At 35.1% G+C, this 288358-nt stretch overlaps 3 protein-coding genes across 7 annotated transcripts in view; 1 reads left to right on the forward strand and 2 right to left on the reverse strand.

The window, feature by feature from the left end:
• The first annotated feature begins 1406 nt into the window (after positions 1–1406).
• LOC150092986 (uncharacterized) lies at positions 1407–29781 on the forward strand. Of its 2 annotated transcripts, none has more exons than XM_090413814.1 (5): positions 1407–1646; positions 7769–7885; positions 14899–15176; positions 23079–23142; positions 29304–29781. In XM_090413814.1, exons 1-5 carry the CDS (start codon positions 1589–1591, stop codon positions 29525–29527), a joined length of 741 nt encoding a protein of 246 aa, XP_090269940.1. In that variant the 5' UTR covers positions 1407–1588; the 3' UTR covers positions 29528–29781. The 2 variants fall into 2 exon arrangements, with proteins under 2 accessions (XP_090269940.1, XP_090269941.1); XM_090413815.1 differs by lacking the exon at positions 29304–29781 and adding an exon at positions 26439–26973.
• A 6117-nt stretch (positions 29782–35898) lies between these two features.
• LOC150092987 (uncharacterized) lies at positions 35899–126387 on the reverse strand. The gene is made up of 4 exons (XM_090413406.1): positions 126238–126387; positions 68648–70018; positions 43021–43106; positions 35899–38948 (listed from the first exon to the last, which is right to left on the reverse strand). Exons 2-4 carry the CDS (start codon positions 69253–69255, stop codon positions 38710–38712), a joined length of 933 nt encoding a protein of 310 aa, XP_090269532.1. The 5' UTR covers positions 69256–70018; positions 126238–126387; the 3' UTR covers positions 35899–38709.
• Positions 126388–176965: 50578 nt separating this feature from the next.
• Positions 176966–288358, reverse strand: part of LOC150092988 (nuclear receptor 2C2-associated protein) — a 142911-nt gene continuing 31518 nt past the window's right edge. For 2 of the 4 annotated variants that reach the window (XM_090414120.1, XM_090414121.1), the window contains exons 2-5: positions 281577–281743; positions 226839–226929; positions 208564–208740; positions 176966–177094 (exon numbers count right to left, since the gene is read on the reverse strand). In XM_090414120.1, coding sequence (XP_090270246.1) covers positions 176981–177094; positions 208564–208740; positions 226839–226880 — 333 coding nt within the window. In that variant the 5' untranslated portion in view covers positions 226881–226929; positions 281577–281743 and the 3' untranslated portion in view covers positions 176966–176980. Of the gene's footprint in view, positions 177095–208563; positions 208741–226838; positions 226930–231071; positions 231093–231937; positions 232039–281576; positions 281744–288358 lie in introns of those variants that run through there. The other 2 variants (XM_090414118.1, XM_090414119.1) reach the window with 2 other exon arrangements.

The raw sequence follows: 288358 nt of genomic DNA on the forward strand, positions 1-288358 counted from the left end.
TATTTGCCATGTTGGCATATTGCAGAGTTTTCCTAAGGAAATTTTGGATCGCTTTCTGCAAAGTGTTTATTTTACTATTTCCACCTCTACTTAGAGCGGCAATAGTTTCACTCTAAATAACATTACTGATTCACATTTACAAGAAATAAATTTCGGGACTCCAGAATATCGAAAAAAGAATCAGAGATTTCTACGAAATAATAATAACAATCCAGTCCGTATTAATTTTGTTATTAATACAGTGAAAATATAATTATAGCAAAAGTATAATCACATAATCATTTTATATCTGGATTTTGTTGAAACCCTCGATATGTTTATATTCAATATCACGTGTGTAAAACCTGGTCATTTTAATGCTTGTCCTGGATTCTTTCTAACATTTCCCTTGAGATATTTTCCACAGCAGCAAGTAAGAGCTTGAATGACAAGGTGATAAAAATATAATGCGGAGACTAGGAAAGTCAGCAGACTAAACCTTCTCTTTCATTCCAAAACTTGCATTCACCTGAAAGAAAACTGAACTCTCACAGAATTATTATTATTATTATTATTATTATTATTATTGTTGTTGTTGTTGTTGTTGTTGTTGTTATACGGACATCTCCATAGAGTCCGGAGACTCATCTTGGGAGACCCAAACGATGTACACATTATATATCATACTTGAACTCATTGACAAACGAAGCACTCACAACTGACTCTGGAAATGCATTTCGCTTGTTCACCAATCTCCAATCAAAAATGTCTCCACCCCTTGTTAACTACATTCTTATTCAATTTTCAGGGATGACTTCTTGTTCTTTTGCCTCTAGCCAACTTCTGAAGTATTTTCCTTGCATTAATCCTACAAAACTATTTTAGTAACTTAATGGTTTCTATTTTTCCGCCTCTTTTCAGCCTATCAACCAACCTGCAACCCACAAGCTCTCAGTATATATACAGTATATATATATATATATATATATATATATATAAAAGAATGTAATGATCATGATTTCCGTTATCATGTGGAAATTAATTTCAGCAACAAATGGTTATGATTTTCTTTCTTTCTTTCTTTCTTTTTAACTCCCTGTTTTTAAAAACTCTTACTAAAATGTAATTGTCCAAGCATGTAAACGGCGTTAAAACTGTTTGTTTAATGCTTTGTCGAAAATGTATCATAAATGACCATTTGATTGATTAAATAATCATCGAATTCTTGATAAAGATAAGTATATTATCTTTATAAAGAAACAGTTACAAAAATTCAGTTTGGATGAAATGTGTTTAAATAAAGTGATTTGGGTAAAACATTTGATAAAATCAATAACAAATTGTCCACACCTACTCCAAGTTATAACTGTGATTCGTCGAGACAGTTTGGAGATAAGTATGTTTACATGATCAAGCAGTAAGCGACATTAACGAACCAGAACAAAGTTCGCAATCGTATGTACCTCTATCTTTTTTGATGGCATAATAATGCACCGTATAGTTCTTTACTTAAAATGACACGAACATAAAACTGGGCTGTTTAAAAACTCTTCTAAATAGCATAAATGTAAACTAGGTGCTATTTTGTTATAAAAACAAACTTTACAAGATGTCGCTTTCCGTGATAGTAATGGCGCTAGGCTTCGCATCTTTATTCCATGTTAGAGGTGAGTGCTCGAGATAAGAAAAGTCGCATAAATATAAAACTGACATAATATTCTTGTGAAACGGTCTGTGTAAATAGCTGTAGAGATATTCGCCATCTCTGAAACAGTCAGAATGGCATAATTTTCAATTAAATAGCGTTTCGCTTGTGGTATTTATAGCCAACATACTTATAAATGTAAAACAATTTTAGACATGCGCAATTAATTTTAAGTTGCAAGCGTTTTACTAACTGTACTTCGTAAACATGAGATTTGCAGCCATTGTCCGTATGACAATATCTTCTTTGCGAGTGTGTTTGTTATGCGATTCTGATTTATGTTTTAATGCTGCAGGATAATAATAAAATAAATGTCTTTCATGATTTATTTCAGATTATATGCTGTTTTTCTTATTTCAGAAGAATGTATTTTACTTTATTTTTAATACCGCTTTATCTCGGTCTACCATGTTCGACGTCTTCTCTCTCTTTATATATATATATATATATATATATATATATATATATATATATATATATTTTTTTTTTTTTTTTTTGAAGCGAATTTAAAATTAGAAGAAATAAATAACAATGGAAAACTTACAATAATTTCGTATAAATAACTGCACATAAGGTTTTTGTTGTTATTTATTCATTCTGATTATTAATCTAGTTAATACTTTTAATTATTAAAAGGGTTTTATAGGATACACAGAAGACTTTTTTCAATACATGGCAAGAAGGGGGAGAACAAGGGATCACTAGTAGAAGTTGTGTAAGGGTGTGATTAGCATGGGTGTTAGGACTAGTTTTTGCTTTGAGGGCAGTGAGTGGGGAATGGGCTACTAGAGGTGGTTGTGTGAGTGTTTGATCAGTGAATGGGTTTAAGGAATGGTATGATAGATAGTGTGTGAATGATTGCTAGTGTGTGAACAATGGATCTCCCAAGATAAATCTTCTGACTCCATGGAGATACCTGTATTATAATAATAATAATAATAATAATAATAATAATAATAAAGGGACTTTAAATATGCTGTTAGTTATTCACAGAATCATCTGCCGGTGTGTGCATGTGTGTGTGTGTGTGTCTTAGACGCGTCAGCCATATTTTAAAACACACACACACACGAGACCGGTTTACTATGCCTGTTAGCTGTGTGTTCTTGTAAGAGCAGTTTTGCTTGTTTGGGCGAAGTGAAAAAAAAAATTACAGGAGGAAAAATAACCTTGCCAACTCCTTATGAGATCGGCCTGAATAGCTCACCTACGATTGAAAGTCTTTATAAAAGTTCTTCGCATCCTAGACAAGATTCGAAAACTCCCCTTTTTCAACTAAATGGAGTCGTCGGTTCGCTAGCGCACGTGTGTGTATCATTATAAATATATTAGAAAGGGCAAGATTAAGACAAGGCTGTGATTTGTAGAAAAAGTTTGAAAACACTTGCATTTCATTCAACCTTTTGTAGCCGAGACTGCAGATAATTATTTTAAATTATATATAAAGCATAATCGAAATTATTTAAACTATTTTCTAAATCTAAATTATTTTCTCTAATCGGTGCTGGTCTAAGAGTACCATTCCTGAAATACTAAATTATATAATGTTATTTCTATTTAAATCCTTAAAAACTACCGAAGAATTTGTGTTGAAAATGAAAGAATTCGTTTCACTCTCCTACACTTTTAAAACCTTTTTTTTTCCAAGGAGCATTTCCCAAGGATTTCCTCAATCTATAAACATCTCCATGAGAAGCGAATTTTACTTCCTTCCCACTCTCCCAAATAAGCCTATGTGTGACCACATCAAAAGTTAGTCTTCTAAATCTCGCAATCTGAAGTTGTATTTTTTAGATTACACAAGTGTGTGACATAATTTACGGATGCCTGTAATTGTAATGGCCATTTTCTCTTTGTTTGCTTTGAAAAATCATCTCAGTTTCCAACGAAGTTGTTTTCAAAAACTGTGTAAGATCCAAACCCTTCCAATTGTGTCCCGGAAGTAATTCAGCAACCAAAAGAGGCCCCGACGGATACTGCATTCCACATGATTCCACACATGTTCAGTGGTATTCGAATCAGGAGAATTAAGCGGCAAATGGAGCACGGAATCCTTGAATATGCTCTTCGAACCATGCTTGCATAGTTCGAGCCTAGTGACATGGCGCGTTGTCTTGCTGGATGAGTCCAGATCCATGCTGTCACCATGTAATGAATACCTACTCCGAAACAATCTCAGGTAAGAATTAGCATCAAAGTGTGTTTGGGGGGGGGGGGGGTAGGAGATCCCACTCACGTTCATGGAAACAATCCTCATACCAAGACACCTAAGAAAACGCCTTGGTTCAAATCCCATTTAGGAAGTGACAAACTTTTATAAGAGCTTTTCAAGTAAGGCGAGTTACTGATACAGAGAATAGGACTATTTTCCAGAAAAGTGGGATTTTTCATCCTTCAAAACAGGTGCACCACCCAGAAGTGCACTGGCAAAAACAGACATAATTCGCTGTCCTCAAGCCTTAGTCATTCAATGAATGCAAAAGTAACTTCTCAGTAATATGACAGTAATGCATGCAATTTCCACTCCCTATTTATGGATTGAATTGTAAAAAAAAAAAAAATCAGCTAACGCCTATTTGGTCCCGTATAGGGAGTAGGCGAGGCCGTTTACCCTATCTAACGTTAGGAGACTGAGTGGGCAGTTCAATCTCCACTGGTAGCCAATCAGAGAGATAGCTGGCCCAAGGCTATCACTGATTCATCGGTACGCAGTGACAAAGGCGGCAAGCTAGTGTCGCCATTTCGTGGTCCCTAACACAATATTTTTTTTAATGTCTGAAAATAGTGTGGGTTCGACGGTCGATTTTCTTGAGTTTACGGGACGAAAAACCCGAGTTTCCGGGAAAAAAAACCCGCTAGCCCGTGCCAGAGATCGACTAACTCGGGAACCGGTCGAAAAAAGGCTTAGAAAAATTTCCTCTAGTCGGTGACTAGATTTGAACCACCAAATCCTTTCTTCGTACAGTTAAGCGCCGTAGAGTGCAAACACCACTTCTACTGAGCTACACAGGCGCTTGGATTGAATTGTATGACTCCTTAATTTCGGTTCCCAGATTTTCTCCTCGTAGATCAGGTTTCCAATATTTTAATCCTTATCCAGATTCTAGCCAGGAAACACTAACATATATTTAGATCCACCTTATTTTTATACCAGGATTCGATTCTGTATTCAGGTCACCCGCAGCGAGCCCATTATACGTTCTGGTGTTCTTGTCTGCGTTTTTTCACACTGACTTGTGTTTTTGGGGACGAAAAACCTGAGTTATCCCGGCATTTTATTGGGAATAAAAGTGTAGAATAAAAAGCCCTTTTAATTCTGAAAAAATGTTCTTCATGTCAGTGACTAGAATCGATTTTCAGCATCTGTATATTTTGTTCATGTTGAGTCTGTAGTCTTAACGATCTGCAATTTATTGATAATACTATATTATTCTTAGAAAAGGAATTCGAAGAATTTTAAGCATGAGTAATTGTACAGATTACTTCCTGCTTCTCTAAGCCACGTTAATAGTTACATTTGAAGGCATAGTTCTTATCTGTGGATATCCAAATATTTCCCAATAAAATCATGCAATGACAGAACAAAGTTCGCAACAGTAGATACCTGTCTGCTCAATTGCAACATAATGAAACATGAAAGGAAAAAAAATCGCTCGCAATGATATATTATAAATTTGCGATATGTTTTGAGATATTCTCAATACTATTAAAATTAATGAACTGTTATGCAAACCAAGCAAAAATCGTTCTGATAGATTCAAATGTCATTAAATAAATTACTGTCCTCCATCAAAGGGTATGCACAAAATCAGTGCTTTTAGAATATATTTATTTTTCATTCAAAAATAATAAAATGGCTTTGTAGCTTTCTTCTATTTCATCTTATTTTATATTATGTTCAAAGATAAACTTAAAAGTTGTTTACAAAAGTTGCACTGCTGAACTTTTAACCTATTAATATTAATACGTACTCACTGACTGAAATTCAGCCTCTGTAGCTCAGTCGGTTTCGATTTAGCTCTTTGGTTGGAAAGACCCATTGGAATCACACCGACGAGACGAAGAACTTTTATCAGGACTTCCAATTGAGGACTTTTCAATAGCTGATCTCATACGGATGTTTAACGGTTTTTCCTCCTACGAACTCGCGTTTTCATCTCAGGAAGAGCCTGGAGAACACGCAATTTATACACAGAAATACATATTTGGTATAAGACTTGCCACCTAATCCTAAAATCATGATTACGAATTCAATCTGAGATCGTCGGCCTTAGGAGCCTAAAGTACTACGGACTACTGTTATTACTCATTAAAATTGGACCGCCTGTATAGCTTAGTGGAAGTGACGTGTCACATCCAGGGTGCTAGACTGTGGAGGAAGAGTGTCATAAGTTTAATTCTAGTCGCCGATTATAGGAACTTGTACTAAGCCTTTTTTTCAACCGGTTCCCGAGTTAGTCGATCTCTGCCAAGTGGGTTTTTTCTCCCTGAAGCTCGGGTTTTTCGTTGCGTAACGAGATGGCTACTTTTCAGCCACCTAGTGGCTGACAAGTAGCCATCTCATGCCACCATAGTGGCTGGCTGGTGGAGATTGGAGATTGAGCTTCCCCCTCAGTCTCCGAAAGTTAGATAGGGCTAAAACAGCCTTGCCTACCCCCTATAGGGGAACGAAAGGAGTTACCTGATTTTATTTTATTATTATTTTTTTTAATTATTTGTTTTATTTTATTTATTCGTTATTTTTTTTTTAAATTCAGCAGCATTCTTTTTAGACATAACTGTCATATAAACTAATCTCCTGTAACATATTTAATAAAAATTCATCAAATAAGGCCAAATATTACGTCACGGACAAACATTTGATCTGAATATAAAATGCAAACCAATAAATGATCTATAGGTTGGAAGGGGAAAAACAAGAGTAAAAATATTTGTGGTGGCAAAATAGACCTGCAGAGTCCATTATACTATGCAAAGTTCCTTACGATATAAAAAGCAGGGGATCTAAAATCCGAAAAATAAAATGAATGAATAATCAATAAAAAAATGGCATTTTGCTGTGCTGAGCTCAGTAAAAATTGTCATGATAATTTATGAAATACGTTGATAGGATAATACAAAAAGTGTAAATCGCCAACACAAAAGTCACATTTAGTATTTAGCTGAAGAAATCAAAAGACTGATTTATTTCTATAAAAATATCTATTTTATCCAGGCTGCAGTTACCTCCAATGCTGAGTGGGCGAGCATATTTGTCTTTGTTAGTTTTTGTGTATTGTGGATGTATGTGGTAGTTCCTGTATAACCCTGTGATTCCAGCAATGGTTAGTCGATTGGTAGAGCCTCTGCTACTAATGGCTCTCAAAAAGTTAAGCAAGTTTGAGCGTGGTTAGTAGTTGGAAGGAAATTCGTTCGCTGCTATTGTCACACTCTCCCTTGATGAGTCTTTTGGACTCCCTGGAGGTGTCAAATAATAATAATAACAAATACGTCTGCTTCCCTCTGCTAAGCCATCAGAAGAAAGAACAACCAAGTAAAATTCCTGCCCCCGGTAAACTCCAGTTTTAACCCCACAACTCAAAACAATCAACCTTCGAAATCACTATTTCACTAATATACAGTTTAGAGACCACGAGATGGCAGCAATTTCATGCCGCAATCTCCTACCTGGACGATATGAAGATCATCTGATAGTCTTGAACCAGCTGTTCAAAACATTGGGCAATGATTGGCCAAGGGTGGAGTGGGCTGCCCAGCCAATCAGTCATAAAAAAATTCTTTTGGTTAAATGGCCTCGTCTACACCCTCTGCAAAATAAAAGGAATTAGCTGATTTTTTTTCAAACATTTTTGAGATAGGTAAGCGAAAAATAAATTAATAAATAAATCCGATAAACAGTGGAATTAGCACGCTTCTTAAGAACATTTAGAAGAATATCCCTGTGTAGCATTAGTAGTAAAAGTTGCAGTAATAAACCTAATTCTCTTAAAAACAAGATCATAAGATATTTTTTAATTTTCATGTCTATACATTAGTGTGTGATTGTTGATACAGTTACTCACTCTAGCATTTTGCAATATATAGGTGAAGATATATCATTGCTGTCATGTGACTTCCGTAATGATTTTTGCGGATGGGCTTCTGAATTAAGCAACAGCAAGTGGCAACTACATAAGAGACCAGTACATTTACAAACCTCAGGTCAGTACTTTTTTTTCTCACTTCAATTATTCATAAGTATATATTTTTTCAATGGTAATTTAGAGAAGAAGAAATGAAATTTATGAGCAGAACAACATAGTGTGCAGTCTAGAAATATACATATATATATATATATGTATATATAACACGAAATGTGGGTGATGGATGAGTCAGCCGTTGTTCAGCATTGTCAAAGTCTAACGTATGAAACTGATAATCATTTAAAATTTAGAAAGAAAATCATTTAAATCTGAAGTACTCTATCAGCCAGATGATGAAAATGTCATCAATGTATCTCCACAGATTCATCCCTTGATTCCTATTAAGCGTGCCGTGTGAAAATAAAAGATGATCGCAGTATTATGTTGAGAGCGATGCAGTTTTCTTGTATGCAAGCATACAAGATCGTGGTGTGTTATGGTAAAAATATAAACTAAGCCCAGTTGTCTTCCCTGTCGTTGTTAACGTCTCAGGTATATTCTTTCCATCTTATTTCAAAACTTCCCGAAGTCTGGCCAATGTATGAAAGGCCACAAGAGCATGGAATTATGTATATTCCAGGATGTTTGTAAAAGGGGTTGTTATCTTTAGGAGATCATAGTAACTTTCCTATAAGCCATCCTAATGTCATGAGCTTAGAAGAAACGTGCGATCTTCAGAGAAAGTCTACCAATGTAAAAAATGGAAACTGAATTCCTGTATGAATATCAGGATTTTGCTGTGTAAACGGATTAAAGAATAGTAGTTACTGTATGAGTTTTTTTAAAAAATAATTTGTAGTTCTTCATTAAGTTTCCCCTCGTCATGCGCTCAGAAAAAGGTTTATGAATGATTCGAAATTTTTTGTGGAACAGAGCATAGAAGTTGAATGGAGATAATGACCGATGTTTAAATGAATCTAGAAAGGGTAGTCTTCCTTTGTTTTATAATTCCAAAGTAAATTTAATTTTATAGCGAAATGAGTTGATAGAGGAAAGATAAATCATTTAAATCTGAAGTACTCTATTCCCAGATAATGAAAATGTCGTCAATGTATCTCCACCAGCCTGACAGCTTGAGGTTTGTGGGCATAACATTTTTCAAAACTTTCAATAAATGAATCAATATATTGAAAATTTGTCCATTTCATTTGAAATAATTAGAGTAAAGACAATGATGTTCGAATAGCTGAGAGATATCAGAAATAAACAGATCATCAATAAGCTCTGGCACTTCAGAGACATTGGTGAACAAGGAAACGATATCTAAACTAGCTAGGACGTCCGATGCATGATGTCCAAAAATTTCAGATAGTTTCTGTACAAAGTGTACAGAGGTCTTAATAAAAGAGTCCGTGTGTCGGGTGTGGTTATTTATTAATTTTAAAGGCGCTTGGATGAAAGGCATGTAGATGAGCTAATTCATTCCACTATCGGTCGAAGAGGAATACCGGCCTTGTGAATTTTAGTGCACAGTAAAGTTGAAGGTTAAAAAATACACTAATTTCAACTTTTTTTATCTATAGGCCATAATGAGTACGTTGTGTTGAGTAAACGATCATTGGTCTCTTTATGATTAATCGAAGTAGAGTCGTGATCTAGTGAAGCGTAAGTGGACGAGTCCGAAAGCAATAGCGAAATCTTTGACATGTAGTCAACTGTTTCCACGATAACCGTTATGTTGTCTTTGTCTGCTTTGATGACAATGATTTTCTTTTTCTTGTTCTTCCTTACATTAAATAGAGCTCTTTTTTCTAGATTAGTGATGTTGCTTTTTTTAAGGGTGAGATGAAGAGAGAAGGGCCGCAGTCTTCAGTCTGATATCGTTAACAAAGATTATGGTAGAGAGTTAAAGGATCTTTTCTACGTTGTAAATAAAATCTACCTTAAGAATGTATTTGGGCGTGATTTCAGAGTTAAAACCTTTTTTCAATACAGTAGTTTCAGTGTTTGTTAAGCTGTACTTTGAAATGTTGATTAAAAATTTATCAGCACGCAAGAAGACTGTCGAAGCAAGCGTTTTCTTGTACAGAGCGTTGAACTTTCTGATTTCTCAATTTTTGCAGGATAAAAAAAGTTTTGTTATTAGAAGAGTTGATCGTAAAGCTATCAGCAGAAGCTACTTCACTAGTTGCAATCTGTTATATTTTAAAAGCAATTAGCAATTGCAGTTTACTAATTTTTTACTTGAATTGTGCAGTTCTAATCATTTCTCTGAATCACCCTCAGAAAAATTAGACGGTTCTTTTGACTGTTATTTTATTTGGTAAAAACAACACGCATTAGAACAAAAATAGATATAGTAAGGTCGATCACATGACAGTTAATGCGATTTTGACACGATACACACGAAGAAAATTCACTATAAACTTGGGAGTGCAACAAACCTGCGTTGGATCCCGAAATACGTTTTTGAACGAGATCCCCTCCACCTCTTTCCTAATTACGGAATATTATCTTAACGACAACTTGCCTTCTTACCTTCTCTTGTCCCATTCTCTCTCCTTATATCACTCACTTCCAAACTTAATGAACTTAGACATTGTACCAAGTTATCTTAGTGATTACTCTGACAAAATGTTTTCGTCCACTCATGAGGCAATGACAAGATCGTTAGGAATCAGCAGACAACGCAGTCAGGTTAATTGAGGAAATATTTTCTTCTCTGTTCACCGTTCATTTTTAGAATTACATTTTCGAACGTTGGGTTGTATCTGATTATTTGCAATTTCCATTGCACGAAACAAGCATTGAAAACGGAAAATATTAATCTCCATACGCTAATAGCAGAGGTTATTATTATTATCATGACATTAAAAAGGATCTATTAAGATAATGAATGAATCAGAAATATTTTATAGTGACAAATGAAAAGGATTTCAGTAATATTTATAATAATAAAAATTAAAATGGCTAAAGAAGAACAAAGAAGGCCAGGTGTCGCTACTGTCACTGGCAGTACATAGCTTTGAGATTTGCGACTGGGGAGAAAGAAGTTAATAATAATAATAACAATAATAGGTCTGTCGTTACTATATCGACTGGTGATAGTATCGACTCCTACTATATTTCAACTATATGAAACTACGAGAACAGATCGTATAATATAAATGTAGTGTAGAAATAAGGATATAAAAATAAGAAAAAAAAATTATCATTGAATATGTAAGCCATTGATAGCGTACACACTGTTCCTGGTCGGTTTAAGTATACAAAATAAATGAACGAAGTTTCTCCATCTAACCACATTGTTATCCGTTATTTTGATGTAATTTCAGGTCTTGTCGCATCTGCTATTTCTTCTATATTGTTCTTAATTTCTTTTCTTTTTTTTCTTTTTTATTCTTTCTTTTTCTTTTCCTCTTGTTTCATACCAATTTCGAGCGTTCTCTCGTTCTGGTTTCTTGTAATGCCGATCTTTTTATTATTATTATTTATTTTCTCGCTTGATTTTCTTAGCATATGTCCAAATATCTTTGTCCAATTCTTTCGTGTAAATTTTTTCGTGAAAGTTTTGTACTTGATATTTACTATGGTTTTTCATTTTTCCTTTCATACATACATACATACATACATACAACAACAAAAGGCTTTTAACATTTCTGAAAGAAATGTTCTTCTATTTTTATTTTTCATTTTTTCTTTCTAGAATTACCTCGAGTAAATACCATAAAACAATTTGTGAAATTAGTTCTCCTGTCTTGACTAAATTAGTACGTCTCGCACTTTATTGACAATTTTCTTGAATTCTCTCGTTCGAAGTTACAAAGCTTATCTCGGGAGGGTAAGCTCTGTAACTTCTTAAGGAGATTAATAGAGTCTTCTGGCCGTTTTGCCTGCTTTGTAGAATGAAACATCGGATATTAAGAGACAAATATCCTCTGCCACCCTATGAGACCGACTCAACGTTATCAACTGAGCTACGGGGACCAAAATTAAGTACTAAGTAGGTAACTACAAATATCCCAGAGAATTAAAACTTTCTAAGACAACAACAATGAATGTTGAAAGGGATTTGAAGAAATGATGTTCAGTCGGTATTGTACCCTTTGTTTGGAAAGATCTAGGTTCGAATCCTGTTTACGGACTCGAACCTGGATCTTTCCAACCGAAAGGTACTTCTCAATTAGGAATTAGAACCCAGTTCTTTTCATGTAATTTAGTTAACTCAGATGAAGGCGAAATAGCTGGTCTCATAAGAGACTAAGAAACGTATCCCAGAACACACATTAAGAGGCACGTTACACTCACCTCAGAGCTTTAGTAGCTTTAGTGAAATCATAAGTATCTTCGAGTTGTATGATTTCCATCTTCATCAGATGTTGAACTGTCTCAAGTAAATGTTCAGTTTCCAGCCTTTCGTGAGGGGATTCACAAAAAATATATCCTGAAGGGAATATATCAAGTTCTAATACACTAGGTGTTAACTGCGTATATTCTCTGGCCTGTTTGTTTCGCGGGAGTTGAAATCCTTGGTTTCCAAGCGAATTTTATTCAGGAAAATACGAAAACCGCGAGAAGAAACACATTCATTAACAGATTAGTATTATTATATTCAATTAACAGCGTTCACAATCATAGAATAACAAGAAACATGAAATAGAATAATTAAATCTTTGAATGGCAAATGAGTCCAATTGGAGCCCTTATCCATTCGACTAGATATCGTCGTAAAATGTGAGATGTCCCTAAAAAGTGCATTTTTCTGGAGTTGAGATAGTGTTATATCTGGGAGGCTCAACTTTTCGAGATGTGACTATACTTTTTTTTTAAACACGTTTAAACATTTTATTATGTCTCAGATAAATTACATAGATACAGTAATAATTATAATACATTACAATTGTGAATAACAGATACTTGCAAATTAATATTTTTAAATAATAATTTTTTTTTTTTTTCTGTATAATGTATTATATTTTTTCATTTGGGAGGCATTTCTGATTTCTTCCTCGAAGCTTAGCAGAGCTTATCCGAGGAAGATAATAGATTTTAGATAGCGGTAGTGTCATGGTTATGTTTCTATACTGGTCACAAGCCAGGTATTGATTGTTGGTACATGCTTGGAAGACTTCAACTGCTATTACAGTTTAACTTCTTTTTTTTTTTTTTTTTTGCAAGTAGGGCTGGATTTAGACATGGTGTGTTTGTTTGTGTTCTTGTTGTGATAGTTTTTGAGAGGGGGGGGGGGTTGCCATAGGTTGTGTGTGTGTGCATGCGTGCGTGGGGGAGAGAGAGAGAGAGAGAAACAGGAATTGCTCTAATTTTCATTCTCGCTATGATATTTATATAGCGCCTGTTTCAGCTCTCTGTATGTTCCTAGGTTTCTGTTGTCGAACGGCAGTTTGTTTATCGTGTCAGGTACGTAGTAGTTTCGGGTGGCTTTGCCGTAGTGATTGTTGTACTTATATGTTATGTAGTTTGTTGATTGTGGTCTTGTTATTTGATATGTTGTTCTGGTTAGTCTATAGGTTGGGCTGTAGTAATGCTTTAACGTGACTGTGTAGTGGCATAAGTGTTTCACCTTAAATATTTTGCGTTTTGTCCATGTTTCCTGCATAAGTGTGGGTTGTTCCCAGAATATCAGTTTTACCATTTTATCTTGCAACCATTGTAACCTGTTAAGTGTGTAGTCTGTGCAGAATGCGTATGATGTGATTGCATATCTTAAAATGTTTTCACATAATGCTTTATAGATTAGTATTTTTATGTGGGTTGAGGCAATGTCTTTTAATCTGTTTACTTGCTGTTATCCTAAGCTTGGTATGTAGGTAGTTTGTATGGCTATTCCAACTTTGATCAGCATCGAAGTGAAGTTCGAGATAGCGTGTTGTTTTCACCTGTGTGATGGTTGTGGTTTTAGGTTCTGCGTTTTGTGTATAGGAGGTTGAATGACGGATAGTGAGATATTTAATTTCTATGGGCAAGCTTTGGGGGTTTTTGAATATTATTAGCTTTGTTTTTTCCAGGGTTTATATATATATATGCCGTTTTCAGTTAACTAGTTAGTGATTTGATTGATGTCGTGTTGCATATTTGTGTAAGCGATATTTGCGTTGTTGTGAATGGATACTATGGCCGTGTCGTCTGCATACTGGAAGATTTTACTTTTTAGGAGAAGGCGGCTTATGTCGTGTGTGTATATGTTAAATAGAATGGGAGATAGGATAGCTCCTTGCGGTACTCCACAGGTTACATGTACCTCTTTGCTGTACGCTGATCCTATACGTGTGGTGTGCTTTCTGTTTTTCGTGTATGTATGCTTTAAACCACTGGAGTAGACGACCTCCAATTCCGATATGCGTTAGTTTCGTTAACAAGGTTTTGTGTGTTAGTGTGTCAAATTCTTTTGTTAGGTCAATGAATACCACTAATGTTATTCTATTTTTATCCAATGCAGCGTTTATTAGGTCTGTGAAATCTTCCAGGAGTGTTGCTGTTCGTTTATTTTTTTGAAAGCCATATTGTGTTTTGGGTATGATTTGAAATTTTTCAACGTATGTGGAGAGTTTGTGATGCACGATGCGCTCCATGATTTGGTTGATTACAGAACAACGTGACGATGGGTCTGTAATTACTTATAATGTTTCTTTTTCCATGTTTGTGTATGGGTGTGATTAAGAGGAAATAATACGCTTCTTTCATAGCCTTGGTTGCTTCGACCGTAATTTAAAATTTGATCGGTCCTTTCGCCGTATCCAAGTTTCTTACAAAGTTCCATGTAGTCTATATGTCAGCTTCTTGGAACTCCCTTTCGACTTATCATTTAGCGTTCTCAAGCTCAAGAATGGCCCTTCAAAAAGTGATATCTTTCCGAGATCACTTTTATATTGGCCATTTGAAATGTTTAAGGTTTAATCGGTTTTACTTTTCATTGGCTTCAATGAAAAGGCTTTTAATTGAGCCAATGAAAGTTAGCTTTTGTTTCGTATGCAATATACAATTATCTAAAAACAACAAACGATTAAAATACTGATAATTAAGTGTTTTTAATGCCAATTTAATTTTACTGTTATGTTTCTTCTTCTTCTTCAGAACCTCACGTGTCCATTGCGGCATTCTCACCTACGGTCTCCTTCCTTACAAGCAAGCAGTATTCCGGCTCGCCACTTCTGAACATTACGTTCCTTTATCGCACTACCAGGAACTCTGTTCTCTCACTATCAGTGAACCTGACCACAAGCAACACACTTCTTTGGTCATCGGATTATGACAAGGTGGTCCGAAAGATAAGCATATTCGGTGAGCGGGAGTGGACCACTGTGAGTGTACTAGATCTGTGCAACGCAGTCAATACATCTGAGAAATTCAGTGTGAGTATAGTTTCGAATCCTATGCAACATTTGAATTATTGCATACAGTCCAATAAAAAGTACATCGACTGATGAATTACGTATTTCAAAATGTAACTGCTTTTAATGCGTTTATTGTTTAGATTTTACAGCAGTAGTAACTAAGGCTATGAGGCCAGTATATTCTGTTCGTTAATTGCGTGTGTTCTTCTGGCTGGTTTTGTCGGATGAATAACCGTTCTACCTGTGAATGAAATCGACTAACTCACCTTCAGTTGAAAATCCCCGATAATGATTCGCTTCGCGGATTCCAACCCAGACCTTTCCAACAAAAGGGGCTTCGCCGATACCGACCGAGCTAGGATGGCTCTTGATAAATGCATGAAATATACACTGAGTTAGCTTTACAATAGGAACCCACACCTAATAACTCATTGGTCCACCCTTGTGCAAACACAGCTTACAGACACCTAGGGAACAGATTCCACAAGGTGTCGAACATCCTCCATTCGTTATGTTTTATAACTCAACCCATGTCCGCTGCAGCAACTCCATCAGTTCACGCTCATTCCATGGAGAAGGATCTGCAATTCTCAGACCTAGTTCTAGCCTATCCGGCACATGTTCGGTGGGGTTACAGTCAGGAGAGTTTGGAGGCCAAGGCAATCTGGCGAATTTGTTGTCGTGTTCCTCCAACCACTCAGTAGTTGTACGAGCTCAATGACAAGATCCGTTGTTTTGTTAACTTGGTAACTTTGTGGAAAGAACACTTGCCTGCAAAGTTACCAAGAGTCGGATACAAGTGAAAGGTTAAATCATCCAGGCAAAATATGGATGGGAACAAGAATACAATTTCTTATCAAAAAGGCTGTTCTCATCTCATTTTCTACCTTGCGGTGTCGAGGGTTTATTAAACATCGGACCTCAAACCGTTCACAGGATAAGGTGGTCAGCCATACGCCCCGGTGTATCCCATGTCTGTAGTGCTGAGTTCTCGAGGCTGGTTTGCTTGCTTTTCCGGATGAAAAACCCCAGGATAAACTGGGGGAAAAAAAACCCTACTGTCTATACCTAAGACTGGCTAACTTGGCTATGACTGAGGAAGATCCTTCAGCTCCTTACGTCACCGACTGGAGTCGAACCTAGGACACTCCTTCCCCAGGCATATAATTGCGAAGGGCACAGCCACTAGGCTAACCGCACAAACCAAAAAAGGTTGTTTGAAGAATAAATTCATGTTAAATTATTTATTGTTAAACACGGTTCATTTTATGTTAAATACTTTATCGTGTGTGCAAGAAAATTAAAATTATATTAAAAAAAAAATAAAGTCGTTCTGTGAAGAAAATATGCTTCACTAGTTGAGTTAATAAACATGTGAGAATCCTTACAATGCTGAACATGTAAACTTACACTGGGTGAAAAAGAAATAGACGGATGAAATCACCCGCGATCAGTTTAATGCAGCCGGGTGACATTAATTTACATATGGAAAATTTTAATTCGATTTCATTATTATATAACTTCAGCTATATTAAATAAGAACAAAAAATTCTAATCAAAATTCTTATTGTTTTTTATTTGATTTAAGTAATTAATTTATGTTTTGTAAGCTGACGAATCAGATCTATGGCTGGGACGTACGTTTTCATGGTAATCCATGTGTGTACACTGGTTTGCCTTTTCTGAGGGACGAAAAACCCGAGTTTCCGGGTTAAAAAAACCCTCTATCTCCGTATGAGACCTGCTAACTCACCTATAGTCGAAAGAGACCAGATTTTGTAAAAATATTTTGAGTTAAAATTTGAATAAAACAAATGTATTGCTTATATTATCCTGAAAGTTATTGTTTTTATTGTGCCTAGGGTTTCTATTCCGGGAATTCTTGAGAAATTTTAGACTCTTCCTCGATTAGTCTCGAGTCCCTGGAAGAAGAGTTCGAGACTCGAGATCATAAATATTAATTTATAAATCTGAAACAGAAAAGTGTCACATTTATTATCGTTATTGTCATGTTTAAGTTTAGTAAAATGAGTATTGTATCATATAGATAACAGACGATGATTAAACTTTATTAAGAAACTATTTAACGATAAAATTATTTAAGTAATGAAACTGTTCACCAACTGCAATAAATATAATATTATTCATTCTTTTATGCTTCGATTTGCGTTTCTTTTAAATATAATACAATAATATTACTATGTGAATAATATGCCTAGAAATCAAATACAATGAAACAATCACACATAAAGACATTTTTATTACACTTATCGGCTCCGAGGCGCAGAATTGCCCCTCTTATTAGGTGGCTCGGTAGCTAAACCAAAACCAAAGATCGCGAAGCTTTTATTATTATTTTTTTGTTAAATGTGGATTGCATTTGATAACTTGTTGGTAAGATAAAAATTATTGTTTTGTAATTTTAATATTTTCACTTTAACAAATTAAAAGTAAATCAATCTCCGAAATATGGAAATGTAAGAATCAGTAGAAAGTTCAGTGGAATTATTGTCCGGAGCAGACTTCATGTAAGAGATCGAGCACTAGTGGAATGATGAGTCATTAAGGATGTATACATATGTATGGATCACATTTTAAAAGAAAAGCCTAGGAAATTATAAAACCTTCATTATCAGCAAGAATAAGACTGACCAGTCCATTTTAAACTTTGTAAAACAAGAAATTAAGTGAGATTATATCTATATTGGAGCCTCCATATAAATATTAAATATATTTATATGAGCCTCCCTAGCTCAGTCGATATAGACGAAGCCCTTTAGTCGGAAAGATCTGGGTTCGATTCCAGTCCGTGATGTGAGAAACCATTATTTGCTCTTTTTCGACTAAAGGTCAGTTAGCCCGTCTCATACGGAGGTAGAGTTTTTTTTCACGTGGACACTTGGGTTTTTCGTCCCCTAGAACAGGCAAACCGGTCCCTTAAACATACACATCTATGGACATAGGACACACCGGGAGGCATAGCCTTATCCTCGAAGATAAGGCTAACCACCTTATCCTCGAAGTGACTCGCGGTTTCGAATTGTAATAGGCCATGCCCAATACTAGAGTAACAGATCACTAGGCCTAATATAAATATAAGGAGAAAGGATATCTATATTGCCCACAGAAGACTAAATCTCAATTCGAACAATTAACAATAGTTCTTTAATATGCAAACAAATTCAAAACGAAATTATGTATTACCAAAGAACCAGTCAGATATTAAAAAAAGTCAGCTAACGCCTTTTAATCCTCTATAGGGAGTAGGCCTCGCCTACCCCCTATAGGGGAATAGCCCTATCTAACTTTTGAAGACTAAGGGGAAAGTTCAATCTCCTCTGGTAACAAATCAGATTATACCTCACCCAATATTATCACTAATTATACATGACATCCGGTGAAGAAACGTGGCTGACAAGTGCCGCCATCTTGCGCTCCTTAATCATAACATTCTACACTGCTTGGAAGGAAATCAACAGACACCATAGCATGAGGAACAAACAGCCATGGCGCCCACCTTAATAAGATGTAAGACTGCCTCCTTTCACTGCAATGACTGCAGATAGCAAGCAATGGGAATTTTAGACCATTCTTCCTGTAGGCATGTGATGAGGTCCTGGACCGTTGTGAGGTAGACGTCCCTTGATCTCACTCGACGATTCCAGTTCATCATATGTTCATCATATGTTCAATAGGATTGAGATCGGGGCTCTGTGGAGGTAAATCAAGTGTGGTGACGTTCATGTCCACAAACCACGCAGTTACAGCAGTAGTCTTATAACACAGTTCAGTCTTGCTGAAAGACACAATGGTCAGTTCGTAAAAATACCACGAAGTGGGAAGCATTACATTGTCTAGAATGTTCAGATACGTCTCAAAGTTCGGAGTTCGTGGAACCACAAACAGAGACCCTAGGCCAAACCAGGGAAAACGGACCATACCATCACACCCACTTCCGAATTTCATAGATGGAGTTATGCACTCTAGTAAAAGACGTTCACCGAGCTTCATCACAACCACACTCGTCCATCTGCAAGTTTGAGGATGTAAAGTGATTCTTTGTTCCATAACACAGCTTTCCAAGCTTCCACTGTACACGCTCTTTGCACCACTGAAGACGACGCTTCACGTTGCTTCGGGTAATGTGGGGCTTGCATATTGCGGTCCTACCATGGAAACCTATGTTGTGAGTCTCGGTTCTGAATGTTTTTGTGCAGATCCATAAACGGGACCATACATCTAGTCGATGTCCGGAACTCCGCATTCAATTTCGGCCGACAAATGGCAGTGTTTATATGTTATCCTTCGTAACACCCTATAGTCATGTTCAGTGAGAGTGGTGAGTCACCCACTGTAGGTAGCACTTGTAGTAGACTTCCTGTACTTCCATCTCAGTATGGTTATCACTAATTGTTGACCTAGAATGGCCCAATTTGTCAATAATTTTCCGAACGCATAGATCTGCACTGACTTGAGAGCATCCCATTCTTCCAATTTATACCGGCTACAAACACGTGGTTCGCTACATGGCACGGTGCACCTTGCCTAAGCGGATGTCTGTTGACTTCTTTCTAAGCAGAATATGTTTATTGTCTGAAAATAGTGGGGATTCTACTATCGATTTTCTTTAGTTTAGGCGAAAAACCGGCTTTCCCGTGCCAGAGATCGACTACTCTTGAACCGGTCGAAAAAAGGCAAAGTTTTTAATTTAGGATTAATCAATATATCCGTAAAATATTCATCAGTTGATATTTAGAATATTATGTACTTACCAACGGAAGAATTTGAAATAATTTTGAAAAAAAAAAAAAAAAAACATATTGTGACTATAACGACAAATGGAGCGAGGATAATCTCGAAATCCTGTACTGGTACACAAACGAAATTGTCCAGAATGTCAATCAGTATAACGTTCTATGTTCGATTTTCTTGAATCTACGATAATGGATGGATATCTTATTCCAAACAAGGAAAAAAAACCTCTTCGCAATTAACGTGCCACTGCTGCATAGCTTGCATACAGCAGCCCTTTTGTGAAACTAGCAGCGTGGAGTTGTTCTGCTAAAAACCTCTATAGCGATGGGTAGCCTGAAGTTCTGAGTAAGAGAATCTTTAATGAACGATGGTAGAAACGCACAAATTCATTAATGTTGTGTTTATCCGTTTGTATATGTGGACTGGAGCCGCCATAGCTCAGTCAGAATAGACGAAGCCCTTTCATCGAAAAAAGAAAGACCTGGGTTCGATTCCCGTCAATAACGTGAAGAACCTTTATCTGTCTCTTTCTACTAAAGGTGAGTTAGCCGCTCTCATACGGAGGTAGGGAGTTTTTTCACTCGGAAACTCGGGTTTTTCGTCCCCATGAACACACATGAATTATAGTTACGAATACGTCCCAGCCATATGCCGGTCCCGAGCCCAGATAAAAGTGGAGGGTTGGGGAAAGCGATGATGAACTACCCTGTAAAAGTCTCACCAGGAATGCTTTGTGGACAATGTCTACAAGGTCACCTACGAGCGGAAAGGATTGAAAGGGAAAATCAGAATCAGAATCTGATATGTGGACTGCCTCACAGTTTCTTGGTAAGTTTTCTTCAGTTGTGTTTCGATCTTTTAATAACGTCAGCACCAGTTGATCTTCTGCGTGATTGATTGTGCTGTACTTAGGGAATTAGTTAATCCCAATGAAATCTCGAAGTGACACAAAGAAGAAATATCAACAAAACTTCAATATAGCACCTATTAATTTGTTTGAAAGTGTGTCGAACTGATTATCGCATTCTTCGTGTTGCAAACAATTTACGAGGGTGGTCTGAAAAGTTCTCGGCCTAACATTGAAAAAACAAATTTATAACTTCCAAGTAATTTTTATCTTTCAACATAATCTCCCTCAAGACTAATACATTTATTCCAGCGATGCTCCAGTGCCATTACCCCATGCTTGTAGTAGTTCTCAGTAAGATCTGTAAAATACTCCTCTACAGCTGCAATCACCTCTTGATTCAAAGAAAAACACTGACCAGCGAGGAAGAGTTTTAATTTTGGGAGGAGAGAGAAGTCAGAAGGAGCCAAATCTGGGGAATAGGGTGGATGTTCCAACAGTTCCTAGCGTAGATACCTTAATTTCCCATTGCCGAAACACCTTTGTAGGCAGGCACATTGCTCTGATGAAAGATGATTTTTTTTTCTTCTGCAAACCGGGTCTTTTCTCACGAATTTCTTCGTCTAGTCTGGTTAAAAGATCAGAATAATCTTCCCCGGTTATTGTTTTATCCTTTTCAAGATAATTAATAAACAATTAATATAGATAATAAAGATAATTAATAAATGCCTTTAGAATCTCAAAACACCGATGCCATGACCTTTTCCGCTGATGGAACCGACTTTGTCTTCTTTGGCGCTGAACAACCGGCTTCAATCCACTGTTGTGACTGCTGTTTGGATTCTGGTGTGTAATAGTGAATCCAAGTCTCATCCATAGTAATAAATCGACGCCCAAAATCAGTTTTATTTTTGTTAAAACGTTCCAAGCACTGTTCAGAGATTTTCATGCGAGTGTTTTTTTTTGATCTGCTGTGAGCAAGCGCGGCATATGCAATTCTTCATGCAAAATATATCCTACACGTTCTTTTGAAATGCCTATAGTCTCAGCAATTTTACGCACTTTGACTCTCCGGTCATCCAATACTATGTCGTGCACTTGATCAATGATTTCTGGTGTTGTTACACTTTTTGGATGTCCTTCACGTGGATCATCTTCAAGGCTGGTACGGTCACATTTAAACTCGGCAACCCATTTCTTAATTGTCGAAAACGAAGGAGAAGAGTGCCCGTAAACTTTTATGAACTTCGAATGAATTTCTTTTACAAAAAATTTTATAACCGCACGATACTCTTTATCCATTTCCAGGGATAGAGACAACACTTTTGCTTCAGACAGCTGTATAAAACAAACTACTTGACAGAATGATTTGCAATTTCATTGTGACATGGATGCTTGTGACAGATGTTCCAGCTTAGAAAAAAGAATCTTGCTGATAGTGTTGCCATCTGTGGTTGAGGCCGAGAACTTTTCAGACCATCCTCATATTTTTAAACACATACCCATTCACACTACCTTAAATTCCATGGTGAGAACTAGTTGAGTTGTTTAGAATTAGTTTTAAATAATTTAAGCCATAAGACATTTTTAGGTAGTTCAATTTGTAAGGGTCACAACGTTTCCAAACACTCAGAATTAGAGAGTAATGTATTTCTACGCATACTGGCCACTGAATTAAAAACCTTGGGCAGGTGTACGTAAACGTCACTTACACAGTGTATATGCAAAATACTTGGTTGTCACGTGCGTCACCACGCGTTTCAGGCAACTATTTAAGAATGTTGCTGGGCAGTAATCGTCAATAGTGTTGATCACAATGGGAAAAACAAAAGATCTTTCAGAGTTTAATACACGGCTTATTGACGGTGCCCATCTGGCTGGAGCCACGATTTTGAAAACAGGAAAGTTGACTGGTTTCTCCAAAAATGAAATATCCCAGATGTTTAATCAGTGGAAAAATAACCTATATTGATTCTCTAAGAGGCATAACTGCAGTTCTGAGAGAGAGTCCGTCAGCAACGAAATCACCATCCTCTGAGAAGGCTTGTATGGACAAACAGAACTTCTTGTTTTTTGATTGAATTGACCGAAGCATTTAACGAAGGCTGTTCCCGATCCATATCTCACTGAACTATGCGCAGGGAATCGAAGAGAGTCAATATTGGCAGTCGCATGCCTACGGAAACCATTGATTTCTGCGAAGTTTCTAATTCATGGTCGGTATGTGTACATGTTGTGTATCAATGGAGGATAGAAAGAGAGAGAGAGATAGAGAGAGAGAGAATTATATTCATGCTTACTGTTTTATTTCTTCACAGCTCACTTTTACAGCCAACATATCTAGTTTGGGATCTGTGGACATAGGACCTATTCAAGTTGCAGGTAAGGTAAAATTTTACAAGTATTATCCACTTAGATAGTTGGTCTCAAAGTGATAATCTTTAAAAGTATCAAGCGTCAGTAAATTAAGAATTCCTTCTCTACGTAAAAAAAAGGGGGGGGGGAAGAAAAAATAATCAGAACTACTTAATGTAATAATGATTTATTAAAATACAAATTTGGTTTCTTTTGTTCTATTATTACGAAAAAAATGTATTTGATAGCATTTCAGTTTAAAGCTAGTATACCTTTCATAATCTTTTGATACATTTTGATATGCATATATTACATATCTTTGTTATACTTAATATACTTAACATACTTAACTAAGGATGTTGGTAGTGCATGGGATATAGTTAAGGGTCATCTAGAGGAAGCAGTATTAAATTGTATACCTAAGGTAAGGAGGGTTAAACAAGTAGGAGTTAGATGCATGAGTGATATCGTTAAGCACGAGCTACAGAAAAAGAAAATGCTGTGGAGGGTATATAAGGAAAAAGATGACCAGCAAACTAGTGAGCAGTATAAGGAGGTAAAGAATGCAACATCAGATTACGAGAAGAAACTAGCTGAGCAGGCCAAAGGAAATTCCAAAGAGTTCTTTTGCTATGTAGCAAATAAGAGGAAGGGTATCTATGGGAGAATAACCTTAATGAGTGCTGATGGTGATGAGGCGAGAGAAGCAGATAAAATAGTTGAATTACTGAGTGACCACTTTGCAAGGGTATGTAATACAGGCGAGGTTAATGCTGTGACATGTGACAGACTTTTATGGGAACAGAGGTGGATGAATTCAAGGTTCTTAGGATATCGCAGAATCTCAATGTAAATACAGCTGTGAGATTAGATGGGATATCAACTCAGGTATTGCGAGAATATGCAAGGGAATTGGTGATGCCTCTGGCTAGGCTCTTTAATTTAAGTCTCAGCTCTGGTAGAGTTGGAGTGGAAAGAGGGCAAAATAATTCTCTTGCATAAGAGAAGTTCTAAGACTGCAGTAGCAAATCATAGAGCAACCAATATTGCAGTGGTGGTGGTAAAAGTACTGAAAAATATGGTCAGAAAGAGAATTCAAAAATGGTTGGATAAGAATATGATACTCTATGTGGTGCAACGTGGCTTTGTGAAGGGTCGGTCATGCTTTAGTAATTTACTAACTTTTTATAATAGAGTGAGAGCTGAGTTTGATAAAGGAAATGGCTACACGATGATTCTGAGGGATTTTGCAAAGGCATTGACAGAATACCACATGGAACTGTGTTACGCAAATTAGAAAAACAATGTGGATGGATATGACTGTGGTTAAGTGGATAAGAGAATGGCTGCTGGACATTCTCGTATATCAAAAAGTGGTATATGGAGGAGCAGAATGGAGGCGAAATCAACTTCAGTGCTGGGACTACTGCTGTTTAATTTGTACATGAATGATATAAGAAATAACCTGAAAGGAAATATTCAGTTGTTCGCTGATGATGCGAAATTATGTAGAGTAATAATTAATCAAGGCGATGTGGAGAGCTTTCAGTTCGATTTAAATAGGCTGTCAGTATGGGCAAAATATAATGGGTATCAGTTTAATGTGGAGAAATGTAAAGTTATGCATTTTGGGATAAAACAGATTACAAGTTGTGTATCACATTGATGACACTGTACCTCCAGGAAATAGATGAAGCTAAATAGATATTTAGGAGTGGTGGTAGACAGACAGTTAAAATTTAGAGTATGTATTGCTAATGTCGCTAAGGTAGACCATAAGTTTACTTGGCTATTGAAGAAAACATTAACAAGTAGCGATGAGGAAGTTTCTATTCCTCTTAATAACGCCTTGATACCTTCACATCTGGATTACTGTGCTCAAGTCTGGTCTCCTGGGTTTCTTGGGGATGAGGAAGCGGTGGAAGATTCAGAGGCAAGTGACCAAGATGGTGAATGGTCTGTGCAATGTTCCGTATGAGGACATATTGAGGGTGTGTGGATTGTAGAAGTTGGTTGATAGGAGAAAAAGAGGGGATATGATAGAAACATTTAAGTTGCTTAAAGAGTTTTATATGATTGATGCAAGGGAAATGTTTCGCTACTTGACTGGAGGACCAGAACAAAGGGGGTCATCGCTGGAAGTTGAATAAAGGTGTGAGGGCTAGATTTTTTGCTTGGAGAGTGGTGAATGAATCAAATCGATTATCAGAATCAGTTGTGAGTGCTTTGTCTGTTAATGGGTTCAAGGAGAGGTATGGTAGATTGTGTGGATAGTTTGGGTCTCGCGATGAGTCTTCGGCACTCCATGGAGGCGCCTATACAATAATAATAATGATAACTTATCGCTCAAAGAGAAAACATGTTCATCCCACACATAGTGCAAATATCGTTTGGTTTTTCAGCAAAGAATGAAACGCCGTCTCACACAAATAACTGAAAATAATAAACATTCAGTAAAAGCCAAATTGTGATTGAATTTAAGTAATTCTCATACTGCATTTATAGAAGTAAATCCTCAAGCAGAAATAGTCAATGCAAACTATCATAACTTGTATTCTTATATTACAGCCACTGACGTTTTAGGTTATCCCTCCTGTTCGCAAATGGACTAGATTTAATATCTTTCAAATCGATTCTTGCAATTTTCTTTTCTTTTTATTTATTTATTTATTTCGCTGTTATACAATGAATTTTAAACTGATATATCATGCGATAAACTAAAATGGATTCAAAGTAATTAGCGAATTATAACGTTATTAAAAATTATATTTTGCATGTGTTTTGATTACGTGCACGATTTTTACTGCTAGAAAGTTTTCAAAGCTGAAAATGCACGTGAATTGGCTTCTCATTAATAGAAATTAAAATCCATGTTGTACCCTAATTTAATTTGCTACCCTTCCATAAACTATAGTTAACGAACATGAATAAACAATGTTTATAAGTTTCAAATTTATATTTTAAAAATCTAACTATAGCTACTAAAGAATCCCTGTTTCTTAAATGAAACATAATTTTCGAATTTTAAAGTCCATTTAAAGGATTCCTAGTTCAAAATCGATATTTCTTTTAATCTTCTAATTTACTACTGTCAAACGTAAATTTTTACAGTAGTAGATTAGTGCACATTAAACATATCTTGACTACGCATTTTACAGTTATTCATGATTTTACAAGAAAATGGTTATAAAAGCACTGAAAATCATCGCAACAGTCCAGTTCAAAGATTTCGTAAATTTTCTTCATAAGGCTAATTCTAGCGAATCAGATGTCGTATACTGCGAGTAAGTGTTTCTTTAACTTTTGCCCTGATCTTTTTTCAGGATTAGAGGTGTGTCATACAGCCAAGAACAAAGACAGAAGCCTGTGGAACTCTGTTGTGTTGGTTATCTGTCTTGCATCATTTTTTGCATTGATGTTCGTTGGGGCTGGATGTTCTGTGTCACGCAGATATAAACAAATGTATGGACAGGACACCAGACGATTTTACAAATATAGAAGGCTGTCTGGCACCGCTACCCAACAAACAGAACAAAGGTGAAAAATCATCTTGTGTTGGCCTGATGGCAAACTGTGAGATTTCATAGAGGCTGCATTTATTAACGACTCAAAAAAAGCTCTCTAGAAACTTTGAGAAATATAAACAGCTAATTTTGCAAGATTTTTTTATAATTCATTATTTGTTATATGCAAAAGTTCAAAAATTTAATGAGATTTTATAGTTAGTGCTTAAAGAAGATAACTGTATTCAGTTTCTCGATGTACAGATCAGTGTTATTCTTCATAAAAATAAAAGATTTTTTTTTAAATAAAGGAAAATTTTGAAAAAAAAAACATTATTACTGTTGAAAGTTGTAATTAACGTTCTTGTGATTCATTGTCTGTAAGTCGTGGGCATGTTGAAAAACAATACCTGCTTTCTTTCTTTATTTTTATTTTTATTTTTTAAAAAAATAGCAAATCTGTGTGGTGGTGTGATCTGAACTGCACTTATTAATTAGATTTACTTTTATATTTTGGTAAAACTTACGCAGTTTTATCACTCTGGATCATTGAATTATAGCATCGACAATAACACTGAGTGAGGAGACAATAGCAGTGCTGACGAAAGAGCGTACAGTGATTGCATTTCACTGCACACGTGAAGACGTGCCATCTTTTCCTAATCCGCGGATAGTGAAAGTTTATGGGAACGAGTGTCTTTATCATGCATATCTTGGGAGTGGATGGATTGATGCCATTTGTTTTAATTTCTCACAATTTCTTAGTCAATTAAGTTTCCATTTACTGCTTCTGTGAGAAATAGTTGAAACTTGTAACAAAATATTAAAGAGAATCCTCTCCTCCCTCTTCCCCACAATTAGAACAATTGGAAAAAGTAATAGCATCCTCACAAAATTTTAAAACGATGAATCATTTCAATAACAATAACAAAAAGATGACAAGCACAAGTTTAGTTGCATTTTAAAAAGAAGAAAAGGCTGTATATGTGTATGTTCCATAAACAGAACAAGCATCTTTCAAAAGTGTTCTAGAAAAGACGTATTCTAGCTTAAGAAATTGAATGAGGATTTACTTAGCTTGGTTGGCGGTTGAAACTTGGCAGTTTTGTTAGTATTTCATTACTTCATTAAATTTCAAGGTCAGTATTGGACCTTGAGAATTAATAAATTACTCTCTTTAAAATTCGCTCACACTATTTTAAATAAAAACTTACTTAATGTTCATAAGATCTAGCACAAAGCAATCTTCGCTCGCATAATTTACATATCAATGGTTAATTCCCCCTTAAAAAAGTTGAATTTGATGAATAAATTTCTGTAAACATCCCAGTACCCAATTTCAATGTATAACAAATGTGTTTAATTTAAATATATATATATATATATATATATATATATCATCTTTCTTTTCTGATGCTCTTTACAGTGAAACGATAACAAACAGAACATAAAAATCCGAAAAACAAAATTCCCTAATGCCTTTGGTGAGACCGTTTAGACTAGTGAAAGGTTATCCTTAGTCTTCGCAAATAGCCGGTCCAATGATATCATTGGCTTTCATATGCATCTGGAAAGGAGAATACTGGCAGACAACTATTGCCATCTTGCGGCACCTAACAGTGTATATTATGAGTTTTATAGGAGGTTTTCTGAAAAAAACCGGTGTCAACTTTCTTATTCGCTTGTCGAGCCTTGTTTCCATTCGACTCCAATAATTTTCTAATTCTATCCCTAACCACAAGTTTAGGGATTTTCACTTTGGAATGCGAAGCTGAGGGACTGCAAACCCCAAAATTATCAAATTATTAAGCGAACGTGATAGATAAAATTAACACTCATCAGAGCAAATAATAATGTTTATCAAGAAAACCGATCTCACTCATAGAACTCACACTGTTTCAGACAATGTATGTTAGGGACCACGAGATGGCGCAGTGGAAGAGAGTATGGATCGTCTGCCGTACTCTCTTCCAATGTTAATCAAAATCATTGAGGTCGGTTATCTGTGATTGACTAAGGATGAAAATTTGCACCCCTTCCCAGTTTCCAAAAGTTAGTCAGGGGTAAATGCCTTTGACTCCTCCCCCTAGAGAATATAAGGACTTAGCGGATTTGTTGTTTTCTTTTATTTATATTTTTTATTAGGTTTATAAGTTTTTGTTCAGCCTTTTTTGTTCAACATTTTTTTTCTTTCTTGATGAAATAAAATCGGAAAAATTGAGCAATTGTGCTTACAGCTATTCTTAAACGTGTTCTTTAATATTAAGGTCTTGGGTACGTGTACCGGTACTATTTAGCTCATAAGGTGAATGTAATGATTTCAAATTTTTGTTCGTGAACAAAACAGAACAACAACAACAGAAAAAATCCTTGGTAACCACTGTTATATCATAAAGCAACACAATCAGTCCTAAAGAGCAACTTAAAACATGACTGCTTAGCAGTTCAAGTTCGTCTTTTCTTCTTTTGAACAAACAAATTCTCGCTCCTTTAAATCTAATTACTTTGACGTGTTTATTATGTCATTTTGACTGCATATGCTTCAAAGTAGATTTTTTGCTGTTTCTACTTTGAAGTAAAGATCTCAGAATATAGCAGAAAATGTTTCTTAATCTATGTATAAAACATATTTTCTACGTAATTTGCTAATTACTGTATCTACAGATGTATTTATGTTATTTCCAGTTTCTCGCATGCCATCAAAATCATGTCGTTCGACTGTATTTGACCTTCCTTTAAAGACTAAGGATGACCATATCCACTGGAAGATTGTCATCATGTTCTTGTTGTTCGCCTTCTTTGGGTCCATATTCTTGACAATGGTGATAATGGGAACACGTTGCCACAGGAGATTGGTCTCAAACGAACAACATGGATTCACTTACGTCAAGTTAAGAAGTGCTGTGTAAGTTAATGTGGAATTATGTGTTAGAAAAGAATAATCTCCTAATTGTGGATATAAAAGAAACTATGATAATAATGTGGACTAAAATGGTTCTGAATCGAACTGAAATGCAAGAACCTATTTATCGTATACACCAATCATTGATAAAAAATACTCACTGAAATGACGTCAAATGACGTCATCGTCTAATATATGTAAGCTAAAAATTTATATTTTCCAGCCATCAGATCTATATACCAATATCATTTTTTACACTTTCGTTACTTATTTTGTTGAGTTTAAAATCATATTACAATTCAAGATTTCTTATTGCATAATTTTAATTGGGTTTGAAGAAGCTTCATAAGTTTTTTTGTTGTGAAACTTCTTGACCTCTATTATTATTATGTAAACATTTCTGTAAATACAAAAAAAAAAAAAAAAAAAAATAGAATTCATAACATAAATTCTGCAGCACTATTGAAGTATTTAATCACAAGAGTCATGAACATGCAACACAAACTGATGTATCTGCCTCATGTCTAAGTGATCCTTTATTTACTTGCTCCATATAATTTGAATAACAGAGGCTCAATCCAAGTGTTGCCTCTGAATATAATCAAATGGAAAGTGACTATATATGAGATGCGATTTAATAACAGAAATTCTAGACTGGAATTTAATGGAAGAAAAATGTTAACTTTATCTTGCACGTTGGAATATTCTAAGGAATAATCTTCTTCTCGTGGAATATGCATACGATCCTTCTACCATCTCTGGAAGCATATTACATCGTTTTGTACTGACTTTCAGCTGCCACAGTATTTTGTCAATAATTGTGTGCAATCCCTTGTGAAAATGTCTTTTTCGACATATTTGTTCTATCAACAGATAGAATATTGTTCAAAAGAACAGTTCAATAACTCCTTTAATTGATTCATACGTCAAATTTCGTCGAAAAAATCATTTTCACAATTTACGATTATATTTAATACTAAGGTGGTTATAAAATTTCCCTCTAATACTTTCCAATTTCTAATTAACTGTTATATTTATAATAATATTTATTATCATTCCTAAAAGTTTTGTCGTTCCAATTGTTCACAACATCATCCTGCAATTTTCTGTTCAAGTTTGGTCTTATTCATTAGATGCTCTGAAAGAATATCTAACTAAAGAAAGCAGAATGATTTATTTTGAGTTGACAAAAAAACTTCAAGATGAAAAAAAATTAGTCGAATCCCTTTGTTTTGGTTATACATACCTTTCTTTTTCTTTAGAAGAGTCTTTGGCTGAGTGATAGTGGATTGCATATAACATAAGCATGTTTACAGTCAGAGCTATCGGGCTAAGGATAAACTGTGCCTGAACAGAAAAGAGAGGGGGGGAGGGACTAATGACTGCTTTGAATAGTCAGTATGTGTATATTTTACTTAATGACGAATGAATATTTAATACACGTAAATTTAATAAGCGCATATGCATTTTACACTGCAAAATAGCACACATGGATTTTTATCCGGTACAGCTTTCAGTTCGATAATGGCAGGGTAGTCAGCTTATCCGCTCTCCAGCCACAAGGCGGCGGGTTCGAATCCGCCCGTGTGGATGTTTGTGATCATCTGTGAAAATACTAGGGGTGGGCGGTAGATGGCATTGGTGTAGATGGCGGTAGTAGCGGTTCATTGTAGTTGGCGGATTGAGTGGTGGAGACAGAGTTGTAGAGTAGGTGGTCTCCCTCGATGAGTCTTTGGACTCCTTCCCTGGAGGTGTATAATATTAATAATGCTAGTTTATTTTCTTCCCTTTTCAAAAGGTTTTTCTGTGGATTCCCCCTGCGTAGATGAATAACCTAGTTCACTTCCCAATCGTTTAATAAAAAGTTTTGAGCCATGTTCATCACAAAATCTACTTTAGGGACCTAATTTTTTTTTATTTTATTTTTTATTTTTTTTGTAAGTTTTTGAGAAAATGACGAAACAGGAAGTACTTTCAACTGTTGAAAAATTCAATTGTTAAGTTTTGGATTTTAAAAATAAACATTTTTAAAATCTAAAATCAGTCTTCTAATACTTGACTATGTGGATGATAAAAATACCTTTAAAATAAACTGAGGTTGTAAATCCCCCAAATTGTTCAGAATGAAAAAAAAAAAAAAAAAGAATAATTTAAAGACTTAATCATAAGAAATAAAACTTGCATATTGAACTTCGATACGCTGCTACTATTGTAATTTTAGGCTTTTGTATTTTGTCTCTGGAACATCCTTTACCAATTACTGCAGTCAGTCATCATGCTTGGGCTCCTCTTACTTTTCTCTCTTGAATATTTCTGGGTCCAAGCATTGTTCGTGCTTAACACTAACGGTGCTCAAGTTAGTGATGGAAAAAGATTTAGAACTTTCTGAATTTAAAAACTGATCAGTAATATTTTTATGTCTTGGAATTACTGTAGAGGTAGTCATTGTTTCTTGGAGTTGAACACTAGGCACCTCTTCTTATTTATTTTCTTTTGGATTATGTCGTTAACCAACGGCTTAAAATAAAAATATTGCATTACCATACACTGAATGAAAAAAGAGTAAGTCATCGGCAAAACGAGGGATAAGATTAGAAGCTAGTGTGAGAATGCTTTTTGTTATAAAGATGAAAGATAAAGTTTTCTGTCATTCGTTTTCATTGGTAACTCATTTACAAAGAGTCGAGGAATCATAAAATGATTTCATAAGTAGGCCTAAAGTCTTGTAAATTGTCAAGAACAACTATATTAGTTTCCAGAATTTTTTATAGCGCTCATCTGGATGGGACAGTATACAACGAAATCCTTAGTGATTGAGGTACATAATCCGTACTAGTGACATTAATTAAAGGAGTTGATTTTCTTGAACTGAAGCACAAAATTAGTTGAACGAAAGTTGTTGTCAAACTTTCATCTTTCTTTTTTAAAGATAAGTAAGATATTTTCGGCGGAAATAGCAAAAGAGAATTAGAGTGTGCACAATATGGATGTTAATTCAGAGCATTACTTAACATTAAAAACTGTACAAAAATTCGTCCATTAGTATCACTTTGCGGAAGATTTGGAGCTAGGCTGGTTGACATTCTTCTGATGTCTTTCTGACGAAAGTTCAATAGGGAACATGCAATGGATATGCTGCTTTGGAATGTCAGAAGTTTCATTTGTGGACATGTTATCAATACAGGAGTTGGATTAGAAGATTGATATGAGAAGCCTGTTTTGTCTATACGTGATGCTATCTATGGTGATGACATCATTTGAGTGTGAAGCTAAATCGGCAAAAGTTGCGACCTAGAAAGCCGGTTCCGTTTGTACAGGAGGGGAGATTTTTGAATCACATTTGGATTTGTTAATAGTTTTTTTTTTCTTCTTTTTTTTTTGGCAGCTGAGAATTTTCATTGTAATTCATTTCATTTTCATTCTAACAAGATTTATTTAGCTCGATTAGAGCACATGTTTGTATCAGAAAAATGTAAACAGCCATCTGATGTTGAAGAGAAAAGATAAGTAAAAATTACGGGCACAATCCCACTTGATATTATTGCCGTGTCAAAGGGCATCAAGGCATGAAGCTGTCAGAAGGGTGTTTAATAGGTGGTCTGAGAGATGACTTTTGCATTATACTCGAAAAAAAAAAAGTGTTTAATAACAGATAAAGAATATTGGAAGAGTTATTACCATTATATGGTATTCTTAAGGATAAATGGATTATTTGTATTGAATTTGAGATGCTGAAGTTTCTGCATATTGATAATACTTCAGCATCTGCTCGAGCTTTGGTCTGTAAAATTGAGAAATGAAAGGTTTGAAGTTAGGTTGGGTATTGTTGATCGACATTACTGCTAAAGTAGGCCAGTATATTACAACCAACAAATAAAGTTTGTACTCGTTTTGAAAAGAAAAGTAAAATTTTGGCCTTGATATTTTAAAAAGCTACAAAAAACACAGAGAAATTCTGGGATAAGAAACGGTATTCATGAAGTTACACAAAACAGCTGAAACATCGACAAGTTACTAGCAATAAAGAGTAACGACAAAGAGAATACACGATTTGAAATCACTGAGAGAAATCAGTAGAGTACCTGACATAAAACTTCACATGTAAAAAAGGTGTAAAACTGATTGTGGATATGGACTTATCCAGACTATGAGCGTGGAAGTGTGACATGGTGAACCTTCCAGAACTTAAGTAGAACAGATACAAACAAGAAACCTCTTCGTCTTCCGATAAGCCAGCGATCAGGCAAAAATATTTACGTTTTCTGAAATCTAAATTCGTGTGGCACTCAAAAAAGCTTTTATTTTCGTAATCCGAGTTAAAAAATGCATAGTCACTTAATGTCTGTGTGACAAACATTGTTGAATAATATTATTCGTTATGCGAGGGTATTTTAAAAATAAGATAACAAGCAATTCATATGTAAAGAACTTCATTCTGACGCACAGTAGATATATGTATGTTCTGACACAAATGTATCTGTCACAGGTACATTCTGACAACGATACACGTAGTCGACTTTTTATAGGAATTACTCTTTCATACAGCGTCAATTTATCATGAACGGACTAAAAATAGCACTAAATGACAGCATAGAAGAAATCAATGTCGTCGTTCCCCGGCAAACAATAGCGTGCTGAACATCAGTTACCAATCCACTGCCAGCTAGGTAACTCCCTCTATGGTCTCAAGAGATGGAAATCCGGTACAAGAATAACACCGTACAGCATGTGGTCCAGAACTTCTCATTTCACAGAATCCTCTGTACAGTCCTTTGTAATGTCTGTAATGCTTATATGTAGTGCAAGCATTACGCTAAATCGAAATCTAATCTAAAGTTGTTTACATAATACGACGTTTAGCTTCGTACCTTATTCTACCAACTGAACAATGAATTTGAGATACTCTGCCGATGCAGGTATCTCGAACATGTAGAAATTGGATCGTGTTGGCATCTTTAAGTTATTCGCAATATTTCCAGTAGTCCTGCGACCTTGCAGATGATAGTGAGGCCGCGTGATGCCTCGCTATCACGTGTAAGGTCCGCGTGATCGCATCAGCAAATAGATGATGCAAACGTATTTTCGCCCGGCGAAGAGGCGTTTCACGCAATGTAGGCACGCAGCCTTTTACTGAACACATAGTGACTGTATCGATCTTTTAGTATGCGGCTGTGGAAAGCAACACTTTCATACACAAAAACAAGTTGTGTTGCCAGCCATTTTAATAACATGCTTCGGAAGACATTGGAACAAGCGAATTTGTTGTTCTAGAACGTAGTATTAAAAATAAAATTAAAAAAAAAAAAATCGTCTGATATTGAATTTTAACCTCTTTAAAATGTTCACCGCTAAATCATTTCCTTTTCAAATAACCGTTCCTTAAACTTAAAATAAAACTACTTAATATTTGAACTTATGAATTTGATGAAAGAATTTAATTTATTTTATTTAATCCAGGTTAGTTAGATTTGATTTTTTTTTTTAAAACAAAAATAGAAACGCATGTAAAATTCTCTTAGAAATTCTGGTTTTTATTTTGAGTTTTTACGCCTTTAAACTAGCTGGAGAGCACAATTTGCAGACTATACAGATAGAATTTACTGTCGAATCGTAGTAAAATTAATTTCGAAAAGCAATTTGGCGGTAACAGGCTAACTGTTCTAATCCTTGAATTGAACTTGGCATGAAATCATGGATTGACCAATAGAAAAAAAAAAAAAAAGAAGTTTTTAATATACGTAAGTAGCGGTTAGAGCCACCACCTAACCATCTATCTTATTTAACTTTATGATCCTTTAACACGAAATCTACATTTATTAATATTATTAAGTGACACCTCCAAGGACTCATCGAGGGAGAGCACTCTACTCTCCATCTAACGTCATCTACTGCCCACCACTACCATCGACACTAGTATTTTTTGTTTGTAAATTATTATTATTATTACGTGCATGTGTTTTTCAATCTCAAAAACTTAATCTTAATTTCAATCTTAAAGGACAAAACAATACCACAAAAGCACGTCTGAAACAAACAAATAAAGAACATCGAATAAAAAATTGCTTAGAAATCAGATGGTAAACAAAAATAAAGATGGCGTGTTTGTTGCTGCTGAATTTGTCAGTAGTCCAGAAATGAAAACATAATGCAATTTTATAGAAGAGAAATATTTTATTTATTAACAATTTATTTGTGCTACTCGTTGTAAATGGCACATATTTAATACTTCAATACATATTTCTACTTGTACAGTAGAACAGCGGTGATACTATATGTGTTAAATACAGTACCGTACGTGTAAGGATTAATTAACAAAAATAAAGAGGGCGTGTTTGTTGCTGCCTGATTTGTTTAGCAGGAGATAAAAACATAATGCAATTTCTAGATGAGAAATATTTTATTTATTAACGAATTTATTTGCGCAACTCGTTGTAAATGGCATACATTTAATGCTGCAAAACATATTTCTAATTGTACAGCAGAACAGCGATAATACTATATGTGTCAAATACGTGTAAATGTTAAACAAAAATAAAGAGGACGTGTTTGTTGCTGCTAGATTTGTCAATAGTCAGGAAATAAAAACATAATACAATTTTATAGAAGAGAAATATTTTATTTATTAACGATTTATTTGTGCAACTCGTTGTAAATGGCACACATTTAATGCTGCAATACATATTTCTAATTGTACAGCAGCGATGATACTATACGTGATGATGAATATATACGTCATTATAATTTTAACTAGATTCCCCGCATCTTGATTTACACACAAAACTCGGGGACTTGATGTCACTCAAAAATAAAATAAAATAAAATGACCAGATATCAGTGAAACATGACTATGAAATTGTCTGAACACGTAGAAAGGGATCGGGGCCGCTGTCCCTGAGCAACCCGAGTGAAGAGGAAGTGTAATAATATACAGGCTAAAACAAAACATGTACAACACCAAATGTTCGTCATATTCTTTAGGGCAAGTGCTTCTGGATGCAGAATTAATCTCTTGTTTATAGCGACAGAGTCAACAATAATGGCAGTGTTACTAGATATGTCGGAGTAACAAAATTTGCCTTTTGAAAATAATTAATAATGGGTACCACAAATATGAGGTCACATACATTAAAAATATAAATTACATATTGCAGATATTGTAAGCTTGAATATGCATATTTCACCAGAAGACTACTTATACATAAGGATATTAGGCTTAAGAACCAGGACATGTTTGATTATTCATTATTGCAATTATAGTTGATGACTGCGACTATCTATTTAAATACACACTTGTCTCCCGCATACACGTTGCATAATTTCTCAATATTTAAAGACCATCATGTTCTTTTTTGCACAATAATTTCTACATAGCGATCCAAAAAGATAACCGTCTAGAAGATAGTTACCTCTTCATATCTATATAATCGCTTTCAGAAATAATGGGCCATCTAATGTTACTCAGTCCTCTACAATATCTCCCCACCCCCAATAACTTTCTTAAACTGGGCATTGTAACTTTTATTATTTTTATTGTAAATCATCAAATGAACTGCATGGCCTTGCCTTTAAAACGTTTATTTTGCAATTAAACCCTTATTTTGAACAGCAAGCAATTAAAAATAAGGATTGAATTGCTTGCTGTTCTTAATATCTTAGAATACTGAACTAGCAAAATATGAATTATTCGATTCGTACTATTCTGGATTAAAGAAAAACTTACAAATTAATTGCAGCAGAGAAAAATTAATTATAACTATATATATATCAGAGTTATTATATGCGAAACCATACGAAAATATTAGTTAAAATATGCTGACTAAAGCAATAATGCATATTGAATTAGAATAAGATATACAATATTCTTAAGATACTAACGTACATTAAAAGTTTGAGTTGGATATAATTTACATTTCACGTAAGTTAGCTTCCATAATGATAGGAATAGTGGATAGTGCACTTGCCCTTGGGTGGAACGTCTGGGTTCAGGACACAAAGAACTTGTAGTACATATAAGTACATATAGATGTGTATGAGTTACCTGTTCTCATACAGAGATAGAGAGAGATTTCCATCCATAAACTGAGACAATGCACTTGACAGAGTACACATGCCAAACATATACATTGACATTTTCTATTATATGAATCAAGGATGTTGTCCTCACAAAGGAGTACCTTGGTATTGCAAATTTCCCAAGTGACGAAAGAAAAAATAAATAAAACTCTTTTTGATTTGATTTTAATTTTGATTTTTTTATTGCTTACGTGAAACATAAATTTCAAATAAGGCAAAAGAGTTTTTGCGTCACCAACAACGAATAAAAAATTATAAACAAATAAATAATTTCGGACTATTAAATTCTCGTAATAATATTCTAAGGGTTAGAATTAATGTTTGATAACAAGAGGATTAGTTTATTAACTAGCTTTGTGTGTGTTTTTTGATTTCAGCAAAAAATCGTGAAAACCATATCTATTTACTACAATATAGAACACTCCTGAAATTTATTCCAACCTTTTTAAAAATGTATAGAAATATTTAATAGATTTTCTTTGTTTTTCGAACCATTATAAAATTTATATGTACACTTTTAACATGTTCAGTACTTGAAACTCATTCTTAAAGGAGTTATGGTATCATACTATCATACCCTACGTTGTAGACTAACTCTGGCATGTTTGAATAGAAATAGCGTAGTTTAAATGCCATAATGTTACAAATCATTTGACTGACTGTCAGTCTTTCTAGAACATTCATCCAATTGGGCATGCTCCAGTTTAACTATCGCAGATTAGTTATATAATATAAATCCATCAAAATATTTGCGTTAATAAATAAAAACTATCGATTATTTTTAAATGTATTTTTGTACTTCATACACAGCAATGCTTTAACTATTCATTCTTCATCGCAGATAGTCGAGGTTTTTTTACTTACAAGGTTTTCTCTGTATAAGTAGTCTTCCAACAGCATGTAATAGACATCAGCATTGAGCCATATAATCAAATAAACAATCATCTAACTTTGTACTGAAGGTCTGCACTAATCTGCTTTCTTTTTCTAAATTGAAGAAAATTTCTCTCGTTACATTATTATTAACGAGAGAAATAGCCCTAATACAGTAGTTCATTTGATTATCACGAATATATCGATGTTTCATGCCTGCCTAGTTTATGGGGGGGGAGGGGGTCACACAAGCGTTGAAAGTTCCATGGTTTGTCCCGTTAAGTCAGGTGTCATGGTGGTCTCCTGAAGTTGACTTATTCTACTTTCTGCCAAGTCCCTACTGACGCGAGTTTTCTCCCATTGCCAGAGATAAACATTTTGGACGGAGGCTACCCCACAAAACACAATTCCCAGTCCTATAACAACACTGGTTGCAATGGCTGGGACCTCGTGGAAATGGATGAAGGTGAACAAAATGACTCCTGAAATGGGGAGAAAGCATTAAATATATAAATACTTTTAAAATGGCAATTGCAATATATGAAAAAATAAAATGCTTACTTTATATATATAAGAATATAAATCAGCATATTCTGGATAGCGTCGTTTGTGAACATCCAACCAGAGTTGTCAGTGTAATACTAACACCACCTACTTGGCGCCTACAATTACACGATATTTAATCTGTGTTTAACCTACTGCTCGATATTTCTCTCATAGCATTTTATACGCTGTCATATCCAAGTAGAAGTGTAGTATCACAGAGTCGTTATAACAACATCCTGTTCCTAATAAAGCAACGGCTGATTGTTGTTCAGGTGAAGAGATTATGTTTCCACCTCTCTAATATTTGAATGTAATCTTACCAAATTGTTAATAAGAACTAGGCAAAATTTAATAGCAAATTTGTTATAAATAAACATAAAATGAAAACTAAAGGTTTCAACTTAATAAAATACAACATCACTCTGAGCATAAAATCAACAATTCAAAGGTCACAGCCAATATATCGTGAAGAGCATGAATGAAACAAAGGATATTCGTTTCTACGCCCTCTGTCCAAAAAGAAACAGAACTTTTCGAAAATAGAGGAAACTAGTGGCGCCACCTGTTATATCTTTTTGTTGTCGAAAGTGGCAACCTTCATTAGTGTTGTGTCAACTGTTTATGATATTTGTTTCATTAGAAGCCGAGTTATAGTGCCAAGAGTGACAGTGTGTTTTGACGAACAGTCGAAAAATGAGTTTCAAACAGAGAGCTGCGATTGGCTTTTGTGTTAAACTTGGTTAAAGTTTTACTGAAACGCATCAAATGCTTCAAAAAGAATACGTGATGAATGCTTATCCTAGTCAAGTTTACGAGTGGTTTAAGCGATTTCAAAGTGGTCGTGAGACGCTTGAAGACGACGAAAAGCCGGGCCATCCAAAAACTGGACTGAGCGAAGTTAACATCCAAAAAGTGCGTGATTTCATCAAAGAAAACCCGAAATCGACCGTGAGATTGATTGAAGATGAATTAAGGATTCCAAAATCAACTGTGCACAACATTTTGACCGAGAATTTGGGCCTTCGTATATTGAATTCGCAATTGAACACTGCAAGGACCTCATTAAAACCGCTTGTAAGGATATCCAAACTTCCTTGCGATCGTTAGTGGTGACGAAACGTGGTGTTTTGAGTATGAGCCCGAAACAAAGCCCCAGAGTGCTGAGTGGAGACCACCAGAAGAGGAACATCCGAAAAACAAGTCGCTTGGAGAAGTCAAAAGTAAAGACAATGCTGATTTGTTTCTACGATTCCAAGGATCACTCGCCGTATTCATCTGATTGCACCTGGTGACTTCTTTCTCTTCCCCCGACTTCATTTGCCGATGAAAGGAAAGCGATACAACACCATTGAAAACGTTCAAGCGGCAGTAACCACGACAGTCAACAGTATCCCAAAAACCGATATAAAAAACTCATTTAACGAATTAGTTGACCGTGCCAAACACTGTATCGAAGCTAATGGAGAGTATATTGATTGAAATAAATGATTTGAATAATTATAATTTGTCTGTGTTTTATTTTCTATCAAAAGTTGGATTTCTTTTTGGAAAGAGGGTGTAAAAGCAACAATAAGAACAACAAGTGCTGATAGAACTTGGAAATTGTCTCTTTCTTCACTAATGCCTAAGATATTTTTTAGATAATCATATTAACTAATTCATTATGAATGATTGTAGCTGAAAGACAAGAATGAATAACCCATAGAAATTTCGAAATGTATATTTTTAACGAAAACATTGTGCGCATTAATATATTGTATCTCGCTTTATTTATAATAATTATTCGTGATGTTGCATCTACATCAATAACAAAAAAGCTAAATTTCATTTCTGAGTGGCATGTCTGAAGATGTACTCAGAGAGAGAGAAAGCAACTAATTAATAATAATTCCTAACGAAACCTACTAATTATTTTTATTTAACACCTCTAGAGAGTCAAAGGACTCATCGAGGGAGGGCACACTACTCTACAGTTCTGTCTCCACTACTCAATCCACCAACTGACCGCAACTACACCAACACCATCTACCGATCACCACCACTAGTATTTCCACAGACACTCACAAACATCCATGTCCACAGCGGGATTCGAACCCGCAGCCTTTTGGTTGAAGAGTAGATACGCTAACCACTCGGCCAGCCAGGCCGGCTAATACTGGTAAATTTTGTATCAGACAAATTAGCATACCTTTATATTATTCTTTCCTTTATTAATTCACCTTTCCAAAAATATTTATCTAAACTTTCCTTGAATTTATCAACACACTTCATATTAATCACTTCATTAGTTAATTTACTCCATCATATTCATAACCATCTATCTTTCCCTAACCATGTTTTCTTAATCCATTCCTTGTTCTGTTGCTATTTTAAAAGCAAAGTTCTGTTGCAAAATTTTAAAAGTAGGGCTTGTTGTGCTCTTCCTCCACTTGTATAAAATCTAGCTTAAACTTACTATCGTTCATTTAAACATAAATTTGTATATAGTTGTTTTATATCTGCATAAAATGTCTAGTTTCCAATAGCTAATCTTTAATCCATCATATTCCATGGCTTTCTGTTCTAATCTGTGTTTTTTATTTCTCCTTTACATCCATTTGAGAAAAATACCTCCGTACTTGTGCAATGTTTCAAATGCACTCACACTAAAGCTTTATGCAATAAAACTATTAACTCTTTCTATCAAAGCGGAGACAATTTTGTAATAACAAAAGTACCTACAGCAACTTTATTCTAAAAATGAAATAAAATATTTATTTATTTAAATATTTATTTATTTATTCGGTTTTTGTTTCTAAGCTGTCTGAGATATGTTAGAACTTTCAGGACTTAATATGATTTTACTCCTCTAACTCTACGCACGTGTGAATAAATATTATAATGACAACAGATAGAATGCTGAAGAGAATTCTTTAACAACTGGGGACACTACCCGTTTCAATAATTTTGTTCCTTGATGGACTAAATTACAATATGACAGACCAAATTAACCACTCACAAAACAGGCCAAAATTCCTTTAGGGTCATTCTGAATTCTCACATCCAATTTTCTATTCAGTCGTAAATACAGCACATGAATTATTAACAATCACCATTAAGAATGGCCTGATTCTTTCAGGGGTCGTCAGTCTTACAGATAATACCTACCACAGAATTACTAAACAAAATAGCAACTAGAGTTTTCTATTATGAAGTGGTCCAATATCAGAGAAACATAGTGTCTAAAAAAAAAACAAATAAAATGGAAGATAAATTCAACTACTAAGCTGCAAGCTGTCACAATAAAAGCATCACGGTTCACTGAGAAAGTTAATTGGCCACACACTTATTAAAGAAACAGACGTTAAGAATTAACGAAGCAGTAAACAGACTGTAGAGCAGACAAAAAATCTTTTCAGTCCATTGTAATGATGACAATACTCTGTCAGTCGAATAGACACCATACGAAATAAGTTTTATTTTTCATTCAATGAAAAGCCAAATAAAAGAAATTTAAATATAAAGCAGATTGCTGAGTCCAGGAATCTCTTTGTGTAATGTGTGATCGGTCAAGTTCTTTGCAGAACTTAACCGATCACCTGCTTAATATCAAAAAGAAAAGAAGTATGCGAGACTCAAGCATAGCATTGTAGAAACGATATCTCCTCCTCCATCCTAGGTTGGAACCGTCGAAAATTTTCTCAGAGAAAAATGACACTTTATTTGTTTATTTATTTAGATTTCACAAACTTAATGCAAAATCTGACATGCTCTCTCAAACGCTTGAGACATAACAAAACATCGTATGCAGAAAGCTGTAATAAAAACTAAAAATGGCACCTGGATAACGTTATTTGTTCTTCAGTGTCGCCATATAAATTCAGCTGAAACACAAGTTATTAGTATGACATTTATTACAATTAAAAAATGCAAACTTTTTTTATTAGGCGTCTTATATATTATTTTAAAAAAATACTCTCTGAGTTGCTTGCTAATTAAAATGAAGTACTGAATTAGAAAGTAGCTTACCTGTAAAAAATATGGGGATGGAGAGAAAGAAGCCTCCTATTGCAATGATACGTGTATGAGAACTCCTCTTTAGGAATTTGTGGGTCCTGTAAAATAGGAGGATTGAAATAAGAATGAAATATGAAACCAACACAGATGAAGTAAAATTAATAAATGAAAAGCATATTATTATTATTATTATTATTATTATTATTATTATTATTATTTTATTATACGAGCATCTCCAGAGATCAGAGGGCATCGTGAGAGACCCACACTAACCATTATTCATACAATAACTATCATACCTCTCCTTAAAATCGTTCACTATCCGAGCATTCACAACTGTCTCTAACAATCCATTCCAGCCAGTCATTCACCACTCTCCAAGCAAAAAAGTAGTCCTCCTACCCTTACTACCAAATTCTTACACAACTTCCAAGGATAATCCTTAGTTCTCTTTTGCTGTACTCGTCATGCATTGAAAAAATATCTTCGGTGTCACTCTTATAGAATCCCTTTAGTAACTTATGTTTCTATCATGTCCCCCCCTTCCCTCTTTTTTCGCCTGCCAATTAGATGCAACGCGTACACCTTCGATCCATCCTTACAGGAACCATTCCACAGACCTGTCCCTAGCTTGGTCACTCGTCTTTGGATCCTCTCCACTACCTACTCCTCCCAAAGAAACCCAGATGATCAAATCTGTGCACACTAGTCAAGATTTGGTCGTATCGTAACCTTATAAAGAGGAACAATAGCCTCACTATATGTACTTGTTCCAGGAGAAATAATCTACTACCTACACAAAAAATTGACTACCTGTTTGACTCATATAAAAGTTATCCGATCTTTGGTGCTAGTAAAATCACAAATGTTTGTTGTAAAGAAGCGGTTTTGTTTATAAAAATAAAAAATAAAATAAAATAATAATAATTATTATAAGCTAACTCCTTTTATTCCCTTATAGGGAAGAGACGAGGCCTTTTAACCGTACCTAGCTTTTGGAGACTGAGTGGACAGTTCAGTCTCCACCAGTAGTCAATCAGAGATAGCTGGCCAATGTCTCTCACTAATTATAAGCAGTCCCCGATGAAGAGACTGGCAATCAAGTGCTGCCATCTCTTAGTACCTAACCCTAACAGGATATGTTACTGTCTGAAATAATGTTGGTTCTACGATCGATTTTCTTGAGTTTAGGGGATGAAAAACCCGACTTTCCGGGAGAAAAAAAATTTGCTTGCAGTGCAAGAGATCGACTAACTCGGGAACCGGTCGAAGAGAGGCTTAGAAAAAGTTCCTCCAGTTGGCAACCAGACTCGAACTATAAGTCTATCTTCATGCGGCTTAGCGCAGAGGATGCAGCGCCACTTCCACTGAGCTACACAGGCCTGTTTATAAAACAAAAATCTGTAAAGCATAATCAAAGATATGTCGAGCAGGTGAGGAGAAGAGTCATTTTTACAGTTTACAGATACAGATCTATTAGGTTTCTTTTTTACATTTTTACAGTTTACAGATACAGATCTATTAGGTTTCTTTCTAAACATTATTTTAAAAATGCTTAAAATGATAAGTTTTGTCATTTTTAAATTCCAATATTGTTGAATTGGTTCTCCATGTCCCTGCGATAAACTATTAACTTACAGTAACTGCTCTTTTTCTTCTTCTTCTCATCAAGGATTATGCGTTTGCTTCCGACTTCACTGGTCTTTCCATCTTGTAGTTAGTCTTCCTCTTTCTCTGTTTTTCTTTGTGCTATATTTATCCACTTTATTCCTGATGCTCTAGTTTGGGAATTCTGCGTAAGGCTGGTTACCTTACCTTACCAAGTAAAAATCTCTATAACTGAGACATTTCAATTGGAAAATTCATCGGACAGTAACTGTTCAAACACTCAAAACATGCAGCACCCATTAGTGCCTTTCTAAAATATTAAAATTATAATCACTATATGACATTTACATGCACTCATCGTGGGAGGCCACTTTAAGCCGTACACTATAGAACCTACCATCTACTACTAACTGCATAGCATTCTTATCCATTAATTTTTTTAATGTTGCTCCCATCCACGAAAAGTTATTTGCAAACTTACAGTACACTTAGTGCTGTGGATAACAAAGGATTTTTTTTATGTTTCAACAGTTTTACACACACACACACACACACACACACACACACACACACACACACACACACACACACACACACACACACACACACACACACACACACACACACACACACACACACACACACACACACACACACACACACACACTGTATATTGTATTTTTAATTTATTCTTTGCCTAGTCCAGAAACCTTGCTCTAGAGACCGAACATTAAACTTTTTGAAGTCCCTACAGACCTTCAATAAGCGGGAAGGTGGTTTCACACCGGCGATGAAATTCATCGACACACCATCTATCTCATTGACGGTTTACCCCTTCCTCTTTTTCCAAGAACTTTACCTTCTATTACTGTTTTGAGAAGTCCTCCTTACACCTTTTCTATGTGTCCAAAGTATTTCAACTTTCTTCTGTCAGTATCCTTAAGGAGCCTTAAAGTTCTACTAATCCTTTCTAGAATCCATCCATTTATCCACCTTTCAATATATATGATGTCCTCAACAGTCTTCTGTAACACTACATCTCAAAGGGTTATCCTTTTCCTATCAGACTTCTTTAGGTTCCAAGTCTCACATCCATAAGTCCTGTTGAAAAAAACAGCTGCATCCAAAATCCTCAACTTTATTCCTGTAGAGACAGATCCATCCTTCCAGATTTTAGACAAGTCTCTCACTGTTGTTTTAGCCATTCCTATTCTTCTTCTGACGTCTTCTGAACAGCAAGTCTTCACATTAATAATGGATCTCAGGTACTCAAACTTACTGATTTTCTCAATTCTTTCTCCATTAAGGTACAGTGGTTGCTCAGGAGCTTCTCTGTCTGTATTTCCTTTGAGAACCATAATCTTTGTCTAGGATTGAGCCAAAGTAATCAGTTCTTACTGATCACGTTAACTTTCTCAAGAATTATTTAGTACTGAACTTGATAATGGTATCGAAAATAGTATGAGATTGTAAATAATGCTGAAAGTGAAAAAGGAATAAATGTACATATTAATATCAAGTAGTGAAAATTTGTTATGAGTAAGTTTCACCTTTTATAATCTGATGACGAATTTACCGAACCTAGTCGAAAAAACCTACGACAAAATTATTTTATTTAGACTAACAAAAAGTACTAAATAAATAAAATAAAATAAAATATAAATAAAAGTTTGCGAACCACTTATTGTAAATGATTAAATCCAAATGAATGATTCTCCATTCCCGAGTTTGTAGAGGGAAGGATAAAAAGTTGTAAGATAAAGAATCGTTAAGCCTAGGTTGGAAGGAGTAAATTGCCATATTTTCTGCTATACATTTCTGGTTGTAATTTAAAACGGGTAACGTATCATTAATAGGTATTGTATGTTCTCATTTCTTGCCTATTATGAATACGAGAGCAGTGACACACACGCTGCTTAATTATATTTCTTTTCGTAATCTATAGACTTTTCAGCCTATTCATGCTAGCAGTAACTGAACATATGCTTATCAGATACTTCCGCTCATTTATTATTATTATTATTATTATTATTATTATTATTATTATTATTATTATTATTATTATTATTTCGGGCGACTCCATGAGTCCTTAGACTCATCGAGGGAGGCTGGTTACCTTACCTTACCAAGTAAAAATCTCTATAACTGAGACATTTCAATTGGAAAATTCATCGGACAGTAACTGTTCAAACATTTAAAATGACATATTCAGAATTTATGTTAAGAGCGATCGTTAATAATAATAATTTATTAATTTTCGTTAAAGTAAAGTTCTTTTCAATTATATCCTAATTTTGAATGTTTATAGTAACTGTAATATCAAGCGTAAGACGATAGACTCGCAAACACGTTAATTAGTGGTAGGAAAGAACTGACATTAAAGTCATTTTAATTGAGGGGTCGCTTTGTGTTACTGAAAGAGCGCTTTCAAAAGTAGTGTGAATAGCTTGAAATAAAAAAAAAAATGCATTTGAAATCTATAACATTTAATTGCAGTCTACTGTTCTTGTAACAACGCTTAAACTTCCAGAAAAATGTTTTAAAAAATAGTGTTACAAAGACGCACAGGGATATAAAATAACTATTTTATTATTTTATTTTAATTCGTTGCAAACATGATGTCAAGAGTATAGCTTCCATAATATCTTTGTTCGTCTGCTAAATTGTTCTTTGTGTTAACCGTAGCCTACGTGAGTTGTTATGTGTTTGTGTGAAAAATAATAACAGTGAAAGAAATATCTAACATTTTAATCACAAAAAATAAGTTATTTACTAACAGTTATGATTTTATAAAAGATAGATGTGACATGAATCAAACTGCCGAAAGGGCCGTGCATTAAAATGTAAGTTATAATCCAATTTAATTGTTTCTTTTATGATTGCTAATCATAAAAAAAGTCGAAGTTGATTAGAACCAGAGTCAAAGATATCGTAACTGATAATGATAACATTCGCTATAAGTTGCCATTATGCCTGTTCGATTATATATTTTAAATATATATTTATTTTTATTTACATTAAATTTTTATTATATAATATTATTATTTATATTATTTTATTGTTTTTATTTATATTAAATATAAGTTATTTTAACATGAAGTTACATTTTCTAATAATTATGTAAATATCGTGAAAATAATGGCGTATTTTAGAATATGAAGTTAACTTTTTTCTCTAAAAAGAATTTAAATTATTTGAACAAAACTTTATCACATTCTATGGCCATAAACATCTTTGAGAAACAAGAAATATTTAGTACATCGAAAATTTGAGTGCTCGTTACCAAATGAAATGTCGAAATGTATAACTCATAGAATAAAAGTTGCAGTTGATTGATTTTTTTTTAACCCACGAAAGGTTATTTGCAAGCCTATGGTACATTTTGTACCGTGGTGGGTTAGGAATTTTTTTCCACAATTTTAATCAAAGTGTATACATTTTTTTGTATATTCATTTTTTAAATAGTCCCAAAACCCTGTTCTAGAGACCAAAGATGGAACGTTTTCAAGCCACTTCAGACCAATAAGCGGAGCGGTAGTCTAATGCCCACGACAAGATTCGAACCCGCAGCCTTTCGTTGGAGAGCGAGTACACTAAAATTAAAAATCAAAAAATTAAAAAGTAGCTAGAGACATGCATGGTATCAGAGGCAATCTTATGAATAGGGAAATCGAGAGGCAACTCAGATCCCAAAACAAATGTTTTCGGAAGCCCAATCAGTAGCTAGTTGCAGTTGATTGATTTTTTATGTAATGTTATGTAACACGAGGGTGATCTGAAAAGTTTTCGGCCTCGACCATAGATGACATCATTATCGGCACGATTTTTTTATTTTTATTTTTTCTAAGTTGGTACATCTGTCATAAGCATCCATGTGAAATTGCAAGTCATTCTATCAAGTAGTTTGTTTTATACAGCTGTCTAAAGCAAACGTGTTTCTGTATCCCTTGAAATGGATAAAATGGAGTATCGTGCGGTTATAAAATTCTTTGAAAAAGAAGGTTTAACGCCAAACAAAACTTGGTCGAAGTTCATAAAAGTTTATGGGCACCCTTCTCCTTCGTTTTCGACAATTAAGAAATGGGCTGCCGAGTTTAAACGTCGCCGTACCAGCCTTGAAGATGATCCAATTGAAGGACGTCCAAAAAGTGTTACAACACCAGAAATCATTGATCAAGTGCACTATATGGTATTGGGTAACCGGCAAGTCAAAGTGCGTGAAATTGCTGAGACTATAGGCATTTCAAAAGAACGTGCAGGATATTTTTTGCATGAAGAATTGCAAATGATAAAACCTTGCTCACAGGAGATGAAAAACGCACTCGCATGAAAATCTCTGAACAGTGCTTGAAGCATTTTAACAAGAATAAAACTGATTTTGTGCATCGATTTATTACTATGAATGAGACTAGGATTCACCATTACACTCCAGAATCCAAACAGCAGTCAAAACAGTGGACAGAAGCCGGTTATTCAGCGAGCGCCAAAGAAGACAAAGTCGGTTCCATCAGCAGGAAAGGTCATGGCATCGGTAGTTTGGGATGCTAAAAGCATTTTGTTTATTAATTATCTTGAAAAGGATAAAACAATAATCGGGAAATATTATTCCTATCTTTTAACCAAACTAGACGAAGAAATTCGTGAGAAAAAACCCGGTTTGCAGAAGGAAAAAATCATCTTTCATCAGAACAATGCACCTGCCTACAAAGGTGTTTTGGCAATAGGAAAATTAAGGGATCTGCACTATGAATTGTTGGAACATCCACCCTATTTCCCCAGATTTAGCTCCCTCTGGCTTCTATCTCTTCCCAAAACTAAAACTCTTTCTCACTGTCAGCGTTTTTCTTTGAATGAAAAGGTGATTGCAGCTGTAGAGGGGCATTTTGCAGATCTTACTGAGAACCACTATACGGACGGGATAATGGCGCTGGAACATCACTGGAATAAATATATTAGTCTTAAGGGAGATTATGTTGAAAAATAAAAATAATTTTGAAATTATAAATTCGTTTTTCAATTGTTAGGCCCAGAACTGTTCAGACCATCCCTCAATTGAACACCTTCGTATTGAAGTAGAATATAGGGCAGATGAGTATGAGATGATTTATACAGCTCAGATTTCTTCCTCTGCAAACAGTGAGAAGACTAACCATGTGGTGGTTCTCCTGTACAGTAAGTGATCCTAATTGATCACATGTGGACTAGTGTGCGCATATCCGGTCACCTGGCTTTCACGGGGATGCAAAAACTTTGGAGCAAGTAAAAAGTAGATAACAAAGATAGCATCGTGATTTTGACATTGGTTATGAGGATAGATTTGAAGCGTGTAGGTACAAGGTTTGGTTTGGTTTATATGCTAATATATTTAGCAGTTTCACAATGGTCTTTATCCTCCTCAATAAATGAGGAGAATAAAGACATAAGACAGTATAATCTTACTAACTTCGAAACTAGAATAAGCTTTTAAAATATGAAGACAGCGAAATAAGCACAGCCTGTCTGTGTGAGTGCTTTTATCTGATATAATATTGGTGTTGACCTTATTTGTTGTAGTTTCGATATTATGGTTGATGTGCTCCGCTTATGCTGTTACACACCGCATTGGTACAACTTTCGAAGTTCGTATTTGAATGTCCTTTTAGATATTTCAGACTGGTAGCAGGCTGTTGAGCAGTGTGGATATAAATTTCCACTCTCACAGCCGCAGCGTATAAAATAGCTGTCAGGTCAGTGAAACCTAAAAGCACGAATAAAAAGTGAATATACGGACTCCTGCGCAGAGCTAGTGTTTTCTAGGTAGTGCAAAGCAACTCCGATGCCGAGGAGTATATTCTCATAAACTCTCTGGTCTATTTTAGAAACGTCCTAAGTTTCTATAATACATTTAGCTATGAAATAAGGACTGATTTATAATATCCTCTATTTCTATTAATTTATCTATTAATCGTCCAAATGAATCCTTTAGGCTCTTCTTCAATAATTAGGTTTATTTGACTTTGTGTGGTAGGGGTGTAAATGTCGCTTGTCTGCATGTTGAAAAGAGGGTGTCTTCAGTGACTCCATATTATATAAAGACCACATATAATTTGTGCCTGTTTGGTAGATGGGCTTTGTCTGACATAATTCCTAACCCAGGTTTTAATGAAATTTGGTCGTTACTAAAGTTTATCAGAAGCTTTCCACTTTTGATTTAAATTACACAATGTAAACCACAGTATGCCACCGCATATTATTATGACTGTATCGATAATAAGAGCATTGTGTTATTATTCCTTATGGCTGCGTCATTATTATCAATCATTTCACGACTGATCGAGTTAAGAATTTAGGCACTGTCTAGTTTTAGAAATAATGGTGGAGAAACGTAAAGAAATTAAAGCCTCTTCTAAAAGTTCCGCTCAGAGATCCTGTTCATAGCCAAAGACTAGAATAATTTATATTCATCTTTTTTCGATAAAATTTTATATTTAATTTCTTATTAGTACGTTAATATGTGCAGGATAAAGCAATCATTATGGCTTGTTTGTATATATATATATATATATATATATATATATATATATATCTGAAAATCCTATTAACGGTATTTACGCAAATTCTGCGAATCTTCACTAGAACCATTCTCTAGAAACCTTATGTGTGTGTGACTTCCACCTACGAAATATTGTAAACCTGTAGTACGCTAATACCTTGGGCGAGAAATTGATTTTTTAACATTGTTTTTTAACATTTTTTGTATTTTTTTTTACATAATCCACAAGCACTGCTCTAGAAATGTCTTGGCCTTCAATAAACGGGGGGGGGGGGTCTCGCACAGGGTAATGAAGTTCATCACGCACCTAAATAATCACAAACATCCATGTCCGCGGCGAGATTCGAACTCGTAGGCCTATTCCTGCAAAGTGGGTATGTTAACTACTCTGCTAACCTGGCCGGTCGATAAACATAGCTTTTACTGTATACTACACTTTGACACTCCGTTATCCTTTTGTTTATATTATCTGTTATAAGAGTAAAGTGAGCTATAGTAAACGTTGTTGTCTAGCAGAAATAAGCGGAAGATGAACATAACACTTGTAAGCATCATAGAAGTTGTCTTATAGATTAGAATGTAATGTAAGATAAAGAAAGAGAGATATTTATGAGTGATGTAAAAGAGAGAAAGTAATGTAAAAAAATCAAGTCCAATATATGAAAATGACAGAAATAGAAAATACGTGTATGCAGTCAACAAACCGACGGTTTTATCATATGGAGCGAAATAAAATGCACTAAAGTTTCAGAAATAGGCTACTCATATATTACCTTATTTTATTTGAACTGCATTGTGTATTATTATATATTTAGGCTTTACAATACATGTATATGTATATGAAAAATAAAGAAACTTTTTTAAATTATTTACTAATGATAAAAGGAAAAATCTAGGCTCTTCATTAATATGCGAATAAACATCTTAGATTTGTGTCGTATTTTTGGCTATTTGTTTATTTTGGTTATTTGAGTCTATTAGAGTCTATGAGAACCTTTTACTGCTTTATGGTGGAAACAATTCTGATAAACATGGATTTGGAATATGTTTAGGGAAAAAATAATGTCATCACTGATCGAATTTGAAGCTTTTAATGAAAAAATAAGCAAGCTAAGAGTACAAGCAAAATGGTTCACGATAACCTTTATTAATGCCTACAGAAGCTGCGGAAGAGTTCATAAAAGATAAATTCTATGAAATTTGGAATTAATCCTAGAAAAAATTCCCCGGTAGGATATAATCATTTTATTAGACGATTTCAGTGCAAAAATTGGAAAAGAAGAAATATATAAAAAATTATTGGAAACCAAAGCCTTCATGAAGAGACAAATATTAATTTGTTAATTAATTTGGCCGCATTCAGAAATTTAATAATAAGCGTCACTATGTTTATGAGGAATAATATACACAAACAAACATGGAAATCTCCTGATGGTCATACATCCAATCAAATAGACCATATCATAATCAGTAAAAGACATAGGAATTGCATTCAGAATATCCGGAGCTTCAGAAGAGCAGAGTGTGATAGTGAACATTTTCTAATTGGTGCCATTCTTAAGGTTAAAATAAACAGTAAATATTTTGCGACACATGCAAATAAATTGAGAAAATATATTAACAAACTAGATATAACAGAAGAGAGAAGAAAATATGCGTGTGAATTAAAACAGAAATTGAAAAAATATTCAACCGTAAGAGAATGAAAATATTGAAAATATCTGGAATCATATTAAGGATAGCATAAAAGTAGCAGCAGAAAACTCAATTGGAATTCGAAGTAAAATACAGCTTTCAATGAAGAATGTCAATTGTCAATAAAGAAAAAAGAAAAAAAGATTGTGATATTCATGCCGTTCTGAGATACAAAGAGAGCAGCAAGGAAGCTGATAAAATAATAAGACAATGGAAAAGAAATTTTTTTTCCATGAAACTAAACAATTTCATACTTGTCACTTATCATACTTGTCACCCAGAAATAATTAAACCTTCACTAGCTAAAGTACAGGAAAGTATAAATAAGTTCAAAGACAACAAAGGCAGCAGGTACTGATGGAATAGTAACCGAATTCATTAAATATGAAGGTAGTGAATTAACCACTCACCTGGATGAATCTTTGGACTCCATGGAGGTGTCACGTAATAATAATATACATAAGCTGATAACTTTAATATGGGAAAAAGAAGAGATACCCACAGAATGGAAAGAATCGCTTATCATTCCAGTATATAAAAAAGGAAACAAAAGTGAATCTGAAAGTTACAGTGGAATATAGCTACTGTTAGCAGGCTATAAAATTTTATCTAATATTATACTAAAAATGTTATACTACATATTACCTTATGCTGAAAAAAAATATTGGTGAATATTAAGCAGCATTCCGAAGAATTAGATCAACAGTTGACCAAATATTTACACTAGAAAAAATTTATACTAGAAAAAAGGGAATACAACCTGCAGGTCCATATTTTATTTGTAGACTTTAGAAAAGCATATGATAGCATTCGTAGAGAAGGCCTTTGGGGAATATTAGATGAACTAGGAATACCTCATAAGATAATACGTTTAATCAAAATTTGCACCACAATCGCCGAAGCATGGTGAATTATCATACTTGTCACCCAGAAATAATTAAACCTTAACTAGCTGAAGTACAGGAAAGTATAAAGCTGTTGGAATTAGATCTAAACCTTTTGATATTAAGACAGGATTGAAACAAGAAGATGCCCATCCTTTTTAATTTAGCATTAGAAAAATACAGCGCGAAATTGTAAAAGATAACATAAACAGTGATATTAGGATATGCAGATGAATATGCCTTACTGGGGAAAAAATAGTAAAGACATTAGAACAACATTTAGAAAACTCAAAACTGTTGCTGAAAAACTATGATTACAAATCAACTATGATAAAAATTAATATTATAATATTCAATTTTCTGCAGAAATCACAATCAATGGGAAAATGACCATTTTACCATTGATAACCTAAAATTTAAAAATGCCACCTCCTTCAAATATCTTGGAACATTGATTACTCGAGATAATAAAATTGGTACAGAAATAAAATACATAAGCTCTTAGATCTTATCATTCACTGAATCATTTATTATCTTCCAAAATTATATCAAGCAAAGTTAAAACAGAAATATACAAGACAATCATGCTATGGATTATAACTTGGTTTTTATGCTCCAGAAACCTGGAATATAATAAACCAAGATGCGAAAAGCGTTGCAGATCTTTGAAAATAAAATCCTCAGAAAAGTCTATGGACCTGTAAGAGATAATATAACAGGTGAATGGAGAAGAAGCCATAACCAAAAACTATATGAACTCTATAGATCCCCACTGATGAGATTCGAGCAAGCGGATTGAGATGACTTGAACATGTGCAAAGAATGGGTGAGGAGAAAATGGCTAAACAAGCATTCAAGATGAAGCTTGATGGAAAGCGACACTGAGGTAGACCGTGAATGCGTTAGGAGAATAATATCCAAAAAAGACAGCTGCGATGGGAATCCAGAACTGGAATGAAAGAGCTCAAGACAGAAAGGAATGGAAGAAGTTGATGCGTGTATGTTTCTGTTTCTATACTGAAAGCATAAAGTTTCACTACTATTTTTCTTTAAACATTGATATCACACATTAAGCATAATAATGATAACAATAATGCTGTTGTTCTTGTTGCTGTTATTATGTCCCCATAGTGGAGAAGAATGAGTGCTTCTGTTATTAACTGGGAGTGCCGCCTGTTAACATGTCCGACTTCCATCCCCACTAGAATACGTTCGCTGTAGATTGCTTGTTCGCAGGCTGATTTGCATGTTCTACGGAATGAAAAAACTTTGCAATCTCATCCCGTATGACACTGACTTATAACTTCTGTCGAAAATTTCCATAAAGTTTTTTCATCGTGGAGGGAATCGAACCCAGAACTTTCCAACCGAAGGACAAACGCCGCAACGTTCTTCTACTGAGGTTAAAATAATAATACTGTTACTTGAAATGAAATACATCAAGTTTTTGAGCTCCATAAGTAATTTTTGGGCACTCCGATTATTTATTGTTATATTTGTTATCTAACTCTGAATTAACTGAATTATAAAATAACTCAGTTGAGTTGATACATATATCCCCATTCTATTAATGGATTATCCAAGATACACAAAACAAAACAAAATATGCCATTTAGAACACATAGTACTGATTTCCCAGATATAAAATGGCCGAATATTCAATTAAATGCTTTCTCTTATTACTGACCTTATCGTCTCTCATATTAAAAATTACACGCACCAAATGTCAAATCTTGCTCTCAGACACCGTCAAAGATACGGACATTATAGTCAGTTTTGATACACCTAACCTCTCCTCACTAATGTCTCCCAAAATAAAAATAATAATAACAAAAAACCTCAGGATTAATTCAGGTTCTGTTTTCCTTTGACAAAACCCTACGAAAAGATTGCGGATATTGATTGGGGCTCTCCCTTCTTCAATCTATTCATAGAATAATTGAAAATAAAGTATTTTAGACATTACTGTCCTTATAAATCTTCATTTCACCACATGGCATGGTTATATTAGAAATGTTTTAATACATTTGAACAGCCAATATCCTAGGATCCATTTTACCATAGAAAAATAAAACTAAAAATAATTATCTACCCTTCTGTGACACGTTAGGATCCTTTGGTTGAAATTCGTTTAGCATCTGATCCTTATCCTCTTCTCTCTACAGGAAAATTTACCTACATCAACTTCCCGACAATATGGTGTTATTAAAATATTAGCTAAAAATAGTTAGAAACCTTTATTCAGACTATGCAAGCTACACCAATGAACTTAACTACATTCGTGACGCTTTCTTCCCCAATGGCTTCCTCCTCAATTAGAATTAATAAACTCTATACTCTTTCCTCCCCTCCCACAAAAATCCATCGTTATCCTTACATCCAAAGCATTTTGAAATAAAAAAAAGCACATGTTCTTAAGGCTGCCAAACTTTTGGTAGCCTTATTCGTTTACCAAAAGACTCTCTACATCATGTTGGCTCATCCTCATCCTGTGTCTCTACAGGATACACGGCAGAATGCAGGATTCTGCTCCTGCAAGCTGTCACTTTTTTGCCGTGCTGAAAGAACTGTCACTATCAGCTTGGATGCGGTTGCATCCAGGACCTACACCATATACCATACCACTGATTTCGATAATTTATTCGAGATTAAAAAAAAAACCTTTACTATACAAAAGCAGAACAAATCTGAAAGACTTTTTTTTTTTTGAAATCTTCCATATCCCCACAACATTCCCCAGCTGCATTACATCGGACTGCCTCACACTACCAAAATTCTGCGAAACATTATTATTATGACACTGTCAGCTCAAGAGGGCTGCAATTAGAAGTGTCGAGTTATGCCATTAAGTACTCAGTCTAACATTTGCCTATTCTTAACTATTCTTGTCTATATGCCTGTAAAGATGCCTTGCTGACTAAGCATATGACCATAGATTACTTAATTATTATCCCTAAACGCTTGTTTATTTTATTATGCAACGACACGAAATATCGTCAGTATCCCACAAAGGGATACTGACGTATTGTATTGTGACATTTTGTATTGTAATTACTATTTGTATATCATATATTTAAAGAGGAAAAACCAAACAAAACAAAACATATGCAATCTCTTCAGTATAAGAGAACAGATGGAAGTTTTTAAGAGTTAGCTGTGGTCATCCGAAACATGTCCGTCACTGGTATATTTTTTATATTTATGTCTGTAAATTTTGTGTTCCCAATTTGATTTTCCACTTTTGCGGAAACAAAAATGCCAGACTGTTTTGAAGATCGACTAGTTAACCCCATCTAAAAAGACCCATATCAGATCATCTCCATCGCAAATGAGATTTAAACCTGTCTCTTTTCCGAGAAAGTAGCATTATGAAAAACTCGACCGTAATATCACATAGATATCATCATCATCATCATCATCATCATGCTTTCAAGGATTTAGGCCTTCTAAGGCCTTTTTTGGCCTTAGAAGGCCATTGAATCTCTTTAGAGGACGTTAAGGCTTGTTTCAGTAATCTTTTTTTTTTCAATCTTTCAACGCTTTCCATTCATTTATGTTTATATTTTTATAATTTTTTTTCTATTACTGTTCCTGGTTTAATTCTTTCATAATTTCTTCATTTCTTTTGTAATCGAACAGAGTATATTTTTCAGTTTTTCTCATAAACTTCATTTCAGCTGTTATTAATCTTCGTTTGTCTTTTTGTTTTATTGTCCAGATTTTATTATTTTTTTCTCCAGAAACTGGAGTTTTTCGTCTCTCAGAACAGGCAAAACGTCCCGGTGAAAAATACATACTTAGAAGTCCCTCACTGGAGGGCACAACCTCAACCGGTCCTAAGGGATGGATGAGGAAAATTGGGGGGAACCCTACACGACAATGACAACAACAACAACAACATTTCGCTTTCATACAATAGGACTGGCAGGACTAATGTATTGTATCCTTTTAGTCTAATTTGTTTTTGCACTAGGTTAGGTTTAAATATAAAGTTAATTACATCTGTTATTTATAAATATTTCGCAATTTTTAGGTTTATATCTTTTTCTTTTTTATATGTAATCATACACCGTAGGTAATTAAATGAATTCACCTGTTCTAAAATCTTGTTATCTATTACTATTTTAGTTCTTACTGGATCTTGTCCTTTAAAGGCCATCGTTTTTTTATTTTTCTGTTGATATTATCATTCCATAATCACTGGTAATTTCATTTAAATTTAAAATACCTTTCTGTAAGTTATAATGAGAATTTGTAATTACTATTTGGTCATCAGCAAAAAGGAGAGTGTTTAAGCAGTAGGAGAAAGTTTAATACCTTGATGGAATTTTTTCCCATCATATAATTATTATTTCATTTAGATAAATATTAAGAAGTTTTGCTGAAAGGGAACATTCCTGTTGGACTCTGTGGTTTATCTTTCTCGTACATGATAGTTCATAATTTAATCTTATTTGTATTTGATTATTTTCATATATGCTTATGATAGCTTTTATAATATTATTTCCTATTTGTCTTTCTTTTAATATGTTAAATAAAATACTTCTTTTAACTTTATCAAATGCTTTTTTCAAAGTCAATAAATGTAATATGCTTTTCTAAATTGTATTCTCTTATTTTCACTATTATTAATTTTAGACAAAAGGACGGATCTATACATGATCATCCTTTTATAAATCCATTTTGTACTTCTAACATTAAGAATGTTTTATTAGTTTGTTATTTAAAATTCTGCTATATATATTTTGTAAAAGGAATTTAGAATATTATTATGATCTTTTTCTTGACAACTAGTATTAATAAATTAAAGACTTAATTCTGTATATTAGTCAAGTAAATAATAGTTTAATATCCGACTTTTCACTGACTAATATCTGTCAGCATTTTCAAAGGATACACTGGTAAGCAATAGAAAGTAACAAAAACTAGGAAACTAACCGACAATTCTAAAAATTATATAAAGTTATCACTGTGCGTGATACAATACGCGTGTCGCAAGTACAGCGTTTTATTTGTTGAGATATTTATTGTAATTTTCATGAAAAGACTTACAAGAAGAATTAATGAAAATATCCAGAGATCTATCCCTAAATGGCTACCCTACAAGAATCATCAACAAGATTCTCTTTAATGACATACCGCAAAGACAACGAGATGAATCCTAATACATCAGCTCTATAACAATTCCATTTGTTAGTACCATATCCAAAAAATTAGCTCTTCTTCTAAAACCATATAATATCAGAGTAACCTTCAAATCTATTGAGACCATTCAAAAGTTTATAAGATCACCGAAAGATAGCCATCCTTTCTACAAATACTCTGGAGTTTATAGCATACCCTGTTCATGCGGTATCAATTACATCGGACAGACATCTAGAAGTTTTGAAATAAGAAAGAAAGAACACATAGGCTATGTAAGGAATAACAGACAAGATATATCAGGCCTTTCTTCCCACTTTGCCTCTACCAACCATAATATTGAATGGGATATGAATCATATGCCCTACATAGAAGAGAACTACCATTCCAGAACAGTCAAAGAAGCTGCTACAGTCGTCTGTTCAACAGGTAACTTAAATAAGAATCAAGGCCTAATCCTACCATGTCAAGGCCTAATCCTACCATTTAACCAAAAAGAAATGAACTTTCATGAAAATTACAATAAATATCTCAACAAATAAAACGTTGTACTTGCGACACGCGTATTGTATCACGTGTCGTATTGTTATCACGCACAGTGATAACTTTGTATAATTTTTAGAATTGTCGGTTAGTTTCCTAGTTTTTGTTGCTTTCTACTGCTTACCAGTGTATCCTTTGAAAATGCTGACAGATATTAGTCAGTGAAACGTCGGATATTAAACTATTATTTACTTGACTAACATACAGAATTAAGGAATTTAGAATACTTATACCTCTAGAATTTTTAGGGTCATCTCTATTACCTTTTTTAAAGATAGGGATCACAATTGCTTTTTTCATTCTATTGGTGGGTTACTTGTTGAATAGATTTTATTTAAAAATAATAGGCGTCTTTCTTTGAACCTTACTCCTGCATATTTATATAATTTTGAACCTAAATTATCTTCTCCAGGTGATTTTCCATTTCTTTTTTCTTTCAGGCTGATTTCTAATTCTTCTTTAGTTATTTCCTTTTCATTTTCATTAAATGTTTGCCAATTATCTTTTTTAAAATATTTATCTGTCCACAATTTTGTATAGAAATTCTTCTAATTTCAATTCGGTGTTTAATTTTGTGGTTTCTTTAGTATATATACTTAAATGTTTCAAAATTTATATACATTAGGTCTTATTTTATATAAATCATGCTCTAAATTAAAAACAAATTTGTTCCATGATTCTCTATGTCTTTTTCTGACTTTTCTTTTAGTTATGGCTCTTATTATTTTATATTTTATTCATCTTTTAATATTTTACTGCTTAACCATTTATGATATGTTTTTTTTTTCATTTTGATTATTTCTTTGATTGTATTGTCTCATATCTTCAGTTTTTTTTCTTTTTATTGATTTTTTTTCTTTCCTAAGCTTTCATTTGCTGCTGTATGTAGTATCGTTTTTATATTAAGTCATTCTATTGCTATTTCTTCATTTCGTTTTATCTAAATATTAGTTAATGCTTTGTTCATACAGCCGTTGTATATTTGTGTAATTTAATAATGTAGCTTTATAAACAAATGTTTTAACTTTTCTTTCTGTTCTTGTTATTTTTAGCTTTATGTGGTAATCTTAATTTTATTTTAATGAGGAAGTGGTCCCTACTTATTTCATATCCTCTGTGAACTCTAATATCTAAAGAGAACTTTGATGTCTTTTCATTTAAGATAAAGTAATCAAATATTGATTTCCATTCTCTTGCTGCCTAAGTTTATTTATGTATGTCTTTATGTTTATAGAGAGAATTAATTATTTTAAGGTTATTATAAACTACAAAGTCGATTAATTTTTGCCATTCCTGTTTGGAGATATTCTCTATATATTCTATATTATTATTAATTTTCGTGTTTCTAATTCTTGCATTTAAGTCTCCTGCTAATATTATATAATCATTTTTATTTATTTTATTATTAATATATATGTTTTGTAACTGATTATAAAATTCAATATTATCCTGTTCTCTTCATTCTTCTGGGCATATAAACCAATTATTGTTAAATAACCTCTATCTATTTTTATTCAAGCTTTTATTATTCGTTCATTCCATAGTTTATAATATTTTAACTATTTTGAAAGGGAATTATGAATCCAAATCATGACACCTGCTTGTGCTCTTTGGTGTCTGTCAACTCCACTATGTATTAAATTTTCAGTTCTCACGGTTCCTTTAATTTAATTTTCTGTTTGTTTGTTTCAGTGAAAAGATAAATATTATCATGACCAGTAAAAACTATGGGCAAGACATATAGCATCATGCCTGACATATAGCACCGTGCGTAACATATTGCATCGTAAAACATCTGAAGAGACAACCTACAATAGCGAACCAGAAATCAATTTCTCACTGTTAAACCGTAGATAACTGACGGACTACCTAGTGGAAACATAGTGATTTTTTCCCCTAGCAAACCGTTGTTAATCCTGTTATGAATCATGGTGATGTTGTCCGGGCTTACATGACAGCCCCCCCCCCTTCCCTAAGGAAGTGACATTATATTGGTGTTTCAATTTTTTTATCCATACCGATAGGTGCGGATAGAAATAAAGTTATTTTCAAAATCTTTAGGGACACCTGAGAAAATTTTCATAATTGCCAACATATTGACATATATTGGACGCTCCAATCAGCATTTTTCATTTATACATTATTAAGGAATTATTGCGGAGTATATTTTGCTAATATACTCCGCAACATTAAAAAAAAAAACTGTGGGAAGAAACAAAATGTGCAGTAATAGAATAAGCAAAGAAAACTCAAAGTAAAGCAAAAGAAAGATTGCAAATAGCTGTCAGAAGAAGCTATTCAAATAGCAGAAGAAAGAAGAAAAATGAAACTTCAGAGAAACAAAGAAAGGGTTACACAACTGAATGCAGATTTCCAGAGACAGGTTAGAAAAGATAAGGAAGCAGAACAAGAGATCTGTTTAGAAAGATAAATGAAGTTACAGGGAAGTTTATCCCTAGATAAGGAGTTGTAAAGAGTAATTCAGGAAAATGCTTGATGGAAGAAACAGTGAAAAAGAAAGAGATGCAAAGTGTATGTAGAGAATTTGTATAAGAAATATATCAATATTCAAGGAGAATTTGAAGGGAGAGAATTTGTTGAGGAACCCATGAAAAGTGAAGTGAGATCAGCAATGGAACAGCTGCCAAAAGTAAAAGTCTTGGAGCTGATGGAGTGATAGTGGAATTATTGAGAGCAGCTAGGGAAGAAAAAATAGCGAATATATTAACTGAAACTTGTCAATAGGTTTGGAAGAAAATGTACTGGCCTAGAAATTGGAAAACTTCAATATTCACCCAATTCCAAAAATATCGAATCCAATAGATTGTGAGAATTATAGAACCATCACTTTAACTTCAAATACAAGTAAAGTTACGCTGAAAGTGATCTAACAAAGAGAAATGCCACAAAACAGGCAGGCTTTAAGAGAGGTAGAGGAATTAACAACCAGGCAGCAACCATGAGATGGATTGTGGAAAGAATAAGAGACTTTCAGAAGGAGGTATTCATCTGATTTATTGATTATAAGAAAGCTTTTCATTGCGTGGATCACAGCAGGCTGTGGATTGTAATGAGATCAATGGGAATAAATGAGCATCTAATTCTCTTGATAATAACAACCAAGAATCTACATTAAAACAGTCTTTGGAGAAACAGACAGTATTCGAATGGATAAAGGGTACGCCGGATTGTGTACTATCGCCCTATCTTTTTAATATTTATAGTGAATATATTATGAGAATGGCTAACTTAGACAAAGATCCAGCTGAAATTAAGATCGGTGGCAGAAAAATAAATACTTTGAGGTATACAGATGATACAACCCTCATAGCAGAAACTAAAAGGAAGATCATGAGCTGCTGATTCTATTAGTTAAGAGGGAAAGCAACAAAGCCGGGCTTAATTTAAACATCATCAAAACAAAGGTGATGGCTTCTGGCAATTTAGTTGAATTTATAATAGAGGGAGATAAAATAGAGATCGTTGAAAGTTATGATTTACTGTAGTCCAGAATAAGAAATTATGATAAATGTAAAGATAAAATGAAAAGAAGGATAGTAATGTGAAAAAAGCTATGTTAAATCTGACAAAAATTATTAAAGATAGAGGTGTGAGTAAGGCCACGAAAGTTAGAATTGTCAAAGCAATGGTATTTCCAGTAGTGATGATGGATGTGAAAGCTGGATTATCAAGAAGAAAGACAGAAAATGAATTCATCGTTTGAATTATGGGCATGGAGGGAGGCTATTAAGAATCTCATGGACTGCAAGAATGGCTAATAATAAAGAGAGTAAATAATAATAAGTAAAAAAATAAATAATAAGAAGAAATTACGCAAGGAGATGAATCATTGGAAAAGGGCAGTTATGTTGGGGAAAACTGAGAGCATGAGAAGGAGAGGAAGACCACAAAAAAGTTGGATGGACAACATTAAGCAACTTACCCACTTGAATTTGATGAAATAAAGGGCAAAAGGCCTAGTGGGATGGAGAACCTTTGTTCACAAGATCAGCAGGAGTCGAAAACGACTGGATGGCACATAACTACATACGTATTTTTCAATATTTGTTTTCATGATATATGCACATAATTAAAAAAATGCTTTTCCTTTGAAAATATGGAATACACTTACAACAGTAAACATGCAGCCTTTCACTAAAATTCATTCAACTAAGCAAGTGTTATTATTGATCGTAAACCTGTTTTGTTTTTAAATAAATTATTTTATGTACTTGTAACCATTATTTTAAGGACGGGAACATCCCTTAAATTAATTATCGTTTCTCAACGGTTTAGCAACCTAAAGGTGCCGTTTGTGATATCAAATTTTCATACATCCACATTTTGATTCATAATTTTTCGTGGACCACGATAAGCCTCTTATTTTAATGCATATTTTAGAAGGGAAAAAATGGAGTTCTTAAAAAGGTTTATTAGTGTTGTCCTCTATAATACTAGGATGGTTGTAATTACTAACAAACAAGGCTAAAAATGGATGCCTGTAGCCCTTTAGGAATGGCTTTTATTTCCATAACGCTAGACTGCCAGAAAAAAGACTATTAGCAATTCAATTAGTCGCCAACTAGACTAGAGGAACTTTTCTAGGTATTTTTTTCAGCCGGTTCTCGAGTTAGTCGATCCCGGCACAGGTAAGTTGTGGGATTAAAACCAGAGTCCGAAAAATCGAATTTTAATCCCACTGTCAGCGATGGATGAGGATGGAGCTGGCTACCCACTAGTCTTCAAAACGTTAAGGCTAAACGAGGTCGTTTAGCCTTAACTTTTTTAGGTTAAAGGTGGTGTTTTCATAGCAAAGTATACTCCCTTTGGGAAATTAAAAGGGTTAGATGAATTTCAAGATTGCTACCAAGACTGCAAGGCCAATATATTACGTCTGTCGATCGCGTGTCTTTTCTGACCAGTGTGCCTACTGACTAGTGCGAGTGGAGATGAGAACACTGTTTTTTTTTGTGTGTGTGTGTGTGTGTGTGGAAAACCTTGCTACAAGTATATAAGATCGACTAACTTTCAGTTGAAAACTCTTATGAAATTCCATGTGTTCTAGAAGAATTTGGATTTAGGTCTTTCTCATGAAGGAAAAAGATTGTGATGTCCTCGCGACTGCACTCTTATAATACAAAAACCAAATAAGTAGCAGGAGGAAAACGATCCCATGATTTTTCATATATTAACCTCACACAGCACAGGAAAATTAATAGCAATGCTATTGATTTTCCAGTGCCTGTTGTATGAGAGGGGAAGAATCCTCAATTAATCGGATTGCTCTAGAAATTTTAGGAACGTTTTCGTACACAATTCGAAATGCGGAAACAGTATTCTAAGGTTCGAATTTGGGATTCGTATAATGTTAGCAACCGTACAGGTGAGAAGTAGTGTTTTCAGCGGAAAAGAAATCAACCATTTTGGAGGTTAAAGAGCATAAATGTGATAATTTTTGTGACAGGAAGGACTGGATATGTTGACCACAAGCCTGAGAAAAGACATCTGCGATCCTGTCTGAAGATATGAGTATTATCAAAGATAAAGGAAGGCGAAGTGATATCTCATATTTTCCAAGAAAGTACATATAGCTTTATTTTGGTAGTTTCAAAGTTGACGAAGGAATTAGCGCTTAAAACATTAATGACTGTGTAAGGTCCTGAATCTTTGTGTGTTTGAGCATTACGAGGTCTCTCGGATGTATAAGAAAGATGGAGCGTATTACCATTAGTAGACCATGGATAGGATTTGAGGTCAGTGAGAGTATTTATGTATAAGAAGATCGCAGAAGAAAGTAAGATTCCCTGGAAAAGATGGAAGGCAGACTGCAATAATGCAGTTTGCTAAGCAAGCCTTTATTCCATATCCAATCGAATTCTCAACAGCCACATGAGTTTGATTATCCAAACCATTCCGTGTCTTGTGTCTAAAGTAAGTAAGTAATGCTGGCTAGCAGATCTGCTGTGGAGAAGATTGGCGGAATGGATACTACTAGTTACTGATTGTAATGTGTGTGTGTTTTTTTAAGTTTATGCCAGTACCCCCATCCCACGAAAGGGCGGTGACCAAAGCACATTTAGTACCTTAGGCCTGCTAAAAAACCTGGAAACTTCTTTAGGAGACCAAATGTAGAACTCTCAAACCATTCCAGGACAAAGATAAGTGAGGTGATGCTTTTCATACCGGCCAACGAAAATCATATGGCTTGCGGAACACAGATTAAGAATTACTGATTAAGCTATGTAAGTCGCTCATTATGTTTAAGATTTCTTTTTCGTATTGTCAGTGTGTGTTTCCCCATGACAATAACCTCTCACATTACTAGCATGGATAAATAAATATCGAGCAACAGGTTGGAGATTACACAACCTCTTTTCTAGTTGTGAAACGACAACTTTACTTATTGGAGGCCTGAAATGGCTTGAATAAGTTTGATCTGCCTCTAGACAGGGAAACTGGATTGACTGATACGTAGCCTAGTACACCAACGGTACTCTTATGTTAACTGGTGTATGCAACTTAGTAAGTAGGACTGACATAAAAAAAAAGTCAGGAGAATACGGAGAATTTTTCAGACTTCATTTTGGCGCTTTTTATAAATATAATAATAGAATTTATCGAAGTTTTAATGTGAACACAGTTTATCGCAGTTCGGATTTTTTTTTTTTATTTCCAAAATTGTATTTGGGTTCAGATATTTTAACACTCGATTCTAGTCGAAATTTATAGTCCGCGCACACCTAATTATCAGTTATCGATTGTTCTATCAGTAGATATTACCGAGGAAAAAAGTGATAGAAATCAGATTGTTAGGATGATAATGATGGATATATAAATAACGATAATTGAAGAACTGCTTCCTCAAAAAAGAAAAAAAAAAAAAAGCTCTGTCGTTTATTTACTTAACAAGCTTATATTGGCAGTTCTAAAGTATATCACATAGGATGAGTTGGCTAATAGCCAATTTTACACCCACGATGGAAAGTTACTTTGTGGGAATTTCGCCAATCATGGTGAATTCCTCCCGCAGTGTGACCTTTTCCATCGATGACTATAGATCCTCGATGACAGAGAGCAAAGCATTCTTCAGGAAATGACAAGTTTTATGACCTTCCGTGATCAAACACGAAACAATAAATCTGGTAACTCTAAAGTCTGCTTTGAGACTTATTACAGTGTAATCACAGCCTAACCACTTCCGCTGTATTATCGACAAGCCTCTTCTTCTGGATCCCTTGTACACTACAAAATAACTTCCCCGATCAACGCGACAACAAAACTACCAGAAGCCCAAAACCATTTGGAGAATACTGAATAGCGCGCTTTAATAGCGCCGTGGTTAAAGAGGCGAAGGCCGCATGATCAATTATAACGAATAGTTCTGTCAGTGAAACAAGCGCACTTCCCAAGTCTTGACATGTGACGGGCAACAAAAGGAACAAACATAAAGAGAAAAAAAATCATTAAGCAAACTCCCAGAACAAAGCATGCAGAGAATGGCGACATATAGTGGGAGAACAAAGTATCATATTATTGCCGAGGTCAATGGCAGAGGTAAAAACAAAACTGAGAGGTCAATTGTTTTCTGACCATTATACTATTTAAACACTAAGCTCTTCTGAAAGGATTACACCGAATGAGTTGCACCGTTTCGGATTATCGAGGTATGTGCAATGCATTAGAATAACGACAGGAAGTTTTCTAGACTTCATACATGACTCTAAATTAGTCCTACAGCGAATTCAGTTTATGATCGCCAATATCAAAAGTTAGAGCACATGTTTCTAAAATGCGTCATAAAGGGGGTTGAAATATATGTTATCCGCATAGCGTCTCATGCAGTTTTAACTTTAGCCTTGAACAGGCATAATTTGCCATTTAGGTATGGGCAACCAACTATGCAAATATAAGTAGGCGATGAGTTCAAAATTCGGAATTGAACACAGAGCAGAAGAGCTGGTCATAGTCATACCATGTTGTATTAAGAATTAGTTTTGTTATTTTTTAATGTTATTAATTCAAGCTACCATACATAAACTTCTTTAGTAGCTTGTTTTGCTGTTTTTATAATCCGTAAAGTATGAATTGTAATTTAACCGTTTTCCGAGAATTTGTGAATTCTAAGCCTGTTACAAGTGCTGACTTGAAGTAATATGTTAAAAAGCTAGCTGATGAAAGTTGGTGAATACTGTACGTCCGATGAATGGAGTAATTCTCGAGCATTATTTTCACCAGAGTGCTTATTTCACTGTTTGGCGCCTTCAGTTTATTTACAGTTTCAATCTCTTCACTTGCGAGATCAGACTGTAAGCCTTTGATACCCTCCTATCCTCTCCCATAGTCCTTAATGGACCGTTGGGTCACTCATGGCTGAGCCATGAATGTCTACTGGGCGATGAATTAAGACATGTGGCGCCCATCTCCTCTTCTGTCTTCGTCTATATATCCTATGGCTGTATCCTGTATGTTCACGGGTCCGGTTTGCAGGATGAAAATCCCCAGGATAAACTGGAGGAAAAAACCCTGCTATCGACGCCCAAGACCGGCTATCTTGGCTATGGCTGAGGAAGTACCTCACATCTCCGACGGGAGAGCCTAGGACACTCCTTCCCCAGGCATATGGTTGCGAAGCGCACAGCCACTAGGCTAACGGCGCGGACTTTGATACTATATTATCCAGAATTCATCTTCTTATTCGAATTCCTATTCATCTTCTTATTCGAATTCCTATTCATCTTCTTATTCGAATTCCTATTCATCTTCTTATTCGAATTCCTATTCATCTTCTTATTCGAATTCCTATTCATCTTCTTATTCGAATTCCTATTCATCTTCTCGCATTGTAAAATCTACATCGAATGGAAAGCGTCCTATATTACAGTTTACTACTTAGTTGTCAGAATGCGGTTACTATGTTATGAGGCATACTTTCCGATGTTATACTTTTTCTGTAATTTTAAGAGTACATCTTTGCCTTGGCTTTGTTTATGATAATTTACCAGTCATTTGTATTAACGTTCAGTTACCCGACTGGATATTATGATATGTAGAGCGTTTAGTTAGTTTCATAAAACGTGAAACTAACTCAATGAAGACATAAAGACGGCGGATTGATGATGAAGTAACTTTATCTTAGCAAGCATATTTGCTTTAAAAAAAAAAAATAGTGTATTGCATTTATTTACACTTTCTGAAAATAGCTACCTAAATTAATTTTCGTAATCAAATGACTTACCTTTCATCTCCCTGAGGTGTTTTTAGAAGTTTGATGGCGAACAGAAACTGAATACAGCAGACAAAGAGACAACACAAGTCCAGTGAGATGGTGAGGGTACTAAGAGCTATAGACACTTGATACACAGTCACATGTTCATCAGAACCCACTATAATCTTTTTGGGTCCATTTTTCTTTTCTGCATCCGGAGAAAAGGTAAGTGGTCCTAACTTTTGAAGAAAGAACAAAGCCAAGAAAGACATTAACAACGAAAGAAGGCACAGGAGAGCCAAGGATGCCAACATTTGATAAATTCCATGTTCGTCCTGATCCTGAGAGAGACTCACCCGAGATGTGTGCAACGTTCTCCGTGAGGCATTGAGACTCGGGTGGATACTGGTCCGAGAGATATCCAGAAGCGGTTTAGTTACACTACTGGTTAACGTTACATTAGCCATCCCCGCTCCGCCACCAACCCCACCTGCACTAAGAGGAGTGTTTCCTAGACTGTGTTTGGACGCACTAAGAGAGCTGATGTTTAAGTTGTGTCTCTGATTGAGGCCTCCATTCATCTTATGGCTCGGTGGTGTGGGGGATGTAGAAGCTTCGAGACTCACAGAACTCGACATTGCAGCATCCTAGTGTTCCTTGCACACTATCAGATAAATTGCACGCGTAAGAATAACACCACTTTTTTTCTTTTGCGAAGTGTAAATTTACAAGGCTTCGTTACCTTAACTACGACAAAGAAAAATAAGGCTTCCTGTTGGCGCCGCCATTGCTGCGCAGTAGCTAGTAACTCTGGAGACATTAACTAATTAACCTTTGCCTTAACGACTTGCTCCGTCGAAATTCTTTCACCATTTTCCTATTCACGAATAAGTAGATATCGGTTGTAGCAGTCCTGTATAACCAGCTATACATTACCGAGCATTATATTTGCAGTCGAACCGGGAATCAATCTGTCATGTGACAGCGGAACTTGAACATTGCACCAAGTAAAATTTAAGCTTTTATTGTTCACTGCTATATTTGCAGCACACATTTCATAATTCACTGGATTTCGACATTTTTTGTAGCCTAGAGTTTGTCAAATGTCGCTTAAGACATGTGATTATGACAGAGGCCAGATTAGCCCGCATTATTCTTAAATAACCGTGCTGGTATTCTAGTGAATTTTCTACCGCATTATCTTGTAAAACAGCAAACTTTCGGGACACATCATCTTTTTCACTCTCTCTTTTGAATGGCAAATAGCTTTATAAGCAATCAGGTTCCATGTGAATTTTGGAAGAACAACAGGATGGAAACAAGAAGCATGCGAAACAGCTGCCAAAACATTTCTTTATAGGAGTTTTATCCACGTTTCTTATTATCCATACAATCGATGACCTGTAAAAGAAGGGATGCATGTATATAAAGCTGTCATAAAGAAACAAAAAATATCTTAACTGTATCATTAAAGTGTCTCAACTGTACTACTAAAATATCTTAATTGAACCACAGCTCAAAATGCAAATTCCTCGTACATCGGTTTAGATAACAAAGTATACTTTCCTGACAGTTTCACCATTAAAGAATAAATTTCACCCATAATAATTAATAGTTTCCATATTATGTAAAAAATAAGGAAAAAATACAAAAACATATACTATAGGTTTACAACCTTTCGAGGCGGAGTTACATAAAAAAATGCTTTAAACATCAATTCCCTTTCGTGTTTTGCTTATGATAGAGCAGTTAATCCTACACGCATTGTCTGCTGTCTGTAAATTGATTGTGTTCTTCTGACCTTTGCCTGTTTGTACGATGAAAAATCCTGCTACAGCCGCATGAGACCTGCTTACTCGTCTTCACTTGAAAGTACTGTACTTATACAGGTTCGCGTTCTAGAAGGGATTCGAAACCAGGTCTTTCCAACCACTGTCCAGCTGCAGAGGCTCTCTTATGCTGCGAAAATTGCCATTTTATAACTGCATTGTGTAAACTTCTTTGCACTATCAATCAACAAAAATTTGACTTCCAAAATTGTTCCTTAGTCTAGTTTTCATTACAAATTCAATTTTTCAGTATCTTCTTTGACTAATATTCGGCATGCCTGAATGTTTTTGGTGATCTCAGAAATGAAAATGACCGATCGAATTCATACTGTGGAACTCAAAGAAATCGAAAATCTTGTTTCTGTTGCCTGATTTACATCACAAACAATTTCATATTTTAGAAGGCATTAGTACAGCATTCAGTGTACATATACAGAATAACATTAAGTAGTAAATATCAATATGATGCGGTTTCTTTGAGAATTACTCGTAAATTCTTCCTTTACACATTAATTATTTCATACGCATACTATTATCGCGAATAGGTTAAATATTTTTAATTATTTTAATGAGCTTTACATCATTTTGATATCTCGAAGAATGCATTATCGGATTAAAATTCTTTTGTAAAATTCTTCCATTTGGTTTTGGTGTCTCTTCCACTACTGTTATTTTTTTTTCTAATGAAAGAGAATGGAAGAGTATAAAAAGCTAAAAAGATCGCATTGTAGCCCGCCCTCTTGCTGCGGACTATGGTGACATTTTTTTGTATTTTAATATCCATCCCATGCTCCCCCCCTCCCATTCTGACACAAATTACTATGTAAAGCATTTGGTGTTAGAATAGAAGGGATGGAATGAATATTACAAATGCAAAAACAGTTACATAGTTTTTAAAGGAATCATTCAGAGCACACCCGGCCACCAAAAATGTTATATCGCTAATCTTTAATTTCTATCAGGTTGAGTTTTTTTCTAGGGTATTAAACAACTCGGCGAAGAAATCCTGCTATTGTAGTTTCAGTAACTATTGTATTCGTGCTTGGTTTCGAATTGTAACTTAACTTTCATAATTATATTTCTATGATTGTGGAATATCCCTTTTTCCTCAATGAATCATATTTATTAATCTTATTTTTTCAGTTCACTCAATTATTAAATTTTAATTTGGAAAGTGGTCGCCTCTCTAATTCTGTTCCATTCCGGCACAGTGCACTTACAGCACTTCGTTAAATAAATAGCTCTGTCCAACACATCCTATTATGCGCACATATATTCAGTGATAAACATTGGACAATATCGACATTTTAAGAGTTAAAATAGGAATACGGCGTTATCATGAGGTATATCTTATTTTACGATGGAGGTTTTAGGAATGTTAAGAAGAAGAAAAAGAAGGGGGGGGGGGAAGAGAAAAAAATGCACTACAAATCTAATTATTTTAATCAGGTGAAGCTTTTGGATAATGTTAAACTATCTGTTGGGGTGTGTTACTTTTTTTGACCACTAGATGGCAATACCATCTGCCCACTAAATTTGATCATAATTTATACGATTAGAAATTGCTTCATATGAAACTGTCTATTCGCCTATGTGATGTTTTGATTGCTTTAATTCCTTCAAAAATACAGCTTAAAATTGTTATAAGCATTCATCCGTAAGGAATGATTACCAAAGTTAAATTAAAAACATCGTTCGTAATTCGTTTCCTAGGACTCCTCAGTTGATAGCGGTATCACGTGATTCAGCATCATGTAACAAACCAAACGGCCAGTGAACTGATTTTTTTATCCTCAGTGGAAAATATGACAAGAGAGAGAGAGAGAGAAACCACGTGATTACTTTTAAGGGATGTTGCTAACAAATGATAGAAGAATACCTGCTTTATTGAATGATATTCTATGCAAATATAAATGCAACAGTTCAAAAGAATATAAAAAACAAAAAATTTTGTTTTTCTTGCTGACTTTCGTTATTATAGCTTGTTGGAAGGAAACTTAACTTGGTCCTACTGCTAGTGAAAACCAATACTAAGAATGGAGAAGAAAGGTCTTCGACCTTATATGTGAAATATACGATGTCAAGCGGTAATTTAACTGCTGTGGATTACTCTTCAAGGCTGACTATGCACGAAATATGAGAAGTCGAAATTCTACAGCCTAAAATCATATCTCATTTCTGACCTGTTTTTCTACTTGGGATGCAACTTATACTCTCATGGCAGATAAGTGTAAATAACATTCTTAAGTCACTTGCATGACACTCTCGTGGGTTACTGCTTATAAATACTAGCAAGCCATATGCAGATCAACAAAAGAACAATATAAAACATGCCAGAAAATTTAATATTCCATTTACTGGTTGAAACAGGAAGTGCGACTGCGTTGTCATTAACATTCAGAAAAAATAATTGTATCATATTGTTATAATCGTGCCTCCAACAAATCAGAGGGAATGTTTGATTTTATTTAGCAAAAAGACTACAATGTGTATGATTTTTCAATGCAAATATATGATAGACTTTTGATAGAAATATTTGATGTGGTTTCATCACACGTCACTATGGGAAAGATGCTTCACATTTTTCCGTGATCAGGCTTTTGTTTTAAGGCAGGGTTAACACAGACATTATTAGACACGAGGAAGATTTTCTCATTGTAACTCAGGATTTATTTCACAAAATAGGGAAACTAGCCGGTGAACACATGCATGTCAACAAACTTTATCATAGGCATTTCAAGAGGAGGCATGTTGTGAGACCGCCAAGTTATTCCGCTAAGATGAGATCACATAAATTTCTCAAACCTGGCAAGTATTTCGATGATCAGTACTAAGAAAAAGAAGAAGAAGAAGGAGACACGTTTTTATCTCACTCTTGAAATGTTATTAAAGCTCAACAAAGTCTGAAAGGCCAAAACAGATAAGCTTTTGAATGAGACATATACTAATAATTCTTTCTTCGTTGGCTTATCTCGGGGTTAAGTGTCCTGAACAGAGTGAAAAAAACATTTTTAGGCGAATTAATTATCCCATATACGTGGTGTTCATGTAATATAATACTTTTAAAAGCGCTTGATTGAAAGGGTGTCTCGTCAATAAAGGCCTGAAGTAGCTTATGAAAGATGGAATTATTAGAAGGTAAATTATAGTATTGTTTCTTACTCTTTCAGGAATGTTCAAAAACGTTTTAATTTAAAGTAATTTGTTATTCAAATATCAGTCTGGTTGGCCAAGTAACATGAAGTGTGCGTGAGGATGTGAGTTCGAATGGCACTATAGCATAAATATTCTTGAAAGTTTTCAAGTGGCAGGTTATTTGCCTTTCCTGGTGGTCTCACCTTGTTTATTGGAGGCCTAAAGTAGACTGTCATAAAAAAAATCAGTCTCGATATAATGGTTTTAAACCAAGGGAATTTGAACAAAATATAGTATGATATGGCTGAATAAAGAAGCAGTTTTGGAAGCATAAAAACAAATGGTGCGATTTAATTTTGCAACTGTAGATATAATCTGCTTGAGTCAGTCTTATTTAAACTTTTAGTACGTACCTATGTAGATGAGTATCACGTAGATGTCTTATACTCTTCAGATGTCCCTTATCCATGTGAGTAGTCCAGGACTATACTTTAGTCCAATTTCTTCTTCTATACATTAATCTCACACTGACTACAAATGCTATCCATAGTTTTGCTGTGAGAGAATACACTCCATTTCCCTCTTCTTCATTTGACATGACACACAATGTAGTGCTCAAATTGATATAAGTTTCAAGATTTTTCATAATCAGTGTCTTAATAATAACAATATCCTTGACACCCTTCAGGGGATAAGAGAAACCTAGGGAACTTGCTAAATACAGTCCAATCCTATTTCTAATAAGAAACATCTCACTTTACTATATCCTTACTTTTGATAATCAGATCTCCTGTTCAATATCATAGTTCTCTTCTTGGACTGACTTACATTTATAGCCTTTTCTGACAAAATACCCATCGCATCCATAACCTCCACTACTTCCAAAAAACTTGGTGTCCTCTTCCATTAAAGACATTACTTCTTGCTTGTACAACTTCGATCACTATGAACATCTCAATCTAACCAACCGTAAAATATTGTTATGGCATTTAGGGAAATCAGCCTAACAGATGACCCTTCTCATAGATTCTCTTCAGTCACTTTCTCATAGATGCCGCTCTTTTTCTGCATTATACCATTTTTGATAGATATTTTCAGGCATGCTGTTCCACCGAAATGGCCACTACTCATTCCTTCACTTTCCTCAAAGCATGTAAAAATACGAATAGCTGTTGGTCAGCATCTATAGATAGTTCAGCTTCCAACTTACGAAACCAACTTCTTAGACTTCTCTTTCATTCTGACTGTCTGTATTTCGAATGCCTTCCTCATACTGTTTTTTTCCCAAGGACTACATCCTCTAGCTAGTCACAAAACATATTAACAGGTTTCTTCTTTCTCCCACTGTCTCACCAAGGCACTCTTGTACAAGTTTTACAGTGCAACTTTTCGTGTGTGAGTTTGATATTAAAGGGCTGCGTGCGTACATGTGTGTGTGTGTGTGTAACACGAGAATGCATACTAGAAAGGGCAAGAGAAAAAGAACACTAACATAAAGAAATACGTTTTCAAGTCCTATGGCCGGCGAAACCATGTAAGCGCTTTACGTATAGCCTAACAATCTTTGACACTGCTCTTCGTTTCGAGCAGAATTGTGAATTTTCTCGTTTCATTACGATCAATAATTCAGTACCCACAAACAGAAGCGATAAGAATTTTTTCACCTAGATTTTTCTCCAAAATTTGTAGGACCCCATCCGGTGAATATCCACAGTTGACAGACACACTATAGTTACTTCGTATTCTTAGCTGTACCCCCCCCCCGCACGCACACACCTTAATTCTAAATAAACTTAACACAAACATCAGTAGATTAACTGAATTGTTTTTATCTCTGTATCAAGACTCTACTGAAAACTGAAGTTCTCGAAGGCTTAAAAGCTCAGTTCATTGTCCCACTTCTGTCCAGTACATCATTTTCTAGAAAAGTGAGTATTATAGCATGAATATCACAATTATGATACAATAATAGTAGTAAAAGTATTATAGTTTTGCCTCCTCGAATAACTTTTAATCTACTAGCAAAGTATCCATATGATGATCTTCGAAATTCCAATTGCCTTTGGACGATGGTTACTAGTTTGTCAGGCCATGATGTTTTCCCAAACTTGATTATATACCCACATCCGTGCAGGGAAGAACTGCAGCGCATGGGCACTATCAGAGCCTAACGATTGTTAGGCTGCAGCGCATGAGCAGTATCAAAGATTGTTAGGATAAGAAATAGTACTTGAGATTCGGATTATGTACTATAACAGAACTCTATAACCTTTTTTAAAACATTTAGCATCGACTTTAGCAAACTTGTCCAATGCACCATGCCACTACTGCCTACTGTACCGCAGCTTCATCCTTTATGAATATTGTTGCAAGGACCAAAGGATAGAAATAAAATGTCCTACTTCTCCATCCTAGCATCTCTGATTTTGAGTATAGAGTATATTAATAATATTCGATGCCTATTTATGTGATAAGCGGACTCTGGTCGATTTATCACTGTGAAAATATCTTACTCGTCTGCACATTTAAAATACAATACAAGTCGAGGAGGGTTCTGCGGCAGATTTCATTGCCGTGGCTGTTTTGAGGGAAGGGGAAATACAATGAAAATCATCAGCTAATATGAGAAGCAGTACTTTAAGAGGATATATAGATAATAAACATAATAAGGTAAGGTTCATGTTATTTTGCTCTACACTTTTTAAAAACAGTTCCAACAAAATACAATGTAGGATTTATATCCTCAATTAGGACATTAAGTGAAATTTGAAATTAAAGCAGGATAGCTGAAACGTTTATGTTTATCATATTTCGAAAAATAAACTACAATAAGATTCGATATCATATTTCCTACTTCCATATTACTTAGGTCTTCCAAAAAAAGAAATATAATACACACACTTTCCTCTCTGACGTTTCATTATCTCATGATTATTAAAACCACAACTTTAACATATTTTCAGTTGGTATGATTATAGGTACGACAAGTCAGGTTTCCGTATTAAACATATAGGTGACTTGGTGCTGGATGTTCGTGAACAGTGATAAAGATTTTATTAAAAATATGTAGCAACAAAACGACCTGACAGCGAAACGCATGCGACGAGAAAACAGTTAAAATCCATGGCTAAGGGAAGGTGAAAAAAAAAATTATACTTCCGAACGTTTATGCCACATTAAACTAAATAACGGTTTAGAACATCTATCAGAGTCTCTTCTAAACTTTTACTTGATAAACGCTCTCCTATTCATTTTAGTAGAAAACGGTCCTTACATTTAGCCAAGAAACAAGAAAACAAGTAGCTTAAAAGCTGTGAGGGGATCGCCTTGCATAATAAAAATAAACGTAGATAACATGTTGATCGAAGGACTAAGAAATTTATAAAACGATACGAATATATAGCGTGTCATTCTGTAATATCGACTGCAATCCCGCAGAATTAGTGTAATAGTGTGGGGATATATTTTCCTGGAACGCAATTGATTCCTAAATAAAAGTAGACCAATGCATCATACATAAATATTATTGCAGAACTTTTTTCCATGCTCTTTACTCAATGTATGATGCTAATTCCAGCAAGAATGTACCATGCTGTAATACTCATAATGTGCAGCAGTAGTTCCAGGTACATGCGAGCGTACTTCTCTCTGCCTTTGGCCTACTTAATCACTTGATAGAAACCTCGATGAATATTGATAGAATGATGTAGAGAGCAGTCATATATATTGATTAAACGCTTTCATCCTTCAGTTGAGAAATATTGTCTTCATGGGCGAGTATTCCTGCAGCACTTCTCTCGTGTTGAGAAATACGAGATTTACATCCATTGCAAACAACGACTGTAAAGAAAAAAAAATGCGTTTACGATAGTTTCCTATTGTGTGACTTTCACCCACGGAAGGCTTTTTTTTTTTTATAAATCTATAATAGATTTATACCGGTGGACTAAGAAAGGAGTTTATATAGGTGGACGGTGGACTAAGAATTTTTCCCTATTTTTATTAATATATATATATATATATATATATTTGTATTTTTATTTATTTATCTTTTACCTCGTCCGAAAACCATGTTCTGGAGACCAAACATGTAACTTTTTCATACCATTTCAGGCATGTAATTAGAATTAATTCTGATTCAGAATTCAAATTCGGAATTCAAAAATCAAAAACATTCGCCTAGTTAGGCGAATGTTTCTGATAAAGGGACCACTAAGCATATAGTAAGAAAAGAGCATAAAAGAGTCTGTTTTAGTCTCTTTGCACTTATCAACTAGGCAGTGAATTTTACTGAAAGGAGAATAATAAATATCCCATATATTTTTATACTAAGTCATATTTCGTATTCATTTCAATTTTACAAAGTATGAATTATCGAATTCATACCTTTCCGTTATTATCAATAAGATTCTTTCTGACCTTGCCTAGAACCGGTCTTTGTTTCTGTGTAAGAGTATACTGCACAAAAATTGGACTTTGGTTCCAACACAGATTAAATTCTTTTAATACTGTTATGGTAGACTTTTGGACTATTATATGGTTTACGGGGTTAATGAGGCAGCTCAATAAAGCTCAACATCATCCTGCTTACTGCGATGTTGTAAATAAATACAAATAATGTCTTTGCTTCTGTATGAAATGCTTTGTTGTCATCCATTTACTGGATGCACACTCCTGGTGTTATACAAGGGGAAAGAGATTTCAGTGTAAAAGTCGATGAAGAGAGAGAACAAGAAAAGAAAAGAAAAGCTGTCATTTCGGTTTATCCAAAGATCACAAATGCTATACTTGCATGAGAAATTATTTCAAAGTAGTAAACGGCAGATTTAAAAATAAATAAATAAACAATCCCACGCAATTAAAAGATGAGGTTTGGAGGACGATGGTTTATAAATCTGTAGAAAATCGAGCAGGAAAGGAACAAACAAAACTAAAATGCGAAAGTAAACTGAGTTGCGAAGGAATTTGAATCAAATACTAGAGGTGGAATTTCCGAAATCGACTAAACCTATGTATAGTTGAAAGTCCGTATTGCTGTTCTTCGCTAGACGGGATTTTCAGGGTCTTTTCAGATCAAAAGGATATCATCGTTACGATTGAGTTAGCCGAAATTTCAGTAATGTGTAATATTATAATTTTATGATATAAGTATACAATAGATAACAATTGCATAATAATAAAGTCTTTCGGGAGGAATTTCATGAATGGAGGGATTAAAAATTAGTTCGAATTTTGCTGCTGAGTAAATTATGCAGTCAACATTGCAAGTTCAGAAAAGGATCATTTATAGTTTTCTTGAATTGGAAAGAGGTCTTCAACATTGCAGTGAATGGAACTCAGAACAATGGCTTTAACAAATAAGCTTGGATTGGGGGGATGGAAATAGGAAGAAAAAACATAATTAGCATTATACGTGCAAAATTTTAAAATAATGTGTGAAATTCTGAAATTTTACATTTTCACATTGCTTTTAAATTTTCACGTAAAATGATTTTAAGATTCTGGTTGATCGGTTCGTTTTGATCGCTTAAGATTACACTTAAGCAACTAAGTCTATGAAACAAGTGTGCTATGAACTAGTTCTCCTGCAGGTTTGAAAAATCTTTTCACAATGAAATATCTGTAATTCGGAGTAGGAAAAATCCTCTGCACATTCGTATGATGAGGTGGAAGGGTTTTTTCACCTCCCCAGATTTAGTTGAAAAACCGTTATAAAGTTTTCTCTCATGTTGCATAAGGGATGAAATACCGAATTCGATCCCCTACATAGTACGATAGGGAATTTCATAAGGGCTTTTCAACAAAATGGTGAAATGCACTGAAATTCGCGATGGCGCACACTCAGTAATGCATAACAATTGCCAGGAAGAGAGTATCTCTCGAAAAACAACAACAAACTATTAATGACAACAAAAAGCGTGTGAATTAACAAGAAGTGAAAATGAAGAAATGTGATTTACGCAGTTGTAAATTATTATAACTGAAGCTTATTTGAAGTATCTTTAACTAAAAGTTTATAAAATATATAATAATATACAACACTACACTGAAATTTCCTGGATCCTATTCATGGTAATATACTTCATCCAGCTTAGAAGTTTCAAGGTGAGGGATATCGTTTTTAATACTTAAGATAACGAGTTGTATCAGCCGTAGTGTGAGCTTGCCAAAAATTACAGTCAGCTTTAGCAAAATTTTCAAAACGACTTCACTGTGATTGAAGTCGTTTTGAAAACACATCGCTCGAGTTTGGTGAGACTGTAAACTGTAGAAATCGAATCTAGAATTGTACCAGTAGCTTTCAGCAGACAAATATTTCTCCTGGATTAATGTCTTATGTAATTGCATGTCTTTCCCACCATTAGCGACATCTTCTCACTGCATGTAGTAACTTTTTATAACTTGTTAAGAGTTTTAAACTTTGTAATTGTGGATGTTTTATACAAAGAACTGTATAAATTTAAAATTTCGACTAAATAGTTGATCTGTGATCTGTGTTATTTCTTTGTTGTTTCCGTATATAAATAACATTCTTTGAATGTCATTTATATATATGGAATTAAGCTCTTATTTTAAAAGAGCTTAATTCCATTATTTCTTTTGCATGAGCACACGTTTCTAAGTCAAGAGAAAAAGCGAAACGACACATTTCGGTGATGCGTTTAAAATCAAAAATTTGAAAAAAAGCTTACAGATTCTGTTTTGCCTGCATAAACACAATGGGGAAGAAAAAAAGATGCAAAAAAGATGCATATTTGAGAACTTATACAGTTAACTTTTACAAATTTAATTTTATAAGTTTCAAACCGCCGCCATCCACCATGACATTCATTCTACAACATGAAAGAAGCAGTCTGCATGAAGATCATCTATAGCATACAAAGTAACATCTCAGTTATGAGGCAATGGAAGAGGATGGATCGGTCCAACTGCTCATTTTGTCATCATATAAATGTTCAGTAGCGTTAAGACACTGAGCAGTTCCATTAAGCTGAGAGAAATCATGGTTCCAGGTCATGATTTCATGACCCGGAACCACTCCTTCACAGTGGCCTTGTGTCACAAGGAATTTCAACATTAAGTCAACGTAAGTCGATAATATCCTATTCGGGGGGAGGGGGGGATGTTCCTAATAAAGTCGCCACTATTCGAATGCATACTTTATTATAAAAATATTAAGTATAGTTAGTGCAGACAATTTAATGACAAAGCGAAGCAAAACGCGGATTTTCATTACATTTCACTTAATATGTCGTAATATTCACAATGCCAGAAGTCATTTTCGTGAGTCTGTAAATTTGAAATTTACAGTAACCTAATAAAACATTTCCATATGATTTCTAACGTCTTTCTTCAGTGATTTGAGTATTAATTGCATGCTAAAATAATTATAATCAGCCAACAAGACGAAAAGGTCAAAACTTCTGACACTGTTATTCCCGCCAGCTTGTTTCTTCTCTACATCTTCTCCCGCCCTGCGCATGTGAGCAAGCACGCACGCACATACACACCTGGTGATGTTACGTTATAATTGTCCCTGGTGTACCATATTTATCTGAATATCTATCCAAAATATCAATCGCTACTATCCATTCGCTTACAGTCATCACAATGCTTAAAGAAAAATATTATCAAAAAAGTGAAAATTGTTAGCTTCATCAGTTCTTGAAAATAAATCTGGTTCAGCAGCACTACTAGTTCTGTCTCCTATGCTATTTTCGTCATCTCCTAAGTATGCCTCTGTGTGTTACACAACCAAATGATACGTGTAGTCTTGTGAATAATAAAAAAGTTGATTCCCTCTTCTTAAGCAAGGAAAGGGGGGCGATAAAATTCCAGTCAGAAGGGAGTCTTTTGGCTATCGACCCATCCTGTCATTTAAGTGCCACCGAAAGATCATTACGGTGGACGAAATATAGCCTTAAAATACGTCCAGCTTAGTGCTAATTGGCTTTATAAGCAGCTAATTCGTATGCTGACAGTGAACATTAAATTGCCGTATGACCGGTCTACAGCATAACAAAAAGATCAAAGATATTAGCAAGTATAGACTTTCACATTTTACGGATAAACCAGAACACTGGTTCTGAAACTCAAACTGGTTTCAAAAATATTCATCACATAAACAAGCTATATATATATTAGTAGGATTGTTTTAGTCGATTTCAACAACAAATTGAGAACTGTCCATTGAATTTGAGATAATAATCTGTCATTTTTGATTAAAGTATATTCATTCGAACAAGCAGTCATTAGCTATTTAAGTAATGCAGTGAAAAGCATAAGAATAATATATTAATTCTAAGTTCAAGAGACTGATGGATTTTTTTTTGTAATTTGCATATGATCTTTCTGAGTCTGTGAAGACCACTAATTTTGCTCATAGGGTATAAATGATAGAAAGAATTGAATAAAAATGACAGAAAGCTACATGGCCTTATACTTTCTATTTGAGCAGCAGTGGCAGACTGAAAACAATGCAGAATTACTGTTGTTTCTATTTACCTGCAGAAAATAAGGAAAGGAGAATGTTAATTATTTTCGCCTAACTAACAGCGACATCCTTTAATTGGAAATACCTAAGTATGAATCCAGTTTAGGACACAAGGAACTTTATATGGGCTTGCCAACGGGTGGCAGAGTTTCTATCCAGAAAACTCGAGTTTTTCATCTCCTTATACAAATCTCTGCTTCATAGCTCTTGTACTTTTATATATAAAGAGCTATAAAACTCTATCCTGCTTTATAGCTCTCTCTCTCTCTCTCTCTCTCTCTCTCTCATTTTTGTTGTAATTATCGCCACATTACAGAGGGATTAGACAAGATAAATTAATATAATGTATCAAAACTTTTTTCTGTTCTCTCTTTGTGTTCTATACCATCATAATCGTCATCATCAGTATCTATAAAAAGCATATACTTTACATGATTTCATTTACTGTAATTCTCCAAACGCATTACGTCTGTAGTAATTTTTTCCTTGCATGAGCGAACCTAAATCTTCACAGTTTATCTCACATCAATATACCTTTTTATTATTATTATATTAAAAAAAAATTTAATGAAAACAAAAGTAATTGAACTATTTTTTTTTCAATTACTAATTGAACAATTAGTAATTGAACCCCAAAGGCCACATTAAACCAATATAGCTTTGGAAATTGGGGGGAAAATTCTTTTTAATATATTTAAAAAATAAAATAAAATAAAACAAAGATTCTCTGAAGGTAAACTGTTCACATTATTTTACATGAAGGATCTACACTTTTAATGGTCGTGTCCTAAGCATTGAAGAATTCCGGTAAACAACTCCATCAAGGTTATTTGAAGCATTCGTTACTTGATATTGACAGGAAAGGCAAATGTCTCAAATGCGTGTTCGACCTTGGCTGTATGTGTATAATGTCCGTTACTACAATTAAGCCTACTTATTATTGCACACGTGAAATCAGATGAAAGTATAAATCGATCATTTTCTTATAGAAAAACTACCAGCAGTAAATATTATTACGTGACATGAACTATTAGTAGCACTAAAACCAATGAAATCGTTTATATACTTTCGTAGAGCTAATATGAATTGATAATTTGTAGAAATGTAAAGTTATATCCTAAAATGCATTTAATAACCCGTTAATATGCATTCTGCGGAGCTAAGTACTTTTATCAGGTGTACGTGTTGGACACCTAATGGAAAGAAAAACAAACGGAAATGGAGCTTATCAAACAGCGAAATGAGGAAACAGCTAAGGCAGCAAGGAGTTAGATGTAGATATCTGCAAGTATGAACACAAATAATTCATGGCGTCATGCTGAAGAATACATCTAGTGGACGGATCACCTATATACGTTTTACCAACAGCCCTAGTGCTCTTCTGCTGTTTCTATTCCCACAGACGCCTCCGGGGAGACATACTTTAATCCGACAACCTGCGGTCGTTGGCATCAGAAGAATGCGACTGTAGTTCATGATACGGTGTGCTTGCCGTCCATGCGTACAGATGTTTGCTGCTGCCAGTGTTATCTGCAAGAAAACTGATCGATTATACTTTCACCTAATGTTGCCAACGTAACGAACTAATGCCGTCTAGTGTCTACTTCAATAAGTGCATGAACAGTTTCCTTCGATTTCTGTAATCTTGTATCCATCCCATTTCAGACTGTTGCTCAAATTAAGGAAAATAGAATATGGGTGGTTTATTTCACACAAATCATAAATTTTAATAGTATGTTTTCTGTAATATTTACACAATATGTGACCATAGAATATGTCAGCACAATCTTCATTAAATGCATTATTAACCCCACTAAATTCCTCACAAGTAAAAGAGTCGGATATTTTTAGAAGAAAAACTCAAAGAAAAGATCTAAAATCGTTACTGAATAATGAATCTGTACGAAAATTAGAGAACGTGAAAATAATAAAACAAACTGTCATATTTTTGCTAATGACATCCAACTCTTGCTACTGGCGTTTTCAACATTTTTAGAACGGCGTTTTACTTGCAATTAATAAATATCCATAAATTGTTACAATGATTTGTTATAAATATCCCCTATAGTGAAAGACTCATCCACGGAGGCAATTAAGAGAAGGACATAACAGGTACAATATCCAATACAATATCTTAACGTGTTTTAAATTGATCCACCGTCTGGAAACTCATCACTTCCGATTCATCCACACACCCACCACTTTCCATCCACAAAATCTACCACATTTTCTTACTCACCATACCATTATACAATTTCTAGGAAAAGCATCTCGCTATTGTCTTCTCTTCCTCCTCCACCCTCCTTCAGTCAAATTGTATTACTTAGGTTATTGGTACTTGCTTCTAAATCCTTTTCGAGGCTTTCTCATCTCAAATAGAGGCTACTACTACTATATCTGGGCACAATAGTCCAGATTGATCTTTTCAGTGGCTTAACTAATGGAACAACTACTTCCTTAGTTCTACGTTTCTTGCTCTTCTTGCCAATAGTGAGGGAAAGATTTTTATGTACAAAAATCTTGTCCTCACTATTACAGCATTAAGATAGTTTCACTTTTGTTCCTTGAACAAAAGTACAACCAACTTCTTATCTAAACCCTTTAACTCTCTATCCACCACTACTCCAAGTTCTCCTGCCTCCTCACCTCCTGGAGTACAGCAGCGTGAATATGCTATTATTTCTGAGTTCACAAGTGCAACACCTTACATTTATCAACACTGAACTATAAATCCCACTCTTCAGCCCTCCGTGCAACAGATAACGTCGCCGATGACGTGCATCGGCAACGTCATTCTTAATAGTTTTTCCTCAAGCTTGTATCATCTGCAAACCATGTGCCATATCATTAACAGAGAAGGTTTACGTATCTTCCCTCGCCTATCCACAAACCTTATAAAATGTAGGTAGATTAGCGAAACAAAACCGCTCCTTAATCATATTGCCGCTCTATATAACATCCTTTCCTCAGCTATCAATTCTCCTATTCTTTCCACTCAATCAGGAGTTCGAGATACTTCAGACACAAGACTATCATTTACCACTAAGTAAAGAATATTGACAATTCCTTAGTACATTCTCTCATAACACACCATCCTGTTTAGTTCGACTGCTTTATTCACATCGAGATTGTTGTATATCCTTAACACCTCTAGTTCGTTTACCTCCAATTCCTCAACTTTCTGCTTCCGGGGGGGGGGTGAGATTTTTTAATCGACTTGAAAAAATCTTAGCAAAATAATCATTAAATAGTTCCAGTGTATCTTCTACCTTCATCATCATCATTCCATCACCAATTCCATCCAGCAAATTCTCCCACAGTCATCATTTCTACTCCTAACTACAAATCGAGAAAAATTCTCTAGGATTTTTGTCTTAGCTTGCCGTATTACTGTTCCCTTTATACCCCAACTTCTTCTTCCTTACTATACTTGTTATTTTTCTGATTTGCTTTTCACATAAATCTTCCCTATTTCCATCTTTTTACTTTTCGTTTAAGCTCCTCTTTACCAAAAATCCTGCTTAATTTCTCGATTCATATGTTTAACTATTTATTGAAGTTATCTTTCTCGAGTAAAGATACGATCTTGCGTTGCCATAATCAAATAAGGTTTAACTGACTCCTAAGCCGTAATGATCTCATCCTTCTAAGTTTCTCTTTCCATAGTACTCCTTCAAGCTGCCTTCTTAGTGTTTCGTGACTTCTTTCTTATAGTTCCATCTTTCTCCCGATATTTCCCGAATATTACTTGCCCACCGTTCATTTCGAAACCACTATCTTTCATTAACAAACAAAACTGCATTTTGTCCTCAATCATTAATATTAATTTCTATACTTATGATATGAATTTTCAGAGTTTCTTGAATTCATTGCACCCGGCTGAGAAATTGTGGGAATTATTTATCAGTATTTAAAATTATATTCGGGTTTCCATTAATTACAATTTAGGATGACTAACTGTATTATAACATTAGCTCGATAATGACGCTTAGTCATTTATTAAAATTCTATAGAGTAGCTAATAAACTTTCTTTAGTCTAGTGCACGCTTCTTGTTTCTGGACCTTGCAGCATTGAATCTAGATATGGCGCTGTGAATATTCAAAGAAGGATTGGAGTGTTGTTTTAAATTGCAAACGAAGTAATTAAAGCTATATTGTCGGGGTATTATGTGTGTTCTTCTAGCTGCTTTGCCTGTTTTTGTGGGACGAAAAACCTAAATTTCCAGGAAGAAACCTTGCCCTTCTGTATATGAACTCAAACAAAATCCTCATGAAGTAAATATTTTTCTTCAGGAATGATTAATGCATTTTTATACAAAATATTTATATCAAAAGAAAATTTTTTTTTTTCATTTATGAATAAGAGCTTCACTTTTTAAAATTATCTGTTTTAAATATAAATTCACACAGCTTCGACTAAGGTAATAGGGCCAATGTGTTCTATCTATTAACAGTGTGTACAGTATATTCTCCACACGGTCTGCCTATTTTATGGGATGAAAAACCCGAATTTCCCCCAATTCTTCATCCAGTAAAGATGCGTTAGACGAGATTCGAACAACCAGGTTCAACTACAGAGGCTTCTGGTTAAGTATAATAGAGTAGTCTAATTTAGCCAAAAACTGATGAGAGTGTTCATTTGCTGGTGGGAATTACTCGAGGAAACTAAGGACATGAACCCCGTATATCCCATCTCTTTAATGCGTGTGCTCAAATGCCGATTTGTCTGTTTTGCTGAAGTAAAAACCCTAGTTTCCTGGATAGAGAAACAGCTAACGTGCCTTCATTTGGTAAGGCGCCTTAGAAAGATTCCTAGAAACTTCTCAACCGGCTTTCGGAGGATGCCTCGGCTCCGTGTCTGCATTATGAAGTTATCTCTCGTTCGCTAGTGTCCTGTTTTCTAATTTGTCTTCGACAAAATAACTAAGTTTAAGTTAATGAATGCTAACTTAGATTAGTTTTCTTCCATAAATAAATAAGTTAGCATTCATTAACATAATAAATAAATCCTGCAACATAAACTTATTTAGATTCTTTTTATCAATAATTCAGTGTAACGAGTGCGAAAAAATAAGTATATCGTCATATTTCTCAAATTTGTTAAAATTTTCAAACAGTCATCAACAGTGATAACTAACTTGAAATATTTTTTTGCCCAGTGGACAGCGACTAACTTGAGAATAGCGTCCAACTAATGTTAACACATGACATTTAACCATTGATAACGGAATCTAATTTTCATACAGCAACAGAATAATCTTATTCAGAACATCGTACTATTGCTGATGCAAAAAACTGGGTCAATGGTGATAATAGAATAAGTTTTCTTCTTCCTTGTACAAGAGTCATTCAGGGTCATCTTCCCTCTTAATTTCAACCTCTTGCATTTAGACAACCGGTACACAGTAAAACAAATCTGGTTTTACTCTCTACTCAAGGCTTTAACCTTTACTGAACCTCGTTTTTTTTTTTCTTCCACGAATGTTCAAGATAACCAGGCAGCAATAATGAAAATTCGATTATGATTAATAAATAAATAAATAAATAACATTCTGCTGTTCTATATTTTAAAAAGATAGTTACTACAAATTAATCAATCATGAGATATATGCAAGTAGCAAGCGTTTTTCACTGCGTTAAATATATAAATATACATGTAATTTATCTAAAAGAGTTCCTTTGGTTTAAAAGACGTGGATTCTAATCCCGTCTAAAACGCGAAGAATTTTTATATAAGTTTTTCATCTGAATGTGATTTAACCGGTTTCATGAGATGGTGGCAAGGTTTCTGTTCTGGAAACTCGCTTTTTTCATCCGGCAAAATACGCATATCGGCCAGAAGAAAGAACGAACGAACGAACACACACGCACGCACGCACGCACACACACGCACACACAGACTCGCGCGCGGCAAATAACATGTATGGCGCACTGGCCTCATAGCTTCATTTGCTTCGATCGTAATTCTAAATAATAAAACAACACTAAAAGAGTAAATTGTTTTAATGAATAAAATCCTTCATTTAGCGCGAATATCTTTTTTTTTTTTTTTTTTTTCAGAATTGGCATGTAATAAAGTATTCTCTAACTCTTTTGCTATCCAAAACTTACCGGGACGATAAGATGCACCCCAAATTTATGAGACAATTTTTAGAAAAAAAAAATTATTATATAAAAATATTCACAAACCTTAAATTTCATTTATTGTTACCATAACTTGTACCAGCAGCAGCAGCATTCAGTTTGTCTTCACTTGTCTCGTTACTGTCACTTTTCGTATTATTGTGTGAACTATTGTTATCACTCTCTTCAAAAACTAAGTCATCTTCAGCACCATCCATTGCATTACTTATGCCTCATTTTTTAAAAGACTTAATAATCGTCTCGTCCGTTCAAAACCGCATACGCTCGCCCACTAACTATTACTGAGGCTGGTAAAGTGTTCGTATGTAAATCATGAATTCCCACATATGCAGCGAGACAGGTGTTTGGCTCGCATCGAAAACGTGCGAATCCAAGACTTACCCAGTATCACCTACCTTCAGACCATAAGACGCACCCAATTCTAAGTCGATTTCTGTACGTAAAAAGGTGCATCTTATGGTCCGATTGCTACCTATTCGCATATAACAAGCAATAAACAGATACTGTTTTCTGCATCTCTCATCCTTTCCCGAATAATTCTCAAGATAATGCACAAACTAAATCGGAACTTGAATTTGGTCTTCAATAGAGGTTGAAACGGTGGCGGAGGATATCGCTTTCCTTCTCTTTTTTGAAATCCTAAGCGGTAATTTGTGCTGTTAACAAATGATGCTCTAGAATTGTAAACCGAAAATGCAGATAGTTACTTACAAACCGAGAGTAACTTTAAAGTTACTCTCGGTTTATAAGTATCTCTCTGAAAACAGCCGACCTGGAGGATGAGTGAATATCATCTTCATTTTCCAACCAACAAACTGTGGATTCTAATCTCACTATGGCTTGACTCTTTGGTGAATGATTTTAGGTGAGAGTTGAATTTCATCGTCCCATGTGAGACCACCACCCTGCTAATTGGAAGACTGAAGCAGCTGGAATTTGTTCCATGTTAGTCTGTACAGCAGGGCTTTTAGAATTAAGTAACTCTTGACCTACTCACGGCATTAATATATTCTAGGATTAGTGGGACGCACATAAAAATATATACTGTACTTACTTATCCTCTTTGTGCCTCATGGCACATAAGTCCAAGATCCATTTCTTCCGGATAACTCTGTCCTGAGTCAGTTCGGCTTCCCTCCAGCTCTTCCAGCAGGCCAGTTTTCTTTCATTTTCTGTCATTATCTGCCAAATCCATTTCCATATGCGTTTTTTTTTTTTTTTTTTGGTTTTGTTTTGATTTCATCGGTGATGCATTTTTTCTCAGTCAGCTTGTAGTATAAGCCAGCATTTGTGATACGTTGGGTCCAAAATAGTTTTAATATTTTACGGAGATATGTTGTTTGAAAACTATTTAATTTAGCTCCCTGTTTTTTTTTTTTTTTTTTGTCGGCTTCCATGTCTCCGATCCATATTATAATACAGCCGTATTACTGTTGGAGATCTTTATTTTGGTTTTATTATGATTTCCACATATTATGTAATTTTCTACAAGCAGTATTGGCTTCCGTCAGTCTTTGCATTATATCTCTCTTAGTTTCACCTTCAGTATCTACATTTGCTCGCAAGTGTGTAAAATTCTTAACTTCTTCTACAGCATGCTGTTGGGTTTTGATCTCTTTGTGACATTTGCTGGTTAGTACTTTTGTACTAACCAGCAAATGTCAGAAAGACCAACCATTTCAGCTGTTCTATACAAGTCTTCCGATTTTGTGTGTGTATATCACTGTATTTTGATGATATCAAAACTATGTCATCAGCATAATCTAAATCCTCCAGCTGTGATATACGATTCCATTTAATTCCTCTTCTTGCATCTGCAACTTTTCTCATACTCCAATCAATTATACTTACTATTAAACAACAGCCCAGATATTACACAATCCTGCCTTACACTAAATCGTATCTCAAACCATTAGGATGTTGTTTGCCGATGTAAAATAACACAACTTTTACTTCCCTTATACATTATTTGATTATTCTCACATATTTGTAGGGAATTCAATAACTTTTAATAATTAACTATAATATTTCCCTGTCAATAGTGTCAAATGCTTTAGCAAAATGTATAAAATTTAGGTATAATGGTCTTCTAAATTCTATGTTCCTTAAAGCAAAAATGTGATGCTCAGCAGTCCCACCGGTTCTAAAACCTGCTTGTTCATCTCTTAATATCTTTTCTACTTCATTTTTAATCCTATTTATTAATATTTTACAGAAAACATTTGTTGTTACTGACAGTAGACTAATTATTCCCCTCCAGTTCGCACATCTAGTGACATCTTCTTTCTGATTATAATTATTATTGCTTCTTTCCACTGTTTAGGTATCTTTTCAGTCGCTAGCTCATTATTAAAAATTAGTTGCAGCAGTTTCTTTAGTTGTCTTAAGAATTTCTGTTGCTATATTATCATTGCACGAAGCCTTTCCACTTTTCATTTTCTCTATTAGATTCGTTATTTCATTTTTAAATATAGGTTCAGATGTTATATTTAAATTTATGTTTACAGGAGGTTCTTGGATTATTGAACTTCTAATCACGTCAGTTATGTTGTCCATATTTAGAATTTCATAAAAGTGTTCTTTCCATCTTCTAACAATCTTATCCTCTTCAGTTAGCAGCAAACAATTTTTATCTCTTATATCATTTACTTGCTTCTTTTCTTCAGAGCATATTTTCCTTGTTATCTCATGCATTATGTGCCTTAATGTTGCAGCCTTTTGTGCTTTTTCCCAAATTGTCGACATAATTACTTTTATCCTCCCTTGTCTAGCAGATCTTTTAAACAACTTCTCTTTCTCTATATTATTTGCTAAAATGAATTTCTTTAGCTCTCTGGAATTTAGCACTTTCAAACATCATTTTAACTTTGTGCCTTTCTACTATGAGTCTCCAGGTCTTGTCTGATAACCAACTTGTCTGCCGTTCTTTTTCCCTTATTAGTGCCCAAACAGTCTCTTGCAACCTCATTATAAACTATTTAAATTTTTTCCATTGCATTTCAATCATGTTTTCAGGGCTGTCTACTTTTTTTACTTTCTAGCTTCTCATTTTCCAAAATAAAAATATAAAAATATTAATGTTTAATGTTAATTAATTATTAATTATTAATATTAGTGGCAATAAGTGAGTCGAAATGTACTAATACAGAAAGCATGTTCGAAAATGTCAAGCACAAGGAAACCACGACCAGAAACAAAGACGCTTTACAAAAAGTATAACAATATGCAGCCAGCTAATCAGACTAGGCTCTCTTTCACCATCTCATTCAGGTACATTATGGCTAGCACAAAACAAGAGCGAAAGCAGTCAATCTTGAAGCAGTGGTTAAATACAGTGATGTAATGAGTCGGTCTACACAGCACAGCACGCACGCACTCTCTCTCTCTCTCTCTCTCTCTCTCACACACACACACAATGAAATAAATAAATAAATGTAACTAAATAATTATTATTAACATTAAAATTAAAATATCCCTGTTTAAAGCCTTGTGGATCGTCATCCAGTGATCCAAATGCTGCGATTTCAGGAGTACATTGTGCATCATGCTGCTTTTGTAACACCCCTCCAGGGACGTTGCAAACAAAATGCAAGGAATTTGTATATCACGCAACTCGGCAGATACCAGGAGGGTTTAAAAAGATGGACACGGGATTTTTCCCTTCATGCTGGTTGTTAATACTGTCTACAGTGATGGCACTAACCTTGTCCCAACGTGCTTTGCTCGTGAAGCTATACTACCTAAACAATCGCAATGCTGTTACTGCGAATAGCCACAATTGTCGGGTATGGACTACGCGTATAATCCAACAAATTCCTTTGTTGGATTCACCCAAAGTTACTGTCTGGTGCAGGTATACAGCTTCGTTTATCATTGGACCATTCTGCTTCGAGAACATTCGCCAGTCGGTTCCTGTGACCAGCTCATTTACTGCCGAGGGGTATCGCGATATGATAAACAATTTTGTTGTGCGACAGCTACAGTAGTGCCTGCGCATGAATTCTGTCATTTTCATGCAGGATGAGGCTTTCCACACATCAGTCGATCCGTACAAGTGGTTCCTCAATAACATTTCCGGGAAGCCAGAGTAATTATCAGTGCATTTCCCATTGCATGTCCACCTTGTTCACCTGATCAGGGTTCCATGAAAATTCATCGAAAAGGCAATTCATCGAATGACAATTTGTCGAAAATGCAATTCATTGCAAAAAACAATTCACCGAAAATTTTAACTAAAATTTCATTAAATTGATCCAGCCAAAGAGGAATTGCTAATATCATTTCGAAACTTTTTTTCAAAAATGTTATGATAAAAATTATCCATTGAGAACAAAAACTGAACCGTGTAGACAGTTTCTTGTACCGACGACTTCTATTAATTCCGTCAAGTCAGAGAGTTACTGTAATTACTTTGGACACGTGATTTCTTTGTTGCCCCGAATATAGATGAACTGAAAACTGAACGGTTCGACATTTTTCAATAGCGAATCTGAATCAGATTCGCTATTTGAAACTTTTAAAACCCATGATAATTGTTGTATTGAAGAAGTTGCATATTACTACTATTATTATTATTACTACTATATGGAGTTACGAATAATGGAGCTTGCGTAGACTGAGCTTTTCCTCCCGGAAACAGGCAAATCAGTCCCATGAACAGACATGAAACAGTTAGCGGACAATAAGAAAGACAATAAGAAACCGTATTGTTCTACAATTATTCCCTATTAAAGTAGCATTGCTATCTCACTCTACACGGTTCAGTTTTTGTTCTAAATGGATCACTTTTATCAGAACATTTTCGAAAAGTTAAAATTTTCGGCGAATTGGTTTTTCTATGAATTGCATTTTCGACGAATTGTTCATTCGATTAATTGCCTTTTCGATGAACTCTCCGGATACCCCTGATTAGTCCCCCTGTGACGTCTGGCTCTGGAGATTTCTCAAATACAGGGTTTATCAGGATCATCCTGATAACTTGCCAGCGTTAAAAGACAGCATAACGCACATATGCACAACATCAGTCCCGACCAGCTGCATTGAACATACCGTTGAACACACTGTGCAAAGGATGCACTTTGTGGCATACCAGGAAGGGCAGCACATTGAACAGGACAGCCCGTGAATGCACAATGGAAGTGAATAAAAACATGTTATCGCTTTCCTCCTTACACACACACAGAAAATTACTATAATCTACAGCGGATACATCGAACATCGCCCCTGGTGATGAATTTTGCAACTAATTTTTTGTCTCAGATATCGCTTCCGCATGACGAACGATGTATTCCTGCGAAGTTTCACACCATTTGGATCGCTGGGTGGCGCTCAACAAGTCCTAAAACAGGAATAATTTTCATTAATTTTGATCACCTGTATATCTGAATATAAATCCAACCTTAAGAACCTAAAACGAATAACTTCTAGAAGTAATCCATAAAAATAAAAAAACACTATTCTTTATTCCTCGTAGTATCTCTATGTGCAAGAAAAAAAAAAACATGAATCTAATCTACGCATTTGTGACATGTAAAACAATGTTGGATTTTCTAAGAATGTTTGATTTATTAGACTTAAATATCTGCAGCATTCATTTGCTAATTTTAACCACTAAAAATTTCACTAAATATTAATGATATCACTAGATAAGATATAGAAGTACATTCACCTGGCTGACTTCAAAAACTGAAATTTATAGTTCATTTCTTTGAAGCCAAAGGTTGTCAGCTTATTATAGTATTGATCATATTTCAACAAGGTGATATATGACACAGCTGATGTTCAAATCTCAATAATGAATTGGGAAATTCATGAAGGAAAGGATACTCAATAATGAATATTTGGAGTGGATTCTGAAATACGCCTCATATTTGCATCTTTGTTACTAATTCAACATCATAATTTGTTGTGGTTCATCACTGTGCATTAATCTCATTACCTGCATTAGCATTAATGAATGACATTTCATGATGTCTCCAGAATATTGAATATTCCCAACAGTTTGGATCCTTAATAAATAAAATAAAAGTTAGAAGTTCTAGCACGATGTGTTAGTTTGCTTTGTTAAATGCAGCGTGCTTCAATGTGTCCAAAATGTCGTGTTCGAACACCTATACACGACACAATTCGCTGTTGTTATCAGATGTCAGAGGTCACGAAGGCTACACGAAGCCGTAGTTGACAGCAAACGCTTCACTGACAAGCACTGCTGATACGTTTGGCAATCTTGTTAAGGCAAGCAGCACTTTCCTGACACATTCAACTTCTCGTTTCAGATTGATGGGCTTAAAAAGAGAGTAAACGCACGCATCTATTTCGTAGGTCCATATATTCACATTGGACGTGCTGTTTATCCTTTTCTTCACTGCATGTGCGATGGTCATAAAATAAAGGAATATTTTTTTCTTAAATTTAAAATTTAAAACAAACTGTATCTGGCTGATCACTCAAATAACTACCTGGCGAAATAGATACAAGAGCAAATTGCTTGTATAAAAATAACCGTTAAAAGGCCGAAAATGGAAATTATTTCCTAATATTTTCGGACACCTTTTACAATATATCACAAGAACTGAAAGAGAATGCTATTCCGTTAACGCCCAGCTAAAACTTTGCTAATGACTAGCAGGTCTATAATTTCAAAATTAAAGCATATTAAATTCTAAAAATATTACAAATCAATAATGTTGAGGCGGGCGTGCCCAATAAACTTTCCTAAAAAGGCGTATTATCTTTTCGCTGACTTATTGCAAAGGCAACGTCACAGTCTATTATGTCTATTGATACCTTGATTTCGCCCTCCACGTTTCTTTTACGTATACGATCTAATCTTTAATAACTCGTGGTAACTAGTCAACCAGCCACCAATGCACGTTCTCACTGATAAAATCTTAATAGTTCGCACACACCTCAAGGGTGATATATAATTAAATAAAAACAAAACATAGCCAAAGGACACATGTACAGGAAAACTCAATTAACACATCTCACTATACTGAAACGGTACATTTATATATCAAAAAAGAGTGAATTCTGCCAGTGGCAAATCTATTATGTCAAATAATATCACATACAACCGATTCGCATCTTGAAAAAATAAAATTTACAAGGTTATATTTTTGGCGATGGTTTTAAATGTTTAGAATTAATCCAAACAGTTGAAAAGGCTATCTTTCTAATTTATCATGTATTTAGCAAGTACTAAATACGTTAAGTGCTTTTCGCTTTAATCTGAGTTTAATCGTAAAGATCCGAAGTCAATTTTCATAAAATGTGGCCAATCAGTGTCTAAATATATGCATTACAACAATGGCGTGCGTAAAATTTTTCAAAGGACGGGGTAGGGATTCCGATTTGTAAAGAATTTATCCTTTTGTGATGCGTTCATTAACAGAGTTGTATTGAATGCAACATTTTACATTCGTTTAGTAACATTTTATTACTTCTGATATATTTGATTGATATACGCTCGTATGACCAGTAACAGACTCGTATATTAACTAGTACAGCGTATTACAGATATTATTCACGGTACATTATATCAAATCGCTCGTGTTTGTTGATTTATTTTCAAATCAACAAATATGAGCAGAAAGCACCTCAGAATCCATTAAGGCGTATTTTTGTGCTATCAACTTCAAATTCAATGCAGAATTTGCCAAAATGACGTTGAAATATCGTTGGAATAATCTGCAGAGAGCCCAGATACTATGTATTTCCTCCCTGCACCACTAACCGAGGGTACAGATAGGGTGAACGTGATGAACGCAATAGTTTAAATATATGCATTCTTCTCGAAGTTTTTAACCCTGATTACCTCATTAATATTTTAATTAACGAGGTAATTTAAAAATAAAAATAAAGTACCTCACTATTTTTTAACCCTGGAAAAGGTGCCTTGGGATGTTTCGCACTTTCTGGGATATATACTTAAATACACACTGAAATAATCACTGTTAACTTTCCAAGGTACACAAAGTAAACAATGAGCTAGTGGCAGTTAAACGGTGATTTTTCGTTTTAACATTGCATCATTTTTAATGATGTTCCTAGAATATTAATATTCAGGAAATCAATTGAAGGTTGATTTTTCAAATATGTGGAATTTTAAAATACTGTAACTATGGTACATATTCACTAGATTTCATCTGGTATACAAACGAAAGAACTTGTTCGGAAATGTCCACATACTTTTTTTTTTTCCGTTAAAAGAAACGCATGGAGAATTTCTCTTGACAACGTGACTAATTTGAAACAAACAGTATCTGTGAAGTAACAGGGTTAAGTCAAGACTTCAGTGAGTAAAGTGTGTGAGAATTTTTGAAGTCCATATTAAATTTAAAATTCACCTGCTGCTACGTCATTAGTCCAGAGTGGGGCACGTCAGCACTCGTCGTACGGAACGCCGGTAGCAGACAAGTTTTGTAACACGGACACATATGACCTTCTCGGTCACGTGTGTGGTTCATTCACATGAGTGAAATACCACGTGCACGCTAAACTTGCGCTATATGAGTCTTGTTAAGGTGTGCCTGGCTGTTCCGCTGATAACCTTCCCATCACAGAGCTCGAAAAGCAACTTCAACAATTAGCTTCTGGTGTCAATGACTTCTGTTCATTGAATGTGTGCTAGTTGCTGGCTTATTTCCGAAGAAAATAATGTAAGTTCAGCTGAGTAATTCGAATTGAAACTAAAAGCACAGGGTGTGGAGTTTACTAATCTTCCGGGCGGTGTAGCCATCGTTGTCTTTAATCTCCTGTAAGTAGCGACCGGTTGTTTATACGACATGTTGACTGCTGTTTACCAGGTGTGTGGATAATTCTTTCGAAGACAAACTGAAATCATTGTGACATTGTAATCCCTGCAAGATATATTAGAAGAGTCCAGGAAGAAATATTTAATTTGTTTAGAAGGGTGACAGCTAAACAATAGCGATTTTTATCGGAAACTACAATGGTCAGATGGGTTAACAAGAATACTCTAGGTCCGGTTGCTCAGTGGCTGTTTCCCATTGAAGTATAGAAAGGAGATGAATATACCGATTGTTTTAGTTGCTATATTACAAACAATGTATAATCATATTCTACAGCGTAATCATGCACTTGATTGCACTATAGAATATCACATTAAGTTTGGCATTTTTCTTTTAGTGACAACATTCTATTGTGATGATATCATAGTAAGAGAATCACTGCTTTTAGGGTCACTGTACATGTCTGTGAACGTGTGTGATTTGATATTTAACTAACATAAGTCAAGTTTCCAACTATTTCTGAAACGAGTCTTCATTTTACTGCCACTTTATAATGAGGCCAATTACTCTTCTCTGTAAGAGGAGACGAAACAGATAATAAGAAAAACATAACCACATACAGTGCAGAGAACTTGAGAACTTATGTTCATAGTTCACTGGCGAAGAAAGGAGCATAACCATGTATGCTTCTGGTTAAGATTGCAAAACGAACCATGCGATGTTTTATTTTCTTTCATACACTGGGAACATTATACGGATTGTTGATGCAAATGACATCGAAAAAGTACACAGACTTCAGCACAGCTTATTTCAAGGAATACTTTTGCCCTTTTTTTCCTCGTTTTGTTTCCTTATTGTGCATATTTCATTTTACTTAAACAACAATTGAAAGTTTAACAAATAAATACTGCTATAAAACGCAGAAAACATGTATATCAAAAGTTCTTTAATGAGCATGTGAATATAGCTAATGCTAAAACATCAAGGACCGCAAATGTCATATTGCCATTACCAAGATTATTGCTGTACACTAGGTAATTACCAAGATTATAACTGTACATTCAGGATAACTTCACTAATAATCTATGCGTTTTCAAAACTACTATCGCATGCTCGATGCCAATGTTTTGAGAAAACAATACGACACATCATTCTAATTACAGCATACTGAAATGCAGCAAAATCTCTTGATAATATTTTTCAGAGGACTAAAACGTCAGCTGATGTTCAACAAAATGAAAAATAATCCTCGATTATTTATTTTATAAGAATGCGCGCTGCATCACTCATACCATGTTTGTTTTTTTTTTTGTTGTTGTTGTTGTTTTGTTTTGTTTTTATCTCGCGAAACCGACAAATCGGCGGGTACACACAGAGTTCACACAATTAAAATACATTAATACACTGGCCTCACAGCAACGATAACAGTAACGACGCACATCCTCTTGAATAGGTTACTGCATTATTAATACATGTAACATTAATATTAAATATATTTATAGGAGCCTCCCTAGCTCAGTCGGTATAGATGAAGCCCTTTGGTCGGAAAGATCTGGGCTCGATTCCCGTCAGTGACGTGAGGAACCTTTATCTGGTATCTTTCGACTAAAGGTGAGTTAACCTCTCATACGGAGGTAGAGGGTTTTTTCACCAGGAAACTCGGGTTTTTCGTCCCTCAGAAGAGGCAAACCGTCCCCGTGAACACACACACACACTTCTACAGACATAAGACACTCCTGGAATAAGGAGTAACCAACTTATTCCGTAAGGATTTCGGTTTCGAATGCCTACACGGTAAAGTGTGAGTCTACGGGAGAGCGTAAATCAGGACAATATTTATATGCCAAATTGTTTGTGAAAGAACCTGCCTGATTTCCGTTATACGTTCAACGTGCGTTTCCTTTAGCCGTGCAAAGCTTTCACAGTTTCTTATTACCAGTAATAGTTTTATTCTTGGTCAAATGAGCAGAAGTGATTGTTCTTTAGATTTAATATTTTTCCGCATTTATTCGGATGACTGGGCTTCATTTCCATGTGTGAAATCCGGTTCTCTTTGGACAATTTTCTGTTGTCTGAGCGACGATAAGCGATGAAGAAAATCTTGTCTGTCTCGTCAAATAAATTTCGGCGTGTGTGTGTGTGTGTGTGTGTGTGTGTGTGTGTGTGTGTGTGTGTGTGTGTGTGTGTGTGTGTGTGTGTGTGTGTGTGTGTGTGTGTGTGTGTGTGTGTGTGTGTGTGTGTGTGTGTGTGTGTGTGTGTGTGTGTGTGTGTGTGTGTGAGAGAGAGAGAGAGAGAGAGAGAGAGAGATTACTCTCTCCCATTTATAAGGCTGCAAAGAATACAATAACCTTACTAAAAGAAGTTTAAGGTAGAAACGTTATCCAAGAAGAGTTTAAGGGTGAACCGTGAATGTGAAGGGCATTTCAATAGATTGAGAGCAAAAAGGTCATTAATTAATCTAATGGCTCTTCTGAACAGAATAAAGAATTTTAACGAGATATAAGTATAATGCTTCAAATGTGGAAATTATATATATTCCAAGAAAAGAGGAGGGAGGGAGATAGAGAATATCAAATAGATAAAAAAATTGCTGAGAGATATATCGTTAGAAAATGGTATAGAAGTCAACATCGTTTATCAGGAAATACTTTACGAGTTTTTATGGTGCAGTGAAGGATGATCTGAGAAGGCGGAATGTAACATGCTTTCAACAATAATATAATATGAATTGGTATAAGAAAGAAGCTGGCGAGAGAATACGTCTTAAGGACAGTACTTTCCAGTAATCAGGAAGTTTAATATGACGAGCCGCCAGTCATGCATTGAGAGTGGTCAATAAGGAAAATAGCACTCTATTGCAAAAGGTCAGAGAAAGTCAAAAGATGGGAGCTTATGTAAACAATAAATAAATAAATAAAAATAATAATAATAAGTTTTCATGCAGGTGATCAGATTTATGTAATAGTTAATGACTGTTGTAACCACGGCTTCAGAAAAAGATTCTAACATGATTTTACGTGGCATAAGTTATGTTTAGTCTCTAAGCAGAATTCTCAGCTTAGCTAACTTTGGAACTCACTTGTGGCTATGAATTCAAAACCGACTTTAAACGACGTTAAAAACGACCCGAATCCTTCGATACACGTACAAAATTATAACTGGAAAACCTTTAAGCGGAAGACTGTTTTCACCACTTGTGTAAAGTCATCACCCTGGTTATTGGAGGCCTGGAGCTTGGAAAAGTGCCATGTTTATGTTGTAGAGCAAGGTTACCGAATTATTTAATCTTTATTCGACCCACGATACTAACATGCTATATGTTGACGACCTTGTGTAAATATGACTATCGTTTCAAACTTTATTACTATGTAAAATATCTTATTCAAGCCATCCTTGAGCAAATCAGAAAATTTATCCTAATAAAATGAAAATATGGATTCCTTTGATTTTTGAATTCTGCTAATGAATCACCAGTAAAGAAAAAGGATTTTGTTTGACTTGAAAATCACGTATATATATGAAAAAAAAATTTTTGAAAATCCTTCCTTTCTCTTCATTATCGCTTGAAATATTGAAACACTTATGATAAACGCTCAGCTTTGGCATGTAAACAAACTTGACTAATGTTACTTGCTAAGAAGGATTTTCTAGACGTTGTTAGTATGCTGATTAATGTGATCCACACAATTATAATTATATCTATGAGCCTTTTTAAAAATCTTTTGATCACTGATATATGAATACATTAAGTTTCCCATAAAGCCTCACATATGTTTTAACATAGGAGTTAAAAAATTCAATCATTCAGTTTATGGCTTGAGTCCGACAACAAAGCTAACATGAACTTTTTAAAACAATTATTATGATTGAACAGAAACAATCTCACATTACAATTTACTTACTCAACTCAATCAGCCGGTTGACTGAGTTGTCTTTTTTTTTTGTCTGCATCTTTTGATGTCTAAATAGAGATTCTGAACTTCATATTCATCATTCATACATCCTGTGAAATCAGAATTTTTTTGTTTAATCGGGCTACTTATCACGTTAGTTGATAGTAATATTTTGTTCTTCACGGTAGGTTATATGCCAGCTTATGTATTTTTGCATCTCTCTCTTTCTTCATTACTCCAAGCAATTTTCTTCAGATGTATCAAAGACAACAACAGCAAAAAATAAACTTTCTGCTTCTACATTTTTTCGGTCTGGCTAATCGTTCATACATCGAAAGCATGTCAGAGGGATGGATTGGACAATTGAAAAGTATACAATTTTCAATTTTTCATCCATATTAATTTAAAACTGCGTTCCTATTTAAAATAGATTTCATTTCGGTTTATTTTTTATAATCATATTACACTGTAGATATTTCCTAAATTGATCTATTATTCTAGATCGATTTGTTATATTTTCCAGAATTTCTGATAAAAAAGTGTCTTTTTTTTTTCTTTTTAGCTCTTTTTTCCAGCATTACAATCTAAGCACATGGCGCATGACTCAGTGATACAGCTGTTTAAAGATAGCCGTAGTTTGGCATTCAAAACATCCCTGAATAAACAGCTTCTTATCGACTTACCGTTGCTCAGTGCTTCCCAGCTAGACATGACATTTAGGTTTCGCTCAATTACATGAGTAAAATATAGGCACTGGGCAGCTGTTCTATCACACACGCTTGCCTGTGCGTGCGCGTAAACACGTCACATGCATCAGGAGGTGGGTTGAAAGTGCCTGTATGTATATTCCTTACATAAGCAGTTGCAAAAAATAATAAATGATAATAATAATAACAAAAAAAATTAGTGCAGAAGCAAGAGATCTGCAGTATTTTAGTGGATACGATACATAAAAAGTAAAGACGACATAATCCACATTATCTGAAACTACTGTGACCTATAGGAAATATTCACAGAAAAAATTGCAACCACTTCTCTATAGTGTTCCAGCTTTCTTCGCCAAGTACACTAAAACACGGTGTGAGTTGGTCACTGATGGCTACACATAAAACTGGTTAACTTACACAGATGACCACTTCCACTAGTTTTCTATTAATTTGTAACTAATTATTTTATTTGACATTTTAATTATCTTAAAACGGCTTGTTTAGGTTTTTTCCCTAATAATTGAAACAACAAATATACTTCAATCTGGTTTAGTATTATATTCACAATAAAATTATTTGCAGTGCAACTCTCCGATTGGGTACTTTACTGGGCATTATTTCTACATAAATTTCCTCATTTTTGTGTTCTTCAAAGCGATTGATAGAAATCAGTGCGTAGAAGGAAAAAAAGTCAACAGTAATTTATATTGATATGATCTTCACGGCACAGACTTACAATCAAGCACTCTTACAGATTTAGCAAATTGTGCTGCGGTTTGCAGTCTTAAGCTTTTGTTACGAGACGCTGAAACATCCTGTGGTAGCGAGCGTTATCAGTACTTATGATATCAGTCTTTAATCTAGTTGTTGAACTTTTGAGGTCAAACTCTCGGGAAGAGCTGCACGACTATGGGTTCATCATTTTTTACACGTTAGTAACTAATAGTGTAATTTACTAGAAGCAGAATCTTCTAGTCTTCTCTCTTTATCTTCTGATTCATAGTCTAAATTCGTTCTGCAGAGAAATTATACTGCCATACGTTTTATTATTTTTACGGCTATTTCGCCCGCTTTCGTTTAGGAGTGCCCCCCCTTTTTTTTTGTATCATTAGCTTTCTACTCAAAAATTCTTAGTGCATTACTGATGTATTATACGTTTTTATTTGAAAACCATCATATGATAGCAGATGTAGTACTGTTGCATACCACGCATTGTTGCTCCAATATTCAAGAGCCTAATTTTTTTTTTCACCATATCAACAGCTAAACCTTTTTTTCACCATACCCTTCAATGCACACATATCCTTTGTTTTGCAAGTTTTCTTTATGCGATTCTCTGTCTCTCCCTCTTCTAAAAATTTTTATTTCCAAATTCGAAACTGCAGAATGTATCGAAGAATGTCCTCCTTGCTGTCTAGCTTTAAAGGACTACACCCTTGGAGTATTCAGAGCAAAGCCTTTTAAATTTCTCTTAACTTTAGCAGTACTTGGTTCGATTACGTGTACATTTACCAAAAATAAAATAAATTACATTTCAGAACCAGGATATTCAATGACTCTTTTCTCGCTTCTGTAACTTATATTATTGCTGTCTTTCCATGCCTTAGAACCGAGTTCTTATGCTTTTTAATGTTGCTAATTACTGACTTTGCCGCTCCAAACATTTCGTTTAGATTGTGCTGGATCACGGCTTTATAAATGCAATAAAAATTCCTTTTATTAATACTACACTAAATTCATCTAACGCCAAGCGTTTCACATTTATCACGAAATTTTCTTTCAAAACATAGATGCAATTTTTTAACGCTTCTCGTCACCGGGCTAGAAAGCAACTCTGTGATACAGTAACAGCATAATGAAGGTAGTACGAGGTTTGCTCTATGCATTGTGAAATGTGAAATGTGAATAGTTCCAGGTTTCTTTTAATCTTTCATTAGTAAAGTCGAGAACATAGTGAAGGTAAGCTACAATAACTTCAATAAAAGAAATAACTTCCTTTCAGATTATAACTCTTATGTAGTAGGGCCTGTAGGGGAAAAAAAAAACTATTCTCTCTGAAGAAAGTTTTTGGAAAGAAAAATTTGAAATGTAACGAAACTCCAGAAACTCTGAGTTTAAATTAAGTGACCAGGATTCTCCCTATCTTCGTTTTCGTGTTAGGCTCAATGACCTGTCACGATCAAGTAACTTGACATCTTAGAAACCTGCTTATGATAGGGCGGTTAATGCTATCTGCATTGTCTACTATGGTTGTAAATTGCGCTTGTTCTTCTAGCCGGTTTGCCTGTTTTGTGGGATAAAAAAAAACACGAATTTCCTGCAGGGAAACCCTTCCACCCTGTATGAGACCAGCTGAGTCACCTTCAGTTGAAAAGCCGGGATTCAACCCCCGGCCTTTCCAACTGAAGGGCATCGTATATACACTGAACTATAGAGGCTCTAGCCAAGAATCGAGTTTGGCAAAAGTTATAGAAAGTTTTATATTATAAAGCTTTAGCGAAGTTATAGAAAGTTGATTCCGTACAAATTACTGGAATTTCAGCATGTCAACAAAAATGCATCAACTTATTGAGCTCATTGATTTAACAGAAATAAGTGAAGGACAAGCAACTTCACTGGTGAGGTTCCGCTTTATAACTCGACTTTTGTGTTGGCAGATATTGCTCAAAATAATATGGAGTTTCCACTAAAATAGTACGATATATTAAGAAAAAAAAATGGGCAGTGTTTTTGAAGTTTATTGTAATAGTTATGTTAATTTACTACTACTACTGTAAAAGGAACAGCATTGTGAATTAAATTCATATTACTCAAAAAAAACTTTATATCACCAAACGAAATCATTATTCCAATAGCTATCACATTAACCTTTATTTTCTCAGAGAATACCACAGACACACTTTGTGAATAATACAAAATTGGGATATCACCACTTGTTTCATCAGTAGCTGTCTTAAGTTAAGTTTTCCTATTATACTCGGTTTAATTGCTTTAAGAGAGAAATAATCTAATGAACAATAAAATACGTGATAAACTGCCCTCCCTCCCTCTTCAAACAACTAACACCGGTTTGTTTCTGAAACAGGATTTCCTGGTCCACATGGATTGTTTTACACATACTGATATTACATTGTATTCGCGAACTGACTAGGTTATTTTTAAACTAGGTCTAAATTAAGTACTCTAGCATTTTCAAGATTGTGTACCACTATTCTATATTGCCATAGAATTGTTTTTAGATGTTTATTGTTATTTATTTTGGTATTTATCTGCAACATTAGGATGATCATATGATCGTCAACTATCTGCAGTCTACAACATCACTTCTATAACGAGTTTCAGTATGCGTTTGTGTCCAAAAGCTAAGTAAAAATGTACCGAATTACATTTTTACCTGTATATGAAAAATTTTTCATGACGCTAGCCAAATGTGGACAAATTTATTGCTGGCATACTAATAAATTATATTACACAAAAGATGTGTTATAAATTTCATACAAATTAAATTGCAATACGTTTTTGACAAGAGTTACAAATTTTCTAAGGACAGAGTTAAGGAATTAATGTACAGTGCTTACAGAAAACTATGCGGAAAGATATTTCAGTATGCAATATGTCCATCTCAAACTGCGATGCAGTTCTCACAACGTCGTAGCATGCTTAGCACCAAGCGATTTACAAGTTCTTGAGGCAAACTAGCCCACTTCTCCTTCAGAGCAAGGATAAGACCTTGTTGGTTTTCTGGAGCGGAATTTCGAACAGCGATGCATTCTCCCTAACTATGGTTCTATTGGAGAGCATGCTGGCTACTCGATTCGATTAATATCTTCGGTCTCCAGAAGTATCTCCATTACTCGTGTGCGATGTGGTGTGGTATTGTCATCTATAAAAATGAATATTATTATTCTTCGCCTACAACACCACGGAACAATCAAACATAACGTTGAAGAAAGTGTCGCAATATCGTTCACCAGTCATAATCCCTTTTTCCAGCACTTGTAGCTCCGTGCGTCCATTAAGCATAATGCCTCCCCACACCATGACCCCGGCCGCCGTATCTATCCATTTCAAGAATATTCTCGCGATGGTAAGCAGTACCACTTTCAAGCCAAATCAAGTGTCGTCTAGAATCGGAGGAAAGACTTAAACGACTCTCATATCTAAAAAGTACATTAGCCCATTGATGTCTTGTCCAATTTTTATGGATACGACATCACTGAAAACATGCTCTACGATGAGCTATGGATAAAGGGACGCAGACTACAGCCCTTCGGGTGTATAGGCCTACTTGTCGCAGACGTTTTGCTACAATTTGTCGAGATATTCGTGTGCCTGTGCTTGAATGGAGCCGACCTATAAGCTGATCTGCCGTGGTGCGTCGATTACGTTTTGGTGTTATAACCAAAAAGCTGTCTTCGTGCTCCGTGATGGAGCGAGGACGACCTCTTAGAAAACGTTTGGAACAAATTTCATTGGTTTGAAACTCTGCACAGAGCCTGGATATAACGCTATGTAAGATTCCAAACTCTCTGATAATATCAGTAATTCTGCAGCCTTCTTCAAGCTTTCCAGTAATTCCTCCGGAATTAGAAAAAAAGAGCTTCCTTCAAACACATTTCATTTAACGTACCCTTTTGCCTGCTATTCTGTTGAGTATTGCACACAATTCGAAAATATGAATGTCTACACCCCCCCCTTTCTACTCGAAATCGTCAGTTATAGAAATTGCCACAAGCTGATTCGCCTGAATTTGCGGTTTCAATCTTCAGAAATTGTGTTGGTTCTTAGGTTTTGGACACTAATGTGGAACAAACAATATGGATATAAGTATAATTACGATCACAGATACCAAAACAGCAGCGCTAAAAATAAGATTCAAATATCTCAACAAGAATAATTTAATTAATTCTGTAATGTAGGAGAGCACTACAGAATTGTTTATCCCTATGTTGTGACATCGCAGATGCCATTTTAGCCATGAGCACTCGAATACTGCTTCCCATCAGTATACTGATTACACTACTTAGAATGAATCAGTGTTAAACTCTTTCAGTTGGTTTCAAAAGAACAATAATCAGCCAGATGTGATTGTTTCTCAGATTTAAGTAAATTTGCTGCTCATCAGCACTATCACACCTGTCTCTTTAGTTTTTTTTAAGTAATTTCTTTTAATTAAATATTTAGTGATAAATGCACTAATAAACACAATAGAGTACTCACTAAGATAGTTGTGAAGTCAATTTATGATTAGTAAAACCATAAGGTCTCTATGCCGTAAAAAGTGATTTCACTTCCCGCAGGTGTTGATAGAAATTGTGAAATAATTAGCCTTGTGCTAGCATAAAATACTCCTCCCATCTTTCTCTCTCTTTTTTCGCGCACCAAGCATCATGAATGGGCAAAGCTTTGAAAGGAAAAGAATGCCATGATTTTAAAAGGAATACATTGACCCCTGGTTTAGCTATAAGCATCTTTTTTTCCCTGCTGCTATCGTGCGCTTCCTGTTTGAAGAACGCATGTTGTCAGCCAAGATATCCAGTCTCTTATTGACGCCCTCGTGTCTCGCGCGTGCCCCGATGCAACTCTCCTGCATTGTTATTGTCCATATGCACATCTGATGCGTTTTGGAAGAACTCGGTGCAATACAGAATAGTTTTTTGGCTTCAGACAAATAGCTCAACTGTTAACAGAATAACACAGAACATATAAAACGACATGTTTAGTGATTGATGGTTCATGATCATATCCTTACAGTTTAGTGTCCTAAATAACCAACATAAATTACAAGTAATCATAACAGTTTGCCAAGTATTTATAGCCAGTACTATGTATATTAAAATAACACTACCTATTATATAAAGGATGTTAATATCTACTGGAGGGGGGGGGGATGCTTAATCTACTTTATCAATTGAGAAACTATGCTCAGCTTATTTAAGAATGTTCAAAGCTAGCTGATTACTTCACGTCCATTTTGCGTGACCATGTGGAGCCCTTTATCTCACATTTTGCTTCTGTTTTTTTTTTTTTTTTAGTTTATAAAGTGTTAACTTTATATAAAAAGGGCACCTATAGAGTAGCGATGGCAGCCCTTTTTTTATTATTTTCAATTTTAATTTCTAAGGAGATCGCTTGTAGAGCCTCCGTAGCTCAGTCGGTATACAGGAAGTCCTTTGGTCGGAAAGACCTACGTTCGATTCTCGTGAGGAACCTTTATCTGGTCTCTTTCGAGGTGAGTTAAAGGTGAGTTAGCCGGTCTCATACGGGGGTAGAGGGGAGTTTTTTCACGCGGAAACCCGGATTTTTCGTCCCTCAGAACAGGCAACCGTGCCCGTAAACACACACGGATTTACAGCCATGAATACTTTTGACAATATGTGGAAGAGATTCCTGGGTCCTCACCACATGTCGTTACGCCCATAGTTAACCATGAGTCACATCATGGTAGTCAGCCTCCTGGATAGGAGATGGCACATGAATGAGATGAGAAAGAGATCGCGCATTCTACTTGCAAAATTTTATGCTACATTAATTTGGAAAATAGTATATAAACAATGAAAAGTAGGGTTTAAATTGTTGAAGGAGAATAAAGACGAAGTAGAACATTGGAACATGTAATTCAATAAGTCTTTACAATTTAATGAATTGTGAAATGTAATATTTTGCAACAAAATGAAATATTAACAAGATAGTTTTGTAACAGTACTAATACAATTCACAATATGAATTTGCATATTTGAGTAAACAGTGAATCTCGCATATAGATTAAGTATCACATGGCACTAGTAATTAAAATAAAGAGGGCTTGAATTCATGACATCATGATAAAGAATAATCACTATAACCAGAGGCAGTACTTTTTGAGAGGGATGGTGTACATTAAACGAACAATATATCTCGGAATTTCTAGATTGGCAATATTGAAATTTTGTCACTTGAATTTTCTGGATATGAAAATAATAAAAATAATGCAAATTTAAATTTTTTTTTTCCAGTATTTAGGGATTGCATTCTAAAAAAAAAGTCTTCGTCTGGTTATACTCCCTATATAAAACAATTCAAAATATAGACTGTGAACCAGGGAAAAAAAAAAAAATGCCCGGATATTTTCTCGGGGAGTATCTTCTGCTGGCTGGTGATGTTTTACGACGAAAATAAATGACTACTTATGTATTCTAAGATTGAATGTATTTAAAAATTATATGAATACTATCTCCTATTTATGCATATTCTAAAATATATCCTGCAAAAAAAAAGAATCCCATGTAATTCAAAAAAAAAAAAGACTAATCCAAAAATCAACTAATTTCAATGTGCTTTCAAAAAACCTTCGCATGTCAATGAAGTCGATCCGTCGGACTTCACTACATGCAGCCTTATTCCGAAGATCTTCAGGTTATTGTTGTTTTGAATTTTCGGCCAAAGCAACTCAGGCTATGAGGCTAATGAATTATGTCTCTTAATTGCGTGTATTCTTATGGCCGATTTGTCTGTTTTGCGGGATGAAAAACCTTAGTTTCCACGACGTGGGGGAAACTCTTCCGCTTCTGCATGAGAACGATTTAACTCACCTTCAGTTAAAAATTCCTTATAAAGATTCTCGTCCTAGACAAGATTCGAACCTAAATCTTTTCAACCAAAGCGCATACTGGAAACTCAGCTCTTCAGGAGAAAGAGTTGATTTTAATGTATTATCATTAAACATAAGTGGAAACAGCCAAAAGTATCTGGTGCTCAAGCAGTAATCACCCATGATAAATTTGAGTTATTTCTCACTTTACTGTTTATAAATATTATTTTCTTTATTTTTATTATTTTGATGTATCGTTATTAAGTTATTTTGCTCTCACTAAAACGATAAACCTCGAGATGGAACGATCTGTCATGTTACTTAGCAGTAGGTCAACACTTATGGGCGAAGAGAGGTAAATTGTTTTCAGTAATAACGGTTTTTCGACAAATGCTTCACCAATTTCGTTATGCAGTAATAACTTATTGCCAACTTCTCAAAAAATTACGTAAAGCATTCGTGTCTGTTGAAACTTGAGACCAAAATTAAATATTAGCATTCACAGAAAATAAATTTAACAAAATTTTTATTCTGACACGCTCAGAGATAAGGAAGACGTATCTACTGCTGTCATAAAAATAAGAAAAAAAAAACAAAAAAACGGGGGGGGGGGTCGCTCTGTTTTATTCGTTCTGACAGAAGTGCACGCAGCCTGTGTTTCTGGGAGGAGCGGAACCTGCATATTGCTCTTAAAATCATAACTTAGTGGATATTTCATCAGTTGCTTTCAGATGTTTAGATTTTCACAGTGCTCTCTCTCTCTCAGGCCAAATCAAAATTTCATTAAAGTGGCAGGAGGAAAAATAGTGATAGCACTCGCCACGGATTACCGATTAAATATAATAATAATAATATATGTATATAAACACCTGCCATAATATATGACTCCATTATCTTTCTTGTTAATTTTCAGTTTTTTTGGATTTCATTTCAAAAGTCAATATTAAAAATCGATTCAATCATCAATTTTCTGTTTTAAATATGAATATGATTTATACAGAATTAATTGTAAGATTCCTTATAAAAGACAATGTTTTGGATGTTCAGAGGTGGTAGAACATTAAAAAGAGTTCATAGGTGAATAGCTATGATGATTTAGGGATTCTGAAGTGTTATACGACATATCTTAATCTGTCCTCGTGACATTGTACAGTCCCAAATAAGGGACTCTAGATTACAGTGTTTGTCAGAGTGAATGAAAGGGGAGAGGATGTGATACATGCGAGTATATACATGTTCGTGGGAGTGGGGGGGGGGGGGAGATGCAGGGAAGATTCTTCAATCTAAGATAAAAAGAAAAAGAATCACGCGTCATTTATGGAAATTTTTCCTGTGACCGGGTTAGGCGAGGTTGTTTTTGGATTACGGCCGAAGCAACTGTGACTATAAGGCCAGTATAACATGTCTATTAATTGCATGTGTTCTTCCAGCCTATTTCTTATTTTTTGGAATGAAAAACCTGAGTTTCCGCCATGGAAAATACTTCCACCTCCATATGAGACAGGCTAACTCACCTTCAGTTGAAAGTCCTTAGAAAGGTTCTTCGCGTCCTGGACGGAATCCGAACCCAGGTCTTTCCAACCAAAGGGCATTATCGTTACCGACTGAACTACGTTTCTCATGGCAAATGAGTGGAATATGTTGCCAACGGGAGTGTGTGTGTATACAGTATCAGTGAATGCAATGGGTGAAGAGAAATCATCTCTGAATGTTACTACTGTTATTTGAGGTTGCTAAGTATTAAGTGTAAATAATTAATTATGATATAAATAAATTATAATATAAATAAGTTGATGTTTTATTTAGAGTAAAAGATTCCAATAAAATAATAATAATAATAAATTATATTCATGTTTTAAAGCTCAAAATCTTTAATGTTATAAATCAGTTGCAGTATTGATTTATAAAACTGTATTTAAAATCAAAACCAAAGAAAATCGAAAATTAACAAGAAAAGATAAGGATTCTATTCCATGGTTTTTAGTTTTCATTTTATAAATCTTTGCTAATTCCCAGCAGAAATGATTCTGCTTCTAGTTAGTAAATTGATGACGTGCTCAAACAACATAAGCTTGGCCGTTAATTCATTCCTAAAGAAAAATTGAGCAACACGTATTAAAATCACTGTTAACAGAATTTGTTTTTGTTTTTTTAATATATTATAGAATCTCCATAGCTCAATCAGTAGGGGCGATGCCGTTTGACTGGAAAGCCAAAGGGCATTCGCTCCTTTGAAAAAAAAAAAAAAACGTGGTTTTGAATTTCGTCTAGGTTTCAAGAGGGGAAAACCTTTATAAGGACTTTTCACCTCAGGATGAGTTAACCGGTCACATACAAATGTGACAGGGTGTGGGCGGGGAACTCGAGGATTTCATCTCGAAAAAACAAACTGGCCAGAGAATATACGCAGTTGATAGATATATATATCAAGATACATAGATAGAATTAAGCAGCCTATCATTGCATTAGTTTGGTTAATGTAAAGCTAACTTTCTTCACTTGATATATTTTGTTCGTAGCGCTCACTTAAAGTTGGGTATTCGATTTAAAAATAAAAATAAATGCATATTATTTAATCAGAACGCTTAAAAATGCAAAAAAAAAAAATGATATGGGACAGCGAGACGGAAATGATTACATATTCATTGCAACTATTTTATTCTTCAAATTAGGATAACGAATTCAGTTTCAAGTTTGAATCAAAATATTTCCTCTCTCTCTCTCTCTCTCTCTCTCTCTCACTTGCTCTCTGTGGCTTCATATACGTTTGAATTTATTTATTGGTATGGGTTCCCCTCTCTTTCTGCCCCGTCCTTTTTTTTTTTTTTTTTTTTTTTTTTGGAGGGGCGGATTGAACTCTCCTAATGAGAGATTTAGTATATATCCTATGACTAAATCCGTGTATTTTCACGGGGACGGTTTGCTTGTTCTGAGGGACGAAAACCCCGAGTTTCAGGGCGGAAAAGCTGTCTATCTCCGTATGAGATCGGCTAACTCACCTTTAGTCGAAAGAGACCAGATTTCCCTTACGTCATGGATGGGAATCGAACCCAGATCTTTCCGATCAAAGAATATGGGAGGCTCTATAGTATAGAGCCTCCCATATTCTTTGGTCGGATAGAATACGTGATCGGTCGGATGCACAAATGTGAATATACAAATATATATTCACATTTGTGTATTGTATTTCGATAAATTCAATTATAATCAGAGCGTCAGATCATCTGCTTGAACAAGATATATAGTCATGGCAAAGCTCCAAACACCTTAGCTATATTTTCACTGCTTCAAACAGTTTTTTGGTCAAAAGTTAGTAATTTTTGTATATTTTTTTTTATTTTTAACCTGTGGTTTAATGTAGTTATTTGTTAAAAATTAAAATGCTTTCAACTTTTTTTTTGTCACAACGTCCCCTGAGATAAAATGCAAGAATAGAGGATCAGTAAGTACAAACTTTAAACATTCCCTCTTCTGATAATCAGAGGCAATGTCAACTGATCAGTTATTTCATTCCGAGCAGTATTTGTAAACATGGGTGGTTAGTGTTCCACAAACAATATACGAATATTCCATTCACTGTTGCTGAAATCCATTATGATATACTCCTTAGTTAAGAAATGCGACATTAATTATAGCAAACCAATTAATTAAAGCTTCAGCAAGATACGGATTTTCGGTAATTATGAAAATATTTTAAAAAATGGAATTGAAATTTTTCTTCGTTCCTCCAACATCCGATTGAGGAACATACTCTACCCACTGCAAAAGATAAGCAAATTAGCATACTTTGTAGTTCACTGAAAAATGGAAACGGGTATATTAACGACGCAGCTGGCTTTATCTTTACAAATAATCACAGAACAAGCAATAAAGCAAATTCTGCGGTAAGACAACAGACAAGCTAATTCACCTCACAACCAAAGCATGCATTTAAAATTAATCGCGATTTATATTTCACGAAATGTAGTTGTTGTGACTTCATATTGTGGAAGGAACTATAAAAGCTAGAACTACATCAGTCTTATACGTTTAATACTGGAAAGAATATTAATGCCAACAGCAACACTAAGGATGAAGCATGAGTTTTCAGTTCAGAATAGTATTGCTTCTTGTCGAGATGCTGCGGTAATAGCAGCAGTCTCTTCAAGGATGGATTTTGCTTGGAAACTTAAAACTTTAATAAAACGTTGCATATAACATTTCGAAGAAGTCGTCAATATTTTCTTGATCATTTTCCCGGAACTAGATAGTAACCATCTAGAACTGCTTCTGAAACTGATTCATTTTAAAAGTATTCAGTTTTGAAGAAATCAAATGATCATTACAAGAGGATAACAACAGGAAATATCGACATTTTGAGGATAAGACACACATGTTATTGATTTGTGACATATACAGTAATGTATAAGAATATGAAACTGAATATTCTGTAATATTTAATTTTCTATTAAATGATCAATATCCATATAGTATTCGCTTTCCACTTACATGCAGTTTCCATCTCAAAAATCATATTGGAAACCAGAATAAGAAACGCGAACTTGAACTAGAATCGATATTAAGAATTATACAGACCTCAGTAACGTATGACTAAAAATTACCTGAAAATACGAAAAAAAAAAAAAAAAAACTAGTTCAGAACTTTTTTTGCCACAGTATGCATCACGAGACCCCCTCGGAATTTTTATTATTAAAATAGACGATTATGTGTTGACTCGATGAATTATCATCTATATTATGTAAAAATAATTCATGAACTATTGAGAAAATTCGCATTTCGATAAATTCGAAAAATTTATCATTCGAAAAAGTGTTTCATATCCAGTTTATTCTCAGTAGTCATATTTGTAAAATTGGCAAAGTCTCGCTCCGACAAGGAACTGCAATTGTATATGCTAATCTGTTTGTTAAGACAAGTGGGCGTGTTATTAATTTTATCCCACTTCAGAGATAAAAATAGTCATTGGCCAGTCCAATACATAGTAATCTCATAAAGGATGGAGGGGGGGGGGGTCAAAACGGCTATTTGACACTGACTATTTTTAATTTCAGTGGTAATATTGTTGCTGCTGTTGGTATTGCTCGAATTTCAGATAGGAATTTACATTTTCAACAGTAAAAACTATAATGACAAAATGCTTCGAAATTGCAACTAATGCTTTAGCAACTACTTAATTTCTCCGTTGGCTCATTACTTTTTTTTTTAATTGCCTATGTCAAAACAGTTGAAAATAATGGATCGAAACCAGCTGAACTCTGCAACCTGTAGCAGTATCTGCGATATTTTACTTTCTTCCCATTTGTTTGTAATTTTTTTTTATTGTGTGGAAATAATGAACAGGCCTGAACAACGTAAGAAGCTATATTCCAAATATGGTTGAAAATGAGCCAACAATGTGACCTGCAAAGACAGAGGTCTGCGGAAGATGCAAAGTCAGTCATTACCTCACCTGCTCCCTTCGATTTAGTCTGAATGTGCCGAATTTCCCATATGATCATAAGTAACACAAGAAACAACTATATTCCAAGTTTGGTTGAAATCGGAAGATGGTGCGACTTGTGTCCTTGAACAATCGAAGCTACCTTGCTCTTCCCCCCCCCCACCTTCATTTTAGTAATTACTATTAGGCTGGATTTCTCAATGGAATCGAAATCCATTCAATGACAACCTCTAACTGCCTGAGGAGAAGAAATTTTGACTATTTTCAAAGCGCGCATGTTTTTTTTTTTCTTTTCATTTCATTAATGAGATTTAACACTTCAAATTTGGTAGGCTGTATCCTGGTAAATATCTTTGTCGAATAAAAGTAGCAGATATCATATTCTGTTTAAAAACTGAAGATTGAATTTTGGCCCTGATCCTGTGAGAACTCTTGTTAGTCACTGATTATACTTATTGGAGTAGTTAATGACTCACTAACAGCACTAGACTTAAGAGACACCGCTGTGACTTTTATAGCTGAAGTCTCAAGATGGATTTCGGTAATGCCAGTGTAACTTGAAACAGAAAAACCTGACAACACGAAATAACACGAGAAAAGCTACATAATCGTAATGAAATTTAATGTATCGTTTTTTCCTCGTTCTTTGTCACATACTTAAGGCTCGTTGTGATAGTCTTTGACAGTTTACTTTCATTTGGCATTTACTGAAAAAGTTAATCATTAGCCTTGAATCATTATTTATGCATTACAAGTTCACTAAGAATAACTCGGTGAAAGATTTCTCTTTCCTAATCTTAGAGGCACCATGCTTCTTCTCACCGGTACTTATATTCATTTTTTTTTTTCAAAATATGACAGAATTTAATCGAATCGGGATAAAATACGGATCATAAATCCATAGCCTAGATCCATTTAGCGGTGAAGGTTTCGTGCTTACTTTCTTTGTAGCTGTTCCTGTGCAGTCAGCTGACGTAGAGCAGTAATATCTAATTGTCCAGAAGCTATTCATTATTTCTTTTAAATTTTATGAAATGTCCATGATGTTGTAGACACTTGTACTCATACTAGGAAAAAATTGCTCTTTCTTATTTGTCATACCTGATTAATATAAATCGTGATATTTGCTTACTCCTAAGTTATCTAAAGATAAAAATTTTTGCTTGAGGAAGATAAAATCAGTACGCAAAATAATGCCAATCACTCTTTCTCTCATTTTTAATTTACTTTTCTCCGATACTAAAAAAAAATTACAGTTGCCAAAACATATGGCATTGCTCTGTTAGAACTGAGACACTGATTATTTCACAGATTAATGAATGCTATCTATAAAAAATAGACATGCCAAGAAACTACAATATAAAAATCCGCGATGTTGTGGATTTTGACATTACAATGTCAGTATACAGCGAAAAACAAGTTCTTATATGAAAAACAGTCCGTTTTCGATTTCCTTCTTTATACAATTAACATGACAAGCAAGTGGTTCACTTCCACTAAATCATATTCTATATTCTTAGATATCGCTGCTTCTACTGACACAATATAATTAGAGTAATTGATCCCTCAATGAAATAGATTTCATATTTTCGTCTTTTATTTTTAAAAGATAAATCATAATTTTTATTTTTGTGGCAAATACATGCATCGTATTATTATCTGAAGCATAGAAATATCCATTGGCTGACGTATTAGGATTTTCATGGTAATAATAATAACAGGAGCTGGCACTCAGATATCTCCAAAAGTCGAAACCGTCTTCATCATATACGAATCCATTCGTTTGTTTTCATACAGTGTTTACTGTATGTTTTTTACATAAAGCTTGTCATTTTTATTTATTGAATTCTTATTTAATTTATTATTCTTGTTCTTGATTGTTCTTTATTATGCATACATCAATATATATGCTTTTCATTTTTTTTTAAATTCTGATCGCACATTCATTTTGCCAAGGATCCCTCAAACTGCTTTGTCACCAGTCAAGTATTCGTATTACCGGTCCAACAATACGAAGGATGTTACTGCTAGAATCAAAAAGTCATTTATCAAGTGTAACGTGATGTAGGAAGGATTACACAGCTGAGTAAACCTACAGGAAATAGAGAGCGATGTATATACAATACGATAGTCGAAAATGGGTCACGGCTGCGGGTCATGTAAACACAACTCAAAGAGCATTATCTCATTCTCTTACTCAGCACTAATTATAAATTAATGTAGAAAAAGGAGAGAAAAAAAAGATAGGACACGACCGGATGAAAATTAAAATCAATGGAGATTGACCCGGTGCATATAATTATGGTAACAGAAGCAAGCGAACAGTTCGCAAAGTCAACAAGGACACTCATTAAAAAATAAGAAGGGAGAGAGAAAGAGAGAGAGAGAAGAAGAATGTGTTGTTGTGGCATCATCTCTGATTTTAATAAATCTTTTCTCCCCCTTGCACATACATTCCATTTATATGTGTTAATGTTAACCAATAAAAAGGGAGAGACCGCACAAGCCGTGACCCAGAGATCCTCAGAATTTGGAAAGGTGAAACAAACAAAAACTCAAAATTCTTTAACGTTAGTAAACATGAACTAGTTTGACTTTCATCTGAAGGGTTTTACTATGATGAAAGCAAGGGAAAAAAAAAACAACTTTTGATGGATTGCCACTACTCTGCAAAAGATTTTGCTATTCTGATTTAGATAATTGCTTCTAGAATTATTCCTGTCATTAATTTTTAAACTGCTTATTTTTCTAAATGTTTTTAGAAAATATTTAAAAAAGCAAGCAGTTCGTAACCTGTTTGGTGTCGTACACTGAATACTATATAAAGATATGCTATAAAATCTTGAGTTTACATTATTATTTTATTTATTTAATATTTTAATTATTCTGGTGTTTCTTTATGCCACCCTGCACTCTTCGTGATAATAATAGTAATGTTATGTATTGTGACTCTCCAAGAGATTAGTAACAATTGTAACATTTTACAATCAATGCAAAAAATTTAACAAACTATAAACGGAAATAATTGCCTTACCAGCCCTAATGAAGTTAGCCTTTCAGTTTACTAATATGGTGACCGGCTACATTCTAATATTCTGACGTCGTTTACCTAAATTATATGAATGCTTATTACTTAGAGTAATATGAATTCGTGTCATTTAGCTGTCGCAGTAGTTATGTATGTCACTTATATAGATACATGGATAGATATGGATATAGATATAACACATTAGTATCATAAGGAAGCTCAGTATTTGTTAATTCAAACTCCCTGTTACAGAAACCAAACCAAAAATAGAACGATTTTTAAACCACTTCGGGCCTTCAATTATCTGTGTAGTAATTTCACACTAGCCGAAGAAAATCATCTGCTGTCCAAATGTCACTCACAAATGGCTCTGCTACAGTCGGATTCGGATCTACCTTCTGTAGGTTAAACAGCGAAGATGCTATCCACTCGGCCAACCAAACCAGCATATAATTTTATCTTTTTTTTTCATATGTTATCTATTTTTATGAAAAATATAGATACCATATGAAAAGGATAAAATTAAATATATTGTCTTCGAATTTCATTTAATTTGCCTTGACAGCATCAAATCTATGGTCATTCAAAACTTTTATGAGAAGCGAGAGAGGAAAAACAATTAAAAAAAAGATTAATTGGTTCACCAGTAGATTAATGGCACATAAAAAACATCAGCGATTTCTTGCTTAAAAAACCAATACAGACATGCTGCACTGTTATAATAACAGGTACGCGGTTCACAACGAAATATACATCCATTTCGAACTTTAACTTGACTACCTTGTTTACATTAACGACACACATATATAATTCAAGTAAATTGCTTTCAAATGCTTTCTTTTCTAAACATGCAATTTCACTTAAAACAGTAACATTCTCTCCCTGCTATTACTTTCAAGTACACCTTATCGCAAAAATTAATCTGATATTCCCATTTTTTTTTTTCCAAATACATACCAGTGGCATAGCAAATGCATACGAAATGAGGACCGTTTATAGTTTTAGAAGTAGGCGAAGATTATATTATTATTGTTGTTATTTTAACGACTGACCTGATTTGCGGCTTGGTTGGTTGAGTGGTTAGCGTACCCGCTCTTCCAACCAGCAGGCTTCAAGTTCGAATACCGCTTTGTATGTGGATGATGTGATGTGGTGAGAGTTGAATTTCATCGCCCGGTGTGAGACCATTGGTGGTATGAAGTGGCTTTCTTTTAAGTTCCATGTTTGGTTTCTAGAACAGAGTTTGCGGACTATGAAAATATACAAAAAATAATTAAATTAATAAGAATGGAATTAAATCCTTAGACCACCCACGGTATGAATGTACTATAGATTTATATAAAACTTTCGTGAGCAGGATAATAAAATAATAAATAAAATAAAAACGGGCATCTCTATGTAGCTCAGTGCAGGAAGCTCACGATAACTATTCGCTGACAAAGCACTTATAACCGCTTCTAGTAATTCATGCCATTCGTTCTACATCCTGAAAGCGAAAAATCTAGTACTAACAATTGGATTTAACTAATCTAAGTTAATTAATTGAAAGTTTACTTTTACTTCACTTCCAATGGTTACCCTTGTTCTTTATCCTCCTGTCATGTAATTTCACCTACATCAATTTTATAGAATCCCTTTTGCAATTTATACGTTTTTATCATGTCCACGCTTTGGTTGATAGACCAAAAATTGGTCTATCAACCAATTTTTGTACTTAACAAACCTCAATATATTCTCATACAGAACATTCCACAGGCTTGACGCTATCATATCTTGATCACTTACCTCTGAATCTTTTCCACCGTTTCTCATCCCCAAGAAATTCAGGCGACTAAATTTGAACACAGTAGTCTAGATATGGGAGTATCGAAGTCTTATAAAGAAAGATAATAACTTCTTTGTCGCTACTTGTTGATGTGTTTTCTAGCATCCCAAATGATAAGCTGTGCTATTTTGCAATACGAGTATGTCCTCTTAACTTCATTCCCTACCCATTATCGCATATTGATGGCAATGCCAATTTTTAGCGGTATGACCCAGCAGTACAATACGTAACTTGCAACCTTTTCAGTCCAATATTAATGAAGAATTTACTGCTAATCTGCTACATTAAACTGGCAGCCACTATCCTTAAACCGCAGTGCAGTTTATTCAAATCATTCTGAATATCTCTACATAACTTTATTTACTTTTGCTCTCTCTAACTCAGCATATTAACAGACTTCTAACTCGATCTTCTTACCAGATGCGTAAAGAATGGGTTTGCAAATTAGCAGCAATATTCTTCACTAATAATTAAGAAAGAATCAGGTTACTTTCAGAGTGAAACTCCCATATTCGTTGAAAGACCAGTTTCAGTTATTTTTAATATCAACCCCTCGCATGAGAAATACATCGAATCTTACCTCTGCATAAGCGTAGCTCTCGCCCATGATGCTGAGCCAGTTTCTTCTATTTTTAACATTTAGACTAAACAAAGCCATCGTCTTCAGGTTCAAAGGATCTTGACCTCGTCCTTGATCGTTCTTGTCCGCATGAACAAGAACGATCCATTGTATGCTATTTATTAATGTTACAATTGCAACAACTTTACAACTTTAGCAATTTTAGTACTATCGGCATTAAAACGTCGTTAAGTTTATTACAGTTGTTCACCTCACCATGAGTTTCATGTAAACACTAACTGAAGACATAAGATTACAAAAAGAACTAACCATTACGGTCTCTCTCTCTCTCTCTCTCTCTCCATCCATTTCTGTATGGTATTTAATCAGCATGAGTTGGAAATTACATTCAGCATTTATAATATGTGCATCACAGTCTCAAGTTATGGGAAATATATTATTCTCTCATAGCTTCTGTATTTCTGAAACATAAGAAAATAAAAAGACACACCCTAAAATCTAAACGACTTCCTCTTATTTGACTGTTGGGATCGGCGTTTTTAGTTCTTCCATTATAGGGGAAGTGAATTATTTTTCCACATCATATTTCCATATCGCTTACGGCGCACCCTTCGGTAGCCTTCTCTCAGATGAACAAGATATACACCTCATTCTTTACAATGTATCTCTATCGCTGTTCACTAAAAAAAAACTATACGCTCAGCACTTATATAAATGTGCACTTATCATAAACACCGATAATGTCAATCAGGGTGATTTCCATTCACCAAACTGAGTTTCCCACAGTGATTTCGGCTCAATCAGTGCAGGACGTGAGTCGAGTTTCCAAAACACAAGTGGTAGCTTATGTGGCGAATGCGTTGTGCTTAGACTTCCGTTGATGGCCGGCCGGATAACCCTCATTGTACTGTAGAATGGTTGATTATATGCTGCCTCCTGGCATGTCACTGACTTCTAACGCCAGTAATTGCTACTTCTGTCTCTTCCGTATCGACAATTTCATTTTCCGTTTGCGTAGTGTCATTTGTCATCTCTGTACATCCTATATATAGAGTTCGTTTTTGTTATTTTTATTTTTGCTGTAATACAAAACTTTTCGTCCGTCCAAAAACTATATATATATATATATATATATATAATTTATGTTTTATTTATTTTTTATTTATTTATTTTTATTTATTTATTATTATTATTTTTTTTTTTTTTTTTTGCGTTCTCTTACAAATCACGGTACTCGAAAAAAGTAAAATCATTGCGAAAAAAAGCAGAAATAATCCGATTATTACATTTATAAAATACAGAAATAACTTTGAAAATAAACGGACAATGTAAAGTTAAATGATTGCATTGTTTGGAGCAACAGAGGCAGTATGGCGTAGTTTCGGTTGAAACAGGAAGTCTGGGGCAGCTGGTTGTGGACCGTGGATAAGTAGAGAACGGTTACATGGGAAAGTTCTTAACAAAGCTGCATACATTTTTTTCGAAAAATAAATAAATAAAACGCATTAGTCGTAACTTTTTTTGTAATATCCGAAGTCATTAGGAATTCGCAATAAAAAGCAATGACTGGAAGTTAATTCATAATTGGATATTTAATTTTTGTGCATTATTTTATTTATCACTTCCTATGCTTTAATACTAAATTGTTCTCATTACCTAAATATAAATGTGGATAATCATCTAACTAAAAAAAAAAAAAAAAAAAAACAGGGTTTATATTATAGTTTAATTAGAAAATGAACAATGCAGAAATAACCAATTATCGGCGTAATACATTAGAATAACTGAGGTCAAAGAAAAGTAGGTAACCTTTTTTTTTTTTTCATGAGCAGCCAAGCATACGGGTGGGGGGGGAGAGTAGGTAGTACAAAAATTTAAATGACACTCAGTTAATAGAGTTAATAGCAATATAATATGCAGGAATAGTATAATCAAAGAAATATAAAAACAAAATTTTAAATTTTTTAAAAAAAGTAAAAGAAAGAAAATAACGCTCTCTTCTTCTTGATACTGAAATTGAGAGGAAATTTCCAAGAAATCAAATATGCTAGTCATAAAAGAAATAAATAACTCCAGCGTTTAATGACATAACAAAGGATATCGTAAAATCACTTAATGAAAGCTGAAATTTTGACAATGATCATCGCTGTTCATACTTCGACTGATGTTCGGATAGTTATATGAGTTTGTCATAGAACTGAATCGCTTTTGTTGATAGTACGGTATCGTCACAGCTGCCTTGACTTCATTATATGATATGAAGTATTAGATTATAAAGTCAAGTTATGTTCTCTCAAATGTTCAATGTTCAATTTCGAGAAAAGATGGAAATTAGATGGAGCCAAGTGTAGGCAGCACGGTGAAAGCCCACAACTTTGAAACTAAAGCAGTGAATCTCTGTAGTCGTTCTCGTGTGAGGTTGCACATCGTCAAAGGTAATGGGTACGAATGCTTTCCGAAGTCACCTTTCGGAAAGCTTGACTTTACTAACAGAGGATGTCGCCTTGAACGTCTTTGCTGGCGAACTTTACTATAGTTCGCAGACTGTCTGTTTTAAGATGATTGGAGCTTTTTCTGAAAACACAAACTCAATCATCTTAATAAAACTAAGATATCCTAAGTAATTTTACTAGCATAATTAAACTAGTTCTTTGAGATCATCAGAGATGGGAAAAGAGAGTTAAAATGTGCAAATTATGACGTTATTTGATAGATCATTAAGCAGTACAGAATGCATAAAATAGTGGCAAAAGCAGAAAATATAATTAGCTATTGTGCATTTTGGAAACAGGAGTTCTTCCTGGGTTAAAAGAAATCTAAGAAAGTGTATGAAATAATTTGAGAACAGAATTACATGAGGGAAGTCGCAGGACTATTCTCGGATTTGTTTTAAAAAAGACGAAATAGAAGAGACTCAATTATATATTATTCCAGCAGTGAGTATTAAAACATTTAATACGTCAAAAAGATTTTACTATTCCTTTTCCTTATTATGTTAGGAATACAAGAACTGGTGTTTTCCTTATGGGCTTTTCTGATTTCACAATCATGGTATGTTACTTATAAAGATATTTCCCATTCATTTGCTCAAGAAATTAATCTTTCTCCGTAATATAATCTTGGATCGCTGTGATTAATTCGCAGATACTTATAGTATTTTGTACATTTTAAAACGATGGATTCAGATGAGCGCGATATGACAATCGGCAGTGGACTTGTCGGTGTACAAGCAGTTTCACTGCCTTCCTGCTATCGCAAATACACGGTATATTGCACTTCGACTGGAAACACCTGAGTTTGAATCCCATATAAGAGGCCAATAATCTAGACTTTTTATGACAGTCTTTTTAAACTAACATTTAAAAAACTCTCATAAAGGTTAGCTGGTTTTATATGGAGGGAAAGAATGGTTATCCTCCTGGAAACTTTAGTTGTTACGTTAACAGGATAATATACTGTCCTCATAGTTTTAGTTGCTTGGGGTAATTCCAATCAGCCAACCAATCATTGTCCTACTGAAGTGTTCAAGAAGGAAAGTGTCTAAAGCATACTAGAATAGTCCAACAACTAAAATACATCCTGTAGAAACGGCAGTCCTGTAGTCGGAAAATATATTGATGTCATAAGCCGTGCAGTCTAACAGATGGGCCAAATCTGTTGATTGGCAATAACCGAGTACAACAGTAGTCTACCAGGGTGCATATCGGAGTGTACATTGGATCAGACCCCGTCATGGATGAGACAGCAGAAGACAAATTCACCGACTTCCATTTCCGTCAGCTAAAAACAGCTGCTGCTACGAACGCCGAGACTGGAGGGGAGGATGGGGGGGGGAGCCCGGTTCCATGTGTTCCAAGATATTATGAGAAATGAATTAATGGACGTACCGTGCCGGTGCCAACACTGCAGATTAGTGGTCCTGTTACGAATGGGATTCTCTTGAGGCCGGTAGGGCAGTGTCTAAATACCCCAACTTGAAATGTCTGAATATATATGCTTTTTTTTTTTTTTTTGACCATCTGGTAATAGTTACTTTTAGTAGTGTCGCAAAATGTTTGAGATTCTTCTAGGAGCATGAAAATGACTTTACCCTACTTCGCTGGTTTGATCAGCTACAAAATCTCAACTCAATTGAACATCTCAGATGAAGTGGGACCAACTTAGCGATAGAGATCCACTGCAGTTCACTCCAAGACAACTGTGAGATACAGTCATGAGCCATCATTCCTGTGAAATGGCTTCTGCATCTCGTAGAGTCCATGCTACAGTTCTGAGGATTGGCAGCAAATATTACTCGTTGTTAGATAAGTGTAGCTAATAAACTGTTAGTGTGTGCATGTGTACGCTTCTTTCTAAATGTAGGTCTGGATATTATACCTATATATTTCTGTAATAAGTTATACTGAAGCAGTTTATTTTTATTCTTACCACCGTATACATTTTGATTTTTTTTTCTTTAATGCTCAGTTCATCTATACTTGTTAATTTATATTCTTAATGTATCTGTTAAGATTGATTGAATTCAGAATGATGCATAATTATTAGTTACGGGTACTCACATGAATGTAAAATATTTCTGACTGTACGTGTATGTGTTCTAAATGGATCCGGATTAATTTACCCGCTTGTTACCACCTCCAATCACCCAAGATAAACAAGTACCAAACTGTCTGAACATCTTGACATTCTCCTGAAGCTGCTTCACTTTATCCGCTAAGTGACTTGATTTGCATTAGTTCTAAGAATTCCTTTCTCCAAGAGCTGCCTGTGATTAACAAAAATAACTGTTGAGGGTTAAAGACCCTTTTACAAAAATAAAAATGATTCTTTTTGGAACATTAATAACCGATTCTTCATAGTGCAATATCTGGACAGTTTTTGCTAGAGAAAGTTGTGACCTATGAAGAGGGAAACAGTCCCTAAAGCAAGGCATTTTTATTTTGAGGCATCCAAGTATCTAAAGATTATTATTTAAATCGTTTACAGAATCTATTTTGATTAAATGGGCAAATTCACGTGATGCGGCTCTGGATGCATTTATTATTTGAATACGTTTTGGAGTGGGATGCGAGAATTTGAAATCACCTTTTCAAGCACTATGCATGAAATCAATTCATCATCTACACGTGAAGTTGTGTAAATATTCATTCATTTTTTAAGTTTTTTTTTAACCTGCTATCGAAGCCAATGCTACTGATAAAAGAGATCCGATTCAGACAACAAACATAGCTTGATATATTCAACAGACTCTATCATTGCAAAATAAGTTAAACATTAAAAGCAATTAACATTCAAATAGCTAGTACACATATGAAAAACCACCAATTTATTATGGGCATCTCCGTCCAAATAAACGAACAGTGTGTGTGCAGAAACATCTTCAACTGGAAATAATGTGGCCTTAAAAATTTGCTGCGCTGTAACCAAACATGTTTATTATCATTATTGTTATGGTTTTTGTATGATAGCTATTTTAAGAGAATGAGGATTGAAATAAATAAATACCCCAAGCCGTCTAGAAGCATTGCAGCACTCTGCATGAAATACTGCCTCTAACTGTCAGCCTTCAGGCACTTCCATTTGTTAAACATTCCTTTTTTTTTCCTTTTTTACTAACTCAGCGACCGTTACAGACTTTCAGTTATATAAAGAAACGTGACAGTTTTATTATTTTTTTGTCTTTGCTTTTTTTTTTTAATACGTCATGGTACACATGTCAGTCTGATGTGTAGGCGTTGCGATTTCACATGGGAAGGATGTAACGTTTGGTTACCTCGCGTAGAGCCACCTCCGCAACTCCAATACCCGCAGCGCTCTTAAGCTGTGGTGAAGCGTAGTCCCGACACCGCTTGGATACAATAAACACTGACCGTTGGGATGGTAACCGTTTCAAGTCACGTGTCACTAAACCAACAGTCGGTTACATGAGTATGCGCAGCCATACCGATCAAAGTAATTGAATCGCTCGATTTTGGGTGGATTCTATTGCTATTTTATATTTTTTTTAAAGAAAACATGAAGTAACATTATATGCTGATAAAAAAAAAGTCCCTACCTGTCAAATGAACGGCAATGCAAAGGAGTGTTGCTTTCCCCATTTAAGGAGAATGTTTCCAAAGCCTAGCGACCGAACAACCGAAAAGTAAACAGCAATTTAATTAACGCGTTTGGAAGATCACAGTCCATTTCCATCTATCCATGCTATTTAAAAACTACTCACCCTGAGTTTCCCATCCATCGTTCTTCCACACAACTAGCACGCTCCTTCCCGCCAACCGGCAAAAGTTCGTTAGCGACGTCTATTTTGTTTCAAGCACGTGGACTGTTGGGCCAGGTAGCAGCTGCAAGCCGGTACCACTTCGGAGCATGCGCAATGAAGAGGTCATGCACGTCTGCAAAGTACAGGTACATTCCAGCGGCTATCTGCGGTAGAAACGGACCAGTCTGGTTGAGTAAAGAAAAAGAAAAAAAAAAGTTGGAACGTAACACCCCCTTGCTGAGAGAATGGGACTTTCGGCAGTCTCATGCATCATGCTCTTGTGGAGTAGTTGGGATGCATTTTGAACTCACAACGTATCCAGCAAGTAACCGCTGCATACTGAAATTTAAACGAATTCTTGGGAGTCCATGGTTTCGTTTATCCAGTTAAAAGAGACAGACACCCATTTGGCTGATATAGACTGGAGACACCTATCCAGACCCTCACCTGCACGAGCAACTCGGTTGCATATTTAATCGGAATCTCGTTTATGCAGCGATGCAACCTAACAACTACTTGAAACTCTTTAAGGTATTTTTCCAGGTGCCTGTGAGATTATAATCCCACTGATTTTTCTCCTTGCAAACATCTCCTATAAATGTTAGTATGTCGCTAAAAAACTACTGCTTCAAATTGATCAACTTAATAACAACCTCAATCACTCAAAATGTTTTTTTTTTTTTTTGCAGTGTTTCGAAATTACTAAAAGCAATGTTATGCATAAATATAAACTGCTTGCAATCGAAGTCTCTTTAAGTGAGCATGTCTACATTGTTAACGTGCATCGTTCAATGTGTGCTTTTGAATTTTGCAAGAAAATGTAGTTTTATGCACTTTGCTCTTACGCACTGTGCTCTTTTGAAGAAACAAGTGCATTAGTTTTTGATACTCCTTCAGAGTGGTGTGGAGAACTTTTTTTATCGTTTTTACCAAGCCATCTATCCAATTATACTACTTATTATACCGCCATAAATATTTACTCAACTAAAATAAATTTAGTTAAAATATATTATTTTATTATCCATTTAATTTAAATAGATTGAGTTATTGATATTTTATATCAACTGCTCCTTTTTTTTTATTCATATCACTTTTCAAAACACCATCACGGATGACACTCGAAGAAAATAGTAGTGTGTGTTTCCTAAAGGAACATGCTAATAAAAAACAATAAATTACAAAAAAAAATAATAATTTAATAAATAAACTAGTATAGGTTCAGATAAACTAATCTCTCTCTCTCTCTCTCTCTCTCTCTCTCTCTCTCTCTCTCTCTCTCTCTCTCTCTCTCTCTCTCTCTCTCGCTAAACCCACGTTTCTCTCCACTGGTTCGTTAAGCGTGCTAAAAACGATTAAATTAAATAATAAATAATATAAAAATAATGAAAACAGCAGAGGATTCTGCATCCAGACCGCCAACGCGCACTTTATTTATTCCAAATTTACAAACAATTCTAATACCCCAATGTTCTTTGTTGAAAACAAGCCTAACGCCCAATTGGAATATCGCAAAACAGATTCATAACTAAATATCCAACTGCTTTATGATAATGAAGAGCTAAAACTCCGCTGGTGCTTCCTCGTCTTTTTATTATGCAGCGTTGTACGTATTTTTTTTCTTTTATTTATTTTCCCCGTGAATAAGAGAAACGAGTTTTCCCTAACCGCCTGTTTTTACCATTCTGCTTTATAGTAGTGTTTACTTTGTATCTACAAAGCAACATCAAGTATTCTGCACTCGTAGAACAAGTATTTTTTTTTCTTATGAAAAAGATTCTTTTTTTGTCCTAATAGCAGAGGTTAATTATAGACAGAAAAACACATACATGTTGAATACCAACGGAACAAGACAAAATCGCATGTTTTCAGTCAATGCATCGAACTGGTTTGGACCGTGAACACATTTTTATGTATATAGCTAATTTTGTGCGTGGGTGTTGCGTTTCGATACTATAGGTGACATTCGCTGCAAGGTTGTTATTGTTGTTTTAAGAGGAAAAGAAAAGGGAAGAATTTATGTTCTTCGTTTCCTGCAATTTGCAAACTATATATAAGTTGTCGAAGTGATTGAAGAGGAATAAATCCGAACATTAATTTCGGAAAACTGGCAATGTGGATATAGGTCAGCCAGCATTTATTGATTCCAAAGTCGTCAATAACACGCCGATGGAAGAAAACAAAATTTTAATGTTAGTTTTCATTATTATTCGAAGTGCTCAGAATGCAAGTTAAATCTGTAAACAATGTGGGAATAACCTGATAATTAATTCTTACCCAATATTGGGTTTTGAAACTGTGCTTGAAGCTGAAATAGTTGGTTAGCGATGAACATTGAGTGATGAAAATCATCTACTGTGCCTAAAGATACTCACAGACATCCGTGCCTGTGTTCGGATCGAACCCACAGCCTGTTAGTTGGAAAGCGGCGACAACTATCTTTCAGCAAAACATGCCGGACACCATTTCTCTTCTGAGCACGAAACTGTTCTTACTGGATGATGTCATAACTTTACTGAATGTCATCCATCATTAGATGCGAGTCTCAAAATGCTTTAAGCACCATTTAGGTTCGTTTTTTTTTTTTTCTGTTATCGATTATTTTTTTTTTCGGAAGAATAACATGAACGCATCAAATGTACGTACGCATGGTATTTTTCTGCTCTGGATGGACACATGTAATTGAAATGTAGTATTTGGAATCCTTACTCATGTCATCGCAATTTTCGTTTCACTCAGATCGCAAAACGCTTCGACATCAAACAAAATAATATCTCCGATTTGATGGCTTTAGGATTTATTTTAACTGGTAATTGTTATTTGCAATATATGACAAAACAATTCCGAACGATAGAAATAATTGAATTCCACTTTATGAAATTTGATATTTAGGATATTTGTACTAATGGTCCCACAGAAGGTTCTAAGCAAGAAGTGAAGAAATTTTATGAGTCATTAGAACAGACAGCTGACATAAAGAAAATGGAAAAAGTGGTCCTTGTTGGAGATCTGAACAGTAAAGTGGGTAATGAATCCCACCAGGCATATTGGAATATTTTGGGAAATTTTTAAGAAAAGGACAAAGCTAATAATAATAGTATTTATTGCTCAGGACACAGACTAATCATTATTAACACATGTTTCAACATATTGTACAAGTTCACGTGGAGAGAAGACACGAGAAATAAAAAAAGCGTCATTGACTACGTCATTGATGATAGTGATATCTTCATGCTCGTTCAGAATACAAAAGTGTATAGAGGTTTTGAAATTGGAAGTGACCATTCCTTAGTACTAAGCAAGTTAAAAATGGAGAAAGTTTTGAAATAAATTAAAGTAAAGCAGCTTTTACAGTTCATTGTAGACCCGGCTATACAAACATTTTTGAAGAAAAAATGAAACAGATTGAAAACAAGAACCAAACCTTGGAGTCTCGGTGGCAAACTCTGAAAAAGACATTACCTGATTCAGCTAAGGAGGTATGTGGTGAAGTTGTCAGCAAGGATAGAAAAATAAGAACACCATGGTGGACACAAGAAGTTAAAAAAGCAGTTATTGAAAAGAAGAAACATATCAAAAGCTCCTAGCAAATAAGTCAGCAGATACCCTAAAAGAATACCGAGAAAAATGTAAGAGAACTAAGCTATATGTAAAAGTCGCTGAACAAAAGTCATGGGAAGACTTTTTTGAATATGGAAAATAAATATCAGGAAGGCGACAAAATGTTCTGGAGGCTATTGAAGAAGCTTAGAAATGGAGAAATAAGTACTGTAAAAGGAATCAAAGATGAAAAAGGTGACATGAAAACTGACGATAAGGATATCCTAGATGTCTGGACTTTGAAAGACTGTTAAACGAACCAAATAGTAACAGAACAGTAGTAGAAAATTTTCAGAAGGAATGCAAAGAGGAGTACATTTCAATACTTGAAGTAGAAAAAGCCATCAAAAACTTGAAATATGTAAAGGCAGCTGGAGTAGATGATATTTGACCAGAAATGTTTAAGTATGGAGGTGTAAAAGCTTTGCAGAAGGTCGAATTCCCAATGATTGGAGTAGAGCTCTCATAGTACCCATCTATGGAAAAGGGAATAAAGCTGAATGTGAGAATTAGAGAGGAATTTCTTTACTGAATGTTCCAGGTAAGATTTATGCAAGCATACTTGTAAAGAGGTTGAGAAAGATTCTGGAAGGGAAGCTTGGTGAAGAAAAAGCAGGGTTCTCAAATATAGTTTGTCAAGATCAGATTTTCACTTTAAGATAAATAGTTGAGAAATCGTGGGAAAATTACAAGGAGCTCTACTTAAGTTTTGTAGATCTGGAAAAAAGATTGTAACATTGTAACGACAAAGTATCCAGAGAAAATCTTTTGAAAACACTATATTTATATTTGGTGAATGGAACATTATATAGAGCAATACATAGTCTAATTTAAGTTGTAAGTCAGCAGTTAGAACTGAAAGAAATACAGGAAGATAATTTAATGTAAAATCAGGGGTAAAACAATGATGCACTCCTATTCATCATCTATATGGATCACATTATGAAAGAAAGTAGCATTAAGCTTGATATTGGAATTGGAGATGTCGAACTTAGCTCTTTGCTTTATGAAAATGATGTTGTCTTAAACACATCCAGTGCAGGTCTTTAGGATTCACTAAGTAAATTGAATAACAGCCGTAACAAATGTGACATGAAAATCAGCAATAAAAACACCAAAACTATGAAAATAGGCTGGAATATAGAAAACTTCAGCTATATTCTGAATGAAGATCCTATAGAACTAGTAAAACATTTCAGCTATTTAGGCACAGTTTTTAGTGAAGGTAATTTAAATCTGGAAATAGACAACAGAATAAGCAAAGCTGGTATGGCGGGTAGCCAGCTAAATAAATTCTTCAAACATCATCAAAACATCAAACTAGCAGTATACAAGACGGTTTTCAAACCAAATTTAAGTTATGGATCTGAGAGTTAGATTAGAAATAAAGCAAGACTAGAAACTACAGATTCTGAGAAAAGTTAGGGGAGTGGACTGATGCATCAATGGCAGAATCATATTAAAAACGATGGTATTAGAAAGGAACTTGACATTGTCAGCATTCAAGAATATGTCAGCAGAGTTAATCTAAGGTGGTCATACCACCTTAGATTAGCTCTGCTGAAGATTAGATTAGCTCTGCTTCACCGGGTCTTAGAATAGACCCGGTGAAGAAAAGTTAGCAAAACAAAACAAGTGTTCTTTGCCAGTGGCAGGATAGAGATCCAGGAGGAAGACCAAGGTTTAGTGGATTGATTCAGTCAAAAGTGCCTCAGAAGTACGAAATGTTGGATATGACAATGTCGGAGTGCTCACAAGTAGTAGATTGATTTGGAAGAAAATTGTTGATAGGAGATTAAGAATAATATAAACTTACTCATGCAGTGCTGTTAATCTGAACACCCTTTGAGGGTACATATCAGAAAATCTATGATGATGATGATGATGATATTTAGAATCATGATTAAAATTTGTAGAAGCAACCCAATTTTGGTTTCAATCGGACCATTGAAATCATATGCTCACAGTGCCTAAGCAAAAACTCTTTTGGGGCTCAACTGATTTCATATTCAAAGTAGCCATTTTACCTTCAGTTGGAAAGAGTGATCAAGCAATGTTAAAAGGAAGTGGCCAACCATGTGTTTTCGCTTAGGATGTTTATCTGTGGTACTACGGAGATGGTAATTATGACAAAGTTACGGAGAAGCGCTAAGTTTCTGCGTAAGTACTATGCCATAAGAAACTACAGGAAAAGGATATTTAGCAATGAATGGAACATGGTGAAGGGGTATTTGAGGGAGATAAATCATGTTGTATTTGAATAAATGAATACAACAAGCAACTCATGAACTGCACAACTCACAGACAAGAACAGTACAACTCACGGACCAATTTGGTAAGGAAGACGAAATTTATGAGATGAAGTTGGCCTGCTCGGCCAAAGAGTCCTTTCACTATGCTTCAAGTAAAAGGAAGAATGATTATGAAAGATATCTTTAATAAATGCAGATGATATGAAGATGACAAAACCAGAAGGAACAGTTGAATTACTGAGTGATCATTTTTCTAAGATGTATCATCAAGGTGAAGATAATGCAGTCATCGATGTAACAGAAACAGATGTGTGAAATGAAGTAGATGAATTGAAGGTACTTAAGATATTGCAGAATCTCATTGCAAGTGGAATATCAGCCCGTGTCTTACGAGAATGTGTAAGAGAACTGGAATTACCTTTGACTAGGCTGTAATTTAAGTCCCACCACTGACAGATTCCCCAAAAGAGAGAGAGTGTGTGTGTGTTTGTGTGTGTAGGGGGGGGGGGATAGAAGATTACATTAGCCTAGATCCATCACGGAAACAGCAAGTTATAGGCCTGTTAGTATCACAGAACTGGTGATTATGGTTTAGGAAAGGTTAGTGAAAGCTAGAATTCAGGAGTGAGCGGATAGGAATATATGGCTATACGGAAGACATATCTTGCCTTCGCAAAGTTATGCTGTCATTGAAATTTATTCTCTTTTATAACAGTAGAGTTAGATAAAGGAAATGACCACGCGATTATTCTGTTGGATTTTTAAAAGGAAATCGAAAGAATACAGCATGGTAATCTATTAAATAAGCTGGAGCAAATGAGGATAGATATGAAGCTGGTAGCATGGATAAGAGGATGATTCAACAGACAGGCATCAAATAGTAGGAGTATATACTGGTGTAGAATCAAAAGAGGTAGGCCCAGGGGGTTCTGTTTGGTCTATTCTTATTTAATTTGCACATTTTTTATACTTTAGCTGATGACTGGATGCGGGCTGGCTCCCATAACCAGTACACTGCTGTGGGTGCCGCTGGACTATTTGTCCATTGGTTTCTAGCCTGGTTGGCACCCTGCCTGGTTTTAACCGGCAGGGGCCAACTGTTGTTACCACAAACAGTGCATTGTGTATGTTACTTGCGTGTATTCTAATGGCCGATTTGCCTATTGTGAGGGACAAAAAAAAACGAGTTTCCGGGGGAAAAACCTCTATCTCTGTATGAGATCGGCTAACTCACCTTCAGTTGAAAAGCTCTGATAAAGGTTCTTCGCTTACTAGACGGGATTCCAGCCCGGGTCTTTTTAACCAAAGGGCTTCGTCTATACCGACTAAGCTACAGAGGTTCAATTTGCACATTAATGCTATTGGAGATGATTTGATGAGCGATATCCAGTTCTTTGCTTATGATACAATAGTAAATAAAAGTGATGTAGAAGATCGTGCAGAATAACTTAAATAAGCTTGCATTCTGAGAGAACGATAATGGTTGCTAGTTCAACATAACAAACTGCAAAGTTATGCACTTTTTGACTGAAAAGACTACAAGCTATCTATTATATTAATAGGAATGCGCTACTAGAAATTGAAGGGCCAGAGATTTAGGAGACGGTGGACAGGGAACGAAGAGTTCACGTGACAAAAGTGGGCAAAATAGAACAGAGTATTGGTTGTCGGAAAAAAAGAAAAAGAAAAGAAAATTACGGACAGGGAAGTTTGTTGTTCTTCTTTAAAATACTTTGATACGTCTAGTAGTCCAAATCTGTGCACAGTACACATCTGAACTACTGTGTACAGATTACTGTTGAATGGCCTAACAAACAAAATTCTTTCACAGGTAAATAAAAAAGGACTACTGAATATACAGATTCTTCATTCTTCAAAAAAAAAAAAAAAAAAAAACATAGCTGTTTATTAAAAATCTTTATCTCAAAGTAAACAGTATTTGATACTGTTTTCATATTATATTTGATGCAATATTTGGTACTATTTGATAGCAAACTATCAAATGCCACGACAGTTACTTGGGGTCTGGGTTTTTTGCCGGCCATTCTATTCGGAACTGAAGTTAAATTTTTAAGTTATATTTTATTAACGCCTATAATTGTATACCAAAATGCACTGCAATTCATCGAAGATGAATTGCAGTGCAAAAATCCTTAGCCCACTCATAGTACGAATGTACTTATAGGTTTACATATAACTCTTCGCGGGAGCAATCACATAAAAAAGAAAGAAGCATAACATATAACCGACAATGAAGACAACTTTTTTAATAATAAATAAGCCATGACATAAATTTCACTGCATGCAAAATGGTAGATAAAATTACTATTCGGAGCTGAAGTTAAAATTTTAATTTATATTTTATTAACTCCTATAATTGACCGCGCGGTTAGCCTAGTGGCTTTGCGCTTCGCAACCCCATGCCTGGGGAAGGAGTGTCCCAGGTTCGATTCCCGTTGTAGACGTGAGGAATTTGAGGATCTTCCTCAGACATAGCCAAGTTAGCCGGTCTTGGGCGCGGTCAGTAGGGTTTTTTCCGCCAGTTTATCTGGCGTTTATCATCCCGCAAACAGGCAAACCGACCCGTGAACATACGCCTCTACAGTCCAAAATATATCCCCCCAGCGGCAGACCAGGCGACGGGTCGGTTGGGAGTAGTACTAACAAAAGAAGTCGCATCTAAAAGTAACACGCGTACCCTGCATGGGAAGCGGGAATAACGCGTAGAAAAAGAAGAAAAAGAAGAAGATTAACTCCTATAATTCTATATCAAAATGCACTGCAATTCATCGAAGATTTAGGAGATGCGAAAATCACGATGCTTCTATGCTGATCAGACAGGCGAAGTTCCATGGAGTACGCAGTTCTACACACTATCAGCTTCGTATGTATAGGATGTTTATAAGTGAATCCATTTAATGCATTTGTTGTTAAAATTTAGACAGTGAATGAGAAATTAGCAATCTTTCATTTTCTTGGAAAGTTGTGCCTTTAGGACTTTTTTTTCTACTTTTAGATTAAATGACTTAAAATAGCTAATTTTTTTACTAATGAAACATTTTTTATTTAAGAAAAACGCTATAAAACCTTTCCACTTTCTGCTAGATGTTCACGAAAGAACTTATGAAATGTAATCAGTCCATTGTCTCGTATTTCAAATTACTTTAGCTAATTTTAGAGAACTATCAGTATGAAGTCATAATGTTATAAATTAATCCCGTAATAATTAGAAATATTATTTCTTGCCTGCTGTTTGTCAAGAGCAATGACAAGTGAAAGTCAGGGCTAATAAATAAACATTAGTGCGACAGTTTCGCTTTTCAAGATCAAGTGTTCAATGACTCATAGTGCAATTTTAGAAATTATTTGCTTAGCTGCTGTCATAGTCATTTAGACCTCAACCTTCAGGACTTTTTTTTTTTTTTTGAGTTCAACTAAAGTAATGAGTCGCAACTTTTACTGCTCACTAACTGTATAAAACCGACATCATTTCCAAGGACGAACTGAATGAATAAAATCCAGCAGACCATATCGCCGATTTCTTTTATTCTTCTAAACAGCGAAGACTGGTGTCTGTCATTAATATTCATAAATTATATTTTCAGTTAAGATAATCTTTACCTTCTAATTATACGAAAAACGTGAACACTGTTTAAGGCGATAATACATGCAATGATTATCATTATTAAGATATTATCTTGCTTCAGTGATATATAAGCAGATAATCTGTTCTTCTTTTAACTAAATCTAAAGAAGATAAATCTAGCCTTATGAATTTCCTTTTATTTATATTTGACACTCGCTTTCTTTTTATAAATATATAAGTTATTATATATATATATATATATATTATTATATATTTTTTTTTCTCGGTTTATATATATATAAACCGAGAAAAATGAAAACAAAGTTTAATAGCACAACTAGTTTCAGCTTGTATCAGCCTTCTTCAGGTACACATTAAAAAAAAAAAAAAAAGAAATAACCAGTAAAACATACAGGAAATAATTGTAAACATCACGGAAAGTTAATGTGTGTATATTCAACGTTGAAACGTTGAAGTCTGTGCATTCAAAACTGTTCTCTCGTTGGCTTCACTGTTGGGCGCATGCATGCGTATAACATCTGGCGAACGCCAGTATTTGATCGTAGCAAAATGACAGTCTGAAGGATTGTAACTCAGATTTTTGTTGTTGTTGAGATGTGGGGGGGGGGGGGTTGAGAATGATTTCTTTTGGTGCAACTGTGATATACCATACTTTGGCTAAACAGAGAAATCGATCGAGTTACGCATTGAAGAACATAAGAGAGACGTCAGTTACAGGAGAACGCGAGCCAGTGCTGTGTCTAGTCATCTTCTGTTCTCGGCCGATTCCAATGAGGAAAACCTTATCCATACAGTCCTATGGGACAAGTCTAATAACATTTTCCGTTGCCACTATGAATTAGAAAGAAAGAATCAAAAGAAATCATTCTCAACCCCTTGCATCTCAACAACAACCTGAGTTACAACCAGGGGCGACTCGTGCATAGGCACTGGGGAACTGCAGCACCCCCAATTTTTCTCGATATATAAATACTGTATATTTATTAAGTTATTTATATTTGCTTGTAATATTTAATTTTATCATCAACAATCCTATACAATTCTCTTATTTTGTATAAAAAATAATAAAAATCCATCTTCTAGCACTTAGGAGGGCGAAGAACGCTAGCAGCACTGTGTTTATCTCAGTGTCATATTGCTACTCGCTCAAGCATATGCACGTCATAGTGAGATGCGAGCTATTAGCGTGATACGGCACTGTCCGTCGCGCAGTTCCACTGTTGTTTATATGCAGTTTACGTCAGTAGTCGAGTGTTTGCAGTGCTAATCATGTTTACTCCGTCTTACTTATTTTATTTATTTTTTATTTACTTATTTAACAAGGATAAATTAGCCAATTTTAAGAATAAATTGCCTACAGAAGAAATAAAATTGACCACTGAAGCATATCCCATGATCAACAAAGAAAAACTCGAAACTGAATTTCGAGTATTCTACAGTAGACCCGACATACATGATTATTGTAAATTAATTGATTTGTTAAAATTTATAAGAGAAAATAATTTAGACTGTGTTCTTAGTGAAATTACTGTATTAATAAAAATTCTCCTGATAATTCCTATGACTACATCAGAGCCTGAACGCTGTTGTTCAACATTAAAGAGAATTTCTGAGGAGCACTATGAATCTGGATAGGTTAAATGCACTTGCGATGATTTCAACTGAGAAAAAAATTCTTCAACAGTCACGGAAACATCAAGGAAAAAGTTATTGACCTTTTCGCTCGAAACAAAACAAGAAGAATGGATTTTATTTTTAAGTAATTTTGAATTATACTAAACTGTATAATTTTATCGATAATAAACAATATTTTTTCATGAAACAAAACAAGAAGAATATTTTTAAGTAATTTTGAATTACACCAAACTGTATAATGTTATCGAAATTTATTATAATTTTATAATTTTATTCTTCTTATCAAAAAGAATTTATTTTTAAGTAATTTTGAATTATACCAAACTCTATAATTTTATCGATAATAAACAATATTTTTTCATGTTTAATTTTTTTTAATTTTTACCATAATTTTGATATTTTATCCAAACACGTATACACTGTACTTACAGTATGTATGTATATTTCGAAAGTTGCAGCATCCCCACGATTTCAAGCCACGAGCCGCCACTGGTTACAACCTTTCAGACTGTCATTTTGCCACGATCAAATACTGGCGTTCGCGAGATGCTATACGCATGCATACGCCCAACAATGAAGCCAACGAGAGAACAGTTTTGAATGCGCAGACTTCAACGTTTCAACGTTGAATATGTATACACACTAACTTTCCGTGATGTTTAAGGATACCAAGCAATTTTAAATAAAACTTGGTTTTAATCCTATTTCCCAAGTAAGCAAACAGACACGTAAGTCAAGTTTGCGCCTGCACGTAGTGCAAGTCAGGGCGACTCCGCACGTAGGTCCAGGCAACTCGTGGTAAAGGTGGAATAAGCTTTGATCACTATCCTTGGTATTTACCCTTAATGCAAAGCACATCCACTAGCGGAGATGTATGATGCGATACATTAAAGGCAAGGGGCCACTACCCAGACCGGTTTCGACCTTTATTGAGGTCTCATCAGTAGGAGCCAGGCTTAAGAAATGCCAAGGCTTAAGTAATACAGAGCTTATAAATTTTACCTAAACAAGTTGCCACAAGGTGCTTTGACCTTATTAATTAAAAATCTCAGGATAAAATATAGATGTAGAAGGTTTTTTTTTTTTTTTTACCTTGGGTATGTTATATATTAAAGATACCAAGCAATTTTAAATAAAACTTGGTTTTAATCCTATTTCCCAAGTAAGCTTTAATTAATGTATAGCATCATACATCTCCTCTAGTGGATGTGCTTTGCATTAAGGGTAAATACCAAGGAGATAGTGATCAAAGCTTATTCCACCTTTACCACGAGTTGCCTAGACTTGTACTATGTGCAGACGCAAACTTTACTTACTTGTCTGTTTACTTACTTGGGAAATAGGATTAAAACCCATTAAATCTAATATACAATATCAGGATAACCAAGTAATTTTATAAACTTGGTTATTTTAACTCCTAATCCCAAGTATGCAAACAATTAAGTTTGCGTCTGAAATAAAGTTCAAGTCTAAAGATGATACAACACCAGGGCAACTCATTGTAAAGGTGGTTAAAGTTCTGATCACTATTTTTAGTATTTCCCATAATGTAAAGCACATCTCACAAAAAATAATTATTATTACAAATAAAAATTATTACATCTATATCTCCTCCAGAGATTTTTATTAAAAATAAAAACACCTTGTTGCAATTTCTATAGGTATAGATGATAAGGCTCCGTATTACTAAAACCTTGGTATTTAGAATCTAGCTACTCACTGAGGAGACCTCAAAAAAGGTTGAAACCGGTCTGGGTAGTGACCCCACCCATAATGCATTGCAGTATACATCTTCTAGTGAGATGTGCTTTACGTTATGGGAAAATACTAAGAATAGTGATCAGAGCTTTACCACCTTTACAATACGTTGCCCTAGTGTTGTATCATCTTTAGACTTGAACTTTGTTTCAGGTGCAAACTTAATTGTTTGCATACTTGGGATTAGGAGTTAAAATAACCAACTTTATAAAATTACTTGGTTATCCTAATATACAATATCCCCAAGATAAAAAAATTATTACACACACACACACACACACATATATATATATATATATATATCTCCTCCAGAGATTTTTATTTAATAAGGTTAAAACACCTTATGGCAACTTGTTCTGGTAAAATACTTATAAGCTCTGTTATTACTAAATCTTGGTATTTCTAGCCTAGCTCCCACTGACGAGACCTCAGTAAAGGTCGAAACCGGTCTGGGTAGTGGCCTTTAATACAAAACATCATGCATCCCCTTCTTGGAGATGTGTTTTGGCATTAAGGGTAAATATTAAGATTAGTGATCAGAGCTTATGCCACCTTTACCACGAGTTGCCTTGGTCTTGCACTACCTGTAGGATCAGCTAGACTTGCATCACTTGTAGGCGCAAACTTGACTTATTTGTCTGTTTGGTTACTTGGGAAATGGAGTAAAACCAGGTTTAAAATTGCTTGGTATTTTTAACATACATATATGAGACCTCAATAAAGGTCGAAACCTGTCTGGGTAGTGGCCCCTTGCCTTTAATACAAAGCATCATACATCTCCTCCAGGAGATGTGCTTTGCACATTAAGGATAAATATTAAGATTAGTGATCAGAGCTTATTCTACTTTTACCATGAGTTGCCTTGGTCTTGCACTACGTGCAGGGTCAGCTAGACTTGCAACACTTGCAGGCACAAACTTGACTTGTTTGTCTGTTTGAAAAGCAATGAGTGTGCATTTATTTAATTCGGCAAATGATTGCTAAATTGAACTGCATTTGAAGATTTTAAAAAATAGCTATTTCTTCTTTTTTTTTTTTTTTTTTTCAAACGTTTCCATAGAACTTGTCCAAAGATAGGAACATCATCGCCTGTGGATTGAGAATGATAAAACATATTTGAGTGGACGTTGCATTTAAATAATAATTATAAATAAAAATAAAAGATTGGAATAAGCTATCTTGCAAGATGATAACAAAAAGCGGGGAGCGACAGAAGACAACATGTAGTTAGGCAGTACAGATTTTAAAAACAACCGTAGGAACATCATCAGGATTTTTTAGTGTCCATACTTAGTAAAATTAATCTTGTCTCTGTCTAGTAAAAGATTAGAAAAAAGCGAGAAATGTTTTAGGTGTGATTGGAGGCAGTTGGTTTCGCTCTTAAATACAAGTTAAAGATTGTTAATATTGAAGTTTTAGTTTCAAGCCTTCACCTCTCTACTAGATGGAGAGGCGAAGTTTGGATAAAGGATAGATAATAGCTATGATACTTCTGTGATCGATTAAAAGAGTGTATCACAATCTGAATTGCGGTACTTTTTTTATTGCCATCAACATTTTCTTACTCTTGCAAGTAGATTCTTCTTCTTCATGGTGAAAAAAAAAAAAAAAAAAAAAGTATGATCCTTACATTTTGTTCCTTCTGTTTGAAGGCGTGCATGTGTTCGAAGTATGAAACTCTAGATAAGTATGATCCTTATCTAGAGTTTCACTTCACGGACAGTCAGCTATGAATTCAATTTGATTTTTCACCTCTGACCGAAGTATTTTTTAAATGCCATTAGAACCGATGCATTCAGAAACATGTCTTAGTACTTTGAGAACCTACGTCAGATGTATGTTGTCTAATGGATTTTTTTTAAAGAATAACAATGTGATCAGAATCCACGTTGTTTATTGATTCTCTTTAGTTCTTCGACAACCTTGTAATGAAAAACGAATCAGATCGAAAAGACAAGATTTTTATCTGTTTTTTAATATGATTCTTCCATCGATTTCAAGCAGGAAATGGCATGAGAGTAAAGAAAAATCATTACTTATGTTACTCAAAGGAACATTACTGAACACAGTATGTGTCATGCGTGACTCTCGATCTTTGGTTTTAGTGATGACATTGTAAGCTGTGGTAATGAATGAGTGCTCAGTCTGATTATTTTTGGTGCTCCTAACTTGCGAGATAGTAATGCAGGTCCTTATTTTACTGAAGAAGAAAATAAATAGTTCAAACAAACAAAAAAAAATATATATATATATATAGTCCGCACGGTTAGCCTAGTGGCTATGCGCTTCGCAACCATATGCCTGGGGAAGGAGTGTCCTAGGCTCGATTCCCGTTGGTGACGTGAGGAGCTGAAGGATCTTCCTCAGCCATAGCCAAGTTAGCCAGTCTTGGGCGTGGACAGCAGGGTTTTTCCCCAGTTTATTCTGGGGTTTTTCATTCCGCAATGCAGGCAAACTGGCCTTGAGAACTCAACATACAGGCCATAGGATACACCGGGGCATAAGGCTGACCACCTTATCCTGTAAACGGAGTGAGGTCCGATGATCAATGGACCCTCGACATCGCAAGGTAAAAGAGGGTATAAGAAAGATGACATGAGGACATATATATATATATATATATATATATATATATATATATATATATATATATATATATATATATATATATATATATATATATATATATATATATATATATGTATATATTCTCGAAGAAAAATTCTAGAGCAATTTTCCTCAAAGTTTTAAATATTAAAATTTGCTCAAACGTTCTCGAGTTGTATCATGCGAACGGACGAACACACCCTTACAAAGCTAGGTGTGTTCGATTGATTGCTTACGAACGTGCAAACATGGCTTCCAAGGCCATACATCTAAAAGGTCACAGTGCACTATCTTAATATGCTACTGAGCAAATTTTATTGTCTCAGCTGCAGACAGATTAATAGTACTCTTCGAGATAGCTGTTCACACAAGAAGTATCATCTGTTGTCCTGATATGTAGCTATACAGTCCAAACTGGCTAGTGGAAATTTGAGATGCTGGATCAGTTCGTATAATCGTCTTTTAATGATCATGCGATAGTTTTGGACATAACTATAGGAGTAACTGTCTTTATACATATTCTTCCACGATGTTTGATAACATTTCTAAACTCATTATTTGATTGATGCCAAAAACAGCAGTATTATTCGTTTCCTCATAACCATTTGATTCATTGTAAAGAAACAGTTTGCTGACCAGTATTATGTCTTCTTCCCATCAAGGATTATGCTTTTCTTGTTCCAGCTTGATTCATCTTTCCATCTTGTAACTGATCTCTCTCTCTCTCTCTCTCTCTCTCTCTCTCTCTCTCTCGCTCTCTCCTTCTCCCCTGTATTTACCTCTTCTTTTGAAAGTCCATATCTCTCCATTCATATAAGATTTTTTTTTCATTTTTCTCTGTACTTCTTGATCTTCTAATTTAAACTATAAATATCTAGCTCTCTTACCTTCAATGTTTTATATGATCTAGTTTTGTACATCCTTTAACTGTTTTTAAAAATCTCAAATTTCATGCATAGAAATTTATCAGCAGCAACTTCACCAGCTGAAGGCCCGTCAGCTATTTATTTACAAGCAATATGGATTGCGCTACTCCCTTGATCAACAGTTGCTCTCCATAATACAAGGTGGGTGGGTAGGTGGTTATTACCACTCACCTGTGGACACAAAACCATAGATAGATTTGAAGAAACGCATTTTAAGAAAATATTTGATCGATCATGACATTTTAGGGTATTTAAATTTGGGTCTGGCAGAGCTTATGGTCTGTTTTTCTACCCTTTGCAAATAAATCGCCAGCTTCCTCTCCTCAGATTTCCCCCAACACTACTTAGTAATCCACCGATCTGTACTTTTACCCAGTCTCTTCACTGCCTTAATATCCTAACCATAGTTTTGATAATGACAGTATACTCTATTCCTCTTTTTCATTTGACAATCAAGTAGCGCACAATCAATAGAAAAGTCACTATCGTCCGTAACTAATGCCTTAAAATCTGATCTTGCTGTTCAGTGGTAAAAGATAAGCTCGTGAACTTCAAGGCTAACCAATACAGCCCTGTTTTATTTCTCGCAAGAAATGTTTCACTTCACTTCCCATTACTCTTAATAATACCCAGGTCTGTAAACAGGATCACATTTATGCTAGAGGTATAAGTCATGAGATGACTTATACCTCTGGCATATCCTGGCACAAGAATATTTCAGCTATAGCTTCTTCAGTCCCCAAAACGTTAGATTTATACAACTTCTCAAGACAACGTTGTATAAATCCTAAATCCGATGAACCCTGAAATTCTGCTCACACATTTGGAATATTACACCTGAAACCTCAGTAGGAATGTTTACTCTCTTCTACTATCCATAAGAGAACAGTCCAGCTAATTGTTGACCCTTTTCTCATGGATTCACTCCAATCATCCTCTCATGGACATTCTCTTTCAGCCTTATTTCTCATTTGCCAGCTATTTTCGTGGGCAACGTCCTGCTGAATTAGTGACCATCATCCTTTCTTCCAAGACTGTAAGATCCTGAGAAGTTGCTGGTCAGCATCCATTTATTTTCCAGCTTCAAAATTACCCAACCAACTCCTCTTCCATTCCATCTACCTCTCTCTTTTTCCAATTCGAAATCTTACTCTCTTGCTCTGTAAAGTTTGTAATCCTTTGCCAAATTATTCAAATAAATAATCAGATATGTAAAAGTAAACTGATATAATCAATGTAAATTGGGAACTGACAAAATGGTCCGTGATGGAAAGTAAACAAACATGTTCCTTGTATTATGTTCAAGGACCTACACATGTGGCGGGGGAAATCAGTATTATCTTCACATTCATGTAATCAAAGAAGTCAGTAAGGTCAGGCGGTCTTCGCGCATTTTTTTTTTTTTCATGTACATTATTCCTTTTGAAATCGCTTAGTTTTAAGCAAACAATGAGTTGCTCTCTTTCCTATATAGCTGTGAAAATATGAGAATTCAGAAAATAATTCGAGTGTGTGACGGATTCGCTTAATGCTTATTATATGATAGAAACTTTAATAGCAGAATAATGGAGACATAAAATATCATTATCTCCAAAAAATTAAAGTTTGAACCTCTCCCTTCAGTCAGAAAGGGAGAGAGAAATCAAATTCCTTGTAATTATGACAAAGTACTACATCTTAATGCAACGTGAGAATGAAGCAAAAAAGTGAGATGTGTGCTTTCTCGGTGTATCCTTGTCCCTGTTACAGAGAACAAAATGCCTTTTATCTGCTAATTAGTTTTGGAGTGTTGGGGAGTTAAGTGTACTCGAAGAGCTGTTAACTGACTTCAAGCAACAGCATGTCTGTGAACATTCATGTAAACATACCATGACTACAGCAGTGTGAAAGAGGTCCAAACTTTTCCATGTTTTGAGCTACTTTCAGTTCTGGAAACTACTTTGTGCCCTGTCAGTTGTTTTCAAACATATATAGAACTGTAAGAGGTAGTTGCGAAACCCAGGAATTAAAGGAAACATTTTATTATCAAGATTTGTGAAACAGGTGATAATATAAAAATTATTCAAACAGATGGCACGAATTTAAAAGAAAATGAAATCAAATAAATCATCTAACGCTCTTTATTTCTCAAAGGAGTATGCGAAGCCGTAACGTTTTCGGAGATCGAGAGACAGCCAGTCTCCGCTTTTAGTCTTCACCGATATCCGTGACGGTTAAAGGTGTAGAATGGCTATCAGTATTAGCAAAAAAAAAAAAAAAAATCAATTGATTGGCATTCGGGAAGGAGACTGCACGCTGGCAAGTTACAGATCTAATTTTTTTGTCATTTGAAGCGTGAGAGATCCCAAAGTCCTTGGTTGCTTCTCATAAGAATTCTGGGAGAGTAATAACGGTGATCTTACGGATACGTCTCTGTTGTTCAGTAACATTATTATAGACATCCTGATTGAATCTAGCATTTTCTGCTATGATATTTATAACGTAATGCAACCTACATGTTGCAGTTTTTTTTCATTGTTGTTTCCTAATTACAAGTAAAATACAAAACATTTATGCAGTCAAAAATGCATTCACGCAAATCAATCTTTTAGGCGTCAATGTTAAATTTTTTAAAATTTTAAATGTCTTCTTTTTTTAGGCATAAAAATTTAAATATTTTTCCATCCTGAAATTAGTAGCAAATACTACGAAGAAATACCTATTGTATAAGTAGGTTGTTTAAGAGATGACTCGTGCAATAATTCTCATTAAGACACTAAGAACCAATATATATACAGGGTGTTCGGGATAAATTTGACATATTTATAATTAATTATATTTTTCCGTAAGTTACATGTATTAACACACACTTCTCTTCATTTAAAAGTTTGGACCCTTCTTCATTCATATACAAGATGTCAGAAAGGATGGATAGCTGGAACCCACCTGAATCATGGAAGAGAATAACTTGTATCATGATGATTCGTGCCCGCCATCAAAATAAGGATATTACGACTGCTGCCCAATGCTCCCTGAATACAGTAAAAACAATCAGGCATGAACTAGAGACTTGCAATGGTGACTACGAGGATGTAGCAAGAAGAAAGATCCCTAGCAGACGATCTGATTGCCTTCGTACAGCAGAATTCCTCGCAAATCTGCAGGAACAGGTGTTGAAGAACCCTGGCATTGGAATTCGGGCTTTGTTCGTGGAGTTGCTAACTGTAGTCAAGCCCTGGATAACAAGGGTAGCCAATGGTAGGCCGTATGTATGGCAGCAGGATTCGGCCCCTTGCCACACCTCTGGGAAAAGTCAAAAATGGTTGTCTGAAAATTTCTACGACTTCACCAGTCCAAATGTTTGGCCTCCAAACTCCCCAGACCTTAACCCCATGGATTATTTTGTATGGGGCGCAGTTGAAAAAGACACCAATCGCACTTCCAGTAATACAAAAGCCCAGTTAATGGATAAAATTAAAACAGTTTTTGCGGCCCTTCCCAGGGAGACTGTAGCATCAGCTTGTTCGAGGTTCCGAAGCAGAATTGAAGCTGTGATCGATGCTAATGGTGGTTATTTTGAGTAAATCTTGTTGATAGTATTGTAATTAACTCTGCCTGTAATGTTTTTTTGTCAATTCATTAAATTTAATAGATACAAAGAAGATTTTCTTTTTCCTTACGAAACTGTCAAATTTATCCCGAACACCCTGTATATATATGTAAAATTCGAAATCTTTGCCTATAGCGAGAGAGCAGGAATCCCAAGCATTCATCACCACTGCGGAAATAAATTTCTCATACATTTTGCTAAAGTAAATTATATCTTTTTGCTTTCGGAGTTCAGAATGCTTTTAAAACTGATAATATGCACACGATAAGAAGAATTTCTTACAGAGTAGACGAGAGAGCGATTCCGCTGCAGATACTACTATTATCGCACCGTTTGCAGTACAAAACCGTGCCTTATCTCTTTTAGCATGTCCCCACTTCCTTGCCGGATGTGCTCCAGTACGACATTTTTTGTCCAGTTTGGCAGTAGCGACAGCGATCATCATTTCATGCCTGGGATAGGTCACGGGATACAGCCAGCGTACAAAGGTCAAATCCGAGATGTCCACAATTCATTTTTGGCACGCGCTAGTAGCTGTGGCCTGGAGGAATTCGCACAACAGTTTTGACAGCAGTGTCATTTTTATTGAACATTTTTGTGTATAGCTGCATGCTGTTATTAATAATCATCACACACAGATAACCTTGACAGACACTGGGTAAAGTATTTGAGGTACCATCCCACTGCCTAACATAACCGTGCCCTTTTTTTCTCTGAAGTGGGAGGACAGCAAATTTGTTCGAAACAAAACTATGCCTTACATAGCGTCAAAGAGCTGAAATTGCGGGACGCTGTTTACAGACACTCCTCATTTGTCCTCGTTTGACTCCACCATAACCTCTAAAGCTTTTATCTCTCTCTCTCTCTCTCTCTCTCTCTCTCTATGTTCCTAGACCCTTCATAACACCATTTGAATTCAGTTCTATTTTTAAAGTTCCTGGTGCTCACATGGGTGGATTTTATTTCGCACTTACTTCTCAAAAAACTATAAACCTTTTTTTTTTTTTTTTATGTGTGCTTCGAGAAGATTCTTGCAAAAATTAAAAGAAACCATGCTTTTAATTCCCAATGACATTAAAAGAAAATTTACTTCTGGTCGAACACTAGCTGCAGTTTCTTGCAATTAAAAAATTACAAATGCTGATTATTATTTGTTTTTAATTAAATGTATTTGCACAGCTTTGATTTTTGCTTGAAACAGTTTGCATTTTTATTGCATATCAGTTAGTAGCTACTTTCAGATAAACATGCTTAAGAGTGCCTTATCTGAAAAGTCAAGACATATCTTGTATCTCGGCACTGTTCAATGAAAAAATGTAAGAAATTGTCAATTTAAAAAAATAGCATTCGGTGCCTTGATTTCAAGTAAAATATTTTTCTCAACAACTTCCCTATATGCAAAAAATACTTCCTCGAAATTTTCAATCAAGCTATTTACATCCGAACTCGGACATGTTTTTCAGTGTACGTATATATATATATATATATATATATATATATATATATATATATATATATATATATATATATATATATATATATATCAGTGAGATACGGTGGGTATTCCACTGGTGTGCCGTGATAAGGCAAGATTATTAAAAATCATTAAATTTGTATTAAAAAGTCACTTTATTAAGAAAAACCGTTCTGTTTATACATTACTTCAATCCTTCAAACGAGATGTAAATAAAAAAAAAAAAAATTGCCACCTTGGACGATTTTTAACATGACCTCATATACATCAGTTTAAAAAAAGGTACACACAAAATATCTTCAGTACCTGTTTCGAGTTGTCTAGAAGGATAAAAATAAATGTCAGTTTAAAAAATATACAGTTATCTAACAGGAAACCACAAGGAATAACTAACATCACTTCTCTTCTCAGCTGCAGCTAATCTACTGACTGCCATTGAGAGCCTGCGCGCCTTTAATTCCAGCGAGACTTTCAGTCAGTGTGAATGCACCAGTGAGTGTGCTACTTAGTCTCTTCTCACCTTCAGCCGTCAAACATGTCCTCAGATGCCTCGTTGCAGGCTCCGCGTAGGGAATCACATTACTCGTTCTTCGTATATTTTTAGGACACGAGAGGTTTGAGAGAGTTGGATCTGATCGTAGCAGTCACCAATCTAGCTACGCTGCCTCCGCTTGGGGAGAGTGATCATGTAGTCTTTACCTGAGAGATTGCTAGACATACAGAATTTTCTATTAAGAAGGGATATATGTGAAATTTAAAATAAAAAAAAGCAGGTGATTAAGACAAGCTGAGAAGTCAGCTTTCAACAGTACCGTGATATAAGAATTTCAAGGGGAAAAAGATGTTGGTGGTTCATAGAAGGTGGTAAGGGGTGTTTGAAGAATCCTGTATCAGAATGTACACCCAGAGTTAGAAGGATAAATCAGGTGGGGGGGATGGATGAATAACTTTACAGAGCAGGAGTTGCAGACGAAGAAAAAGTTGTGATTTGCATGTCCGTGAGCAGTACAAGGCACAGGCAAGAAGGGTGATATGTATGATAAGGAAGGCTCAAGCTAACTATGTGAGAAAGCTATCTGATGAGGCTAAAAGAAATCCTAAAGAGCTCTCTTTCGCTATGTGGCAAGTGAAAGGAGGAATGGCAATGGAAGGATGATTTTAAAAAGTGCTGATGGTGGGGATGAAACAGAAACAAACCAAATAATTGAATAACTGAGTTAGCCTTTTGCAGGAGTGTTAGATCTAGGTGAGCAGGTTGCAATGCCTGACTGATGAGAGAATAGAGGTTGAAGAAATGGAGGCGCATAAAATATTGCAGAACCTTAATGCGAACACGGCCATGAGATTAGATGGTATATCGGCCAGTGTATTACGAGAATGTGCAAGCAACGGAAATAGATTGAATCAAATAGTTCTTGTCATCTTGAGATCACAACCGCCAGCCTGGTTGGCCGAGTGGTTAGTGTACCCCACTCTCCAACCAATAGACTGCGGGTCCGAATCCCGCCGTGGGCATGAGTGTTTCTCATTGTGTTTAGGTGGGAGAAAAATGTTATTTCCTAGTGTGAGACCCTGCTTATTGGAGACCTAAAGTGGCTTGAAAAGTTCAATGTTTGGTCTCAAGAGCAGAGCTTCCAGACTATGTAAAAAATAAATGAAAAATACATTAAAATATATAAACTGATAAAAATAGAAAAATATCCTTAGCTCACCCACGGTACAGAATGTGCTATAGGTATATAAAATAATCTTGTGTGGGTGACGTTGCAAACATTTGACAGGATCCCACATAAAACTCTCTGGAATAAATTGGAGCAAATTGGGATTGACATGAATCTGGAGAATTGGATTAGAGGCTGACTGATGAGTAGATATCAAATAGTGGTTTAAGCAGAATTGAGTCCAGGAGAAGGCAGATGACCAGTGGTGTGCCATAGGGCTCAGTGCTTGGTCCTCTGTTATTTTAATTTGTATTCAGCGATACAGGAAATGATTTGACATGGAATATTCAGTTATTTGCTGATGATGCTAAACTGGAAAGAGCGATGGTAAATGAAAGTGGTGCAGAGATCCTGCAGAAAGACTTAAATAGACTAGTAGTATGGGCAAAAGTAAATGGCTGCCAGTTTAATATGGCAAAGTGTAAGGTGATGGGAAGAAGAAATCACAAGATGTGTACTATGTTGATGGAACTGAACTACAGGAAATTGATGCGCCCAGGGAAGTGGAGTTTAGAGGGCATATTATGAAGGTAGCCAAAACAGCACATCACATTACATCGTCATTGAAGAATACACTAACAAGCAGGGATAGAGAAGTTTTTGTTCCCTTGTACTCATACTTAGAGACCAATCCTCCTCCATTTCGAGGGTGCAGAAGTAAAACAGTTTTACTTCTGTACCCTCGAATTTAGGATGAGCATGATTCCACTGTTACATACTTTGCCAGATCGTAGTTGCAGTGGCGAGTTCGAGTGGTGGTAAACTGATCGCTCTCAGTGCGGGTGTCATGTCCAAGAGTCTCTCCCCTAACTACATGTCTCTACCATATCGTTTCATATATTTCCCAATAAAAAAATAAAGCATAGAATCAACAATGATAGTGCTGCCACTGCTATTAAAATAAACCTTCCTCAAAAACTAATTTCAATAAAAACGACATTTTAAACAATGCAAAACATGCCAAAATCCCTACCAAAAACATCCACTTCAGCATTCGTGGCATTATTGACAACGTAAATGATTTACACCATGATTTAACAAACATCTGGACCAGACCTCTTATTCTTGACAAATAAAGTAATTAAAGAAAACCGCTAGAGCCTTTTATTCACCAAAGGGAGCAGATGAGACAGTGTCTTGAATAACTTTTGGAAAAGTTATTAAAACTGAATTTTTAAAACCATGGTGATGGCATGCATTGCAAACAACACTTAGAACTCACAAGCTATTTTTATACTATTTTCAGTTTTCTGCTGTGAGATTGAAGCTAATAGGACAAAGCATTTAGTCGGCTGCTGCTATAGACCAGGGAATGCAAAGGATGATGTGGCTGATATGTATCAACAAATAAATTCAATAAGTGGAGGATGGGTATTTATGATTGGTAACTTTAATTATAGAGATGTACATTGGAAGGAGGATAGGTCATATATGGATCAGAAGGAAATGAGATTTGTGCAGCTTCTTAGGAACAGTTACATAAATCATTGTGTAATGAAGGTACTAGGGGATCGAGAGTGCTGGACCGAGTAATTACATCTGAGGATTTGCCTTTAACTAAGATAGCTATATTTCTGCCAGTCTGAAAAGTGATAATTCAGTTTTGACCTGGGAGACATTCCAAGTGTTTATGTGGAATTTTCAGTAAAGAAGGGTTTCATGTGAAATTACAGAGCTGGAAACTATGAAAAACTTAGGAAGTTGCTTGGAGCGGTACCATGGAAGGACACATTTCAAGGAAACGATGTTTGTAGGGCCAAGGAAGTGGTAAATGTTTTGAGGAATGAGTAGTTGACTGCATACCTAGAGTTAAGAGAATTATTAAGTTGGGAAGGAAATGAATAAACAGCAGTTTCAGCAGAAGTTTAAAAAAAGAAAAAGAAAGAAAAGAAAAGCATGTGGAGGAAATTCAAAGAGAAAAGTGATCAGCAAGCCCATGAACAATATAAAGCACAGGCCAGAAGAGTGACTGATAAGGAAGGCAAAATCGAAGTATCAGAGATTAGCTGAGTGAGCCAAAGGTAATCCGGAAAAGTTCTTTCAGTATGTAGCAAGTAAAAGAATGGTCGTAGTGGAATAATTTTGGTGAATGCAAAATGTAGGGAATTGACCGAAGCAGCGAAATAGCTGAATTATTGACTGATCACTTTGCAACAGTGTATCATCCGGGTGAAGATATTTCAGTAACAGACATGACAAAGGTTAATGTGGACATAGGGATAGATGAAGTTGAAGTACAGAGCATGTAAATACAGCTATAGATTTGGAAAGGATATTAGAGAATGTGCTAGGGAATTGTTATTGCCTTTGACTAGATTGTTTAATCTGAGTCTCCGCTTTGTTAGAGTCCCAAGGGAGTGAGAGAGGAAAATAGTGCTGATGCATGGGGTTCCAAGATAGAAGTAGCAAATTATCGACCAATTAGCATTTCAGCAATGATAGTCAAGGTACTGGAGAAGTTGTTGAAAGACATAATTCAGGAATGGGATACTGTATGGGACAAGCATGGTTTTCGGAAGTGTACATTACGCTTGAGTAACTTACTCTTTATGACAAAGTGACAGCTGAAATGGATAAATACAATGACCACACGGTGATACCGTTGGACTTCGTAAAGGCGTTTGATATAATACCGCATGAATTTTAATATATAAAATACAGAAATGAGTATGAATAAAAAGTTTGTGATGTGTGTAAGAGGATGGCTGATGGAAAGACACCAGACAATAGTTTATTCAGGAGCAGAGTCCCGTAGAAGGCCTCTAACTAGTGGCGTACCACAGGCCCTCTATACTTGGCCATTACTATTTAATTTGTTCCTACGGAACAAATTAATGATATAGGAAATGATCTGAGGGTAAATATTCAGTTGTTTGCAGATGATGCAAAATTAGAATAGAACAATAGTCAATAAAGATGTTGAAATTTTACAGAATGAATTAAGTAGACTGGCAGTATGGGCAAAGGAAAGGAACATCAGTTTAATGTGGCCATGTGTAAGCTTATGCATTTTGGAGTGAAAAGATTACCAGCTGTGTGCCATATGGATTGAACTGTACTCCAGGAAATTGATAACGCTAGGGATTTGGGGGTGTTGGTGGATGGGGAGTTGAAGTTCAGAGGGCATATTGCAAAAGTGGTTAAAACAGGACAAAGGATTATTGAGTATTAATGATTACCTGGTTATTGAAGAACACCCTGACAAGCAGTGATGATCAGATTATTGTTCCTGTTTATAAGGCTTCATCTGGATTATTGCACATAGATCTTTTCGCCTGAGTTTCTTGGAGATGTGAAAAGATGGAACGAATTCCGAGGCGAGTTAGTAAAATAGTGGTAGGTCTGTTCCATATGAGGAGAGATTGAAGCTTTGTGAGTTACAGAAACTGATTGATCGACGGATAAGAGAAGGGGGGTATGATAGTGACATATAAGTTGCTTAGGGAGCTTTATAGGATTGATGTGGAGGAAATGTTTCAGTACATGAATAATGTAAGGAAAACTAAGGATCATCCAAGAAGATTAAATAAGAGTGTGATTAACAAGGGCGTAAGAATAGATTTTTTTTTTGCTTAGAGAGTGATGAATAAGTGGAATAGATTGCCAGCGTCCGTTGTCAGTGTCAAGACTCAATGAAGATGCCCTTATATGATAATAATGATTACTTACCTATTATTGATAGAAACCCAAAATGCAGCAACTACGATAATCTGCCTTGAATATCCAAATTACACCTTGAAAATTCCTTTTTTCACAACGGCAACACATGTGCCTTTGTGAAGTCGGACACTGCTCGCCAGATAATGCCACATTAAAATCCTCTGCTTCTGACCTCCTCTGACCTAGAGTTTTCATTTAGCAACAATCTTCTGTATTTACCGCTCTCGAAATTCAAAAAACAACTCTGACCTCTTCACCTGTTTATTCCTGAAGCTCAAATTCTGCAATCAAGTTATCCAAATAGTGAATTTCCTATGGGACCTCAATGTCCAGAACTCGAATAGGATTTCCTTTTCCAATACCACTGACCAATCTGGAAGAGATGCGAAAGTACGAGACAGTAGGTGGAGAGTATTTGATAAAGTGGAATCGATTAACAGAACTTTCTTCCCTGAATCAAGAATTTTAGAGAGGTCTCAGGTGCTCTATCAAAAACATGAGAGCAACGCCGGAAGTTTGCAATTTGTACAGATTTCGCAGCTGGATAGACGAAAATCTTCTTGATTAATAAAATGATGCCAATTTGTTTGGAAGCCGTGGATGGTACAAAAGTGATGAGGTTATGCTAAGAAAAGACTAGTGTCAGTCCGAGAGGCAATATCTGGTCTAGAATGTTAAGCTGAAAGAGTTATCAAAACCACAGAGAAAGAACTAAGATCTTTTTTGGGAGTTAAAAAACAAGACAAAAGTTTGTCTGGGAAGCACTAAAGGTGACCAGATTGTTCACTCTTAAATGGAAATGAATGGAATGGAAATCAGTGTTTAGAACAGTCATAGTTGAGCTTAAAGTTTGAGATGTTTTAACAGTGCATGGTTTGTCATATCATATGAGCAAGATGAATGGAGACTGCTATTAGCAAAACTGTGAACAGCATCCAAGATCAACGAAAGAAGGTCGTTTGTGCCGGGGCCGTCGCCAGATTCGATCGCACCCTGAGGCAAACAATTAAATATGGCCCCTGATGGATTGTAAGACAAAAATATAAGAAAACTCCAATTGCTATTTTGTTTTTATTACAAGAGAAACATTAAAGCAAAACAATTACACAATAATATTAATTAAATGTTTGCTCTACCGGGATATCGCACAATAAAACTGTTTATAAGCTCTTCTAAATTAAAATTATAAGCTATATTCGCCCTCTCTCGATATAGTTGCTAGACCAACCAATCTTTCTTGGGTGATTGCTGTTCGTAAATAATTTTTAATCAGTTTAAGCTTGGAAAACTTCTTTCCGCATTTGCTACGCTAACAGGAATTGTTAGCGTAGCGTCGACACCTACCACAATATGGCTGAACGAGCACCGTTATTTAAGCTGTGCCGTGAGGCAGGCTGCCTCTATGATTATATATGCACGAACCAGTACCCTGTAGACGGTACTGGTTCTTGCATATGACAGAGGACTACAGATCCCTGAGGAACCCGTGCACCCATAGGAAAATCCAAAGAGAAAGAACAGCTTCCACCATAACATGCAGTTAAATATCCGAAAAAAAAAAATCGTTATCCAGTTAGAAAGAGTGGAAGGTAGACTATTGATGGCAACCCACAAGGAACTCTCGATGCCATTCCTCAAATGCTGTAGAAATGTCAATTACAATAAGCCGCTCCAAGCACGTCGTAAGGTGGGTGATGTATGCTAGGAGATTCATCTACTGTAGATCCTGACTGATAGATTCCACACAAGCGACTACTGATCGGCCGACAATATCCCAGGCACAGAAGACGACTATCGGTAACTTTCTCCATTACGCTAGCCAGCGCTGATGTGTGAGAGAGCAATAGCTCGATACTTAATGGTAGTCATTTGAATCCCATTTTTTTGGAATCGCCTACATATGGCATTCATTTTTATGGTATTGGCTGGATGTAAAATAATGTACATATTATATAGGAGAGGCATTAGTTCAGAAGCATATTTCCCGAGCACATACAGTAGGACACAATCGGGACAAGATGCTTTTTGGATATCCTAGCTGTTCAGGGCCCCTTCCCAAACTGACTATGGCAAAAGGTATGCGATGTGATATTCCAAGGAACGCCAATGTGATACAGCTGTCATCCATGCCAGAACCAGATAAAATAATGATGCCAGGTGTCAGCTTTATCTTTAGATGGCTACAATGCTGCCACTTGGACGAAAGGGATCACAGATCAGCTCCCTCTCACGCAGGAAATTGCACCCAACAACTTTTGCAAAGGTCCTCACTGCCTATGAGGACTCACTGGCACAGGCAATGTCCTCGAGATCCAGCCCTCTCAGTCAGATCCAACAATGGCGATTGTCCTGTAAAACCACAAGCGAGGCTTTACACGAAACCAGTCCCTCTCTCAAACCACCCATGTAATATTTCCTGTTATTTTTCTTAACTCTTCCCAACTTCGAATCATCTGCAAACAACTCAATCTCTGTTTAAACCTTATGCCATATTAATATATGAATTAAATAGTACTGGTTCCAGCAGAGAGTCATGTGGCACTCTGCTTGTTGCTTTCCCTCTATAGAGGGAAAGCGACATAACACAACACGTTCATATCTATTACTCAGCTAATCTCCAATGTTAATCATCAATCTACTATTAATCCTTACCTCCTACAATTTAAAATTAATTTATCGTGCAGTTTTTTTTTTTTTTTTTGTCAAATGTCTTCGCAAAATCAAGAAATATTGCAGTATAACTTTCGTCCCTGTTTGGTACGGTTATCACATTATTGTATTGTAAATTTAATCAAATTACTAAAGACCATGCTGACCATCTAAAAGATGGTCAGCATGGTTAAAATTTTGCATTCTAACCTTCATTAACTTCTCCAAGCCCTTCATTATGACTCCAGAAAAGTGGACTGGTACATAATTCATATTTCTCTTTGGAACTACCTCATCCTCTTTTCACTTCTATAGACCTCCCTCTTACCATTACTAGATGTTCATTAAATAGCCACAATTTTCCAAGTATTCTTAGTATTTGCATACATATACGTGAGCTGAACGCCAGAATTCGATTAAAATTATCAGCAACTTCCACTGCTGTTTTTGTTGTATCCAAACATAATTCCCGCTAACACGGGAAAAATCCATTCTTGTATTTTTTCGCGATAGCGCCTCGTGCACAGTTTCCTTTCTGAAAAAAATTTAGTCATGAGTAGTGATCACTGATGTATTATTTACAGCAAGCCCAATCAGCTACCTCCCCAGCAACTGTTATCTCCTTGTTTTTTCCCATTTACTCTGTCATTTATCATTATATGCTCTAAAGTCCGATGGTCAGCCTAGTGACTTTGAGCTTCGCAACCATATGCCCGGGGAACGAGTGTCCTAGGTTCAATTCCCGTTGATAACGCGAGGAACTTAAGGATCTTCCTTAGCCGTAGCCAAGTTAGCCAGTCTTGAGCGTGGACAGCAGGGGTTTTCATCCCGCAAGCAGGTAAACTGGTCTTCTGAGCACGCGGATTACAGCCAGGAATACTGACCCAGCCATAGGCCTGATTTGTGAGCCTATGCCAGTTCTGGAGCCTGGATAAAATTTGGGGGGACACAAGTGGTACTGTACCATCACATGGAGAGGAAAAGGATATGCTCTAAATACCAGGCCTGTTTAGCTGTGGAAGTAATGCTTGCATCCTCTAGGTTAGGCTTCCCGAAGATAGACTAAGTTAGAGTCTGGTCGCTGGCTAGAGAAACTTTTTCTAAGCCTTTCTTCTACCGGTTCCCAAGTTAGTTGATCTCTGGCATGGGCAAGCGGGTTTTTTTCTCTCCTGGAAACTCGAGTTTTTCCTCAAGTAAACTCAAGAAAATCGACGATATATAACCCACATTATTTCAAACCGTAACATATCCTGTTAGTTTTAGGTATCAAGAAAGGCAGCACTTGTTTGCCCGTGTCTTCATCGGCTGCTGCTTAAAATTATGATAGTCATGGGTCAGTTATCTCTGATTGGCTACCGGTGGAGATTGAGCTGTGCACGCTTTCTCCAAAAGCTAGATACTGTTAAAAGGCCTCGCCTACCCCCTGTTTGGGAATAAAAGGCATTAGCTGATTTTTTTTATTCCTCTAAATACCAAACAATGAATCTATTTTATTTAAGTGCAAACATTACTCTTAAAATATTCTTACATAAAATTTATCTTTCATGAAATTGATATTAATTTTAATGTCGTTACAATATTTTTACAGTCTCGACATCATACCATTTGCAATTTTTCATTTTTTATTTCACTCCTGTCACACCATAGTATCGGCACCATTATGATATCCACTCTTGGACAATCACTGCTGACAACAAATCTTTCACTGGGTAAATCATTCATTCTACTACAATTGCTTGCATTTGATTCTTCTGTTATATCCCTAATCTTTTTCTCTCCAAAAAACTTGCTTTAAAAACTTTGCAATTTTAATAATAATAAGCTAACACCCTTTATTCCATTATAGGGAGTAGATGAGGCCTTTTAACTCTATCTAGCTTTTGGCGACTGAGTGGGCAGTTCAATCTCCACTTGTAGCGCAATCAGAGATAGCTGGCCAATGATTATCACTAATTATTAGCGGCAACCGATGAACAGACCAGCAACAAGTGCTGCCATCTCCGGGTCGTCGTCATCATGCTTGTCAAGAATTTAGACCTAGATCCATAGAAGTCATCGTTGAATCTCTTAAGAGGACGTCCTGGTTATCTTTTTCCTAGTGCTTTGTAATTTAAGGCTTCTTTCAACATGTTCCATCCATTTATGTTTATATTTTTTAAATTTTTTTCTATTCCTGATTCCTGGTTTAATTTTCCAATTTTTCTCATAAACTTCATTGCAGCTGTTCCTAATCTTCATCTGTCTTTTTTATTGTCGAAATTTCACTTTCGTGTCTCATATGAAGGAAGAGGGGGTTTTTTCTCCCAGAAACTCGCATTTTTCATCCCTCAGAACAGGCAAACTGGACCTGTGAATACACATGGATCTACAGTCAAAAATACATACTTAGAAGCTCTCACTGGAGGGCACAACCTCAACCGTTCTTAAGGGATGGATGAGGAAAATTGGGAGGGGATACCCCACACGACAACATTTCACTTCTATACAATAGGACTGGTAGGACTAACGTATTGTATCCTTTTAGTCTAGTTTGTTTTTACACTAGGTTAAGTTTAAATATTTAGTAATTTTTAAGTTTATCTTTTTCATTTTCATGTGTAATCATACATCCTACATAGTTAAATGAATTCACTCTCTTCTAACATCTTATCTATTATTACTGTTTTGGTTTTTACTGGATCTTGTCTTTTAAAGGCCATCATTTTCGATTTTTCTGTTGATCATTCCATAAAATTTGGTTATTTCATTTAAATTTAAAATATCTTTCTGTAAGTTACCTTCAGAATTTGTAATTATTATTTAGTCATCAGCAAAAAGGAGTGTTTAAGTTCACAGTAGGAGAAAGTTTAATACCTTGACGGAAATTTTTATTCCATTTTATTATTTCATTTAAATATTAAAAAGAAATTGAAAGAGGACATTCAGTGAGACTCCTTGGTTTATCTCTCTCTCTCATGATAGTTCACAATTTAATCTTAATTGTATAGTAGTTGATTATTTTCATATATACTTGTAGCTTTTAGAATGTTATTTGGTATTTGTGTTTCTTTTAACATGTTAAATAAAATAATTTTTTTAACTTTGTCAAATACTTTTTCAAAGTCAATAAATGTAATGTTTTGTAAATTGTATTCTCTTCTTTTCTCTATTATTAATTTTAGGCAAAAGGCTAGGTCTATACATGATCGTCCTTTTCTAAATCCATTCTGTACTTCTAAAATAAAGTTTTCGGAATATTTCATTAGTTTGCTATTGAAGATTCTGCTATATATTTTGTAACAGGAATTTAGTATACTGATACCTCTATAGTTTTTAGGGTGATCTCTATTACCTTTTTTAAAGATAGGAATCACAATTGCTTTTTTTACATTCTATTGGGGGGATACCAGTTGAGTAAATTTTATTTTAAAATAATAAGATCTTTCTTTGAATCTTGTTCCTGCATATTTATATAGTTCTGAACCTAGTTTATCTTCTCCAGGCGATTTTCTAATTCTATACATCACCCTATACCAGGTGATGTATGGAATTAGAAATCAGCCTTGTTTCTTTCAGGCTGATTTCTAATTCTTCTTCTTTAGTTATTTCATTTTCATTAAATGTTTGCCAATTATCTTTTTTTAAATATTTATCTGTCCACAGTTCTGTATAGCAATTTAGAAATTCTTCTAATTTCAATTCTGTTTAAATTTACGTTTTCTTTAATATCTGTACTTAAATGTTTCAAAAACCTTATATACATTGGATCTTATTTTATATAAATCATGTTCTAAATTAGAAACAAATTTGTTCCAGGATTCTCTATCTTTTTTCTGACTTTTAGCTATGGCTCTTATTTTATATTCCATTTCATCTCTAATCTTTTACTGCTTAACCATTTATATGCTTCTTTTCCTTTTATTTCATTGATTGTATCATCCCATATCTTCAGGTTTTTTTTTTTATTGAATTTTTTGGTCTTTCCTAAGCTTTTATTTGCTACTTTATGCAGCATCGTTTTTATATTAAGCCATTCTATTTCTTCGTTTCGTTATCTAAATATTGGTTAATTCTCTGTTTATATAGTCGTATATTTATGTCATTTAATAATCTAATTTTATAAACAAATGTTTTAAATTTTCTTTGTTCTTGTAGTCATTTAGGTGATAATCTTAATTTTACTTTAATGAGGAAGTGTCACTACTTATTTCATATCCTCTAACATCTAAAGAGAACGTTGATGTCTTTTCATTTAAGATAAAGTAATCCAATATTGATTTCCATCTGCAACTCCTGCTTAATGCTATTCATCCATTTAACTGCTACTTGATTTATCCTGCTGATTGTGTATACAATCTAATACCATTTTCTTCAAACATTCCTTGACTACCTCCCATACACCACCATCTTCTCCTCTCGAAATTCTTATGACATGGGGCATGGCATAAGAATTTCCTTCTTCCAATCATGTACCTATTTCCCTAAAATAAATTATATTTTATTTAATTATACTAATGACTACAATCTCTATCTTCACGTCATCGGGAAAGGAAGACTTGTGTGGCAACATAGAAATTACAATGATGCTAAGCAACACTTCAGAAAAATTAATGATTGTATTGTCCCACTCATGAAAAAGATGCTTTTTGATTGTATTTATTTGAATATATAGGTTTCCCCCCCCCCCCCACGACTTTCTTTCTGTTTGATTTTTCTGAATAAAAGTAACAACAGGCTGGTTTTTACTGTGCTGTTTGTAAAAACAAATCATCCTAGCAAAAACTGGAAGTTTCTTTAGACCTAAGACCACATTAAGAAAATTAAAAAAACATACGAAATTAAACATTTGACCAAAAATACATGAGCTCACATATATTTAAGAAGTGTTTCCTCACATCTTTATAATACAGTAAGTTTATTTCAGGAAATTTAGTGTATTGAACATCAGGAAGCATAGAAACGGAACAAAACAGAAAAATGGCAAAAAAAATAAAAAATAACAGTCAAGTAAAAAGACTCACATAATTAAAGGAAGGGTTTCCTTATCCTTCCTTCCAATAATGTTAAAAGAAACCAAATTCCATCAAAAATCAAACTATTTAACTAATTGTCTGATACTGGTGCTGTGAGACAGATGTCAGAATAAACTCAAGTATCTGAAAAAGTCACTTAGTAACTAGAGTGATAGCATGATACATGAACCTGAGTCAGCAAAGCACAAGGGAGTCTTAACCCTTTAACTGCTGAGAATGTATTATTACGGGCTTGGAAATACATGCCTGCTGTGCTGAGCCTATATATGTATGGTTGTAGATAAATTAAGTAATTTGCATAATGAAGTGGACACCCTTGATTATGCAAATTTTATAAAACTATTATTGCCATTTTTGTGAGTGAACAAGTTTATATCAAGAATGTATGATGCTGTCCAGACGTCTTACTTCAGTAAGAATTTTAATTGATTTTATTTATAAATTTTTTGCAAAATTAATTCAGCATTTGGACAATGTCAGTAGAATATAAAATCAGCAGTTAAAGGTTAACAAATAACTGCTAAACATGCACAACTATATGCACTTTCAGTTGACATCTTATTTAGTATTGGCTGAAAACTAACAGTCAAATGTAACTAGTTACTAGTCTATTATCCTTTCCTAAATGCATTGTGCTTACAGTATATGCTATGTAGGACAAACAGGCTGGTCTATATATCTAAATTCATCAAAGATGATGAAAAGAAAACACAAATATGGACTAGACTACAATCATACAGAGATAGCAAAATTTTCCTCCAGACCAGTTTTTCATCTTGAAAAACATACAAATATTGGGGAACACATGCATATAGTAGATAAAACTAGAGTGAGACCACCAATCTGCTTCTGGAGGCCCAAAGTGGCACATGATGAACATTTGATTCAGAGGGTTTCTCTACTATCTAACCCTCAGTCTGCCAATTGAGTGGAATTCATATTGTGTGGAAAGATTAAAATGCTCACCATTATGATCCCATGGTCTTGGTTTGACACAGCTGTGACTACATACAATATTATTTTATATTATTAGAAATATTCTAGATCGTGCCTTCATTTTATAGCTAAAACTCAGCACTTCTAAGAATGTTCAATTGTTTGTGCAATGTGCAACTGGATGGACATTATCATGAAGCAAATGTACTAGTATGTTGAATAAGATATTCTTGATATACCTACTATTTAATGAATAGAGATCTTCACTGATCAATTGACTTGAAGATGAACAGCCTGAAGACAAAGAATCCTTCCAAAACTAATATTAACACTCTTGAACTTAGAAAAACTACTTGAAGGTCTTTACTGACACCTATGACATAGTAATAGCATAAAAAAAACACATTCAACACAGTAATAATTTATTGAAAATTAGCAGATTTTTTGTACTGAAATATCAGTACATAAGTGTGGAATAAACAAGCAATTTAAAGAGACAGAGAATATAAGGTAAAATAGAAATATCTTCAGTTGACCCTTGTGCAGTCGAAAATCTGCATATAATTTTTGACTCCCCAAAAACTGAACTACTAATAGCCTACTGTTAACGGAAAGCCTAACTGATAGCATAAACAGTCAATTAAAACATATTTGTATGTTATAAGTATTATATACTGTATTCTTACAATAAAGTAAACTAGAGAAAAGAAAATGTTAAGAAAATCATAAGGAAGAGAAAATACATTTACAGTACTGTATTTATCAATACCATAAGTTTGCATCATCTGTTACAAGATGAATCGTCTGTCTGTCAGTACCTACATCAATATCGTCTTATATGATACAAAACACTGTACATGTTGATACATATTACTAACAATAAACATCAAAAAATGAAAAGATAATATGAAAAAGAAACTCATATTTATGAGTATAGCAATTCATGCATTGATAATGAAGAAGCAGAAATGACTGCTTTATAGTAACTTAGCCTATACACTAATGAATGAATCATTATAAAATTATTTATACTAATTAATTTAATTAATAAGTTAACTTTATGCAATTATGATTTAATATTGCATCTTTATATTTGTGTGCATTTCTCTCACCTGCGAATGGTCTATAAGTGTTTATGTGCACAAGTGTTGATAAATTTTAACTTTTTATAATATATTTGTGTATATTTTATGGTAGGGGGGTAAAAATCCAAGTCACACCTCCTCGCTGTGTCTCTCAGGAAGCACCGGGTAAATTCTCAAGTAGGCTAACGTGACTGATAAAACATTTGGTTAAAACAAGTCACCCAATGTGGATATTAAATGATTATGAAAGGAAACGAGGCAATATCAGTTACTTGTGCCTCAACTGCTGATAGTTACCATGAATACAAGGATCAAAGCCTTCCAAGAAATTCTTGGTTGAATAAAGGTATAAGTGTGATCAAATTAAATTATGGAAATCTAATCTCATCTTCTCGACATATAACGTACAGACACTCAAGAAAACTGGAAAATTTTTTGAGCTACTTAGAGGAACAAAAAAAAGTCAATATAGACATTATATGTATACAAAAACATAGATGGAGAACTGACAATCATGAAGTGAATGAAACATCATCAGCTGACAAAAAATGGAGATTTATTTATAAATCATAAATCAGCAAACAATGATGGAACTGGAGGGGTTGAAATGATACTCAAGAAGAAACTAGTAACATTGATTGAAAAAGTGTCTGAAAGAATTCTTCTCATACCAACTCAAAACTGATAATAATATCCATATATGCTCCTAGAGAATGTGCTTTATTAGAAGACAAAGACACGTATTATAAAGATCTTTCTGAAGTTGTCATGAACGTCCCAGTCCACAATGTCACACTCATTGGCGGCGATTTTAATGCCATAATTGGTAAAGACGTTGCCAGTACTACTAAAAACGTGGGTAAATATACTTATCATGAACCCACAAATAACAATGGACATTCTCTTAAGAACTTCTGCAATAGCCATAACATGACTATTGCAGAAATGGATTACTGGAAAAATGGATTACCCCTGAAACTGAAAAATATATAGATGAAAGAAATAAAGCAAGGAAACTCTACCGCTTAAACAGGAATGAAATAAATAAAGATAAACTAGACATTTTAAATAACAAGGTCAATGAACTAATGATCAGAGACAAGGAAAACAAATACTGTGAGGAACTTGAAAATCACCCAAACCAAATTTCCCCATCCAAAAGGAAGACTATGAACCTGGGAACATCCAAATGGTTCCCATTCCCAAATAGACCACATCCTAATCAATGGAAAGTGGATCAGATCAATCAAGAATTATCAAGCATATAATATTGTTGAACTAAACCCTGAGCACAGAATAATCAGTGCCCAGATCAAACTTTCACTAAAAGTCAAAAATAACAGGTCTACAAGAGGAAACATAACTGGAACAAATTAAATAACCCACAAATTGCAGCATCTTTCTGCAGCACATTAGAATGCAATATGGAAAATTCTTAAAGATCCAGTTAATGAAAAGTATAAGGGTATTATTGAAGCAAGAAACATAACATCCAACAAAATTCTTGGAAACGGCAACAAAAAAGACTCGGGGAAAAATTGATTACCCCTGAAACTGAAAAATATATAGATAAAAGAAGCTCTACTTAAACAGGAATGAAATAAATAAAGATAAACTAGGCATTTTAAATAACAAGGTCAGTGAACTAATGATCAGAGACAAAGAAAACAAATAAATACTGTGAGGAACTTGAAAATTATAATAAAACTGGGGATACTAGAAACACTTTTCAAATGATAAACCATATCTGTCATCACAAAACAAAAAGAAGTATAAATATTGTCACCCATGACAAAAATGGTAGACAGCTATCAGTAAATTCGAACTTGATGAAAGAATGGAGAAATTACTTTCAAGAATTATTGAATGTTGATAATCCCCACCATTCAAGTCAGTTAGTGGACCTGCATCAAATCACCGCTCTACCAATAAATTTTGAAAATTTCACTAAAAAGGAACTAAAAATAGCAATAGATCAAAAAAGCAGGAAAATCCCCAGGGATTGATGGAATCAGAGCAGAACCTTTAAAAAATGCTGGGTATAATACATATTCCAATCTCCTTGCCATAATGAATCAAGCTTTAAACATTGGAATAATACCTCAACAATAGAAACAAGGATTTATTGTCCCTATACCCAAAAAGAGCAGTCTTAACAGAATAAAAAAAATTACAAAGTATTACTCTGTAGTTAAAATTATCCACAGTTAAAATCTACAATAGAATGATATTCAATAGACAGTACAGTAACAAGGGTATGAAGTACCTGTGGCAAGTGTTTAACTTGCACCCCCTTAACCCAATGCAAGTATCTAACTTGCACCCCCCCAACCCAAAAATGACAAAAATTTTGAAAAATTTAAATGTAACAAGTTAAATTTTACTAAATGCAATATGTTAAATACTTACTATTAACATCAAAATGAGTTGCAGTGTGTTGCAGAATTTGTGTGTCTAAAGTGGCGTTTTGCCGAAATTTAAAAATACAATATAAAATAGTGGACTTTTATATCTATTTATTTTTATTTTTTACAGTTTTTACGTTTTGCACCCATGGCTGGTGCCTCTTTCGCCACACCCTCATTATGGCACTGTCAATAGAATAGAACCTTACTTAACATCACTTTTAAGAAAAAATTAAGCTGGATTTCTAAAAAAAATTGATGCACAATAGAACAGATACATTGCATTAGAAGAATCATAGAAGGTTCACATGATAAAAACTCACCACTCATTTTAACCTTTAAAGACTTCAAAAAAAGCCTTTGACTCCATTAATAGAGAAGCAATGTTTAAAATATTCAGCTTCTATGGTCTACCCTCAAAAATCATACAAGCAATCTCAGCACCTCATAAAGATTACAATGCTACAGTAATCTTTAAAACAGAAACATCTGAATCCTTTCCAGTGACAACAGGATTCCTGCAAGGTGATGTACCAGCACTTATTTGTTCTTGGTATGCTTGGACTACATCTTCCAGACCATAAACACAGATCTTGGTTTTAACATTAGAACATCCACCCACACTATGCAAATAACTGATCTTAGCTTTGTTGATGATGTTTGTACTTAGTGATATAGAACCAACAAATACACAAAACATCTGTCTACTAGAGGCACAGGCTAAACTTACTGGTCTGCAGGTCAGCATCCAAAAGTATTCTCAATAGGTTATAAAAACTATACTTCGTATCAACAATAAACCCTTAGAAGTAAAGGGACTTGCAATATCTTGGATGGTACATCAGCAATACAGAAAATATTAGAAAATGTAAACAGCTGGCTCTAGTCTTCCATAACAAAATCTGCCACATCTGGAAATCATCATTAATATCATTAAAGACAAAATTAAGACTATACCATGCAACTAGTAGATCCATCTTTGTGCTCATCTTTTTTTGTGCTTATTGTCCAGGTTCTCAAACCTGGACAATAAGCACAAAAAAAAAACTACAGATCTAATTAACTCCTTTGGAACTACATGTCTCAGACTAATCCTTAGATACACTTGGATGGACTGTGTCACTAACTCTGCTGTGCTAAATTTGGCTAAGCAAGAACCACTTGTCAATATAATATACTACAACTCAGATGGCTTGGACATCAACTCAGACATCCTGAAGTCTCACCCTTTTTGGAATCCCTCGTCCTGTACAAACCAGAAGATGGCAATCAGTAGAGGAAGACCATGAAAACAATTTTGGCAATACATATGTGAAATCATCATCATCATCAAATTCCTGCCATGTACCCTCAAGGGGTACATACAGGATATGACAGTACTACATGAAAAAATTACATCATTACTAACTTCCTATCTACAATTTTCCTCCAAATCAGTCTGTTACTTGTCAAGACTCCAACATTATCAGATCTTATATTTCTATCGTCTAAGGCACTTTGTACCGTATCAATCCACCTATATCTTGGTCTTCCTCTGGGTCGTTTTCCTGCCAACCTGGCAGAGAACACTTGTTTTGCTAATCTTTCCTCTCCCATTCTATTCAAGTGACCATACCATCTGAGATTAGCTCTGCTAACGCATTGCTGGATGCTGACAATGTCAAGTTCTTTTCTAATAGCCTCATTTTTAATATGATATTGCCATTGATGCCATCTGTTCACGCCTCTAATCTTTCTCAGGACTCTCATATCTGCGGTCTCTAGTCTTTGGTCAAGTGTTTTACTTCTGACCCAGCTCTCAGATCCATAAGTTAAAATTGGTTTGAACACAGTCTTGTATTACAGCTAATTTAGTGTTCCGACTAATTTCTTTCTTATTCCATATGAATTTATTCAATTGACTTCCCACGATACCAGCTTTGCTGATTCTGTTGTCTACTTCTATATTTAGTTTACCATCTTCAGTAAAAATTGTGCCTAAGTAGCTGAAATGTTTTACTTGTTCCACAGGTTCTCCATTCACAACACAGTTGACATTTTCAATGATTCTGCCTATTTTCATTGTCTTTGTCTTTTTATTGCTGACCTTCATACCATATCTATTACAACAGCTATTCAATTTAGTCAGAGAATCTTGCAGACTTGTAGCGGATTTATTTAGAAGTATAACATCATCCGCATAAAGCAAAGAGCTGACATTAACATCTCCAATTTTGATATCAGGTTTAATACCACATTCCTTCATAATGTGATCCATATAGATAATGAATAACAGAGGGGATAATGTACATCCTTGTCTCACACCAGATTTAACATTAAACCATCTTCCTGTACTTCCTTCAATTCTAACTGCTGACTCACAACTCAAATAAAGACTAAGTATTGCTTGATATAATGCCCCATTGACACCATATAACTGCAGCGTATTGAATAGCTTCTCTCTTGGCACCTTGTCATATGCCTTTTCCAAATCGACAAAACTTAAATACAGATCTTTGTTATATTCCCATGCTTTCTCAACTATTTGTCGTAAAGTGAAGATCTGATCCTGACAGCCTCTATTTGGCCTGAATCCAGCTTGTTCTTCACCAAGCTTTTCTTCCACAATTCTTCTCAACCGTTTCTCAAGTATACTTGCATAGATCTTGCCAGGAACACTCAGTAGGGAAATACCTCTGTAATTCTCACATTCAGTTTTATTTCCCTTTTTATATATGGGTACTATGAGAGCTCTACTCCAATCATCGGGAATTCATCCCTCTGTCCAGGCTTTCTGAACTATGCAGTGCAGCCACTGTAAGACTCTTATACCACCATACTTCAGCATTTCTGGTCGAATATCATCTACTCCTGCTGCCTTTCCACATTTCAAGCCTTTGATGGCTTTTTCTACTTCAAGTATGGATATGTATTCCTGACTGCATGCCTGGTCAGTGTTTTTTATCACTGTGCTGTAATCACTGCTTGTTTCATTTAGCAGTTTTTCAAAGTAATTACTCCATACTTCAAGGATATCTTTTTCTCCTGTTTTCATTTCACCTTTATCATCTCTAATTCCTTTTACAGCACTCTTTCCTCCATTCCTAAGCTTCTTCAACAACCTCCAGAATATTTTGCCACCTTCTTGATATTTATTTTCTATATTCTTGCCAAAGTCCTCCCATGACTTTTGTTTAGCTAGTTTTACACACTGTTTAGATTTCTTACATTTGTCTCTGTATTCTGTAAGAGTAAAAGCTGACTTATTTGCCAGGAACTTTTGATATGCTTTCTTCTTTTCCTTCACTGCCTCTTTAACTTCCTGTGTCCACCAGGGAGTTCTGATTTTTTTTATCTTTGTACACAACCTCACCACATGCCTCTCTGGCAGAATCAATCAATGTTTCCTTCAGAGTTTGCCACTGAATCTCCAAGGTTTGATTCCTGTTCTCAAACTCTTTAATTTTCTTTTCAATAATATTTCTGTATTTTAGTCTACAGTTTACATCTCAGAGCTGCTCAACTTTTATTCGCTTTAAAACTTTCTTACATGTTATTCTTTTCAATATGAAATTCAATTTTATTCTGCTCAAGACCAAATAGTGATCACTTCCAATTTCAAATCCTCTGTACACTCTGGTGTCCTGCACCAGGGAGAAAACATCACTATCAACAATAACATAGTCAATGAGACTTTTCTTATTCCTAGCCTCTTCTCTCCATGTTAATTTGTGCACATTTTTATGTTGGAACATGGTGTTAGTAATAACCAGTCCATGTCCTGAGCAGAAATCCAACAGATATTTGCCATTATTATTAACTTTGCTCTTTTCTCCAAATTTTCCCAAAATATTTTTGTATGTCTCACAATCATTTCCTACTCTACTATTTAGATCCCCAACAAGGACCAACTTTTCCTTTTTCATTGTGTCAGTTGCTTTTTCTAAAGCCTCAAAAAATTCCTCCACTTCTACCTTAGTAGAACCTTCTGTGGGACCATAGGCACAAATAAGTCTCATTGTCCAGTTCCCCATTCTCATATTTGCCCACATTACTCTACTTGAGACTGACTGCCATTCAAGAAGATTAGCCTCGTATTTTGTGTTGAATACTATGGCTACTCCTTCTTTTCCTTGATTGTTATTGCCTGAATATAACATTTTGTATTTATTGCTCAGAAAGATCTCACCAGTTTCGGTCTTTTTTGTTTCAGTCACCCCTATTATGTCGATCTGGTACTTATCTAATTCCTCAGCTAGCTCCATTTCTTTGCCATTCAGGCTTCTTACGTTGATAGTACCGATCTTTAACTCTGGTGATGTTGAGTTGGGGTTTGTTTTCAGATTTGTTCCAGTAGCTGACTTTTCGCTGTTCGCCCTGGTTCCCTGGCGAAAACAACGGGGGCCTTGTTTAACCGGGCGACGCCCCAGCCGGCATGAAATTTTGTCATGTTGTACCATCATTTTTTATTTTGGTTTAACCAATAAGAATACAATTTGGTCGGCTAAATCCCAAATTGCCAGCCCATCCTCGTTCGTTCAGTATCAAAGTAGATACCCAACAGGGTGCACCACGAGAAGGTGAGGATTGGACATTAGGTCAGAAGCCCTGGTCGGTTCTCCGCATTCCTTTAAAGGCTATGTGGAGGTCTCCTCTCAGTTATACAGCTTTGACCCTTAAGCACCCCGTGAAATCATCAATAGGCTGAATTGTAAAACTCCATCTGACATCTACCAGTTAGCTCAAGATAGAGAGACTTGGAAGACCATAATTTGCAATCTTTAATTTTTAATGTAAATCTCTTTTCCCTTTTCACATTGTATCATATTGTGAATAAACTATGATAATAATGATGATATTTTATGGTGTAAATGATAAAATAGACTAATATCTACATATATTTTATGTATCCATGACATGCTTAAATTTTTCTTAATTTTTTAGATATTTCTAAGCTACACGGTTCGTCTGTGATTTTTTTCGAATTGTTGAAATTGTTGCAAATATACAAACAATTTTTCAATTTATTTATTGGAAAAAATCCATGTATAAGTGGGCCTGTGTTGTTCAAGGGTCAACTGTATTTCTAATCAATAAATCATTACTGTCTAATGCTTTTTTTACACTCCCACTTGAAGGTCTATTTCCTTCCCATTGCTTCATTTTCAAATGCTGTTTGCAACATTTCATAGGTATTTAAAGGTTTTACCTGATATGAATATTTGCATGTTCATATCAGGCTACAATGTCAACATGACAAAATAACACATGATAAACAATACATAACAGTGAAAAGTAGCCAATTAGTTGAGCAACTTTTGGATATCTTATATTTTACTAGCATCTTCCAAAACTTTGTAGTACACTGCTGCAAGATCAAATCAAAGTATATGAAACTACATTAGATAATCAATTAAATAATCAATTAGACAATTATAGCAAATAAAGCATTTTATCTATAGTTACATGATCTACATACAGAAAATCACATGAATTGTAACCGATTAACAAACAAAGCAATCACAACTGACTCTAGCAACCCATTCACAACTCTCCAAGCAAAAAATCTAGTCCTCACATTCCTACTAATCACACCTTTATCAACTTTCAGGAATGACCCCTTGTTCTGGCTCCTTTAGCCAAGTGCTTAAAAAATGACCCCTTCATCATTCCTATAAAACCCTTTAAACAATTTAAAGTTTAGCCCCCTAAATTGAAGTTTAGGGGGCACATTGCAAAAGTGACTAAAACAGCTCACCAAATCACTTGGCTTCTGAAAAATACTTTAACATGCAGAGACAAACAAGTTGTTGTTCCTCTGTATCGAGCCTTGATAAGACCCCATCTGGACTACTGTGCCCAGTTATGGGCACCAGGGTTTCTTCGTGATGGGGAGGAAATGGAGAGGATCCAGAGACGAGTGACCAAGATGATAGCAGGTCTGTGGAATGAACCTTATAAGAATAGGTTGAAGATTTGTGGGTTGCAGAAATTGGTCGATAGGTGAAGGAGGGGTGATATGATTGAGACATTCAAATTACTGAAGGGTTTCTATAAAATTGATCCAGAAGATATTTTTGAAAATATGACTGGTGGCGGGAGGACTAGAGGCCATGAATGAAAGCTGGGCAAGAGCATGGTTGACAAGGGTGTTAGAGCTAGGTTTTTTACTTGGAGAGTAGTGAATGAGTGGAATAAGCTTCCAGAGTCTGTTGTGGGTGCTACAACTGTGAATGAGTTCAACGCAAGGTATGATAGATACTGTGTGAATGTCGAATAGTTGTTCTTGACATGATGTTAGGGCCTCCCTCAATGAGTCTGTCGACTCCTTGGAGTTGCCCAGAACAATCATCATCATCATTATCAAATTCCTGCCATGTACCCTCAAGGGGTGTACAGGATATGACAGTACTACATGAAAAAAATTACATCATTACTAACTTCCTATCTACAATTTTCCTCCAAATCAGTCTGTTACTTGTCAAGACTCCAACATTTTCAGATCTTATATTTCTATCGTCTAAGGCACTTTGTACCGTATCAATCCACCTATATCTTGGTCTTCCTCTGGGTCGTTTTCCTGCCAACCTGGCAGAGAACACTTGTTTTGTTAATCTTTCTTCTCCCATTCTATTTAAGTGACCATACCACCTGAGATTAGCTCTGCTAACGCATTCCTGGATGCTGACAAAGTCAAGTTCTTTCCTAATATCCTCATTTTTAATATGATATTGCCATTGATGCCATCTGTTCACGCCTCTAATCTTTCTCAGGACTCTCATATCTGTGGTCTCTAGTCTTTGGTCAAGTGTTTTACTTTTGACCCAGCTCTCAGATCCATAAGTTAAAACTGGTTTGAACACCGTCTTGTATACAGCTAATTTAGTGTTCCGATTAATTTCTTTTTTATTCAATATGAATTTATTCAATTGACTTCCCACCATACCAGCTTTGCTGATTCTGTTGTCTATTTCTATATTTAATTTACCATCTTCAGTAAAAATCGTGCCTAAGTAGCTGAAATGTTTTACTTGTTCCACAGGTTCTCCATTCACAACACAGCTGACATTTTCAATGATTCTGCCTATTTTCATTGTCTTTGTCTTTTTATTGCTGACCTTCATACCATATCTATTACAACAGCTATTCAATTTAGTCAGAGAATCTTGCAGACTTGTAGCGGATTTATTTAGAAGTATAACATCATCCGCATAAAGCAAAGAGCTGACATTAACATCTCCAATTTTGATATCAGGTTTAATACCACATTCCTTCATAATGTGATCCATATAGATAATGAATAACAGAGGGGATAATGTACATCCTTGTCTCACACCAGATTTAACATTAAACCATTTCCTGTACTTCAATTCTAACTGCTGACTTACAACTCAAATAAAGACTACGTATTGCTTGATATAATGCCCCATTGACACCATATAACTGCAGCGTATTGAATAGCTTCTCTCTTGGCACCTTGTCATATGCCTTTTCCAAATCGACAAAACTTAAATACAGATCTTTGTTGTATTCCCATGCTTTCTCGACTATTTGTCGTAAAGTGAAGATCTGATGCTGACAGCCTCTATTTGGCCTGAATCCAGCTTGTTCTTCACCAAGCTTTTCTTCCACAATTCTTCTCAACCGTTTCTCAAGTATACTTGCATAGATCTTGCCAGGAACACTCAGTAGGGAAATACCTCTGTAATTCTCACATTCAGTTTTATTTCCCTTTTTATATATGGGTACTATGAGAGCTCTACTCCAATCATTGGGAATTCATCCCTCTGTCCAGGCTTTCTGAACTATGCAGTGCAGCCACTGTAAGACTTTTATACCACCATACTTCAGCATTTCTGGTCGAATATCATCTACTCCTGCTGCCTTTCCACATTTCAAGCCTTTGATGGCTTTTTCTACTTCAAGTATGGATATGTATTCCTGACTGCATGCCTGGTCAGTGTTTTTTTATCACTCTGCTGTCATCACTGCTTGTTTCATTTAGCAGACTTTCAAAGTAATTACTCCATACTTCAAGGATATCTTTTTCTCCTGTTTTCATGTCACCTTTATCATCTCTAACTCCTTTTACAGCACTCTTTCCTCCATTCCTAAGCTTCTTCAACAACCTCCAGAATATTTTGCCACCTTCTTGATATTTATTTTTTATATTCTTGCCAAAGTCCTCCCATGACTTTTGTTTAGCTAGTTTTACACACTGTTTAGCTTTCTGACATTTGTCTCTGTATTCTGTAAGAGTAAAAGCTGACTTATTTGCCAGGAACTTTTGATATGCTTTCTTCTTTTCCTTCACTGCCTCTTTAACTTCCTGTGTCCACCAGGGAGTTCTAATTTTTTTATCCTTGCACACAACCTCACCACATGCCTCTCTGGCATAATCAATCAATGTTTTCTTCAGAGTTTGCCACTGAATCTCCAAGGTTTGATTCCTGTTCTCAAAGTCTTTCATTTTCTTTTCAATAATCTTTCTGTATTTTAGTCTACAGTTCACATCTGAGAGCTGCTCAACTTTTATTCGCTTTAAAACTTTCTTACATGTTATTCTTTTCAATATGAAATTCAATTTTATCCTGCTCAAGACTAAATAGTGATCACTTCCAATTTCAAATCCTCTGTACACTCTGGTGTCCTGCACCAGGGAAAACACATCACTATCAACAATAACATAATCAATGAGACTTTTCTTATTCCTAGCCTCTTCTCTCCATGTGAATTTGTGCACATTTTTATGTTGGAACATGGTGTTAGTAATAACCAGTCCATGTCCTGAGCAGAAATCCAACAGATATTTGCCATTATTATTAGCTTTGCTCTTTTCTCCAAATTTTCCCAAAATATTTTTGTATGTCTCACAATCATTTCCTACTCTGCTATTTAGATCCCCAACAAGGACCAACTTTTCCTTTTTCATTGTGTCAGTTGCTTTTTCTAAAGCCTCAAAAAATTCCTTCACTTCTACCTTAGTAGAGCCTTCTGTGGGACCATAGGCACAAATAAGTCTCATTGTCCAGTTCCCCATTCTCATATTTGCCTACATTACTCTATTTGAGACTGACTGCCATTCAAGAAGATTAGCCTCGTATTTTGTGTTGAATACTATGGCTACTCCTTCTTTTCCTCGATTGTCATTGCCTGAATATAACATTTTGTATTTATTGCTCAGAAAGATCTCACCAGTTTTGGTCTTTTTTGTTTCAGTCACCCCTATTATGTCGATCTGGTACTTATCTAATTCCTCAGCTAGCTCCATTTCTTTGCCATTCAGGCTTCTTACATTGATAGTACAGATCTTTAACTCTGGTGATGTTGAGTTGGGGTTTGTTTTCAGATTTGTTCCAGTAGCTGACTTTTCGCTGTTCGCCCTGGTTCCCTGGCGAAAACAACAGGGGCCTTGTTTAACCGGGCGACGCCCCAGCCGGCATGAAATTTTGTCATGTTGTACCATCATTTTTTTATTTTGGTTTAACCAATAAGAATACAATTTGGTCGGCTAAATCCCAAATTGCCAGCCCATCCTCGTTCGTTCAGTATCAAAGTAGATACCCAACAAGGTGCACCACGAGAAGGTGAGGATTGGACATTAGGTCAGAAGCCCTGGTCGGTTCTCCGCATTCCTTTAAAGGCTATGTGGAAGTCTCCTCTCAGTTATACAGCTTTGACCCTTAAGCCCGGAACAATAACAATAATAATAATAAAGATTTCTATCATACCCCCTCTTTTTCAACTATCAACCAACTTCTGCAATCCACACACCCTCAACATATCCTCATAGGAAACATTCCACAGACCACTCACCATCTTAGTTGCTCATCTCTGAATCTTCTCCACTGCTTCCTCATTCCCAAAGAAACTCAGGAGACTTGACTTAAGTATAGTAATCCAGATGTGAGCATATTAAGGCTTTATAAATAGGAACAACAACTTCCTTATCTCCACTTGTTAATGTGTTCTTCAATAGCCAAGTAATCTTATGGGCTACCTTAGCAATTTAGCAATGTGTCCTCTAAACTGTAACTCTATCTACTACCACCCCTACATCTCTAGCTTCATCTATTTCCTGGAGTACGGTTCCATCAATGTGGAACACAGCTCGTAATCCATTTATCCCAAAATGCATCACTTTAGGTTTCTCCACATTAAACTGATACCCATTATCTTTTGCCCATACTGACAGCCTATTTAAATCATCCTGCAAGCTCTCCACATCACCTTGATTAACTATTACTCTACCTAATTTTGCATCATCAACAACTGAATATTTCCTTTGGGGTAATTTTCTATATCATTTATGTACAAATTAAATAGTAGTGGTCCCAGTACTGAACCTTGTGCCACACCATTAGTCACCTGATATTGATCGTAGCACTGCTGATAAGGTTTATTGGACATTAGTGCTCAATTAAATTGATAAATAACACAATTTTGTTAATATAAGAACATCCTAAGAAAAAACTCATGTTAAATGTCATTTGTAGATTTCTGTGGAACCATCCCATTGTAGATTTCTGCGGAACATCTGCAACCATCCCAATTAACTATTTTAATCTACTTAATGAAAAAATCCTTTAATTTAAGTGCATAAATAGAACAGGAAATCATGTTCTATTTATACAATTTTTGATTACGAAAGGATCTCAGGAACGTATATATTATGTAAACAGATTACTCTGTGTTGGGTTGGTAATAAGTTGCATCTGATACAAAATCATTGTAGGATGGCTTGAACACACCAGTCTGATTTTATGGTCAAATATTAATGAGTATCACTTTACTAAGTGCAAGGTGCATTTTGGACTAAGATACTGTGGACCAAGCATTATATTAAAAGAGATTTTCTACAAGTAGCTGATGAAGACCTAGGGATGATGGTGGACAGTGAATTGAAGTTTTGATGTCACAATGCTAAGGTAGTTAAGTCAATGATATCAAATAACTGCAATGAAGAAGAGAACATTATATAAATTTTGTGCACAGTGTCAGTTATACTCTAAAATCTCTCTTGATGTAATCACTTTTTTGAAAACAAAAACTGAATCAAAGAATGCACTTCGATGCTGACCTGTTACTAACAGCACCATTTTAGTGCTGTTGCTTTTCGTGTTAAGCTAAGAAGCCAAGTTACTTGGCAGTGACAGGCCAAGTACTGCTTATGACAGCAGTTAATTCCATCTGCACTGTTTTCTGTCTATAAATTGCATGCGTTCTTCTGGATAGTTTGCCTGTTTTGTGGGATGAAAGACCCGGGTTGTTATACAGACTGCTAAAACTACAAAACTCACCATCTTTTGGCCTAACAATAGTTCTCTGCATCCTAGATGGAATTCAAATGCAGGTCTTTCCAACCACTATATCATCAATGGAGCTATGGAGGCTATATGCATGATGTAAAATACAAGAGGAATATGTCTCTGCTTTCCCCTAGATGCCAAGGTTCTGTGCTATGTCTTTACTAGGAAGCATGGCTTCAAATCGAATTCTAACAAAACAATCTGAAAAAGACTAATTAAATAAAAATATAAAATAAAAATCGAGAAAAGAGATCGATCCAAAAATAACATACTGATTAAAAATAAATTGCCTCTACTGCTTTTGCTGATGCCATATTTCTAGGTATAGTTCAAAAACTTGTTTTCTTAAGAGAAAGCACTACAAATTAAAAATGTCCATTACAATGATTTTCAGTAGCTGAAACACCAATGAATAAACAAAATATGTGTCAGGTTTATTGCATCAAGAAGTTTACTTTTGGCCATCTTCATTAAACAGAAACAGAAGATTACTTATGAATATTTTATTTATGAATAACATTTAAATTATATACAATTATTCTTCCAAAAAAATCTGTACTTGTATTAAATACAATTTTTAATGACATAATCTTGAATTCTTCATTCAAATGAAAAATCTGTAAACTAGTTAAGGAAATAATGAAATATTATATGTCAACTGAGATTATTTCTAGGCATATGTTCTAGAATATAAAAAACCATGTCTCAAATAAACACATAATTTAAAAAGGACCTCTTTAATGATCTCATGCAAGTTTGGAACACATGGTACATTAGCTATGGGCAGATAAAGATTTGTTCAAACAATTAAAAATGAAAAAGGGGCAGAGATATATTAATATATTTGTCCTTTCCTTAATTTGAAGCTATGTATTGATCATTATCTGTGTAATGATAACACTTCATTATGAAATACGGATTGTTTTCTAACTCGAGTTTTCTTTGCAGCCATCAGAGAGAAAACCTGTTTTCTGAATTACAGCAACTGATTTACTCATTCACAGTTAGCATGTGAGAAAGAAAGAGAAAACAAGGGCTGAAACTGAATAGTACACAGTAATAAGGATGCTGTCTTCTTTCTCACATACAGTCTTTGCACCCTTCAATCCCAAGTAGCCTAAGTCATTGTTTCTCAATATTATGATCTAATTGCAATTTATTTTATTGCATGCTATTCTCAATTGGCAGTTATCAGTATTCACATTTAATGATATAGTAATTTAGTGGTTATGAATAAATGTATTAAAAAAATGAGTTATGAAAAGACAATTCTTTGTCATGCATACTAATCAAAAGAAGTTACATCAGAAATAATAAGAATATGGTCCTCAATTCATGAATCTTTGCTTATGAAATAATTTTGTTACACAAACTTATTTTGTAATTTGGAGAACATGCATGTATTCATAGCAGTCTACACCAGTCACATAACAATGATGATTCCTTTTATAACTGGGAAAGACCTACGTTTATTATTATCATCATTTGATCTCCATGGAGTCAGAGACTCATCATGGGAGGTACACACTATTGCATTGTCTGCAATAGTATCTCCAACCATGCTTTGAACTGACTCAATGTGTCTACACTTGCAACACATTCAGGCAATGCATTCCATCCACCAACCACTCTCCATGAAAAGAACCTTCTCCTCACTCCTCTGCTTACACCTACTTTATACAGTTTCCAGCAATGGCCTCTTGTTCTATCTTCCCCCCACCTCTCATTCTATGAAAAATCTCTTCCATGTCAACCTGATAACAACCCCTGACCAGCTTATATGTCTTAATCATACCTTTCTCCCCCCCCCCCTTCCTGTTATTCACAAGGCTTTGCAATTTACATTCTTTTAATCTGTCCTCACACTCCACATTCCAAAGATCAGAGAAGATTCACAAAGGTCGTCTTTGGAATGTGGAGTATGAAGACAGATTGAGAGAATGTAAATTGCAAAGTTTTGTGAATAACAGGAAAATTCAGCAACCAAATCTGTGCACAATAATCCATATGAGGCCTGATCAAGGCCTTATACAATGACATTATAACCTCTTTATTTCTGCATGTAAGAGTCCTCTGCATCATTGCCATTATCCGATGTGACATCTTCACAACTTACAATGTGGCCCCTCAATTTCAGGTCCATGTCCACCACCACTCCCAGATCTATTTCCTGTACTTCCTTTAAAGTTTCCCCACCAGATTCAAACTGTATCTAGGAGAAAGAAATCTTTGTTATGAGTGCATTTCAACTGAAGGTCAAATAACAGGTATCTTATGGAGGTGACAGATTTTTCCTCCTCAAAACTGTCCAGAGAACATGAGCATTGATAGAATAAACCATGATGACAGGATTTAATTAACTCAGCATAAATAATTTAATAATTAACTTTCAAGATGAAGCTCAAATGAGGGGGGTAAAGTTATCAGTAATGAATATCGTACTTAAATTCTAAGTTATGTTTTCCTTTTCCACCAAACACATTTAATGTCTAATTAAATACTTTGAACTTGTGGGAAATAAGCATGTAGCAGGACCTTGCTAGTCACATGTCCCTTGTAGTTTTGGCCATTCATACTAAAATTAATTTATTTCAGCTTAGTTATCCAAAATCCTATATTCTTCAACAAAAATTCTCAACAAATGATACATTACCACTTAAGTTAGAGCTGTACCACTCTGACACCAGGCTCATATACAGTACCATAATATGAATGATAAAAGTGAATTACCCTTGTATATACTTAAATTATGCTAATTTCCACAAATAACCTGCAGCCATGGAACAAGATACAACTAGCTACTGTTCTTAGTGTTGTCCAGTTGACTGAGCAGACAGTATCTGCTTCCCAACCAAGAAGCTGTTGGTTCAAATCCCATTACAGAACAAATGTCTTTAGATGGTATATGAATTTTACCACTACCGCCTTCTTACTGGAAACCTGAAGTAGCTTCAAAAAGTTCCATGCCTGGTCCCTCATGTTATCTAAATCTTAGTATGCTCAGTATTAAATGCACTACAGATTTACAGCTTTTCACAGGGGGGAGGGGGATTCGCATAAAAAGAAAATGTGTTAACGCTTGCACATCCTGTGTACTTACCATGATTTATATTTAAAAAATCTTAACTGCTGAGCGTTATTTAAAATAAACAAGAGGGAAAAGTTGATCTCATAATTATATTATACAGAGCTTTTAAATTGATTTACTGAGCATTTTTGTCACTGCTTGATCAAAAACCACATAACTACAGCAAAAATGTTATCATAACATAGGCTAAAAAAATGCATAAACTAGGAAAGGGGAAAAGATATTGTCAAGCATTACCGTATTACATTCGTTGACTCCAATATAACTCGCACCCAATTTTATTTTACGAAAAAAGAAATTAAAAAGTTTCACATATACCTCGCACACAAAAAAAAGTTTAAGCAAGTTCATGTTGGGGGCGATAGTAACTCGCTTGCCGCAGTAAGCAACATGACCTCCCCAACAGCCACTATACTGCAGATGCAAGAAAAACAAGTAGTTTTTATTGTATCAGTGAATAAGGCATACAAAGACGTTTGCAGTCTGCTTAATATATTTGTCAACAAATAGTGCAATTAGAGACAACTGGGATAAAAACAGCACTAACTAATGAATCACATATCCCCTCCCATAGAAACTAGGCTGTATAGACTCATGCAAAATCATATGTTGTCCTGTCAAACACAGTATCTAACTAAAAACTATTGTCCAAACATTTGTTCAAATTTTCAATTACATGAATTAAGTATTTGTTTGATTTCATTTGAAATTTTTGATGCCGTTAAGACAGATCATGAAGGCTAACTTCAAATAAAATTCAACTGCAAATTGAAACTAACATGCCATATAGTGTGTGTCTGCTCACCAGCCCGATGCAGAAATGGCAAGCAAACAAGCAGCAATAAAATTCAACCAAAGGGTTGAAACTTTGTGTAAGTTGAGCCTGCCTGCTCTACATGGAAGCAGTACACATATAATAATCAGAAATCCCATCGGAATGATAAACGGACAAAACACTGCCCCGATGTAAATGTGTTAAAACTAACGTTGTTAGCGGTTTCAGATATTTTGGAATTCAGTTGAAGAGAATCAGCATTTCAACTGAACAATTGTCAGCTTGCCTTTGTCGTCAAGTTGTGCGATCTTTTGTTAATACTGCACCATCATTAGAACTGTTGAGCAACTGGATTTTGAGAGCTTGGGAAATGATTTTGCCAGAAATAATTGCCAAGAGTTTTTTAAAAACTGGCATCTCTAATGCCCTGGATAGGAGAGAAGATGATGCTATTTGGGTATATATAACTTTGACAATGCACACAAGGAAACCGTTCTCAATACTGGAGGTAGCAATAGCAAATAGGAGATTCTTCTTAAGCCATTTTCAGTTTTTTCCTGAAAAAATTTTAGTTTCCGAAAATCCTCGCATACATCTTGCATCACGATTTTTTTTTTATTTTAATTTTGAGAAAAAAGTGCAAGTTATATTCAAGTCTAAACAAGTTTTAGTTTAAACATACTTGTCAGCTATGTTCAGACTAATTTTGAATTTTGCACGATTTCCCAATTAAGCCAGGAAGACTGACAGATTAACTGGAAAAGCCATGAAAAATTTGGCAAAAAATTGTTTGTTCAAAATATATTTTGAACAAACAGTCAAAATACATTGTAAAATAATTTTGATAAAAATTCACTTGCTACTAAAAACAGCGCAGTGCTAACGAATTAGTCACTACGTTATTCTCTTATCTCACAAACAGAAAATCTTCACAATACTGGTATCTTAACTGCAATCATAACTACAAATCTCAAATTCAATAAACAAAATATGCAATTTTACAAAGCAACTTTTGGTTATCCAACTGCAAAAAAACCTATGATGCACAACTTCAAATTTAAATCCAATAGACCACAGAGGTTCTCAAAAACTTTAAAGTATGGGACTGAATTAAATTTAAAAAAAAACCCAAAAAACTAAGGCTTTAATGAACACTTCTATTTCAAAAGATTATTCTCATTCCTAGAAATACAGCAATCCTTTTATAGAAGTAGCACTTGGAGCCGACTACTCTATTAAGTTTAGTTGAACTACTGCTATGCAAGTATTATGCACATTAACTTTCAGTATGGCTGTGCTCTGAACTCAGTGATTTTAAGTCATATTTTGTAAGTGTGATATTTCCTGGGGATGGTGTTTTTACCAAATATTAATGCAATGCAGGCACGGAATAAAATTCATTTTGTTAAATTACATCCATTAAATAATCAAAGCTTATCCACAGATATCCTGTACAGTATGTTGAAAATAAAACAGAATGGTTTATGCTAAAATATAATGCATTAGTGATGATAGAAGGAGTTGCATACTGTGAAAAAAGAGTGAAGGTATTAAAATATAGATTTAAAATATGCAAAGATCAACCAACAAACCATAACATTCAGACTTATCAGAGATAACAGATGGCTGATTATTTTGAAACGCAAGATAAAAAAATTGAGGTATCCTAAGTTAGGTTTAGTATAATAAACCATGTACACAGTAGTTTTTATAAAAGAATGTACTAAAATCACTCACTTAAAATATCCAATTATATAGTATTGTTCTACTGTACTGATGATGTCTGAAGATACCAGGACGAAATATTTATGTAATAAAAAAAAACATACTATTGTGGTTCACGTGTGTTAAATTTAGTCATAAAATATCCAAAACAGACAGAATATATTTAAAAAATCTGTATACAAAATATATAGTTAGCTTTTAACTATGGCAAATTCACTCACTTCAAACTACCTACAACCTCCTCTCTGCCCAATAAAAAAAAAAAACTATAGCAATAATGCTGTTCTACAAAAAATTTACAGCAAACTTCTCAATAACAAATTATTCCTTTGGCCAAGATGAGTTTGCTATAGTGAGAGTTCATGATTAATAAATGTTACGGTGTCTTACTAATTCCTGATACATAGTAACAGATCATTACTTATGGATATTTTGATTTCAATGTAATTAATAGCAAAAGCAACTAATATAGTATATATATTAGTATATTTTATATATATTATGCCAATATATGTCAATCTAGTATATTATGTCAGTCAGTCTTGTGTTCTCTTTCCAAGCAGCTGTTTTATAGGATGAATGAAAAAAAAATTTATGAGATTTCTCAGCTGTCACTTTCAGTTAATAACTCCCTATTAAAAGTTACTTTCACATCCTAGATAGGATCGAAATCCAGGGCAAGTGAAAGACAAATGTTGTCTACCATGTTCTAGTGATGTTTTGGGAAAAAAAAGAATCACTTAGCATGAAGCACAAGAGAAGGCCAGAAGTGTGATATTTAAATAGTCAGCAGCCAATTCATGAAGAGAAGGAAACAAAACTTTAAAATTCATCAGTTAGAAAAAGAAATTCAGAAAAAAGTTCCTATCATGAAATGGACTTGTTCAAGTTTGTATTGAACAGTTTCTTGATATATGTTTGTATAAATCTTGCATTGGACACTTAAGATAACAGACTTTTACAAAACATCCATCAGGCTGTAAACATGGATGATTCTCACATTTAATCTTATTTCCTTTTTTTTTTTTTCTTTCAGACTTCTACAACAAGGGTTTCACTCCAATCACATGAAATGTGGCTTTCTCAAGCCTTCATGAACTACTCTTCCAAGTCCATTTGGATTAGTGAAAGTCATCTGGAGTTTGACCCTATAGTACTGAATGAAATCAGGGATGATTATTGGATTTAATTATATTTGCAGTGATAATTACTCTAATAATTCATTTTAGTATGTATGTAATCCAGTATACAATAAAATTACACAACATTACTTCAGAGCAGACAGAATCCTCAAAAGCAATGGCCTTGATGTCATATACTAAGCACTCACAAGTACTACCTACAATGAATATCAATGATATTCATTGTAGATAGTACAATAGTACATACTACAATGAATATCAAATGATATTCATTGTAGTATGATTCTAACTTACTTAATTTAAAGATTTTTTCCCAAACTTCAAGGTCTCCTTAAATCTGTTTAAGATATTAACTCTGCAATACTTCTGGAAAGTTTACTGCAATGATTAATTGCTCTTTCACTAAAATAATCTTGAAGTCTGATCTACAACAATTATTCATATGCAACCCTCTTCCCTCCCCAGTATACAGTTCCTAATAAAGTGTAAAAACATCCTCTAATTCAATTTTAGTTTCAATTGAGTCTCCTCTGGTTTTCTCACAAGAATAATGAAAGTGACAGAATTTCCAAGTATTTTAAACTCTCTATCTGAAACAAAATTAAGATTCAAATCCATATTATAAATTAGCTGCCGCCTTTCTTTTAAACTTGATACTTGCACACAAATTCTTACCTGTATACAAGCATTATAAGAAAGGAGGTAATTGACTTCCTTTCACATGACACAATTCATTTAATTTATTCTCATAACTGTTTTAGTTAACCAATTTAATACTTTAAATCAACAAGACACATACATAAACTAGATATACCTAAAGATTTGGCCTAGACATACATATAGCCCTTTCCATTAAAATAAGAAGCGGGATATCACTGAATATGATCAGACTTAATTTTTCTCCACAGATGCCAGCCTGGGTGATTAAAGTAGATAGTTCTACTCTCCAACTAAAACCTTTTTTAAAAACATTTATAAGATTTCAAATTAAACATTTTTTTTAAAAAAAAACTTTTTTTTTCTTCTTGATCTGTATATCATGAAAAGATTTTCTGTAAGTTAAACTTGTAAAACTTGTTCAACTTATGCTTGGAAATTAGCATTTTCTATTTAAAAAAAAATGAATTTATTATTTTTTAAAAGCTCATTTTATTAACATATTGACTAAAACGAAAGAAAAAAAAAAAAAATCAGCTAACACCTTTTTATTCCCGTATACGGGGAGTAGGCAAGGCCATTTAGCCCTATCTAACTTTTGGAGACTGAGTGGGCAGTTCAATCTCCACTGGTACCAATCAGAGATAGATGACCCAAGGCTATCATTAATTAAGTGGTACACAGTGAAGAGAGACGGCTCAAATGTGCCACCATCTCGTGGTCCCTAACACAATATATTTAATGCCTGAAATAATGTGGGTTCTACGGTCGATTTTCTTGAGTTTACAGGACGAAAAACCTGCTTGCCCGTGCCAGAGATCGACTAACTCGGGAACCAGTCGAAAAAAGGCTTAGAAAAATTTCCTCTAGTCGCCGACTAGACTTGAAACCAAGCCTTCCTTCGTGCGGCCAAGCACCGTGGTGTGCAAATGCCACATCCACAGAGCTACATAGGCTCAATAATATCAATAATAATAATAATTACGGTCTACCACCTAGCGGTGGAATAAAACAAATATGTAAGGACAAACATCCTCCACCTCAACCAGTGGGATTTTTTTTAAAGTAAAAAAAAAAAAAACTCGCTGACAGTCAATAGCTCAACCTATAACTCAGGTGTTCATACAAGTTATCATCCAAAAGGGGTGACATTTGAGAGTGCATGGGGAGAACTAAAGTAATTAAAATTATGTAATATTTTGGAATATTTATTTATTGGCAGCACGCTGGTTTTATTCTATTGGTAGACCTGTAAAACACTCCAATTAAAGAACTATTTTCAAAAATAAAATACTTTTTAAACAAAATAAAAACAACATATGTTCGTGTACATTAAAGCAAATTAATGAAATTTTTAAAAAAAATTTACATTTTATTTTAAAATAATTTTTTTTCAATATATTATTTTTGTTTTTCATAAAATCGCCTGCAATATTATCCAAATTGAATTTTGCTTAAATAATATTAGTAATAGTAATGATAGATAGATAAGGCATGCTGAGGCAGTGTACCTGGCTTTTGTTTATTAAAATTTTCTAAAATCTTTTCTTACAATGCAATACTGTCATGCTCTGAACAAGGACTCAGAACTTCCTATCTGAAATGACCTACACAATCTTGTATCCTGCACCAGAATGAAGACATTACTATCAACTAGGGTGGAATTATGTGTTCGCAGTTCATGTCAATTTATCTGACAACATTAATTCACAACACACAATAATAAGAAAATAATATTTATCTAAGTTAATTACTGATATTTTGCTAGTAGATTATCCAGTATCTTCAGAGTACAAAAATCATTTGTCGCAGTATACAAACAGCAACAAGTTCATTAACAGTGGGATCAGTTTAAAAAAATTGTAATGGACAACACAAGGAAGTCCTAATTGGGGCCACCTACTGTTGGATAAAGAGAGAGAGAGAGAAAAAAGATGCTCTGAATATGCTGAATATAATACCAGTGGTCAATAAATAAGTTAAATAAATTTATTAATGATTTTCTTATTATTCTGTGTTGTGAATTAATACCATTAAATAAATTGATATCAACCAGTGGTTGAAATAAATATCTGAAGAACGAATCTTTTTTGATCCACAGACAATTATTCCAGTGGAGTAAAATAGTTTTTTGTAATTACAGGGTTGTTTGAAAAGTTTGGTAAATTTCTAATAGACACAATTCGTTCATTCATACCAGTGTCGGCACGAATCATCTTTTTCCATGACTCCTGGCAAAAGTTTAGCCACATGTGACACATAGTTCTCATTTGGCAAACATTTAAAATTACCGTGTTCGCATTTTTCCTAAAAATGGAGAAAAATGAGTTTCGTGCAGTGATAAAACACTTATTTGAAGAAGTGGATGGCTGCACAGGTCAAAGCCGAATTAGATGCAGTTCATGAGGACTCTGCACCAGCATTAAAAACTACTTATTTTGGGATAAATGAGTTTAAACGTGGTTCTAAGTCCATCGAAGATGAAGTGCACTCAAGATGCCTGAGGTCACTAGGAAGGAAATGATTGACAAAATCCATGGTATCATTATGGAAGACCACCGAGCGAAAGTGCGTGAGATTGCTGAGATTACAGGCATCTCAACTGAACAGGTGTATAATATCCTGCACGAAAAATTGAATATGAAAAAGCTGTGTGCACGATAGGTGCCGTGATTGTTGACTGTTGATCAAAAACAAATGTGAAAAAATATTTCAATGTTACAGTTTGTCACAATGTTTGGTGATGTTTAATCACAATTCACAGGATTTTTTGCATCGACTCATGACTGTAGACAAAAGTTGGATCCACCCATACACCTGAGTCCAAGCAGCAGTCAAACAGTGGACAATGCCCAGTGAAAGAGCACCAAAAAAAGTGAAGACTGTTTTGTCAGTTGGGAAGGTGATGGCCACTCTTTTTTGGAATTCCCAAGGAATTATCATGATAGAATATTTGGAAAAGGGGAAGACAATAATAGGTGTCTATTATGAGTCATTGTTGGACAATTTGAAAGAAGGACTAAAGAAAAAAATGGTCAAGATTAGCACACAAAAAAAATTCTCTTTCATCAAGACAATGCATGGTCCCACATATCGGCCATTACAATGGCAAAATTGCATGTATTGAGATTTGAATTGGTTTCACATCCACCGTATTCTCCGGACTTGGCCCCATGTGACTTATTGTTCCCAAACTTAAAAATTTGGCTCAGTGGGAAAACATTTTCTTTGAAAGAGGATGTCATCACTATTTTGAACAATGTGACAAATCTACTTTTTAGATTATTATTATTATCTGAAACCTCCAGGGAGTCAAGGACTCATCGAGGGAAGCTGTAAATTACCCAACCCAGCTATCACCAACCCTTGAATTCATTCACACTAGATGCACTCACTACCCCTAAGGGTAAATTATTCCACTCACTCATTGCTCTCTGGGAGAAAAACCTAGTTCTTACCCCTTTCTTGACTGCAAATAAATTTAACTTCCATGGATGCCCCGTGTTCTTTCTCTCTCCCACCTTCCATATAACGAAAAATTTCATCAATTGAAACGCTATAACACCCATTCAAAAGTTTATAGACCTCTATCATATCACTCCTCTTTCTCCTGTTAACCAAAGCCTATAATCCACATACTTGCAATTTGTGCTCATAATCTAAATCCCATAATCCAGATATAATCTTTGTAACTTTTCTTTGCACCCTTCCCACAACTTCTTTATCGCCTTGAAACCTGGGAAACCAAATCTGCACATAGTAATCCAAGTGTGGTCTTATCAAAACCTTATAAAGAGGCAAAATTACTTCCTTATCCTTACATGTCAAGGTTCGCTTCAACATAGCAATTATCCTCTGAGTTGTATTTGCAACTTTTGCTGTGTGACCTTCGAACTTTAAATTCTTATCCACCAATACACCAAGATCCCTTGCCTCTTCAGCTTCTTGTAGCATAACCCCACTAATATAATATGCCACTGGAATTCTAATCATGCCAAAGTGCATAACTTTACACTTACTAACATTAAACTGACAGCCATTTTCGTTTGCCCAGATTTACAGTCTATTCAAATCACTTTGTAACTGCTGAATATTAGTAGCATCCCTGATTGCCCTGCCTATCTTTGCATCATCAGCAAATAATTGCAAATCTGATGATAGGCCCTGCTTGATGTCATTAATGTACAGATTGTACAATAATGGCCCGAGGACTGAACCCTGAGGCACACCACTGGTTACCTTAAATCTTTGTAACTTTTCTTTGCACCCTTCCCACAACTTCTTTATCGCCTTGAAACCTGGGAAACCAAATCTGCACATAGTAATCCAAGTGTGGTCTTATCAAAACCTTATAAAGAGGCAAAATTACTTCCTTATCCTTACATGTCAAGGTTCGCTTCAACATAGCAATTATCCTCTGAGTTGTATTTGCAACTTTTGCTGTGTGACCTTCGAACTTTAAATTCTTATCCACCAATACACCAAGATCCCTTGCCTCTTCAGCTTCTTGTAGCATAACCCCACTAATATAATATGCCACTGGAATTCTAATCATGCCAAAGTGCATAACTTTACACTTACTAACATTAAACTGACAGCCATTTTCGTTTGCCCAGATTTACAGTCTATTCAAATCACTTTGTAACTGCTGAATATTAGTAGCATCCCTGATTGCCCTGCCTATCTTTGCATCATCAGCAAATAATTGCAAATCTGATGATAGGCCCTGCTTGATGTCATTAATGTACAGATTGTACAATAATGGCCCGAGGACTGAACCCTGAGGCACACCACTGGTTACCTTAAATCTGGCAGATTCACACCCATGTATACCACTTTTTGATATCTGTCTGTCAACCATCCCCTGATCCAAGTCAATAGATTATGTTCCAATCCCATATTCTCCAGTTTACACAACAGCCTATCATGTGGTATCCTCTCAAATGTCTTAGAAAAAATCCAACCTTATCATAGTGTATCCATTCCCTTTATTAATTAAAGAGAAAATTAAAGTCACCGATAATGATAATTTGCTTGGTACCCATAAGGCTAAATTGGAGTTATGGAATGGCGATATAAGATGGGATGAAAAAATTGGAAACTCGCTGGACCAAATGTGTAGACCTTGATGGAGACTATGTTGAGAAATAAAGGTTGATTTTTTCCAAAAAAAATGTGTTTAACTTATATTTTTACCAAACTTTTCAAACAACCTTCGTATATTACTATCCTACTGGAACAATTGATGTTTAGGCTCTAGGATATCTATCTTTGAGGATTTAATCCAGAGGAGCAAAATTTTTTTTTTATTCTGGTAAATCATTTTGATTTAAAGCAAAAAAATTTCACTCTCAGAAAAGAGTGCTTCGTCTGAAACATACACATCTTCTCTATAAATAAAACTTTTCTTTTACTTTCATTTTGTATTTCAACAAATTTAAATTATAAATATTATATTTCCTTCATATTTACAAATTTAAGGACACAAAATTTAAGAAATTATATTTCCTTGCTAGCAGCAACAATAAATAAATACTGTTTTTGTGTCATTTTTTTTTCACTATCATAATTCTCAAATTAGTCCTATATAGTCAAGAAATAAATAAATAAATTTTATTTATTTCTTGTTATGAAAAAATAAATAAAATAAAATAAAATATATACAGATTGACGTTTGTTTTTTTGCCCTGACCTGGAAATATATCTTTACATTGTGGTATCCTAATGATGGTTTTAAGGAAGAAGTAAATTATTCCAATCTGGATAGATAAAAAATTCACAATAACAAAAAAAACTTCTATCCTGGATTATTAATTTGTGCAATTAGAAAATAAAAATACTTTTGAATTATTTGAGAGGAACATTTTATTTTGGTTCAAAATAATTTCAACCCCTGCTATTAACAGTTATATAATCAAGAAGATTTTTCTTGTTTCTTCTGTGTTTTCTCTATCAATTTATGCATGTATTTTAGTAGACTTAAATCTGAAATTAGTGGAGCATAGTATTAATGCTATATTCTGCATTGTGGTATCCTAATATTACTGGGGGGGGGAGTAAAAGCAGTCTTATATTAAGAACTAATTTCAGATAACAATGCCTGGTTTCTGCTTACCTGTATAATGCAGTTCCTAATTTCTTTATGCACATAAGTGGAAATTAATGCCAAGTGCATTTTGTTCAAGTGAATTACAACTGCTATGATACTGAAATCATCTGATTGTTAGCCTAGTGGAGCACAAGATTCTAGACAGCTATCATCTCCAATTACTATGTATCAGTAACTTGAAAGCAAAATTATACTTGACAATAAATTATATTCTTGTTTTTATCCTTATATTTGTGTTTACTCAAGTGTAAACACAAATCAAAGTTCACACATGAAGTATCTTCATGACTAGGCTAATCATATATATATATATATATATTTTTTTAAAGAATTGAATGAATAGAACCCGAGATTTAAGTAAAAAGGTTTTAATATAAAAACATGACTAGTTTCGGCTTGTAACAGCCTTCATCAAAATATGTATGTTAACTGAGTTAATGATCATTCTTTCTTCATATATATATATATATATATATATATATATATATATATATATATATATAAGAAGTTTTTTTACCTTGGGTATAATATATGTTAAAGATGCCAAGCTATTTTAAACCTGGTTTTACTCCATTTCCCAAGTAAGCAAACAGACAAATAAGTCAAGTTTGCACCTGCAGGTAGTGCAAGTCTAAGTGACCTGTAAAGTAGTACACGTCTAGGCAACTCGTGGTAAAGGTGGAATAAGCTCTGATCACTATTCTTAATATTTACCCTTAATGCAAAAGCTCATCTCCTTTAGGAGATGTATGATGCTATGCATTAAAGGCAAGGGACCACTACCCAGACCGGTTTCGACCTTTATTGAGATCTCATCAGTGGGAGCTAGGCTTAGAAATACCAAAGTTAAGTAATACAGAGCTTATAAGTATTTTACCAAAACAAGTTACCATAAGGTGCTTTGACCTTATTAAATAAAAATCTCAGGATGAGAGATAGATGTAGGAAGTTTTTTACCTTGGGTATAATACTACTTTAAGGGTCACTTACACTTGCACTACGTGCAGGCGCAAACTTGACTTATTTGTCTGTTTGCTTACTTGGGAAATGGAGTAAAACCAGGTTTAAAATAGCTTGACATCTTTAACACACACACATATATTAATTTCCTCTATATACTAGTAGCACAGGTGTAAAAATATTCACAAGCAAACTTTTTTTGTTTGCACACACTTGAGGATGAAAACAAGTTTTTTTTTTCCAAGCATGGTTTACTTTCCTTCCCCAAAAAACGCTTGCTATCACTTTAAAAAACTAAACTTATTATCAAACCCATTCATGGTATTAAAAATAAAAAAGTTTACAACCTTTCACACATGGGATTCACATAAAAGAGGATAAGTTACAGTAAATATCAGGATTGGTGAGCCAGCATCATCCATCATCAAGATATCTGATGATACTTTTATTATTTCACAGTTGACTATAGGTTGCCAACATATGGTATTAATGTGCCACAAATTTTGCAACTTTTAGTGTGTAGGGGGACTGAATATATATTTTTGTTTTATTTTTTTAAATGTAGTTGAGCAATGTTGTGCCCTAATGTTTACAGATTTTCACCTCATGTGCCCTCAGGTGGTGTTAGCTCCTCTATAAAGATCCTTATGGAGGAACTAACATTAAGCTGCTACATCCTTATATAGTGAGAACATTTTACCTTACTTGGTAGTTTCCTTATGATAGTGTCATTTTTAATCATTTTGTTTTTCGGTTTAGGTTACTTGGCAGTGTCAAATGAGATATTTCTGTAAAGTGAATGATTGTAATATGTAACTGCTGTTGATTTGTCAACAAAATTCTAATTATCTCAGTGAGTTTGTCTTCTGCTTAGTTCTTCTTAATCAGCATTATGGAGCTACTAAGATTAATCTTATTAAATAATAAGATTACTAATGTTGTGAGTGAGATGAGAGATATGTGTCATAGTAACTCAACACTTACTTGTGGCATTACAATGGTGACTAAGTGAAACATTACTTCGATGTTGCAAAGAATTCATATAATATTAACTATAACAGAAAAGGAAATAAGAATTAAAAATGAGAGTTCCTGGAATAATCCTTGTGTTTATTGATTTTAAGCACTTGGAATATCCAAAACCTACTACACTCCATCCATAAAAAGTATCATAAACAGAGTATGCTAATCCTACTCTCTTCATAAAAGTAACCCTAGCTTCAAAGTTAGTGGGATTAGACTGCCTCAACACACCTTACTCTACTTATCCTCATAAACCACCATCGTTATTATTAATATTACTATTATTCACTTAGCACTTTATCTGTTCAAAGAATGAACTCTTCAAACAAATCAGAAATGCAAAGTGTTAACGGTATAAACGTAAATAGCATGAACGATAATCTGTCAAATAGATATTTATGAGTTAGCCAATCTCATATGGAGGAAGTGGGGTTTTTTACTCCCAGAAATCCCGTGTACAGATAAATCGGCCTTCAGAACACTCACAATTTACAGCCAAAAAATACTATTGTTGGTGATGATGGGTAGTAGACGGCGTTGATGGTAGTAGTGTCATAGTAGGAGAATTAAGTAGTAATGGAGAGGGTGAGATGTATTTACGAAGTAGAGTAGAGTGCCCTCCCATGACAAGTCCTTGGACTCCCTGGAGGTGTCACATAATAATAATAATAAATGAATACATTCACTTCATGACAAATGCTCGAGTCAGTTAGGTCATTCATCTATACCACGAAGCTATTCATTTCAGGAGAGTGAAGGGAAAACCTACCAATCAGGAATTTATCAAAATAGTGGAGCAAGAAACCACTGAAGAAAAAGAAATTCGAGAACTTCATCCTACCCCTACCGTTACATTACAAAGATTTACAAACTGGAAAAAACTGACTGGTAAAAAAAAAATTTAGAAACTGATAATACAAATTTCAAATGGAGTTTTGGAAGGCCTTGTTGTCTACATGGAAATTTTTAGAGAAAAGAAAGAAAAAAAAATTCTTAGTTCCAAAGAAAGAAGCAGATTGATTTTCAGAAGATGTAACAATAAATCCTTTGATGTTTTCACTTTTGCATAACTAAATAAATGTGTTTCATTATTTAAGTGTTGTGTAGTTTGGTGGATAATTTCAGTGGATATATAATATGCGATATTATATAATTCACACAAGAAATGCAAGCTTAATTCATGATGCTGGGTCTAGGGGAAATTAAAATTTGATTTATGACAACTTGCTAATGATGGTTTTCAGGAACAAATTAGGTTATAAAAGCAGGTGTCCAAGTATTATTTAAAAGCATTTCACCTGCTTTGTCCTTTTTTTGTCTGTAACACCACTATGTCAAATATTTATCTCTGCAATTCCTTTGCTAGCTCCACCTTTTTTTTATTTTCCCACTTCTCCAAAGGTCTTTGATGGTCAACTTTTACTGTTCACTCTGCTTCACTTCACAGAAAAGAAAACATGAATAGAGAATTGTTCCACCCAGATTGCATGACAATGTAATGTAATTAAATTCACTTAAATTAAAATCAGAATATAAACGTTTCTCAGAAAAGAAGTAAAAATTACATTTAAGATAAATTAAAAATGTATGGAAATAAAACACAAAAATAGGAAATAAAGTCTTAAGCTTAATCATGCAGAGGAAGATAATGCTCTTTCATATAAAATATTTCCTGCTCATAAAAAATAAATAAAAGATTCATATTTCCATCTCTCACATCACTGTTTATAATTCCCAGGATAAAAAAATGAATCATATTTTTGATTGATATTAGATAAGCAGCTGGAGCTGTAATTAACCAACATGAAAATTCAAAACTAAAAAATTACCATTAAACGTATAGAGTTATAGACTAAAAAATTCCAAATTTTGTATGCGTGTGCATAATCACTGTATAACACACAACTTACATATACTATCCTACCAAAAGGCATGGAACAAATGCATATATGAACAAAACATGTCTTTATTGACAGAATTAATATCATGTCATCCCACTTTTAGTCATAACTGCTTCAATATATCATGAAAAGCTTTCTACTAATTTCTGATAGAAAGCTGGTATTGTAATTCTCTTTAACAGGAGTAATTCTACTTCATTACACTGATGTTAGCAAGTTCACCTAAACCCCGACATAATTCAGTGTGGCTTCCAGTTTATTCTACAGATATTCTAACAATTCAGATTGGGATGCTATGCTGGTTGTTGCAATGTTCTGATGTTATTTTCTTCATGCTATATGCATACAATGACTACCTCCTAAGATGAAGCATTATCATGTTGGAAAGTGTAAGAACTAATGCTATATAATCACATCATCACAATCTACATCATTACATCTGCAGTCCTCACTGCTGCAACAACATGCTCAATTAAAAAAGTATTCTCCAGGTATCCACCATTTATAAGCATTCATCAGAAAGCACAGCATAGTTCACTGTTCCAGAGGATCAATTTCAGCATGGTCTGGATTCTATGACCTATGCATATAAGGATGTGTGTTTGCTGTTGTTAATAAAGACTCACAGATTGCAACTCTTTCAGGAAATTTCATGGCATTAGCTTGCTATGTGTTATATGTAACATTTATACATGAATGTGAATGCTCATCTAGATACATACACATTCTTTCTGGTTTGAAGGCAAGGCAAGACAAGGTAATGATTTCTCAAAGAGTAAACAGATTTAGCAGAAGTTTGATACCAAGTGACTTGCTATCTGTGTTCTAAAGACTGCTATCCAATTTTTTTTTTCTTGGATAACGAAAATTAAAAAAATTAAAAAAAACAATCTGTAAAAATTTGCAGGATTATTTCGGCAAAATCAATCTTCATATAAATACATAGATAATTTATTCTTCAATAAGACTATTGTTCTAAAATTTGTGAATACTGTGATATGAAAAGGTCTTGTGGCCACTCCGAAAGATATAAGAAAAAAAATCAATGCTTCACTAATGAGTAACTAAAAGGTAATTATCTAAAACTGCTTCTTCAATATCTACAGTCTTAAATCATTTTCTGGTGCAACACCCTCAAGCGACATACTAGATATGACAATCCAATACATTTAATAAGTTTTAACATGTTCATTGTCAATCATGCGATATCGCGTGATGCGAGTTCTCACCTGCCGGCCAATCACACGTTATCGCGTTGACGTCGCTAACTAAATAAAAAAATAAAAAAATTTGCCCACCACACGAAATTCCAATTTTCAGCTTGGCAATGAAAGTGTTAAAAGAGGTATACCGTGAGTAAACATATCGAATACAAAATTAATAACGGAAAAAACTCACGTACAAAGATTATTTAATAGTATAATTTTCACCTGTGTGTCACAGGCATCTTCAGTACATTAAGCTCAAATTAAACAATAACTGACAATTCCAAAAAGCGCCACCTAAGTAGCTGATGTAAGATAACTAAAAAGGTCAAAACTTTCCTAAAACAAAAAAAAAAAAAAAAATTAATACAATAAAAAGTTAGGAAAGATTAGCTGATTTGTAAAGTACTATCTCCCATAAAGGGGAATAGATGTAAGCCGTCGCATCTGTTTAAGTTAGGAGAATGAAGTAGAGTTTCACATGTTTCTTTATAAAGGCGTTCCCATGAGAAACTGACTTTTGTGAAGAACTCCTGTCTTTCTCCAATGTCTTTGTCTGAAATACAGATCTTCCCATATTTCGGACAAACGGGAAGATGCCTCTATTCGGCTAGAAGAACACCAATCTTATATTAAATACTTTAAACCTGAAAAGTCTGGACTTGCAGAACATGCCATCTTCACTAGACACAGAGTTCATTGGAGAAAGACAAGAGTTCTTCACAAAAGTCGGTTTCTCATGGAACGCCTTTATAAAGAAGCATTTTTTTGTTTTAGGAAAGTTATTGACCTTTTTAGTTATCTTACACCAGCTACTTAGGTGGCGCTTTTTGGAATTGTCAGTTATTGTTTAATTTGAGCTTAATGTACTGAAGATGCCTGTGACACACAGGCGAAAATTATACTATTAAATAATCTTTGTACATGAGTTTTTTCCGTTATTAATTTTGTATCAATACATTTAATATTTCACTGTTTTCCAATAAATATTTTCTTCTAAACTAGTATTATCTGCTAGGTCAGATATTAATTTCAATCATCTAAAACCATCCTAACTATATCAAGCATTCACCTGTATGTTACTGAGTCTTATCTGCCATTTTTGATTCAAACACTTGCTTTACTAATACTTTCCATTCTATTTTAAGTGACTAAATTATCTTAGATTAGATATACTAAAATCTTATACAATTTTTGCCAGCATTATGTTGTAACCCTGACACTATACACTGACCTATCTAAATTAGTAATCAGCAAGAATATTAATAAAAACATAAATAAATAACAGTATAAAAAATAAAATAAAGAAAATAATATTTTATCTATACACACCCACGTGCATCAAACCTGTCTCTTCCCTATATAGTGTCTGTTTTGCAATCTGGATAACTTCTTCAGCAAGGTAATTATGCAGAATGAAGGTATCAAACCATGAGCTCATCATTATGAGAATATGACCAGCTACAGCAAATTGAAACATATCAAATGAGATTTGTTTGCCTTTGGGCTTACTAGCCTTAGTTTGCTACACTGATTTCAAAAATTAAATGAATATAATTTTTGAAATATCTAGTTTGCAAAAAATCTTATATATCAAAGGTATCTTTATTATGTCAAATTTATTTTAAGTTAATGACTAAATAAGCATCATCTTAAAAACTACATTATGAAACTCATGGAAACAACTACCGTGTCGGAGTAAAACTTTAGTTTAATATTACTCCAATACAGTAGTTGTTTCCATAAGTTTCATAACGTATTCTGATCATTGTGTAAGCATGAAGGAAAGGATACAAAAGAAAATGAAAGCAGAGTTATGTAAAAGTACAGTTATCTGGAATTCCTATTTTTTAAAATAAAAAAAAAAAAAAGAAAGAAAGAAAACATGATTCTTATCTTTAAATTGCTGTTTTCTGATTTTTTTTTCTCCTTGAGAGACATCAGTAGTTTCTCTTTTTAAATCAATAGTAATCTACTATCTTCTAATGTCCCAGCATACACAGTATGTTCCTTCTCTTTTTATATTCATGGTGAAATCTTTCACCCTGTTCTAGACAAGGAATATATTTCACCATGCTCTTTGCTCAATGTACCAGAATTCTTAAGGAAATAATCTAAATGACAGTACAAGAAATGAATCTTCAAGCTTATTACAACCTACTTTGAGATTTTCAACCATGTATTCTTCTAACATTAGGATCTTTGTTGTTACCGGGAAATTTTGCTGCTACATTTAGGAAACCAAATGATGCTCCTTTTTTAAACCATTTGTTCTGATCCACCTAAAAAGTGCATTCTGATGTTCAAGAGGTGAAGGAGAGTGCATTTGTGGCTTGCATACAGTCCAGCAAAAATACGTTTTATACAAGCATAAAAGCTCTGCTGCTGCTGTGCTAAGAGTATTCAAAACCAAAGGAAACAATGCAGTTGTGTGTTCTGTATATGCTAACATCAAATAAATACATTGTGGATACTTTGAGTTATATGTACATCAAATTTTCAAAGGGACTTCAACATACTTTTTCTGCCAAGTTTTTCATATCAGCTTCTGATATGCTGTAACACACACTGGAACTACAGGTTTCCAAAAATTAAGGAACAAAGAGAAAAACTGAAAATTCAGGGGGAAAAGAGAAAAAAAAAAAAAAAACTTATCAAATAACTACATTATGTAAAAAGTGACAATGAATCTGGTTATCTCATACAAATGAGTGGCATCAGCAGTATATGCAAATGAGCCACAGCAGACATTTTGCAGTAGTTTTCCATTCTCAAAGACATTTTCAAAATTCTGGGATATGGCTGCAAGACATTTAACTGATAAGTTTAGGTTGTGAATCGTCATAAGACTAGAGGCCAGCCAAAGTCAACAGAAGTAGCAAGATGGTTGCATGCGAGTCATTCCATGGTTCACGGACTGTGGAATCAATTGCAATAGTCATAAACAGCTTCGCAGAGATACAGTGAAGGAAGGCCAGCTACAACCACAGTGTATGACCAATATCTGATTTATCTGCTCGCTGAATGAATCAGTTACAATCTGACCTCATATGGGCTACAGGAATACTAGTACTCTTTCCACTTGCACAGAAACTTCACAATGATAGTATGTATGATAGGTAACCAATAGTCTGCACATCCCTATCTCTACACCACAGGAGAGATGGCCAGGCTCCATGTCAATTAGACTGAAGTCCAATGGATGGAGGTCAGTATTATTTACAGAAGAGTCCTCATTTGCTCTACAAAGTGATACCAGGCATGCTCTGATCTGGAAGGAACCAGGGACACATTATCATCCCTCGAAAATTTGTGAAAGGGACACTTACAGTGGAGGTAGTGGAATGGTTTGGGGAAGCATCTTGTGAGCAGACACAATGACTTGTATGTGCTTTCTAGCAGAATCATCAATGCTGCAACTTATATAAATAGCATGATAGGGGAGACATTTATCCTACAAGACAATAATGCTTGTCCAGTGCTATAACAAACTCACTCATAACCAATGAAAAGTCCCACTCAAATCCCCACAGGCACGACTGTGAAATTCACTACAGTAAACTATTCACTATAGCAAACTATTCCTGTAATCCCTACAAGTGGCTATGAAATTAACTAAATGGAAAGTAGAAATCATACACTGATCTCAATTAAAATTTGGTTACTTATCAATGATTTCCTGGATTTAGAAGGTACACACAATAACTGATCTATCAATTATGTAGCTTTTAAAGATAAATAAATAAAACCCATACTTATAAACAAAAAGCCAAACATAGCTTCTACCGAAAATTTTAGTCACCTCTGCCACTAATGCCTTAATTATCCAAACGGCAACATGGATAAATTATATCAAAAATGTAAACTGAGAGAGAGAAAGAACATTCGTCTGAAATAGACTAAAAGGGCAATTTCAAAAAAATAGTATCAGTAATGAAAATTCTCACTGAGTTTAAAACATTAAACAAGCAGCATAGAAGCAACAGAACAGAAACAAAATGGATCCTGTGGTATATTGAAAAAATAAAAACATTAGAAACAAAAAAAGTATCTTTTAAAATGTTTAATACTAAGAAATGAAATATGACTTGCAAAAAATACTCAGAAGGTACTGTAAACAACTGAAATATGATTACAGAGAAGAGAAACATCTGGAGAATGATCCAAAATCAAAGAAATGAAATTTGTGAATATATAAATATACACCAGTCAGGGAATTATTTTCTTTTTCAAATTATATGAAGGCAAAGAAGAAATAAAAATATAAAAAATATATAGTCAGAAAACAAAAATGAAATTAAAATAAACAATATCTCTAAAAACTTAAAAATAGAAAATCATCTATAATTGGTAAATTTATAACAAAATGCTAACACATAAAGGTAAAGAAATAATTGAAGACATGAGAACTTTAATTCAACATATCTTTAAAAAAAGATAGATCCCAAAAAACAACCTCCCTCTGAAACAGCACCCTACAAGGGAGAAAACATCAACGATGACACTTTTGTCAGAAAAGCTGGAAAACTAAAATTTTGCATCTGTGTACAAAATTTCAGTTTTCCCTATTCCATAAGGAAATGGGAAACATTCACTCCTTCAATTGTGTAAATGAAAAAAAAAAAAAAAAAAAAAAAAATTGTGGCATATAGTGCTCATTTAGTACTCAATCAGTTAATACACACACTTTAGCAATTTTTTTTTATTGTTATGACTAACTGCACATATCTAGAATTTGCATAGTGGAGGGAAATTTTTCTGTTAATGAAAGAATTCCTTTACTGATCTGATTAACTGAGTGGACAACATATCTGCTCTCAAACCAACAAGTTATGGGTTCAGATTCCACCAGGAATACACAAATGGAAATGAGAATATCTTTTAGGGCAGTAAATGAAACTATCCTGCTTACTGAAGGCCTGAAATGACTTGGAAAAAAAAGTTGTTCCATGTTTGTTCTCTAGAGCAGGATTTTCAAGGTTCCCAATTATCTGACCGTCTTAGCTCACTCACAGTACTAACATTAATGTATGCTACAAATTTACAGACTTTTGTGGGTGGGGATTCACATAAAATTAACAATAATGAACTTAGGAGAAAAGAAATAAAATAAAATAAAGTTACAATTTTGGTATTTGAACATCCTAGTCAGTCTGCAGTCATCTGTAAAGATGATTGCAGACTGACTAGGATGTAACTAAAATTGCATTTCCAACTAAACATGAAACTAAAATTGACATTTCCCCTTATTAGAGTATGGATTGCATACATGAAAAGCCTCTTATCTAGCCAATTCATTAACCAGTCTTCAGCACCCTTGAAAGCACCATAGATACCATGTGAATTACTGTATAATAAAAAAAATAATAATTCAAGTATTGTTGATAAATATAACAGATTTATACAGGCTTATTTTGTTTATTTTGATAAGAAACAAGAAGTCACATAATTTTTCCCACTTGGTTTGTATACAATACTCAGGATCAGAAAAATAAATAAACAGAATAAATTTTCAATATAATCACAGTCTCCATAGCTTTTATTGCCTAATTTGTGTAAATGCAAACAAACAATTATACACATCCTTCAAACCGAAAGAAATCCTCAAAACATTGAATTTAAAAAAATGACAAAAATAATGAAGTTGACAAAAAATGAGTATCTTAACGTGTTCAAGTATAGTTAAATGTCTCTTAGAGAAATTCAGAACACTTTCAAGATTTGCTCATCAGCTGGTTTCAAAATCTATTTTTGATATATCCGATCCTTGATCAGATACTTTTGCCACCTTGGGTGGATGGCATAGCCACTTTTCAACTAACAAGCTGAGAACTCAAATTCCACTGTGACATGGATGTCTGTGAAGTCATTAATAAGACAGTAAAATAGCTTTCATCACCCAGTGTGAGACCACAACACTTTTTTTTTTTTTAATATACAGGAATCCCTCACTTTACATGGTTTTGAATAACATACTTTTCAAATTAACACAGTTAATAAATTGATACCACAATTTATTTAACACATATTCAAAATTCACTTAACACATTTGTCCATGCAGGTATCAATGAAACTTTTGGGATTGTCCTTGACCTTGAATGAGGTGTAGCTTTATTAAGCATCTTGTTAAGCACTTAGTTAAGCATCTGTCTGAAACTTCTCGAAAGAATGCTATACAACAGAATTTCTTCAAGTATACATAACAGAACTCCACAGGAATAGGCTGGCTTCAAACCTGACAGAAGTTGTTGCGATCAAGTACTTGACAACCTTTATAGAGAATGATTATGAAAAACAGTTGAAAACAATAGCGGTATTCATGGACCTCTCTGCTGCCTATGACACAGTGTGGAGAGAGGGTCTTATTTTAAAATTTCTAGAAACTATCACTATCCCATCACCAAACTAGCCAACCTAATTAATCAAATACTAGCAGACAGATGGATACAAGTATCTCTCAATAAATCCAAAAGTAAATTCTTCAAGATTAAAAATGGCCTACCTCAGGGTTCAGTTCTTGCCCCATTGCTCTTTAACTTATATGTTAGTGATATCCCAGAGACAACATCATGGAGATTCATGTACGCTGACAATATTGCCATTGCAACTCAACATTCAAAAAAGCTGAGAACATCTTAACTGAAGATCTGGCTGTACTTGATAAATACTTTAGACGATGGCGATTACAACCTAACCTGAACAAAACTGAAGTAGCATCCTTTCGTTTAAGTAATATCCAGGCCAACTATATCTCAAAAGTTTACTTCAGAAATAAACAGGTGAAATTTAACTACAGACGTTTGACATTTAAACATCATCTAGAAAATATTGCTACATTTAGTTTTCCAGATTCTAGAAAGAACCTGGAAAATTAAAAACTTGTAATAATATAATGCATAAACTTGCTGGTACTTCTTGGAGTGCTGATGCCAGCACACCGCATACTACTGCTCTGTCTTTGGTCTATTCCATAGCAGAGTATTGTGCTCCTGTGTGGCTGAACAGCACACATGCTTCTTTAGTCGATGCACAGCTGAATCAAAGTATGAGGATAATCTCTGGAGCTCTAAGATCTACTCCTGGCTACTGGCTCCCAACTCTCAGTAATATAGCCCCTCCCTCGCTTCACAGGACCCAAGCCTTAAGCAAATTATGGACAAAAATAATTGGAAACAGTTCCTTGCCTATCCACCAAGACATTTCCTTCCATACCTCACAAAGACTGAAATCCAAGTGCACTTACTGGAGGAGTGCAATACAAATGAACAACCAGAACTTCGACCTATGCGAGCCATCGGGAGAGTACTGGCTTCAACGTACTTCCAATCTTCAAATTCCCATTTCAAATTCAACATCTCCCATGTCCTGTTCTGATTCGAAAAAAATGGTACATACATGTCTCCCTAGACATGTATGGACCACTTTATATCGGATCAGAACAGGACATGGGAGATGTAAGCATCTCTTACATAAATGGAACTGGTCCGATACTCCAAACTGTGAATGCAGAAGGGGGATCCAGACTATTAATCACATTGTGCTTGAGTGCCCTATCTACTGATTCTCAGGTACTAAAGAGGACTTTTTTAAACTGGAGTGGATCCGGAATTTAAGGATTAAGCTCTAACTCCTGATTCTTAATTTTGATGTTTAATCATTTCAACCTATTGTACCCCTTTTAATATGATTTTTACAAGCTGTTTTATGTAATATTCTGCAATCTGTACATCATACGCTAAATAATAAAATCCCTAAATATAGTAAACACACATTCAACAGAGTATGTACTATATTTAGTGACAACTAATGTAATTAAAGAGAACTCCTAATATGTCGGCCTGGTTGGCATATCCGCTCTCCAGCCAAAAGGCTGCGGGTTCGAATCCCGCTGTGGGCATGGATGTTTATGATTGTCTGTGAAAGTACTAGTGTTGGTGGTCAGTGGTAGATGGTGTTGATGTTAGATGATGAAGGTTGGTGGAGTAGTGAGTTGAAGAGTTGTAGAGTAGATGCCCTTCCTCGATGAGTCTTTGGACTCCCTGGAGGTGTGATGTAATAATAATAATAATATGAAGTCCTTTCTTTCTATCTGGAAAGAAATAACCTCATATAATGAAAAACACCTCCCTTCTCACATTGCTACACTGCATATACAAAACTAAAACAGTTTTACTGTAGCATAAAACATAGTATCTAAATACATTTGTCCTAACATCCTCTTTCAAATTTTCAGTTGCAGAAAATGTAGTAAAAACTGCAATCATCAGGTGCAGAAAGTAAAAGATTAATGTAATGCACATAAAGATTTATATAACTCGAAATCAGAATTGCATTTGAAATTTTCTATATCATTAAGACAGTTCACAAATAATTTTATAAATAAAAGTTAATTGAAAACATTTGGTCCACCCTACATGGAAGATTCTCACTTGAAGTGAAAATAGATGGAGGTACCCAAAGTAACAGCATGCAAACTCTTGTCTCATTCAATAAATGTTTGGAAATTATTACTAGCACTCAGAAGAACTGAGTGATGATGGCCTCATTAACATTAATGAACAACATGAATAAGAACAAGATGACTGTGATGCAGAAGAAAAGATATCAATGAAGGACAAGTAAGAAGAAATCTGTTGACACGTTTTTTTTGAATAGTTGAAGGTTGTATTCTTCGCAAAAGACAGAGTGAGGGAGGACTGTACCAGGTAATAGGGGAAGATAGAATGAAAGAAAAGTTGGTTTGATAACTTTGGAGAAGGATGATAAATGGATGTTAACCAGCAGCTGCTCTTGTTCTTATAATTTTTGAAGAAAGTGAAATGATAGTAGCCAATTCAGCAGAGCACTGACACTGAACAAACTCGTAGAACACGCATAACATAGAGGACACTGAATGCTGTGAGAGGGACACAATTCTGTAAGAGAGGGTCATCACATCAAATGTGTAAACAGTATTCCACATTGGGAGGATTTAGGATTTATGAATGTTAACAGTTGTGAAAAGTAGTACCTTCAGTGGGAAAGGACACTGAATTTTTTGGCAGCTGGAGAAGCTATGGATGCGATATGTTTCAAAGACCAGAGATGCATGTCAATCCAAGAAGAAAAATCTGATAATTATTGAAACTAAAGGGAACAGATGCAAAATCTTTTTTGTGGGAAATTACAAAGGGCTGAGTTTTAGTAGCATTGAAGTTAACACGTTATCCTCATCCCATTGAAAAATAGTGAGGATATCAAAAGTTAAGACATTTATTATGAAGGCCTTGTGGCTTCTAATGATTGGACAATACATATCACCATCTGATGCTGTCTGGAGGTCCCAATCTGAATCTGTTGGACTTCAAATTGTAGTAGCTTGAGAGAGTAGCCTGCAAGGAACGACACCCCAGCATTGCCAGCCTGAAGATGGATTTGGAGCAAGCAGTGGCAGCGTTTCTGCATGCTGTGCATGCCACCATCAATATGCGGCCACATAGACTTTGGGTGTACATGAAGGCTAAAGGGAAATATTTCAAGCGCTGAGTGCTGCTATATGCATGTTATACAAATGGATTGTATGTGCTGAAAGTTATAAATGATTTACTGATAGATTAAAGGTTTTTGCACTGTTCAAGTTGTAACAGTATTTATGGCTAGACTAGGTAGCTGATGGACTTCCAGGGAGTGTAAAAGTTGGCTGTTTGATGACTTCCTGCAGTTTTTAAGAGAACGGCTGTAAGAGCAATTGGATAGTAATTTATTGGCTGACTGAAAGTAGGCATGTTTCCATACTGTAGTTGTTAGCCAAGTAGGAAAGATTGAAGAGGCAATATAGGATAGAGAATAAGTTTTTAGCAGGTGTTTGCAGGATGAAAGCTGTATAACTGGGAGATCTCCACGTAACCTTTTAAGGAATGCAGAGAATCGACCAGGGTTTCTGACCTAATGTCCAATCCTCAGCTTCTCATGGTGCACCTGTTAGGTATCTACCCATATACTGCATGAACAAGGATAGGTTTGCAATTTGGGATTTAGCTGATCAACTTGTATTCTTATTGGCTTAAAGAACAATGTAAAATGATGGTACAACATGACAGAATTTTATGCCAGCTGGGGCATCACCTGCTTGGTGCTATCAACATAAGAAGCATCAATAGAAAAGAAATAGAACTAGCAGAAGAATTGGATGAGTACCAGATTGCAAAATAGGAGTGACTGAAATAAAGAAGACAAAAACAGTGAGATCTTTCTAAGCAACAAATACAAAATATTATATTCAGCCACTAACAATCAGGGAAAACAGGAAGTAGCTATAGTATTCAACACAAAATATTAGGATAAATCTTCTTGAATGGCAGGCAATATCAAGTAGAGTGATGTGGGCAAATATCATAATGGAGATCTGGATAATGAGACTTATTTGAGCTTATGGTTCCACAGAAGGTTCTACCAAGGAAGAAATAGAGGTATTTTTTTTGAGGCATTAGGGAAGGTAGCTGGCACAATGAAAAAGGAAAAGTTGGTCCTTGTTGAAGATCTAAACAGCAGAGTAGGAATGATTAGACATATAGAAATGTTTTGGGAAAATTGGAGTAAAGAGAAAAGTTAATAATAATGGTAAATGCCTGCTGGATTTCTGTTCAGGACATGCATTAGTTATTACCAACACCATGTTGGAACATGGTGTTGGGAACTAATGTGGACAAATTCACATGGAGAGAAGATGCAAGAAATAAGCAAAGTCTCATTGACTATGTATAGCTGATAGCAACAGGTTCAGGACAAGAGTATACAAAGGATTTGAAATAGGAAGTGATCACCATCTCTTTTTGAGCAGTATAAAATTGAATTTCATATTGAAAAGAAGAGTATGTAAGAAAGCTTTAAAACAAATCAAAAAATTATATACTTGGTTTAATCCTTTATCCAAGTGTAAGCACGAAAAACAGTTTCAGCCTTTATTGAGGTCTCATCAGTGGGAGCCAGACCTAAAGGTGATACTAAGGTTGAAGTAATTCAGAAGTCAAATTTTCATTTACGAGTTGCCAAAGGTGTCACACCTTATTATTAAAATACCCTGGATTAGAGATAGTTGTTGGCAAGTGATGTGAAGTCATTAGCTTCTATATATGAGCTACCCTGGTCCTGATTATATTTCAGGTGCAAACTTTGTTTGCTTACACTTGGATAAAGGATGAAACCATGTATGTAATTTATAGTATAACCAAGTGGAAAAACTTCCAAAAACAAATCAAAGTTGAGCAGCTTTCAGAGGCGAACTGTAGATTCAATACACAAACATCATTTAAGAAAAAAAATGAGTATGAAAACAAGAACCAAACTTTGGAGTTTCAGTGACAAACCTGAAGAAAACATTGATCGATTCAGCTAGAGAGGCATGTGGTGAGGTTGTCTGTTAGGATAGAAAAATCAGAACTCCATAATAGACTCAGGAAGTTAAAAAGGCAGTGAAGGAAAACAAGAAAGCATATGAAAAGTTCCTAGCAAGTAAATCAGCTTGTGCTCTTAGAGAATACAGTGAAAATGTGAGAAAGTGAAGCACTATGTAAAACTAGCTAAACAAAAGTCATGGGAAGACTTTGGTAAGAACATAGAAAATAAATATCAGAAAGGTAGAACTATTCTGGAGGAAACTGAAAAAGCTTAGAAATGGAGAAAAAGAGTACTGTAAAAGGAAATAAAGATGATAAAGGTGAAATGAAAACTGAAGATAGATATTCTAGATGTTTGGAGTAATTACTTTGAAAGTCTGCTAAATGAAACATGCAGTGTCAGCACAGTGGTAGAAAACTCCCAACAGGAATATATATATATATATATATATATATATATATATATAAAAAATCATACTTGAAGTAGAGAAAGTCATCAAAAACCTGAAATGTAGAAAAGCAGCTGAAGTAGATGAAATGTGACCAGAAATGCTCAAATATTGAGGTTTTAAATTTTTACAGTGGTTGCATTGCAGAATTCAGAAATCCTGGTCATAAGGTTGAATTCCAGATGATTGCAGCAGAGCTTGCATAATACCCAGATATAAAAAGAGAAATAACACAATGTGAAAATTACAGAGGTATTTCTCTATTGAGTGTTTCTGGTAAAATGTATGCCAGTATACTTGATAGCTGGCTAAGAACAATTGTGGAAGGGAAGCTTGGTGAAGAACAAGTTGGGTTCAGGGTGAATAGAGGTTGTCAGGATCAGATTTTCACTTTAAGACAAATAACTGAGAAATCTTGGGAAGATAGCAAGGATTTGTATTTAAGTTTTGTTGATCTGGAAAAAGCATATGACAAGGTGCTAAGAGGAAAGCTTTTAAAATGCTACAGTTTTAAGAGCTTCAATTAGGTACAGAATTTCTATAGAACAACTTTCTGTACCTACTTTGATTAGGTACAGAAAGATGGTTTGATGTTAAATCAGGTGTGTGACAAAAATGCACATTATTTCCACTGTTATTCATCATCTATATGGATCACATTATGAAGGAAAATGGTATTAAATCTGATATCAAAATTGGCAATGTTAATGTTAGCTCTTTACTTTATTCAGGTGATGAAGGATTCCTGATCAGATAATCTGATCAGGAATCTTTCAGATTTGTTACTATCAGGCTCATTTCTGTGTACTAATCAGCCTGAAAAACCACTACTGCTATACCCTTGAATAGGGAGAGTCTGGGTCACTACAGTGCATTTGGCATGTCCTTGAAGAGTGTCATCACCTACACTACATGTGCTAAAGTGGGGAAGGGAGAAAGAAACCAGAGCCCTTGCTCAGAAGACCAAACATGGCAGTAAGCCACTTCAGGTCTCCAATAAGGTGGTGGTGGTGTCACTGGAAGATGAAAGGAAAACACATACATACAAACCATGTTCTGTCTCCAAAGCAGGATTCCAAGATTATCTAACCCTTAACTCATGTATTAATGTGCTCTAACCTTCCCATGACTAGCACTATCATTAAAAAAGCCACTCTTGAGAACGTGAACACTCAACATACATGTATTCTAAAAATAAGCTAAGATTTGTTACTTTTATGTATACAAGATTAATTATTTGCAGATATCCAGAAACTGATAAACCTCTGCATATTGCAAAAATTAAGGTTTAACAAAAATGTTAAAAAGAATGGTGAGCTAATTCACATTTTGCTCATAGGGCTACTGCACAGAACTACGACACTAGATCAAAAAATTATATATTCTCCACAAGAATATAATTAGTCTCTGTTCTTATACCAAAGATGCATCCAGTGCCTCATGACTTTTTTTTATATCTCACAGAAGGCTAAGTTGAATTCCTTAAGAAGTTCAGATGAAACTTCTTAAGCACTTTCATTAATTCCACTCATGTCATCTATCCTGTTATCCTGTTGAGTATATCTTAACTGTACAAGACTTACTCCAAATAAATACAACTGATGATATCTTTATCTCATTTATAATTAATGTGACAATGAAATTAAAAAGTAATAAAAAATAAAACTTCAAGGATACTTGAGAAGCATTACTATCTTCAGGAAATATATCCTGGAGTTTTTCAAAAGGCAATCCAATATCACTCCTTCCTTCTAACCAACATTCTTTACCAGAAAATCCTCCTTGAAACTGTATATGAACTTCAGTTGGTACAATTTGTTGTGGAAATTCTAGATGAATGAACTGTGGTGAGCCCTTCAAGAGTAAATATATTAAATAATCATATTTATGACTATCAATTTGAATACACTCAACTCTTACTATAAATAAGTGCTAGACAGGAATAGTTTTTCTATTAGGTCAGTTTTATATAATGAACTCCCTTTGGAATAGAATTTTCAGCAGTTTATCAAAGTGAATGAGTTCATTATAATAAGTATTTGCTATATTGAGAACTTAACATATATCACTCTTAAAATCTTTTATAGCAAAACAAATACGACAAATTTTTAACAATCAGAGAACTGAATTAAATTTAAGAATATATAGATTATCAACTTTAAATAATTTTAGACATTCAGAACTCACAACTGATTCCTGAAATAAGCAACAGTATCTTACACTCAGGGATCAGTTGCTGGACACTGGCTTTTGATTTTAAAATCAAGTGATCTCAAGCATTACAACTGGGAAAGCAGATGAAACTGTAGTGTTTTAAATTAATAATTTCTCATAAGGAAAACTGTTTAGTACACAATTTTTCTTTCTATAACATACAAAACAAATAACATATAAAACATAATAAATCCAATTACTAACAAGTATTACTATAATGGCAAAGAAGTGTAAGTGTTAATTCATTCTCACTGTTATTAGAAAAGAATTGTCACAAAAACTTAATCTGTCAAAAATGTCACAATAAAAATAAATGATATATATATTTCCTTTTCATTTACCAAAGAGTTGAGACTTTTTGCTCAGATTCTTTTTTATTTTATTATGTATGTACGTATATATGTTATAGAAAGAAAATTCTCTGTATGTATATATTTATTTTATTTTATTGGAAATTGCTAGCCATTTGACTCCCTTTCAAATATAACTACAATATAAAAGCAGTAAGAATACAGCAATTAAATGCTGCCATCTCATGTATTTAATCCTATTTAATATTATATGAACCCATTTCTTCTAAGAGGGAGAAAAAACAATTTACTTATACCAGTGATTAACAAGAACTGGCTGAAAAATGCCAAGAAAAATATACTCTAGTTGGTTAATAAAATCAAAGTTTTTGCATATCAAGAGCCATGTAGTGAGTCTTAAGTAAATATTATAGCAAGTCACTGACTATTCCAATAACAAGAATCATGTCAGCCAAAATTTGACCAATTCTAATGGATAATTCTAGGCTGAATTTTATCAGTTCAATTTTACTCAGACGTATTCAACAGGACTGAATGTGCTGATTAATAGTAGTTGCTTAATTGTTAAAGCTGCTTAAATAAGAGGAAATTTGCACAAGGATATAAGGACAAGAGAATTGACTAACTGTTGATAGAAAGTTCAATCCTTGCCTTCTCATAGTGTGCCTCATTATTAAATATCAAGCTAAATACTAAATGAACAAGGATGGACTAACAATTTGGAACTCAGCTAACTAAGTTGTATTCTGTATTGACTTAAACTCAAACCAAAAATTATGGAACGATATAGTGAAATGTCCTACCAGCTGAGGCATTGCCCAATCACCATTTTCATCATGGAACCAAGGAGAACAGTGAAAAGACAGCTGATGGAACAAACTTACTGCCAGTAGAATTGAAATTAAAAAAATAAAAAGAAATGGAAACAGCATAAAATTAGAAAAATACCATGTCAACACAGTTGCGGTTATGCTTATTTGAACTGATGTGTTGATAATATATTAATAAAGAACTTTAATGGGTTACTAAAAACAAAAGTAAAATTTTAATATTTTAATTCAATATTTTGCCTAACAATAACCAAGGCATTTTTCAAGTATAAAGATAAAGTAAACAATTATTTTTAATACCTTCATTATATTAAGAAAAATATTAATTAAAATATTAAATTTTTTTTTTAAACTTCTGTGTTGTTAATAACCAATACAGTTTGTTATTAACAACTAGTGTTACTGAGATGAAGACAGGTGAGATATTGTTAAATCTACCCTATATATATATATATAACGATAAGCCTTTTTTGTCACGTTTTGAAACTCAGGGGCTACCCTTAGTGTCAAGTCTTCAAATGTCATCAGAATTCAAGGAGAACCGGCCTACCAATCTAGAACACGGGTGGGGGGGATCGTAGGCACCAGGGGGGCATAGCCCCCCCTAGTAATAACTATAAAAGGTTTATATTCAGGCAATAGTGATTAAGGAATGGGAGGGAAGAAGTAGATATAATATTCAACAAATGATAAAACTCTTGAATGGTAGCCAATTTATCGGTGTCGAGGCTAGCAGGTGAAAAGATGTACTGTCAGAGAGCTCCTGAAAGATTTGTGATTTTTGTTGATTTATTAAGTGTTTTCTTATATTTAATTGTGTATTTTAATATATTATTGTAGTTTTATTAGTGTAGTTATTGTACTAAAGTGTTTTATAACATAATTTCAGAAAAATTATTAGTTTTTACTACCCTTAAAAATGGTGCCAAAAACTCATTGTAACAAGGCAGTGACTAAAGCTAAAGTTGCTACTGAGGAGAGCATTTGTCCTAAACAAAAACACTGCTTCAGTGATGATAATAATTTATCTGAGGATACGCTGACATTAGAAATAACTCGGTTAAAAGAAATTATTAGGAAATCCACCAGGGAATTGGAAAACGTTTGTTTAAACTTCGACAGAATAAGAAAAAGAACAGACAGGAAAATACTGAACTTGGTAATCAAAATATTAGTAACAACAAGGTAAGTCAGTTAATATCTAAGAAAAAAGAGGTAATATAGTATGGTGACTCAATTTTAAAATTTGTGCTTGCCGAGGGAGTCACCACTTCTAGTTTCTCGGGAGCAAAAATTAAAAATATGACAAACGTAATTGAAAACCAAAAAAGAAATGGTAGTGCTGGTAGGTACTAATAATTTAAGTGGTGACAAACATAGTATGAGAGAAGATATGAAAGATCTGTTGGAAGAAGCGAGAAAGAAATGTGAGAGAGCAAAAATTGTAGGATTACTACCTCGATATGATAGTACTGAGTTAAGAAGGAGAGCAATGATAGCAAATGATTTCACATGTAGGCTATGTAGAAGATATGGATGTGAGTTTTTAGATGTGTGGGGTGTGTTTGATGGCAGAAAAGATTTGTATAAGAATGATGGCCTGCACTTGAATTCATTTGGCATCAGAAGCCTGGAGAAATCACTTCTTGGTATGTGACTTAATGCAGAGAGTCGGGAAAACTAGATCATCAAGGGAGGAATGGGAAAAATGTGTGTGAAAGTTCAGCTATGGTACACAAATGTGATAAAGATATAAATGCCTTTGAACATGATTATGTATGTGGCGTAGGAGTGGAAAAATATGCTTTGGGTTCGAACCTTTTAAGTATGTCTGGGAGGGAAAAGAGAAAATTCTAGAACAAGACCAAATACATTGTATATCTAATTATAAGAATAGGCTAGGTCATAATTTATTATGTCTATACACAAATGCCAGGAGCATTAGGAACAAAGGAGTTGGGTTTGTTGCTTTATTGAATACGATGTGGCCTAAGATTGTTAGCATTAGTGAAACCTGACTATCAGAATCAGATATGGTAAGTGGGATCAAGTGTAATGGATATACTATTTTTAGGAATGACAGAAGAGATAGGAGAAGAGGAGAAGGAGTGCTACTAATGATATGAGATGACTTGAGTCTAGTTAGGGTAGAAATACAAGAAAACAATGATGGTAACAATGTCCCATGTAGCGATGACTTTGAGTCTATTTGGTGTGAAGTGGAGGTTAACAGAATGAAATATATAGTGGGGTGTTGCTACAGACCTGGCAGCTCAGTTGTAGAGGACAAAGAAATGCATCGCCAATTTAGCCTTATGGGTACCAAGCGAATGATCATTATGGGTGACTATAATTTTCCAAACATTGATTGGGTAGAAGAGAAATCTCATGATCAGAAAGAACAGGAATTTATTGAATTGTTGCGGGATAACTTTCTCAAGCAGCATGTGAAAGAAGGAACTCGAGGTCAAAGAGTGTTGAATTTGTTCATAGCGTCAGAAGGGATCTCTGTTAAGGATATAGCTATTTTACCACCAATTGGTGACAGTGATCATGTAGTTCTTTCTTGGGAAGTATTTACTTGTATTGAAGCTCTGATTAAAACAGGCTGCATACTGAACTACAAAGGTGGAAATTATGATCGACTTAGAAAAATACTATCTTTGGTCCCATGGTATCAGTTACTGAATGGAAAAAATGTCAGCAATGCATGGGAATCTTTGAAAAAGTGCTTGAATGAGGTGGTATCTGAATGTATCCCTAGTGTTCGAAGAGTAAATAGATTGGGTGTGAAATGGATGTGCAGCCTTATTAAGCTAGAAATCCACAAGAAGAAGATGATGTGGAAAGAGTATTGTGAGAATAAGAGTGAGAGGAGTTATGAAATACAGAAAGCTCAGGCCAGAAAAGTAATGAGTATTGTGAGAAAAGCTAAAACAGAGTATGAAAAGAAACTGGCGATGCAAGCTAAAGCCAATCCAAAAGAATTTTATCGTTATGCCGCAAGCAAAAGAAAGAATGAATGTGAAAGAATAACTTTATTGAATCCAGATGGTACACGAGTGTCGGAAGCTAAGGAGATTGTTCAGTTAATGAGTGCTCACTTTGCCAAATATATCAACCAAGCGTGCGTAGTATGGTGCACAGTGCTACTGCTACGTTGGATGAAGAGTTAGAGGTTCATGAAAATGAGGTTGAAGAACTTTTGCATTACTTGGATAAAATTTGTCAATAGGGATAGATGGAATATCTGCCCGTTTGTTAAAGGAATGTCCAGCTTAATTGGCTAGGCCTTTCACACATTTGTATAACTTGAGTCTCAGCTCAGGAATGATACCACAGGAATGGAAGGAATGTAATATAGTTCCATTGCACAAGGGTGGTGCAAAAACTGATGTGTCTAACTACTGACCTATTAGTATTTCTGGTGTGGTAGTGTAAATTTTAGAGAAGTTAGTAAGAACTCCCATACAGAAATGGGTAGACAATCATTCTATACTCTGCAGGGAACAGCATGGGTTTACTAAAGTAGGTCATGTTTTAGCAATTTGTTCATATTTTATAACAATGTTACGGCCAAGTTGGATAAAGGAAATGGATACACTGTGATAATGTTGGATTTTTCTAAGGCATTTGATAGGATACCACACGATAGGCTGTTGCATAAACTGGAGAATATGGGATTGGAACATAATCTATTGACTTGGATCAGGGGATGGTTAACAGACAGATATCAAAAAGTGGTAAACAGTGGGTGTGAATCTGCAAGATTTAAGGTAACCAGTGGTGTACCTCAGGGTTCAGTCCTTGGGTCATTATTGTTCAATCTATACATTAATGACTTCAAGCAGGGTCTATCATCAGATTTGCAATTGTTTGCTGATGATGTGAAGATAGGCAGGGCAATCAAGGATTCTACTGATATTTAGCAATTACAAAATAATTTGAATAGACTGGAAATCTGGGTAAACGAAAGTGGCTGTCAGTTTAATGTTAGTAAGTGTAAAGTTATGCACTTTGGCGTGATTAGAGATCCAGCAGAATATTATATTAGCAGGGTTATGCTACAAGAAACTGAAGAGGCAAGGGATCTTGGTGTATTGGTGGATAAGAATTTAAAGTTCAAAGGTCACATAGCAAAAGTTGCAAATACAACTCAGAGGATAATTTCTATGCTGAAGTGAACCTTGACATGTAAGGATAATGAAGTAATTTTGCCTCCTTATAAGGCTTTGATAAGACCACACTTGGATTACTGTGCTCAGATTTGGTCTCCCACGTTCCAAGGGGATAAAGAAGCTGTGGAAAGGGTGCAAAGAAGAGTTACAAAGATTATATCCGGATTATGGGATTTAGATTATGAGGACAGATTGTGAGTATGTGGATTGTAGACTCTGGTTAACAGGAGAAAGATGGGTGATACGATAGAGGTCTATAAACTTTTGAATGGGTGTTATAGCATTTCAAATGATAAAATTTTTCGTTATATGGAAGGCAGGGAGAGAACACTGGGGCATCCATGGAAGTTAAGGTTGTTCTCAGTCAAGAAAGGGGTAAGAGCTAGATTTTTCTCTCAGAGAGCAGTGAGTGAGTGGAATAATTTGACCTTAGGGGTAGTGAGTGCATCTAGTGTAAATGAATTTAAGGGAAGGTATGATAGCTGGGTTGGGAAATTTACAGCCTCCCTTGATGAGTCCTTGACTCCCTGGAGGTCTCAGATAATAATAATAATTTCAATTAGAATGATATGGACAATTTTAAAAATTGCTATAGGGCTATCTGGAATTATGGCCAAAGCACTAAAGATATGAGGCTAATGTATTTGTGCATGTTCTGGAATTTTTCTGGATGAAAAACCAAAGTTTCCAGAAAGGGAACCCTCCTTATGAAACTGGCTGACTCACTTTCAGTTGAAAAAATCCATCTAAAAGTTCTTTGCATCCTAGATGGAATGTGAATCCAAACCATTCCAACCACAGGGCATAGTCAACATCAAATGAGCTATGGGGACTCTTTCAAAACGAGAAATTTAACAGAGATATTTGTGCCTGTGTTCCCACAAAAGATTCACTAAGGAAGTTTTTTTTTTTTTTTTTTGAATCTCGAGAGAGAGAGAGAGAGTAGTTGACAAAGAGATAGCCAGATATTGTTCGGGATCTAAATATCAGAATAGGAAATAGATACCAGTCATATACAAATGTTCGAGAGAAATTTGAAGTGAGATACTAATACGTATCTACTGGATTTAAGAACATTGGTTCACCATGTTACAGCACAAAGATATAAATTCACACAACCTTATTGATCAGATATGATCTTTCTCCAGTTTGATTAAACTTTAACCTTTATATCAATGACATTGTCAGTGGATTGCAAGTGAATATTCAGTTGTTTGCAGATGATGCGAAGCTGGGAAGGGTTATTAGTAATAGTGCAGATGTGGTAGCCCTGCAAGAGGATTTGAATAAGATTGACAGATGGGCAATGAATGGGGGTGTCGGTTTAATGCAGCAAAATGTAAGGTCTTGAGGTTTGGGAAACATCGATGGCATGCTGAATACTCTATTGGAGGAGCTATACTGGAGGATGTATGGGGGACAAGAGATCTGGGTTGATGACTGATAGAAACCTGAAAGGGGACATATTGCAAAGGTGGTGAAGGTAGCACAGAGGATTCCTGCAATAATGAGAAGGACACTGACCAGCAGAGATAAAAGAGTTATCATTCCGTTGTATAAGACTCTGATCAGACCACACTTAGATTATTCACAGATTTGGTTCCCAGGATTTGAAGGGGATAAATTAATGTGGAAAGGGTACAAAGGCAGATAACAAAGATGGTTTCAGGACTGTATAATATTAGTTATGAGGATCGGCTGAGGGAATGTGGACTGCAGAATTTGGTGGATAGAAGGAGAGGTGATATGATTGAGACTTTTAAGCTGATGAGAGGTGGTTACAGGGTTGACACTGGAGAGTCCTTTTGCTTGGTTGAACGTCGTGAAGGATTGATGACAAGGGGCCATTCCTGGAAGTTACGAAAGGAAACTGTGAGCAAGAGGGTGAGGAGTGGTTTCTTTGCATGGAGGGTGGTTGAACCATGAAATGCATTGCCTGATAGAATGGTGAGAGTGAGAACGGTCAATGAGTTTAAGGAGTGGTATGATAGACTTTGTGTTTCCTAAGAGTCCCTCCCACAATGAGCCTTGATAGACTGTTTCCTAGGAAGGGCCTCCCACGATGTCTTTTGACTCCATAGAGGCCTGAATAATCATCATCAAATTCCTGAAATGTACCTTCAAGGGGTGTACAGGATATGATAGTACTACATGAAAAATTTACATAATTACTAACTTCCTATCTACAATTTTCCTCCAAATCAGTCTGTTACTTGTCAAGACTCCAACATTATCAGATCTTATATTTCTATCGTCTAAGGCACTTTGTACCGTATCAATCCACCTATATCTTGGTATTCCTCTGGGTTATTTTCCTGCCAACCTGGCAGAGAACACTTGTTTTGCTAATCTCTATTTGCCAATTCTGTTTAAGTGACCATACCACCTGAGATTAGCTCTGTTAACACATTCCTGGATGCTGACAATGTAAAGTTCTTTCCTAATATCCTCGTTTTTAATATGATATTGCCATTGATGCCATCTGTTCACGCCTCTAATCTTTCTCAGGACTCTCATTTCTGCAGTCTCTAGTCTTTGGTCAAGTGTTTTACTTCTGACCCAGTTCTCGGATCCATAAGTTAAAATTGGTTTGAACACTATCTTGTATACAGCTAATTTAGTGTTCTGACTAATTTCTCTCTTATTCCATATGAATTTATTCAACTGACTTCCTACCATACCAGCTTTGTTGATTCTGTTGTCTATTTCCATATTTAATTTACCATATTAAGTAAAAATCTTGCCTAAACAGCTGAAATGTTTTACTTGTTCCACAGATTCACCCTTCACAACATAGTTCACATTTTCAATTCTACCTATTTTCATTGTCTTTGTCTTTTTAATGCTGACTTTCATACCATATCTATTACAACAGTTATTCAATTTAGTCAGGGAATCTTGCAAACTTGTAGCAGATTTATTTAGAAGTATAACATCATCCGCATAAAGCAAAGAGCTGACATTAACATCTCCAATTCTGATATCATGTTTAATACCACTTTCCTTCATAATGTGATCCATATAGATAATGAATAACAGAGAGGATAATGTACATCCTTGTCTCACACCAGATTTAACATTAAACCATCTTCCTGTAGTTCCTTCAATTCTAACTGCTGACTTGCAACTCAAATAAAGACTAAGTATTGCTTGATATAATGCCCCATTGACACCATATAACTGTAGCGTATTGAATAGCTTCTCTCTTGGCACCTTGTCATATGCCTTTTCCAGATCGACAAAACTTAAATATAGATCTTTGTTATATTCCCATGCATTCTCAACTATTTGTCGTAAAGTGAAGATCTGATCCTGACAGCCTCTATTTGGCAATCTAAATCCAGCTTGTTCTTCACCAAGCATTTTTTCCACAATCACTATTTCCCTACCTCTGTAATACTCACATTCAGTTTTATTCCCCTTTTTATATATACATATGGGCACTATTAGAGCTCTACTCCAATCATAGGGAATTCGTCCCTCTGTCCAGGCTTTCAGAACTATGCAGTGCAGCCACTGTAAGATTCTTATACCACCATACTTCAGCATTTCTGGTTGAATATCATCTACTCCTGCTGCCTTTCACACATTTCAAGCCTTTGATGGCTTTTTCTACTTCAAGTATGGATAAGTATTCCTGACTGTATGCCTGTTGAGTGTTTTTTTACCACTGTGCTATCATTGCTTGTTTTTTGAAGTAATTACTCCATACTTCATGGATATTTTTTTCTCCTGTTTTCATGTCACCTTTATCATCTCTAATTCCTTTTACAGCACTCTTATCTCCATTTCTAAGCTTCTTCAACAACCTCCAGAATATCTTACCACCTTCTTGATATTTATTTTCTATATTCTTGCCAAAGTCCTCCCATGACTTTTGTTTAGCTAGTTTTACACAGTGTTTTGCTTTCTTACATTTGTCTCTGTATTCTCTAAGAGTTCCTGGCAAATAAGCTGACTTATTTGCCAGGAACTTTTGATATGCTTTCTTCTTTTTCTTCACTGCCTCTTTAACTTCCTATGTCCACCATGGAGTTCTGATTTTTCTATCCCTGCAGACAACCTCACCACATGCCTCTCTGGCTGAATCAATCAGGGTTTTCTTCAAGGCTTGCCACTGAATCTCCAAGGTTTGGTTCCTGTTCTCAAACTCTTTCATTTCTTCTTCAATAATCTTTGTGTATTTTAGTCTACAATTCACATCTGAGAGCTGCTCAACTTTTATTCGCTTTAAAACTTTCTTATATGTTATTCTTTTCAATATGAAATTCAATTTTATCCTGCTCAAGACTAAATAGTGATCGCTTCCAATTTCAAATCTCTGTACACTCTGGTGTCCTGCACCAGGGAGAAAACATCACTATCAACAATAACATAGTCAATGAGACTTTTCTTATTCCTTGCCTTCTCTCCATGTGAATTTGTGCACATTTTTATGTTGGAACATGGTGTTAGTAATAACCAGTTCATGTCCTGAGCAGAAATCCAACAGGAATTTGCCATTATTATTAACTTTGCTCTTTTCTCCAAATTTTTCCAAAATATTTTTGTATGTCTGACAATCACTTCCTATTCTTCTATTCAGATCCCCAAAAAGGACCAACTTTTCCTTTTTCATTGTGTCAGTTGCTTTTTCTAAAGCATCAAAAAATTCCTCCACTTCTGCTTTAGTAGAACCTTCTGTGGGACCATAGGCACAAATAAGTCTCATTGTCCAGTTCCCCATTCTCATATTTGCCCACATAACTCTACTTGAGAATGCCTGCCATTCAAGAAGATTAGCCTCATATTTTGTGTTGAATACTATGGCTACTCCTTTTCCTTGACTGTCATTGCCTGCATATAACATTTTGTATTTATTGCTCAGATATATCTCACCAGTTTTTGTCTTTTTCTTTCAGTCACCCCTATTATGTCAATCTAGTACTTATCTAATTCCTCAGCTAGCTCCATTTCTTTGCCATTCAGGCTTCTTATGTTGATAGTACTGATCTTTAACTCTGGTGACGTTGAGTTGGGGTGTGCGTTCAGATTTTTTCCAGTAGCTGACTTTTCGCTGTTTGCCCTGGTTCCCTGGCGAAAACAACGGGGGCCTTGTTTAACCGGGCGACGCCCCAGCTGGCATGAAATTTTGTCATGTTGTACCATCATTTTTTTATTTTGGTTTAACCAATAAGAATACAATTTGGTCGGCTAAATCCCAAATTGCCAGCCCATCCTCGTTCGTTCAGTATCAAAGTAGATACCCAACAGGGTGCACCACGAGAAGGTGAGGATTGGACATTAGGTCAGAAGCCTTGGTCGATTCTCCGCATTCCTTTAAAGGCTATGTGGAGGTCTCCTCTCAGTTATACAGCTTTGATCCTTAAGCACTCCCAAAGGCCTAAATAATAATAATTGTAGATTGTCACACATTCTAGCTATTTCACATAAAGATGAAAAGTGTTATGAGCAAGTAGAAAGAACAGCTATGGATGGCTGCATCTCACCAAACCCAGCAAATATCTCCATAAATCATTTAAAGAACGATTGTTGTTGTTTGCAAATATATTGCCACAACCTCATGTTATTACCACTTCACTGATAATGTGTTTAACCTCTGACCTGGCTCTAAAAATGAACTTTAAACTTTTCTTAACAAAATGAACAGTTTTCATCAGAAGATCAAATTGTTTATATAAAAAAAAGAAAGCCAACTCATCTTTTCTGGACTTTCTCGAGAATTATCTTCCTAAAAGATTATTAAGTCTTAATTCTCTAAGCCCAATTTTACCAGCAGATGTATCCATTGTAGATCTCTCATCTTATTGGAGGCATGAAGTGGCTTGAAAAAGTTCCATGTTTGGTCTCTAGAGCAGGATTTCTGGACTACATAAAAAATAATTTAAAAATAGAAAAAAAAATTTTTTTTCCTATTTTTCTCTCTCTCTCTCTATATATATATAAAATTGATAAAAACAAAAAAATCCTTAGTCTACCCATAGTAAAAAATATACTGTAGGTTTCATAAACATAAAAACATAAAGCAACATAAAAATCTATATAGAGAAAAACTTGGCATTATTAAAATGCCAAATTCCTTGTCAATCAAGCCCAGGTTATTTGCTCAAATGAACATTGGCACATGATGTTCCCTAAAGACTACACTCTCCAGAACTTTAAAAAGTAGACCTACAGATTACCTTTCTATTGACACCTCCACAAAACAAAGAACATTGACCTGTTATGTGTGGGAGTGATATATATGTAAAATAAATAAATATAATCACATAGAAAGGGCTCCTGAAATGCCTGTAATATATTCATTATTAAAAAAATACTAAATAACTAAGCCTCAATCTCTAATGAGAATAGAAATCAAATGGTAACTATTTCATTTACAAAGTGGTTGTGACAAAACTGTTCACATCCCAAGAAAGTGTTTCTTTAAAACACCTTTTCTCCTCTTCACAAAGTTACATTTTTTTCCATAATTACATCCCTGTTACTTTCTGGAGGTATGCAGAAATTCTTGCTATTATGGTCTCAGTTATTATGATCAAATCAGTCTGCTGAAATGAGATGTGAAAACATATGATGAACATTCTTTTTTGAAAATGTAATGTCAGAATTGGCACAATCACTGACAACCACATTAAATAGCAATAAGTGTCACTTCATCAGTTACTTTAAATTATCAAGATAATTAAATAGACTTGTGAAGACTTTCTACCATTCGAACCAGAACAAGAATAATTCCATACTGATTTCTTGAATTTGAGAGATATCTAAAATATGAACATTTATGTATTATTACAAAATCATTATTACTAAAACAAAACAGAAAAACATATTCACAATGAATTTAATTTTTTGAGGAGAGGAGAAGAGGAAATTGCTTTGCATTTCCAGTCTGTTTACTTGACTTGAATGTTAATGGCTTTTAAGATTTTTATATTGGCTTTATCCAGTCTAGTGTTACACTGAAAAAACTTTAAATTTATTTAAGCTTTACAGCTAAATTTTTTTTTTTAACTAATTTGGGATAGCAATCCATTTCAGTTCATCTTAATAATATTAAAACAACACACAAGCTTAATTGTTTAATATCAACACCACATATGAAAGGCTGAAAAACTTAATAGCACGACTATACTATTCTCTGGGGGGCAAGTGGTTTAGGAGAAAGAAGAACCCTGTTAATATATTTTGCAAACAGCTGGAGGTCACAGTTCATAGTAAAAATAGAGTGAAGAGGCGAGCTGTGAAGAATAGTAGTAGATGGTATGAAAAAGGAGAATAAGAAACTGGTTCAGTAAATCTGAATTCTAGATGAATGTTTTTCTAAGCTTTTCCATTCCAATTTGATGAGGTAACATCCACAAAAATACCTACAGAAAAGCCATAGAAAAAAGTGACTGTAACCATGAAGGTATCTGTCAAGCAGATTTCTCTTCTGAACATCAAGCATTTTCAGAGAAGTTCTCGGTGCACCATCCACAATGTGAGAACAGAATTCTAAAACTGAATAAATTTTAAATTGCATCTTGTTAGCAGCTGAGAAGCAATCTTGAATGGAAAAGGATACCAAGCATTTTGAAGGCTAAGGGGTCTGCAGATGTAAATGTATTTGTGCCACAAAAAAAAAAAAAAAAGCTAGAGGTGTGAGTCAGCCCAAAGAGAGAAATCTAATCTTGCCTGGAGAGTTGAACATTATCAAAAGGTAAAGTGAAGCAAGATCTTTATGTGAAATAAAACAGGACTGTGTTTTGGTAACACTGAATTCATTGTAACTTTACAGCACTACAAGGTTTGTAAATAAAAGGAATGAAGTGTAATGCCATCAGCAAAACCACAGACATGATCTTAGGATAGCAAGAGGAGGTCACTTATATAAGGAAGAGGAGCATGGCCAAGAGTACAGTCCTGGAATATCTGGCATTACTGGGGAAATCTGAAGAGGTAAAAACCATCCTCCATGTCATGCAGTAAATGACCAGAAAGGAAAGTGATGACCCAACTACAAAGGACAAAATTCAGACCAACTATAAGATGATAGTTTGGTAAGTAGCCTTCTATGCCAGATTAGATCAAAGCTATTGAAAATGTAGATTTCATCACACAATTTCTAGTAACCTTTCCATGGTTTATGTCCAAAAGCAAGTAACTTTGATTATGAGACCTGCTATGAAGTGGGAGGAAGGGGAAAAATTCATACTAGGTAGTCACTAATTAACTGATAGACTTACAAGTAGTGAAGAAGTTGGCTGCTGGTGACTTGCACATTATTTTCAAGAAAACTGAGATCAGAAAATTGGTTGATAGTATGACTTATCACCCCTTTTTTCTCTCTCCTTTTTTATTTTTTTGGATAAGTTGAATATAGACTTACTTCTATGCTGTTTAGTGGGAAATAACTTGTCCTCGTCATCTATACAAGAGCAGGTTTTATCAACATCCCCCCCCCCCACACACACACAAGGCTACACAAAACCTATAGCAATTCAATGCTATGTGTGGTTGCAGATCAAAAGAAAAGTAATCAAAAAAAAAAAAAATCAGCTAACGCCTTTTTATTCCCGTATGCGGGGAGTAGGCGAGGCCATTTAGCTCTATCTAACTTTAGGAGACTGAGTGGGCAGTTCAATCTCCACTGGTACCAATCAGAGATAGATGGCCCAAGGCTATCACTAATTAAGCGGTACTCAGTGAAGAGAGACGGCTCAAATGCGCCGCCATCTTGTGGTCCCTAACACAATATATTTAATGTCTGAAATAATGTGGGTTCTACGGTCGATTTTCTTGAGTTTACAGGACGAAAAACCCGAGTTTCCGGGAGGAAAAACCTGCTTGCCCGTGCCAGAGATCGACTCACTCGGGAACCGGTCGAAAAAAGGCTTAGAAAAATTTCCTCTAGTCGCCAACTAGACTCGAAACTAAGTCTTCCTTCGTGCGGCCAAGCGCCGTGGTTGGCAAATGCCACATCCACTGAGCTACACAGGCTCTTACCTATAAATATCATTGTATAGTAATTAAGTGCTGTAGATAAAAATATGAATTCTGGTAATTCGTGGACATTATGCAAAAGAAAAGTAATATGTTGATTTTTTTTTTTTTTCAACAGCCAGATATGGTAATCTTCAAGAAATATTTCATATAAGAAAGGCTGTTCCAGGGAACAGAGGTAAATGGAATGAAAGATCAATGGGAGGAGCAAATTCAAAGTAAAATAGTCTGGAGATAAAATGCAGAAACTGATCATCTGTGAAATGGTGGCTGGAGAGAGAAGGGTCATCAATTAGCTGAACTCTTCTGAACAGCACATCAAGAATTTTTAAACAAATTTCTTTTACATCACCCAGATGCCAGTATTCCAATAGTGGAAGGATTTAGAATTTTATCTAGATAGTTAGCAGATGGACAAATGAAAAGAAATGTCTTCATCTTCCTTCTGAGGATTCTGTAAGTGGGGAACACAGCTATCTACTGTAAACCTACATACTAGGCCAATACATACACAAAGATTCATACCACAATCCAACACAGAAAACTAGAGTTCATCAGCACTCTCAAAACATAGAGCCCTAACAGTTTGGTCTGATGAGCAGCTGCTGAAGAATGAAGTTGAAACTATTAACCAAACCTTTATAAAGACTGCCTACAGCAAAAGAACAGTTCACAAGATTGTCCACAATAATGCTATGAAAAGTAAAAAACAAAATTACAAAAATGACGAAGCCACATCATATATTAGGGCACCAATCAAACCTCTACAAAAGTAAAAAGCATACTCAACTGATTCAAAAATCTCCCTTCCTTACCTTGCCCATCAAGGGTTTTACAAAATCCAGTGTGCCTGCAACTTACCCTACATAGAGGAAACAGTATGCACAATTAAACAGGCTTTTCTGACCATGTACTTTTCTGACCAAACTTATCAGAGAATTAACTGAAAAGACACCAAGTTCCGACACTGCACCAAAACCTGGCTAGAAAGAAAATTCAGGGAAGTTTGTGAGATGCTAATTCATCATCCCAATCTCAACAGGAATGATGGATTATCAATTCCAAGAGTCTGGGAGACCCATCTACAACCAATATGACATTCAGAAGAACATGATGGCAGAACCCCAACATACAAGGGATTTCCAATAAGTAAGGTAACATTTTTTTTTCTGTAGGATGATTAGTAATAGGAAGTTGAAAGTATACATCAAAAAATAAGTGAACCTGCACTATTTCTCCACAAATTCTTCAAATTCATTTATACACTTGCCTCAACGATAGATCAGTTTATCAGCACCAGTAACAAAGAAGTTTGTGCCCACATTCAGTAACCAACATCACACTGCCTGATGAACCTTCTCATCTGTAGTGAAATGCCTTCTGGAAAAGTGTTTCGTGTGGGGATGTGGCAGGGTATCCCAACAATTACAGCATAACCCCTCATGAGTGGTGTACACATTGCATAGAGTAATGTTGTTGTGCGCAAAAATCATGCTGCTTGTCAGAAGTTCTGGTCGTTTGCATCAAATGTTAGCTTTCAATTTGCACAGTAAAGCTCTGCATTGATTGTTCCTCCCTTTGGCAAGAAGTCCACTAACAGAACTCCTTGGTAATCCCAAAACACTGTGGTCATGACTTTTTGCACAATGGGAACAGTTTTGAATTCTTTGCACCCAAGAGATTGTGGATGATTCCAGGTCACAGAGTCTTGTTTGCTCTTTAGGGTTAAAGTGATGAACCCCATATTCCATCTCCTATGACTAGGCAAGCAAGAAATTCTCCATAAACGTTCCCATGCACGGTGCCTCTAACAATTGTCAGGACACCCAGTGGGAACAAACTTTTCAAGAGCCAAGGACATCATGAATAATTTCATAAACAGTAGACTCATTCAAGTTCTCTAATTGTGCAATTTCACACAGTTTCACTCACCAGTCTTCAAGAACAATGTCAATGGACAAAATGTTGTCTTCTGTCTTGCTCAAAGGCTTGCCAACTCAATGGCGATCTTCAATTGGACACCACACTTGCACGATAGCTGCATTTTTTGCAGCTGGAATGAGCTATGAGGCAATCATAGCACCTCACTGCAATGGCAATATTTTTGAATGTTATTAACAGGTCTATCTATCCATTGTGTTTGATCTCATTCCCTTTCACCATTAAGGAAAAAACGTTGAAAGTTTATTTTTCACTTGGTTAGACTATAATAAATTTAGTTTAATCCTTTATCCAAGTGTGAGCAAACAAAGTTTGTGCCTGAAAGTATCTTCAGGACTGGGGTAAGGTAGTACAACACCATGCAACTCGTTGCAAAGGTGGAGCAAGCCAACATCACTCCTATCTCAGTGTCTCCCATAATGCAAAACACATCTCCTTGCAGATATGTATAATGTTATGCATTAATGGAAGGGCTACTACCCAGACTAGTTTCAACCTTTATTGAGGTCTCTTCAGTGGGAGCCAAGCCCAAGTGGAGATACCAGGCAGAAGCATTAGCAAGGTCATCTCTACCTATAGGAGTTGCCAAACGGTGTGCCACCTTTTTATTAAATTACTCTGGATTTAGAGAAAGATGTTGAAAGTTTATTTTTCACTTGGTTAGACTATAATAAATTTAGTTTAATCCTTTATCCAAGTGTGAGCAAACAAAGTCTACCTTACTCCAGTCCTGAAGATACTTTCAGGCACAAACTTTGTTTGCTCACACTTGGATAAAGGATTAAACTAAATTTATTAAAGAAAAAAAATGTGTTACCTTGCTTTTCAGAAACCTCATAAAAAACACTGATCAGTGGACAGAACCACCTAAAGATGACAGGACTAGAGGTGCAATTGATGTAGTTCCACTTTTAATAATTTTATTTTATTCAGTTCTTTTTAACTCTTCCCCCTCCTTTTCGTCACCAGAGGTCAAGCTAGTGTAAATGGTTAGCATAACAGTCATACTATGGCTTATTTAGGTGTACTGTTATATAGCTTGTGTTTTGTTCATATATATATATATATATATATATATATATTCCTAATGATGACCGTGATAGAGGTCAAAATGTTGAGTGTTATTTTTCTCAATTATAAGTAATTGCTCCAACACATGTTTTTTGTCTTCATAAATTCAAAATAATGGATGCTGACCATTAAAGAAAATTGCTATAGTGATAGGTTAAGCATAATTAGCATTTTATAATTATAGAAGAATGGAAAACTTAAAACTTCTTGGTACGAGAAACTAAAGATGCACTTAATCCCAGAGGCTAAGAACAACAAATTGCTAACAATGTCTGTGCCATTTTATAATGATCAGAAACATTACCAAATGTGTATAAATATACATCTAGAGAGTCAGTCACTATATTAAAATAGGTAAAAAATAATTTAAAAATCACACCAGATAAAAGTACTGAATCTGGTAATTCCAAGAAGATATATACCTGATCAGAATTCCAACAGGTTTCTTCTTTCCTATCAAACATAAAATTCTTGCCAAATGTCTTCACATTCTTATTTAGTACAGAGCTGACTCTGGAAGATAAAAAATAACTTACTTTTTTCAAAACACATATTTAAAAACCACACTCCCCCCCCCCCTTAATACTAACTTTCATGGCGGTCATCTTATAATAATAATGCAATATTATATAGTATGCCCACAGAAACGAGATCTGTGCATGTCATCAGGAGGAGAATACATTCCGATAATACGGTAATTAATCCGTATTGCGGGATGAGTGTTTATTATTATACGTAAGAAAATTAGCTTCTCTTTTATAATCATTGTAGTTTTCAAAGTGGTAACTATTTTGCTTGTATAACAGTTGGAAAATTTTACCTACAAAGCACATGATTTTGCGTGTTGTTGACCAATTCATTCATCACCTTATTTCTTTCTCCCCTTCAACATGAACTGACTCTTCTAGGCAGTCTGCCAACGACAGCTCTCCCTTCTGTGGTTGGACTATACAACCTTATTAAAATCATAATATACTGTCTTCATTAAATACAATCTTAAATTCAATAACAGCATTGTTTAATTAATATATTATAATTAGTAAATTATAAATTTATATCCTTTATTACAATAAAAAATATGAAATGTACTTTATGTTAGAATAATTGTGTAATGAGATCCAATGATGAGAAAATCCAAACATATGTACAGTATCCTTCCATATTTTTGCTTTACATTTTCAATGCTAATTTAGAGGAGAATGATTTAAGTATACAGCAAGCCTACTTGATTTACCAGCATTCTGTGCATATGGACAACTTTTAAAGCAAGCACAGCAAATATTTAATAACCTTTCTGTTGTTTTGTTTTTTATGGCCCACGTATAATTCAAAATTCTAATGTGAATTTTGAAATCAGTTCAAAATAATGAAAGTAAGCTATAGTATAACTGCTTTGCTAAAAATATAGAGGCTGTTTAACTACCTCTGTCAATCTAAGATATGACTTGTATGGTTGACCAAAGCAAAAAGAATAATGATAACATTTTGAGAAGTTTGCATTCCAGCGAGTTATTTTTGAATTACAGAAGCAACAACTAAGGCCAGTGTATAATTTCTATGAACTGTGCGTGTGTTCTGGCCAGCTCAACTGTTTTGCAAATGTCCCAAAGTTTCTGGAAGGAAACCCAACCACCTCTATAGCATTTCAGTCAGCATAACTTCAGGGCTGAAGATTATGCAAGGTACCTGATATAAGAGCATGTAAACATATATGAGACACCTTGCAAAAAGAGGTATATTTTAAAAAATATATAGCTTTTCATGCAAGTGCACAAGATGCTTGAGAATGTAATCCTAAAACTTGCATCACAGAACAAAAATTGCAAATATTTGAAAACCAGCTTTGAAGAGTGAATCCCCTCTATCAAAAAAAAACAAAAAACAAAAGTGCTAACAAAAAGTTACAGTAACAATGCTATCAGAAAGCACACCATTCTGCAGTATACTGAATGTTGTAAGGGTAACACTAGCTCAAGAAAGCACAGCCAGTTGTCAACACCGAGGAGGACAGACTATTGCAATTTGTAGAGAAATCCAGCTCGTGACTGTTCACACTGTATAACTGGCTAACATAAGCTCTCATTCACAGAAAAATCAAAATAAACGTGTATGGTTTTCCTATAAAGTTCAAAATTGTGCAACTAAAAAAAGATACCACAGTTCTATAAAGAAGTTCTTATCCTGAACATGATCCAACAGTAATCATAAACCTATTTATGAGTGACAGTGCTTTCTATCTTAGGACTATGTCAACAAGCTAAACTATCATGTATAATCTGAGCTTACAGGAACTGAACACAAAATCTTTGGCACACTTAGAAGGTAATTATTTGGCATGTAATATCAGAATATGTAGTCATCTCTTGGCATTATGAGTTAAATGGTGCAACAGTAACAACTTGAGATCATCAACACATATTGCAGATTTTTTTTCATTTTTGAACAGCAAAAGACAAGGTGCTGATTTGGATAGTATACAATTCTAAAAGGGGTAGTGCTGTGGGTCAACACTGCTGGTAACTTTTTTTTATGCAAGTCCCACCCAGAAAAAGTTATAAATCAATAGCATATTAATGTCATAAATATCATGAAAGCCTATTTTATTATTTGAAACTGATAATCCAACAGCTTTCTATAGTATGGTTCCTTGTTTCTCTATTACAAATACTGCACTTTTTCAAACTACTCTGGGTCTCCAGAAAGCAAGGTAGTGGTATCCCACCAGAAAATAAAATTAATTTACCATTTAGAGACTTTCACAAACATCCATGTCATATTGAGATTTGAATCCACAGCCTACTGGGAGGAGAGTAGCGACGGACATGCCATTCCTTCATCATCCAGGCCAGCAAATTTTACATATAATGATCTCTTGAAGGTGATATATAATGTGGTCAGCACATCACCTCATTCCAAACCTGTCAGCTATAGACTTATACCTCTGGGAAGACCTGAAACAAAATTTACTGCAGACCTACTGGATGATGATGATGATTTATGGTTTTAATGGTGCAAGGAGACAGCAAAGGTCATACTGTGCCATATCAAAAGTTATAGCAGTACACAAAGTAAGACGATCACAAACATCCATGCTCGCAGGGGGATTCAAAACTGCGACCCATTTGGTTGGAGAACAGGTAAGCTCCATGCCAACTAGGCTGGCACCTGTTGGAAGAACTGAAAGCAAATGACTGGCAAACAGTCAAAAGATAATAATTGACAATTTCTGAGCTATGATGAACACTGTATAAGTCTGCTGTCTTCAATATCAGAGACAGCCTCTGAAAAATAATTTTAATTTCTTTTTTTTTATAAATAAATTACACACATATATATTCCCATGAGATAATTAAAATGCTTATATCTGAACTGGATATTTATCATTGTTTTATCCTATATTAAAGGAGAGAACCTACAGAAGGTAGGTGAAGTAAAAGATTCTGGTATACACTGAGGACTGAAATACAGGCACCACATGACAGGATATTAAAAGTTCCAGAAGGCTACAGCTGTAATGAGGATAGCAGTAATCTGATCAGTATGAACAGGAACTAAGTGATCTGTCTTAGGTGTGGACTCACCCATATTTTGATTTACTGTGCCCAAATCTGAGTTCATTTTCAAGTGATGCAAAGAGAGAGAAAGTAAAGACATGCCTATATGCTCTATCCATAGCATATATATATATACTTCTACATATGCTACCACCAAGATTAACAGGATTATGGAATATATATATATATATATTGTTTATAAACTGAGGCTAAACATTGTTGAGTTTGAGTTCCACACTAAAAAATGAGGTAAGAGAATGCATACAAAGAACTAATATGGAAAGAAATGCCGATTTCATACATGTAAGAAGTTAGAATATATTGTTTGACAAACAGTTGCAGGATAAATGCATCTAAAGCATTTTGCATCCTGATAAGTTTGAAAATTGTCTTAGATACATATATACAAAAATATGAGCACAACTTTACCATTCTAAAGAGTATTTGATTTATAACAGACAAAAAAATACAATAACCAGTTAAAATTATGGTACAATTTCATAGTTATCAAAGATAAGAACTTTCCTTGTTTAAGCAATCTAAATATATATATATATATATATATATATATATATATATATATTTATTTATTTATTTCCATGGTGCTAATCATCCAATATGTGAAAGGGTTTGGGTCCCAGAATTTTAATGCCTACAATTCATGTGTCACATAATACATGCCACTGGAAGATGAATTTTCCAATGTTAAAAATGGGCATTTGTGCAGAAGCGATGCATCCACTACAGCAATATCCTGCATCACAGCTCTTTAGATTTCATATTTATGTGATAAACCAGGTTTATACTGATTTCCAGAGTGTGGTTTCAGTGAGATTTGTTAAAATACACATCTAAAATATGATCTATTAATATGATCACATTAAACACTATTAAAATGAAGTTTACAATTATTATTATTATACAGGCATATCCATAGAGTTAGAACTCATGCAGGAGATACATTACTCACATAACATCTATCATAATTCTCCTTAAACTTATTCACTAATAAAATAAAGTATCCATAACCACCTCTGACAATCCAGTCCACCCTCCAAGCAAAAAATCTAGTCCTAATACCCATGTTAACTGCACTCTTACACAATTTCCATTAGTGATTCCTTTCCTTTGTTCTCTTCCATCCTGCCATACACTGGGAAAAAAAAAAAAAAAAAGCTTTAATTGTCAATCCAGTAAAACCATTTTGCTTCTATCATGTCTTTTTTTGCCTATCAGCTAATTTTTTAAGCCCACAAACTGTCAACCTATTCTCATGTGGAGCATTCCAGGGCTTGCCACATCATGGTCACTCACCTCTGAATCCTCTCGCCCTCTTCTTAATGCCTACAGAATCTGCATATTCAAATCTGTGTGCAGAAGTCCAGATGTGGCCTTATATAGGGGAACAATAATCTCTATATCCCTGCTTATGCTGCTGTTCCTCAACAACCCCATAATTTGATGTACTGTTTCGGCTAACTTTGCAATATATCTTTTAAAATTCAACTCCTGTCCACAATCACTACTCAGGTCATTGGCCTCATCAGTTTCATCAACATAGTACACTGCTTGTGTTCTCTTCTTTCCAAAGTGGCAACATTAAACTGGCAGTCGTACGTATTTAATACAAAAATGAATGTTATATTACGACTGCATAAAAAGAGTTAGGCTAAATACATTTCGCGTCCTGGGAAACCAAAATTGATAAATGAAGAAAAACTTTTGTAAAAGTATTATCACTTCCACTTTAACTTTACATCCTTTCACCAGCAACATTTCAAAAAAAAAAAAAAAATCAAATCGAACGTCCCTATTTTGTATGTCGTTTTTCACGATTAAAATAATCTCTCTAAACAACACAACGCGATCATTGAAGTAACCAATTCCAGCTCTAATACCACACTTTCCTTTATTGAGAACTGAGAAGCATTATGCAAATAAAAACTTTTGAAAAAGTGCCTGTTTACCTTACTTTATAGCCACTGTGCAGTATTGAAAGTAACATTTCACACGCAACAACCGAAATTTGTAACAGCCAAAAAGCCAACACATGTAATGCTTACTCGGCACACATGTTAAACATAATCTCGAAGCAGTGTCCACGAATAGTCATAAATATTTTCATTCAAAAAGGCTATCCATCTATCCATCCATGAGCTTATTGGGCATCAAAAGATGCCGTAATCACAAAAAAAAAAAAAAAAAAAAAAAAAACTTATTGTAGGGAGCAAAAAAAATCTTTTCCAGGAAATGCATGTCAAAATTTTTTAAGGTTTTATAAATAACGGTGAAATCCTTATGCAGTATGAGATTTTAATAATGAGACGAGAATGATGAATAGCGTGATTTAAAGTCATCAGGAGGAAAACAATAAGTAAAATTCGATAATCTAAACGCTCGTTTTAACTACTTAATTCGTTCCTTAGACACCATGATTAAGGGAGCCGTGTAAATTGAACTCTAATTCCCGCAATGTCATGAACTGAGGTTAATTTCCTGGAAATATGGTGTGAAGGCTGTATGGAGCTTATTCTAGAACGGGACAACTGAAACTTGGATCAATTTCATTCTGGATTCCTGAAGGCTAGAAATTTCTTGCCTATTTACTGCTTTCAACTTCGTTAGAGATTTGTATTTTCAAATTCACTTTTCCTCTTTCTAGGCAGTTTTTGAGAGTATAAACATGCAGCATACTATAAACAATTTGAAACTAAACTGACAATAAATGAACAGCAAGAGTCTACCCAAGATTTATAAATCACGTATTCCAAGAACTACCTAAATTTTAAAACAAAACTTGGTACTTCATTTAGAACCTTGCGATATTTTATTTAGTCTTGATATAGTACTCTTTTCACAAACATTCCTTTGACAGATGCTGTTAATTTACTAAAACAAGATTTTCCTCCTGTTATCATCAAACATTTTCACTTTGTAATGGATTTTAGTTATTTCAGTGTACAAGAAAATTATAACAAGTTGAAGAAACAAAACTAGGTAGTCCTATCTCTTGCAAATTGCTAGATAGAGCATTTTGAATATCATCTCCTTAAAGATATTCTCTTAAACCTACAGTATGGTAGAGATATATATGTGATATGTACTGCTTGAAAAGAAGTCATGGCTGTTTGTTCCTCACACCATAGTATGAGGAACAAACAGCCATGACTTGTTTATTAAACAGCCATGACTTAGAATAAAAGTTGTTTATTCTAAGTCAACTCTGCAAGGTTCTAAGGGAATAGAAAGAGGATAAAAATAGTTCAATTACATAAAGGTGGCTCCAAGACCGAAGTAGGAAATTACAAACCAGTTAGCATTTCTGGAGTGGTGGTTAAAGTATTGAAAAAGTTGGTTAAAAGTAAAATTCAAGAATGGATGAATAGGATTATGTCTGCACGGTTAGCTTAGTGGCTATGTGCTTCGCAACCATATGCCTGAGGAAGGAGTGTCCTAGGTTCGATTCCCGTCGACGACGTGAGGAACTCAAGGATTTTTCTCAACCATAGCCAAGTTAGCCGGTCTTGGGTGTGGACAATAGGGTTTTTTCCTCAGTTTATCTGGGGTTTATCATCCCTTAAACAGGCATACTGACCCCGTGAACAGACGCTGCTACAGTCAAACAATACATTTCCCCCTCAGCGGGGGAAATGTATTGTTTGATGCCAGCTCGGGTTTGTACTAACAAACGCCGTATCTACGTAATATGCGGACCCTGCAATAGAAGCAGGAAAAATGCGTAGAGGAAGAAGAAGAAGATGAATAGGTATATGATACTATATAGGAGGCAGCATGGCTTTTTAAAAAGGGAGGCCCTGCCTAAGTAATTTATTTACATTTTATAATAAGCTGACAATGGTATTACTGTTATTACGGGCGACTCCAGGGAGTCCTTAAACTCATCAAGGGAGGCCCTAAACATCATGTCCGCACAACTATTCGACATTCTCACAGTATCTATCATACCTTGCCTTGAACTCATTCACTGTCATAGCACCCACAGGAGACTCTGGTAGCTTATTCCACTCATTTACCACTCTAAAAGTAAAGAACCCAGCTCTAACAACCTTGCTAACCACACTCTTGCCCAGCTTCCATAGATGTCCCCGAGTTCTCCTACCACCAGTCCTGATCTCAAAAATATCCTCTGAATTAATCCTATAGAAACTTCAGCAATTTGAATGTCTCAATCATATCTCCCCTTTTCCGCCTATCAACCAATTTCTGCAACCCACAAATCTTCAACCTGTTTTCATAAAGTTCATTCCATAGACCTGCTATCATCTTGGTCACTCGCCTCTGGACCCTCTCCACCTCCTCCCCATCAAGAAGAAATCCAGGTGACCAAATCTGGGCACAGTAGTCGAGATAAGATCTTATTAAGGCTCGATACAGAGGTACAATAACTTGCTTGTCTCTGCTCGTCAAGATATTTTTCAGGACTTTGAGATCAGGACTCCACAGAGCCCTGATCTCAAACTTATTGAACAGGTTGAACTGGAGCACCAGATGAGGTCAAGAGCGTCTGCTCCACAATATTCTAGGACCTCATTACATGCCTACGGGAAGAATCGTCCAAAATTCGCATTGATCGTTGTGCTTGTGGAAAGTATTCCCGTAGGACTGCTGTAATCATCGCAGCGAAATGAGGAGGGTCTACATCTTATTAAGGTGGGAGCCATGCCAGCTCACTTGAAGATTCTCATAGCACACAAGATGACATATAGCCCAGGCCACCTACCATATTTAAATTAATATTTTTCAATTATGGAGTACCTCCAGTTCAGCTACCTCAATATTCATATCAGTAACTGCAAAGCCGCAATCTGGGTGATGATATATCCCTGCAAGACCTAGTAACTGGACTATTTCTTCTGTCGCTTTCCTGCTATCAACATGTGTAAAGTTATCTTTCCATAATCATTCTTTCTCTCACTTGCTAAGAAGCGAAAACTTTTCGGATTTATTTTGGCCTGCTTAGCTTTATCTCAAATTCTGATTTAGTCTTCCTTACCACACGTGTTGCTTTTCTTGCATGTGCATTATATTGCTCATGAGCACTGATCGCCTTTATATTTCTATTCCTTTCACAATTCCCTCTTATTCTGCAATTCCTGCTTTATATTGTAACTGATTCACTTAATACCTATTCAGTTTATCCTCTTGACCGTGGGTATGCAGTCTGATACTGCCTCACTTAAATCATTTTTGACCGCTTCCCATGCACCTGTGACACTCATTCCATGGTTTCTTATGCCATGGCACTGCTCCAAATTGCCTCCTAGTTTGTCATAATTGCTAACTTTGTAGTTTCGTATATCTATCCTTTTTTGACTGAAAATTTCACATTTTGAGCAACCTCCCAGGACAAGAATACATGGTCACTTTTTCTGATTACCAGATCCAACACTCTCAAACTTTCCCTCCATCACGTGGTGCTTCAGGTAATTATCGCTTAGTAATTCTATAAATTCCATATCTATTTTGCCATGTGCCCTTTCCTTCCAATCTATATAACCATAGTTGAAGTCTCCCATAATATCTGCTTGGCCAGCACTCATTAGGCTAATCTGCTAATACATGCCATCCACATCTTCTTCTTCTGGATTCCCGGGTCTATAGCACCAACCACCACCAAAGTTTGTCCGATTAGCCTCTATTTCACACGACACCTCAAATGAACCATTTCCTTTAGATATACGATCTTCCTTAACTTCTGTTTTTGTTGGGTGAAGTTCTTCAGCTATAAACAATAACTCTCCTCCTGCCCTATTTCCTATATCCTGTCTGAATATGTAATCTGTTACACTCTATCCCTGTAACTACATTATTCTCTGACAAGCAGGTCTCGTTGATGCCAATAATTTGGAGCCAAGTCAAGCTGATCAATGTCATAAACTCCTCTCCTTTATTTCTGATACTTCAGGCATTGGTGTACATACGTTTCAATATCTTCTTGGGTCCATCCACAGTTACCTTTACATAATGTCATTACCTTCCCATTCAGATTCGAAACCTCGGAAACTGTACTGTAATTCCACATATCCTTTCTTGACTGAAAATTCCACCTTTTTGAGCAATCTCACAGCTTGTCACAATCATTCCTGAACTGAAGTAGCTATTTCTCATAGTCATTCCTACACTCACACAATTCGCATCCTACACAGAAGCCTGCAACACTTACTTTTAAAGCCATCATTAAAAAAACGAAGTCCGACTTTCATAGGGCTAAATGTAAGCTCTTCAATCGTGCCAATGGCAGTCGTGATCTCTCACAAAAATCGTTGGGAGAACTTTTGTTCATCTGTGCTTCCATCTTCTAATTCTAATGGTAGCATTGCGATATCATATACTAATGTCGAAAAGCTAAGGACGAACAACATTTTTTACATGTATGTGTAAAACATTTTCCCGACTACAGCCAAATGTGGATAAATTTATAATTTTAGTGCCAGCATATTAATAAATTATATTACACAAAAAATGTGCTTTAAATTTCGCGGAAATTAAATTGCAGTACGTTGCAAAAGTTACAAATTTCCTAAGGACGTAGATAAGGAATTAATATTCAACGGTTACAGAAAACTATGAGCAAAGACATTTCAGTATGGAATATGTCCATCTCCAAATTGCTATGCAGCTCTTACAACATCATACTATGTTTAGTACCAAGTGATTCAGGGGTTCTTGAGGCAAACTGGCCCACTCCTTCATAGCAAGGATAAGGCTTTATTTGTTTTCTGGAGGGGAATTTCGAGCAGCAATGCGTTTCCCCATTGTGTCCGAAACCTGTTCTATGTGTTTGAGATCCGAGAGCATGCTGGCCACCTGATTCGATTAGTATCCTCGGTCTCTAGAAGTATCTCCACTGCTTGTGTAAGATGTGATGTGACAGCACTACTGTCAGCCATAAAAAGTAATCCTTCGCCTACAGAAGCACGGAACAATCAAACAGATTGTTCCGTGGCATCTCTACCATCCCCGTATCTATCCCTTTCAAGAACATTCTCATGACAGTAAGTAGTACCATTTTCCAGTGTAGTCTAGAATCGAAGGAAAGATTAAAATGACTCTCATCTGTAAAGAATACATTAGTCTATTGGTGTCTTGTCCAATTTTTATGAATACGATACAGCACTGAAAACGTGCTGTACGATGTGGTGTGGATAAAGGGCCGCAGCCTGCAGGCCTTCATGCGTATAGCTCTTCGCACACTTGTCGCAGTTTGTCGAGATATCCGCATACCTGTGCTTGAATGGAGCAGACTTCCAAGCTGACCTGCATTGGTGCGTCGATTACATTTTGCTGTTATAACCAAAAATATGTCTTCATTCTCGGCGGCAGAGCGAGGGCGACCTCTTAGCAAACGTTCCATTTCCATTGAATATGTTCTAGGAACACACTCCATTTGGTTTGAAACGCTGCCCAGAGCCTGGATACAATGCTATGTGAGATTCCAAACTCTCTGGCAATATCAGTAATTCTGCGGCCGTCTTCAAGCTTTCCAATAATTTTTTCTCGCGTGAAATCGTCCAGATCAGGGCTGTCCAACCTTAGGTAATCCGCGGGGCGCATTAAGAAAGAAAAAAAAGAAAAAAAATCATCGAAAGGCCGCATCCAGAATACAGTACATATATTATATACGTCGGAACAAAACAGTGCAAGAACACTTCTTTGATACATAATATTTGAAAAACACATGGGTATATAGTGATGTAAAAACACCAAATAAAATTACCAACATGGAGATTATCGATTAGTGATAGAATTAAAATATCTAATACGCATTCGATTCAAATTGTTATTTCATTTTTTTCGCTCGTGAAAATCAAAACCCAAAAGTGATCGCACAAAATCGTACCGCGGGACTTAATAAGCAAGCCAATCCAAGCCTGATACTAATCCGTGTGAGACCATTCCAGCAGTAAACATCTTCAGTAATAATGATTTAATTCTTTCAATTAATTTATTTCAATAATAAAGTACCATGAGTAGGCATATTTCAAATAATTATAATACTGGATATAAATTCACGTAATATATTTCATTAGAGTAGAATTTTCGCCTGAAATGTCATACGTATCTTAGGTACAAGAACACATAATGGTAATTGAACATTAACCGACAATTCCAAACAGCGCCACCAAAGTAGATAATCTAAGATCTTACATTATGAAGAAATTATTGTGAATAATGTCAAGAAACTTTGACATTATTGTGAATAATGTCAAGAAACTTTGACATTATTGTGAATAATGTCAAAACAACATATACTGAGAAAATAACAATATAATAAATATTCGAATGGCGTTAGAGGAAGGGGGAGGGCTAGTATAGTACAGCAGACAGCTGCTGCCAACTCTTGATTCTAACCCTTAACCCTCATACTGCTGTCGAAATTGTGTAAGTTCGATGTTCTGGGAAGAAGAAAGAAAAACCGATTTATTTTCCTGCACCAAAGATCAACTAATTAGGTCACAATTTAAAAAATCCACTTCCACTTCATGGATACTCTTAACCATCGTTAGTAGTATACCAGGCACTTCTGACAACATCAAGATAAGATAAGGAATCGTGACGTGATTGGTTGTTCAGATGATGACGTCACTGTGTGTGTGAAGTCATGCTATTGGAATATTTGGAATTTTTCTGGGGAACATATGTATGAGTGATGTCACATTGTTTGATTTGTTCGCGTATGGAATTGTGGGTGATGGTTGGGGATAAGGATTCGTTGTCATGATTGGTGGGGCACTTTGAACAAGATCAAGATAAGATACGGGATGTATGTTGTTATCAGATTAAGATAAGTGACGTTATTCTTATGAATGGAAAAGGAAGATATATATTAGTGGATTTGTCGTGATTGGTGGGACACTATGAACAAAAATAGGGGTAAGAAGAATGGGGGGAGCAACGTCAGTGTCCTGAATGTGTGTTGTTATGAGATATAGATAAGTAGATGGTTTGCGTATGGCATTATGGGTGATGGATAGTGATAAGATAGATTTTAGAATGTTTAGAATTTTGCTGGGGGACTCCCCTTCTGTGAGGGACATCACGTGGTGTGTTTGGTTCGCGTGGAGCATTGTGGGTAATTTTAGAGATAAGGAATCGTGATGTTATGTCTTTGGAAATTTCTGGGAAACATATGTCTCTGTGACATAACGTGATGTTTTGGTTTGCCCATGGAATTGTGAACGATGTTTTTGAGATAAGATATCTTGGAATTTTCCCAGGGTGACAAACATCCATCATTGTCTTCAAGTTTTGTGTTTGGTTGCCTATAGATGGAAGTACTAATTTTCCAATATAGTTTGGGGTATTTCTTTCCTGTTAAATAATATGGGAATTCATAGAGTAGAGTAGAGTTTAAATGGCAGCAACTTTTCTGAATAATTTAATTTAATTATATACTGGTGTCCCTCAAACACACACTTTTTTTCCTCATATACATAACTCATCTGAATATTTTGATTTATCTACATTAAGATCTTAAACTTCATTACTTTTGCTAATTAAAGTTCTCTTTTTTTACAAAATGTTTTGACTATTGGTATTTTTAGTTTATAGTCAAGAGAAAAACTAAACAGTATTTAAAAAATAAATTAAAATAAATGGAGACGTAAATTGATAACTTTTGTATGTGTAGTCTAGAAATTCTAATGATAATTTAAATTACTTACAGTGGGGGAGCCTTGCGGGGTAGACCACTGTCAACCTCTCAACTGCCCTTTCACTTCACCGTGTAATGTTTTTTTTTTCATCCCAACAATTTCAGACATCTGCAAATGGCTAGCTCACTCATCTCATTGGTTATCAGTTTGAGGTGACATCACTAAAAGATATCCACAATGATGAGCTCGCTCATCTCTCCTTGGATGACTTCAAGCCACAGAGATAAATTTTGCCCCATGATGTCACAAATTAAGATAAACTCACATCACATCAAATCCACCAGCATGCAAAAACATGTCTGTGAGTCATCTGTACAAAAGTTTCATTTTTTAAGGAACGGTCAGGTAACAGTACTATAAGGAAAAACAAGAGTCAAGTGCCTTTCAGTTACTGCAATTTGTTCATCCAGTGCAGCTATCATATTGTGTTGTGGTGTTTTGTGTCCAGTAAAGTAAAATAATGAGTGAACCACAAAGTCTTTGAAATTGTCTTTCTTCAGGAAAATAGCACGAGACAAAACTCTTCACCTAGCTCTAAAAGGATGGAAACCGATTATTATTTTAGAAGACACGTACATTGTGATGTATTTATCCAGGACCACTTGGGAAAAGTTACAGGAAGTGGTCTGATATCCTTGGCTACTTGCAAAGTAGAGTTGACTACGAAATGGATCTCAGTGACTGTTATATTCTGAAATGCCAAGATGGGGAATTAATGCTTGATGATACAGGAGCTGGTGGATGTAAAGTTTTCTCTATTAATTGTGAAGAAGCTGAGAGATTTTCACCAAAAATGTACGACATTGATAATCATTTACTATTTTTGGAAACTGAATTACCAACAATTTGTATCGTGGGGAAAATTATCGCTAATCATCTAAATTCATCAATGATAAAATTAGACCTTCAAGATTTTATTCAATTCGATAAAGATTCTTTAATTTGGGATATTTACGAACATTTTACAAAAACTGCTTGTGTATATCTGGTGACAAAATAATACACAGAAAGCTTAATGAGGGATGGTGTCATTTTAAGACTGACGCAATATCAAATGTATGGAGCTGTACTTAATATGATATCTGATCTAAAAACTCTTTTGCGTGACCAACTATTTTGATGTAATGTAACCAAGAAACAGTGAGTAACGAAAATTTTCATTATTTGAACTCTGGAAAATGTTAAGAGTGTAAACTAAATATTGTGAATTTTTAGGTAATTACAGGCTTCGAATTTTTTTCTTTGTAAATAATATTTCAGAAAAATAAAATATGCATTTGTAAAACTTAAATGAACAAAGATGTGTGCTTTTGTTGTTGTTTTCCACATTGAAATTTTTACTCAGTTATTCAGTTTAGAATCTGATATTAAAATTCATAACTTTATACCTTAATGCAATTATCCTTAATGATAAGGATAAACAGTACTATAAGATAAAACCATAGAGTCAAGTGACTTTGGACTTAAGGCAATTGTTCATCCACTGCAGCTGCTGTATTGTGATGTAGTGTTTTGTGTTTGGTAATGTAAAAATAATGGGTGAGCCACAAAATTCTTTGAAAGTTTCTTTGTGAAAAGTTCTAATTGTTTAGAATTTTGTAACAGAAAGTTAACATAAAATATAAGATCAGAGCTAATAATCAGTGAAATAATAATAATAAATAACTATTTGTTTGTGGTGCCATATGAAGTAACGTAAGAAGAATGAAGGAAAACGAATACAAAAAATCGACAGCAGGTGAAAAATACGAATTTTCAGTTATCCTTTTGAATAAGGCTTCAAATTTATTTCCTAAAGAAATTTGTATTTCTGATGGAATTATTTTAAGATATTCATTGACAAAATCACCCTGTAGTTGGACTGAATTACCTGAAAGAGATGAAAAACAGAATTCTTGGTTAATAAAATATAACCATCAGTTGAAGTGGGAAATTGGTTCACTATCTCTGGACAAACTAAGAAATTGGATGATAGAATCAACATCCAAATATTAAATATTGCTTGCCAAAGGAAGAGAAAAATCAAAACCATTAACGGAGTTAATAGAGAAACCTGTTCGATTTAAATGAAATTGGATGCCCCAAACATCAAAACATAACATGTACTTTTATATGTTTTTGGAAACATAGCAATAGGTTTTGTGCATTTAACAATGCTCAAAAATATATGTATTGGTTTCAAAATAATAAAAATGTGACCCTTAATTTTACTACAGTAACAAATTCCCAATGATCACAAAATGAAAATAAACTTTCAGATGAGAGTCACATTGTCAAAAATCACATGATGGCAATTCCGCAAGCATGGGAAGAACCTTTGAACAAATAGTGCAAATTTAACAATAAGAAGATTAAGGAACAAAAAATAGATTGTATTTTTCACTTTATTTATTTTCTGTATGTTAGATTCAGTAAATACAATTTGTAAATAATATTTCACTCAAATAAAATGTGTAAATTTAAATGAACAAATTGGGTGTTGTTCATGTGTTATACAAATTTAATAAGACAACTTTTTTTCCTTGTGAAATTTCATGCTACTAACTAACCAGAGACTTTTTTTTGAAAATCCACTCAGTGAATTAAGTCTTATTTGTTCATGCAAGCCCTCAAATATTTCAAGAAACTGTGTCAATTCTTGGAAGCAAAAGGAATTGGGTATTAAATTAATAGTCAGAATTTTAGTGGAGAATATTTCACCAGTCGTACTTAAAGTACGACTGTTAGAATTTTGCCATTTTACAGAGAGACATTAGATATTTTAATCCAACACATTACTAAAACTCTTAAAAATATTGCTGTAGAAAAAAGGTATCGTAGTGTGCAGATAAAATCAAGTGACTTAAGTGCGAGTTGAAACTTATTCGCAACATTACCACCCATACATTCTAGTGTTGGGGGAATTAAAAACAGAGACCAAAGCAAATAACGGAATTGTAGTTTTGTGAATAAAGTAAAAATGATCTGAAAAGTGACAATTTTGTTACTACATCTGTAGATACCTTCACCAGACTAGAAAAAACAGTCATACCAAATTCTAACAATACGACTGTTAGAATTTGGTTATTTACAGAGAGACATTAGATATTTTAACCCATCAAGTTACTAAACTCTTAAAAGGTTTGTTGTAGAAAATAAAAGGGTATCATAGCATGCAGATAACAAGTGAATCAACATGCAAATATCAAATAATACTCGCCATTGGAAGAGAAAAATCAAAAAACATTAACGTACTTAATAGCCAGACCTGTTCTTCATTTAAATGATACCAAATGATGAAAACAATATGGGTATGAATTTCAAAACTTTGAAAAGCTGATGAATTTCTTCCTTGTTGTGATCATAAATATTTGAAGGTAAACATTTTATTTTTCTTTACAATTTTTCTTTCTTTCTTTCTTTTTTTTTTGATGGTTGACATTGTTGCATATTGTTTTCAAGAAATATGGTAACCCTGCTTTCAGATACGTGTTAAGTTTAATGTCTTAATTTTTGTTTAGATAGGAATGCGAAAAAACCTTGTTTGTCTCATTTTCGTTACTTAACTTACTAATGCTAACGAAAGAAAAATGAATAAATTTCAGTTACATAAGTAAGTAAGTTCAGAGCTTTGGAATTAAAGTGCGACTGTTAGCATTTGGTGATTTAATATTTGAGCAATATAAAATATAAAATATGCATTTGTAACTTAATGAACAAAGATGTGTGCTGTTGTTGCATTTTCCACAGTGAAACTTTACTGGGTAAAGTTTCACTGTGGAAAATGCAACAACAGCACACAACACAATCTGATTACAAATTGATATATAAATTCATAACATTATACCTTAATGCAATTCTGTTTAATTATTGTAAAAAAAAAGTGCATCTCTACGCTTCTAGAGATGCGAATTTGTTGGTCACTAATGGATCTTAGTCAGGAAAAGACATGCTGAGTTAATGGAAAATTGTTGCCTCTACTGTAAAAACCATTGTTCAACAGCCAAGAATGATCTGTTTTTACCTTTGAAGAATACCACAATACATCTGTGAAAGGAAGTGATTAATGATTTAAAATGTCTATACTAATGGTCCCGTAGTGTCTGAGAGCCAAACCCAAATGAGCAGAAATGAGTCAGACATCTTCAAGATAAATGAACGTCAGTGCAAATGCCCCAGTCAGAAAAGTTCACAAGTAGGCTCAGCACAAAAGTGAAGAGAAATGACACAGTTTAAGATAACACATTTCAAAATCTACAGTGTATGGGGAAAAAAATTCACACAATTTATTTATTGATCAGAATTATATGTATGGGTTAAAAAAAACTGGGGAAACTGATATCCTGTTATTAATTATTTTAGAAAATTTTCTAATGCTACCTATTGACAATGTTTGAGTTATCTGTAAAAATTTTGTTCACATACTCAAATCCCGAACTGATAATATCACGCAAAACATCAAAGGGAGGATGTGAGTCATGAAAAAGGTGAAGTCTGGATTGTCATGTGGGAAGTATTATCAAACCCTCAAGTAAGACCAGGAGAATTCCAAGTCAAGCCAGTCAGAAAAGTTCACAAGTAGGGACAACAAATTGGCTAAGGGAAATGACACAGTGCCACCATGAGTGAAGGAAAGAAACAAACTGCATATTAACCTATAAGGAAAAAGAGTCATCTGCATTTCAGACCTTGTGTTTTGTGCTGTGAATATATGTCAAAAATCAACAATTTGGAATAGTCAGAAAACCTCAATAGTTCCAAGATGTTCCCATTTTGGAAAGACTGTAAGTAATTTAAATTATCATTAGAATTTCTAGACTACATACAAAAGTTATCAATTTATGTCTCTGTTTATTTTAATTTATTTTTTAAATACCGTTTGGTTTTTCTCTTGACTATAAACTAAAAATACCAATAGTCAAAACATTTTGTAAAAAAAGAGAACTTTAATTAGCAAAAGTAATGAAGTTTAAGATCTTAATGTAGACAAATCAAAATATTCGGATGAGTTATGTATATGAGGGAAAAAAGTGTGTGTTTGAGGGACACCAGTATATAATTAAATTATTCAGAAAAGCTACTGCCATTTAGACTCTACTCTACTCTGCGAATTCCCATATTATTTAACAGGAAAGAAATACCCCAAACTATATTGGAAAATTAGTACTTCCATCTATAGGCAACCAAACACAAAACTTGAAGACAATGATGGATGTTTGTCACCCTGGGAAAATTCCAAGATATCTTATCTCAAAAACATCACCCACAATTCCATATGCAAACCAAAATACCACATGATGTCACACAGACATATGTTCCCCAGAAACTTCCAAAGACATAATGTCACGATTCCTTATCTCGCAATGCTACATGCGAACCAAACACACCACATGATGTCCCTGACAGAACAGCCCCCCCCCCATCGAAATTCCAAACATTCCAAAATCTATCTTATCACTATCCATCACCCATAATGGCATACGCAAACCATTTACTTATCTACATCTCATAACAACACACATTCAGGACACTGACGTCGCTTCCCCCATTCACCCTACCCCTATTTTTGTTCATAGTGTCCCACCAATCACGACAAATCCACTAATATATATCTTCCTTTTCCATTCATAAGAATAACGTCACTTATCTTAATCTGATAACAACACACATCCCTTATCTTATCTTGATCTTGTTCAAATTGCCCCACCAATCATGACAGGAATCCTTATCCCCAACCATCACCCACAATTCCATACGCGAACGAAACAAACAACGTGACGTCACTCACACATATGTTCCCCAGAAAAATTCCAAACATTCCAATAGCATGACGTCACACACACAATGACGTCATCATCTGAACAACCAATCACGTCACGATTCGTTATCTTATCTTGATGTTGTCAGAAGTACCTGGTATATACTACTATCGTTTTCGATTCACAGTTACAATTTACAGCATTCAACGATATAACGTACACCAAAGTTTAATAATATTACAAAAATCATATTAATAATAAAATATCATTACTAAACTCATTCGTTTCAATAAGTTTAAAGAATTCGAACAAATAAGTAATGATGTCTTGGAAATATTTATAATTTTACTAAAATAAAGAACTAAAAGGCTTCAGTTCGGCAATGCAAAATTATATACGTAAAGTGGATATCAGATCCAAGCATCATTTAAAAGTAATGTAGAAACTGTGAAAGTTTCGTAAGTTGATCAGAGAGCTTACGGTAGGTAATACACGCACTGGCATTTTCGAGTTGCCTTAGCGAGCACTACTTTGAAAACATAAACGCCGCTTGGGAGGCGTTTATATTTTCTAAGTCAATTTTTACGAAACTTTCATAGTTTGTACATTCGGCTTTTAGATTATGCTGAAACATGCACTTATATAATTTATAATTTTGTTTTTATTTTCTATGATAAGCCCACTTTTAGTTTCAGTAATTAAGCTTATTATCTCACTTTCTTACATAATGTTTTCAATAGAGATTGTGTTCATGTTGCATCGGGAATCTGATCCCTATAAAATACTCATAAAAGAAAGCATAAGTTATTGCCTTACAGCGATTTTCTATTAAAAGTAAAGGGGCAAAAAAAATCTCTTTTTCAGATGCTAAGAAAACCTAATTTTTAGACGATAACGAAACAATAATTGGAGCTATCCCAAGAAGTCTATAATTTTCAGTGATTTTGGTACGAACTGAAGGCAAGTTTTTTCTTTCTTTCTTGCAAGTAAAAAACAAGATTGAGTTTTCTAGGCGTCCAAATTACTACCACAGTAATACAATTGAGAGATAGTTTGAAATTTAAGGTTGTAAAAATAGATATTCTAGATTTGGTTATTTGTTATTCGAAGATTTCTTAATGAGAAAGACGAGGCTACTAGTTTGCGGTTTTACATTCAGCAAAACAGTTGCGTATGACTCGCAGTCAACGAAAGCCTTTGAGATATGGAAACAGCAAGCGAACAAGTGCAATATCCTACCGCAACACTTAGTAGCCAAGTTAAGAATGAAACATCGTATGCTATGTTCATCCAAACAAAAGTCTAACGACCCAATACAGTGGCGCTCTCTTCTGACGAATTAGCAGAAAGGAAATACGTCACGTTAACTTTTTTACTACTGCAAGTATTATTAAATCTGTTATATTAAAAAAATGTTAATTAATTTAAATATTTTTAAAGTGAAATAACTAAGCTTTTTAAAAATTTCATATTTTATTGTAATATATACTTTATATTTAAAATAATAATCTGAAATTGATTATGCAGCCAAATTTGAAAGAATAATGGTATCATAATGTGGTTCATATTTAACCAAAGAAACAGCTGAGGGACAAGGCCGGTTCTTGGGAAGTCAGAAGGAAAAAAATGACACAAGGATTCAACATTTAATGAAACTGCAACCACCATGCCAGCTGAAACAAACCAATGTAAGGAAAGAGTTCCTTCTGTTTGCCTCCGAGTCAAGGATCAATGGACGAAAGTGGCCACGGCCCTCAAAAACTTAAAATAAATTTTACGAAAGCCTCGGACGAGAGGGTCCGAATACAGCCAGACGGTAGCCGACTACCATGCACTCACTAAAACTTTTAGACACTAAAAACTTCCAAAACCACACGTTCGCTATAAAAAGCGAAAAGAAAAAAAGAAAAAAAAAAAAAAACTTCGAGTAGTCACTGCGTAGAATCCGTCACTACTCATATCGATCATGTCAGCTGAAAAGTAAATAGGGCAATTGGCTATACCCGTTACTGAGCCATGGTAGTCGGGCTCAGCACAGATCTTAAACTGCTGTACAAGACGCTGATCAGGCCAGTCCTGATGTACGGCGAGCCTAAGGCTTAATAATATCAATAATATTAATTACGGTCTACCACCTAGCGGTGGAATAAAACAAATATCTAAGGACAAACAACCTCTACCTCAACCAGTGGGATTTTTTTTTTTAAGTAACAAAAAAAAAAAAAACTCACTGGCAGTCAATAGCCCAACCTATAACTCAGGTGTTCATACAAGTTATCATCCAAAGGGGTGACATATTTGAGAGTGCGTGGGGAGAACTAAAGTAATTAAAATGATGTAATATTTTGGAATATTTATTTATTGGTAGACACGCTGGTTTTATTCTATTGGTAGACCTGTAAAACACTCCAATTAAAGAACTATTTTCAAAAACAAAATACTTTTTAAACAAAATAAAAACAACATATGTTCGCGTACATTAAAGCAAATTAACGAAATTTTTTTAAAAAATTTAAATTTTATTTTAAAATAATTTTTTTTCAATATGATCTTATTATTTTTGTTTTTCATAAAATTGCCTGCAATATTATCCAAATTGAATTTTGCTTAAATCCCCCCCCCCACCCCCCCCCCCCCCCACCCCCCCCCCCCCCCACCCCCCCCCCCCCCCACCCCCCCCCCCCCCCACCCCCCCCCCCCCCCACCCCCCCCCCCCCCCACCCCCCCCCCCCCCCACCCCCCCCCCCCCCCACCCCCCCCCCCCCCCACCCCCCCCCCCCCCCACCCCCCCCCCCCCCCACCCCCCCCCCCCCCCACCCCCCCCCCCCCCCACCCCCCCCCCCCCCCACCCCCCCCCCCCCCCACCCCCCCCCCCCCCCACCCCCCCCCCCCCCCACCCCCCCCCCCCCCCACCCCCCCCCCCCCCCACCCCCCCCCCCCCCCACCCCCCCCCCCCCCCACCCCCCCCCCCCCCCACCCCCCCCCCCCCCCACCCCCCCCCCCCCCCACCCCCCCCCCCCCCCACCCCCCCCCCCCCCCACCCCCCCCCCCCCCCACCCCCCCCCCCCCCCACCCCCCCCCCCCCCCACCCCCCCCCCCCCCCACCCCCCCCCAGTGTTCATTCTATTTACTTACTCATGTTCAGGCTTCTGTTATTCAAGGTAAAATTCATTGATCCTAAGGATTTTCTCAGGTCTCTAGCCACGGTTGTTATTCTTACGTTTCCTTCTGGTTTCAATGCTGAAGAACTAGATTTATTAGGTTGGTGCTCTGAATCTTCCAGAGATGATTTCCTCATTCATGTTACCATTTTTACTAGTATCTATATTCAAAATAATCAAGTTCTACATCTCTTTGCTTTAATCGCATTCACTTTTTATTACCATAATTCTTTATACGTGCTCGATCATTTTATTATACAAGGCAAATAATAAAATTAGTTTTATTATTTAAAATTCTAAATAGCACAAGAGTTCAAAGTGAATAGATGCGCAACATATGACCACTCAAGCAAGATCCCTTAGCCTCTCTTCATCCCCAATCGAACTCTCACCTCCACGTGTTGAACCCTGGAACCTGAGCAACCAAGTGGAAGATTGAGTACTAACCCCAGTGGGATGCTTGGTCAGGTACAAACGATAGCAAGGAGACAGCAGGCTATATTCTCAAATTGTTATTTTATTTTTTTCGCTAGTGAAAATCAAAACCCACAGGCGGGCCGCACAAAATCGCACGACGGGAATTGTTTTGGACAGCCCTGATCTAGATGATGTCTCTGAGATGTTACAACACATCCAAGTAATTTCATTACTTGGATGTGTTGAGTGCTGTTATCCTGTTGAGTATTACCAGGTGACCCCATTGCGTGCGATTCGAAATATTTGAATGTATACCCGCTTTCTACTCGAAGTCGTCAGTGATACAAATTGCCACAAGCCGATTCGTCTGATTGCGCTGTAATCAAAGGCAAATTGCTTCCTTTATTTGGAACATTGCGCGCGTGCCTCGTGTAGCTTTCTGCCAGAAAGATATCATACGAAACTGGAACAACCTGGATACCAAAAATGGTTCTGTTAATCCCATTGAGCTCATGAACTAATAGCTGTTCTTTATAGTTTACACTCGCTATATTATACTCAGGTAGCTGGTATCCATCCTACAGCACGAAATGCATATAGAAAATTTCTTATACTTGCTCTATTTTTTTTTTTAACCGAAACTCAATTCTCAATTCGCAATCACAGTTTACTAACTTCTCTCCTTTTTTTCTCACTTGAATTCTGCTAGAAAATTGTAAACCTATAAAATTACACCATCATATTAGTAAAGGATTAGGGGAAGCTTAATCTGCAAATTCTACTCTAGAGGTCAAATATGAAATTTTTTAAACAACTTCAAGGACTCCAATAAACAGAATGATAGTCTCACACAGACCAATGACATTTTCATCTGATTCCAAACATCCGTGCCAGATTGAAGCTATAGTTTGTTGTCTCAAGAACGTGTACACATCGACTTGACCTACAAGGGCATCAATTGCATACACTTTTGCCATTTTTGTCCGTAAGGTGTCATTTGAGAATTCAAATGAGAATCTTCGATTTTTTTTGTGTGTGTGTTTTTTTTTGGGGGGGGGGGGTAATAATCTACTGGTCTCATTGAGTTAATTTCGATTATTGTCTCTATCGATCTCCTAATGGCAACGATCTTTCAGGATTCTTTCGTTTTTATCTTTTAAATGATGATTTTCTTCATTCTAACTTTCCTAACAGTGAAGTCATCTTCCTTAGAGATTTTAATATTCAGAACATCAACAAATTTCTTTTCAATTGCACTTATCCGGTAGTTGGAAATGCTGAAGAATTTACTATTTGAAACATTCAAATTGTTCACATACTACTAGAACACTAGATAATCCTAAAAATACTCTATGGCTGCTATTGATTCCATCCTCACTAGTGACCATCTTAACTATACTGAAAATAATGCTTTTCCTCTTGGCAATTCAGATCACAACCTACTTTTTCGCCCATGCACCACCAGGAAGAAAAAGAAGAAGAAATAAATTATGTTACAGAATTTTTTTTTTCTGCAATGAAGGACTTTATCTTCCATCAGTTGAAGAGGCATGGTTTTTCATCAAGTGTCATTTATTTTTCTAAAATTGTCTACTTCATGAAAAAATAAATCAGCATATCACAAGTGGCTCATGGCAAAAATTACGCCTCATAGTCAGCCTACAGGAGTGCTGACGTTGCGTCCAATGGTGCAACGTCCGCACCTTCATGAAGTCGCCTCTCACACATCCAGATGGCACATGGTAAGATCGCCCTAAGCTAAAATTGACCTCTGACATCACTTTTATGCTCCAACTCCTACCTAAATAACCAAGACAAAAACACCTTGCCCTGTACCAAAAAAACTTACTGCATGAAAGATTCTTCTGATGTTATGAAAAGATATGAGAAGAATCTTGACCAGCTCAGATATCTACAAATTCTCCAGACCTAATTATACACCCAAGTGCTCAAAACTTGTATTCCATAATAATACCCATTCTATATTGTTTATTATCATTTAATACTCATCAGCATTTGCCTCAGCATGGAAGTAACCCAATTCCAAAAAAAAATAAATAAATAAAAGTCTGCCAAAATTTCGTTCCATTAGCTGAATGCAGTCCCCCCCCCCCCGAAAAAAAAAGATCATCAACAGTTCTCTTCACTACTTTGGGGCTCATCAGTTAATCAGTGACCACTAGCAGATTTTTCCACTTCTCAATCCACAGCGAATTTCCTAGCTCGTAGTACCCATCTGTGGACATAGAAAATGCTGGAAAAACTTTCATAATTACCAAACCGCTATTTTATGAATGGACTTCTTATTTTGCAAGAGAACTGTTGATTTTATAAAACAGAAAAAAAAAAGTATTATTTTTCTCCTCTTCCTTCGAGAATATGCTTACTTTGGACCTTTGTAACACAGTGAAAGGAACGGTATTCTTGTTCGCTTTAGGTGCAAAACCTGGGTTCTATTTTCATCCGATATCCATATGGCGTTTTCATTTGAAAGTGAATTAGCTAGCCTCATAGAGGGTAGTAGGGTTCTCCCCATACTGTAAACTTCGCTTTTATCCTCCTGCATAAAAACTGGCCAGAGAACACACAATCAACAAACATATACTTTGTAGTACATAACATGGTGTAGATAGTGGTTTGTGTAAATGCTATGTTGTGTAAAGAGAAGCCCCTCCAGTGAATGTTCTTGGAACATTCACTGGAGGGGATTCTCCAGTGAGGGAAATTTCTCTATAATTCACAATTTCGGTTTCATAAATTAGTAGAGTAGGAACTCTGCTCCTTCAATCTGAGAATATTTCATACTAATTATTTGCTCCAAACATCCATTCGAGTACTGTAAAAAAATTAAAATAGTTTTATGCCCATTTCTTTCAGAAAGAGTTTACAAAACTATGTTGTTCAGCATTCACGTCTATGATAAATAAAGCATGGTAATTGTTCTGGTCCTTAGGACGTCGAGGAAGAGATCCTATCCTTCCCATCGAGAAACTTCAAAGGAGAAAAAAAGTGGACATCAGTCAACTATGGCATAATGTTACAGCTTCAAAATATTTAGATCTCGTAAGAGTAAAATATCCTAAAGTTGGGAAATAGATTTTAAAGCAGTGCAAGCGTTCCAAGTCAACCACATTCTCTAGATAACGCTGCTTAAAATCTCTTCCTGATTTCCGAGTTCAAGATGCCTATCAAAAAAAGAAAGATTTTAACTGCTCCATTCAATTTAAAAAATAAAAAAATCCAAAAGAAAATTTCGCATATTTCTTCTGAAAATCGAAAGCCGTTAGAACCCAAATACGCATTGCTTGGAAAGAAGTTAACGGACACTATAGTGTCCGTTAACTTCTTAACTGAGGAACAAACGGCCCTGGCGCCCACCTTAATACGATCTAGGACCTCCTTTTGGCTACGATGACTGCAGCAATCCTATGGGGCATAGTTTCCGGAACAGTACGATAGCAATCAGTATGAATTTTGGACCATTCTTCCTGTAGGCATGTAATGAGCTCTGAACTGTTGTCAGGAAGACGTCCCTTGACCTCCCCCAATGCTTCAGTTCATCCGACAGATGTTCAATAGGATTGAGATAAGGGCTCTGTGGAGGCCAGTTAAGTGTTGTGACGTTCATGTCTGCGTGGTTTGTGGACATGAACGTCACAACACTTAACTGGCTTTATGACAAAGTGATTGTCTTCCTGAAAGAAACAGTGGTCATTTCCGTAGAAACATCACAAAGGAGAAAGCCTAGAATGTTCAGGTACCTCTTGGAGTTAAATGTTCGTGGCACCACAAAGAGAGATCCAAGGTCAAACCAAGAAAAACAGGACCACACCATTCCATCCCATTCCACTCACCTCCGAATTTCATAGCTGGCAAGAGACGTTCACCGGGCATCCGCCACACCCGTCCATCTGCTCGGTAGAGGATGTAGCATGAGTCGTTGCTCCATAACATAGCTTTTCAAGCATCCACTTCCCACTGTACATTGCACTACTGAAGACGACGCTGAACGTTGCTTCGGGTAATGCGAGGCTTGCATATTGCGGTCCTACCATGGAAACCCATGTTGTGAGTCTCGGTTCTGAATGTTCTTGTGCAGATTTGTGTTCCAGTCGATATCCGGAACTCCGCATTCAATGTGTCGGTCGACGAATAGAGGTTTTTACATATTATCCTTCACAGCACCACATGGTCACATTCGGTGAGTCGTCCACGGGGGGTAGCACATGCAGGTGAATCCCTGCACTTCTATATTACTGATTGTTGACCTGGGATGGCCCAACTGTCAATGATTTGCTAAGCAGATAGACCTGCAGCATGGCATCCTATCCCGCCAGTTCCCTTCTAGCAGCCGTTTCACCCGACCACAGTTGCCCCGACTTGGGGACATCTTATTCTTCCAATATATCATGGCTACAAACACGTGACTCGTTACATGACACAAATGCACCTTGACCATGGGAATGTCCATTGACTTCTTTCCAAGCAGTGTACACACTCAAAGAACCTTTTTATATCATTTCCAACACACGACATGCCATAAGAACTATAGCAAATAAATGCCGTAATTCCTTTTGAAGAGATGGAGGTTGTAGTCGTTGGAGAACGACTTCAGGGAGAACGCTGTTCCACAGAATTGAGGTAAATATAATGAAGGATGACCGGGAGATTCGGTTAATCAGCAGTTCAACTGTAAAAAATGTTGCTTTGCGAGAGAAACAGGCAAAGCTGTGTTTGGGAAGCATTGACGATAACTAGGTTGTTGTTCCATTGTAGGACGGTGTGAAGATGTGAATTCGTGGCACTAATCGTAGATGATCTTGAAGCGTGAGATGTTTGACCACTACAAGGTTTACCGTATGCGTGGAGAGCGCTATCATGAGCAAAACTGTGAATAGCATTGAGGTCAGTAAGAACAGGTCGTTTATATATATATAAGGAAGAGGGTAGAAATAACAGAGCACTGAGGAACACCTGCATTAACAGGAAAATCTAAAGAGACACCACCTTCCATCACCACACGTAGTGAACGAACTGAGAGAAAGCTGGCAATCCAATCAACAAAGGAAGGAAGGCAAACCATAAGATGGCAATTTGCTGAGAAATTGATGCCAAACTCAAATTTCTTGAAAATGTCAAGTTTCAATGTTTCTGCAAACATTTCCATGGCACGTGTCCAGAGGTGGATAATGGAAGCCAGGAGATCTGTTATAGATCTTGAGTGGCAAAATCCATATTGTTCGTCAATAATTAGTTGACAGTTCTCCAGGTGTCAAAGAAATTGATGTCCTTCTTCATTAGTTTAGACAACACTGAGGACATAAATCGATAGTTTGATGGTAAACACTTTATTTTTTAATTGAATGTATAAGAAACTGTTCCAGTCTGTAGAGTGGATGCCAGATGAGTATAATATAATATAAGATGATATATAAAAAAAAAAATAAAAAAAAACGCCAATTCGTTTACGAGCATATCTCTTAAGTACAAGCAGTGGGGTTCCATCAGACACATAAGCCTTTTTTGTTTTTTCAAGATTCTTCTGATATCCTAATGGAAGACCACATGAGGCATGTGATGCAATGTGCCAAATAAAAAAGGACATTTGTCTTCGTCATCCATGTAGGAGTTGGATGAGACAAATGATACCAGTAGATCAATCATGCTACCATTTGAATGAGAAAAAGACGGGAGCACAAATGGACAAAAGTTGCGTCCAGCAGTAACAGAAAAAAGATGAATGTGTAATAGGGAGAAATGAATGGACCATGCTGGTCATAATGAAAAAATGGCAGAAGGAAGTGTACCAATTTTATACCACTTTCCTACAGGAAAGAGAGAGAGACCGTAGAAGCCGAATGGAAGATAAAATGATTACTTTTGAATAAATAAACTTTCTATCCATGAGAGAAAGTATATATATAGGAGGACTGTGTAATATCAGGTAAGAAAGCATTGTAGTGCGTGTAGGACTGTGCGTCGTGTAACACTATATTTAATTATTTATTTCATAGCAGAGGAAGAAGATTGTAGGGAAAAAATAGATTATAAAAAGAACGTGAAAACACTTGAGCGCAAAATATTTTTTTTAGTTGTCTATCACTGGCATGAGTACTGGCACCGAATACGTGTTGTTCTGAAATATCTTGCTGATTTCTGAACACCAGTATTTTATTAAAAGATATGTCGGAAATTACAATACAATGATTTAGGCGAAGAATTTTGTAAACTGGCAGCACATATTTCCAAGAGCGTTGTCATCCTAAAATGTTTGAAAACCACTCTTTTAGTCGTTATAACAACGCGTAGGTAATATTAATTTTTTTTTATTAATTATTATTAATTTTTTTAATGTAAGACCGATTATTAATATACTTATTAAGGCATAAAGTTAACGAGCAATCTAAAAATTATCTTCCTGGTGGTTGTTCTTTTCTAAAAATATAGAAGCAAGCCACATAATTTCTATTTTTGATAAAAGATGGCGCTATGATGCTGAGCAGGACACTCAAAATGTTTACAACATACAGACACGTGGTCAGTTTTACTGCCACTTGTGTAATGTCGCAAAATAAATATTTTATACGCCGTTTCGTGATATTTTCAGGTAATAATCCGAACGCAAGCATTCCAATGTAAAGTTACTTGCATAACACGGAAACTGAATTTGTTAGGAAAATAAAATACCATTCAAGAAGTTGCTTTATGATATTCTTACATAAAATGAGTCAGCTGTTTCTCCAATTTCATCTCTCATCGTATTGAAAATGCTTCATGCAAATCGTGGATAGTACTAATGTATCCTGCTACTCTAAGCATACTTATGTACTATATCGCTTTTCTAAAAACCAACGGTTAAGAAACTGACGCTTAGTTTCAAAAAAAAAAAAAAAGCTCAGTTCTCATTTCACAGTATCGCTTTAGTAGAATACTCTCGTAAAAAGAAAATCGGAACGTAATACTCATCCTTAAACGTTGCAGTGGAAATTCATGGCAAAAAAGAAAGAACAAACCTAGCGATCCATTTGTGATATTTTTGAAAGAAATCCACGAAAAAATTTTACGAGCATTTGGAGAATGAGATTTTACAGCATTTAAAGTTTATGGTTTCCCTACCGATTTTCTTCTTCTTTTCATTTTATTACTTGAGGTATGAAAAAAAAAACAGCATATGAAGCGACGTTAACTTTGTAGAAGAATACATATTCCTTTTGCGTAACTTTTATGTAAATGGTTAAATAAAAATAATGGTAATAAGATATGGTTTATTATTTTCTTATATTTTATAGCCCAAATGATTGATCTACGATCCGTGCCAAAAATGCCTCTTGCATCTACGACCCATCCTTTCATTTTGAACGAAAGGTTAAAGGCTTAGGGACTCGCGTTATGAAGATAGGGGAAGGACTGTAATGTTCCCTAGGATCGGTTCCGAAGTCGTTTGAGTTAAATATCAAAGTTTCGCCCACTGTCCTACATGACAATGGACGAAACCTGAGGAACAGCATGCTGAAGAAGATTATCCTCAAAGGTGCAGACAACGATCATGACGTCTTCATTGTCCTTAATGCTTGCCGAAGTTGGTCAGTCACTTGGATGTCTTTGTTTAAGTCTGTATATCTAGTTCCATCTTGAATCTTGTAATACTATGAGATGATTACTTCCATGAGGTCATCGTGAAGATGAAAGCCTTTCAAAGTCAGTTCTAGTTGCTACTGGTGGATTTTTTTAAGTTAGTTTTTAGATAGCTGATCTCATAGTGAGCTAGTGATTTCACAGTTGGCTCAGGCAAGAAGGTTTTTTTTTTCTTTTAACTTCTAAGAAGACACTGCTTTTAATATACCGCAATTCAGTAAAATCGATGGAATAACATACAGAAAAATACATATAAATGCATGCTAATTAGGATTGGAAGCATCATCTTCCATTAGGAATGCACTCAACCACGTTGTGAGATGTGGAGACCAACTGTCTACCGATTGAAGATTAAAAAGTGATATTTTCTCCCTTTGAGAGAAGTAGGAAACAGAGGATTTATTTTTCATTTCTTTAAATTCTCTTACTATTTCTTTCAATTCGCGAGGTTCTGTAATACCACTAGTCTCATTTGCTTTTACCGTATTTATTCGAATATAACTCGCCCTCGCGTATATCTCACATCTCTGATTTTACTCTTATAAAAAAAATTAAAAAGTTTCCCATATACCTCGCACACAAAAAAAGTTTAAAACTTTAAGAAATAGATAGTGAATGTTGTTATGGCAGTTTCAGATATTTTGGAATTCGGTTGAAGAGAATTAATCAGCATTTCAACTCAACAATCGTCGGCTTGCTTTTGCCGTTGAGTCGCGCGATCTTTTGTTAATACTGCACCAATCATATGCAAGTCTTCATAGCTGCGCTATTTCTACCGGCCTACCTTTGTTGTCCATTTCGTGCTCCGCTTTCACGTCTCGTTAGCCATTCGTGAAGTATTGTTCATAACGTTTCTCAAGTCTTGTAAATTACTGGTAATTTTTGCTTGAAATATGGAGAAACATTCAAGTTACAGCGATAGTTTTAAACTCCGATTTATGATAAACTAAAGAAGATGAGTGGCCGATCGCGTAAATAACGTTGATAATTAAAATTTAAATGCATTCAATTTAAAAATAATGTGAACAATTATAAATGATAAGTAATACTGAGGATTTAATTATGAAAGTCAATTTAGTATAAAAACTTTAGTTTTCTAAAATCTCCGCCTATATCTCACACCGCGATTTTTTAACTTTCATTTTCGGGGAAAAAAAAGTACGAGTTATATTCGAGTAAATACGGTATAATTCTAAACAACCACAACCCAAACTCTACATCTACATGAAAATTTAATCTTACTAATTTCGCATCTGTTGCGATTGAAGGCGATTAAAAAAATTCTCCGTGACATCCGTCGGTTGTTGTAAACAAAATCTAGACTACTAAATGACCACCTTCGCTCTAAACACCGCATCTGCCAGTAAGTAGCAAGCATGACTAACTTCAAAATATAGAGATTTTAAATTATAAATTTAATCATGGAAAAAAAAAAAGCCTAAAATAAGGAAAGCATTATTCTATTTGTTATGAATAAAGATTTTTTTTCATGCATACAAAATTCAATAGATCTTGTTTAATGCTGCACACACACCACAGTTTATCTTTTTAAACATTTTTTTTTTTCCCTCTAGATTCCTGAACCAAAACATCGCATATCCAAAGCACACAGCTAACAATCATTAAACAAAGATGAATCAGTCTGTCAATCTGATCATGTAATCATGTCTGTGAAGATGAAAAAGTAGCCTATAAGATAAATTATGAAGTACTTTAAAAAATGTGAGTTATGTCTGGGCTTGCAGCATACGTTAGTTTTTTTTTTCTTTTTTCGTAATCAATAACTATTTGCAATGATGAAAAAAAAAAGTTGAGTAAACCAATGCATTTATCATAAATATAGACAATGGAATTCATTAATTATTTCTTCCGTAGCAACAAACAAACGAAAACAACTAAAAATTATTAAAATTGCAGCACATCTCTCTGTGAGCTTCATATTTGTTTGATACCACGTACTACGTCAGGCGATGCGCAATTAATATGCGCACACGTCTTAGCCACGAAAACTGTCGTGAGCCCATTATTACCTTGATAATTGATGCACGTGACAAAATTCATTGTGCGCGTGGATGACAAAAATTAGAAAAACGATGATTACACTTGCAGCCAAAAGCAATTTCTCTCTTTTTGTTCTCTAGTTTCATCAGATTTGGCTTTTTGAATATGGAATCAGTGAAGGGAATTGCATGTTAGCAAGAATGCTTTTTTTGAAAGTTTGTAAAATATTTTATTTCAGATTTAAACGCTACAAATAAATATGCTAACGACACAGACGTAATACCCTCTCGACAGTTATGTGAAATTTTCTGTGATCTTCAGAGAATTTTTATTTTATTTTATTTTATTTTTTTAAGTAGTTCAATACGTAACTGGTAAAATACCGCATCTGAAGTACAAGAAAAATAAAATCTAAATGTCAGTGCTCTGTCAATTAAACAAAAAAAAAAAAAAAAAAGAGTCTGGGGGAGGGGAAATACGTTGAAATAAACATAAATAATAAATAGATTATATTATTCACATTCACCACAGAAATGCAATGGGAAGTGGTTCACTCAACCTATTCTCTGTAGGACCAATTGCGTCATGCGCAGTAATACTGCAAAACGCATATTACTGAGAGTGTTATTTCTGTGTCAGTGTCTACTCGGTGACTAGAGGAAGGAACACACAATTCCTCTCGCAATCTAATTGACTGACGTGTGGAGAGCAAGGGCCGTAGAATTATTTGAAGAGAAGGAAGTACATAAGGAAATAAGTAATAGCCAAACAGCTGGAGGTTTAGTGCGAAGTGTACAGAGACAAAGAGAAGGGGAAGGATATAGTTTTAGTATAAAATGTTTGCAGCAGAAATTTGCTTTCTTTACATATCTAAGTCCCAGGCCACTTAATCTCCTCCTTCCCTACTAAAAATTGTCCGAAGCTCAACTTTAAAAGGATCTTTTTGCACAGGCCAAAGTTCAAAATAATATAAAGCATTCACTTCAGATTTAACCCCCTCTGGTGGATGAATTTTATTGAAATGATACAAAATAATAACTCCGCCATTACTAACGAAATTTATATCAAAATTTGGCGAGACACTCTCAATTTTGGTTTAAATCAGACCGCTTTAAGTGGCAAAATTAGGTTGAGCATTATTCAAAAGGTACTGTGCGGCCACAGATGCGAGACTCCCTCGACACTTCTGCGTATGGCAGAAGGCGAATCCATTTCCGATAATAGGGTATCAGTGCGTATCGTGGGATGAGTGTTTATTATTGTACGTCGGAAAATTAGCTTTTCTTTTATGAAAATTCTAGTTTTTAAAGTGGTAACTACTTTGCTTGTACAACAGTCGAAAAATTTACGTATAAAGCACGTGGTTTCGCGTGTTGGTGACGAATTCGTACATGGCCTTATTCATTTCTCCCCTTCAACATGAATTGATTCTTCTTGGCACATTGTCAGCCGAGGGTCTAGCATCTGTGGTCGGACAGTACGTATGTAAAAAACTATGTTTGACACACAATACGAGAACTGTTAAAACATTTAAGTATCTTAAACAACTCTCATTTTATCAACATAATTCAGTATTATTATCAAGGCGGCCATCCCATCCTAATATTCCAATCTGCCTTTCAGCAAAAGTACTGTAAATCCACCCTCTCAGCTCCTCCTAGAAATATATTCTGATAATAATGGTTGCATCCTGAACAGATTTCATCTTGCAATGTTCTGGTATAGCAGGAAATGCAGGCCGAGACGTCTTTCGATTAGGAGGACAACGAGAGTTATCTTTAAAGGATATATCAGTGCGATAACACCTGGGGGGAAGGGGAAGGAAGGACTGTGAGAAACGATGATAATATGCTATGATGTGTACATGCGCCTGTTTGTGCTGTAGAATAAGGCGTAGTCGGATCCGCAAGGACCCTACCCTTTAGCCAAGGTCGATCAAAAGAAAGCAAGGTCACCCGGAACGCAAGGTTAAACGTGAACGTGTTTATAATGAAGATTTTTTTTTTTTAAGTGTTGTTTATTGCTAAAGGAGCTGCTTAAGCGTAGCGCTGAAGAATACTTAGGGAATGTTGGGAAATGGAGAAATCCATCTGGGGGAAAATCCAGCATCAGTTTTTGAATTTCCAATTGAATTCGATCTAAGAGTATGTTAAAATTTAAAACCTTTCGAGTCCTAGTTGCTTCAGCGGTAATTCTTAACGACAATAACTATTACACCTCCTATTTAAGAATAATCTTAAATTCTTTCTCCGTATCCAAAATCAATCCACTCACGGTAGTGCGTATTATCGTTTCTGCAACCTATCGTGTGCGGGATTAATATACTGTGTGTGTCTTGGGAATAATGTATATTAGGGTTACCAAGTAATTTTATAAACTTGGTTATTTTACTCCTAATCCCAAGTAAGCAAACAGTTAATTTGCGCCTGAAAGTAGTTCAAGTCTAAAGGTGATGCAACACCAGACAACTCATTGTAAAGGTGGCTAAAGCTCTGATCACTATTCTTAGTATTTTCCACAATGTAAAGCACATCTCACTAAGAGATGTATACTGCAATGCATTGTGGGTGGGGTCACTACCCAGACCGGTTTCAACCTTATGAATAAGTAAAGCCGTCTCTAAAAATTCGGACGATCCCTAGGCCACTCAATTGTGGGCGAAAGACCGTCCATCTCAGCGTTGGCTCCACTCAGTGATGGCCTTCCACCCACCACCACCACCACCGAGCAGAACCGCTCATATTCCGAAGAAAAAGACAAAGCACCTCACCGGGCCGTGCCGGAAAACACTTTCTCCGGAGACTCAAATTGCTCCCTTAAGGCAAAAACCTTAAGAGAGCGAACTCATAATAGCAATCTCACCGGGTTTCAACCTTTTTTGAATGTAAAAGTGAAACGGGCTCTAAAAATAAGACGATCCCGAAAGATCGCCCAACTCTGCGTTGTTCCACTCAATGACAGGCTCACCCCGTCACCGCGAAGAACTTCTCAGTATTGGCTCTACCCAGTGGCAAGCTCACCCCACCACCACTCAGAGACAGGCAAAAACCTATCCCAAACAGGACCTCGTGGAGTCCCCACCGGCTTCAACCTTTTTTGAGGTCTCCTCAGTGAGTGACTAGACCCTAAATACCAAGGTTTTAGTAATACAGAGCCGTATCAACTTTACCTATACAAGTTGCTACAAGGTGTTTTTATGTTGAATAAGAATCTCTGGAGGAGATATAAATGTAAATAAGGTTTTTTTTTACCTTGGGAATAATGTATATTAGGGTTACCAAGTAATTTTATAAACTTGGTTATTTTATTCCTAATCGCAAGTAAGCAAACGGTTAAGTTTGCGCCAAGGCTCTGTATTACCATAACCTTGGTATTTAGAGTCTAGCTACTCACTGAGGAGACCTCAAAAAAGGTTGAAACCGGTCTGGGTAGTGACCCCACCCATAATGCATTGCAGTATACATCTCTTAGTGAGATGTGCTTTACATTGTGGAAAATACTAAGAATAGTGATCAGAGCTTTAGCCACCTTTACAATGAGTTGCCCTGGTGTTGCATCACCTTTAGACTTGAACTACGTTCAGGCGCAAACTTAACTGTTTACTTACTTGGGATTTAAAATAACCAAGCTTATAAAATTACTTGGTAACCCTAATATATATACAGGGTGTTCGGGATAAATTTGACATATTTATAATTAATTATATTTTTCCGTAAGTTACATGTATTAACACACACTTCTCTTCATTTAAAAGTTTGGACCCTTCTTCATTCATATACAAGATGTCAGAAAGGATGGATAGCTGGAACCCACCTGAATCATGGAAGAGAATAACTTGTATCATGATGATTCGTGCCCGCCATCAAAATAAGGATATTACGACTGCTGCCCAATGCTCCCTGAATACAGTAAAAACAATCAGGCATGAACTAGAGACTTGTAATGGTGACTACGAGGATGTAGCAAGAAGAAAGATCCCTAGCAGACGATCTGATTGCGTTCGTACAGCAGAATTCCTCGCAAATCTGCAGGAACAGGTGTTGAAGAACCCTGGCATTGGAATTCGGGCTTTGTTCGTGGAGTTGCTAACTGTAGTCAAGCCCTGGATAACAAGGGTAGCCAATGGTAGGCCGTATGTATGGCAGCAGGATTCGGCCCCTTGCCACACCTCTGGGAAAAGTCAAAAATGGTTGTCTGAAAATTTCTACGACTTCACCAGTCCAAATGTTTGGCCTCCAAACTCCCCAGACATTAACCCCATGGATTATTTTGTATGGGGCGCAGTTGAAAAAGACACCAATCGCACTTCCAGTAATACAAAAGCCCAGTTAATGGATAAAATTAAAACAGTTTTTGCGGCCCTTCCCAGGGAGACTGTAGCATCAGCTTGTTCGAGGTTCCGAAGCAGAATTGAAGCTGTGATCGATGCTAATGGTGGTTATTTTGAGTAAATCTTGTTGATAGTATTGTAATTAACTCTGCCTGTAATGTTTTTTTGTCAATTCATTAAATTTAATAGATACAAAGAAGATTTTCTTTTTCCTTACGAAACTGTCAAATTTATCCCGAACACCCTGTATATAACTATTAAACATTAAAAAGTTGAATGTATATGTTTTATAACTGTGCTATTTTCAGATGGCATAGAAAGAGGAAATATGATTTTCCAAATGTATTATAGATTACGATGAACAAAACAACGCGAAATTCGGATTGTGTGTGTGCAAGCTCTTCTGATAGGAGTTTGAGTTGAGTACCAGAACTTTTTCGATGTCCTGCTGCTGCAATTGGAAAAACAACACGTGCCCTCCTATTCGAAAGCCCTGGGTTCAAATCCCTTCAGGCACAATAGGATCGTTATCGAACATTATCACCCCGGAATGAGTATAATTGTGTTCTGAAAAAGCTGAACTTTCAGAAGGCACACACACCGATGTTAAGGAGCATTTATTCACACGATCTGAATCTCACTTTTTACTCTTCTGGTTTCTATGCCACGTTGTATAGTGAAGATAAACGCTGCCTTTCCATTTTGACTAATCTTGAGCCCATTTCTTTATGTCGATGTTATGTTTCTTCATATTCGCCTTGAAGTTATCCTTGAAACTTTTCTACTGTTCTTTGGCACTCCTTCAGTTCCAAGAAAATATATTTTTGGAAAGTACAGTAAGTATTCTGACATACGGGTGACATGAATAGTTCAGTGAAGTAGGTAGTGGACAACCATTGCCTCAATTCTCGGGTAGTTAGTTTCAGTGAAAAAAAAAAAAAAAAAACAGTATGTTACTAAACCCGTCTTTCCACCGAATTTTGAGAATCCTTCGATTCTCAATATTCGGTGGAAAGTACCTAAAAATACCTACAAAAATACCTAAAAAAATTGGTATTTTGCCAAGCTTTTTAGATGCCAGCAGTATATGTTCCACGTTTCGCAACCGTATAATAATGTTATATGGTTGTTTCAAAAATTATCAACCCAGAGTTTAGTATCAACATCGATGTACCTTGTCATGAAAGGCTGGTTTTCCCAATGTCCGAAATCCTTACTAGCTCACTTCAAATAGCATCGACTTTCCTCATGAATCTCTGAGAGATGACTACTAAGATAGGAAGAAATGGTTCGCATTTTCCAGGGTTATTCGATTCATCTGTCATTTAGGTGAGTGGAATATTCAACAAACAGCTGAAGCATTTGGTGAAAAACTCTTGTTTTGAAAAACTTTTGTTCTTGTGAACAAAAGGTCATCTCATGTTGTTTCCTTCTTTTGAATGGGAATCTGTTCGAGTTAAAAAGACCCCCACCCCATCCTACATATTATTTCAACAACTGGAGGAAGTTTTCCATCAATAGGTAGATGCTAAGACCTACCTTTGTTTAACGTTTGTTTGGGAACATTCATACTGATAAGCGTATCAGATATCGTGACACTTTTTTTTGACTTTCACTCCCGCTTTCGATTTATTTTTTAAGATAAAAATAAATCAAATGAAATATTCTATTTTGGCCTTAAAACATACGCAATAATTTATTTTTATTTCTTCATTAATCAAGATAATAATACCCACCTACCATACTGGGAAATTTAAAATAAATCAAAATTTAGTGGTTGTTCAATGAGCAAAAGAAAAAAAAATAAGATGTAAAAAGATTTTTTTTTTTTTTAGTTTTAAAACATTAAGATGCAGCTTTTAATCTGAAAAAAATCCGAAAGTTTCTTTTTAAAGAAATATTAAAAAAAAAAAAACTTTTTTCGAAACTCTACCCCTCCGATTGAGTGCGGCATCATTTAAGGGACGCCCCCCTCCCCTAAAAATGAAAGCTTAAAGGATAACATTAAAGATGTGGGTCAATGTTATTCGCAAGCAATTGGATACTTTTGCGCAAAGAAACTGCAGAGGTTTCTGAAACCAGCACGTTCATTTGCACCAAATCGATAGCACCCACAGTTACTGGAGGTAATTCAACACACAAACATGTCTCCAATTTGATTCTATTCAGTTCAGCGATAATGGTGTTATTAAAATCGACACGAGGTGGTTTGGTGCGCTCAGGTTAGTGGAAGCAATAGAGAGACCCCCTTCCCCTGCCGTAGTAGTAATTAGCAATTAATCTTGACGACAGCCGATAGAAACCTGCTGTTTAAAACAAGCAAACATCTCAGATACAGACATGGACAATTAATTTAGATGGTGATCAAGACAGGAACTACTGTTGCTATTACGGGAACGACTCAGCTGCAGGAATTAATAATTAATCTTGTGATGATGAAGGACAAAACACTGCTTCGTGTAGAAAAGTATTAGCAATTCTTTAAATTTGCAAATTAATGACACGAGATAAAGCTAATGTTTTCATAAGTCTTGAGTGGATTAAAGTTCGTACAACAATAAATAACAACAACAGAAGCGGCCTCTACTGGATATACAGCGCATACAGCAAATTGAAAAATTTGCGTGCAGGAATTTCCAGAGAAATATTTCTCTTTATACCGACAGCACCTAACAAAATCTAAAGAAATATATTTAAATTAGATTAAGCTCATTATGAAGCCAAAAAAAAAAGACTTCGATTTTTTGCATTTGATACTATCTGAAACGATTTTGGCCATTTTTTTTTTTTCGTGGTCGTTTGTTTCCCCTAATCCTTTATTTTTATGGCATTGTCTACGTTGTTTGTTTTTTTTCCAGTTACACTCGTGCATTCTAGCTTCGTATGATTTAAATTAGTATTAAATGTAAAACTTGCGTTTTCATACGCGTTTGGTAGATAAATCATTCATGTACGTCTGCTAAAATTCATTTTGTCTATATTCGAAGTAATCAACGTTTTTTTTTTGTTGGTGTTTCAGCATCAATGTCTTCTTTTGGTACCAGACATCTAAGCTTAATTTTTCACAGGTATTTTCAACACTTAACTGCAGGACTCATAATAATAATGCTAAGCTAGTAAGGCAATCTCATGCATTTGTTTCAGCGAGTTCTACTCCCTGCACACACACACACACTATTCGTACCATTAAAATTTCTACACATCACATCAAAAAGGAAATAAAGAGAGGAGATTTCTCTCTGTCAAGAGATCAGAAAAGTAAAAACAAGTGTAATTTTTCAATTAAAAACAAAAAAGTAACTTATTAACTTAATGCTAACTAATGTTTCAGCGGATTAAAATATCTCCTATTATTCTCCCCAGCCTTCCAATTCAGAATACTGGACTCGAATAAAAAATTAAAAGTATGGAAAGCCATACTTTTTATTTTCCCCCTGACGGGAAAGCCAATCGACATAACAACACAACCAGGACTTAATGTTAGTATTAATGTTACATCTGCCTCAGTCGTTAACAAAGAAAATGAAGTATTTTGGTGTATAGAGAAAGAAAGGTTAAAAAATGGCAAAGTCCTAAATAAAAAAAAAACCAGGTCATTATATTAAAAAATAAATAGGAAATGTTAAAAACTTCATGTTTTTAAGCCCTTTACTAGTAAACATTTTGCAATATTCTTAGTCATACGCCTCATAGTAACATCGGAGACTGAAGAGTTTTTGATCTTTGACTCTACATGAGATAAGATTAAAAGAATAAGGATTTTTTAACTCGATTACAGCAGTCAGGCAGCTGTGTCATTAAGTTGCGTGTTCACAGGCCGATCTATACGGAAGAAAACCCGACAGGTGGGGAACATCCCTGCCTTAGAAAAGCTATAAAATCAGCTTCTGATTAAGTCATTTTTTTTTTTTTTCACCATTGCCTGATTAAGTTCCTTCGGAAACATGGCGAAATCATTCGGCTGCAATCGTCTCCTCTAAAACGACATTTCGGATCCACCACTGGTAATATTAGCATCCATATAAAAAGAGAGTATGAAATCGCTCCGAGTTCAGTTTCAATTGGAAACAGAACTCTAGTAAGTTAGCCGGTCGTGCTGCTGTTTATATTATGTTATTGCTCTGATAAATTCAGAAGGAACCGGGTTTAGAACAAGGCCAAAGATGACAGAATGAGTTCTATGCTAAAGGTCAAAGAGCAAACCTTAATGTTAAAATTAAAAAAAAAAAAAAATGATCCAATTTTCTAACGAATAAATGCTACTACGTTCTAATAATTTAAGTACTGATTCTCAAACACTTTGCTAAATCCCACCACCGTCACTAAACGACAATATTAATAAAATATTATTAAAAAAGGGTGGAAAAATTTTACTACTACGTTAGTATCAGTCTTGGACATTTATTTACTTTTTTCTCTAACACTCCCCTTTTCCCAAACCGATTTTTTTCCTATTCTTTTTTTTTTTCTTTTCATCTAATTCTTTCGCTCTTTCTTCCTTTGAAGAAACCATTCCTGAGCAGCGCGCTGTAGGAATAAATTCATGCGATTCTTGTGTTCAGCTGTTCGGAAGCTGACACTGATCGTTGCGAGTGGGAAAGCAGCCGTGAGAATGCGAAGCACCAGCGGCAGAGAGCGACACACACACACACATGAAGTTCGCAAGATGGAAATGCACGATTTCCTACCTATCACAGCCGACACGAAAGAGAGAGAGAGATTCCATCTCTTACGGAAGCTGCCTGCATGTACTGGCGGCTGCCCAGATAAATGTGGCCTCAATGAATTCTTTAAGAAAGTTCCGAAAACGCGTGTTTTACACGGCCATAGCCCTGCCAGAGAATTTATTGATCCGTGGGGCTGTAGTTGGACTTGTGACACCGGCAGCCTGTTCCATTTCGAGGGCAGAGGTAAGACGGTAAAAACAAACGGTTGAAAATAAGGGCCGTTTCTCTGCACAGGCCTAAATAAAAGAAGCATCGGCTCCAAACTTGTGTCAGCTTTATTCAGATTTTTATCTCGGGATTACCGTTACGTACAGAGTCCGAGAGCTGAAGAAAATGATTGGATTTGGAAGGCTGCTACCTACGTTCATATTTCATGTGTAAAGCAGAGTCTAACAGAAGAATGATCGTAGATTAGGAAGTTCGCGTGAAGAATACGTGAATCTGACAAAAGAAAGACCCTTCGGTGCAGCGGATTAACATAAGCAGAAGTCACGTGACTTGTGCTCCGGAGGGAGGATTTTTGTTTTCTTTAACTTCCTCTTAAATGCACAAAAGCAAGCTCACTCTCTGTCCTGCGTTTCAATGCGTAATCTCGCCAAGAGATTTCCCCCCCCCCCTACGTTCTTGGGAATAAAATATCTCATGAAGATTCATTCGCTTATTTCACAAGACTATCTGACAGCGCCGTTACATTGAATAAAAAAAAAGTCTTAAAAATAATAGACTTGTATATTTTATTCTAATCATTATCAGGGGTCGACATATGCATAACCTATTGGCCCAATATCTCTCTTCCAATTTTGAATGTTCCAAACCGTAAACAGAAGTTGTACAAAAACATTAACTATGCTGCATCATGGTTGCAAGAGTTTTTTTGTTTTTTTTTAATAAAAATATTCAGTTTTGTCCAGCCTGCAGATATACTCGCCATGGGCAAGTGTATTTGTCGAGCTCTGATTATTATTATTCAGTCTTTGAAGAGGAACTTAAAACTTATTATAATAAAACAGTACGCGTAGCTTGGTTGGCCGAATTCCTTTAGATTATAGATGATTTTCATCGTCCGGTATGAGATTGGAACTGTGAAACGTGAAAATGTTGCTAGATTATCTAGCCCTTAAAATTGAGCCCGGTAGCAGGTTTAGGATTATCACTACAGAAACCTTCAACAAATAAAACTTACAACACCTTCACATGCTCATCACGTGTGAAGGTGTTGTAAGCGCATAAGAACATGAAGAAGAATACTGTCAAATGACAATGGAAGGGTGATCTTTTTCTTCCTTAAGCGAATTTAAGGCAAGCTAGAATGGAGAGAGAGCATTCACTTTGCTACTAAAACAGATTTCAAATTCCACTGTGAGGAGTTTAGAACAAAATTCTTAGATTATGTAATTCTTAGCCCAATTACAGTATAAATGCGGTGTAGCATATCTTTCTTAATATTTTCTAGACTGTCATAAAAAGAAAATATATGGTCTGGTCTCTTTCTCAGTCATATTTTTTCTTCTTCCATTTATTTTATATTCACAGCCTATCTCTATAGGTGGCTAGTATCCCATAAAAATGAGTGCATTTGTACGGGTTTTTTATGTTATTTATTTATTTTTCTAATAAATAGATTGTAACTGTTTATTTTTAAGAATCATTGTGTGATTATGATTAAAAATTCATCGCTCAAAAAAAAAAAAACAGGTTTAAATTTTTCTTTTGCACGAAGCACTAGATTTATATAAACATAAGTGGAATTTTTCTGTAATGCTCCACACACTCACACCTTTTTCAGTTTTCACTAGTTCTATCGATGTAATATTATCAATTAATTAAACTTCATATATTTTCTTCATTCCTAATCAAATCTAGAATCAAATCAAACAAAAGAGACAGCATGTAGCACAATAATGACCAAAAAAAATGCATGCGTTGCGACGCAGGATCAGATAATTTCCAGAAAGATGAGTCGTGGAAAAGACCAGGAGGACGTATTTGTTAGAGGTGTTATCGTAACATGATATATTGCAGGTTGTGACATCCGGAACAGCTATTAATGGCAACCAGAACCTGTCCTCAATTGAAATGTGGCGTAACAAAATCGCACAGCGGGTCTTGCAAAAGCCAAACGAAAGACCAGAGAACAGATAGCTGCTGGACCAATGACCAACTGAAAAAAAAAAAAAAAAAAACTCGTAAGAGGATATCGTGGCCATACAGATGTTCACAAGCTCAAGCTCTCTCTGCTATCATATCCATGCAACAACTGTTATGGATGAAAGAAAAAGGGAAAGCAATGAACCTTGAAATAGTGGCAGAGGGTACTGTAGAGAGATGAGTCGCGCTACACAGTGGGCGCATTCAATGAAGGCGAGTGTAGTTTATGTGCACGGAAAACGTTTCCGGGAAAGCATGCATTGTGTCCACAGTGAGGTTTGATGGGGACAGCATTATGACACGAGGCTGTTCTACGTGATGCGGTTTACACCCATCGTCACATAGTATATAATTCTGCTTTACCTGCATTAAGAGAGAGAGTTTTTTTTTTTTTCTTTAACAGAAAGATTCCCATTGTATCAGTACGATAACGTCTCCTGTCATGACCATAATAGAGTAAGGTAGAATTGAGGAGTTTTTTTCATTTTTGGATGGTGCTTGAAGCGATGCAGGAAAAAGAAATTGGAATAGTCACAGGATTTGGGGACAAACGTCGGTTAACAGCAGAAAACTTGATTACAACGAAGTAAGATTCGTACGAGGTGTTTCAGAGATCGTCAAAGCATCTGACCTACGTAAATCAACTACTGACATACATTGACTATTTCGGAATAAGTCTTGAGTTCAGTAAAATATCTTTTCGATTGTTAACAGATATCAGCAGTCATTTGATATAATTGGTTACATTATGTCGAAATGAAACCGTAATTTTTAATCAACAAATATAAGCAAAGAAAAAAATTAAATATGGATCGTCCGTAAATTAGGTAATGCCTTTAAGGATGGTTCTGATAGTTTTAAGGAAGATGTAAAAATGTTATATAACAAAAAAAAGTTTAAAAAAAACGAAAAACAAGTCACATTTTTTATATTTAATTCAATATTTAATACAATGTGAACTCAGTAATTAACTGGACAAACAAACTCCGGTTGTTAATAATAAAATTAATAAACAGACAAATACTTTTAATTATCTTGGATGCGAAATATCACATGAAGGAGAAAAAGGATGTTAAATTGAAAGCAAAGCTTCAAAATCTTTGCTGGTTATAGCAATCTTAATCTTGTACAAAAGAAACGCGCTTAAAAATATACAATAATTAGCGGTGCGTAATTAGCAGCGAAATTTAGGCAATAAATAAACAAGAAAAACACAAAAAAAATAATAAAAACAAGTGAAATGATATTCATGAGAAGAACTGCAAAATACACAATACTAGCCTAAAAAGGGGTGAAGATGTTTAAAAAAAAAACTAAAAATATAATCAACACAAGAAAAACTACACAAAAATGAATAAAATTCGACAGAGCATGTAAATTAAAGTGGCCAATACTCGATATCCTAAACCATTAATACAATACAAACTAAATGGGAAGAGAAGGTAGACCTTCTCAAAACAGGTTGTTAGATAAATAAAAAAATAAAAAATAAAATCATGAGAACAGATCATGAGGTCTATATCCGTATTTAACGTTAGGATGATGGTGACAATATATGAATCATAAAAAAAAGAGAAAAAAAAAACATCTATAATACAATTAACACTGACAATAAACATGGCATATTTCAACTCACTAGCAAGTCTTAAATTTCCCATATGTTTTCCTAAAATCTAAAAATTAAAACTACATGCACCACTGCAAGAAGAGGTAAGAAGAATTATTATATACTTTAATAATTTTAACAATTTTAGTGTATAATAATAATATGCTAACCAAACTATATTATATAATTTTTTGTTATTACTTTTATTTTTCATAAAAAAATAATAAATTTGATAATTGTATTATTAAAGCAATCTCTCTCTCTCTTTTATTAATAACTGCCCTCAGTTATTAATAAACGTTTTACTACTTCTCGAGAAAAAATGTGTTGCCCGGGAAATAGTGATGTTACTCACTACGAAAACAAAGTAGCTGTCAAATCTTAAACTGACAACTTCCGTTTTGGGGCACATCCTCTCTTCCAGCAACCAAGTTTTGATTGGCTCTAGGGCTGAGAATTTTTGATGGTCCATCTAATCCTTCGGATTCCCCAACCCCCTACTAAGGACTGTGAAATTTCAGAATATTCAGAACTGTATTTGAAGTCTCTGGAAGCAAGTAGTTGCACACGAAATAAAAAATACCAACTGCTAAAACGGTGGAAGAGAAGAATAATGAAACAAAAAAAAAGGTAAATTAGGTAAGTGATTTTTTTTAAAAAGGTAGCACTAACACAATACTTAATATTTACAAAATATTAGAACGTGAAGTAAATATGTAACTACACAGCTATCTTCTAGTATAATAATTTTTATATTCAACGGCTTTAGTAAAAAAAAAAAAAAAAAAGTTGTTCAAGAACAACTACTTTGACTTATACGGAAGTTATTTCTGTGTTATTTTTATGAGATGAATCAGCTGCAGTGATCAAACAGCCATTAAGTACATGGACTATCTTGGGATAGTAAATAAAATTTCCGTCATCCATTGATTATCAGTCTTTATTATTACAATCTCGTAATCAAAAAAACTCATTATGTTAAAATCTTCGCATTCACCTCAACTTAAGATATTCTAGTCCCATAGCAGATTACGTAAAAATAAGTGCTCTGTTCGGAAAATAAAGGGGGGGGGGAAATAAAGGGGGTTGAACAAGAACAAGATGTCATTCAACTTGTCCCCCCCCAAAGGAAAAAAACACACCCACCCACCCCCGCAATGCAAGTAATTCCTTTAAAATCAATTCGGTAACTACTCGTCATCAACTTGTAGCCCTTCGTTTCTTCCCCCCTCCCCAAACTGCAGTTTAGAAGTCTGCAATCTATTCTGGCAACAAAATATTAATTTAGATCATCAATGAATTCTTTTCCAGCGCTTCTCGTTTTTTCGAAATCCAGGCAACCAAGTTTAGCTGCAGAAATCTAAATGTAGCATGATCAACATCTTACAACATAGTTGTGGTGTGATTAACAGGGCAAGCACTTCCTTGTCTATGCTATTTATTGCTGCAACCCCGTATTGTCTTAAATCCTCTCCCCCCCCCATTACCCCTAAAGTCTGGTGCTGCTGCTGCCCCACTTCTTATGGTATAACTTCGACAAAATTACGCAACCTTTCTGTCTGCATTTGAAATATAATACACCCACGCTTAACAGCAGTGAATTCTCATATAACCCTGTACATTACCCATCATCCTCGAAACTGTTCAAATCTTGCAGAATCAAATCATTTTCACCCCTTATTATGTTTCACTAGCTTTGCACCCACATCAAACAATTGAATGTCACTATTTACATAATTAATACCATTTATAATATCCTAAGTTAAAGTACGTCACTTGGGGGGGGGGGGAGACAGCACCCAATGCACAACTTGCTGACACCTATTAGACGAATAATGTTCTATCCAAGCTATTCCCATGTTGTGCATTTTTTTTTTTTTTTTAATTCTGGCAGGTTACTAGTTCACATAATGGCAATGTATCAGAAGCTTTCACAAAATCCAAAAATACCACAGAGTATATATTTCCTTTATCAAAGTCCGCTACTATCTTAGATCAAATGGATTTATGCAGTCCAATACGGCATTGATAAGTTTTTCACTTACAATACAGATGTTAACATTTTGGGAATAACATCAATTTTAATTCACGTTACTTCGGGAACTAAAACCGAGATCAGCTTGCAAAGCCAAAATTGATTTGATACACCCGAACCAATAAAACTGATATCCATTGTGTAAACTGTTCCTTTGATCTCGCTTTGGATAAAACGAATATTTCAGAACAGAAAAATTTTAAACCTGATTAATTAAACATCCTATTTGAAAAAAGGAAATACTTCTTGTATCTTTCCAACTTTTTTTTTTTTTTAATTTCCTTCGTCAAGGCATTTTAGCATCTGAAAACTATTTTCAGACGAAGCTAGAAAAGAGAAAAGAATGTGGTTTTACTTTGGAAGGTACAACTATACATGAATATTGTATGAAAGTTAATTTCATCAGAAAGAGACAAGCACGCTCTTCAAAAAAAAAATAAAATAAAAATACTACCAATGGCATGGGGAGAATAGGGGGGACGGGAGTGAAAAGGAAAGATCTCTGCATGTTTGTGAACGCTCGGCGCACAGCAGCGTTAGTTCCTCCCACTAGCCTTACTGCTGGCTAAACAAGTAGAAGTATGGACGCCCTTATTAACAACCCAGCAATCTTGCCGAGGGCTATTGATTTTCTTCGTGCCTATCTGTCTGTCATGCTCTCCTGTTTCTGGAGGCTGACAACCCCCGCGAGATGCATAATTGATTAATGCACGTGTATGTGTGTGTGTGTGTGTGCGTGCGAGAGAGAGAGAGAGCTTAGGCAGATGTCGAAGAATGTGTTTAGAAGTAGAAGTTACAGCAGCTGCATCGTCTTCCATTCTCCCCACTAGTTTTCTGTACCGAACAAGTAGCTGCTGTAAGATGGGTTATCAATATAGAAACAAAAGGGTTAGAATTATCGTAAACTTGGGGTTTACTCTTAGTGACATAACTTGTTTAAAAAAAATAAATAAATTTTAAAAAAACGTGTAGCTTAATTTTAAATGAAATATGATGACACCCTTATCAGTAATGTCAATCCAACTCTGCTTTACCGAGAATGATTTATATACCTCTATTGGGGAGAAGGAAATGAGGGAGGAGCAGGCAGATCTGATATGTAGATTTTATATATATGAATACGGTTACTGCCTGAAGAGGAAATATCAGATTCCGGTATGGGGAAATATGAAATATTCCCCTGATACACCCCTCTAGATTCACTACTACTACTTGGCAATCATGAGAGTATTATGCAAAATACTCTTATCCAATTTTACAAAGAACTATGTTTAACTTCCCCACTACGATAACTTGCTTGGGAAAAATGCAAATAAGATACCAATCTTGTATTAGCTCCTATTTACAAATGTCAAACTTACCTCGGAAACTTCATTAATATTAAAAAGCTTAAACCGGTTTACTAGCATAATTATGCATCAATTACTTGTATTGATAATTGCATATCCAGAGACAAGAGAAGCTTCAGAATATGCAATACAACTATAAATTTGAAAAATGTTAAGAGTATTTTCACCAAAATGAAAATACTGGATACACTTAAGTAGTAATAAATATAAGCAGTGGGAGGGTAGTCTCAGCAGGTTCTGATTGGTTATTTAAATTATTTATTACATCAAAGTAACTGACTATAAAATGAGTATATTTATTCCTGTAAGTTTCGCGTGTATGAGGCTGGCTAAACTACTTTAGCTGAAATACAATTGCTTCTAAATTATGCGAAATTAGTGAGTTCGGCACGATTATTTTATTTACGGGTGAAGAAACTATTGGTTCGCTATGAAGCCATTGCATTACATATATTAATTGGGGGGGGGGAGTTTCTGGCCAGTTTGCCTCTTTTCTAGGATGAAAAGCCCTATTTTCCGGGGGAAAGAGACCCTTCTACCTTCATATGAGACCCAGGTAACTCACCTTCAGTTGAAAATCCTTATAAATATTATTTTAGTCATGGACGGGTTCAAACCCAAGTCCTTTCAACCAAACGGTATCGTTGTTATCGATTGAGCGAAATTGGGAAATAAAATATTAGGAATGATACTGAGACAGGGCTCTTCGGGATGATTTAAATAGGCCTGAAAGTTTGACGAATGAGTGCAGATTTCATTTGAATGTAGCTGAGTGTAATCTTTTAAATTTTGGAATCTGCAGATGGAAAGTTTTGAATGAAACTATGGTGGAGGAAGCAAGGAAGCTTGAAGTGACAGCGAAGAGAATTGAAGTTCAGAGGAAATACCTGAAACGTGGTACTGCAATAACGTGAGAGACTAACCAGCAGACATGTGGTAGTTCCGCTGTATAAGGTCTTGCTGATTAAATCACGTCACATCTGGACTGCTGTGCACAAATTTGATTACCCGGATTTCGAGAGGAAAAAACTTTGGGGAGGGGGGGGAAGTATACTCTCGTACAATCACAAAGATTAGATCTGATTGGAAGCGTGTAAGCTGCACACTTTGGTAGACAGAAAAGGATAGATGTTGGGGTGATTTTCCAAAGGTGAGAAAAAGAGGAAAGGGACAGAAAAAAAAAAAAAAGGGAGCGGGTTCCCTGGAAGCTGTGAGGCGAAGGAGTAAGTGGTCATTTTTTTACATGGCGAGTGTTGGGTGCATAACATGCACTGCTATAAAGTGATGAGCGCTCAGATGGTAAAATAATAACAATACGTGTTTTTGTATACTATGACAGAACAGAACGCACGTCTTTCTAACCTAAGGAAAATTATGGGGGGGGGGGTAGAAATATATCTACTATTTAATTTAACGATATATGGTAGCTATTAAAACATAGATATTGCCGGATGTCGCTTCGTGTAAAACCATCCATAAACGCCTACTGCCACTAATTTTTATTTATTGGTGTGGGGATCCCCACCCCCTGTTCCCCCCTTAGGACTGGTTGAGCCCCCCCCCCCCCTAATGAGGGATTGTGTGTTCACGGGGCCGGTTTGCCTGCTTGCAGGATGGAAAACCCCAGATAAACTGGGGAGGGGGGGATCCTTCTGCCCGAGACCGACTAACTTGGCTATGGCTGAGAAAGATCCTTAAGCTCCTCACGTCGTCGACTGGAATCGAACCCAGGACACTCCTTCCCGAGGCATATGGTTGCGAAGCGCACAGCCACTAAGCTGACCGCGCGGACACTGCCCCTAATGAGAAGTACGAGTAACTAGTAGAAGGAATAGTAACCAGAACAAATCTAAAGACAGGTTGGTTTTTCCTGTCTCATTCTTTAAACTAATGATATTAACGTAAGACACCAGAACAAATGAAAAGATCTATATTTATGATTAGTGTTAAAGCTTAATTTAATTTTTAGAGGATATTATGGTTAATTCTCTGTAGTTTCTGTCCAATGTGTGTTCCTCGGAGGGTTTGCCTGTTTTGCAGTGAAAAACTATCATCTTTGTACGAGACAGGAACTTATGCAAGAACGCAAAGAACTATGAATTCCTCACCCTCTACAGGAGGGGATCTAACCCAAAAATACCTATCATTTTACAAATGCACACTATTTCGGAATATATTAAAAAAAAAAAAAACGGGTATTTTCTTTAACACTGTTCGCTGTATTCAGAAGTGGATAACATGGGAAATACGTTTTTGTCTAAAACTCAAAAATACCTTAGAGAAAACGGGAGTTTTGTGTATTTAAGCAAATTTCTGTTTTAATGAGCAAACAGGGTTTGTTACAACTGAGCTAACAAAAACTTCAGTTTGCGAGAAAGATTCTGTTGACAGAAAGCCTAACTACTCAAAAGATACATAAACAATGCAAAAAATGTTTCCATTTTAATGATATTAGAAGCAGAACTCTTTTTTTTTTTTTTTGTTCTTGTAGTTTAAATATTTTCTGGTACACCTATCTACGATGTCGTGTCGTACGCCATCTTTTGCAATCCCACGAGTATGCTTCATCAAACACAGGATAGCGTTTTCCACCGATAGCTTCTTTCTTCTAGAAAGAGCGGAGCTTCATCGACTTTTGCGACTTGCTGCATAGTCTACAAGAAGTGCTGCAAAGTCTCCTCTAGGTGCATGAGCATCGGAAGAGTTTATCAATAAAACACTGCCAAATAGTTGCCAAGGAAACTGCTGCGGTTCAATTACTTGCTTGCTCTGCCCTCTTTTTTTTATTTTTTTATTTTTTGATACTTTTCCGGTTTGAGGCAATGCATCAAAATCCCAAGTGTATTCTATATACACAAAAGTGCATTTCGAATTTATCGTCTAGTCGTAGAAATTTTTTTTTGCTTTAAATTCCAATAGAAACTTTCTTTGAAATGGATTATATCAACGTCGTAGTGCTGGTTACTAATGCAAGGAAACTTGCCGTAAAGATATAGTTTAATCTTAGCTGATATACCGTGATCTATAATAGAAATCACAACCATATTCAACACAAATGATAGAGCTTGTAAAAGGCTGGAATATTAGTTTTTTTTTTTTTTTTTGTAAATTAAGTTTTTAAAAAAATTAACAGAGTTATAAAATACTTTTGCTTATTAGCGCAAGTGATTAAAATTTCATACAAGAAAGATTCACTTGACTTACGAAAGGAAATAAATTTCACAGATACGGTACTACAAATAAACTTGACATCATCCTAAAAGAATCATTAAATATTAATTCAGCGCGAGCAAAACTGCACGTTAACGGTTGCTAAGGAAACCCATACTCGGTTCTCGATTTGTGATAATTACATTTCGAATTTACTTATAGTAATCAATGTTTCCTTATTTTGTATTTAATTTTGTTTCATTAGTTTTCGTTCGGTACATTGTTTGCCTGGAAAGCATCATTTATTATTAACTTTTTTTTTGCACGAACGTGGATATAATTGAGGCTAAGCTAGTTAACGATCAGATAAAACGTTACGGTGACAAACTGCTTATCTCACAAAAAGAAAAACAGATAAACAGCATTGGTTGATAATGATAGCTAAAAATGCGGAATTATTAAATACGTTTAAATCAGAAAAGTGTTTTTACCATATTACCTTTGCAAATTCTTCGTACATACCAGAAAAGTAACCAATGTTATTAAGTAGGAAGGCTTTTAATCAATTCACTGAAGCGGTAATTCAATAAATTAAATTCGGGTTTCGTACGCTATTTCTTAACAAACATATCTAGTATGTAAAAGGCTTTTTAGGCGGTATGACAGACAAACTTTGACCCCAGTTAATTCAGCCTTGTTTGAAAAGACATAGAAAAATATCTTTAAATCATTTCCGTATCTTTCCAATCAGGTGATGCTTGTGGATCAACTTAAAGTGTTAGTTTCTCAAAATTAAAAAAATAATAATAAAATTTATGCTTTTAACTTCATGTAATATGAGTCATTTTAAACACTTCCTGGAAAGTAAAAGAATGTAAATGCCTTGGAGCAATATATTAATTGCAACATCATCAGATAATAACAATCTCCGCATTTAAGGTAAATCACTGTATCTTAGAGGAAAACACGTATACAAACTTTCAATTTTAAAATTACAATTTCCTTAATAATTATATTGGTTATCTTCTTGCAACTAGACAAATAAAAAAAAAATTAATTTTCGATACAGAAATGGAAAGACGCAGCGGAAGTTGGATGCACTAATAATATAGCCCTACGAGGTAATTTCCATAATTTTTACTTTGAGTCCCTCACCTTCTAAAGTTCCAGATGACAAAAATTTAACTTGCAAAATTCTGTTGCTGCTGGCGTGCTCTTTGGGCTCTTCAAAGTCCGGGCCTTTTGCTAAATTTCATCACATTCAACATGAACACAAGTAAACCATGCTCTAGAGACCAAACTTTTTTTTTTTTTTTTTTCAAGCAACATTAGTCCCCTGATATGTAAGTGGTGATCTCGTAACGGAATGATAGCGATCATGTATTACTAAAAACATCCACAAACATCAGACATTATGAGATTCAAAGCCTAAAAGTGAAGAACAGGTACGATAAGCACTTGGCAAACCCGCTCTCACATTACATGCTAATCTTAAACTCTTTTTCTCAGTGCTTTAAGAAGGAATTTTAAGCCACTTGGACAACCGCTATGAACATTAACAGATTCTCGTTGCTATGCAGGCATTCGCTTAGTTCGTGTTCTCATAAGCCGAAAAAACCTGATAAAAGTTTCTCGCAATCTAAACGGGATTCAAACTAGGCATTAAAAATGGCTGCGTCGTTCGCGCCACTCCGCCAAAGAGATGCTGCGTGAGGGGGAAATCACCTAAATGTTATGTTTTTCGTTGATCAACGTATGAAAACTAAGATGCTCGTATTCGATAGGAAGCTTTATTATTACTATACATATATAGGGAAATTCATTGTGAAATGATATTTTACTCAGAGCAAACTCCGGGTTGTCTTAGCTAAGTCAGGCTATTTATTTTATTGAATTTGACTTCATTTTTAGCATAGAAATATAAATTTATTTAACTTGGGTATAAAACCAATGGAGGGTGTATTTAGTATTACTAGATCCAGTGAACAACAACATCATTACGTGCTTCATAAGAACCGTAAAGTTTAATAAATAGGACGATAATAAAGAAGGAATACTTCATTTTAATTTATCCAAATATAGCTAACAAAAACTTTTCAAGCCGATGTTGGCTGCTGAGAGCGAACGCCAATCTCTCCGTCCTTTCCTAGAGAATGGCTGGTCGATGTAGCATTCTTCACGGTGCTACAGAAAGCTCCTGAAGTCTTTGGTGGCGATCGATTTTGTAATTATCTCCTTCCTCATCTGGCAAGACGGAAGAGTGCAGTTAAAAAGGATAAAGGCAAGATGCATGTCTGCTGCCAGTCGCCGGGAGCTGTGCCATCATTATCAGCGGCCCAGGACTCGTAATCTCGATCCCAACGAGCAGGACTGAACAAAAAAAATGTCCTTCATTAGTGGGTTTGCTATGGAAGAACTTCGAAGAATTCCTTTATCCGAGAAGAGGATGAGAAAGATAAAGGAGAAGCGAGACATGCAAAATCAGAGTTTTCACGGTATAGAATAACTTTGACTCATATTCAACACACAATAAAGACAATTCGGTATATACAATATATAATACTGGAGCAGTATTAATCGTATACAGTAATTTGAATATAGTTTTCCATTTACGATAATCGAAAGAATAATTATTCATGATTCAAATACATATACGTGATGCCGAAAATAAATATAAAAAAATAAATAAATAAAATAAAAAGCAATTGCTATGGATGGATATTTTTGTCCGGTACTAAAATGCTTGGTTTGGTAAACTTGGGTTTTTATCACGGAAGAGAACTTTTTACGAGCATTATGACTAACTTCCTTTTTTTCCGGGTATTCTTAGCTGATAAGAGCTGCTAGATCGGATAGATGTTTTCCGGGCACTGCAGTATATAGAACTTTCCTCGCTTTCAATGCTGATGTGAAGGTGCTTTTAAGTGTAAAACCTCAATTCATGCGGATTTTCCTGGCCTTTTTACATGTAAAACATTCTCTGCAGGCATATCGATGCTAAACGTATTGGCATGCGTGTGAGAGAGAGAGAGAGAGAGAGAGAGAGAGAGAGAGAGAGAGAGAGAGAGAGAGAGAGAGTAAGGAATGATACATTGATACGATTGTCCGCTAGATAAAACTTCACCTTAGACATGAAAAATCACATAAAAGAGGACGAGAAATGTGGAATTCATTCCGCTACCTTCTCCAGAAAGAGGGGGAAAAAAATCGAAGTTAGCGGTCGTTGTAAGTCTGCAGTGGTGAAACGCACACATATATCGATTACGTTTTCGACTGTGTGTGCGTGCGTGTGTGTGTGTTTATCACGTAACCAACTCACAGTGTACTCGGCGATCGAATTTTATCTTATGCTTTGCTCCTGACAAGAAGTTTTCTTCAGTTTTGTACTTACACGACTTTCTAGTCAGTTAAGAGAAGGGGAAAAGAACTGAGGAACTAAAAATTAAACCAACTTATTCATCAAACAATAAATAATTGTTTTTGTCTTTGATAAATTATATTTAGTAATTAAAATTTGCTTTACGAAGACATGTTTCCATTATTGTAGCATTCATTACGCTTGATTCATAAGATGCAATTTAAAAATAAAACTATGTAGCTACTTAATGTTTTCAACAAAAAACAAAACTTACTTTGAATGCAGTTTTAGTTCTTGATCTCCATTTCACATAGAATGTCAAAGCCATTGAACCATTTGGAATACAAACATTTCTCGTTTTATCTAAGGAAATTTATCGTCTGCTCCTTAGCATAATTATTTAATGCGTTGATGACGCTGCAGTCAACGTCCGGTAAATGTCTAGTAGCAAAATCCGGAAAAACACAATAATAATAAATATACATCTTAAATTTCATATATAGAAATATTGCGAGGTACAGAAATGAAAGATTTTGTGACATTATAGATTATTACTCAATGGAATATGAAATTGAAAAACAAGCAGTGATTGCCATTACAAGAGAATAAAACTTAAACAACAAAAAAAAGCATTAAATGAGTATATTTAACATAACATAACTGCTCCTTACACAGCATAATTATTTAATGCGTTGATGGCGCTGCAGTCAATGTCCGGTACATGTCTAGTAGCAAAATCCGTAAAACACAATAATAATAAATATACATCTTATATTACATATATAGAAATATTGCGAGGTACAGAAATGAAAGATTTTAACATTATAGATTGCTCAATGGAATATGAACTTGAAAAGCAATTAACAGTGATTGCAATTACGACAAGAGAATAAAACTTAAAACAATAAAAAACATTAAATGAGTATACTTAACATAACGTTATGAACATAATAAAATGTGTATGTTTTATAGTGTAAGAATATGGTTATTCCTCCACAGAGGCACATGACTAATCGCAGATCATTCCAATAACACATTCATCTACCTCGCAAATGCAATTTTGTGTAATTACGTTAATTCACTGAGAGTTTATCCAATTTATCTTCTGCTGAAAAGACTGCACAAGATTCGAACCTAGGTCTTTCCAATCAATGTGTGTGTACGACGTAGAGTTTATATCCAATGTCCGTTAACTTGGAAAATTGACAGGTCCTAAAGAAACTTTGTTAGCATTCCCTGAAGAAACGCCAAGTTACTTACAGCAACTGATTGCTCAATAGTTCTTGAGGCGTATCGCTGAAGAAGAAAGCAATTGAAAGCTAGACAGCGGCTACAGGGAGGGACGGAAGAGGTAAAATATTCGCGTTCGCTGCATTGATCCCTGTACAGCAAAGCAAATATTGCAGCGCCGAGAACACGATTAAGTTCCCCCCCCCCACACACACACACTTTTTTTAACGTTAAAATCGATATTGGCATGTATATGCATTGCCGTCTTGGGTGTCTCAGAGAAGCAAGCTGTTTTATTAGTCGATACTTTGGTCTTACTGCCGTCAGTTAAGATTGCAAGTGAACGAAGCGGAATACTATCTGCTTCAAAATTTCGGGAAGTTGTCTCTCTGTTTGACTTTCATTCTTTTTTTTTTGGGAAACAGCGGCAGAACACTCTTTTGCCTCCGTGACGCGAATTGCAACCTTTCGTGAGGTCTCGCTGCAACCCCCCCCCCCTTCACCGTTGCATACGCTACCTACCTAGGCTGGAAATTGCTGGCAGAAAAATCAATTATGAGTCGCGTGGCACGCTTGGGAGACTGTTAGAGATTATTGAACGGTGTTTTCTATTTTTTAACGGAAAGGCCTAGCTGGAATTGCGCCATAGAGAGGGTATATAAAAATACTCAGTACACGCTTTGCAATGGGCGGCATCCTTGTGTCGGTTCCGTACCATTTAATGGGGAAGGTATTTTTATTCTTCTTCCGTGCAATGAATGACGAAAGAAGTAATTTGCGAGAGGAACAAAATAAAATATGAAGAGAAAATGGAAGGGTGCAATAAATAGCATATAAGACAGGAAAATATGGCTAAATGTATTTTTTTAGATGTGATGCTCCTAAGTTCGTCTGCTGTTTCAACTATAAATGGTTCCAATGGCCGAATAAAAACCTTGTGTCTTTTATAATAACCGATCAAGCATAAACCTTATGCACCACTCTGCAGTGAGTGCCATACACACTAAGTACTTACTATGCGATTATTCCGGCTACTGCCTTAATGGGAATTTTCCCTTCAGAACTTTTTTTTTTAATCTACTGTCTTTACAACCACTTGAGGATAGTTTTTTTGCCTCTGACATACAGATAAGCTATCTTTAAAGTAGTAACGGGATGCCAATTACTGATAGCATATCTATTGTTATCAGAAATGCGAAAACAAAACATTCTGAAGCAGCTGCCCAAAATTTCGAGCAGTTAAGTCAAAGAGAGTTCAACGCCATTTAAAGCTCTTGTTCCATAAATTCCCTTCTGTCTTTTTTTTTTTTTTTGTGATAGAAGCCAGGTGAGATTCTTCTTTCTTATGCCGAAATAATTGAAATATTGAAACAGTTTTGACTTCCAGGTTTGCAAGCACCGAAAAAAATGTATAGCCACATAAATTTTAACATGTTTTCCGCGGTGAGACACCGTAAAAACGAATAATAAAATCGCTGGGATGTATGGTAATTGGCAAAGTCACTTCTGTACAAAAAATAATTTACCTTATTAAAATATGCGAATATGAAATTATTTAAATTATTTGGATATCGGACTGTGTATTTCTTGAGAGGTGGAAGAAGCAGAATTGGGACGCTTTGTGTCCGTTACGCAATACTTTGAAAAAAATAAATAAATAAAAAATAAAAAAAAATATATATATCCCAATTATTATCAAAAGAAAATGACATGAAATTAATGATTAGCACTAATCTGTTTGCACTGTATTGAAGATTGTGAACAATGCAATCCGACACTTCATATTCAAGGAAATAAAAATAGAAATAAGAAATAAAAAACAAACAAAAAAGCACTTAAAAATACAACAAAAAAACACACCAAAAATTTCTTCAATACATATGAAGAAACTTTACGTATACATCAAAGTATTTTAAGGGCTTTGCATTTCTCTAAAGTATATTTGAATACTTCATGCCTCCATTTTCTCTTCACTATTTTGTTTTACGATTTCTGCTCCTGTTTTGATTTTTAAATTTGTTTACGTTTTTCCATTTGCAGCAGACGAGAATAGCTATTAATTATTTACATCATTCTTGAATGATTTATCTGACTGAGCTAGTGATTTATATTTGGAAATGACACATAAAACGAACACAGACACACTGACTGTCAAATCCATCCTTCTAAACCGGGAAGGGGGAAAAAAAAAATTAAATCTGACGCTCTGTTGTTGACTACCTACAAATTTCTTTACTCACTCAACTACCATCGGGGGTTTTTAATGATTCACTCTTTTCATGAAGAATTCATTGCATTTGCCCTCGAGAGTATATGCTTTTATACTCTAGTCGTCTTCCGGTTTACATAATCTAATATTCAGCTGTGACAGTAAGGACAGCTTGCAGGTACTAAAACCGAATAAATGAGGTACATCTATAATAGAATGGCCATCCATCATGCGTTTTACGTAGACAGCGTGACTGAAGGAACTACCGTGAAAATGGTGTAGAATATACTTTGCACGATATGTCATGATCCGTGAGTCCTCGCAGCTGTGGCCGCCTTGTGTAAATATTCCTGTAAGGCATAATAGTGGCAACTGCTTTCAGAGTAACAGCACATCACCATATTCATAAAAATTATGCCTACTATCTAGTGACTCAACTATAAAAAAAAAAAAAAAGACAATTATTCTGTGTTTTATGATAAATATACCCATTGTTGAGGAAGAGGCTCCATATATTTTTTTCAAATTTTATATAATGTCATTCTCCATCCCGTCATAAAGTGTCATATAAGATAAATAAATAAAAAATAAATCCGGTATCGCCTCTCCCCCCCCAAAAAAAAATGGCGAAGGCGAGGACATTTAGCCGTAACTAAATTTTGAAAATAGGTGGGCATCCAATAACAGATAACTATGCTATGAATGATTTTTAATTGGCATCCGAACAGGATGACAGACAACTGTTGTTATCACGTAATCCTCAACCCCAACACCACCGTATATTATTGTCTGAAATAGTCGATTTTCTGAATCAAAACCCAGAGTTCCGAGAGAAAAAAACCTACTTATCCATGCCATCGATCAACTAACTCGGGAACTGGTAGAAGAGGTTTAGAGAAAAGTCCCTCATTGACAACCAAAATCGAACTTATAACGTTTTTCTTCAGAAGACCTAGCGCTATGGATGGCAACGTCATGTTCCAAAAGTATCCAGAGTCTCGGTAGCTCAGTTGGTATCGTTTCATTTTCCCTTTGGTTAGGAAGTGTCGGGTTCGAATTCTCACCTTAGTACCCCAATCTTTATAAGGGCTTTTCACCAAAAGGTGAGTTATCCAGTCTCATTCGTAGATGAAGGATTATTCGCCTAGAAACTTGATTTTTTTTTTCATTACACAAACCAGCCGGAAGAACATCCACATCAAACAGACATAACATAATGGCCTCAAAGTCTTATTTGCTTCGACCTTAATTAGAAACAAGTACTCAAAAATATCCAAATAGAATGTATATGCCGTTTTCAGAGTGCTAGTTATTATGTCAGCAAAACATAAGTTTAGCAAATGCAGCGAGCGATGCCGTCTGATGTGGTCAACTAACCAATACAACTAAACTTGCTTAGTTTCGTTCTAAAAATAACGTACGCAAGTAGAAACATGTTTAGATGAGTTTTGTTTTATAATTGGCAATGTGACTATTAAAACATTATGGAGACGCTACTACGAGATATACAGAAGTGTTTGATTGGTTCCGGTTGCGTAACTACTCATACTATGAAATGCAAGAGTGCATCCAAGAGATTAGGTGAGCCCAACGAAGGCTCAAGGGATTCATAAAAAATTCTCCAAGTGTCTAGGGACATCCAACAAAAGCTTGTTGGCGGGATAAGTTACGCAGGGTCGTAGTTACGTCACCGACTCCGTCGATTTAAAAAAGATTAAAAACTTTGATCGAAAGTGATCTGTTCTCTGTACGTTAACGTCAAGAAATGACGAAATTGTGGAAAACGTACACAATTTAATTCGAAAAAAAAGGAAAAGAAATTGAAGATTAGCTACAAGCAAGATAGCTGAAGAGGTTGGAATTCCCACAGGTTCGTATGACTGAGTTTTAACCGAAGATCTGAACGATTGAAGGATGTTTTAACAAACATCGTGTGAACTTTACTAGCAGAAGCAACCTGAAAAGAGAACATCGCAAAAATACAACTCTATATTTGTGGATCTACCTTCACGGGAATATTCCGCTCCTTCCACGAGGCTAAAAAATATTTGAAAGGCTATAAATTTGGAGAGATTGAAAATATTCAAGAAACATGGTTTGCCGCACAAGGAGTTTGAAAATTTAGGGATCGTCTATAAATATTAAGATGACACTGAATTTTTAAAATTTTCTCTACATATTTCTGAAATGCATACTGTTTTTCAGACTTCATTGAAAAATGTAATGCAAATATAATTGTTTTCATTTTTCAACGGCTACATTTGAAAAAGGAATATAAAATATTGAGTTAAGCGATTCGAGCAGGTGTCAAATTGTATCCGTTTGCAAAGTATATTTCACTTCTTTCAAATCGGCAGATGGCTCTTACGAAATTTCAAAAAAGAGAAAGGAAAACTGCAAAACTCTATATTTCCACAATTAATACTAGTAGTTAAGAGAGACCATTGAATACTCAGTTCTGGAGAGTTGAAACTGTAGATGATGCTGACCAACCAAATACTTTAAACGAAGAAGCAATACTATTATAATAATTATATGAGATTATAATAATATGATAATGTAATATAATATAATATAATGTATATTTCTTATGAAATTGTTAATGGTATAACCCCCCTCTCTCTCTCTCTCTCTCTCTCTCTCTCTCAATGAGTCATTGACTCCAGAAGAGAATTTAATATAATAAGTCCTATTTTCGATTTAAATAACAAACAAATCTATAACTTTCTTTTGGAAATGCAGATCCTGAAGCAGGCAACAGAAAGTGTCTAAAATTAGATTACGAACAATATGAAAATCTACGAGAGTTCTGGAAGGAAATATTTTACCTATAAAAGGAAAAAAAATGAATGAAAAAAAGTCTACGAACTCCTGCACAGTTAAGTCTTGTAGATACTGTCTGAATAAGCCCAGTCGTTCGAAGGAGCCTTAGTTTTGGCTTGTTTCCAAGGTAAGCTCGAGTTATTTGGAACCACAATTTAAAAGAAAGGAAATGATTTATCTCAAAGGAACTTTTTTGGGTTTTTTTTTCTTCCTTTTCATGAGTTCTTAATGACAGAGTTTAATAATCAACCTATTTTGTGCAAAGTTTAGCGTAGTTGAATTTCAGTAGTTGGTGAATAAGGTTTTCTTTTATTCACCACAGTATTTAATGATTGATGATCGTGTAAGGAGATTTACGTAACTCACCATCTACTTCTTGATGATCAAAGTACTAAGTTTGTATTATGTACTTCTTTTATTTCGTAAGATTATGAGGAAATATTGCCAAAGTAGTACTTTTGGCAATATTCCAATGAATGCTTTTTTTTTATATATATATAAAGCAACTGTCATAAGCTTCAATGGCATATCACTTGAAAGGTAGATCTCGTTCCATGTTACTTTAAGAAAAAAAAATTATTGAAGTAAGTTTTGTAGTCAGAGAAAAGATGAAAAGATTACAGTACTTACAACAAAAGCTTTTAAAGTGTATAAACTCAACTGAAGATATCTTATTCATTTTCAATCAACTTTGTTACCGTGTATTAAATACAAACACGTTGTGTGAAGAGCCTAGTAGAGTACTTAAAACTTAAAAGTACTTAGAACATGTGTGCCTCAGGCACGGAGAATAC

The sequence above is a fragment of the Typopeltis vanoorti genome, chromosome 24 (genome assembly GCF_054136105.1).
Source record: "Typopeltis vanoorti isolate ZY-2024b chromosome 24, IOZ_Tvanoo_1.0, whole genome shotgun sequence".
NCBI classification, from domain to species: Eukaryota; Metazoa; Arthropoda; class Arachnida; order Uropygi; family Thelyphonidae; genus Typopeltis; species Typopeltis vanoorti.

What these genes read in the sequence shown, in the direction of transcription:
- LOC150092986 (XM_090413814.1), top strand. Translation starts at nt 1,589, where the DNA reads ATGTCGCTTTCCGTGATAGTAATGGCGCTAGGCTTCGCATCTTTATTC. An exon ending in AGTACATTTACAAACCTCAG is followed by an intron (nt 7,886 to 14,898) that starts GTCAGTACTTTT and finishes CTTCTTCTTCAG; the next exon opens with AACCTCACGTGTCCATTGCG. An exon ending in ATACATCTGAGAAATTCAGT is followed by an intron (nt 15,177 to 23,078) that starts GTGAGTATAGTT and finishes ATTTCTTCACAG; the next exon opens with CTCACTTTTACAGCCAACAT.
- LOC150092987 (XM_090413406.1), bottom strand. Translation starts at nt 69,255, where the DNA reads ATGTCGAGTTCTGTGAGTCTCGAAGCTTCTACATCCCCCACACCACCG. An exon ending in ACACCTCAGGGAGATGAAAG is followed by an intron (nt 43,107 to 68,647) that starts GTAAGTCATTTG and finishes CCTATTTTACAG; the next exon opens with GACCCACAAATTCCTAAAGA. An exon ending in CATCCCCATATTTTTTACAG is followed by an intron (nt 38,949 to 43,020) that starts GTAAGCTACTTT and finishes TCCCCATTTCAG; the next exon opens with GAGTCATTTTGTTCACCTTC.